Here is a 288358-nt window from a genome sequence, read left to right as displayed (position 1 = left end):
CCATGTCAGTGCTGTCCTGTGCTGATTCTTTCCATTTTATGTGTAAATTCCATTTCCTAATAAGAAAGGTAATGAGAGCAATGCAAGTTTTTTCTTATGCATTTGTTCATCATTCTTCAGCATGTTATAGCTACTATTTGCTTTAGAGCAAACATCAGGACCATTCTCCAGCCAGCCAAAGATTTTTGTGATGGAATAGGTTGTATCTAATACAGTCTCATCAGACAGTGTACTGCCGCTGAAATGGGCAAAATTAAACAGTACACAGTACCACAGTAGTATAGCAGTAGGCTACCTTTCCTCTTGCAGCAGTACGTTTTAGCAGTAAGAGCTAGGCAAGCGGTCTCTAAATCACCATTTAACTATACTGTCAAAGTACTCTTTCTGCCAGATACGTTCTGTCTCCACTGGGGGCATTGCCAGTATAATCATACCAGCCTTTTGTCTGAGGTATGCAGTTTGCTTTTTCTCAGGTAAAGCACCCAGGCAGACCTCTAACTTTCTGGTAGCAAGGACTCCACAGTAGGTAACACTGATCAGATACTGGGAAGCAGCTATTCTTTTGGTTTTTTTCCTCCTGTAGCAGGTTCTGCCCCTGCGTACTGCACAATGGAAAGTTAATTTCACATAATAATGTTGTCTTATTTGGACAGATGCTGGTATTTCTTCATGAGTATAAGGATGTGAATAAAATAAGTGTTAGCAAGTCAAGGAATACAAGGGCTTCGTCACGTCTGCTTAGAGAGCTGGAATTGCCCCTCGTAACTCTCCTGGACCCATGTGTGATTAGGAAGGAGCATGCAGACAGTGTGTGAATTTGACCACTGCATTGCTATTCATGTATGGGATGGGGGACAAAGACCTGGTTGTTTACATACAGTGTAAAAGCATGTGTCTTGTTCACAGTGGTTTGTGTGAGCAATTCTGTTTTGAATTTTTTTGGAACTAAACTGTTTACAGAATAGTATGGTTCTGGAAACCACTTCCATAGTACAAAATACATTTTGGGGCATGGATGTGGCTGAATGAATCAGTGGCAACCTACAAGAAAAATCAGTCCACAGATGGGAAGTCCCAACTTGTATAACTGATGCTAGGCATTGTAGGTGTTCTCCATTTCCACAGTCACTCTATAGGTACAAAGAAGAGTCCTGATCCTGGGAATGCTGAAACAAAATCAGCTTTACTCATATGGGACATCGCAGCAGAATTTAGATTAAATTGGGTAGGTTAAGGAATCACAAGTCACACAATATACCTAAAATGCAAACTTCAGAAATGTGCTAGAAGTATGGTGTGGTTTTTAGGTGGAGGGCTTCTTATGTTTTACTCCGGTTTTAACATTAGCAAGACCTAGCTACGACCTAACACCTTAACAGAAGGAACTGCTTTCAGTGAGCTTTATTCTTTACAAGAACTATGGTAGTGAAAAACCCACCCTGCAGTACTTGCTATTCTGTCAAAATTTAATCTGAAATACGTCAAGTTCTTAAGTTCCTGGAACAATGATTATTTACAGGGAGGTTCTGTGTGCTAGTGATATGATTAAGAAGAATATTTTAGATGGGTGGGGTTTGTTAACAGGGGCCAACATGTCAAACTTTAAATCCATTAATAGCATCCACGTTATCTTTGTATTTCTACCAAATGGCAAAATGGCAGATAGAATCCAATTTAGCTGCTTTTATGTCACTTTCTTTTCTTTATTTCATAAAAACTGGAGTGCTGCCATTGTTCATAAACAAGGCTGGGAAAATTAGAGTAAACTGCCGAATACCATCTAATACTTGGCTCACATTCATTTTGGCGAATAAGCAACTCCTAGTCAACTGCCAGCACTGACTAAAATTCTGCTGTGTTTTTAGCTGAAAACATGAAGTAGCCATCTAAACTAGTGTTCAGCTTCATTGTACATAATTTCTAACAGCATTGCAACTTCTAGTCTGTACATAACTGTTAACAGTTAAGCCTGTGTCATTTAGTTTTGCTCTGAGGAGGACTGACAGCAAAAACACACTAGTTTAGCAAATTTTCCTGTTTTCAGTTCTTATCCTCTAATGGCTGCTTTGTACCACTGTTCCCAGCTAGTAGGGGAAAATTGTTAGTGTTTGGAGATGTTGTACTGAGGAAACTTAAAAGTAGTAGTAAAGAGACAATTTTTATGCATTCCCAGACCTGTTTATTGGAGGTCATGTGATATGAATGTGCTGTGTAGCCTTGGGCTTCTTTTCTCACTTCAGTCCAAATCACTGCTACAAGTTTTGAATCCTTAAGAAGTACATTTTGGTGATGGGTGACAAGTGGCATCACAGTCAAGATTCTAAAAGTGAATTGTTAAGTGGTACCCAAATGAAAAGATACTACAGTGATCATAGAATGGTTTGATATCTGAGTTGTGCCTGCACTGCCTCATGTGGTCCTACCTCTCTGCCTTGCTCAGAAGCTGTGAAGGTCATCTGTGCTAGCAGTGTTCAAGGACACAGCAGGGTTGGCACCTCTCATCCTCTTCCTGGCTGGTGGCATTCATCTCCCCAGCTAAGTTCAAGTGCAGAATTGTTATTTGTGAAGTCAGTGCAAATCTCATCTTGCTGCTGGGGTTTTCTCAGGTTACGGAATCCTGTTCTCATGGGAGAATATGGGAAGAGGTGAGTGTCAGTATTCCCTCTCCATCATAAGGTCACATCTGCAAGGAACAGCTTCTGTATCACATGAGCAACCAGAAAGTTGGTGTTGGATGAACTTTCTCTTCTCCCAAGAATGAATCCCAAAATATTAAATAAAATCACTGCTTCAGAATACTACGATTTGGGGAGTGGTGGTATTAAATGTTTTGGGCCTTTATTTTCCTTTGGAATGATAAATCTACTGTCTTGACTGGATTCTTTGGAGTTTTTGTATTTATCTTGTCTGTCTCCTTTCTGTTGCCCTTAGACACTTCCATTCAGGATGGCATTTCATTGGCACTTTGCTGGCAAATGCCAAGTCAAACAAGCAGCAGAAGCATTTTAGTGTGAAGTGAGTAGTTTAGGTATTTAGGAATAAATCACTTTTGAAATGAGATGCTATTAGGGTGAGTGAATTCAGAACTCTTCAGTAAGTAATGATCTACAGGGTGCTGAGACTCATGTTTCCTATAAATACATTAGTCTAAATTCTTTTCATAAATATGAAGATGTTTGATAAGCCTACATATTGTAGTTTGGATTCTGGGACTAGACAAATCATTCCAGAATAAGGCTTTCTTGTACAAGAACTTCAGAAAATTTTCTTTTTACTCCTCCTTAATATGGATTAACAAGACTGAAGTTAGGGACCAAGAGACTGCTGTGGTTATGCCTTCCAGAACCTGAGGTACTGTTTGTGGGATAGGGGTGGAATGAAAGGTGTCGTGTCCCATTTGATTTAGTGGTGGCCAGCACAGAAATCTAACTTCATACTCTGGAGCACAGTGAAAACTTGAAAATTGAAGACGATTTTATTGCAGCTATACTGAATGTGTAGCCTTCAAATATGAATTAGTAAACTGATAAAGATTAAGTTGTCCAGTTAGTTACATTTTGCCAGAATGCACAGGTCTTTATTCTCGCAGACACTTCAAGTAAGTTCTGTTATTACTAAATATTTTCATGTTTTTTATCACCGTGATATCAGACTGCTTGTACACTTGCTTGAATAGAAATAAAATTTTTGGGTAAGATTTTTCTTTTCAAGTTCAATCAGAGTTTTTGAATTGTTTTTAAATACAATACTGCAGGGAATAATTGCTGTCTATGTGCATATTGCACTGCATGTGACTTGACATGTGATTCCATATGCAAGCAATAGTCAGCTGGGGTGTCATTTCAACACTGCATGCAAGGTAAAATATGCCAAGCAAATAAAAATGTAATTAAAGAACAGGCTTCTCCAAAGAATAAGCTAGCTGCATATTGAAGTTAAGTGTTTAAGAGTTCCTTAATGTAGTGCCATTAATATACCTAGTTTGGGGGTGGGAAGGGGGAGAAGGCTCTGTGATAACCCACAGGCAGTATTGTAACATCACTTGTGCATTTAATTATATCCTGTTAACCATCAAGCTGTTTGTATTTCTGATTCTACAAAGTGCCTCCAGCATTCCTAAAACAGCTTTGAAGATTCCTCCCTGTCCAATAATCCATCAATTTAATTAGTACACAAGATAGCTGATGAGATGAGCAAATACCTTCCCAAATAACTGATGTGCCAGTTTTGCAGCAATAAAATCCTCATATTCATCCTCCTCCCCACTATTTACTGTAAATCAGAAAATCAGAAGTTTGTTTCTCAATCTAAAGGAGTAGGAAAAAGCAAACAAAACCAATAAGCTATTCTACTACAAGACTCTTCCAGGACATAAATGAAATAATTAAGTAAAATATAGTAATTTAGAACTTGATGGAAAGTTGATCTTCATTATATATGACCAGTTCATTGCCTGAATAGCTTCAGAAACTCTGATCTCAGTTTTCAGTAGTCTGGGCATTTTTAATGTCTTGTATTTGCATCAACCATATTTTATTTTCCTTTCATTGAAACATAATCTTGCATATGCACACAACTGATTACAACTTAGTTGTCTGGCTTTTCAGCATCACTCATGCCAACCAACTGCACAGTAATTAAATCATTTTGCAAACTGCACACATATTACTTTTGCCTTTGGTAAAATTTCAAGATATCTTTCATGCCTAGAAGAGAGTTCAACAGCAACATCTGACGTATGTAAACAAAGCAAGATGGCTAAGTATAATTTAACAGCATACATGATTCTCCAGGTATTTGTGTTGCCTTTTAGAAAAAACTCATGGCAATAAACTTTGGGCATGTAGGACCCCTCATTCTCATGTTAAGATTGGGGTTTTTTTTCACTTTCTGTGTTCAATTATATATAGTTTGTGTTGTAAGATTGATCTCAACTAAGTGGAACATTCCAGATCTCTTGGTACCCCACTTACTGACGAACTGAAGAACAGACTAAGCACATGGGAGACTTATAGCAACTTCATCAAAAGTGGCAGTTAACTTTTGATCATATGTGTCAAGGTAATATATGCTAGACATGCAAATAACCTGTATGATATAATGTCTGTAATGCCACCTTCTGAACTGAATGTGAATGATAGTATTGAAAAGATCAGATGAATAGTATGATGAGGCAGACTTACTTCCTCGCTGTTGATTTGTGAACACTTTTTTATTTTAATCAGGAATATCTAATGGCTTCTACTGGTTTAAGTATTGCAATATTTGTTGGCACAAATTAGGTGTTGCAACTTTTCACTTGTGTAGACCTGGAAGAACCACAGGTAAACATGCTCCTGTATGCTATTCTTCACTGTTTGTCTGTGCTTCTCCCACAGGCACTTGGCAGCCTTTCTGGCTTTACCCATTTTCATGTGTGAAACAGCAACATTTTGGCTTGTAGGAAATCACTTTTCTAGGGTAAAATTGATAGTTCAAGGAATTAATGCAAAAAAGCATCTTTAAAAAAAAAAGCCATTGTAATCATGTCCCAGCCTCAGTTACTATAGAACTGCACTTCAGGACACTCACCACCATGTCAGACTACCCCATTCTTGAGGTATCCTACCAGTAATGCAGGAGCTGGTTTTTTGATCATAGTTTTTATGTTTCCAGAGTATAAAAATGCAATGTCATTACAAAATAATTTCAATAACATTTTCAACTACTTCCTGAATTGTTTCATAATTGTTCCACCCCTTGGCCACTGTTTTTTATCTTCAGTCATTGCTCAGTTTCTCATGTGTTTGCAGAGATTTTTGTCATAGAGGATCGCATTTTCAGGTGCCTGGAATAGATAATCTGTTTCTGATGCTGATACCTCAATCATTATAACATCTTGCAGCACTGCATCAGCCTGGAAGAGATTGCCACAGAATCCCACTTATTGCTCCATTGTCTTTCTATTGGCCCTCTGTTCATTGCTTCCTTATCTCCCTCCGAATCCACCAAAATGTTTGGATAGTTGGAAGGTGAAGTTCACTTGCTATTTCCTTGGCTAGGAGGATAACTCTACAGAAGTGTCAAAAAGTTCTGTGGCACAGTAATAAGAAAAGGGAACAGCACACAATGGTATTGCTTGCAACCCCATAGAGAGAAAACAAAACTGATGAATTCTCAAGGGCACTAGCCAGTTCCACCCCCCCCACCCCCCCGCCTCAATTTGTCAGGAACAAGTGCAACAGTATTAGACCTGTCAAGGAATGGCCAGGCAAACAAGGAGATCACTCATCAGTGTCAGTGACAAGATTCTGAATTTGACAGCAAAGCAACAAGAGGAATAAGGATGACTTGATAATGGAAGTCCATAAGCAGCACTTCAGGCAATCAGAAAAGCACATGGGAATGAGAATGAGCTGCTGTCAGTATATCTCCTTCATGGTGATGAGAGGGAGGGAGTGAGACTTGGAGTTTCATAATGACAAGCTTGAGAAGGTGTTCCAGGTTATGAGCTGCAGAGAGTCAAATCCCCTGGAAATATGAACACTGTGAAATCACCTTGATGTTACCTGCATGCTAAAAAAATATTTGGAACAGTTCCTGGTAGAAGAAAGAATGCACGGACCACAGGCCACCACATCAGCAGCAGTATGGGCTTTCAAGGTACAGCTAATCTTTTAAATTCCAGGAGCAAATTCACCAACTTTTACAGACCCTACCTTTAATATTTATCTTACCCAGCCAACAAAGGTATAAATGTAATAAACTCATTCTAGCATCAGAGAATTTTCTTAAAGTGAAGAGAAATCAATTTAAACATCTACAGTTCAGTGCAACACATTCAGCTAAATGAATTCAGCAAAAGTGGTGCTGTCCCATCAAAATGAAAACCTACTCCACGGAATATTTTTAAAAGAAATCGTGATAGTATTATAATGATCTGAAGAGGGTATCTGGTATATAGAAAACACAGATTTAAGAGCTGCTTCAGCTTGTTCAGCCAAAACCTGACAGAAAACAAACTCCAGTCCAGAGCAGGGACTCATGGTTTTTTTGCTATGGAGAAAGCTAGTTCCCAGAAAACTGTATTTGTATATACCTAAGCCATACCACAACACCAACAACAAGCTTCACATGTCCATCTGCAAGATCAGAGCACTCAGAATGAACAAGTTCATTACAACCCAGGAGACTACAGGGAAAAACTGATTTACTGAAGGATTATGAATAATTACTGTCAACACATTTTTCATCAGTTTGTGGAAAAATCATATTGGAACACAAAGCCATACCCAGTATGTAAATCTTTCTGTAGGCTCAACACTCCTGTAACTTCTTTATTTTGTAACTGCAGGATGGAGGAGGTATGGCTCAAAGTTAACTTGATTGAGATCTTTGTATCTCTTGCAGTGACCATACCTTGATTCCGTTTAATTGCAAATAGTATAACATTATATGCCATTACATTTTTGGTAACACGTCCATCCAATGGCCTAGATATAGGTGCCAGGTTTCGTGATTTTACTCTTAGAGCTACATGTGTAATTCTGGAGATAACGTTCTGTTACAGCTGAGCCTTATGGTAAAGTGTTTCTGCAAGTAGACTGACAACCAAATATCCCTGAAAGGTGAGTGACAGGAGGAGCTGATGCTGCAAGGAAATGCACATGGGAGAGTGTTGACAAAAACTAACACTAATCATTGCATTTCATTCTGAGGTCAAGTGCATTTGTTTAACTTCTGAGCAGTTGTGTTATGTAGTCTTGAATGTTGAGTCTTATGTTGAACAGTGCAGGCATGAGATCTTTTGCATGCTGATTCAAGGTATAAAAAAAAGAAGTTGGAATTAAGAGCAAGACTGATGTTGCATTAATAAGCCCAGTCCTGGCAGATTACCAAGCTAATGCTATACTGCTGACAATGAGACTTGGTCAGAAAAATTTTTATGGCAAAAAAGTTCATTTGTTCTATGAATTGCATATTTTTGCAAGCAATTACAAAGCAGAATTAGGCTAAGGATCATGTTATCTTATTACCTTTAGGTACTGTAAATCGACATTAAAAGTTTCAAGGCTTTTGGATACGGATGAGCATGTTGGCTTCTTGCATCCACATTCTGGAACTCTTTTACCATAGTTAAATTGATGACTTATTTATGCTATAGTACTCAAAGTCACCACTGGTATTTGCCACAATTTGAAATCCATATGGTTCAGCATTGTTTCACCCTGTGAAGCAATGACTAAGATGACTGGCTTTGCCTTATCTCATCTAAGGTAATGTACTGGCACCATGACTGTCTCCACAGAAAAAATGTTATGTTATCTCACAGTGAGTCAGTTACGGCCTTTTTGTTCCATCTCTTTTGGAATGAGTGCTTGGATCCCTCCAGTGTGTCTGTCAGTTGGCCTGGTGCTCGGAGAAAATTTTAAGGGAAGAGTGGAAAGGGTTCCATTGAAGACAATGATGGCAGGAGACAGCATGGCTCTGTAGTCAGAAAACAACAGAAAAAGTTATGATTTTTTTTAATGGCAGTTTTACCCATGAGTGATAAAGGACCTTGGATAAATCCCTGTTAATCTATGTCCATATTCCCACCTATGAAATGAGAATAACAGCGTATTATTTAACCAGGTTAAAGCAGATTAAAAACGCAGATAGTTCTATATCTCAATAATTCCTCCCTGATTCCAGCACCATCACTTGGAAATCTGCGAAACGTAGCCCAGTGAATACCTGTCCTTTACAGCTGTATGGAGTTATAACTCCTATTTATCGTCTTGATTTTTTTAAGTTGGGGTGTTCAAAAAAAGAAACAGGTAAAGAAGCCAGAAGGTAAGGCGTGGCTCACATAAACTCTGCCTTCAGTCTCAACCACATTCCTCTCCAGTGACTTGAATGACCTGGGTGGTTCTCTGTATTAAATTAGAAATAGATGGATAGCATCTATCACTTGTGGACTAATAATGTATCTGCATAGTTGCAGGAGGCTCCCTGCAGTGATAGTGAAGACTTTGAGATGCTGATACCAATAGTGGTATCTTAAAAGATCAGAATGAAGAAGTGAATCGGATTTCATATAGGCTGTTGGAAGGGAAGGAGAAATCATCATGAATCTTTCCAAGGTGCCAAAAACTCCCACACTTGTGGTGTATTTTCACTAGGACTGAGTCTGAGTGTTTAATGAAAAAGCTGACATGCTTCTAGCATGGAATCCATCGATAGGAAGTAAGTGGCAGGGAATTGGAATTAACTGTATGGATAATGCAATGCAAGAACAAGATGAGTGAACTCAAAGAAAATTTGTGCCGTACTGTATTCCCACTCCCTTTTCTCTTAATATACTCGTAAAACACATACTGTGTATTTTGATACCTAAAAGGGGAGGGTCATTTATCATTTTCAAGTTCCATGAGCATTATTAGTTTGTCTTGTTTCTGCCTGTGCTCCCCTTGGAAACTACTTAAGCATCTGCGATAACATCTGTTATAGAGCTTTGCTGGTAACAACCATGTGATCCGCTAGAGATGCACCCTGCATGTGTGTGTATGGAACAGGAGATCCATTGCAGATACCTGATGCATGTCTGTCTACCTCCCACAGCTCCCTAAATCTTCTTGGCTGGAGTAGTTGCTGCTTTGAAGACAAGATCACGTTCTGTGTTTCCCAGTTTCTGGTTCCTTGTTGATTCTTCAGTTAGGCTCTCTTTCAGCAGTCAATGCTTGTAGTGCTTTCAAAGTTTTGTTTCATTTCCTGGATCTTTTGTTTTCTGCTTTCTAAAGTGGAAATGAAGGGAGTTGTGTATTTCTTTATTGCAAGTAACTCATTAAACTCTTTTGAAAAAGATAGAAGTCAGTGTACGAACTTAAAAAATGGTGCAATGAGAAGTGTAAAGGGAGATTAATTATCTTATTCTATGATTCTTTCATAAATTGCCTAGAAATATTCTTGTTAATGATGGCTGTGAACAGCAATTATTCTAGCTATGATGATGGAGTCCCCCACAGGGAATGCAAGCTGCGTCCATTCCGCAGATGACAAAGTTTTGCTGTCATTGCAGGCAGCAAAGCTAACTTGAAAAGAGGGTCCTCTTTTGACAAAGGTCTTCTGTTGACACCTGGAGTTTTTTTAAACACTGCAGTATCAGCTAGAGGTGTGTGTAATTTTCATGTTAGGCCACTGTTAGACTGGCAAAACTTTGTAGTATTGACTTATTGCAGTGCAGTGGTGTTATTGGCATGGGTCATTAGTTGCCAGTATAGTATTGCTGTTTTCCCAAAGTAGAATATTTGGTAAGTTAGTGGAGCTGGGAACCCTCTGGCCACTTCTAATCTTCTCTTCTGTGTAAATGTTTGCGGTATGGCTATTATAAAGCACCACGGCTTGCCTCTGCTTGGAAAAGAAAGTTTCTGAGAGCAAGTAAATTAAAAAAATATAAACTTAAATATAACCCATTTTTCAACCATAGCTTTGTTTCAGAAAGCACATTAAGTCACTTCCAAGGGAATAACACACAGAGAACCAGTTTTATTTAGTTAGTCAGATTAATTCCATTTTAATATTTCCATTAGCCATTTTAAACTTGGCACTGCAAAGTAATAAAATCCTCCAAATATTGACAGATAGAAAAGTAAATGCCACCCAGCCATGACAAGCTGTTTTTCAGCCAACCTCCTAGAGATAGAAAGACTGCTATCATAATTTATTTATATATTAATAAGGCACATGATTTTTTTTGCTAGTTATTCCCTTCTAGCAATTAAGGCAAAGCTGATAAAATCTTTGCTAAGTCAACATTTTTGTTTGTTAACTTTTGAAAATTCATAGCTAAGAATCTTTCTGGCCTGCACACTGGGAAGAAAAGGATAAAGCTTCTCTTGCAGAGCGTTACACTGAGTCAGATATGAATGGAAGAAAAGGGAAGAGTCAGCAGGGATGTATAGGCACCAGAACTGGCACTGGCAGACCCCTGCTTGGTTACTGGAGGTGCATGGTTGACTGCATGGCGAGTGTGAACTGTGCTATCCTTCTACCTATGGCCAGCGGTGCTACTGGAGCATCAGGTGCTAATATGTGAATGAATTGCAGAGTGAAACAGTTTGGTCTTTCCTTCTAATTAGGCTTTATATCTTCAATGTAAGCTTGACAGACAATCTATTCAGGGCTTGAAAGTATAGTTGAATCCATGTGTGGGAGTAGGGCCAAAAGGCTGGATGAAACCCGAGAAATTTAGTGCACTCAACTAGTGATCTTAGGTGTCCTACTCAGTAACTTCTAGCCACAGAGGAAAATTTACTTTTGCATATACCAATGTCAAGGGCAAATTACCACTTACCTTGTGTTGAAAGACAAAATCCTTCATTTTTCAAGAGGGGGTCCTTACAGTTACTAATTATGGACCCCACCCTTGGCTGCTTGATCTTGCAGTAGCCTTAAAATATTTAAATAATGAATATTCATGGGTTTTATACACACTAAGGAAATATTTTCTGAATTGTAAATACTTGAAAGATAGAAGACATCCATACAAAGGCACTTCACGTTTTTCCAGATTTATCCCTCTCTGGATTCAAGGCTAGAATTTCAGCTGATGACAACACAGCTCTAGAGAGTCTTTATCAGCTGATAAATTGCCCTCTTTAGTTACACTGTTTGCCTGAGATCATAATAATTAGCATTTACTGTAAAGTATAAATGCTTTCTACTGTATAATTGCATAAGGAGACAACTAATCTTTGGGGAGGGCACACTTGGAAAAAGGGTCTATATAGCATACACGGGGAGAACACAGTTCCTGGCCTTTGGACAGTGACATTCACGCCTTTGGCAACACTAGGAAAGCAGATAATCATATAAACTTTGAGTAGTGTGTACAGTGTTTCGTCACATGTCCAGTGTGCCATGCTTTCTAGGAAGACATGTCATTGTTCTAAATATGATTACCCAAGCACAAACATAAAAGTATGTATTAATAAAATGTTCCAGTGAATAATTTTTTTAAACCTTCTCATTACCTGAACAAAATAAACCCATATACTGGAGTGTCTGGCAAGATATACCTTTGTCCCTTAACAACAAAACTGGTGACTCAAATAAGGTGAAGAGTCTAAATATAAACAGAAGTCCTGGGATAAACCTTGCAATACATTACACACTTTCCAGCTGAGCAAACCAGTAGCAGCTAAAACTGTGATTCAATCTGATATGCATATGGATGCAAAAAGGATGCTTTCTTTAAGTATCTGTCTTCACTACTAGGCCATGAATTTCATAGTGGAACTGAGATACTACTAAAACAGAAGTTATTTTAGCTGCAGAGAATTTTATGGCTGTTGCTGGTTTTAACCAGTTAATTCAGCCTTTCAAGCTATGTAATCTTTAGTAAAAAAAGTAGTACGAAATACGGTTTTGTTAATGTATTTAGCACTATTAGGTTTTCTAATTATACTTTTTCCAAATTTTGCATTTTATTCTGCTATTCACTGTATTGAATAGTTTTAGTATTTGTATTTATATAGTATTTAGTATCTGTATTTTTAGTTTTTAATGAATTTTAAGGTTAGCTATAAAGGATCCAATGGATTCATGTACAAAGGGAAGGAAAGGCATAAAAGTGCTGTCTCACTGCTCCAGAAACAATTTTGGAGATTTGTTCTCTACACACTGAATCCTTAAATTATCTCAACAGGCCCTGCTGACTTCATACACTGAATTAATGAAACTCTGTTTAACCTGCAAATGTTACAGCTAGCAAAACCAAGTTATATTTTCTTAGCCAAAATAGAACTTCATAAAACTACTGTTTTGTAATCTACTCTTAAGCCACAATAGCTCAAGTCACTGTAGAATTGTAAAATATGGTATGGCTTAGGTTCAATAAAACAAAGTGTTAATTTGATAATTGTGTGGTTCATCTGAGTACTAAAACACAATAGGGCATGCCTTATTCCATCATAATAGGCTACCTCAGGGGTGTTATGATGGTCTCATGCCTTCAACCACCCAAGAAGCACACTAACGTGCAGTAAAGTATGCCCAAAGGGCTTTGCTGCAACTGTAATGTAGGTTTCTGTCAGAGCTGTTTTCATTCTAAGAGATGGACTGTTTTGTTTTAACCATGCTTTGAAAAATATTTTCAGTAGACACAAATCTTGTTTAATATAGCTATATAGGGGGACAGAGTACATATGAGGGAAGTAGAAACTGCACTTGTTTTTTGTTTACCACCCTTTCTAAAGGTTCTGACTTCATCCAGATACAAAAAAAAATAAAGGAGGGGTTCAGGAATAAGGCCTTTATGAACTGAATTATTAATAATACTAAAAAGGTAACAGAATTACTTGTCATAACTAAGACGACAGTAGAGACTTTCCATTAGTTTTACAGAAAAGGCCCATACTCCAGAAGTTTAGTCAAATACTGACGTTTTAGTACTAGTTTTGGTACTACATTTAAGAATGGTGGTAGCACAAGTGTATTATTTCCATAGTCTTAAAATCCTGATTCTTCAGTGCTATTCATATGAGCAGCACCTGTCAAATGTCTGAATCCACTGATACTTTTGAGACTTTGTATAAATCGCATATCAGGATTGTAGCCCAAGATTCATTGATTTAGATAGTACTTCCCCGATGCAAAATATTGAAAGTGTGTCCTGACAATCTAGATACGTAAGTAATCTTTTTTGCTTTTCTTGCCCACCTTCAGTCTGCTTTTAGCATTCTTTGTCTTTGCTCTTTAGAATTTAATGTTCTTTTCACATTTTTACAAAAGCCTCTTTCTGTTCACCACTACCACAAGCATCTACCTGACCAAACTCCTAGTCTCTGCCTGCAGAGGCAACCGAGCACCCTTCGTTTCTGTTCCTATGAATAGGTAAGTTGATAGCAGGGAGCTGTGAAGACATTCTTCCACCCTCAACATTTCTGAGGATCATGTCTTGCTTTATGATGCCATTCACAAGAAAGAAAAGCTGGGGCCCAGCATTTTATGTCTTGAAAAGTCTGTAAGACACAAGACAGTTGGAACTGATAGATATTAAAGGACTAAATGGTGGGTGTCTTGTCTGAAGACCTGTACATTTGGTAAATAAATATTTTCTTTCATTGAATTTTAGGATTGCACCCTTGAGAAGACTTTTGGGCAACTTCCCTAGCACAAGCAAACTGCTTGAAATCCTTAACTGGAAACCAGAGAAAATTTCCAGCTGAAGTTCTGCAGTGAATCAGGGAAAGGTGGATGCTGTTAGGGATGATAGTATTTCTTTCTCTTTCTGTTAGTATCCTGTTTAGGATTAGAAGAGATATTCCAGGTCTAATGTTATCACATGACACCTTTCTTGTATGGGGGGGGAGAGAGAGAGAGAGTGAGAGAGAGAGAGAGAGACGGTTGTATCAACTGTTATCTGCAACTGTTTGGAATTTAACCGTATATAGCTCCTGCTCTAAACGAGTCATTGGCCTCAAAACCAGATTGGAGTCTGAAATATACAGCAGCATCTCTTGTTTCAAGACCTCTGTCCTCTTCACTCACCTTAGTAGCACTGCTGCTACTAGCTGACCAAAGACATTTTTTAATTAGAGTACTAAACTTGAATCTTGGCCTATTATGTTCTAACTATATGATTACTGAGCCATAATTGCATGACTTACTTGCCATCAGCCTTACATTTTGCTCAGTGTTTGAAATGGGATCTTCTAATTGAATAATGAGGCAAAGTATGTGCTGGCAAACTGTAAAAGCTATGATCTCATGACTGCTGTGATTCCAAGATGAATGTTCTTCTTTGAGGTTGTCTTGATGCTGTTGTTAAAAGATATAACCATGAGAAGTCTGGCAAGAGGAATTTAGTTTATACTGCTGAGCAATGAAGTCAACATTCAACCTTCAACTTCAATATTTTAAACTCTGGAACAAGTTTTTTCCTAACAATGTTTTGTGGAGGTTGCTAGTGTCTCTTTTGTAAGGCAGATAACTTGTCCTACAGCTCCCAATGAGTTGGAGAACTGCTTCAAAAGTTCAAAAGAAGAGCTCAGTTTGCAGAAGACTTAATCCAGTATGTGATGTCTTCACTGTGCTTTTGACAAAATTAGTATCTGATTTGTCAGCTGCTTTTCTACTAAGGGATCTCTACTATTCATGAAACCCCATTGACTGTATCATTTATTTTACTGCAATATCTAGGATCTTGACTGTGGACAAGTCTGTTGTGTCAAGCACTTTGCAAACAGAATAAAAGGACTGTTTGGGCTCACAATGATTCACACCGGCCCTTATGGAACAGCCACTTGCTTTACTGTATTGCGATGGGAATTTCTTCAGTCACAGGCCAGCTCCATACAGGTATAAGGAAATAATTTTCTGTTATCTCTTTACACAGGCAAAAAGAGGCAACCCAAGAGGAATCATAAGGAAGAGGGGGACAGCTCAAGATACTATTGTATCTTGTGATGCTATTTATCTGTGCCATCCTCTTGCTTTCTTTCTCATTCTTCTCTTTATATTAGCAAACCACCATTCCTTTCGCTATGCCCAGCCTTGCCAGCTGCTTGTATTCACGCTGTTTCCATATTCAGCTCATTGCAGCTTCTTGATACAAATGCCAACTCAGATTTGTAATTCCATAGAGGCTAGGCTGATTCTGTTCCTTACTGGAAGGGGGTGAAACCAAAACAGCATAGACCATGTGATGGACCATGAGAAATTACAGAAAACATGCTAGGAGACAAGATTTGCATGCGGATTGTTGAGGTTGAACCCTTACTTCCAAACACAGATGACAGAAAACTCTTACCACCATGCTGTCCACCGGAATTGCTCTCATTGCATCTCAGCCTTTAGTATGACATAAGGTCTTAAGTCTTCTCGGGTATGAATTTGTGTAGCTCAAATGATTTTGTACTCCCTAATACTGTGAAAGGCAAGCGTCTATTCTGGCATGAAGAAAAAATGCTGGTCAAAGTGAGACTGGTATAGTAGGCAGGGAAATGTCAAAAGGGGGGTTAAAGTGTGGAAAATCTTCTTCCAGAAAGAAAGGATAAGCTCTTTGTCCATACTGCAATCTCTGGAACGAATCACCAGCAAGCACAAGGTGAGAAACAGTTCCTTTAAAAAACATGTGATGGGCATAACTAGTTGATTTTTCATGAAATAAAATCTGAGATAAGTCATCCGTTGCTTTACCAATTGCATCAGTGAAAATCTGGCCTTTTCCATATCTTGGCAGGCAGCTACGGAAAGAATGTATGACCACCCTGTGAAATGCTTACCAATGAATTCCCTAAAAACGCATTGCATCAGCTAATCACAAGATATGTGCTTGAACCGTATGCTAGCTTCTCCCTTTTCCTCCTTTTTGAAAGAGAAAAGAACCAATTGGAAAGGTCCACAGACATAACTCCCTGTGGCCATTTTAAACTACTGAACTAGTTCAATGCTTCATTGCTACAAAGGGCTGAAAGGGCCTTTCTTGGCTGTGAAAAGGTCAAGAAGATCCAGGCTGAATCTGAACTAGAAAGAATTGTTGTTGCATACCCAACGCATCGGGGAAGACAGTGATAATACAAATACTGTGTGTACTTTCCAGTATTTATAGGAGGCTGTGCACCCACACCGAATGACTATTTCCTTGCTGATGAGACCCTTGCAAGACAAATGCAACTTACTACTGTATTAAACTGACTGACGTGAAACTGTATTTTCAGAGTAATGAAGTGATTTGCTTGTCATATATCCATCTCTTCAACCAGAGATTTACATTGACAGTGAAATACCCCTAGGGATGTAACTGTCACCAAGAATTCTAGTTGCAAATAATTTTGGCAACAAGTGTTGAAGTATTAAACTCCCGAGCAGCAATAAAACCTATGGTTTTGTCATCAGAGCTTCTACCAGTCATTGAAGTACCAAGAACATCTCTTTTGTGATATATAGCATGGTATCCACAGTCATCAGCTAATGCCTCTATATTTCCCATGCCTTCAGTAAAGATTGTGTCAAAATCCATCTAATGCAATGACTTTGGGGGGGGGGAGGGGCAAGCACCTATTTGATTTTAAAAGGAAATCATCTGGTTCTTTAAGGTGCTGGACAAAGAAGAAAGACCTAGATGAACTGGAAATTATTTCCAGCTCATCTGCAAAATAAGCAAACTGTTTCTGCTCCCATCACTTTGTCCTTAGTACTAACCTTGAAGAAGGTATTCTTTCCAGTTATGTCACTTATAGGACCCTAGCATAGTGAGGCAGTGATGGACGTCATAATATACCATTTCTAGCAAACAGTGTGTGTCTGCTGAAGTTTATGACTATTCCAGGTAGGTGTGAGTTGAGCTCATGTTCTAGGCAAACAACGGTGATGGGGAGAAAATACCTTAACTTTTCTATTAATGTTGGAAGCATGTTACTGATTTTTCTTACTGGTTGGGACACATTGGTATCAGATATAATTAGGAAATATTTTGAGTAGCATTTTGGAATATGTGCATATAAACATCAATCTCTTAAGCCTTTCAAAAAGGGGAGGAAGTTGCATTTAAATTGTACATCAAAGACATTAAAAATGAAAGGAATTAGTTGGATGTTGGCCAACATATTTCCTCTTACCAACATCTACCTTTCATTCTCCTGCAAGAAGCAAGGGCAGAGGCACAAAGCACTCCTATTTTCCTTCTTTAAGGCAGTTCTTCTCAGGCTTTGCCAATGAGCAAGGTCAGTTTTCTCAGGCTGCAACCTCTTTCACAACTGAATTATGTTGGCATATAGCCCTGGACAGAACCATTTGTAACAGAACTCCTCAAGTTATAAGGCCTTTGTCTATTAAAGTCAGTGTGAAAGGTTTCAGTGAAGACTGTGGATTTGGTGTTGGGGTCTCAATGGGGAGTTTTTCTTTAAAAGCATGTTTTTATAGATGCTTAAATCAAACAGGATGGAGCCCGTGGCACTAGCCCAACACTTGAATTTTTAAATCAGCTAAAAATTATTTGACATTTAACTTAAAAAGTGGGGCAAAATTATTAGTTCTCTAATTGCTTTGTTAATATCAGAAGTTTGATCTGAAGCTCATTGACATTGGCATGACTTTATGTTAAATAATGGGTTTCTGATTGGGAGTTAGAAGTATTTAAGCATAACTAAAATGGAAGTAAAAGATGAAAGAAAGGTGGGAAAGATTTAGATTCTCATGTTTTATTATTTATAACAGTTGGAGGAAGTGTTAAGAAAAATCAGCATAGCTAGTGAGAACAGGAATATAGATTCAGCCAAAACAAAATTATGGAATTATTGCTTTTTGTCATTTGCTTTTTATACTTTGAAAAGAAAAATGTTCTGTAGATTCCAAGCATAAGGAACAAAAAGGATGCTAGGGAGGTAGGATATTACTACAAGTATTGCAAGCTTGCACCAGGTTTTATAAATAACTTGTGAAACTGGTTTCTAAATGTGTTGTGAATGTGAAGGCAGACAGCAGAGGTAGCACGTAATTTGTCAGTCTCTGTGGTCAATGGGAGTTGCAGCTGGATAAGAGCACAATGGTCTGGAAAGTATTTCACACCTTTTGACACTTCTGTTAATATGCCTCTCCTTTTCCAAAACAGATTGAGGTGTAATTGCTGCAAGAAGAATCATTAGTCTTATACAGCCTTTTAGAATTACTAGATTAAGTATTTCATTAGAAAAGCTGAGTAGTACTTCCTTGCAGTTTCCCTTCTTTTCCACGAATCGATAGCAATAATCCAATAATCTTGATTCAGGGAGAAATGCAGGAAAGAAACTGTTGCATGGAAGTAATATATAGTTGCATACTTGGCTTTACTGCAACCTAGGCTGTAAAAGAGTATGTCAATGAATAGTCCCATTGCACAGAACTACTCCGTTTCTGCTGTAATGTATCACTGTATGACTAACCTTTTAATACCTTATGATAAAACCTTTTTGAAGGAAATCAAAGTAGGTACATCTTGGATTCTCTCTATTGTTTCATTGTGAATATCTGCTGTGAAATCTCATGAGTTACCTCAGATGTTACAGTTATTTCTTCTACTTGGTACTAGTGGTGCTGATCCATACATACTATTTCTGTCTCTTTTTATTTCTGTATTGTTTCTGGTACTTTTCTTGGCCCTTCCTGTGTGCAAATGGTCTAATATTCTTTCTAATTCCCAGATAATTCAAATGTAAAATTGTGAAAACCAGCAATACTGTTCAATGCACAAGCTGCTTGTTGAATGGAGCATTGATATATGTAGCCTTAAGCTGGTCTGAAGTATTAATTTATAATTAAATATTCTATTTTGCTTTCTTTGCAAGAAGTGCTGCTTGTAATGAATTGCAGATAGAGGCAAACTTTGAATAACCGGAAGTATTTGTAACAGCATTAGCTTCCAAACACTTTTACTCTACTATTGTATTAGCTTCCCAAGACTGCACCTGCTCTGGACTGTACAATTTGAGGTCCAAACATTTAACAGGACAGCCTGAAAATGCATTAATATTAAATTTTGTGCATATATAGGGATCTAGCTATACCATGTCAACAGGAATTTGCATTGTGTTGCTTTCCTGTTCATCATGCTTAAGAGTAAAATAAGTCATTGCTTCAATTTTGATGTGTTAGTATTTGGATGAAATAACTGGATGAAATAGTGCAAGTGTCATTTCCTTATAAAAGGAGAGCATGTCAACTTTATACGGATGGTAAATAGAGACAAAATTCAACTTCCAACACTGACATATACTGAGGTACTGTGCAGCTGCCATATATTCCATTCTATCTTATTCTGAAAAAGCATTTGCTGTTCTTTTACACTTATTGTGTCATCTCCCCTCACATGAGCTTGAGAGAAATGTCTTGCTGTCTAAACAAGTAAAACTATCTCACCATGCCAGTGGAGATACTTTAGGGTTTCTACTGTAGGGAGAACTTCACATTAGCCTTTCCTTACCACACCATGAGACCCAGACCTTTTTAAAACTGCATGCAGCATTAGAAGAAAAAAAGCCCATCCATTCATCCATCTTTAACAGGGCCAGCTTTTAGGATGCTGTGCTTACTGTAAGAATCAGTAAAAGCTAAATATTTTGTAGTGAACCTGGATGAAATTAAACAGTTTTTCCTCATTTTATCACTTTTTAAACATTATTCTAGTTGGAACTTTATCAGTGAACTGGTCATAGTATTTAAATTAAGCAAGAAATAAATAAAACATCAAATAAATGTTGTCTATTCAAATCATGAAAATAATCTTTACAGCATGTAGTATGGCATCTCATGATAACATTTCAAGACCTTGTTTTAGGGTTGAGTGACCATATAGCTGAGGAAAAAGATTTTGAAAAGACAACACAAGCAGACAAGACTCTTAATTCATACAGAAGAGTGAATTACTGTCATGTCAAAAAATAAATGTAAATAGTTTGAGATATGTAAATTTACTTTTAATTACCATCACAAACTGCTGATATGACAAAAAGTAGAATAGATGGTCAACTGAGTGATAGGTGTACAATGCAATTCTTGTGGTGAGAGCTGAGATGCCAGGTGTATAGTAGGGTTACCAAATGTAGTGCTTGAAAGCACTTTGAATGAGGGGTTTTTACAGTGGAAAAAGCTGAAACAAATATTACTTTTGTGTATCATATGTTGACTGCGGAACCATTAATGACAAAGCCCTAGGATTTTCTAAAGGCCATCCTCCACTTAAATCCCTGTTTTGTTTCTTGGAAAGCCATTGCAAAAATCTTGAGATTGTTTTAAAAGATCAGGACTCCAAATGGGCGATTTATTTGCCTCATTTTTAAATTATTCTGCATGTGAACAAGCTTTTCTCCAAAATTAAAAATGCTGGAAATGTATATAAAATAAAATGTAATCTGATTATGCCCCAGCCCTTGACATCAAGGAATATCTCCCAAATACTTCAAGAATCATTATAGAACTGGGATGTAACAATGCTCATCTAATTCTTTTTCCCATCTCTATAATCATAGAAAGCCCAGATGCAGTGAAAATACTGGAAGTGTGTAGTATAGACAAAGGAAGGGCTGTATAAGGAGTCATGCTTTTGTTGGCCATGCTCCTTATTTGTCGGGCATGGGCTAGTGATGTTGTATGGACAGCTCAGGTGTGATTTTGAATAACATGTTTTTTCTCTGTGATGATAAAAGATTAAAAAGATAAAGAGGCAATTGAAATAATTGTGAAATAATTATTTACTGAATAGTGAAATAGATGTAAACTATTTCTTGTCAAGGTTCAGGCTGATCACCAATCCATTGTTCTGGGTCACTTAATAGGAAGAAGAGAGTTAGTACACTCTGGAGGCTGTGCATGTTGAAGTGTGAATGTCTACACAAAATAGATGGGAGGCACTGGTAATTAAAAAATGGAGTTTAAACCACATACAGTAGGTATTGTGTTTTCCTCTTAATAGTTGCATATTATCCTATGAAACTCAAACTATTTTATCCAGGGAAAAGAATAATAGTTTGAAGAGCAAGCCTGGAAAGAGCTTCTAGAAACCAAAGCTTGAATATAGAGCAAGCTCTTTGCAGAAACACAAAGGGGAAAGTAAAGTTTTGTGGCCTGGTCCTAGGAGCACTTAAGTGTAATACAGCTGTGCTATGGTAATCCCTTTGAATGTTACTCTGAAATTGCTGAATGTCACTCTGAAATTGCTGAACTGCAATACAGCTTTTTAGGCTACTAAATCCCTCTTTTCAAGAGGATTAGAATTTTCATATGTTCTAGGTTGGTAACTGTGGTTTTCAGGTAGGTTATACTTCTTCAAGTTTTGGTTGCTTGGCTACTGAATATGCTAGATAGATAATTTTCAATTCTAAATATTGTTGCATTTAATACAAATAAAGCTTTCCTGCTAACTATCTTGCAGGTATTTTTAACTTTCTTATCAATACTTTTCAGAATAAATTTTCAGAAAGAAACACAACAAGCAAAGTCCTCTGTGACAATCCCCTGGACAAAGGAATTTATATAAACTAGGCTACAAAAATAAATTTAACATCTTGACAATTTGTGGAAGTAATTAAAGCAAACAAAGCACGTCCACTAAGAAATAATGAGCTAGATCACATGGACTTAAGAGCACATTAGAACATGCTGTGGGAAATTGTGAGCTGCTTCTGCAGTATGGTTTGCAGTTCTTGTCCTTGTACCTTTCTCAGTAATGCTCTCCTGGGTAGGAAGCATGAATTAAATTATACATGTACACACACCCCTCAGTGGATGTTTTACTACAAGATAGGGTTTGTGCTTTTTTAATAAAGTACAATTCTGTGTTTCTGTCCACACTCTTGTTATCTGTAAGTTTCCAACCATTACTGTGTCTCATTTTCTCAGTCTTTTTCTCACAAGTTACCAGGATCCTACCACTCCAGTAACATTCAGTCCCTTAAGGGATGTGGTGAGTGGCCTGGTAGGGTTACATGAAGAAACAAACCCTTTTTTGTGTTAGCAGGGGTAGAAACTGGCAGTACACACCACCCAGCCTCAGTGCAGTGTTCCTGTTGATGAAACCTCTCTCAAATAGACTGCAATAACTGACAGAAAAAGCTTTATCTTCCCTTTCACAAGAACCTTTAAACCTCTCTTGAATAAAAGCTTATCTGCTAATTGGTTTGACCCCTGATTCACCTGTTCATTAAAGGAGTTCATCACTTTGCCTAGTCTGATGGCAAAAAGGTAATGGCAACTCTCACTTGGGAGTGTGAATGAGGTTCTGTTTTTTATTCCTGGGCAACATGCTGTTACATTTATTGTGAAACACCTACAATACCATTAATAAGGGGATTTTTAATCCTCATAAATCAAACAGTACCTTTGTTTGATATTTAAGGGCAAGTCAAAGATATTAAAGTATCACTGAAGATAGTAATAAAAAAAAAAAAACCAGCTGCACTTGATAATCCATTTAAAGAATTTCAGAAAGGATTGGTAATTATGCTGGCATTATAATAGCTTGATTTCTACAGGCTTTGCATCTCTTAACTTTATATTACTTTTGCATCTATGACTTTTGAGGTATTATTTTTAGGTTAATTTTTTACAAGATTTCAAAGTCTCATACTTGATGACAAGTCTCTACTAGTCTAAATGGGGTTGTAGTTCCCAAGGGGAGACTTGTTAGAAAAGAATTTATGTGGTACTGTCTTAACTAGAATATTCACCTCATCTGCATCTTGCAGAAACCTCTGGAGTCTGTCATGCACAAGCCTTACTCTTACTAATTCACAAGAATGATGCATGACAGAATTAACCCCTTGATAGTGGATCTTATCAAAAGAAGAGAAAATTATGTGGCTGGCTGTGATGGCAGATCAACAAAGACAGTAAACCTGCAAGAGCAGACCTTGGATACAATGAAAAATCAGTGTCCTGCAACACTGGATTGTGAGAGTTGGATAAAAAGAGAGAGATGGTGTGTATGCATGTGTGTGAGGGTGCGTAGGCTCGTAAAATGGAGTCAAAATGAAAAATGGGTTAAGTGGCCTGGAAACAAAAAACCCAAACTTTTTTTCATTTTCCATTGTCCTGTAGAAGTCCAGCTCTATATACCTATTTCATGCAGGGATAAATAGTGACGTTCACCTTATTTTACCCAAGGCAGAATTGGAGACTAACAAGCTGGAGATTTATTTGTGTGTAATCAGAGAAGAAACAGCCTGCAATATCAAAGTTTTGACAAGTCTGGAGGAAATCAGTAGAGATTCAGATGGTGGGACTGATAGTTTTATACAGCTTTTCAGATTAACATTCATCTTGTTTGACCTTTGGTAAAGCTAAAAGTTCTCAAGGTCCCAGCTACTGTTCTTTAGTACTCAGAGCTTTCCAGGCCATATATTTGTCCTCTTACTTAAAGTTGGTCCCCATTCTTTACCCTGCTTTACATCCACAGGGAATGGTCAGTCTAGAAGACTGATAAATGAAGCAAGCCCTTCCCTGACAATTCTTCAAATTAATCCTGAAAAATCTTGCCCATTAGAAGTCAATCCTAGCAGTTAACCATGTTGGGAACCTATTGTGTGAGGTGATACAGAAACACAGAGTAGGGCTGGCCCTACGGCGCAGTGCAGAAAAGCTTATTTCTTCACCTGTTATGTTAAATAACAAATAAAAGTATTCATTAACACAGCTGTAAGTCCAGCTATCAGAGCAGTAAGAGCTCATGCTAATGGCAGAGATACCATGCTCTTTAACGCACGGCATAAACTCACAATGCTGGGTAAGAAAGTACAGTTACTAATTTAACAGCAGCAATTTATATCCGTTATGATATCTTTCTGTTACATCAACTGCTGCCAAAGCTGATGGAAGAAAAGCAAATTTCCCATAAACAAACATGATTATTCAGGAGTTTGGAGGCAACTGGACATGCAAAATATACCTCCTAGTTCATCCATACTTGTGTCTTTCTTCATTTTTGTGCTTTGGGAATGAGAGGATTTGTTCCCCATGTTCTCCAAGCATGCACTCAACCCCAAAGCAGGTGGAAGGCTGGGCAAGTGACTCTTCCTAGTCTTGTAGCTAGGAACATATGGGCACAAGCCCATTCTGTGTCAAGATGTGAATGAGAACTTCAGATATAGTCTCCCATGTGTTTCCTCTAACAGCGAATGTGGTTCAGATAGAGGAGCCATCCGAAGCACATGATTTGGTGTGACAGGCATTATTATCGGTGCTGAGCAACTAAAACGAGGAAGAAGTCATCTGACTTACTTATCAGAGCAGGACAATGAACTGTTTGCCCGGGCAAAAATTAACAGGATTAGAAATGTATTGAGGACCCAAAATAGGGGAATGTGGGACTTGTTTTAATGTTAGGGGAGCACACTGAAGCTGTGTCTGCAGCGCTGGCAGTGCTGGCGGAGCTCAGTGCAGCGCTGAGGGATCGATCGCTCACCTGCAGGGAGGCTGCTGCAGTGTTAAGGAGCTACTTTTTGTCCGATTCCTTGTACAGCTCTAGCATGTTCCAGGACTTTTCGCTTGCTGAAGGAGCTAAGCCCTGGTCGTTCCTATAGTTCCTCTCTTGCCATAAAAATTATAAAAACAGTCAGGAAAGAGAAGAGCCTTGGGTCCTTCCAGGGGTGAGTGCTGGTGTCTTTACAAGCCACCACGGAGGGTGAGATTTTTTTCAGATCGCTTTAAGATGATTTCCCCTTTAAATTCAAGACGCATCCAGACCGTCTCAGATCGATCTGAAAAGGATGAGCCGGCGTGCCCGAGGGTTAGTGCGGCGGCAGCGGGGCTGGTGCGGCCCGCGGAGCGCTGCGCCCGGCGGCGGCGGCGGCGGCGGGTGCCGGTGGGGCTCTCTGCTGCCATCTCTTGGCGCGGCGGGGGAAGAGCGCGCCGTGTCCGCTCTGCCTTGGAGCATTGAGAATCTTAGGAGAGAATGAGAGCAGGGATACTGAATTAATGCTGTCCTTACTTAGAGACGATAACCACAAAGCTGCTTCAATGGGGCGAAACCAGAAAGGAACTTAGGCTATTTTCCAGTATCCTCTCAAGTTACCCTGCTCCAATGCTGCTGGAAGTGTAATTTCCACCCATCCTTGTAGCTGTGGCTATGTGTAACAGCACAAGGAGATGATATAGTGAGAGATGGGGTAGAAGCTGCAGCACTTCCACAGCCTGGAGTCAGACCTGCTTGTTGGTGCCCCAGGCTAAGGGACTTAGGTAAATGCTGGCAGCAGGTCCTAAGTGGAGCACACACAAGACAGGCATATTGAAAGATGTCTCACTACCAGTATATTCACTGGAGCATGTAAGGAAACAGACAAAGGACTTTTCCAAGGATATTGCAAGAATATAGCAGCATTATATAAACATATAATATAAATATTTTGATATCATATTTACCCAGATTACCCAATAATATCCGAAGTGTAACTCTGTAATTTGTGTTTATTTACACTCACATACTGAACTAGCAGCAGAGGCTTGCAGCATTATTGTAGGTACTGAAGGAGGATATTACATTTCCTATGTTACTGGGAAAGAAGCCAGAATCACTTCCTTCCCCCCTCCCCTCAGCAGAGTTCCTAGGGATTTGAGTCCTCTGTACTGCTAACATTGCACAAATTGGTTGTATTCCGGGAAGGTTTTTGCATCCCAACTTTAGCAGAAAAACTTTTTCACCATCAAACTACTCTGCAAAGCAGAAGTAGGCAGCCGAAGAGAAGTGGAAAACAGAAAAGCAACAGCAAAAGACTGCTGTGAGAAAGAGGTTAACAGCAAGGAACAAGGAATGTCAAACAGCATGAGAACCATGAAGTAAAATGAGTGTGGGCGTCCAGCAGCAGTGGAACAAGAAGCAGATACGGACAGAGAGACGAGGTCGGAGAAAAGATCAGCTAGAGAGTCTACCTGAAAAGATAAGCTTGCCCTTGGTTCTTTCCCTCTTCACTGAGGGTGGGTGAAGGATTAGAATGACTTTCAGCCTGTTGGTTAAAAGAAGCTATGGTTCTTGTTTCCTGGCTGAGGCTTATCTTTAAAATAGGAATTAGTTGGCTAAAACAGAGCGAGCAAGGCTAGTACAAAGGACTTATGACAGCAATATTTATCCTTTTAGCATGGCATACAGGATATTTTATCAGTATAGGCAACTTCTAGTCAGCTATCTTTCATTAGGTATTTGGGACTCCTATCCTAGAATAGCCTAGCTGTGAGAGAGTTCATTGTACCCATAAAAAGCATAATTGTGAGTTTTACTGAACACATTTTTTGCTTCCTGTGTGCAATTACTTTGTGCCACTTGTCATGGAAATGGTTCTGGGCATAAGCATGATTTGGTAAGCATAACTAAATGCTCTTTGTAAATTTAGTCATGTGTTTTGTGACATGATAGTTTTAAATCTCAATTATAGTGGAGAATTGTACCAAAGTACTCTTTCTAAAGTCTTCTGTTATGATTTATGCTCTTAGTGCTAAACTTGGGACATGGAAATCATAGGAGCTGAAATAACTGCAATGTAATGCAGGAATACAAAAACAGTCGGGGAAGTGGCAAATGGACTCTTGGAAATTAAAACATATTTCTTGCATGTTCCTCTGCTAAGGGAGAAGAATAGAGAAGCTGAAATAGCAGTAGTTCTCCCCAGTATGTTGGTTCTCAGTGCACTTTTGTAAATTGGAAGTCTCTTTAACCTTAGGCACGGATTAGTTCAGCAATATAGTCCTTTTGTCCAGTGCAGGACCCTGTTCTTGGCAGATCTCCAGCATGGAAGCTAATGGATGGCATGTCGGGACCTTCCTGAGGATACTTGCATCCTCAATTCATCAGTAAACAAAATGGTAACTCAGTCCAAACTAGTAAATAAAGATAATGAATGACTGAGACCCTGTGAAAGATCATATAATCTGGAATGGCTGTTGTATGTCTTGGTAATGTGGAGCCTGTCAAAACTAATGCCTTGCATTTCTGGTATAAAGGCCTGAGCTTTTTGGAAGCTCAATTATCAGTTCCTGAGGATGGTTTTCTTATGGTGTAAAATCATACAAGAGCACCAGGTTATTCTGGTGAAGGGTCTAGAGAACAAGTCCTATAAGGAGCAGCTGAGGGAACTGGGGTTGTTTAGCCTGGAGAAAAGGAGTCTCAGGGGAGACCTTATTGCTCTCTACAGCTACAGCAAGGAAGTTGTAGCAAGGTGGGTGTCGGTTTCTTCTCCCAAGTAACAAGGAATAGGACAAGAGGAAATGGCCTCAAGTTGTGCCAGGGAAGGTTTAGATTGAATATTAGGAAAAATTTCTTCACCAAAAGGGTTGTCAAGCATTGGAACAGGCTGTCCAGGGAAGTGGTGGAGTCACCATACCTGGAGGCATTTAAAAGATGTGTAGATGTGGTGCTTAGGGACATGGTTTAGTGGCGGACTTGGCAGTGCCAGGTTAACAGTTGGACACCATGATCTTAAAGGTCTTTTCCAACCTAAATGATTCTGATTCTATTCAACAGCAATTGGATAGTTTTAAGCGAGTAAAGTTACTCTAAAATTTTCAGAATAAAATAAGAGAGAGAATATTGTACCTGCGAGAGGCTCAGCTAACCTTAATAGTGCAAAGAATGCAAAGGAATAGCCTGGTCATATTTTGAGGTTAGTTTCACGTTCCCCAAAATCACCATGTTTTGGCAAGGCAAGAAGAAAGAAAAGTCAGCAGCACGAGAATTGAATAGGATTAATATTTACTGTTTTTCTCTTGCCATACCTGATTGCTGAGGGCAGAGTTGGGCTTTTGATGGCACGTGGGAACCTAACTTTGCATCTGAAGTTCAAGCACATTTTGCCCAGCTAGTAATTAAGTTTAAAACTAAGCTCTGTGGGCATATGACCTGCAGGTGCTATTAGAAACTGTTGTACCAGAAAATCTTCCAAACATGTTATGATATTTTCTTGCTCAGGAAAGCTTACAGTGCTAACTGGATGATATTCCTATTAGAATTAAACAATTGCATTTTGTTTGTGCTTTCTGATCATTGCCATTGGGAGATTTTAGTCCTGAAGATAGGCTGGACAATCTAGTTTATTCAAGCACTGAATTTGGGAGTTTGGTAGTCTCTGGATTATAATGAATCATCCCTAGGAAGAGATATCATCCATAAGATTTGCCATTCCAGTGTGCTGCACTGCCTCAGAGAACCTTAAATGAAGATGTGATTAGTACGATAAGGTTTGCTGATGATAAGGTTTGATGATCAAGTCCTACTAGTTGCATTCATTCTCTTCTGACCTTCTTCCTCAATCTTTGCTATATTGACTTTGAATTTGAAGTTTTACTTGTAGCAAAACATAGCCTGTATATGGAAAATGCAACAATTTTTCCCCTATCAGCTGTAATTTTCTCTCCTTTTTTACTTTCTCTTTCCTTCCCATTTCTTTTTGTTGCCTTTCCTTTCTTGTTGGCGCATAAAATTCCTCCAGTGACTTAACAAAGAGAGGTTATTTCACTACGGCAACCAAACACCTCTGCCAGGACACCACTAACTGGCATGCTATAAGTCAGACAGCCTTTCAAGCTCCAGGCAGGCTGTTTTCAAAACCAAGTGGAATTTTTTTTCCAGAAAAGAGGTACAATATTAGTAGAAATGCAGCAGTAGGTACAATTTAATATCTCAAACCTTCAGCTCAGCTGAGAGTCAGTGGCTGCAGTAATGGACTTACAAATGGAAATGAGATTCATGATGATTTATTGATTGAAGAAGTGAAATAAAGGAAAGGCTGGCAAGAGCCTCAGGAAATACTCTGATACGAAGTATAAAATGGGTGCAGTTAGAAGCGTATTTTCATTGTCTTGCAAAAAGAAATAAAAAAGCCTCCCCTGACATGCGTTCAGCCACTCTTTACTGGGAGCAAGTAAAAAGTTTTACCAGGAGGCATTGTGCCACTTGATTTCAGTAAACTTGTTTTTTCTGCAGTTTTCATCCCTTACTGCATCTGCTCACTCTCAGCATGAGGAGTTCACTTCAAGTGAGGCACAAACCTTCAGTCAGCATATTTCCAGTTTACCAGAAAGTGTTGCACAAATTATTAAGGTAAATCGCCACCTTGCTAAAAAAAAAAAAAAAAAAAAAAAAAGTTTTCTGCCCAATTTGCCTTACCCTATCAAGAAGCACAGTTGTGCTGCGCTCCTGGTCCTACCTGTCCAAGCTGGCACCTGTGTTTCTTTTATTAGTACCCTGAGGTACTGCCTTGCCTTCAGATCAGCATCCTTTTATAAATTTGTTTTTTTCCTGTTTTCTCCCTTTAGCAGGGGGGGTAATCCGGTAATGCTACTTTTGTTGGAATACCAATTAAACTTGCTACCTTTTGCATTAGAGCACAGACATGAAAGGGTTAGTGTAGCAGCTGAAGCTGTAGCTAACATCTTGGTAACAGCACTTAATAGCCCCTAGGAAGAGAGAGCTTTCCTCACCTGGGAGCTAACCAGGGCAGCAGAGCCATTCAGATCTGACTGGGGGAGAACAGCAAGCAGGGCAGGACTTAGGGCCAAGCAATCCTGCTTTTCCGGAAGCTTCCCCTCCTTCCCTCAGAGCAGGGCTGTCAGAAAATGATTGACTGGTTTGATGGCCAACAGCTACTTTAGCCTTGCTGTCAACAGGGTTGTCCTGGTTTCAGCTGAAATACAGTTAATTTCTTCCTAATAGCTAATATTGTCTGTGTTTTGGATTTAGTATGAGAATAATGTCGATATCACACTGATGTTTTAGTTGTTGCTAAGTAATGTGTACAGTAGTCAAAGACTTTTCAGCTTCCCATGCTCTGCCAGGTGCACAAGAAGCTGGGAGGGGGCACAGCCAAGATAGTTGATCCAAACTGGCCAAAGTTTGGTATTCCATACCATATGACATCATGCTCAGTATATAAACTGGGGGGAGTTGGCTGGGGGGTAGCGATCGCTGCCCAGGGACTGGCTGGGCATTGGTCAGCAGGTGGTGAGCGGTTGCATCACTTGTTTTTTTTTTCCCCTGGTTTTGTTCCTCTCTCTCTCTTTTGTTGTTTTCCTTTTCATTATAATTTTTTATTATTATCATTAATAATAATAATTTTTCTCTTTTTCCCAATTATGAAACTGTTCTTATCTCAACCCACGAGTTTTCTTATTTTTGCTCTTCTGATTCTCTCCCCCATCCCACTGGGGGGGAAGGGTGAGCAAGCAGCTGTATGGTGACTGAAATTAAACCACGCCAAGGGTTCCATCTCCTTTTTTGACACTTTGTAATTCCAGTGAGGGTAAAAGTGCTGGCCAAGGCCAGAACCCAGGATGGGCAGAACATACATGTCTTCGTCCTTGTTTTGGGCCTTTAGTACCATCTTCTTAAAATGATAGAAAGTCTGTTACCTCAGTGGAGGATTTAGTCAACTCAGCAGAGAATGGTTTGAAGCCTGAACTGAGTAAAGGGGAAACTGAGGCAGAAGCACAGGCAGGCTGCATTGCTGGAGAAAGAAATCAAGGAACACCTGATTTTCCTTCCACAGACTGTTACTGTTTCTACTCTTGAACAAAGGAAAGGCATCACTGAAAACTGGTCCTTTTGGAGCAGCATAGCTTGAAGTCCCTTTCTTTTTCTCCATTCTGTTAAATTAATGCTTGAGGAAATGCTGATGGTGACTTGCTGCCTCCCTTCTCTCAAGAAGTAAGATTGCAGGAAACTACTCCCTTACTGAGGCAGGGGTAAATGCAGAAATGCCAAGCAGGATTATGAACCCTGGCTATACAGAAAAACAGTAAGGAAGAGATAAAGAAAGGTATAGGAAAGGTCTGAAGGAAAAAAACTTTTCCCCACTTTACCAGTTCCACTGCAGTGTTCTCATCTCTCTACATCCAGCCTTCAGGGACTCTGATGTTTTGTGAAGCTGTTGTAAATGCAGTGTTTGTTTTGCTTTGCTCTCACAAGGTTTCCAGCATCCCCTGCCCCACAACAGATACAGTATCTCCCTCAGAAGAGCTCTCCAGACTTGCTGTGAAATCTCGCTCTATTGGGGTGAATGGAACAGGATGTTACTCTGAGTATTTTACAGACCTCAGCCTTCTCCAGACCCTTAAATGCTTGGTTTGGAATGCATTTTCCCCACATCCTTATGGAAATTCAGCATACCCCTGTGATGGCATGAAAGACCTGCTTATTTCTCTGCTGAGTAGCATGCTAAAGTGCATAATACCAGCAGAACTTATGGCAGTGTGTCAGAAACAGGAAGAGCTGAGAAGATGTTGCTCTCAGTGAGCAAGAACAAAGCCTTCACACAACCTCTGTGCTGTCTGCAGCTATTGGCCAGTGCTACCCTTTTCCATTTTGAAGGGATTTGGTTGGAATAACTGTCCCCAGCTTTGATTAGCTGACAAGTTTAGATTCATGTAGGTGGTGCAGAGCACCATGCAGGTGGAGGAGGAGACAATGTAAAACTACAAGTCAAGCTTGTTAAGGAGAATCTATTTATCATAAATACAGCATCACAGTAAAGACACCTTTCTGTCTCTTTCTTGCTTACCTCACCTCATTCCTTTTCTGCTTTATTTTCTTTCCCCATCTGGTCTTAATGAAGCAATAAGAAGGGTGAGTGCAGGCTCCAGCATCCTTAGTGACTGTTGAAGTAAGCATCTCTAAACTAAAGGGATTGCTTCTTTGAAGTGGTGCAACACCAATAGTTTCAGCAAAGCTACACTAACACGCTCTAGCAAATAATTCATCTCGGTCATTTCCCTACTAGGCAAGGAAGAAGGAAATATGAAGTAGTTCAGTTTCCCTTGACTGCACAGACATTATTGTACCAGGTATGAAGACTAGGTTGGCTCTCACTGTACATACTGTCATATGGATCTACTACTAATGCATTTCTTCCCTTTCCTCAGTAGTGGAATAAGACATTAGCAAGCATGGCATGTTAACTGGAATCTTTTCAAATTACTGTAAAGAAAAAAATTCCCCCTCGTAAACTTATAACCCCATGCTAAGGTCACTTCTATGAGAACTGGATGGCATCAATTCCTAACAAATTCAGATGCTGGGTTACAGACAGGTCAAGGCAAAAGTGGATGGTGCTCTCCTGTTATTTGTACTGTGGATGAGGCTGCCAGTGGTTTCAAATCAGAGCAATTTCTAAATTTGCTGTGAAATACACTAAGAGCCATCATCTCTAAGAGGTTTTTTATTGCTAATTGCAACATTCCCCTGTGCAAGGTCCCCTTCAGCCTCTGAGACCTGGGATTGCAAGCCAGTGAGTAGGGGTGGGCTGTGAGCACTCCTTCATGGTCTGTGCTGAGAGTTAGAATCCCATGGAGAAGGTGGTGGATGCTCTTTAGCTTTTGACCGCTAAAGCCATTAGCCTGGATGAAGGGTTTGTTTTTGTTGTGTAGCTGCCAAATGTGGTAGCCAAGAGAAGTCAAAGGACGCTAAGTTTGGGAGTATCTTTAACCACACATCCATCACTGGTCTTTTTAATTGGATTATTGTTTTTTCATAGAAAAACCTCTCATAAATCACCTACCTCTTCCATTCAGTAATAGTTTCACTTTTGCATTGCAGCAGCATGAGGCTGAATGGCTGTCAGAAAAACTAGTCTTTGTAGAGGTGGAAAGGATGATTTTGCATAGCAAAAATGTGGGGCGGACAGAGCGGTCACTTCATTACTGCTAAATTTGCTGGCTGCAAAGACTCTGCCTGCAGTGGAAGGATTTTCTGTCAGCAGACCTCTCGAATATATTCATTGCCATGGTGGAGGGACCTGCCCTGTACTTTCGGTCATCTGAAAATGGAAGGGCTATATTGTAAGTGCAGAGGGCACCTTCCAGCACAGGCTCTACCAGTTTGATATTCCTTGGGCAGCACAACGTCCAAGAATGTTGTAGTATTTTTGTTTCCCTCCTCCTTCAAGATTTTGCAAAGAACTTACAGTAGGTGAGAGATCAGGCTGGCTGGTCCTATTCAGTGTGTAGCATCACAGGTTAAGGAAAGAGAGCACCACACTGAGCTGTATGTGTATGTGCTGAATGAGATTTGGCAAGTTGTGGTGAAATGCACACACATATTTGAGGTTTTACAAGTCTCTGTCTTGAGCATCTCGTTTGCTAGTCTGAGGCTACAGTCAGAAGTGTCAGGTGAAGGGGCAGCTCAGGTGTTTGAGATACTGTCCAGAAAAGCTTGCAGAGAATAGATTTGATTACGTTCTCAGAGCAAAAGGTAGATTATAAAAGCAAGTTGTGTTGTGCTCTACTTCCTTTTCACCACCGGGAGGAGCTGGTAGAATGCCCCAGGTAGAATGCCCAGCATGCTCCCTAAATGCCCCAGGTGCCTTCACTCCAGACTTTCTCAGATCCAGTAGAAGCAGAAATGCCTGTGAAAAGTGCTGGGGTGGTTGTGTGTGTCCAGGATAAAGAGCAGTTCCCTGCATGTACATTTCCCACTCACACCGCTCTCTTGGTACAGAGACGGCAGATATTCCTTTCAGCTCAAGGTCATACATGTAAATAACATATTGCATTGGACTAGGTGCAGTAGAACAGCCAGAAACCAATCTACAGGGAGTGATTTGTAAATATCAGAGACATGTCAAAGCCATCCAAAAGCAAATTCTGCCTTCAGCCAAGAGGGAAATGTATGAACAGGCTTCCAGGCTGTTCAGATGCCTCAGGCGCTCTTCCTGCTTCAGCTAGCAGGCCCCATCACTCACTCTGTACAGCATGACCAATGACTACTTGTCTGAGTGGTCAAGAGCACTGGGGAGAAGGAAGCCAGAATTTTTAGACCTTTTCCAAACTGTCATGGCTCAGTTGTCCCATGTTTCTCAGCTAAGATGAGGGTAGTGAAGAGTTTCTGAGAACACAAATTTAAAAAGCAAAGATAATGTTGGAAGAGTGTGATAAATGTGGACTCTTCCCTCTCAAGACAAAAACTGACAATAATGATGGGCATGTCTGTGGCAGTATGAAATCAGTCCAGTGATTCTTTCCAGCTTACTTCTTTGTAAGTAAGCAGAATTATTTTCTGTGCAATATGAATGAAATACCTACATAGTATCTTGAATCCTTGGCTCAGAGCACAGATGCAAACATTATGTGGACCCTCACAAGGTCACTTTGAGGAAGTCAGTCTTAAAAAAGCTGTCTGAGGATGGAGTAGTCAGCTGTACCGCACAGCAGTGTATCATGGAACAGGCAAAGGAACATAGATACCTTGATCTGTGGGAAGAAAAATGGAAGAGGCCAGGTGCATCTCCCTGAGCTAGAATTTGCTTATGATATTATAACATCTTTTGGTTACCTTCTGGTAATTTCAATAACCACAAATGGTCACAGTGCTTCACAGCAGGGAGACAGCACAGGTCTGTTACTGAACAAAGAGAGGGAGAGCATTGTACCAAATTACCAATACCACTTCCTGTAGGCTTCATCAGGCTTTTGAGCACTTTGCTGTTGCCCATGGCTGTTTGCCCTCAAGATTTTCAGGCTGCACAGAGTAGCTGCTTTCTGGGTAACAGCTATAGTAAGCAGATTTATTCAAGATTTATTGACCTATGCTAAAACTTTGAAAGGCTAGAGCAGTTTATGAACTTCCACCTCTACTTAGATACTGAGAGAATAGTTGCAGAAGTCAATTTAAAGAGACCACATAAGCCACACAGCCTGGCAGTTAGTAGGGCCTTTCAAATGTATTGTGTCATGTATGGTCAGCTAATCAAGTGATATGATTTGGTGAGCACCACTTGGGTTCTACAGCAAATACAAGAGCTATATGAATGATGAAAGAGCATGTGAGCTACTCGAGTGATGAAAGAGCTTGTAAGCAATTCAAATATTTTCCCTCGCAGATGCTGGATTTGGGACTTCCAGCTAATCACTTACACTGCAGAGCATCCAAAGTCTCTAGAAGTCTTTAAGATAAGGAGGAGGGGAAGAATAGGTAGCTATGATACATTTATTTTCTTGGCTCCTCAGACATTGCCAGCTGCCAATTTTCACTGCTCTGCACACACAAAGCTATTTGTCTCTTAATGCTAAATCCCATACTGGGATTCGCAAACGCTTCTTCCATGTGTCTGTAGGGATCAGGCAGATGTACAGAATTGCCATCAAAGAAGCTATGTGCTTTGGAGGGAGAGGGAACGGGACCAAAGGCTTAATGTTGGTGTTCTGCATTCAGCTATGGAAGGTAATCCCAGTATTAGGACAGAAGTAGTCTGTAGTTCAGTGTTCTGCCTACCCCATAAAGCCTCAAAACTCAGCAGTGAGGCAATCTCACGGATGAAAATACACTGAAGAGCTTAAAAGCCCAGATCTTCCCCACAAGAAAGCAAGTACTGCCCCATAGAGGCTGTCACTGGAGGTTCAAGGCTGCAGAACTAGGCCAAGATCATTTATTCTATATGTATATCTAATTTTTGCAATCTGGTACCTTATAGCAGCCCTTTGAGGTAAAGCTCATACCACATCTCATAAAACTGAACCCTTTGGCAAACCAAAGGCATTTTCCCAAGAATAACATAAGCAAAGTTGTACACATCATCCAGAATTCCTCGGCACCTGTAGTCCTACAGTTTACTGTCCCTGTGAGGATTTGGGATAATGACTTTCAGTTCTATTTGCACTAGCTTCTATGTTTTCTATTTGGGTTTTGTTGTTAATTTCTTTTTCCATAAAGGAGTTGTATATTTCTCTGCTACACACATGAAATTTGAACATGTAGTATAGATTAACAATCATCAGTCAAGACTTACTTGAATGTTCACAAAGTGAAAGGAGATGTAGATAAACCAAAACGAGCCTTAGTTTCTGGTATATTGAGAAGTTCCTTCTAAATGGTTCACAATTTAATTCCTCTCTAAGGATTGTTAGTAAATAAAACTTAATAAACAAGCTAAATTTAGCAAAATTGCAGGACATATCTCACACACCCAAACATTTGAAAGCAGGGACATCAGTTATTGAAACTTATGTCTCCCCTTCTTCTTTCACATGCTTACAAAAATATTACCACTTCTGTATTCTGCTGTTGCTCTTACATCTCCAGTAAATATCCAAAGAAGTAATGCTATTCTTATTTCAATCTGGAAATCTAACAGAAAACACTTAATAGTGATGATGTGCTTTTACACCAATACATCAGAGCATCACACGTTCCATATGTTCAATGAAGTCTTTACTGCAGAGTTCATAGTTACTGTTAAGCCTCTCAAGCCTCTCCAGAAGTGGCTGAAGGTATATAGCAGCAAACTTAGCATGCTAAAATGTTTAGTGTGTTCAGCTCAGGCTACATTTTCAGTTCTGGTTAAAATCCTTTCAACAAGCACCACCTCTTACATTCTGGAAACCAGGATGAGAAGAGCATAGTATGATCAAGGGTTATATCCCAAATACATGTGATAACATTCTGAGAGGTGAACCAAAAGGAAAAATTCTTTAAGCTTAGAAATAATTAAAGCTTGAGTTTTCATCTAACTAGCATTAAAAAAGTATCCCAGAAGTGTTTTTATTCTGCTTTGCCTTTTGCCATTTCAGATACATTTTTGCAAAAAATAAATTCTGGAAGAGCACTAGAACCACACTGTAATGCGACAGGACCTGCACCGTAATTATCTGAATTCGAAAAATGGTGTCTGCCTGCCTGAGTTCCCTTATAGAAATAACAGTCAAGATAGCGAGATTCTTCTATTTTGCCCTATGCTTTTATGTCTAAATATTCACAATCACCATCCAAATAGAGTGTTTGCCTTGCAACTGAGGGACAAACCCCATGACAGAGGAAGAATACTTCCATGTAAGTTTAAAATCATTCAAGCAAACTGTTATTAGTTACAAAGGAAGGAATGTGTCATCTTTTGCCTTTAAATTTGGACAACCTAAAAGGCCAAGAGAAGTTTTTCATGCCAATGTTCTGTGTCAGCACTTTCTGATTGTATTATGTTGATTAGGGTTTTAGGTTACATATACACTTTAGATCTAAGTCTAGGTTAGAAGAGGGCAAGCAATTTTTTTGTGTCTACTTTCTATTCTGTGTTTGGTGGAAGGAGGAATGAAATGTCTTTGTTTAATTGGAGAATACTTTATTTATGGAACACACATTGCAGTACTACCATTATCCTTAAGTAGCAATTCATTACGTGACTGTGTTTTCTTTCAGTCAAAATAGCTTCCATTTTTCTCCATGATCAGTGGAAAATTTAAATCTTCAAGGTAATGGTCTCATCCACCTAAATCACAAAAATGTCAATTTTTGTGTCTCTCCTGTCTCTCCTTTTCCCCACTGTGCTCCTTCTCTCTCCCTTATTTTCTGTGAGCTACCATCCTAAGTTATGTGCAACAGCCAGGAATGCTGCTTTTTCTTGGCCATGTTCTTTCCCTTTTTTCAGGGCTGCATGCCCTGCAAGAATTTAAGAAGCATTGGTCCAAAGAATGTTTGCCAGCAGTGGCTTGGAGTACTGCAACTTCAAGAAATCTTGGCCTCTCATCTCCAAATACTCTTAAGTATATTTTTAATTCAATGCTGTCTCACTTTTCTTCCACATAAGTAAAGCAGTGATAAAGAAAACTGTTTGTAGTGAGACTGAACTTTGTTCTGCAAGTGACTCTCAGTAGTGATCAAGAATGTGATTTGAAGACATCTGTTTTAGAAAATCAAAATTAAAAGGAAAAAAAAAACCCAAACAGTGGCATACATAGGGAGATGGTCTAGAAAGCCTAAATTGGTAGATTTAGGGATACATTACATGGAGAAAGAATGAATAAATGCTAGTCAAAAGGGGTAAAGGGAATAAGGACCCTTGTCTATAATCACAAGCTAATACTTTGTCTTGAGAATTGTTCAAGGTTGCTAAGTGACAGTTACGTACTTCATATCACTCACAAAACCTAGGAACATAAAAGTAAAGAAACAACTGAAGACATCACAAATCTAAGCTTCCCATACAACAAAATGTTTCTTCAGTCAAATAGGAAGAAAGGTCTTTCATCACAACATAAACATTAGTGGTACATAAAGCTCTAACAAATAGTGATTATAAAGCATTTTTAATCTAAAAATACTTACATTGCCAAATGTGAAACCTGAGAGCCCTCTTCCTTCATTGCATAGGAGAATGTGTGACATGTGGAGGCCATATCCTGGTTTACTGCAGCTGAGCATGTGAGTCCAGCTTTTTGAGAGAACCAGTTTAAAGTGTTAGCTATGCAAAAATCACCAGCTTTTCATAACATCTGAAAGTTGTTCTTATCAGCTTATGGAGAAAATACAGGGTAAATAGATGATTCATGACAAGCAGAGAGCTGATGCAACAGGTATGTAGATTTTAAATCCTTAAGCTACAAGATGGGGGTGGGCGGTCTCCCATAATCAAGTTACAAAGTAGTGAACTCTTCAAGATCTTTAGATTCTTGTGTCTCCTGAAGAAGAGCCCTCCTAGCATGCCGAATAAACATTTTGTTTTAATTTTTGTAATTCTTCTGGACTAGAGAGACAGAATCACCCATCTTATTGACCCTCTGAAGTTATCCTTCAGTCCTTGAAATCATGAGAACCATCGAGCACTCCTTGCTAATAAACTAATGTCTAAGTACTGACTAATAAAAGAAGGAAAAGGATTGAGAGCTAGCTGCTAGTAGCTCCTTCATGTAGCAATCTAAGGATTTCAGTTGCCTCTCCTTATCTCAGTTGTAGCAGTATAACTTAGCAGTTCTTCAAGTTAAAGGAAATATTGGTGGCAAATATCCAGGTAATGGCACATAGCATTTATGGCCTAGTGATAAGTAGCAGCTGCAACATCATCTTGTAACAGACTAGTTTGTCTGGGTTTGTGGCTGTTTTGAGCCATAACAGCAGAATAAACCAGCTATGTTACATGTATATCTATGCCATGTTTTTTAACATTAGGCTGTTTCTTTTTGCCTCCGTTCTTGCCTTCCTTGCAATTTCAGTATAGATGAGTGGTATTCCCAAAGACATGAAGTTCCTAAAAGTTTTGTGAAAAATCTTTAGCTGCATATACGAAAGAGACAAGCTACCTACTTCCGCAAGAAAGCTAAGTAGGTTGAATTCTACCATTCTGATATATGCAAATTCTTAAATAGAATATTAAATATTCTGATATATACAGTTATATATAGATATACACAGATATATTCTTATCTATTCTGATATATATAGTAGTTAGAGATGATGAGTCATCCCTGGTATAGCTTGAATGTTGTATAACTGCAGATACAGGATGTGAGTGAGGCAGTTAGCATTGGGAGCATGGTGAAAACATGGGAGTTATGTGGAGCAGGGGGTGAATTCAGGAATATAGTGTACAAATCTGCACAAACCCAGGCTTTGTTAGTTTTGCTGTTCACAGAACAAAAAAAGTGTTATTTGTCCTGAGAAACTGTTTATGTAGCATAGGAGTACATACAAACTGTGAGTGGAATAGCACTAAGCATTAGTTCCTGGTGATAAAATTTAAAAGCAAATCTTTTTTTAGTCTTCATCATTATTAGAGTCTTTTTCAGATCAGGCAGTTATTGCGAATCCATGGCAACTTTTCCATTAGACTGTTATGTTAGTATTTAAGCAAGCGATTAAAGGGACAAACAAGAGACTGCATTAAGCAGTACAGCTTCAGCAAGACTGCACAAAAGGTCAGATGTAATAAGGGACTATTTTCTTAAGAAGCCATACCTTGGTTTTTCTTATTCCTTTGTAAGGCAACTAAAGGTGGCAGAGGTTTTCATGCTTGAGAAACAGAATGAATAAAGACACTTATTTTTACAGTTCATATTTGAATCAGCAATGACAACTTATGGTCTAGTTGCCTGCTTTTGCAAGTCAGTGGCAAAGTTACAGTCAAACTCATTCATGCCACATCAAGTTAACTGGCCAAGAAGAAAAAAGAAACCCTTTCATATAGATTTACTCGTATTTCTAATCAGTTTAGGTTCTGTTTGTAATCAGAGAAGCCAAACCAATATTCAGCTAGGCAAATATGCTATGAAGGCAATCTTTCCTGATGCCAAATATGAGAATAATGCCAGTTTGCAGTGTTACGACCTTTCTAATCTCACTATATTAACAATGCTGAATCTTCAATTTCATGACTGTCAGGTTGTCACAGCACCCCTCACTGTGAAGATGTTTTACTATGTACTGACAGTACCTTACCTATGTCAGTAATTGTGATAAAATTTCTTCTTGATAATGCTTGCAACATGTTTTTGAAGTAAGCTATTCCTATTTTACCAACAGGAAAACTAAGAAGGGAGAGAGGTTAAATTACTTGCTCAAGGCAAAAATGTAACCAAGTTGGAGGATTCCAATGCCTTTGCTGTACTCAGAATTACAAGTGTGCTCCTGTTTTTTTATTACATTAATTTATTGATTGTTTCAAGGACAGTGGGAATATTTTCCACACACATGCTTTTCTATAAATCTGCTCATCTGAAGAAAACAGCTTTAAAATCTTTGTCAATATTATGTTTTTAATAGTATTTACATCTTTAATAATATGTCCAAAACAAAAATACTAATATTCACAGTACTGATATATTTGATTTGTATTTCTTTAAGATTCCTGATGTATTAAAATATCCAAATTCTCTAAAGTTTTCCTAGCAATCCAAATAATACTAAAGTCTGTCTGGCATCTCAGAATTGATGAGTTCCAGGTGCAAAAATCTGCATTCTTCATTTGCATTTTTTATTTAACAAATTTCTGTGATATATTTTTAGGCCCAGAATCTGTATTATTTGAAACATTTTTGAGCAGCAGTGCAATATTTGTAATTGCTAAACTCACAAACCTAGACTAAGTGGAAGTAAAACTTATATGGGGCACATTTACAACTAATACTATGGAGTTTACTGGTTTGTGGGTTAAACAAACTTTCTCTTATTTTGTTGTTGAATAGATACTAATTCTCTCATATCAAAAGCATTCAGGGAAAGGAAATATGACCCTCTGAATTTGTAGCCTTAGAGGCATTTGGCATGCTAGCCTCATCTTGTATTCTCTTAGTGTTTAAAACCTGTTGGAAACATTTTTCTGTAGTACTCAAAGTCTGAGGGACCCCAGATTTAGTGAGATCACTGACCTCTGCCTGTCCTGAAGGCAGAACATTACATCTGGGTTCCTGTCTTTGGATCCATGTCTTGTATACCGCTAGGCAGCTGATTCATAATCTGTGGTAACAGTAAAGAGAATTTTTTCCTGTGGCCCTTGCATCTGGTTGTCATTTATTTAGTACTTTGCTCAGGCATATTCATTTTCACATTCTGAGGTAGCTGTTGGCCTGGAGTCTCATTCATAAAGAAGCTAAGGCAAACGATTTTAAGAAGCATTCTTGCAAAGTTCTCACAGTAAGAAAGAAATTCTTAAAGGTCAGACTCAAGAGATAACAGATGGCCAACATTATTGATGCTCTTTTACTGATGATGCTGATGTTATTGATACTCTTAACAACTGCTAATCAGGACCTGGGGTATGAAGCCCACAAACCCACGGAAGACATTCAGGACAGAAGGCTGACAATTGTGAACAACCACATGAATCTACTCGGCCATTGAGTAATTTAGTTAATTTTTTTTGCCTAGACCCTTGAGGCTAGATTTGTTTCCTCTTCTGGCAGCAAAACCTGAGGCATGACCAATGAACAGTGGTGTGCTAGTGACCTCCAGGATGCAGGGTCGCTGAAGGTACTCAGTAATTCAGCCAGGAGCTCACCTAGGAACCAGATTGTGGCAGTCAGAATGATGGCCAGGCAAGGATAAGTGGACTGTGCATCAGAAATAAATCACTCATGTGATTGTTCCCAGTCCACTCTTAAATGGTAATATAAACATAGGCATTAGTTGCACAGGATGTTTTGAGAGTTATTTTCTTATTGATGAATATTGTATGAAGCCTTTGCATAATGCTTCAAGACATCGAGTCACATATCCATCTTCATAGCTCCTGCAGTTTCCTAAGAGAAGAGATGCACTCTAATGCTGATGAAAAGTAGAGTAACAATAAAGTTAATTTGGAACTTTTGAATGAGAACACCACAAACTTTTTGCACTGACGTCTCTGGATATTACTTCAAAATTTTTCTGGATAGTGGATTTTTGGTAGCGTCATGTAATTGGTCAGCAAGAGATCTTCTGTGATGCTATGCACATGCCCAATCAAAAATATTAGTAAGTTTGAGAAGTCAAACACTTCAGTGTTAGAAACTGCACAAATCATTGCTTGACCTAGTCCTTTAGGTAATAACTAAATGTATGTTCCACTCTTTCTAGGTGGCTAGCTGAGATTTTGAGGCCTAATTACAGAACTGTTGTTAAGCCTTAACAGTTGTACTAATATTACTAGCAAATATATTTGTAACACAGAAATGTTCCTAAAGATAGGTCTTTGTCATAACAAATTGTACATTTAATATTAGGTGATGTGGTTTTATCTTACTCTGGATGTTTCTCAGATCCTTTCTGTAATGTAGGTAATGTCCCCAGTCATCTCAGATGGGCATGTCAAGCTATGTTTTGTTCACGTATACAAATGCTTTTTATTATTTGAAAATAAGGAATAACAGAAATTTCAAAAGGGCATTTTTATTTTTCTCTTCGGATCAAAATGGGAGTAATGTTCAGTAAATAAGGTCTTTCGCCATAATAATGAAGATTAAAACTATTAAAGAGATGTTTGTTCCATAGTCATTGTCCATTCTGTGTACTGCATAAAATGTAGCTCTGTGGTAAAAAGTACATGTGCAATGACGTAATTCAATATTGTATTCTTCATAGCAAAAAAGGGCCAAATTGAGATTACACAAGCAACCTTTATTTCTGGTATTTTTTAAGTTTCAAATGTTTGACTTTGTAAACATAAGGTTATTTTCTTTCTTAAATGCAGTTTTAACTGGGTAAATTCCAGGATTTACAAAATAGTAAAGTGACCCCTTGCCCTCTCCCTCCTCAAATTCCATCATCTGAGTATTGACATAATCAACAAGCACCATTAGAAAGTTTATCACTTGCGCTAGTACTTTACGGTAGCATTCCCTATATAGCCAGACAGTATAGGAGGGGAAGGGGTTTTGTCTTTACCTTTAGAAATTTTTGCTTTCAAAAAAGAAATGACAGTTTACGAAAATATCAGGTGTTGTTCCAGACTCTGGAACTGCTGCTCTGCTTTCGTGAGCACAGACACCTCCAAAGCTGCAGCAACTTCTCCTTCATCTTCTCAAACCTGTTGTTGTCCAGTTTCCACTCTGTCTCAGTCACTCTTATCACTAGGCTCCAAGCTTGTGCTGTTCCACTGCCTTGCTCCTCCTCAGTCAATGTCCTTTTCTGCGAGGATGGCCCTCAAGTCAGATCAGTACAGGGAGTTGAGAGTGGTTTGAGCATGATCAGGGAGGAAGGAGTTGTCAAGAACTGTATCTACTAAAATATGACTCTCTACTGACACCTGTGTGTTGTGACTTTAATTTCTGTGTTTTCTTTCCTTCTCCAGCAAGAATGTGGTAAGTTTAGGGGACAGACAAGTGGATTATTCTTCATAAACTAGTAAGCATACGTATGTAATGATCGCAATTAAGAAATGAGCTTTGATAAACTGTAGTGCCTTTGAATAAGGGCAGTTAGCACAGGGGTAGAGACTGTTTTCTAAAGAGATTTACAAAGCCACAATCCAATATAAATTCTGATAAATTTAAAAGTAACCTAGCTTTTAAGCTGTCCCCTTGCTACAAAGATCCAGTTACAAGTCAAAAGTATTTCCTTCTTAACTGAAGGGTTTTCCATGCATTAAGAAAGACACTTCCTAAAACTCCAGGGCACTTTTATTCAAAATTCATTAAATGATCATGATAAAAATAGGGTATTTTTCCTTGCACCATAGCAAACTATTCACAGGTAAAGAATGCTGTACTGGCCTTCTTTCTTGTCTTCCACCATACTTCCTGTTCCAGCTTTTTAATTGTCTTCCAGTATTAGCAGTCAATAGGATAACTCCAAATCCCAAGAGCTAAAATGCAGTGTAACAAACCACTGTGCTGTGAGCTGGTCCAAATTATGCAAACATACCAGCTGTTGCCAAAAAGTTAGCTTGGCACTGGAGCCCAATTAAGTATTTATGCCCATGTAAAACACTTCCCAGAGCTCTGGCTTATATGTACAAAAAAGCCTTTGATTTAAACCAAAATTAAGCTTGTGAGGCAGGGGTGGGGGTGAGGAAGAAACCTTGCATGCAAACCATGGCTTAAGCATAAGGAAATTCTATGCTTTTAAAACTGCCATTAAATCAACAGAACTCCCAGGAATGAAGACTTTTACCACCTTCTTTACGGCAGCAATATTTAATATTAAAGTCTGTTCCAGGTATGAAGGAGAGGTTTCTGTTTCAAAAGAAAAGGTTCTGTGTTGCGATTTTCATTTTTCAGCAGGAGTGTCTTTTGGGAAGAGGAAACAGGGAAAAGGCATTGGAGAAAGTAGGAGGGAACCAAGAATGGGATGATAACAGCAGGGTGTCCTTACTGGGAGGAGCACATCTCTGTGCCTTGGTTTCTCATTCAGAGAATACAACTAGCACTTGCTTTGTGCTGTTTTTCTAGAAAGTCCACATGCACACTGTGCCAGTACCTATCCCTAGATATCCAACTGTTGTATAGTGCACTGCAGTACTGCTCTAAGGCTTTACCTCTAAATGGTACTATTATGGTAACACTAAGTGGGGAAGACTGATACAAAATGTATTCAAGAACAGTTTGACAAAGGGGTGAGTTACAGGAGAAGAAGAATAGAAGAAAGGAGTTACAACAAATGAAATGAGTGTGGATTTACTAACAGAGAAGTGTCTCAGTGTTGTGTGAACTACTCTTTAGGGATAAAGGCAGCCCATAGAAGTGGGGCACTACAGCCAAAGAGTATGTTGCTTTGCATTGACTGTTCTATCTGTCGAAATGTAATAAAAAGGAAGAACAAGGATTTTGTTTTGCTTACTACTTAGGAATATCATGGCCATGCCTTTATGTATCTTGTGTCTCCTGAAGGGCCTTTTCCATATTCCGTGTAAGGGGGCTTGGCTATAGGTGTACTTCAGGCTGTTATAAGATCGGGTACAATTTTAAATTGATGGTGTTATAGATGTAGTCTGAAATATGACTATTTAGTATGGGGGAAAGGTGGAGTATTTTTCGGATCTGCTTTAGGCTGTTGATGTATCTTTAGCAGCAGTTGGCAGCATCTATGTTCAGACACCTAAGTTTATGATATAGCCAAAATAGAAACTCCAGAGGTTGATGCAGCATGCCTAAACTGAATGTCTAATTAGAGAGACCAAATCTCTCCTACTCCAGTATATTTTAGTTGAAAACACTTCTAAAAGACAGGCAAATAAGAAAAAAAAATCATATAACTGTCTTCATGGTGGGTTTATACTATTTTAACGATAGAATCATATCATTTAGGCTGGAAGAGACCTCTGGAGGTCAGCCAGTTCAACCTCCTGCCCAAAGCAGGGCCAATCTCAAAGTTAGATCTGTTCGTTCAGGGTCAGTCGGGTCAAGTTTTGTGTACCTCAAGGATGGAGATTCCACAACCACCAGCCTGTTCCAGTATTTCACCATGTTCTTTTCAAGTTTTTATAATATCCAATTGAAATGTCTCTTGTTGCAACTTTCATCAATAGATATGCCTCAGCTTCGTTCATAGCTGTTGTGCTATAGTATGCCTACACTATAGCTATATCAGAGTTTGCTTTAAATGAGCTGGGTTTGGTATCAGAGCAGCTGGTTACAGCAGTGTGGAGCTAAGAAGAGCCTGTAAAATCCACCTGAGAACCATGGAGTGGACAGGCAGGGAAAGGACTGCATAATCTCTTTATCAAGAGGGCATAATGGGACTAAACAGATACAATTCAGTAACAGGGAATAGGAGGAGAATATTGGCTATTTCAAACACTGTGTTAATACACTGTGTTAAGTCAGAGCTAATTGGCATTTTATTGCCAAGTTTTCTAGTATCTCAAATTGCTGCCTCCTAAATTGCATTAAGTGTGAGATGCAAGTCATATTCCATTCATCAAAATACTGCTAAAAGGCCAGCCCCAAACTGATTCCCTTTCAAAGTGAGGAAGGAATGACTGAGGCTGAACTAAAGCAGCCAGATGCGAGAATGGAGGGAATGCAACACAGAGGATGGAGTTTGGTAAATCGACAATATCCAAGCAAGGTTGAAATGTTATCTCAGTACTGTAATCATAAGGAACTGGAATCGAAAGAATCACTTACAGATACAGTAGGTCTGTGCAGAGGGGAGGGATGTAAGAGTTACGTGTTCATGGTGAAAAAGTACTGTTTGATTAGCAACAGCTTGAAAAAACTGGTAGCATAGGGAAAAGGAGGAGTTTCTATTATTGAGAGGAGACGCAATGCTCACTTCCAACAGGGCTCTGACTCTTCAGAGCTGGGAATACTGAAGAGCAGGAAGGAAGTAGCTGTGTGAAAATGAATGCAAGCAACTAGTGACAAATTAGGCATACAGATTTAAATAAGTGAATGTGGTGATATTTTGGAGTCTCTCAAATCTTGGGTGCCCTTTTGCTTTGGTGACCATCTGTTGCCAAAGAGGTCGACAGAAAACCCTAAGTGCTCACAGGGTTAGAGCCCTGGGAAATGGAGTTCTTAAACTACTTGAGAGTACCAGAGTACCACCTAGGCAGCAGGGTCCTAATATTGTGAAGTTAAGGGAAAGAGTTGTGCCCAGGATGCTCAACAGAGAGTTTAAGGAAGAGGCTAGTGACACAACCTATAGCAACTGAGGAAAGCTTAAGGGCCCAGGAATCCAATGTCATGAGTCCCTGACACAATAGTTTGTTAAGTGTTCGGCTTTCCCAATGATACATAGTATTTTGAAACAATTAAACGCATTTACTTCTAGTATCAGCATGACATCTTTATTTGAGGTCTGTGGCAGGAGGGCTTATAATTTTAATGAAATAGAAAAAACATCAAAAATAAGCAACATATAAAAACTTGGTATCAGTGACTTAGACCAGTGTCTAAAGTCAGATGAGTTGCTAAGAAAATGCTAAGAATATTCAGATAGAAAATTAACTGATTCATGATCTCAGCTTAATATATCAGCAGGATGCACTGTTAAAAATGAGTAGTGATACAGAACACCAGATAACGGGAGAACTCTGTTCTTTTAAGAGGTAGAGTTGAAGAGAATTTAGAACAAGATCAAAAGATGATGAGGTTTTAAGGAGTGAAGCATTACTACTTACAAAGCAAGAACAATAACAAATAAATTTGCTGAAACTGTATGATTACCAAGCTGCTTAACATAAACATGGTGGGGGTTTTTTCTTTGCTGTATTTGCACGGATCTCTTAATTTGGGATAGCTTCTTTTCTTTTTGAGGAAAAAAGATGGTTGGTATGATAATACTAAAATCTGAAAGGGGAAACAAGCTTGCTGCATTTCAATTAGACACAGGAAAAATAAATTTGTCTTCAAGAACGCCAGACCAGAGAGCATTTGCCTCTAATGGTTTAGTTCACCATACTGTAAAGATCAGGGCAATTTATAGAACTCTAATCTGTCTTGTTATAGCCTAAATTTCATGTGTGTTCAGTTTAGGCTTTGGCACAGATATAACTCTCTTTTCACTGGAGTTAATTCTTCTCTTCAAGCGACCCCTGAGAATCTTCTACTGTCTCTTTCTTCAGTGCATTACATTAGCTGCCAACTCAAAAGATGGGATGAGCTCAAATTTGAGGGGACTGGGTTGTCTTACATTTTTTGACTACAGTAAGAGCTTTGCTTGTTTAGAGGTAGTTGTTTGCAGGAAAACATTAAATACTAACTAACCTTCCCTTTATTCTCTCCCATTATAGTCTCTGTAAAAAGACAAAAGTAAATTTGAGTAAAATATGGCCAAAATTGGATATTCAAGTGCCTAAAGCTAAGCCACGTCTGTGTATATGTGTCTGCATTTTCCATCCATAGAGCTGCTATAGTGCAGGGAGCAAGGGCTTGTGCTTTGTGTAGGACTAGGGCAAGATGGCACAAATTCTGTGACTTAGGCAGTTGTTTGGACTAAACATTGTAGGTAAAGATCATGCCTCATGGCCTGAAGTTCATAAAATTTACCCTGAGTTAGTAAACTTAAGAGCACAAGGGCCGGTGATTATCAAACATACCACAGTGCAAAAAAGGGAGTCATACAGGATATGGCAGTACACTGTGATATGGCTTTAGTTCAAATATTTTTCTGAATTTGATACTTTCTCAAAACTTCCTTGTCTGTTACTGTGATTATCATTCTTTAGCCAAGGTCATAAGCCACTGATAATAGATTTTAGTTCTCAGGAACAAATGTTTTTCTAAACCCTTTTCAGAAAACAGTCTTTTTGATCACTTATTAGTGGTTGCACACTCTCCTATCAACACATTTAAAATGTTCCTATCTGCACATTACTGAAGTTGTATTTTTTAAAAAGCATATGATGAAGTTTACCACTGAGAATTGTTAGTATGTGGATCTACAGCAAGATCTTTTTATGGTTTAATGTGTAGCTATCTGCCTCAGAAGTACTGTGAGAAGGGAAATGTGTTGCAGAACATTAGTATCTTCATCTTGGTCCAGGGACAGAGTGGCACAGAACAGGCACAAGTTCTTCTCATGGAGGCTGGTGTCCAGGACCAAGATCCTGTTTCTTCCTCTCCACAGATTATTTGAAGTGGGAGGAAGGTGCTGATTTTCTTTCCCACGTCTTTTCTCCAGCACACCACAAAAGCTATGTCTGAATTCTTTTTCCCTAGAGACAAATGACTATACTTCTTAGGCTTGTCTTTTGGGGCTATAATTCTTAGGGGGGTGGTCTACCTAGGGAGAGGTCTGATAACTTCTACTCAGCTTGCCCACGTTATCTTTTCCACAGAGGTTCCTGCTCCACCCCAGTCAGGAAGGCTCAGTTATTTGAAGAGCTCCCAAACCATTGCAAATTATAGCTGTCATAATAGGGAAAGCTAAAATCATTGCCAGTTAACCATTCTGTAAGTTATTAGAGTTCAGCTCATACCTCTTAAAAATCTAAGGGAACAGTGAGACAGGCAGCTGCGTATGGAAACCGTAACTGCTATTCCTACTCATCAGTTATGTGTGTTTCTTGCATCAGACCGTTTCCCAGAATAACAGTCATTTCTAGAAAATAGTCTTGAGGGACCTAAGAGGGGAGATAATGATAGAGTATTTTGCTTTTCCCATTTTGACCTTCCCCTCCACAGCATCTTGCAGTTCAGCAGTGCAAGGGTACCAGAAAATAGTACATTTTCCTCCTGTGGCTACTGCCAGAGAACATTGCTGGTCAGTATACCTATATGCTGCCCTCTGACTGCTGCTGGACCAATCTGTGTCTGAGAACTAGCCTTCCACAGCTGTTTTCAGTACAACTGCTATAAAATCTGCTCTGAGCTTTGCTGTCAAGCCAGAGACACTCATCTATTCAGTCTCCCACTGTGCCTACACAAATGCTAGTAAAGGTGGAATTTTCGTGGTATAACCGATATTGTTGGCAAAGAGACCACATCCGTTTTGTTGATTTCCAGTTGCTGTTGTTGATCTGTTGCTGGAATATGTGCACTTCTAGCTACTTTTTCTAGGGGTGAGCATATTTGTCAGAGGTTGTATTGGCAAAAGACATAAGGCACTGTTAGTCCAGGGCTTACAGCTGCTGACAAAGCTGTGCTGCTGGAGTGCATCCACTTTGGCACTTCATTGGTAACTGTGTCAACTGTGACCTTGCATGCTTCATGCAGACAATGGAAGGCTGGACTGTACCAAGTTACTTCACCTATTTTTTGCACAGCTGCATAAAAAGCTGTGGTAACAAAACACCACACATTTTTCATTCTCTGCTGATCAGAATTCCTTGTATATCCAAACCAAAGCGGTCTGCTGACCAGCTTGATGCATATTCATTTCTCAGATGGTTTCTAGAATTTTGCATATGGAATTGTTGACTCTCTTGAAGTTATCTAAAGGCATTCTTGCCAGTTCAGTGGCAACAAACATTATGCAGAGGCTTGACCTTATCAGCAGGCAATTGTTTGCTCCTGGAAGCTATGAAGAGTAAAGCGCTAACCACAATTTACTCAAGTTTCTGCAAAACTAACACAAAACCTTCTCCAGGATTTATGTCCAGGAATGATGTGGAATTTTTTCTAGGTTTTGCCAGATTATCTGAAGAACAATAATGAAGTATTCGCAACCTCTTTTGGTTTCTGCTTCACTGAGGACATTCAGATTCTTTTCATAGGTGGCAGCAGTAGTTATCAGCAAGATTCATGCATTCAACCAAGGGATGCCATGGACAAGTGCACTTGTACTGCCTTGTTGTAGCCTTTGCTTCAATACAACATACATGTTTCCAATTTCCATTTCTCTAGCATGGGCAAAGTTTAAACCACTTCCTTCCTATGGCCTCTTCGCTCAAGAAAAAGTCCACTGTTAACCTGGCAACCCAGCAGCAGGAGCAGAGGAAGCTCTGAATTAAAATGCTCAAACGCATTACAATTACACAACTTGGCTTTTGCTTTTCAACAGCCCTAATTTTGCCTGTTATTTTTCATTTCAATGTTTAATAATGCAAATATCTAGCCAACTGTCAGTCTCTTTTCTGAACTGATGCAATAGTTTAACATTGATACAAAGCCCCAGACTCTGGGCTATACTCCTTAAAACAGAAGACATGTCACTCATAAAGTAGTTCTCCCTCAAAATGGAGCACTTCTATAATCTCTTCCAATTCCTAAATAAGCTAACAGCATGTCTATACAGGTAGTAAATGACCACAGTAAGAGTTCCAGAATAGTTCTCTGTATGGACATGGCTCTAGAAAAATAGCTTGGGGAGGAGGGGTTATACCAAAACAAACTACCTGCATTTGAAGTAAACTGATTATTCCAAAATAAGTCACTTTTATTATAGAAGAGTGTCCACACTGGGAACTACTATAATACATTTCACTATACTGCCAAGCGCAAACTAGAAAGAATAATACTTTTATTTTAAACAATATCTAGTCTGTGTGAACTCCTTTTATTTAAGGCTATTTCCATTATAAGAATAGTATTAGACAGCCTGTTTCTGTTCAGAGATTCTTATCTCCCTATTCTCAAAAGCTGTTTTCCAAGAGGTTACCAAAATGACAGATATGTGTAATGCTTTACTATTCTAGCTGGAAAGAGAAATTTTTCTTCTTACGTTTCTTAGACAGCATACCTTTCCCTTAAGTTTGTTTGGTCTACAACAGAATCTTATATACTGTTAGGAAGTGCTTAAGCCCTACCTTTCCAGCTCCTATGGAAAACACGATTGTGTTTCTGTGAAACAGATACTTGTATCTGTTTCAATCAGTATTAGAGAAAATGATCTCTCGCTTCCAGCTTCAGTAGCCTTTTCATGAAAATTCTCATCAAATCTAGGAAACTAAGTGTGAAATAGTCATTGTTCTTGAAAACAATGTTCCATATTTTCATAAATTCAACCCTTTCCATTTTTTAATAAGAATATTCCTGTAACACTTTTCCAAACAAGAAGGCAGCATTTCCTTTCACTACAAATGAATACTCTTTTAATTAAGGAAAGCAACATTAGAGTTAGGTTTTCATCACAGAGCACAGTACAGACACATCAGCTCCATCTGGGAAAGTGGCAGGGGCAAGCATCTTGTATTACAGCAGCGTGCAGAAGCCCATACTATCAGTACAGACCCATTGCACTGTCTGTAACAAAGCCTCAGCAAGGTACCCTCTGTTACAAATACTTTAATCCTCTCTGCAGTGTAATTAAGGAAGTTAATTGGTGATAAACAAAACTTTACCAGCTTGGAGGAAAAAAGAAGAGATGTAAAAAGGCTAATTAAAAGAAAAGGCCGTAGTCATATTAAAACTCCAATTATTTTAACAACTGTACAATAAATCTATCAGAGGGAGATATTAAAACTTGTGAAATTAACAGGAAGTTGCTATCTACACATTCAGTTTCTTTCCTTTTCTGTCATATATATTTTACAGGATATAGGTTGTTGGGCTTCCTACAGCAGAGTGCACATGCTCTGTGTTTTCTTTAAAACATGCACAAATTGGCAGGACTGGCTGGTCTTGCTTAGGTCCCATTTTACTGTCAGTGATGAAAAAGTCTTGGAATTTCTCCTGTTTCCATCCAGCATCATCCAGTGGTTAGAAAGTGGTACAATAAAGAAGGTACCACTGCATCCTCTCAGGGAATGATGTGGAATTCTCTCCACTGATTCTGGCTGTGAGCAGTTGTTGATAGTAACCTTTCTTCCTCCTGACAAAGGAGAATGAGGCAGGAATTTTTTTTATTGCAGAAAACGTTTTTAAATGGAAGTATGGAGCTGGATGAATTGTAGTGACAGAGGGAGGAATCAGTTAACTGAAATTGTCAGTGTCTAGGAGTCAAATCTAGGACAAAATTCAGCACAAGTTCAGTGTAGCTCTGTTGCTTTTTTTAACCATACAGAGTTTTATGCTTACCTGGCTTGTGAGACTCAGTGAAAGGGTAGTTGGGACTTCTCTGTTTCCACTAAAATAAAACAATACATTTCTATGGTGTTTAAAAGTTTAATTCTTTATTTCAGCTATGTATAGACTAGTAGGCTCAAATTTCTTTTGCTTTTCCTCTTATTGTTTTTCTGAGTCCTTCACACCAACTAACTGTAATACCAGTGTACTGCATTTGTATGTATTAAGCTTATTTCTAGGACTTGTTATTTATATAAAAATTGAAGAGGCAGAAGACTCTGTGCCACCAGGTATCACTGATGCTCAGTGTACAAATCAAAAAAATAATTAAGAGCTTGATATACTATTGCCTTAAGTAGATCAAGCTTGAAATACATAAGCCCTCACTCCAGAGATTGTGCTTGGTCTACAGTTATTTCCCCTATGTGCCTGTATCAGACTTAACTGATGATCCACTCTGGAGCTGGTCACTCCTTTATCTGATGCAACTTTAAGTCACCACTATCAGGTACAGTTTGGGCAGATCACTGGTCTTATCTCTGATAAGTTACCCTGGGAGAAGGTTCAAAAAGGGATTGAAGTACTACCTAGGACTGAACAGCCCAGAAAAGTAAACTTGAAATTCAGTCCGGGAAAGCAGTCTCACATTACAGCCTTAGTATGCTACATTGGCCCCACTGTTTTCATTTTAACCAAGAACTTGTTTGTGTGGTGGCATTTCAGCCTTTTCTCCCAATTTTCTTGTTGCTGTGGCCCAGAAATGTTTAACACTCAAGAGCTCCTTTTACAGTAGCTTTTCTTTAATTATACATGATGTGGAGTTAATTTTGGTCTTGCAATCTTCATGAAATTCCTTTTCCTCGTGCTCTCAAGTGTTGACTTGGTATCTTTTATAAAGACTGTTTTGATAAGATGCTGACAATCACAATCACTATGATAAAACCAACTGTGGAAAATCCCTTTGGTTTGCAGCGTCAACAGGTCTGGGAGTGCCTGGAGCCACCGCTGAGCACCCTGCCCTGCGCTGGGCACCCGCACTGCACAGGCATGCAGGCGGCAGTGTGGGGAAGCCCTTGATCTCTTGGTTCTTGAACATGCAGCTCCTACTACATAGAGGCAGCTGGAATGCAAACTTCTTCCCATTTCCTTTACCACTGAGCTAATTTTATGGTGCTCCAAATATTGTGAAATGGAGGAGTTTTTTTATTTCTGCACTTTTTTTCACATTAAGGGATTTTTAAGCCAGCGGCTTTTATTTGTTCAGAAAGTATTCAGACTTTTGTTGGTCAAGTCTACAGCTCTTCTGCTACATTGCTTGTAGAAGAAGCATGATTGAAAGAGCTGATCCTGTGGACACAAGACAGAGGCTGTGATTATCCACACCTTGGCTTTGCCAGTCGATTTCTTGTTTAAAAAAATCCATTAAGCAGTACACTTCAAATTCCTCACACTTTTCAGGTGGTTGACTTCTGTCTAAAAGCCTTCAAAGAGCTGAATTTTGCACATTTCCATTTTAGCTGCACATCTGTAAGCATATGATTGCTATATAGCCAGTTTATTTTATAGCTTTCAGCTTATTCATTGAATTACATAGCTTCTTAATTTGGGGCTTAAAGGGGAATGTGATTAGTTACTTTTTTGTGTGTATCTCAGTTCTCATGAACTTTAGCATCCCTGCTTTGTCCGTTCACCATTTATGTTACAACATCAGCAAGGAAGGATGAATGCCTGTTCTAATTAGTTCTTTCCCTGGAGGATCACACAGAGGTCTCAAGTCAAAATCCTGTAAGCACATTTGCTTTACAATGCAACTTCCAAACTGTGTTGTCAGTTTTTTGATCAAGATCAAGGAAACAATGGTATAAAACATTCAGAAACAGTGCATGTGTTAACAGGACATTTATACGTTTATGTAAGTCCCAGTGGCAAAGAGACAAGGATCTTCCTCATGTATCGTAGCATTTACTGAAGAGCGTAAAAATAAAACAAACTTATATTTCCAATAATATTTAGATTAATATGTATGACATAAAAAATCCATGCCAGCAAGCTTGGCCATAAGCCAATCTTGAGCTTCAGGTCACTGCAGAAAGTTACTAAGCTGTTCATACAGAAATTATTCCAGCACCATTTTCTGACTGTCTAGATACCTGTTACAGGTGTGGATAGAGTCTACATGCAGAAACTTTGCTGGCTGCACTGACTTCCTTCCACGATGAGACCACCATTTTGGTGTTTCTAGATACATGTCACAGTAATGTCTCTATCAGAAGCCAAGTGTTTGTGTCCCATTTGTGTTCGGAGTTTTACAGAGCAAGGCTGAAAGGGTTACACTTGTTCCCTGCTAACAGGCATGTCACAGTGGACAGCTGCTGCACGAAAGAGAGTTGGGGGGAAGTGAAATCTTGTAGAACCCAAGCTCCCCTTACGTTTATTTAATCCCCATGTACAATTGGGTAATAATATGCCACCAACAAATAGGCCTGTCCTTTCTATCAAGCCCAGATAGCATCATCTTGCAGCTGTTGCAGTGCAAGCAGGAAAAAAAGAGCTTGAACAAGGAGCAGCTGGCACCTTGTGCCTTCTCTGTGGACCCACAAACTCCTCCCTTAGATGGATTAATACCTTAGAAACTATATATGCTTCAGCTGCAGTCCCAACTCCATGCTTAAACTTGTAGGCATTCGTATATTTTGAGAGATCAGCTAAGGTCTTTCCAATGTTTCAAGGTCCTGACAGACATTTGGGTCTGCCATCTGCAGTTATTATACGGCAGCACGTACATGCGGCTTTGGTAAGTTCAACTTTTGCTTATGTCTGTCCACAGGAGGTCTCAAAGCAGTGAGCTGCAAATGGAGGCTCATGGGGTGGATCTACTTCAACCATCTTCCCTTTGCAAGAGAGAAAAGACAATCATTAGGTAACCAGCTCTGTCTTAGCAGTCATATGCTGACCTTCTGCTAAGACACAGATGTTTAGGTCCACAGCATCCACATGATAAGAGGGAGTGGCATGATATCATAACCACATGGTCTGTGAGGGTAGTTCTAAAACTCTGATTTGATCTCTGCAGCTGCTGAAGTTAGACTTTCCTTTGTTTATGACAGCTGTTAGTGGCTTCACTGTTTTGATTCCTGCCAAGGTTTCTAAGACTGTCTTTGGTAGCTTTCAAACAGCAGACCTTTCCAGTGGCCCTAAAAATGTAGTGCAAGAGCCTGAATCAGAACTAGGCTTGCTGGGTCTGATAGATTTGGGCATCTTCAGTACCTGCTTCCCTGACTGAAATGGAATGTGTTGTACTCAGGGAGCAGTGATCACCTTGCTGGCTGTGAGAGCTCTGTGGTGTTGTGACTAACCTATAGCATTAGTACTGAAGCCATAGAGTATTTACACCAGTACTTCCAAACTTCTGTGGGTTTCTAACTAGGAGTACAAGTATCACAGGAAAATAACGTGTCAGTGCTGCCACTCTGTGCAAATGTGTATGGCTGGGAACCGCTACTGATGCTGCAACAGCCATGGACGAGCAAAGCAAGTTCAGAAACCCCTTTTCTACATTTTGCTATAGGTCTGAGCATTGATATTACAAGTCAACTGCTAAATCCTATAATTTGTGACTCCTCACCATTCACTCGGTATATGGTACACACACATGCATATCATCAAAGCAAATGAGAGTATTGCATGCCCACTCTTCCTAAAGGAGCAGAAAAAAACAATCTAGATTGGAATAAACAAGGTAAGTGATTTGTTTCAACCTGTTTGGGGGAACAGGGCATTTATCCTTGGGAAACAAAGTAAATACACTCTTTTTTTCTTAATTGTGAGTAGTAGAACTTTATTTAAGGTGCGTTTATTGAAATATTTCTTGGGGTTTGCAAGTGTTTAAGAAGGATTTTTTTACTGCTTTGGTTAACTAAGTTATACTAGTTCACAGCAAGGTAGTGTAACTTCTGTGCTGAGAAGCCTTTAGACTTCCCGTGCCTAATAAAGCTGCTATTTATTTATTAGGATTTGAGATAAGTATTTCATTGAGGTTTTGGTGGCAGAGGTGGTATGTGGTTTACATGTTTCCTACTGCTGTTTTCTCAAGGAAGGCTTTCTGTAATAAGCTGTACTCTCACTATATCTGAGTTTGTCCTCACTTCAGTATTAATTCAGATGCGCTCTTCATCTGAGTTCTAACTGCAAATACATAAACCTTGAGTGTGTCTTAGTAATTTACACCCAAACTAGTGGACCCATCCCATCATACGGGCCTAAGAGCTAAGCCTAAGCGCTGTTTGCCCTCACTGTAACCATGGATGCAGGCTAAACTGTCTGAAGGCTTAGTCCCTTAGTGCCTGCATTCTGCAATTACTTGGAAAGAGTGGGAAAGGGACAGGCTCCTGTGCTGGGAGCCAAAGCGAGGACCTCAGAAGTCCCAGGCGAGCATGGAGTACTGCACCTTGCTGTAAACCAGTATGGCTTTGTAATGGGACAGCTTACTCCAAACCAAAGCCACTAATCTCAGCTTCTCTGCAGGGAAAGCATAGCCCCTGTGGGATATAAAGCAGAATATTTTATTAGATCTTAAGGTAAATATTTAGGCATCCAAGGGCCAGCAGCAAGCAATGATAAAATACTTTTCAACTGCATTTGCAAAATTTGTGTTTATTTCTTGTTATCTGTAAGAGGATCTCTAATCTTTGTGTCTCACTCCTAGCAGTGTTGTACCATGAATAAATCACGAGCGCTGGCTTAGCTGTCTAGGCTTCTCTTGACTAGGAAAGTAGTTGAATATAGGTCAAGCTTAGGTAACTTAGCTAGCATAAGCCTGACCTCAGTCTGACTTATTTTGTAGTGAGAATTCAAAGTTAATACCTTCACAAATACGGGCTAGTGTGAGGGAATGTACAAAAACAACAGACCTTTCAAACGTACATGAAGCAACTTAGTCATGTGAAAAATCACTGAAAATCAATGGAACTCATACTCCTAGATCAACTGGATTCCTATGCCAAACATAGAAAGATTATGCCAAACATAATCTTTCAATTTTCTTGTATTCGGAGAGGTTCTGCTCAGTCTGACAGATCTGGAGTGGAAAGTCACTAGATATTTCAGTTTTATGTTAGTGTAAATGAGCAGAATTTGAGCCACTGCTAAAACTGGTCCTCTGTCTAGTGTCAAATACAGAATTAAAGGAAATTATATTGAAAAAATAAAACACATGGAGTCCATGTTAAAGTTTAATCTCCTAGCATCTAAGATGTGGTTTATTTTTCCCACCATTTTTTTAAGTCCCAGCTTGCATCAATGCAGATTTAAATACAACATGACCTTCAATCAGTTGATTTTGGAGTTCCTGCAGCTTTTGGTATGATTTTTAAATGGACAGCTGAACTGCTTGTGATCATTAACTGTGTGTCTGATGTAACTTCCTTTGCGCTGGACATGAAGGTGATGTAAAATGTTAAATTCAGAGATGGAGCATTGCTGTCTGAGGCTTGGTAATGGAACAAGGGATGTTTGGCAGAGTGCAGTATGAGAGTTTCCATGTGACTTACTGGGGGCTGTAGAAACAGGGGAGAGACACTGGATCCTAGCGTACACTTGAATGACTGCAAGTTAAGCCATTAGACGACCAAGGGTAGGATTTATGCCAGGAATGGACTGCAAAATTTGTTTTTCCAAACTAGGATGCAAAGGATCAGACAGACACCAAAGTGTCAAAGAACTTTTTCAGTTTTTATTTGCCTAGAAGAATGCAGAGAGAGGAAATCTGAAATGCATCTCCCCCAGTCTGCAGGTTGGAGATAAAAATACAAATGTTTTTTTCCTCTAAAATGCTTTTGTTCTACATAAACATTTAGTTTTTAGGCAACTTGGTGATTGCAGATTGTCACTCTCACTGCCTCACAGGAAAGAGTTCTGCTCCTGGAGCTAGTCAGACCTACTGTGATGAATCCCAGATGAGACGTAGGAAAGCCTAGGGAGGTCTGGCCTGAGGGCAGAAGATTCAACTTGGAAACATGGATAATGCCTAAATGCACGGTCTAGGTGACCTCAGAGAATAAGCAGGCAGTAACAGTAGGTAACAGGAGGTAGCAGTAACAACTTGTATTTTTTTGATTTCTCATCTCTTTCCACTGTTGTTTCCAATGGAAAGGCCAGGGAGAGTGTAGATCTTGCTATTTTTAACTCCACTCAGATCTTCTTTGATCTAAGAAACATGCTGGTCTAGACTAGCACTGATGCAGTACTTGATGTTTAACTCCCTATGCAGCAAAGAACTACTCTATCATTGTCTTCAGTGGAATTTTACCTTGAGTATAAATAAGGATTGATTTAAGTATTTGCTTAAGTGATTGTCTTAGGTGAGTCATACCTGTAAGCACCTTTGAAATACGAGCATTTCAGAGCAGCATATAGAATTAGCAGGGAAGGATTCCGCAGCATTTCAATAAAAATAAAAGCGTTGATCCCAGACCTTTGGTTTTGTAGTGTCTCCTAGGCAGGCTGTGGTGTACTTGTGTGGGTGGGTGTAGATCAGAAGGGCACAGGCTTTCTCTGCACTTCCAGCATGTTCGCCGTCCCCCACTTCTAGATGGAAGGTGCTGCAGTAGAGAAAACAGCACATTTTCAGCCATAACTCTGTATTTTCCTTTGTGGTCTGTTTATCTTTCATGGATCGTATTTTAGTATGTTCTTTCACAAACTAACAGGCACTATACTTACCACAAATAAAAATCAGCAATGAAATCCACTGGAATATCTCCATCTGTATAACTAAAGAAAAAGGCCAAAATATTTTATATCTTACGGTTAAAACAATTCATTAACAATAAATAGCTCATGTAACTGGAATTAACTTAATGGCTGATTTCTTCATAGTTCCGTCATTCCTAAATATTTATACATTTATAACTGCAGGCAAACACATTGCAGTCCTAAAATCTGCTCTGCATTTTTTATGCTGCGGTGTATAGTCCAACCGTGTATGTAAACCTCACATATATGCTTGTATTTCCTAAATCATAATATAAATTTCAAACCTTTAAATTGGGTTTATACTATGCTTCTGGATGTAGCTGAACTTTGTGTATAAGAATGACATCATTGTTTCTGGAGTTACCAACCTACATGAAAAGAGGAAAATCAGAAGCAGACTTTTAAGAGGAAAATATCAAACAAAATAAATGTTTTGAAGACAATATATGATGCTTTTGGGTGCTATAAACATTTTATTGTTACTTGTTTGGGAAGAACTGCATAACTCACTGGGGCTCCACAACTTGTGAGTAATGCAGCCATCTCAAAGTCTAGCAGATTTATCAGCCATGGTGTTCAAATGAAAATCTGGGATCTTATTTCCTCCTAAGCCCTTATAAATTTGACCCAGTGTTTAACAACAGCTCATCTGCATGTGTTTCCTTACACTTACATAAGACACGACTTGGATTAAAAAGTGTAATCTGATGGGAATATTTTAGTGCCGGAGCACTAAAATCTAGTAGTAACTTCTGTTTTAAAGAGCACTGGAAACCTAAGAAAACTGTCACCAATAGCAGTAATTACAGGAGACATGATATTTCAGTTAGAGATTTTTTTCTAGAAATTAACAATTGTTTATATTATTAATTCTGCATAGACAATAACTCCTGTCCAGATGAAGTACCAGCATGACTGCCATTACAATGAGCCTCACTGTGCTCTTTGACACGGGGCCACATTTCATCCTCCATTGACAGGCAGCGGAGGGAGGCACCAGAAGGTGATTTTCTGGGGTTGCCTGGACATTTTGTGGCAGTGAACCCGCCTGCCTTTCGGCGCTGGGCTGACAGACCAGCCGCAGGACCCTTCTCGCACCTTCTGGAGAGGACTCTGCTTGGGTAAGGCGATTCAGCCTAGCTGTAAGCACACCAGCCGGCCTCTGTAGGTCCTTACTGTACTGTTCCTTGCAACAGCATCTCAACCTGCTAACTACTGCCCTACAGAGGATATTGCTGGAAGCCAGCTACGGTCCTCCAGTGTTTTGCTTCATTTGTGAGACTACTGTATTGCAAATGAATTCTGCAGCAGCACCGCTGCTGGACGGAAGGCTGCCTGACAGATCAGCAGAAAGCATTTCGCTGGGAAAGTTCTCTGTAAATAACACCTCTGTTGACTTTTGCTTCAGCTTCACCTATTATTTCCAAATTATGTGGCTGATAGCGTGCACGAGCTCCTTCCTGCTCACAGACATCATCCTCTGTGTGACCAGAGCATTTTCCTGTTGCATCCAGTTGTGACATTGCAACTACAGGCTTGCGGTGTCCCATGTGGCGGCAGCAGCGGGAGCAGACACATGTGGGAAGACCTACTGCTATTTCCATGCAAATTTTCTTGTTACTAATAATTGTTTCAAAAAGGGAGTAGAAATGTAGCCCCTGAGGAGTGCCAAGGCTCGCTGTTCGGGATTAACCTTAAGGTGGCATTTAAAGGCTGTCCCTGAAAGCGATGAGAGCCGAGTGCTTCAGGGAGCCGCAGCCGCCTCGCAGCCCACCCGGCTCCGCAGTGCGAGTGATTTAAGCGGCCGCCCCGCGGGGGCCGGGGGAACGCCGGCGAGCGGAGCGTTCCCGGCGGCGCCGCAGCCCCGCGCCAGGCCGGGGAGCCGAGGCCGGGAACGGCTGCGGGCGGAGCCTCCGAGCTGAGCACAGCGCGGCCCCGCCGCAGCCGCCGCCGCCGCTCGGTGTGTGCCCGCAGCCGGGCGGGCTCGGGGCGGCGCGGGCGGCGGCGGCGCTGTGCATGCCGGGCGCGGGGCGGCGCGGGCAGGAAGCGCTCGCTCCCGGCCGAGCCGAGCCCGTGCGCAGCCGGCGGCGGGGGCGGGCACTGCCGTGCCGGTGCCGCTGGGGCTGGGGCACGGCGGAGTGCCGCGGCGGAGGCGGCGGCGGCGGGATGGGGTTGGCTTCCTGAAGCGGGGGGAGGGCGGGAGGGGGCTGGTTTCGCATTTCGGTCCCTCTCCGCCCCCCTCCTGCCCTTCTCTCCCAAGTTCGCCGCTCTGCCGCGGCCCCTCCGGCGCGGCTGGCTGCGGGCTGCCCCTGCCCCGCTCCCGGCGCTGCCCGCGGCGGGGCGGGCGGGGACAGCGGGGAGCCTAGGTAACCCAGGGAGCGGCCCGCCGCCCCCGGGGAGGCTCTGCTCCGGCGAGCAGTGGGGGGAGGCGGCTGGCACAGGCGCCCGGTTCCGCCGCCCGCCCCCCGGCACCGCCGCCGTCTGCCCAGCGCTGGCAGCCCCGGGAGATGGTGACACATGAAGCGTGCGGGAAGGACCATGGTTGAGAGGACCAGCAAGTTCTTGCTGATCGTGGCCGTCTCGGTGTGCTTCATGCTTATCCTGTACCAGTACGTGGGGCCGGGGCTGAGCCTGGGTTCCCCCAGCGGCCGCTCCTACTCGGAGGAGCTGGACCTCTTCCCCACGCCGGACCCGCACTACGTGAAGAAGTACTACTTCCCCGTGCGGGAGCTGGAGCGGGAGCTCGCCTTCGACATGAAGGGCGAGGACGTGATCGTCTTCCTGCACATCCAGAAGACCGGCGGCACCACCTTCGGCCGCCACCTGGTGCAAAACGTGCGGCTGGAGGTGCCCTGCGACTGCCGGCCCGGGCAGAAGAAGTGCACCTGCTACCGCCCCAACCGCCGGGAGACCTGGCTCTTCTCCCGCTTCTCCACGGGCTGGAGCTGCGGGCTGCACGCCGACTGGACCGAGCTCACCAACTGCGTGCCCGGAGTGCTGGACCGCCGGGAGAGCGCCGCCGCCAAGACGCCCAGGTACCGGCCCGCCGCCGTCTCCCCCTTCCCCGCTGCCCCTCGGGCCGCGCACCCCGCCGCCTGCCCGGGCCCTTCCACTGTTGAGCCCCCCTCCCTGTGCGTTGCAGCGTGCTGCTAACGTGCTGTGCCCCAACCTGCCCTGAACCTTTCCTCAGCCGGTTCACCTGCCCTCCTCTCCCGTCCTCCGGGCTGTGCCCTGCACCTTCCCTCTGCATTCCCAGGCAAATATACTGCTCTTTCCCTCCCACGTACCTAGCACGCTGCACCCTTAGCCCGTGTTCTTGTGCTCTAGCAGCCTCTGTGGACCCCTTAGCAAGCCTATGTATTTGTGCCACTTACTCTCTTTTCTAAACATGTAGTCTTTATCTCAGACCTCACTTGCCACCTTTTAGTACCCGTTACACCATACTCTAGTCTCAAGCTTGCCTTCTAATCAGCTTTGCCCTAACCTGTGCACCCCTTTTCCTCCAGCTGAAATTGTTCTCCAGTGCACCTGAGGAGAGGCACAGCAGACCACCAATCCTCATACTTACTCCCTTGTTTTACCCGCCTAGTCTGCCTGATAGTTTTTTGCACGTTGCCGAAAACATCCCTTAAATACCCTTTCGTGTGTTCCTTGCTGTTTATCTTGATGGGAGACCTGAGGTGAAATCTTTTGGGGAAAGGAGCTACCTTCTACATGTTCCTTGTGTCTCCCTCATCGCTGCACCAGGAGAGAGGGAGAGCCATCCTAAAGCACTCCTCAGTGCATCCCCGTTGAACGCCTAATGTATTTCTGCCCTCTTATCCCATTATTTCTCTACCTTGGTCTCTTTATAAACGATAAGTTTCAGAGGAATTTTCGGTTTGAAGTACTCTGGTAAAGCCACTGGCTTATATTAAGATCTCCAAAGATTATTATGTTCTTTTAGCTGAATATACCTTTGTGTCTTTCAGGAGACAGGTTTTTTTAATTGACCCCTATTTTTTAACACCACGCACACCTTCCTTGACATATTGGTGTTTTTATTATGACACTTTGTAATCTGTTTGCCTTAAAGTTTCATTCTTAAAGGTGTCCAAGATCTTAGGCTAACATTTGCTTATGCCATATGCTTTATTTATATGCGTATTGTTAATACCATACATAATCCCTTCAGTGAAAAGTGGCCTTTAAGAAAGTATGTTTTAGCACCATAATTGTTTTTCTCTGCGTTTTTTAAAAGCGATTTTTAATCATTTTTCTTTCATTGGAGCTGTGTGTGATTGCCGGCGTTCTTTATTGTCTCTGTCATGATTGCTGCTGTTTTCAACCCGTTTCAGTGTTAGTCATCCAAGTACTGTGCTCAGATTGCTGTCATGCTGCCTGACCCAGGAGCAGCAAACTGAAGTATGTATGTAAAGGGCTGAGTATTCAGGCTTTTGTGTGGTCTCTTATTTTATTAATAAGGTGCTTGAAAACACCTATAAGTAAAATATCCTTAGCCCATCTGGTTGCTTTTGAGATTTTAGTGAAGTGTTGGAAGGAAAAATGCACAAAGTTCAAATCTGATTTAAAAAAGAAACAAACAATTACCCGTTTTGTGAACCTTGGCACTTGGCTAGCAAACCATTAACCTTACATAAAGACCTGTGTAGTTTTATGAATTGCCTAAGAGCCTTGTGTGCTTCCGTTGGCAATTTTGCACTAAAATCTGCTATGTGTTCGGTATTTAACTGTCTCATCCTACTTAGCGGTTGTTGTTTTGTATAGGTACCTGAGAACAGGGCACTTCAGGTTGTGAAGTAGCAATTAAATTCTTTACTGCAACTCATAGGAAGTTGAGAACCAGAAGCCTATTGCCTCATCTCAAACGCTTGTAAATAAGATTTTCTTTGCCATTTGTTTTGGAACATCAGGAAATATATGCTTCTTAACTGTCTTGATTTTTGGATGTGCAGGAAAAATAATTAATCCTGTCCCATTTCCTCATGTCTCTGCATATCCAGAAATAGTTCTGCTTAATGTGGTCTCTCTACTTCCCTTAAATCTAAATTAGAACTTCGTTTTCAGCAGTGTAAGAACTATGATGTGGAAGTTTTAGATAATCTAAGGTTTATCGCCTTGGTCTGTTAAACAAAAATTAGAACTTACTGTTCATTGTATACTGGGGATGGTTTTGGTGCAATGAACAGCTGCTGGTTATTTTAATAATACTGTCCTAGGATACTGCTCTGTTGTACTGCAGTCCAGTTCAGTAGGCACCTTCTCCAAACTATTATTTATTTCATGTCAAAGAAAACTGGGAATAAGAGACAGGCAATGCTTGTTTAAAATAAAAATTTGATGGATTTTCTTTGTTAGAAAAAGGATAGTCTTGTCTTGTATCCGTTACACTAAGAGCAATATAACTATTTGTCCATTGTGAACGTTGGATCTCTTATGTTGAAACAGGACATGTTTTTACAGAAGGCATATGCTAGAGAGGCTACTGTTTTATAATGAAACTGAACTATGAAAGTATCTATCTTTCTCTTTCAAAAGAAAAAAAAAAGGAAAAAGGAGCAGTAAACCACTTTGACAGGGTTCACTCAGATTCTGATATTATCCACTCTGGATTTTGGAGTACAGTCTTCAGCTTTTAAAGCTAATGTACTGGCCTCTGCATTTACTACTTAATGCAAAGTTTAAACCTTTGTTCTTCCAACTATATGTTTATCCCTCAAAACAAAACAGCTGACTTGTGATTACAAATAAATCTGCCTTCTAGTGAATGTTGGAAAGCATGAAGGTCATTCAGTATTGCCCACATGTACAAATCATGAGCTTAAAGCTGTTAACTTTGTAAGGAATGCAGTTTTATCACTGCACAGTGCCCTATTGCACTACATTCCATAACCCGTGCATGGTACATAAATTTACAATGCAATTCTCTTTTTATTGTTCTGCTGTTCTGTGTTAGACTTAATGATTAGGAGCCCTAGATTGCCAAAGACTGCAATTTTTTTTCTTCTTCTTCTTTCTTCCTTCCTTTCTTTCTTTTGCATTCATATAGTAAGCAGTTAGAGAGGGGTGTTTTAGCTCTAATGGGTCAGCACTCTTTAAAAAAACAAAACAAACCCAACAAACTACTGGTTCTCATCCCCCTCCTGCTCCCACCCCCCTGCCAGTGACTTTCCCTGTTTTGTATTCAAAAGACTTCTGGACAAGCACTTCTTGAGGAAAATGTTATGTTTTATACACAGCCAGTAAAAGAAAGAGATTGATTTGTTTGGGGGCTGTAAAACTTAGGACTCCAAGGAACTGTGAAGCTGGCTATGTTTATCATTTAAGTCACTTAGCTGCAGTTCTCTTCATGGCTTTAGTAGAGGGCAAATTCCAAGATTTTGGGGATGGAGGCCTATTCATTCCTTGTACTGTTAGGCATAAATAACTGCTAGAAAAGACTTTTTTTTTTTTAAAGCAGATAATACTAGGATGCGTGCTTTGAGTCATCACGATGATATTTCAGAAACTAGAGGCTAAGCAGCTTCTGTGAACTGCTCCCTTAAATTTGTCTCACCTACAACTGCAAGAGATCTAATCTCTTCAGTTGACTCTGAAAAAAAGCCAAACTTTTCTGTCAGCTCAGTTCTTTAATTTGACTTCCAGAATTAGAAAAATCTAAGAAGTGATCCACCAGTAACTTGTCCATCTTCTCCGTTGAAGGACTGAGTGAAAGCCCTTAGAGGTGTTGGAAAGGTTCCCGTGTTAGCCCCTGGAGGAAATGTGATTTAGTGCCCTTCTGGCTGCATCCTTCTTCCGCGCTCCCAACACAAGAGCAGAGCTAGGTGTTCTGAAGTTGTCCTTGTAGGATACTTCATGCATGAGCTTGACTCTAATGTAATGTGCTGCAGGAACAGTAAAACAAATAAATTATGCTGAAGGAATTCTATGTGCTTCCTCTCCCACCTCTTCTCAAAGAAAAAAAAAAAACAAACAACCAAACAACCTAGGCTGTGTTGCTATCCTGCCGATTTCTTCTGTCTCATGAAAACGAGAGCATCTAAGCTGGTGTTTTCCTGAAGACACATTATTCACATGGAGGGGATTTGAAGGCAATACAGCTCCTTTAAAAATACATTTTGTGCCAGCTGCCCGTTGCTGTGGAGAACCCATGTACTTGGTAGAGTGTTGGAAGGGCATTGCTGGCTCTGTGCTCGCCCAGCTCACATGCATGCTCTGCCTTCTGTTATTCTCTTTCAAGCACCAGGTAGATTTTTTTTTTATTTTTTTTTTTTAATGAGCTACCTCAAGACACTAGCTTAGTCTTGGCTTTTTTGTGTATGTGTTTCTGTGCTAGTCCGTCATAGAAGTTTGGTTTCTGAGTTCATCTATGGACAAAAAAATAGACAAAAGTATTTCTTTGTGATTTTAAAAACATGTGTACAACTTCAGTATTCTTTCTCAAGATTTCATATGCTTTAGAAATAAAAAAATTGTAATCAACATACTTTTATGTAAGAAATCTATGGCAGGTTAGTAAAATCTGCCCTTAAACAGATCGGTCCAAGTTTTAGAATCTCTCTGATAAGCTATTTAGAGCTTATGTTTTGGGTTGCCTTTTTTTTTTAAAGAAACAATTAACAGGGCTCAGCAGTTTGTTAGTTTGATTTTTCTGAAGTGTGAACTTTCACAGCTTCCAACCACATATCTGTCCGTTTGCAGAGATCTGTTCTCGATGAGGTTTTTATTATACGTGTGCTTAGGAGCTGCAGAGACACGTTGTCAAGAGACCAACTGTTTGAGAATGAAAGGCTTTACCAAATCATTTTTATAATATTAGCACTTTTTAAAAGCTTAGGCTTATCATTCTGTGTGGATCTGTGTGTGCTGCGCGTTGTGAAATACCTGCCTGTGGGGAGCAAGGGGCATTTTTTCTACTCACCAGTTCAACTCAGACTAGTTTTTCTTAAGAACTGGTGGGGAAGTGTTCATATAAACCTATTTTCAGTAGCCTAATTCTTCTCTCAAATCCTTAGCATGTGGAGTATTTTAAAGCCTGTTAATCTGATATGAAACCTTTTGCACCCAGTTGTGTTCACCCATAAAGCCAGGCTGGTCTTTCAGAGCCAAACAGTTCTGAAGGTCTGGATAGTTTTGTAGTGAAAATCTTTGAATTTGACATAGTAACTAAAAGTAGTTGAAAGTTGGAACTCTTCAAATAGCTGCCTTAAGTTTGAGGTACTGTATTTATCTGAGCTTAAGATTTTTGGCTAGCACACCAGGTTTAATTACTCTTACTATTTCTTTTCTTTTGTTGGCAAAGCAAAAAGATGTGTCCTTAGATATGTCCCTGCTTGAGTGTATACTAACCTGATTTTGCAAAACTATGCATTTGGCTGTTTTTCATTAATCTTTAAACAAAAGTTGCATCATAACATAGTAATTTTGTTTTTCTGCTTAGAAGTTTGCAAATGCTCTTTACCTGGACCTTAGATTTTGCCTTTTTGCCCTTTTCCTACTCTACAAATAAAAAAGTATACTATTCTGAGTAAAACCTTTGATAATAACCTCCACCCCCCCCCCCCCCAATTCAGAAATAATTACTTTAAAAGAGCTGACTTGAATTTTATTGATGACTGAACTGGATGCTTTGAGATATAGTCCCAGGGTAAGGACAGTCTTTAAGGAATGGTCCACTGTAAATGCACAGCTGTTGTATTGTTTTAAATAAAAAAGTGCATGCAAATTTTTTGAGGTTAATTACTTAGAGATTACAGTTTGTAACACTTTGTGTGAAACATCTTGGCGAAACTGATGCCATGCCCTGTCTTCAAGGCTCTGTTGAACGGTCCTCTTTTGTCACCTTGAAATGCCAAATAGAGGGCCTGTTCTCTATCACTCATTGAGCAATTTTAGTGTGCGTGTATCTCTTCCAAACTAATGTGATCTTGAGCAGTGGCACCTTGTGAACTTCGTCACATCTTGAAAGAAATCTGTGATTTAAGAAATTGGAGTTCATTAGTGCTGTAGGGGCTGTAGGTGAAAAATAATGTGTGATCTGCAAGTATGTGAATTTGATATTGCCTGATAGAAAAGCTGCAGACTTACCTGGTGTGACTGGGTGGGGCATGCCTGGGTATGTGTTGAGGCCTCTTCCTGCAGGAGAATGGTGAAGGTCTTTAGTTGGATATAAGGATGTGAACTGGAAGAGGTCATACTACCTCTTAAGAAAGCACTGCTAGAGGAGATTATGTTATAACTTGGAGACTATTACAATACTGCCTTCCCTCTGGGCCATCTGTTTCTTCTAGGAAGGAGGAAGAGATTAGCCTCCTCTTATGGCCTCCTCCTTCATTGATTTGCAGGGTTAGACTTAATGGGTTTGTTCAGCAGTCAGCAGAAGCTTTTGGCTGCCTGTTGTAGAAATTGGAGGAGTGTAACCTGGGACCTGTTTTCTAGAAAGTAATTCAGGATATGCAGGGCTGGAGTTATTTAAGAAAACTTCTTTGTGAGTTCATTTCATAGGTGAAATTGATGTGCCTTATCTGAGTCATATTTGTACGCAATACTCACGCTTCCGGCTCTTATCAGAGTCCTAGATGACTCCTTGCCAACATGTTTCTAACATGAATATTAGTCACAGCAGCAACAAGCAGAGCCACAGAAGAATAATGATAGAGATTAGTCAACGGGGTTGTGGTTGTGGCTGTGGTATTCTTGTTACTTTGACCTGGAAGTGAAGAGTGACTGTACAGATAGAACACACCTGATTTTAAATTCAGTTAGGAGTATCTGTCTTATCGAATGTATCACACATGTTCTGAGTCTCCCTACTCTACACCCTGCTGTCTTTTACAGGTTATGGCTTTTGTAAATCTCAAAAAGTGGGAAAGCAGCATGGACAATTGCCTTCAGTCAGTCATAGAACCGAGGTCGCTGCTTTGTGTCTCTTTATTTTAAACTTCCAGTTATTTGGCAGCAACTTTACAAAATTTGTGGTAGTAATGCTTTAAATAGGTAATATTTTGTCAGTGACCACTTGGGCTTGTGCTTGCTTTAGAAAGCAAAAGTGGCATAGTCTAACTCCACAAAGCTTATCTTCGTTTATGCTTGTATTTCCAGAAAGTATTAGAGTAGAGAGAATTTTCCATTATTGACTGAAATTGTGCTTTGTCGAGCAAAGATAAAGCATAGTCTTTAGTTCCTAATAATCACAATTGTGATAGCTGCCGAGTCAAGATTTTTTGATGGAGCGTTGCTTGATGTGGATGGAAGGGGATGATACTTAAACATCAGAAACAAATGTCTTCCTAAACAAAGATGTTAATGATAGTGTGTTTAAAGAGTATATGAAGCACAGGAGGAACACAGAGCCGAAGTAGTATGTTACAAATTCTCTTGTTTCTGAAATGGTAGTTGACCTTAAAAACAAAAAAGATATCTACTTTTTCTAAAGGAATTAAAGTAGAATTGATGAGGAAAAAATAACCCCTACTATACTTTCAAGGCGACACAGGTTCTGTAATCGCTGTTTGATGTATTTTTGTTCACCCTGCTATTTCCGTAACAGAGTACTCTGCTGAAAATCTAGCCTGAGAATCTCTCTGAAGAGTCCTTTGGAGATTATTGCCACAAAGACACAAAGAGACTTAAACACCTCTGTACTGTAGCATGTCAAGTTTCAGATCTGAAGAGGATGCTTCAGATAGTCTTGTGTGTTCCTGCCAAAGGAGGAGCTATTTACCAATGCATGGCTATTGGAGCCTGAGATATCTCATAACTGGAAAAAGTGTTTTCAGGAAAGGTCCATGCAGAGAGAGGTCATCAGACAAAAAGCACATAATATACTTAATAAGGTTTAGTTGTTTCGACTTGTATTAAATGGCATACATCCATTCTCATTTATGTGCTTAGCCTCAGAAGTATGATATACTATACTGAATGCTGCTTCATCCCTACAAACTGCTGAGTAGAGCTAAAGATATGAAATATTCTAGGGCATCTCTGTTCCGATGATGCAAGCAGAAAGGCTTAGAAACTCCTGTTGTCCACCTCTAACGGTAACCTGAATTTCTTAGCAGTACTAATTACATAGCTCTTTCACCTGTATATCTCAAAGCCTCTTACAAAAGTATATAGTAAATAGCACCTGATGTTATATTCATTCACAAGCTAAAACAACTTTTAAGTGGTCTGTCTTAAAGCTGGCATTGACCATAAATCTCAGACTTACATGTTAATGTACAGACCTTTCCTGCCCCGTGACTTTGTCTCTTTCAGAAGCGACTGATTTCTTAACATGTTATTACTACTTTGCTCTGTACTTCCCTTCCTTCCACCCTGTTAATGGTAAATTCTACATAATGGCTCACCTATGTTTTTATAGAGGAAATATTTCATAATTTCCTGCCAATTTAAACAAGAAAACAGTGATTTGCAATTAACTTTTTATGGTCTGACTCTGTGTTTAGCTTCATAACTAATCTTCAGCTTATTAAGCAGAGATTCTTTGATTACACCTCACTGCAGATTGAAATATTATCATTCCTTTTATGGAGCTCTTCTACGCAAGGGGGGAGACCTCTGAGCTTCCTGAGCTGCCTTTGCATTTTTGTTTTTAAAATATACCAAATTTCTTTTTTGGTTAATGTTAATCTTTAAGTACTAACAAGACGATTTAAGATTTTCTGGCCAAATAGCATTGCTTAGAGTTTCAAAATGCCTGGTGACTTTTCATTGTCTAATTTCAGAAATGTTGCAAGGGGCCTAGTTTCTGGACAAGTGCTAAAGAAGTAGAAGTGCTGCTTTCTAAAAACTCCTTCCACGTATGGGAGGTACTCTAGTTCTTGTGTTAATTAGACATACACTTGTATAGGATACCTGATTACAGGGAGATGTTCAGTGACTTTTGAAAGAAGATTGTGTGAAAAGCATGCATTGTTCTTTCCTTTTCTATCTTAAGCAGCTTAAAGAAAAAAGTCTTTTTTGTATTTTTTCCCCTCAGGTCTCTCAGAAAATTTAAATGCCCAAACAAATACTGTAAAAATAGAATTGACTTTTTTGTTTAAACTAACAGCTCTTGCTGCCGTGACCCCTTTGCTCTCAGTAAAGATTTTAGTTAGGATACCTGTGACCCTATATCAAAGCATTGGGAAAAAAATCAATGCCTCATAGCTAAGACAAACAGCAGCAGCATGCTGACTCACCAGTTTCCTGACAGGTTTTGCTTTCCTAGTGGAGATGGGGAAAGAACAAGGAGCACAAGAATCGCAGAGTATAATCATAATCAGTCAACCTTCCCTTCTGTTAACATGCCTTAAATCATAAAAGACAGGATTACCTTCCTGTGTTCTTTGACTCTTTCTCTTCTCTTTCTTGCCACCTGTACCTTTTTTTAGGTCTTTGAAAGAGAAAAGACAGATATGACTTGGGTGGTTCTGCAAGGAGGAAGATTGAACAGATTTGTCCTGGCTGCTGCAGCAAGTACAGTAGCGGTCATTTAGATGAAAACCCCCATTAAGGGGAATACTTCATCCATTGTATACTGTACAGGAAAGCCAGTACATACGCATAGGAGCCCTTTCAGATAAGGAAATGCCTTAGCATCTTTTCTAGGGGGACAAAACTGGAACTTCTTGTTCCAAGCATCTGAGTGGAGTTTCCATCACTGATTATAATATTGTGGTTGGTGTTATTATTTGCAACACAACCAAAATAAATAATCTTGAGCCTTTTTTTGCCCTGAAGTTTTCCTCTGATTTGTTTGACGAGATTTCCATATGTGTTTAAAAATGGCAGCATCTTTCTAGTGTATACATAGCCTGACTCCAGTAGAGTCTTAGATCTGGCCAAAGACTTCACCATTAGTTTGATAGAATCATAGACTGGTTTGGGTTGGAAGGGACCTTTAAAGGTCATCTAGTCCAACCCCCCTGCAATGAGCAGGAACATCTTCAACCAGATCAGGTTGCTCAGAGCCTTGTCCAACCTGACCTTGAATGTTTCCAGGGATGGGGCATCTACCACCTCTCTGGGCCACCTGGTCCAGTGTTTCACCACCCTCATCGTAAAAAATGTCTTCCTTACATCAGGTCTGAATCTACCTTCTTTTAGTTTAAAACTATTACCCCTTGGCCTATTGCAACAGACCCTGCTAAAAAGTCTGTCCCCATCTTTCTTATAAGCCCCCTTTAAGTGCTGAAAGGCTGCAATAAGGTCTCCCCGGAGCCTTCTCTTCTCCAGGCTGAACAACCCCAACTCTCTCAGCCTTTCTTCATAGGAGAGGTGCTCCAGCCCTCTGACCATTTTGGTGGCCCTCCTCTGGACCCACTCCAACAGGCCCATGCCTCTCCTGTGCTGGGGACCCCAGAGCTGACTGCAGGACTCCAAGGTGGGCTCTCATGAGAGTGGAGTAGAGTGGCAGAATCACCTCCCGTGACCTGCTGGCCACGCTTCTTTTGATGCAGCCCAGGATACGGTTGGCCTTCTGGGCTGCGAGTGTGCATTGTCAGCTCCTGTCCAGCTTTTCATCCATCAGTACCCCCAAGTCCTTCTCCACAGGGCTGCTCTCAATCCCTTCATCCCCCAGCCTGTATTGATAGTGGGGGCTGCCCCAACCCAGGTGCAGGACCTTGCACTTGGCCTCGTTGAACCTCATGAGGTTCACGTGGGCCCACTTCACCAGCTGGTCCAGGTCCCTCTGGATGGCATCCTGTCCCTCAGGCATGTCAACTGCACCACTCAGCTTGGTGTTGTCTGCAAACTTGCTGAGGGTGCACTTGATCCCACTGTCTGTGTCATTGATGAAGATGTTAAATAGTACTGGTCCCAGTACAGACCCCTGAGGGACACGGCTTGACACCAGTCTCCATCTGGACATTGAGTCATTATTGTAGTGAGGTCCTGTATTTTTAACAACCATATTGTGTTACATGTATCAGGATTCCTACTGTTGCTAACAGTAGCTTTGGTTTTGAAATGTGATATTATGCTAAAGACTAATGACTCAATATTGCCCTTCTTTATTCAAGCCATTATTTGGGCATAGCATTTAATCCTGCACTTTCTCTTGTACTTTGCAAACAGGCTTTGTCCGAGCAGTGTGTTATTTCTTTATCATATCTGAACAACCTTTATTTTCCATTCCCTGAACTAACACTTTCCTCCAGGCTGGCATCTTCTTGTGCCTTGATTACTTCAATACTATTTTCCTGAACTTGATAAACTAAATCTTCCTCTTTCACTTTAGAGATGTCTTACTGCCTAATCCTTCTCACTCTCATAAGTTACTAGAAGTAGGACTTGAACTCTGAATCAGCCAGTAGTCCCCACTTCCATCACATCTTGAATTTTCAGGCAAATTCAGTCATGCTTTCTAATATGCCCAATCTGCTTATCAAGGGAGAAGTTTCCTGTGTTGAAATGCAAAGTTCCTTGGTTATTGTTCATGACTGAGAGCTCATAGACCTGCACTGTTATACACCATGAATGCTATTATCAATGGAAAAGGTTAGCATTGGTATTTTGATTAGACATCCTCAGAAATGTGTGGTGCTGAAGCAGGAGTTGAAATGCCAGGGTCCTTCTCTGTTGTATGCTTAGTTTACTTGAAGGCTGTGTCATCTTTGTTTAGATGCCCATGACTTGACTCTTCATCCTGTGTGGTGTGCAAGCCATGGTCAGAGTAGTCCCTTATGCCCAGAAAGTCCTACAATGTGCTCCAAACCATCTGATCACTTTTTGGGTGCTTCTAAAGTAATCACTTAATAAAGAAGTGAAATCGGCTATATTTTCTTAGAAAGGGAAAATGTGTTTAATAGGATGCATTACTCTTTGAATGCTTCATACTCTTGCAAGACATCATGTGCTTTGTTAAATTAGGGTAAGTCAGAAGAGGGTGAAATCATTTATTTAAACTTGTGCTTGTTTTTGGCTTTTTTTTTAAACCAAGGTTTCTTCGTATAACTCTGTGTGATCACCTTCCTCCACCTTTCTTAGTTGTGATGTGAATGTAGTCCATTTACCATTCGCATGCATTTGAGAGTTTCTGAGGCTGAGTAGACTAGCAGCTTGAGGCCTAACATGGCAGGAAGTAACTAAAAAAATGTCCTGTGCTTTATATATTTAATTCGCAGACTTGTTTTGATGGAGAGGGTGGTCGTACTCCAGCACTGTGAACCCCACATGTTCCACAATATGAAAAGAAAATCCATGCATCTGTTTTCAAACACTGGTTGTGTCTTGAGATTTTTATTTGGGTTTTCTTTTTGTTCTGATTCTTGAAGAAACCCTTTTTTAATAGGTCAGAAAGTTTTAGGCTTACAAAATGTAACTATGCCCATATAGCAGAAACAACTGTTAATCTCAACAGTCAAATTTAATACAGTCAAGACACTTAAATCTTTTGAGTGAGGTATTACTGTCTTAGGATGAGCCTCTTAACACTACTGAGAAAGGGTTGTTTTCATGACTTTTACTAATTTGGATGAAGCTGACACCTGTTTATGCAGCCAGTCATACGTAGCAAACACATGTATTACAGAAACTCAAAATTAGCCAATTACTGTTTTCAGTAGTTACACTTTAATAGCCAGTTACCAATTTTCAACCCCGAGTGTTCAGAAGTCAGTCAGGCTCCAAGCAGACAAGTGCGCTAGCAGTTTGTATGAGAGCGTCATTTTCTTTTTTTTTAAGAAAATGCCAACTCCAAATATTGAGAAGATAAAACAAAGATCACCGAATGATACATGAGTTTTGATTTAACAAAATAACCCTGTTGTTGACTATTTCTAATAAGAGAGGGCTCGCTGTAGGTGATCTCTTACTTGTGACTTGGGTATGTCAAGAAGGGACTGAAAAACAGCTACCACAATTCTATTAGTGTGAACTTGGGTTTGATCATATGTCATGAGGACTGATGTGACTCCCACCAAAAAGGGAATATCAAAGTTGTTCAATGGCAGGAGGAATTGTACTTAACTTCTGGCTGTAAAAGGAGCATCTGAGGTTGGGGATAGAAGAAAAATGAGATAATCAGTCCATAACTGAGGATGAGGAAAAAAGAACAACCCACACATACCTTGTGTTGACTAGTATTTTCAGGTATTAGATGGTCTGTTAGTTACCAATAAAGCTTTTTGTTAAATAACCATAAAGTCTTTGATCTTAGTGAAGACGTAGTTTGAATTTCTTGCCTTTCTTTCCACCAAATTTCTTTGCCTTGGGAGTTCTGTAGGATTTGACACTGAAACGTGTGTAATTGTTTAAAGGAATAATACTGGACTACGATATGGAAGAAAAATACTTAAGAAGTCTAGTGAGAATAAATATAGTTTGTGAGACAACTAGCTTAGTAAATTTTAAAGGCATTTGTCCTGTAAAACATATTTAGATCTTTAACTGGCAACTGCTAAGAATATATTTTTATAATATGATTTATGCAACTCCTTGGAAGAATAATTTGGCAAGTTCTGTGTAACTTTTTTTACTTTTTCCTCAGTGTGTTAGCTGCCTTGAGACAACTGAAAAGGTTGTGGGTTTGCCTTCAGCTAGTTTGAAGGTTTTCCATGCTGTGACATGCTGCTTATAGCAGCTTCTGTGATGTAGCAGTGCATTAAAGAAGAAAGGTGTCTTTCCCTGAAAGCCTAATCAAAGCTCAAGGGAGGTCTCAAAAATCAGGATTAGTGCTTTGAAATGGATTAACTTGCAGTGGCTGTGATACGAAAGTTTTACACACTCCTTTCAGTTTTCTCAGTTCGGGAAACAGGTTCCTGCATGATAAGCTAGTAGCGTGGTAAATGAGTGGATCAGCGTGGCCAAACATGGTGTTGTGTGAGGGAAAAGAATCACATATCCTTGCTGCCCGGAGGTGGCTGGCTTTGCGTGTCCTGGAGTATCCTGCTTGCTCAAGCAGGGTGTTGTGGTTTAGCCCCAGTTGGCAATTAAGTACCAGGCAGCCACTCGGTCACCTTCCACCCCCTGGTGGGATGGCGCAGAGAATCAGAAGAGCAAAAGCAAGAAAACTCGTGGGTTGAGATAAGAACAGTTTAATAATTGGAACAACAACAAAATAATAATAAATTGTAATGAGAAGGAAAACAACAAGAGAGTGCGAGAGGATCAAAACCCAGGGAAAAAAACCAAGTGATACAACCACTCACCACCCAAGCGACGCCCAGCCCGTCCCCAAGCAGCGATTGCTACCCCCCAGCCAACTCCCCCCTGTTTCTATACTGAGCATGATGTGGTATGATATGGAATAGCCCTTTGGCCAGTTTGGATCAACTCTCTTGGCTGTGCCCCTCCCAGCTTCTTGTGCACCCGGCAGAGCATGAGAAGCTGAAAAGTCCTTGACTAGAGTAAACATTACATAGCAACAACTAAAACATCAGTGTGTTATCAACATTATTCTCATGCTAAAATCCAAAACACAGCACCATGCCAGCTACTCGGAAGAAAATTAACTCTATCCTAGCTGAAACCAGGACACAGGGGCTGAAGCCATTTCACTTTCATGGGCCTGTCAATCAGGTCTTTGTGTCTGCCAGGTCTTCCTTGAACTTCATTTTCTCAGAAATGTTACTGAAGATTTCTCTGGATTATGCTTATGCCAGCGGTTCTTATCTAGGTGTTAACCTGCCTATGCCAGCAGTTCCTGGGAAGAAATTTTCCTGTAGTTAGCTGAAATGTTTTGATGGTGCTTATAACAGTAGCTGTCAGCAGGAGAAATCCACTTGTTTTGTCTGAACCTTTGAAATTGGTTGATGAAGACAGTTTTGTTTACTCTAATAGGATTTCACCAACTGGAAAGCAGTAGGAAATTGTACATCCTATTTCCATCCCAGCAAAAGGCCCAGCCAGGGGCGTGGAAGTTGTGTATTACAAAAGCTGGATTGTTGCCCATATTGCTGAGTACTTCAGGGAAGCTAGTAGAAACTGTTCTTAACCCAGCTGTCTGCCCCAGCTTGCTCAGGCAAGTTTTTGTGTTTGTTTGACAATGCTAAGGCTGAGTTACGCACACTATTTGAACAGCCAGCTTTTATGTTGCTAAACTGGAAGGTGATACATGCGTGTGGGGGGGTGCTGGGTTTTGTAGCTGTTCAGCACAGATTTTATATTCCTCCCAAACCGTTGAGCTCTCAATTGCAGGGGTTGCTTATCTCATGACACCTGGGGGAACCATGCATTGTTCCCCACCACCTGTCGCCAAAGCCGTGAAGAGAGCTTGTCCTTTGTGACTGGGCCAGGACAACAGCGTGTGAAGAAAGCAGTACCAGCAGCAAAACTCTTTTGGTGCATAAAAAGGGAAGATTCTTGCTATACCTGGATGTCAGCTTGTATTTGTGAATAGCCCAGGCATCATCTCTAAAAGGTAGCAGAGAACTTTGCCTACTTTTCATATCCAGGGAGAGTGCTACTTGCCACCTGACCTGAAGTATTTTAACAGTAGTTATTTTTTATTGTATTATCTGTTGCATGTATTACCTTGGAGCTCTTTTGAAATAGGTCGTCTGCACAAAAATGGAGAAATGTTTGTATCCCATTAGTTTTCCAGTCTTGAAACCACAGATGACAAAGCCGTTGCCTAGCAAAGGTATGTAAGGGCTATTGTTCTTGAAGAGCATATAGATGGGATGTGTATGTGTGCATACTCTGCTTCTTCAAATTCCTCTACAGTATAACTGTTAATCGCTATACCATGCTGGGATATTTTGTGTTCTTTTTATAAATGCAGAAACAGAGACAAAGGTTAAACTGCTTGCCATGGGATATGCCAGGACACCAAATCTAGAATTACAATATGTGCATGTTGAGTGCTCAACCATGTGCTTATACTAGGATGGTGGTAGGTTATGCCTCACCACAAGGAGGGTTGTACAGTACCATCTTTCCTGTCTCAGGATCTGCTGAAGGAGTGAGCTCGGATTGGACTGTGTAACAAAGGAACTGTGAGAAGATTTCCTGTTACTCAATCAGATGCTATAAGTAAAGTTTTTCTAAATATCCTGAAACAAATGCGGAAGTAAATCTTCTGCAGACTGTCCACAGCATGACTACTTCCATTTGGAAATAACTTCCCCCTGAGGCTTTCTCTCAAAAGGCCTTCTGGAGGAGAACATTTTCTTCCTTATGCTCTAGCTAGTGTTGGAGGGGGAGGACTTGACACTTGAGGTGTAGTTGGACTATAATGACAATATAAATCACAATAGGAAGGGTGCAACTGCAGTTTATAAAACTTGCTGGATGATCAATAGTTTCTCCTGTATACTGCGTGGATAGCGGTTAGCTATGATAAAGCACTGGTTGTCAGTGTAACACCCAGCTGGAAATCTTGCAGCAATTGAAGGATGGATTCTTTGAACATTTGGGAGATGTGGGATGCTTGGTCTGCCAAATACTTCAGGCAGGATGAATCCACCCCTTTCCTAACTAGGATATTTCCTGACTTCTGAAGTTATTTGGGGATTGTCATGAAAAGTCTGTTTTCTGGATTGAAGCCTGGCCAATCCCAAATCTGGAAATAACTGCTCATGAGAACAAAAAGAACAGTTATATTTGTCAACTATACTATTGTGGGTAAGAAAGATTTAGAGACTCTTGCCTAGTGCAGAAAGGATCTGAGAACAGCTTTCTCTTATGGAAGTCAGTGGAATTACTTACATACCGAGGAATTTATATGGCTCTTCACTCCTTTTCATGGGAATATGTTTGTGTTGGGATGTTTGTGAAAGTTTAAACCAAACCAAGATACAATAGATGCGTTAAACTCAAGCAGGATGCTATATCTGTATGAAACATGACATGTTGAATTATTCTGAAAATAATTTTTTTATCTGTGCAGAAAAAAACCTAGTGTAGATTGGAACCAGAGCTCGTGAATTCCAAAGGTGTCAGCTATTAACTTCTTGGATACTTTAGGATTTATTGTATAGTGCATACTGCTGTAATATCCCTGTCTCAAAAAGAAAAACTCTCGTTCATGTGAAGTGGTCTCTCTGGGGTCAGTGAGGAGAGAATACAAGGGGGAAATGACTGGGCGTTAACAACTTCCCACAGGATAAAGCACAAGCAGTCCTCCCTTCAAACAAATCCAGTTACTGCGTGTGAGTAGGAACTCTGGATCTTAGTGGATTTCTGCAATTAAGAATACAGGCCTTGTGCTCCAGAAAATAATTAAGCAAGTGTTTATAGTGGTGAGGGAACTTGGAGTAGGAGCTGGTTATACCAATTCATTCTGGTTATTGGCCTTTCTTCCCCCTTCCTATTTATAACTAATTTAAACGTGACTAACAGCTAAAGCTAGAACTACACTACATGTCACATAATCTTTTTTTTTTTCCCCCCCACCCTGCTTGATGATGCAAGTTGAAACAAAGGCCTAGCTGTTTAAGCTCCCTTTAAACTCTATAAAAGTTCACGTGCTTCTAAGCCATGCTTTTAAATCACACTTCCAAGCCTGAAGGGGAAAGCTGCAGGCAGGTTTTGAGAAATTCATTCTTCATTCTGTTCAGCACACAGCTGATGGTGTCACAGGAGAGGGATGAGGAATATAAGCATGAGTGGTACTTTTAAGTGGTCTACTTGGATAGAGATGGAGGCAGGACCAGTGCCTTGAGGTCTTGTAAGGAGATATCCAGAGCTTTTTGCCCCCAGGTCACTAGATCAATGCAGAACATGCTTAATGTGCTAAAAGCTCATATCTGGTCAGTACTTTCAATGCTGCTCTTAGGCAACAGCTGTCCTCTCTACAAATGCAACTATCTATATGGCACTAAATAGACCCCTGTTTCTTTTGCAGTCTTAGTTGAGCATGTAAGATTGAATTAAATGTACGAACCAAAATATGTGAATGGCCAAGTCATTCGTGATGTTGTAAGGCTTCCTCTGATTTCTGATTTCATCAGCTAGCCTCTCTGTCATGCCAGAGTGCTCTTCTGCTCTTTGTAAATAAAATAGTGATGGTAGAATGGGACACAGGTACAGAGTATGTCACTGCTGTTGGAGCATATCTAGGGCAGTGTCAAAACTGCAATCCTGACCTCCATGAGTCGTCTCACTTTAGTTCTGTGATACAAGGAATATCCAAACTTGTATCCAAGTGGTTCTTGGACACAAGGACCAAAAATGTTGAACTTTAACTTGCTGAAGTTAGAAAAGTCGCTTCAAAGGCCCACAAAATGGGGAGTAGGAGAAACCTGGCCTTTGAAATGGTGAGGTTTTTGGACGTAGTCACAGCAGGAGTCACTTCAGTAGCTTGGGCAGGTACTGGGTGCTCTTATTTTTCCTTTCCTTTGTAACGGCACTATACAGCTCTGAAGAAGTTTTTATAAAGACAGTGAATTGTAAGCTAGCCCAGGAGACAGGAGCAGCTTTCCAGTATCAGTTGGCAGGAAGACAGAGAGACATGGCATTGGTACCAGAAATAAACATGGATCTGAGCTTTAAATATGGAGTTCGGCTTTCTCAAAATTTGTATAGTTTTGTAGTTTTGGTTCCTGTGTATATCTAATTAGAGTTCCCCTTGTTTGGGAGAAGGGAGGTGTTTTTGAAGTACGAGCTGTTAGGGGTATGACTCCGCTAACAACTTATTGCCAGGTGAGGGTGTGGATTGCTGGCAGGTCGTTGCTCTGCTCAGCCTGCCTGGTGCTTGCTCTTCTCTCATGGTAAGGTGCAGTGTTTCAACCTCAGCAGAAATGGGTAAGCTGCTTCACGCCTGCTGTGCAACAAAAACATGCCCACAGGTTTCATGGTGTTACTTGCATGCTATAAATTGAAATGATAACATACCTTCAAATATTACGATGTAAAACCTGTTGTGTTTGGATTGAGAGGAACTACAGTACTACAGCTGGTTGCCTGCCTCAGAGGGGAAGGTTAGTGAGCATCTCTGCCATATTCTTGAGTCAAAAGTATTTGCTGTTTCTTCTGCTTGCTGCAGCAGTCTTTACCAGAGATAAGAACTGTGCCATCAGAGTGTCAGGAGGTCGGCTACAAATGTTGTACAGAGCCTCCATGCATTAACTGTTTTTCTCACACACTGGAGCAAGCATCCTTCTACAATTTTTTTAATTTTTTTTTTTTTCTTTTAACCATTTGGTGCCACCTCCCCTTCCCTCTTCATCTCTATTCCTTTATATCAGGAAAAAAAGAATTATGAATGCAGACACTCAGCTAACTTTCAACCTGAGAAAGATGGAATTGGTTTATTTGGCTGGAAGCCACAAAACTAAGTGAACCTGTCATAGGATTCTTAGCCACTTACGAGAAAAGTCTGGGTTTAGTTTCAACAATTTAGTAATGAAATTCAAGCGCGGATAACAGTTGTGGTTCATGGTCTCAGGAGAGGTGCACTAAGGGACTCCGTTTCCAGCTCTCCTCAGAGCTCTTGCGGCAGTGGGAGAGCTCAGAGCTGGGCTGTGGCTCATCCAGCTGTCGGGAGATCAGGTGTCGTGCTGAAGAGTGCTGTTATAGTATTGATCTCATCTGGAGTGGACAAAAGAGGACTCATGTCTCTGACAGAAAAAACGTTGGGCTGTTCATGCAAACTTGTAGCTCAGAGCCATTGATTTCATGGGCAGCAAGACAGAGGCTCTGGTGCAATTAATCTTTGTCTGGCCTTGTGTGGCAACACTGCTTGGGTTTATGTGCTGCATCTGATTGCATCCTGGTAGAAAAGGAAGGCAGCAAGAGGACACTGGAAGGTACCTTAGTTCACTGGCCAGGAATCTCCATTTGCCTTCAGGCTTTTTCTGGTTTAATTTTGCATGGGTTCAGTGAGGCTGCACTGTTACTCAATTAACTTGTAGGGTGCAGTCTCAGACAGGTTATTTCCTGACTTTGACTAGTCCATATCCAACTTTGTTTCCATGAAGAGAGAGATGTGGGAGGTTTAGATTGTGGGAAGCTTTGACAGGCACCACACACATGCTGGAGGTTCTGAAAAAGCAGATTTGGAACAATGGCTTTGAGGAAAAACCTTCTTGTCACTGGTTGATCTTCTTTATGAGAATTGCTGTACGTGAGCAGACCACTGCCCAATTTCTAAGCTTTTTAGCCGTGTCGTTTTATGGTATGTAGGCATAAAGTTTAGCATGATCAGGTTCAGCAGCTCTGATACCTATTTACCTGTGCAATCAATCCTCAGCAAGAAACAACACAGGTGTCCTTCAGACTTTAGGAGTTTGGTTTTCTGTTCATTGGTTTTTTTGGGTAAAGGAAGAGATAGTGATGCTCTCAGTAGCAAGAAAGATTCCTGCTTTTTTAATTTAATTGAGGAATTTGAAGGGGTGGAGTAAAAGAGCATGGCTTATTCTTTTGTTTCATTTTCCTCTCCTTCAGAGAACAGATGTTGGAGTTATGTTTGTCATTCCAGTGCTAAACGCTTGCCTTGACTTAAGCAGCACCATTACTGCAAAAAAAGAAAACGAAAAGTTTTATGCCATGCCACAAAGCACGTATGAATTACTGCAGAATGTTGACTTGCATTTCTAAATTTTGGCAGGAAATGAGTCAGGAAATGCTTTATTAGAAACCTTGTCCAAAGAATCTATAATGACACAATTTAATTATGTTGGCAAGGGACTCTGGAAAGGTGCTCGAGCTTCCATCAAGCGGTGACAGCGTATCTATATGTTTGCCAACTGTTGCCTTTTGCCCCACACACTGACATTTCAAGAGAACAGTCAGTGTTTGCTGAATGGGAGCATGGCGGTGGAAACAAAATAGAGCAACACTTTCAACTCCAGCACAGTCTGCTTTGGCGTGCAGCACACTGCCTTTTCCACAGGGATTTGTGTGTTCTGTGGAGTGGACTGGACTGAAATGAAGCATTTGCAGCATTAATTGTAGCATCCGCTGTATGAGTCTGTTTATCTGTATAGATATGTTTGTAATGACTCATATTGTTCTGAAGCTTTTCTGTATGCTGTCCTCTATGAACAGTTCAAACTATGTACAGAAGGCATCACTAGTGCTGTGATAACATTCACGTTTTTCTGCTGAACTCTCTCCTGGTGTCAGTCATCCTTTCGGAACCCAAGGGCACAAACTGCTTCAAAGGTACCTCAAATTAAATTGGCAGGAATCTCACAAATTTGAGTCTGGTCCTGACTACTCCTCAGTTACAGACATTTATCTCTGTTGTTGCTAGGCTGTTAACAAGAAATGCAGACCTGGGATTTAGTTTGAGTAAGTGCCATTTTAACCAAATAAACCTACCAGGCTAAACAGAAATCAGACATGTAATTCCTTCTGAGGTATATAGGTACCTTGATAATCTTTTCTGCGGGTAACCTGCCAGTCGAGAATTAAGAGTTGCTGCTCCCTGTCTTCTCTTGAAGGTTGTTTTTCTCCTTACCTGTATTACACTATTTCATTTTTCAGTGCTACTCTCCTACTTTCAAATGTTTCTCTTGCTACTGGTTGTAACTTCACCCTCAAAAAAGGGTCATTCTACAAGAATCTTGCAGGACATCACTGTAGAGCAGACCTGCTCCCTATGCTGCTTTTCCCATTAGACATGAGTTAAGGTCCTCAGAGCTGACCTAAATGAATCATGGTCTAAAGATGGAAACTTGGTAAGACTATTAAGGATAAGTATCTAACAGTGAATTACAAGTTCCCAGATCTTTCTTTTGCACTATAGTAAATTGAAATGAAACAGCCCAAGTCTTTAAATGTTCAACTCTTGCCACCCTTCAAAACAGAGTGACTGCATGCAAACTGTCTGTTGGCAGGGATTGCAGGCCCTTGCTAATTCCTGAGCTATGCCCAAAATTTGTTTGCGAGATCATTGACTGGCCTGGACCAAAATCACACCAAGGACCAGCAATTAACCATGCAATACAGGAATGTTCTTCAGGTGGCATAATCTAAGTGTGTAGTTTTTTCCCCTCCTCCTCCCTGCTTTATAGTGTCCATCATCTGCAGTGCATATTTAAGGGATTTAGAAGGGAAGTGCCCTATTATCTTCTCTGTATCCCATGCTGCCGTGTGACTGTCCCGTACCTAACTGGGAATCTGTAGAGAGGCTAGTCAATGAAGGATGCAACCATCTGTTGGAAACTGGAGACAAGTAACTGAAGTGGAAGCTGGGATTAGTATTGCCTCTCTTCTCTTGGCTCTACCTTTCCTTGGAAAATTAAAAGATTGTAGCAATTCTGGAAGACTCTGAGAGTGGGGTTTGGGGTTTGATTGTAGAGGAAGTAAATGCCGCACAAAAGGGCAAAGTTAGGGTTAGCTTTTGCAGTCCAGCACCATTTCTGAGGTTTGGGAATGAATTTATTTTCCCTGACTTTGAATGACTCCTTGCTGCTCCTCCTCATCCAGGTAAAGGGGGGGCAGACTGGGCCTTCTCCATGCCCAAATCACAAAATGAATTGAGCAGTCTTGATCCTTTTTGGGAAAGAGCACAGTGATACAGTCTTCAAGTAAAATGATAATAAGGCATGAGAACCCAGGATGATGACAGAGTTGCTTGATCACCACTTCTTCCCTCTTAACTCTCCAGCAGGCATGCCCACTTCTTCCTTTGCTGAAATGTCTTTGATTTTGGAACAAAGAAAGAGGAACTGGGAAGTTGTTTGCAATGATTCAAACTGTTTGCAACACTCAAGAATAAGAAACTGACCTGTGGTTTCCTTGTTTTTTGTTTTCCTGTTTCAAGGAGAAAGAGGAAGACTTTATGTCGAGCTCTGTGAGCAGCATCTGTATGGCAGGTACACAGAGTCCTCAGTGGAGATCAGACCCCTAAGGGACCTCACAAGCACCGAGTAACCCCGTACCACGTGCAAGGCAGTAGAATTCCCCTTCCTGTCCCATACTTTGGCTCTCAGGAGGCACAAAAAAATATCCCATTGTCATCCCAGCATGGGAACTCCAGCATCAGGAAGGATAATGTTACCCCTGCCTTTTTCTCCCTATTTTAATACCTGTATTTTGATATTTGTTTTGGAAATAACTTTTATTTTATGCAAGCCTGTCCAAGCAGCTTTGGTGCATTGGTAACTGAAGAGCTGCTTCTCTCACAAGTGTTTTAATGAGATATAGGGCAGCACGTTTGTGAGGATGGCAAACTGTTTGGTATGGGTTCTGTGTCTGCTTGGACTTCCTTGAGACAGTAGTACTTACAGAGTGGGTTTGATTCAACTTCACTTTTAACTGTCCCAAGCTGGGTATGTTTTAGCTGAAGCCAGTGATGTAACCTTGCTGCAAATAAGGAAAGAATAGGAGTTGTTGTAAAAGGAGTTAATTTTTCTAGGACACTTGATCATGCTAAATTCCATTTGTCCCAGTGTAAATTTCATGGAGTTCAATTCTGGAGCCATCCTTTTCTGCCCTTCTAGTTTAGGAGGCAATGAGGAACATGACTGCCTGGCATCATGATGCTGCACAGCTGGCACCTGCCTAGTTATTGATTTTTCCAAAGCTGTGCCTAACAAAATATTTTAAGACATCCAATGATCAGTACAAGTACACAGTAAAAATCCACTACATTTATTTTATTTCTAAGTCATAAAAAGAAAAATAGGCACATTATATGCTGTGCATATATATAACATATATAAAATTGTGTTTAAATGGGAAACGAGCAGTTTTCCTCATCTTTCCTAGTGTGTTATGGTTGTTCACTCGTCACTTGCAAAAGACCGAAGGTCCTGAAACAAGCAAGGAGGGGGCAGGAGGAAAAGCTTTCCTAATAGAAGCAGCAGCATTTGGTGCCTGCAGCCATGTCTTGTTTTAAATGTAATCTACTCATTTGTTGTCAGTGGAACAAAATTATCATAATCACCCATGGCTAATACTTCAATAACCAAATGAGTGAATATATGCAGACTATGAAATGAGCTAAAACATCTACAAGTTCCCTCCTGGAGAGAATAGAAGCAGGAAGCCTAATTCAAAGTTTTGAACAGACTATACAGGAGCTGATCCAAACCATGAGTGCTTTGGTGGGATTCACCTGAGAGTGGTAAGCTGCATCCACAAGACAGAATTAAATCTTCTCCTGTGGATGTTGTCACCTTCTGTATGGTCTAGTGGGGAGTTTTTCATATTACTTGTAGGCAGAAACTGCTGTCTGTCTGAGGGCAAGTATTTTCCAAGCCTATGTCAGTGACAACCTTTTAAACAGTCAGTGGCTCCCTTTTAAACAGCGCCTTTGCCTCAGTTTATTAAAAATTCTGTGCTTCCTTTCTTCATCTATCAAAACAAGGTGATGGTGAGCAAAATGAAAATAATTGTGTATTTCCTACCTCATTTTGAAAGTCTGAGTCAAGAACTGTTGCTCTCAAAGTGTACCAAGACTGCATGCTGGATCCTACTCTGTAGCTCCATGCTGCAGAGCCCCATTTGTCTGCTTTCAGAAGTGGTGAAGCAAGGCTCCTGGAGGCTTGGGTATTCATTTGTGATATTGCAAGCAATGGCATTTTGTTCCTGAAGAGGAACAAAAGGCATGCTGCCTATCAAATGGAACTGATGTCTCAAAGAGTTTATGACAATTTATAGATTGTTAAATGAGGTCAAAATAATCTTTCTGTTGTGTGATACAACAAATAGTGTATTGCAGAGAATAGTAGTGACAGAGGCTCAGACAGATCTTTCATCTTAAAGAGATTAAGTTTGGGCCTATTTAACTTTTTTTAAGCTTTGCATACAATATTAAAAATTAATGTGTTTCATCTTGGTTTCTTAAAAAGTACACAAGTCTAATGTAGAAAAATAAATCGGTAGAGCTAAGAGGTATCATTTTGTAATGGCAATAAACTGACAATTTCTTGAAAAGAGGCATATAAGAGAGACTATTGCTTAGTGGGCACTTTTTTCAAGTTGTTAATTGGGAACAGTGGGTTAAAATTCTCCTAAACTTCTCCTATCCTTAGTCTTCTGTGGCATTCTGGAGTATTTGCAGTTTGGAAACAGATACATTAGTAGTGAGTTGCAAGGAATAATTTAATTTGTATTTTTACTACATTTTCCTTGCTATTCATAGAATATCATAAAATATGCAGTTTAACTTGGTGATATGTTTTTAGGCAGAATTACTACTGAGAATAGACTTGGACTTATGCCACTGAAATCACAGTAAGCGCATGTTTTTTCCTGCCTTGGAAGACTGCTGGATATCTCACAGGGCCAAGCCCTTAATAATTTAAAGTCCTGGATACGTAGGTAATTTTTTTTTTTTCTTTTCCTTGCCTTAATTTCCTTTTCCTTTTTGCTATCTGAATTTGCCACTTCTTATTGTCTGGTCTATCTTTTGTCAATCAATTTTACATATGACTGTAAAATACCACTTATTTTTACATAGAATACTCAGAAAGGAACAGGACCAATGTCTTCCCTATTCCAATAAAGTCCTGGGTTAACCCTTGAGGCTTTTGACAGGTGCCTTCTTAGTAGTGAGTAATGTTAATAGGAAAGATTGGGAGCTCTTCTATGAAAGGACAGGCTAGATAACTCACAGGTGATTCTTATTTGCCTGCCGCATGTTCCCTACAGTCCCTTGCTCTTAAGACATTTGATTTTCTACGGCTAAAAGATCAAGGAGAAAGGTGCTTTCTACCTTTTCCATTTGAGTTCCCAGACTGCTGTGGGGAAGACTGGGAGAAGAGGTAGGCATTATTTCCTCTTTTTAAAAGTTTGCTGGCTGGACAGATGCATTAGCTGCTAGGGGAGAGAAAGGTTAAAGTTCTTTAAAATGAAAGCACTTCTGCGCAATTCAGTGATCTTGGCCCTGTATGTCCTATGAAAATCTTTGTGCTTGGTACTGTTGAATGGTCCTTTAAAGATCCGTTTTACGGGTTGATATGTACAATGCAGCAATGGTCAGTGTAAGGCAGTTGAGTACAGTGTCAACTATTAATGTGGTCCTTTTGAAGTAAGAGTTTCAAGAATTAAATATGGAATGAGTTGGGGGAAGAAATGGGAGGAGGTCAGGAGAAAAAGGCTGGCAGAGAAAATGGAATAATTCAAAGTGGATACCTTGTAGCTCATAACCAAAAGTTGGCATATCTTCATCTGTCATGGCAGCTTCTTCTGGTTGATTCCTCTCTCTACCAATGGTTACTGGGGGCCTCATTGTATTGAAGAGAAGCCACCCAGTAACTCTAAAGCAAAGCATTTTAAAGAAATGGATGAAGTGTGTGTGTGTATATAGATGTGTATATATATAGTCAGAACACTTTTATCTGTGGTTGTTTCTAAGGGAATTGGGTAGGAACAGTGCAGCGAGAGAGGAAAAGGAAGCATTTAAGGGAGACGTTCTTTATTCCCCACTACCTAAAAAAAAAAAAAAAGGCAAAATGTGAGTATCCATACAGCTGCATTTAGGAAAGAAAGTCTCAGTGATTCATTTTGTTTTAATTGAACAGTAATAGGAGAAACAACTTATTATCTTAATAAGCTTGCTCAATGTTGTATAGTAAACCCTTTACAACTGCCATTGTTTCCTCACTCCGGAGTTACAAAACCTGATTTTTACATCCGTGAAACATTGTCAGTCACTGTTTCGAGGATTTTCAGGTTGGTATATGAAAAATCAGAAGCATTTAATAATTCTTGCAAGTATGTTTTTGATAATATATTTAAAATGTCATGTCTGAAGTTTTATTTGGGTTGCATTAGCAATTGTATGTCCAAGGGCCACACTCTGACATGACTGGTGTCATCTCTCAGATGTGCAGGGAGAAGGCAGAGAAGCAGGACGTGATGAGGTCTTTAGAGGTCTGTTTTATTTCATCAGAGCCTATTTCACAAGCGGAAGGTAGCCAGAGCATGTTATTTTGTTGACCATGTCCTTTTTCTATGCTGAATCCATGTGTAGAGGAAGTGGAAATTTCATGTTTGGTTTTTCTCACTTTTCAGTTCTTGGCTGTTGTGTCAGCTTCGTTTCAAAGCTGTTGTTTGCATGGAAAACTGTGTGATATAATTGCCACTGTTTGTGTGGTTGTTTTAAAGGGATTCTGTCATAGGTTATTGCTCCACTGTTGTGTGTTTCATATAGTTAAATTTGTTATATTTTTAAAGTGATTTTTTTTTAATGGACTTTTAAATCATTGCATGTAAGGTCAATGAGCAGAAGTAAGTGACCAGATATTTGGGGTTAGAACTAAGTCAGGGATAGAGCCTTGTTTTGCTCTCTATTAGGTGCGGGTTCTCTAATGAAAAAGGAGGTCTAAAATTAAGTTACATAACAAAACAATACATAGTTGAAATAATTTACTGACAGTTGAAAAAGACACCATAATCCTCTCTTTCTGACAGTTATTTTGAAATTAAATGTAACAGATGGTATGATTTAGTGGCAGGTCAATATAGAAAATACTGTTATTGCAATTGTCAGTACCTTTTCAAAGGTGTTGCTGTTTGTCAAAAATCCTGTCTATGAAGGGTTGGTTTTTTTGTAATGGTATTAGACGGCTATGAGGTCTGCTACTACAGCACATTCACAGTAACTTTGAGTTACTCTTGCAACAACAGACATTCTATATGAAGGTTTCAGATTAAAAGTAGTGGGGAAAAAATAGAAATATAGGAATATACTCTGCTTCTGTTTCTACAGAAAAAATAACCATAGTGGAGACTCATAAATCAAAAGAAAAGGAAGCATGCTTTGTGTATGTTAAGTCAGTTATGTGGCCTGAGCTTGTCAGTCAAACATAATGAAATTCCTATTTCTGCTGAAATTATTGTATTTCGCTTCAGAAAGGAACACAGAAGATTTCACAAGTTCATGAAATGCCATGAACTGTAAATACATGGGAATTCTGTGACTGCAAAAAGATTAGCTTGTACTGCACTAGTAAAGTTCATCATATTCTTTTAATGCCAGGGGAATAACATCATGGAACTTGGCAAATGCTAACTATGGCGTTTTTCTAACATTTGATGTGCCACCTGGTAATAATCCAGTTGGAGAGAAAAACAATGGTCATGGCAGGAGATGTATCATTGTTTTGGCATGTCATGATGATAGTAAAGGATTGTTGTCAATTTTGGTTTTGAGCAAAAAACGTGAAAGAAAGGGAAAATTCTTCGTAGTGTCTTTGTTGTCTTGGGGGTGAAATGAAAAGCAAAACTGGGTGGGATGATAGGTTGATGAAGCACAGTAAAAATGGCTGAGAATTCTTAGTACGAACACACCTCTTTGCAAAGTTATTAATACTGACAGCCACTTTGCTAAAGAAAGACTTCTGTGATTCGAGAGATTATGAAAGAGAAGATAACTTTGTTGTTTTAGCCAAACTATTAACAAAACCTCGTCAGTCTGTTTTTCTTGTTACCTTCAGCAGATGATATTAAGCCAGTTTGTAGACATGAGCTGGTAGACATGTCTGAACAAGAAAGTATGCATTTTTACTGTGTTATTCAGCATTATAAAGTTTGCCAAGACTCAGTCAGATTTCTATTAAATTTTCATGCATGGTAATTTCTTTTTGACTGTCCAAAAATGGGTGCACTTTGTATATAGAAGTGTCTTTATAGCCTTGCAAATATTGGCACTAAACATACATGAGCTAACGTACTTATTCTGGACCCACAAGCTACCTGTCTGGAAAATGCGGTTTGCTTTGGGGGAGCTGCATCAGTTAGCTTCCTGCATGGAAACACTGGCATTTTCCAATGGTGCAGTGACAGATGTATGCTCATGGAGCTATGAAGATAATAACAAAATAGCAACCAGCCAGTAGCAAGTTTACTATGTTCTTTTAGCCTCCCAGGAAGCGTGGTTCATCTTAGATAACTGCATAGCTGCAAAAGATTTGGGGGGCGTGGGCAGAAAAGACAGGAATCTAAGCACCCATTTGGCTTAACATTTTCTGCACAATAAGTATTTTCCTAAATGTAATAAAAACTTTGAGCAGCTGCTGAAGAAACAGTAATCTCTGTTGTCCAACCTGCTCTTTTGCTCTGTTCCAGTACACGTCTCAGAGCAAACGGAAATGAGTCCTGGCTAAGTTTTGGGTTGTGTTAGAATGTTACAGTGAAACTGAATATGATGTGCCCAATTTTATAGCTTTTTTTTAACAACCAGTTTCATTATAAAGTAATGTCTTATTTCAGAGACTTTCTTGCAAAATGCTTCGGTTTTGAAGATGAGTTCAGCAGGTTTGCCAGTAAAAGCTTATAGAAAGTGTGCGCGCATAACTGTGGAGGCAAGAAGTGTCTTTTGACTTGAATTCTTCAATTGCTGTAACCTAATATAGCTTTAACCTGCTTCCATGTGCTAGTTTTGGCTGGAATAGAGTTAATTTTCTTCATAGTAGCTAGTATGGGGCTATGTTCGGGATTTGTGCTGAAAACAGTGTTGATAACACAGGGATGTTTTGGTTACTTCTGAGCAGTGCTTACACAGAGTCCAGGCCTCTTCTGCTCCTCACCCCACCCCACCAGCGAGGAGGCTGGGGGTGCACAAGAAGTTGGGAGGGGACACAGCCGGGACAGCTGACCCCAACTGACCAAAGGGCTATTCCATACCATATGACGTCATGCTCAGCATATAAAGCTGGGGGAAGAAGAAGGAAGTGGGGGACATTCGGAGTGATGGCGTTTGTCTTCGCAAGTAACCGTTATGTGTGATGGAGCCCTGCTTTCCTGAAGATGGCTGAACGCCTGCCTGCTGATGGGAAGCAGTGAATGAATTCTTTGTTTTGCTTTGTTTGTGTGCGTGGCTTTTGCTTTACCTATTAAACTGTCTTTATCTCAACCCACGAGTTTTCTCACTTTTGCTCTTCCGATTCTCTCCCCGATCCCACCAGGGGGGAGTGAGTGAGTGAGCGGCTGTGTGGTGCTTAGTTGCTGGCTGAGGTTAAACCATGACATCCCATGACTGTGTTTTGCTTGTTTATGAGCACTGGAAGGTAAGCGAGAGACAAGAATCTTGTAGTCACAGATTTGCAGAATGTAGCACAGACCATTTGCAAAACTGCTTTGAATATGAGGCTAGAGTCTCTTGATGCATTCAGAGCTGAGGCTTTGTTTACAGAGAGTTACAAGTTGTAAGCTCCACAACTGAAGTGTCCCTTTCAACCAAAATCTTGACAGCTCTGCTGGACCCAGCTAACCCCAGGAGGGAACAGATGCTGGCTGAGCAGTGGGCTGATTTTTCCAGAGAAGTCAGGCTCCTGCCTAGGCCAAAAAAGAAATGACGGGAGAAATGCGTGCCATAGTGAACTGAGGTGCTGATCTTGGTCATGACATCTAGCTCCCTGTTTCGTGTTTTCACAGCAGTAAATTTATTGTGTTGCTTACTTGTTGGGATGCATGCAAATTTCTTAGCTAGCTGTCTCTTGCATAATATGAATATTATTTTTCAAGCTGAACCTACCCATTGTTGTTGTGGCTATTCTCCTTTGTAAATATCATGGGACCTCATTTCCATTAAACTGTAGTTTCTCTTCTACCACTGTGGTATTAAGTGTAACTGTCTGAGCAGCGAGTTACTTCTCTGCCCCAGAGGAGTTGCCAGCATGACTGGGAGGCAGTATTTTCAAAAATACCTCGCAGCTACTTTATCAGTCAGGCAAAACCCATGACTGTGTTCAGGTTGGGGTTTAAAAGGACCTGAATCTAAAAATGTCTTCTGACTTTAGTTTAACTGTTATTTCTGGAGACTTTAGATTTTCAAGCTTAGGCAGAGAAGAAATTGAATCTAGCTTACTTGTAGTTACAGTAAAACCCAGTGGTCAGTGCTGAAACTCTCAGGCAGTTATAGAGTGCTTATTCTCTCAGCTCTGTTGTATGGTGGAAATAAAGGGAGTAGATGAGTAGGAGACGTCTTACTGCAGGGCAGCTTCCTGTTCATTGTACATATCTTTTTGAAATGAGTATTGGACCCTTAGACCTGTCATCTGAAGTTGGAGGAAGGGCAAAAAATAATCAGCCTAAGTAGAAATGCAAACAAACCGTTATGCTTTTAATCACAGAGGCAGTGTGGGAATCATAAATCAGGGAGATGGCTAACAGAGTGGTTACAGGAAGCACAGATGAGTAGGAAAGGTTAGACTTTTCTTTAAAGATACTTTAGCTGCTCATGGCCCCTGCACATGCTAAATTTTTGCATAGTGAGTATGACAAATAGAAAACAAAATTATACAGAAAGAAATCAGCATTATGTAGATTTTCTCATGCACCCTTCTAACTGCATTTTCTATACTCTGAAATATGTATGCATCTTTTAACCACATACAGTAGCAAAACACTACACCCTTCTGATTGCACATACAATATACATGCACACAGGGTGCTCCTCTGTTCCTGTTTCTTTCCTCGTGTGCTTCTTTCCCTTGCTGCCTCTCAGGAATGAAAAAAGGTGGAGTTCTTTTTCCAGAAAAGAAACCAATGAAGTTTAAAGAGACAGAAGAACATAATAAAGTAGCTTTTTTGTTCAGGTAAATACAGTTGAGATGCCTCTTCATTTCTTACTTGGGCAAGCAAGGAAAAAATTGGAAAGCTCATTGTTGTATTTCTGGATCTATTGCCTTAGACACAGCTTTGAGCCTGGAACCACAGCCATGAGAATTCAGTAGTCCAGGAATGTATCACAAAAATGTTTATATTTCAGAGAACTTACGTGCTCGCAAACTTGTATTTTTCTATGCTCTATCAGTTATTTTAATCATAGATATTTAATTTCCTTGAAAATCTTTCCTCCTTTTGCTTTAATGACCCTTTCTTAAGGCTTACAGTGATCTTTACCTTTCCTTATTGTAGAGTAACCCAAAATTGACGTACTGCTATAATAGCATCTGGGGATTAAAGATTTCTAGGACGTATTTTCTGTTCTATTTTAGTTTTGCAAAGCCTTGAGCTTCTGACACAAGCCTTATATCATCAAAAATGTCCTTATTTTTAATATATCTGTACTATAGTGTCCAACTTGAGACACCTTTGGCCTGATTTTGGGAAGTTCTAAGCTTCCAGTGGATGCAATGCAAGCAATGCATGTCCAGAGATTTCAGTTTTTCAGTTTCATTATCTAGAATTTCCTGAATGTTTTCCGTAAAGTTTCTCTGTCTCACTTTCCAGTTTTGCAAATGATATCAGTAATACCACTCCTGCCCTGCCCTTCAAGGTTCTCAGCATAAGCTTTGTGAGCTTTTTTAATAACTCTACACAATGATGGCACTTTATTTGTTATGCTTTTGATGTGCAAAAATATTGTAGCCAACAGTTTCATTTTTTGCAGGTAGCTAATTTGGTTATGTTACTTGTAAAACAGAACCAGGGGGAAGTGCAGGGCTCTGCCTCCGAGTTTAAATTTACCAGTTTAGAAACTGGTTTGAGATCAATCGGTGCCACTGAAGTCTTGCACATGAGAGTCTACCCTTTCCAAAAAGAGGTGCCTTCTCTACCTGTGTCTCATCCCACAGTCATTTCTATAAAATCTACTTATAAATTTCTCCAGATCAGGCAATCTCATTTGTCAGCTTCTAGTCTTATAACACCTCGAAGTTCAAGGGGTTTTCCAGAGTCAGAGAGAGAATGCAAAGCACCTTTAACTCTGTATAATGCGCCTTGAGCAACAAGAAATTCCAGACAGTGCAAGCTACAGGCTCTCAATCCGGCTACCAAACTTATGTGTCTCCTCCTTGGTGCAGCACAGCTGAAAAGTTGAGGGAGGGAAGCGTCTAAGAGATCTGTTTCACTCATGTATGCAGAAACAGCATAGGAGAGGACTTTGACAGGTTTAAGTAAAGCATTATGGACTTGAATCAGCACTGTAGGGCAAGACTGAGGAACAGGATCTGTGTGAGTCCACTGAGAGCTAGAGTAAATTGCACCAGGTAATGACAGTATCGGCGAATGAGACTTCAGTCCTGAAAACCTTAATGCATCTCCTTTGTTTAATGCTCTGACTTGTCCTGTGATACACAGTCGCTTGTGTGCAGACTCAGGATTTAACTTTTGGGGGGCAAACTAATGCTATGGAAGTTTGTCGATTAGCAGTTGCAGCACGAGGATTATTCTGCTGAGAGCAGAGTTGCTGTTGCAAAGGTCCTTCAGTCTTCTCATTATGTTTGCTGGGTTAACAGTCTGTAAGAGATACTTGGATGAAGGCTGCTTTTTCTTATTTTCTTTAAAGCTCTTTGATTTGCTGTCTTTTTAGTTTGAGGGCTCTGCCTTATTGCTGGTAGGTGACCTGTTAATATTCTGGAAACTGAGTTTTTTTTAAAAAGGACTGATGCCTTCAACATTTAAAAAAAAAAAAAGCCTTTGCATTAGTCCATTTTAACAGCCAAGGCAATTTTCCACATGGTGGCTTTATGGAAATGGGTTGCAGCTCTTGCCGACCATGACCAGAACATTACAGGAAATGTATTTTCATGGAAGATTTGCTGCAATTGCCAACTGGAGAAAGGGAGGGGGACAGGGGTTTGTTCTGTTAATGGACAACTGCGTGCCATGATGTGAATCCCTTCTGTTAAATTAAATTGGTTTGTACTTTCCACTATTGCTTGTTCCATGCTGAAAGAGAGAGTCACTGATATGCCATTTCCTTCTGTAAGGACCTTAAGTGTGTTGGCGTAGCATGACACCTTATGCTGAAATGGGGTGAACAACAAATGCATTTAGGTATCCGACTGAGATAATTTAAGTGGTACAAACAATTGGAATATTTCCATGGAGTGGCTTGGTCAGAACCGGAACTAATAGAAATTGACTTTGAAGCCTCAGTGCTTATAGGTGGTAGTACCTTAAATGATTTACAGTAGTACTGAATGAGATTTTAAATCTGCAGATATTACTGCACAAGCATGACTCTAAGCATGTGGATAGTCTCTTTAAGTTAAAACTTTAGCATGAAAGTCTGAAGGTTTGGGTGGGTTTTGGTGCACTGTGAGTATATATATATTTTTTTTTTTCCATAGCTGCTACAGCTGGAAGTTTGATACTTTCCAAGTAGAAGCAGGAATGATATGTAGCCTTATTTATACATGAAAATGTTATCTGTGCTGGGAATATATGATTGCTTGCAGGAAAAAGCACTGCATGAGTGACTCCCCTGTGGTAAATATTTGAATTCCAGTAGGTCCATTATCAATTCCATATGAGATATTTTCCGGCTCTTACTGCATACATGGAGATGAGAACAAAAGAGAAACAGAAAAGAGCAGAGAATGAGCAGAGAACGTGGGTACCATCCCCTAAGCTAAATTCCTTCTTCCTGTCAAAGTAGATTGGAGCTGCGGGGCAGGGATACCTCTTAAATACTCATGTACGGTCTTACTGGCTTATGTTTTCATTTAATTTTTCTGCAGATTGATTTCAGTCTTCCCTTGTAAGGAGTTTAGAGCTGAGCTCTATAAGTTTGTATTGACCCTGACACAGGATAGGGAACTCTGTTGAAACAGAGTTTAATAGAGATTTTACTTGAAACTGGCAAATGTCATTCTAAAAAAGCGTATGAGGTAGGATTTGCTCTGTAAGAGTAGAGTTATGCCAGACTGGGGTGGGGGTGGTAAGCCCATCCAGATGGTAAAAATAGTGTTTGTAAAAATAGTTTTGAAGGGATTGAGGTTTTTATAGTGATGTATGGAATTTTCAGTGGTTGTGTTGGTTTTGCTTTGAATTTACTCTAGAAGAAAGTTTTAATGTCAACTGTGTGATGTTTGTAATTACATGAGTGGGGAAAGAGGAAATGGTGAAGTAAGACTAATTTGATAAAATTACCCTGAAATCTATTACCCTGAGTAATAGATTTATTTCTTGACAAGTTGCCAATCTGTGTGTTAAAAAATTTTCATTATTAGTCCTTTAATTTCCCATTCCCAGCAAGGAGGAATTTCTTTAGCTATGTTTGTTTGCTGAGCAGAAAAACCTGAATGATCAATTGAAGCTCACCCTTTTGAGGAGGTACTGTTTTATACTAAGAGCATGTACTGGACAAATATAGTTGATATAATTCATGTGGCATATGACCTACTTAAAGTCTGGTTTTAATTTTGATCTTGTCAGCAGACTATAATAATGTTACACAGCTTATTCTGCTATACCTGTAATGTTTTAACGTTAGGTGTGTCAGGCAGTGAGAAATACCGCAGTAAGTTGGAAGAAATCGGAAAGAGGGAACATGGTGGAGAGGCAAGGGCCTTAGAGGAGATGACACTATGTTGCTGCTTCTTCGTGACTAAATTTAGGAAGTGTGAGGTATAGTGCTTATTTCTTTGTAAAGCTTGGAGATGGTAGTGAGAGAATACTAAGGATGGATGGTCTCCAGACATTTCTGTACTATCTTGAACATGAGACTTTGAAAAATAGGCATAAAACTCTTGACAGTGCAAAAGTAATATAATTCAGAGCTGAGCTTGGGGAATCAGTCATGCAGTGCCTTATCTTGCAAGGGAACAAGGCAGCCTTTCTGTACTGGCTCTTATTACTGCTTATCTTCTGGACAAAGGTACATGCAATGAACAACCTCCACCAAATGTGGTACTTTGAAACAGTGAGGAAAGGAAATGAAGAGGGAGAGGAAAGTAAAAATAAAACCTTAAGTCCTGTCTATACAGTAAATACAAACAGGGAGTGAAGCCCACACATGCACTGTACGATTCCTCCTTTTTCTTGGCTTTTTTTTTATTGATGGGTAGCCATTCTTCTTAGTATAGATAATTGAAGTCCAGGCTACTTGGTGGAAGACCTGGAGTTCGATAAAGCAGTCAAATGAGACACCAGTGAAATAGTGCAATCGTTTTACAAATCAACGCTCCCATCAACAACTGTTTCCACCTGACTGGGGTGGCTTCTGTGGTAGATTGAGTATGACATGCCATCTCATATCCCAGAGACAGACTTATTAAACCAACATACCATGCATGAGTTCTTAACACAGTATCACCAGAGGATTATTAAATATTCACGGGGACAGGAAGAAATGCAGGCTTTATGAAGAAAATCAAGCTCTCCTGGGCCAACTGACTATTAAAAACTTGTTGATGAAAAATTACAGTTCAGCATAATTGCGCCACACTGTGCACTTGGAGAGCTATATATAGCTTGTTCCCTTTCCGAGTGCTGTTAGCAGTGTAGTTTCTGAAAGAGAAAGGGACTCTTCTGTGTAACTGGATGAAACAATGGATTTCTTCGCCTATTGGTAGATGGATATGGTGCTTAGAAAAAAATGGCTTTAATCGTTCATGTGGTAAGTGCTCAGCCTTGAATAACTCTGAGATAAATGAGCCACATGCACCTGGTGCTTGGTGCAGAGCAGTAGAAACAATATGCTTCCAGTCAGTCAACAGGTTATTTAGTTGATGGATGAGTGTTAGTACATACGTGTTGGCATGGATGAATGTAGTAATGCTTTTTGGGGAAGAAACAATACATTTACAACGCCTGTTTTAGGAATAAGCATTAGATGCTTGCACTGGAAATGACATTAAAAGCTTGGTGTCAACTCATAAAAGTTGAGAAATGCAGAGTTAAAGCTTAAGAGTCCTTAAGGTCTTTGTTTGCTGTGGACATTACAGCATCTAAAACTTACAATATTTTAACTCTATGTCTCTTACCTATCTGTAAGAGTGAACGCACATAACAGAAGCTGTACAAGTGGGAGTAAATGACAGAGGATCCATCTTTGATTTCTTTATTCATTGCAGTACTTCAAATGATGGAGCAGTCTGTCATTTTGTTTATGCAGGAAGCTTTCTCTTCAGCATCTGATTATCCCACTGACCTTTTTGGATTTTTTTTTTTTTTTGGTCATGATAAAGAACGGTGATGGACTCTGTCTTGAAATTTTCTGTGTTTTCTTGTCTTGACTTTTTCTCGTTACCAGTTTTTCCCCCTGGTTGAGTATCTAGTTGCGAGCACTGAATTAACATGTTTTGGTAGTTCACTTGCTGCTGTAGTTCTGCAATGAATCTTCCTCACTGTACTGGGAATGGCTTTCTCTTGGAAGTGAAAAATAATAGGCTGAAGGCAAAGTTTTAGAAGCTGCTTCCTGTTTTTTATCAGTGCTTTACAAAGAGACTCGAGTTTATAAAAGAGACCTGCATTGATTCAGAAAAATCCCAACTGGCTCCTTGCCACTTAAATTACAAGAAATAGTTTAAGAAGCGGATGTTTTAGTTATGAAATAGCCAACCCTTATGATCAGTAACTATCTGTTCTGAAAGGAATCATGACCTCAAACACACCTAAAGTGGCTGCAAGAAGGACCAATGGTACTTGTGACTTGAACACAGAGTCTGCATGGTATTATTAACAGTTGTGGCTGGTTTATTTTCAGCGTATCCTTTTGGTCTTGTTATGCAATTGTATTTGTTGATAAGGTATCTTGCTACTTACCCAGTGAAGAGTGTCTCAAGATGAAAAAATCTGTGATGGTGATCTTTGAAATCATGATCCATAAAAGCCTATTGTTTGTATTACTACTGTTCATTCTTTTTAGAGGTTACAGAATATCTGGAAAGAAGCAAAGTTTATATCTTCTTGCAGTCTAAACCAAATCATTCCCCTATCTTGGATATAGAGAAAGGTCCTGTGCTGCTAGGGGTTACAGTTGGGTGGCACTGGGAAAACGCATAGTCAGCCTCATCAGATACTAAATAGAATTGAAGGCACAAAAGAATTTATACCCCTCATTAATATCTGATTCATTGCTTGATCACAGATTGGCCTGTCTGTGGTTAATGTAAAGAGAGAAGTCTGCTTTTCTGAAACAGCTGAGTGTCTTTGGAAGTTGGGTTTGAACAGGGCTATTTTACAGATTGGTCAGTTTTCTGCTTTCTCTTAAACACTTTGCTTACTGGGTGTTTGTATTTGCAGCTGAACAGCTGTTGCTTCAAAAGAGAAAAAAGGATAAGAAAGGAAAGAGCAAAACAGCTATTTTCTCAGTTGCTATAAATTGATGTAGGTATCCCATCGTTAACCAAAGTTACTCTGTCTTACTTCTGAGCTGAGGACTTACAGCTGAAGACTGAGCCAGTGAGCTTTCCTGTAGCAAAAGTTGAGCGCTCCTCTGCCACATGCCCAGTGCCTGCATGCTGTCATGTTGCATGAAGGCAGATTTGGCATAGTTTAGCTGGCAGTGGCGATAATTCGTTTGTGTAGTATTCTTCGTGAAAGGCTGAGCAGTGAGGCTCACTGAGTCTTGTATCCTGTAAGTTAATAGGAAGTAGTAACACTGTAGTGCATGGGATCTGAGGCTGTCTCCTGTCTTTTTTTTAAAAGAAAGAAGAAGCAGCAAGCTTTTATTGTTATCTAACAAAATATTGTGTAACTTTACTGCTTTTGACTGTTGTATGCTAATAGAAATAAAATAGTGAGAGCGAGTGCTTCTTGCAGCTGCATTTCTTTTTTGGAGCAAACAACTATTACGAGTCAGTGAAGCAGCGTTGGTACTTGTTATCCTGGAGCCAGGGTCTTACCCAAGTGAAAAAAAAAATCCCAGCTTCTATTTCAGTACATAATTAGTGCGTTTAACCTCCAGCAACTAGAAAGACAGAGGCCTGGTGCACACGAGAGCTGTGGAGGTGCCTATGAAGGGAAAGACAGATTGACCATATTAAGCTATTTCCTTTGCCCTTAACATCAGCGTTAAGCTCTGGATTTCTGATCAAAGAAACCTCTTCTACCCAGGGCAATGCTGAGACTGTTAAAATCAAAACTTGACAGTAAGATTTGGTATTTAGGGTTATAAACTAACTCCTGAAAAATGCTTTCAATGCTACTGGAACACAAGGCAGTGTGCAGCCTGGAAAGTGTGGAGGAGACTTCTGTGTTACATGGGTAAGATCTAGGGCAGTAATGTCCACAATGAATAGAGGAATTTCCTGGATGTTCTATGAGAGTTGGGCACCTTTCCTAAATGGAGTAGGAAGACACAAATGGATCATTCATCCTTTCTGCAAACAGCAAATGAAATAAAAAGCTTCATTGGGTTTTGCTTTCCTTCCATCAGGCAGCAGCTGAATTGCAATTATACTTAGATTTTTTTTCATAGTATTAGAAGGAGAAAAAAAAATGCTGTTTCTTATTCCAGCATTACCAATTCACACATGAAAATATAAATGTTTATTTACTTTTGTTCGAGAGGTTGAGTGCATGGTCCCACTTTCATTGTCACCAGTGGTAAAGTTCCTATTGATTTCAATGAGAATTGGGTTATCCTCTTGCTGGGAACAGGAGATGCTGTGATCAGCTTGATTTGTGACAGTGAAAAGAGTGTTCAGAGCAAGGGATTGAAAAACAACCCACAAAAATGTGGAAAAACATATTACAAAAACATCCAGCTATCATATCTGTGGGCCTGGTAATAATTTTAGGGGAAGTAAACAATGCCAGTGAACTCTGAAAACATGCAGTGATCAGTAAAATATACCAGATTGTTGCAAAATTCTTCCCTGAGGGGAGAAGTCTCTCTTTTGAAAATAATTATTTCAAAACAAATATAGCAAACATCTTAAAATTAACATTTCTGAAGCATAAAATGAGAGGTGTGTGGATTTGGTACGGTATAGTTTAATTTGTCTCTAGATAAGCTTTGTGTGTGTCCCAGCTTGGCAAGTCTAGTTATCTGTACACGTTCCCAGGCTTGCAGCACGATGGGGGAAGAAGGGCTTTAGTGCAGTTCTCTCCAGATGTGGAGGAGGCCCAGGCACCCCAATCTAAGCAACCTAGCTATGCTGCTTTGTGCTAAAAGCTAACTGGTTTTAAATGGGGTTAGTTATCTGAAGGCTTGCCTGCGCAGAGTAGGAAACTGAGAGTAACTAGTGCATTTTAAACTTATGCTTGCTTCTCATGCTGGCAGGCATGAAGTAGAGCTAATTCTGTTCGAGTTTTACAGTATCTGAGCCAAAGTTTATGTAGTCCATGTCTCTTCTGTTTGGTGAATAATCACCAAAACAAAAGTAATCAGTCTGTGTCTTTTTTGTTAAGAAACAACAAAAAGTCATTATGAGCACCCTTGAAATAGAAGACATGAGAATACATGTTGAGAAAAGGAACATAAATGATTTTTTTTAACTGTTAATGCCTTGCTGTAAGTAGAAAGCTTTTAAATTTAAACAACAGTTTTAAAGTGATGAAAAATGACTTAAATGTGTCCTTCACTCTAAAGCTTTTGATGCATTTGCTTTCTGTTGAGAATAAACTTCAGCAGAGCAGTGAGAATTCTCCAGTGGAGCTAACTTTTATTTCTTGTCTGGCATTTACATTTACAAACCTAAACCTTCAGTACTTACTCAAGATTGGGTTAATGCAACCTGGTTTCATTTTGTCACTACCTTAGCACACCAAGGGAGGGAATGGGTTATGGCAAGCCTTTGAACAGGCACATACCTGACAGCACAAGCTGCAGTGGTTGTTTGGAGAGCTCATTCCACCCAGGAGGAGCTTAATGGTCCCACACACCAATTCCCTTTTCAGTGGGCTGGAGCTCCCCTGGGACTTGCTTTTGCCTTAGATCTGAAAACTTTCCTCTCTTCTGAGAAGAACAGAGAGAGGAAAACAACTCTGTTAGCCACACGCGGATACTGGGCTGTGAAATGGGAGTTGGTGGTTCTTGGAGAGCTGAGAGGAAACTAATTGATTTAAGTCCCAGCTCCACACCCTTGTTTTACTGCAAAAGTCAGTATCCCCTGGCTTCAGCAGTTGCTCTTCCTTTTTCTTGGGTGCAGCCAGGATTCATGTTACTCATCATTATATGGATCTTGATACTTAGTAATTCAGTCTGTCTTCTCCATGCTCATCCTATGCAGGTGGGAATGCAATTGATCCCTGCTTGTTGTGTGTATGAAGGTGGTGGAAAACAGCATGAAGTAGCTGTTGGCAAGAACAGGCAGAAGAATTGGTTTGGTTTTTCTTTTTTTAGTTTTGGTGGGAGTTTTTTGTTTGGTTTTTTTTCAGCACTGTGTGCATGTTGTGAAGAAATAACATTTCCCAGAGGGGAAATGTCATTATTGCCAATTTCAGACTGGGTAGCTTATTTGATTGCTACCCAAATGGCACATCCCTGTCTTTAAAAAAAACATAAAAAATATCCAGCTAGTTTAAACACCATGTAATTTAAACTGGTTTTCTGGGGGACAGGAGAGAGGGGGAATTGCCAGCAAACGCTGAAATGACTCTGTTTCTGATCTTCCTTATCTCCAGTTGCTGCAGGAATCCTAGTGCTGCAATTTCAGATTCTTGCTCAGCTTCTTGGTCTTGGAAGTTTAAGTACAGATGCAGACAACCTACAGGATTGGGCTTTTTGGGTCTTAAAGATAAAGATTTGCTGCTTATACTATGTTTCCTATTTTCAAATTAATGAACTTCTGGTGACTGAACCCTTTCAGTGTTTGCGAGGGTGATCCCAGGCTCAAGGGCTTTCTCCCTGTATTTTATCAACTGTTCTTTTTATTTAGTTTTGGTTGTAGCCATGTCTATCTCACTATGAAGTGCTGCTGTCTGCAAGTTTTGATTCTTTCCCTGACCATTTTTCCCCTCTATAGAGGAAGGTGTGCCTGTAAGACAGGAATGTGTATCATCCTATGCAACCTCAGTCTCAATGAAAGAGTGGTGCCAGAAGATGAAGCAATGAAATTCTGACCAGTTGAAGGACTTTACGTCTCTGTAATGCATCATCATGTGCTTTCGCCACCCTTGGCCAGATTTCTACAGGCCTTTCCCTAGACAAGGGGTGACCGTGGCAACTTAGACTGCAGAGTTCTCAGATTGAGAAGTCATTCAGAATAAAACATATCAGTTACCACAGTAAGGTGTACCAAACCTGGGCTGATTTTTTTTTTTTTAATCGTCAGCCTGTAAATTTGTGGCGTGGTTCTAGAAATCTGTTTCTGTTCCGAAGAAAATCTGATTTGAGGAATTTGGAAGCAAACCCTGTTTGGCAGGGAGTTTCGTTTGGAAGGCTTTTGTCCTGCAGCCCTGTTGTTTCCCAAATGATTGAAAGTGTTGGGAGAGGAGAAGGAGCACTGTGGTCTTTACCTTCAGCTTAGAAAACAAGTATTTGCATTACTTTAATTTGCTTTTCACTGGATTTTTCTCAAAAAAACAGATCTCTCAAGATCTCTCAGTGTTTCTGTGACATCAGGAAAAAGTCATCAAGGCCTGACATCTTTGACTGAGTTTACAAAGCTGGGGAGATGTCAGGCCCCATGGCCCTCTATTTAATGCTGGGGTAATTCTAGAAAATGTGCATTGCCCACTTTACTCCACTGAATCTATGGCAATACCTTTAATCAATATTGGATTATTTTCTTCATTCACTTACTTTTTCTGTCTAATTATATGTTTTCACATTGCTTTCAGTTAGGATGAGTTAGTATCAGGGTGTGTTAGTCTCTAGCATGCCAACAATAAGCAATTTCTACTATGTCAAAGGTGAGACAGTAAAAGCTGCAAAATATGCAAGTTCTGGACTGGCATTCAATATTCCTCCTCCTTTTCTGTACTGTTTCCACTGACAGCCCTTCAGGTGAGTGGGGTGAGGTGAAATGCTGTGGTAAAAGACAGGTACATCTGCACTGCAGCTGCCATGATCACAGCTGTTGGGTCCAAAGCTGAGCTGCATTTACGTTGTACCTTATTTGTGGTATTGGTAGTACCTCATGTTGCCTGTCATAAAGTACATGCATCTTATCTAGTAGCATGAATCGATTTTACAGCTCGCACTGAGGTCTTGGCAGTCAGAATTATGCTGTTACCGATAACCTCTACTTTCCAGTTTACAGTTTGCTTTAACTGCAGACCAAGCGACACTACATATATTCTTCAATTGACTTATGTAGTTTCTTCTTGTAGTTTGTTTTTATCCCATGACATATCACCACTATCTTGGTTGTACTTATGCAAGTGTTTGGGGGCCAGACTTTAAAACAATATTGCTGAAAGAAGCTGATTTAAATAGATTTTTCTCTAATCCGTGTCACTTTGATTTTTACACAATGTCCCACAAATGTCTGCCTCAATGCAGCTGAGAGAAAGACCAAAGTATGATGCTGAAGCATGGACAAAATCTTGATTTGGCTTTTCTCATCCTATACCCTGTGTTTTCAGTTGCTGTAGTTATGTCCCAAGACCGCTAACACAGCTGTTGATTCAAAAACAGTGTAACAGGAGTTAGTGCAGTGCAGCAGGAGCATTTGGCTCTGCAAGAGTGAAGAGTGCCACAGTGCACACAAGCCAAACACAAACTGTGCATCTCCCTGGATGTACTCTTTGCTACTGTTGTCAATCTTCACAGAAAATCAACAGCTTTTAAGGTTCGCTTTGCCTTTTTTACCTGCACACAGTCATTTTTACCATAGCGAAACTGAACCTGTAAGCTCAGTGGTGTCTGTAAGGCTCTTGGCTTTGTCAGTGTGCGTGTGTTGTTACTTTTCCAGGCTCTGTTTAATCTACCTTTGTGATGGCAGGCAGTGCAGTGATAGATGGCTGTCATTCCTGGAAATGCTGCCCCTTTTTGCCTTATTCATTTGCCCATGTAATTTAAAATGTGTACACCCTCTGGCCATTTTGCTGTTCCCCTCACCTGCAATGGATCCAGAGCCTCCCAAGCTGGGTCAGCTGCTGCATGCAATATTAGCATTAGCACAGCAGGTAAAACTGGAGGGTTATTTCTAGCAGTGTGTTAATGTAAAGGAGCTGATGAACATCATCCCAAACCTGGAGTGTATCTTAAGGAGTTCTAACCTTCAGAACTGTGCTGAAGGATGCTTGCTCACAATGTAGGCAGATTTTTATCTACAGCTCCAATTTCTGGTCTAAACCCCTGTGAATACTGTCTTATTTCTTACCGTTCCATCCGAAAAATTTATTCTTGGGCAGTCATAGTTGTTGAATTCTTACTTCATTGTGTGTGCATAGTTTTTATATACTTTGTTTGATTTTATATGTAAAGTACTGAAATAATAATGATCATTGTGTTCCACAGTTGATATTCTGCAATTTTAAGATGGTAAATTGTCTAAAAAACTCTTTTGAAAGAAGGTATTTTTTTCTGCTGACTCTGTGATCTTTTTGGTCTTCCACAGAGATTGTGTAGCATGAGAGCCATTTGTTTGTAGTTTAGTATTTGAAATTCTGTGAATTTTGGCGTGTAGACTTGTTCTTTAGGTGCCTTCTTTTTTATATATTTCCCAGATTATCTTTGTTGGTAATGTATATATAAATAGTCTATTATAATGCCTAATCCTTTGTTAAAGGAGACCTGGAAGGATCAATGGTGCTGTAAAAGAATAATTAGCTATTTTTTCCCTGTTACCCTGAATTGAATTTTCATTCTGTGTTGTATTGACTTTTAACAGTTTATTGAAAATGAGATTTGAGAAACTCTGACTTTCACCTGACAGGCTAATCAGTCAATTGCTAATAGACCTGTGATGCTCCACAGCCACCACCTAATAGATTTTTCTATTGTTGCTCCATCCTTGTTGACCAGATAATCTGTTTCGGTCGTTGAGCTAAGGCATGCACAAATGGCACTTCTCAGAGCTGGAAGACCCTAAAATTTCCTTATACAAAGTTTCCATTCATTCCCGCTTTGTAACTTGCCTGCTTCTACCTGCTTTTCTCCCCTTCCTCTTTCAACTCTGTTTGAAACTGCTGCTTATTGAATCTACGGATCCTGAAAGGTAGGGAACTAACGGTTCTGCAACTTTTATTCTCTTAACATCCATGCAACAACTAGCATATAAAAAGCAGGAGCATGCTTTCTTACCCTTGTTTTAACTGTGGTGAGTGTCAGCTTCTCTGTCGGCACTACCCTGCCATGGCTGTGGCTGCATTCACAAGGCTTCTGGGGGTCACGGCTGCTCCTTTCTGGTTAGGGCACACAGATGCAAAACAATTTCACATGCTGCAGCTTTACTTGTGTTCAAGTGATGTCAGGGTATGGGTAAAACTTCTCTGTAAGGAAGCTGAAGTTTAGAGAGTTCCCTAAAAGCCTGTGATCTGCCATGAAATATATGAATATAAAAATTGACCATCACAGATGGACATATTATTAACAAATGAGTTAATGCCAGTGAAGCATGAAAGGAAAGTAAAAACGTAGTGGATGATATTGTTTCTCTGTAAGAATTAGACTCTAAAATTAAGTCTTTGAGTTAATGTTGCATATTGCTGCACACTGGATCCATCCAGGAAACTATGCTTCCTTGCCTCTGCTAGGACTACTCTTGAAATTAAATCAGGGTGAAAGATATAGCCAAATACTACATGAAAAAAGAAGTCTGACTATAAGAAGCATATCTGGGGTCTGTAGATCTAATATGAGCAAGTGAAGGTGCTTGGAGTTCTGTCAGTAACTCTGCAATGAGCACCCAGCTCTGATTCTGCACAGAACTTAGAAACTTAGAGCTGTTTTTAACCAGGATCAGATGTCAGCAGCTCCTCCTTTTTTATATATAAGCTTAATAGATTAAATTATTTATCTTCAGGGGAGGGGAAGAAGAGTTATTTTTCAAAATATGTAAGAGTAAATAGGAAAAAAATAATATTTGTCTCTGTGCACAGTTTTGTGTGCTGCGCATACACACACCACCCCACCCCCCCCACACACCTCCCCCCATGGTCCTGACAATTTTCATTTTCAGAAATTTTAGCTTACTGAATGGTAAGCTGCTGGGATGGGGACAGACATGGACATATGCAAGCCTTCCTACCCTCCCTCCACCCAATGAATGAATTTTTTCATAGTAATTGATTGATGTGTGGACAAATTACTTATTCCTAACAATGACATGATACATGTTTAAGGATAATTCCCAAGGAAAGTATTTAAAAGATGAAAAGTACTACCTTTATGATCACTTTTCACTTCCTTTCCAGAGCTGTAGAAGTCCTCTTTAAAGAAAGTATTCCATATGGAAGACGTGGGAGTTTTGATGCAGTGATACGTGCAGCATCAGAAATTTTTTATTGAAAGATGGTTGCACCAGAAACCTGAGTTTTAGAAACTCAGTAGAGGCTCTAAATGTAATTTCCTTTGTTGCCATGTTGATATGACTGTTTGAGCCCTGAAAGTCAGGGCCTGTTAGACCTCTCAGGCTTTGGTCTAGTTTTGTGTTCTCTGTGTAGCCTTCATTGCAATAACAGTAACCCGGCCCTTGCTTTGAGTGGTGAGTTTTTAAAATGAAAGTGAAATGAAGATGGTGCAGATTTGGTTAAAATCTCTGTTTCTATTTAACATCAACACATGAAGTGTAATGTCTCATTTGCAGTTCTGAGATCCGAGTTTCAACCACGTGGTGCTGTCAGGCATGAGATGAAAGCAACTCCATAGCCAGTGTCTTGAATCAAAATGGAGAGAAAATAAACTGCTCCCAGTAGGTTTGCCTGGAGAAAGATGATTGATAAATGCAAAAATAAGTAGCAAAAACTTCTAAGGGTATTGGCGGGGGGGGGGAATCCTATTTAAGTGATATCTTAAGCTTACAAATGCTTTTTCTTTCTTGAAGTTCTCTGTTTCTGCTGGCTTAAGCTCTAAGTGCATAATGAGACAAAGATCTTTAGCTGATAATGTGTTCATCAGAGTCTGTTAAGCAGCCAGCCAAAACATTTAAATTGTATTGAAAGATGAAGGACTGGACAACAGAAACCAGAAACTGCCCTGAAGGAATGACCCTGATTTCACAATTCCTCTTTATACTCATTCTCCTTTTTTAAAGTCACAGTTTTCATGATATGCACTTTTAGAAGAACTCTTGGGCCTTTTTCTTGAATTTTGATCATTATTTTGGTACTTTGCTGGGAGATTTAACCCCTTGAGAGCCTGCCCAGGTACACTCCATGGGTGTAAGGTATGGTTTTCAATTTCTTTAGACGATAGTGCTCCGTGTGTAATGCTTAAAGCTGTTATAGACCTTTTTAGGAAAATAGGTTTTGTTGTTTTGTCCAAACATTGTCAACATCCTTCCTGAGAATAGACACTGTAAATACTTTGCATAAATGGGGAAGTGATCTAATTCTATTCATGCTGGCTGTGATTTTCTGGTGTAAACAACTCATGTGCTGTCCCTGTGTTTCCTACCATGTCATGTACAGGGGGTGCAGTGGCTGCCCTTCGAATTGCTGACAGTTAACTATTGTCCCAAATAGAGACCCCAAGGAATGGGTGCAATCCATGATCTTTCAAGTCATCATATCTAGGGATCTCAGTGCTAACACAGGTTGTGCTATGTAGTTTTAGGTCCTAGCTGCATAGATCCATTTGCAAGTTTAGAGCCAAAGTAGTTCAAAGACAGGAACACTTGGAGAGCCTTAAAACTTCTCATATATTAGCTTGCAACATCTCTGTTCTTGCACAAGCCAGCTAGCTCGCTGTATTATATTCCCAAATTTCACATGTTATTGGACAAATATATATATGTGTGTGTGTATATATGTATAAATAAAAAAACTTGTGTGGAGGAAGAAATTCAAATAAAACGCAATGCAAAATATTTCAAAAGCTAGAAAACAGTGCAATTCATTACTTTTTTCTGTTCACAGATCTTGTGTTTTACGTCATCCATCATAATTTTCTTGAGAATTTTCTGCCTGAAAATTTATTGGATAAGTCTGAGTTTAGACCTAGTCTTAAGTGCCGTTTCAGGCTGTAGAATTGCCCACACAGCAGTGAAGATACTTTCTAAGAACTCAGGCAGGACTGAGTTTGGATCCTTGATACTATGGTGTCTGCTGCTAAAGGCAGGAGATTTCATCATTCCTAACTGCAGCTAGGAATTACTTGATTTTGAGATTTACATTTTTTTAAGATGTCTAAGACTCCATTTGAAGTAAAAAAGAAAAGAGGAAAAAAAAAAAAAGATAAAGTATTGGAAGAGGAACACTGCAGCATCACATTGCCTGTCAAAGGCCCTAAAAGATATTTTTGTCTTGAGGAGCACCCTCCAACATCCCTGGACATGGGAAGGAGCACACCAACTTTTTCACCCCTTTCACTGAATCTTCTTTCTCTTCCCTTTCAGAGGTCAGCCAGTCTGATTTGTTTTGGTTACTCACAGGAGAGTGAAGTGGGAATAAGCATGCCCTATTTCAAAGAGCAAAATAGAAGGCAGAGTAGAGGTAGGAGTTAGTGTACATCTAAGCCTCCACTTGAGGATTTTGGCCAGAGATGTCTCGTGAGAGGAAGCAGTTAGCCACCAGGGCCCTTCAGCACACCCCTCTTGGTGGCCACAATGAGCTGAGCCCTTCCCTCTGCCTCCCTGAAGAGCTGAACTCCAGCACTTGTACTTGGTAGTGATTTAAAGAAAAATCAAACCCCTGATTGGATTGCAATTATCTGAACTGTGTCCTGGTGGGAAAGTGTATGTATGTGTGGAATAAAAAGGATTAGTGGTAACACTCTGCAGAAAGAGATCATGGAGCTAAAGCCACCCAAGCTGTATGTGACCCGCTCAAAGGCAGGAAGAAAAGCTCCCCTTCCCCTTTGGGGGGGCCAGGCGCAATCTGCCCTTCTGTGGTTTGAGTCTGTAACAATTGGCAATTTGTAATAGTCCGTTTTTTTGAGAGGATAATCCCAGGTTAAAAACAAACAAAAGCTGGAAGGAGTCCCGTATTTTGTGATGGCTTTCCCAACAGAGAGCAAGTTTGTAAAAGAGAAACTGCATATACTATACCCTTGTATTTTAAGTGTATTTTCTTCAGGCGCTTGTCTCACCCGATTTGGTGGTTTCTGAGCACCTTTGAATGCTGGGATGGTTTAATTCTTAGTTCATTTTGAAAACTAAATCAAAGCATGTTTTGTAGAACAACACAGTATGGATTCTGACAACATTGAGTGCCCTTTCTAATTAAAGAATACTGAAACTTAGTAAGAGATTCCCAAAGAGAGTGTATGTTTTCAATCTGGAAGTTGCCCTGATGATGAGCCATATCATATGAATCCTTTCCAAAATGCCAAGTTGCCTGTTCTTTCATTTTTCCTAGCCAATGTCTTAGGACCTGCCTGATTGTTCTTTATACAAAAAGCTAGATATTGCAAGGCTGACTGAAATTCCTGGCTCACTCCTTGGGAGCTTGACGTTTCAGAAACCACAATGGATTTCTAAGGAATTCTCATTGACAATATCTGTCCGTGGCAAGCTTCCATAAGAAACATTATGATCGAGGTACACTGCAGAGGGAGTATTCTCTGGATCTCTCTGAAGGTCTCCAAATATACTTATAACGTGAGATGGGAAGGATTTATGTTCTCTAGACCACATATAAGCAGCTTCTGATTAAATCATCACTCTGCCTAACAGGCATTTAAAAGAGGAGGTCAGCCAAGCTGCTGCGTGGCACTCAGAAGAGCAGGGCTCTGCAGGTCAGGCAGGGAGAGCCTGGGTGCTATTGTAGTCTAGCTGCCTCCTCCAGGGAGCTGAGAAAGGGTCGGCTCTTGGGATCCGTGGTTTTACGTTTCATCTCAGGCTGGGAAACCAGGAAACTATTATTTCATTAATCATCTATCCAAATATGCCTGTGTATTACATGGACTCCATTGTTTATAAAAGGAGAATTTCAGTTTAATGAGTAATAGCAGAAGAAGGGGAGAGGGGAGAGAAACCCACTCCTGCACCCATTAAGACAAATTTCCTTGCAAAGAAAAGCTTTCCATTTCCCATAATGAATTCCTCTGCAAATAGAAATATATACTAAGTGCTCCTGCTATGCTAGTGATGGAAGACAAGGCATATGTATACTTTATGTATATTAAAATAATTGTGCAATAGGTGTAGAATATGATTAGATGCCACTTTACAAAGCCTATGCATTTATGTCAAAATGTGGGGTGAGTTTAGCATGGAATATATTAGCTCGTATTTCTTTAACTTTGTTAATTTGGTGAAAGGCCCCACAATGCCTAAGGAATCCCTTTATCCTGTAACATTCTTCCTCCTGCTCCCGCTACCTGTTTCTTTAATATAATTATTTCTGAAATCTGTTAATACAAATCTAGTTATGAACGTGCTAGACCTTTAACAGTGTAAGGTAAGAAGATGTGAAAAAGCAAATCATTTAAAGGGTTCTATGTTACCTTCCAGGAGGAGATGGTGTCAGGCTGTTTGTGAAAGTAGTGTTTGCTTGTGACAGTAGGTTTGTTGATTACTGTAATAAAAGGGAAACAGTGCTAAATGGATAGAAAAAAGAAATTTTAGACCAGAATACAGCACTTTAGCTTTCATAGGCAAATTATCTGTAGAAAAGGGAGACCACCTTTCTTAGACAGAAGGTCACTAATTCAAACAGTAGACTGGAGCCATTGCATTGACTCCTACACATGCTTTGAAAATGTAAAGCCAAAGCAACCAATTAACACATCTGACTGTCCTTGATCAGGAAAATATACCACTTGCTTGCTGTCTGCATCTGTTATAGTTCCCTTGAAAAGTCACTAACAGCAGGATCCCAAATCCTTCTTGGAGAAAGATGGGGCAGAGGGATAAAAGACGTGAGAAAAACAAGAAAGGTAGAACTGGTGTGAACAACAGCTACATTTATATCTGTGCATGATTTGTCATCTTTCTAAAATTGTTTCATTGCATTTGCCTGTTTGCAGGGTACAAACTGTTTTCTTCCCAAGCCTCAGCATGCAAAAGCCAAGTATTGGCAGTAAGCTGTCTTGAAAATTGGTATAGCCTATTGAGTCTAGCCTGTATGTAGCTTATACTTTCTGCCTGTTCACCTGGGGGTAAAAAAGAAACAGAGAATGAATTGGCACCTGCTGGGGGTGGTATTATTTATGTTGTATCATCTTAATGTACCATTTGGTGGCCCTGTGAGCTCCACAGCTGTATTAGTATGAAAATCAGAGACTTTGCCATGGTTGTGGAATACATTTGCAAGTGATTTAATCTGTTTTCCAACTTTTGCACTTTAGAATATAGTTCCTTCAACCCTAGATTACTGTTTCATTTGGGAGACTTTGGGAAACTTCATTCTCAGTACAAGTTTCATTTTCAGTCAGAGTTTCGATCCTGAAATTTGGTGGAGGGGCAGGGTAAACTGAGTAATTCCAGTTGCCTTCTTTGAATTTGCATTAAAATGTAGCACTCTGCTTTTTCCACATTAATTTTTAAGTGCTGTTAGGCTCTGCTCTAGCAATGGAGGGTAAAAAGAGTAGCTTTAGAGGAGACACATATGCTTTCACAGGCACTTAGTCACTTGCACTCTTTAGAATTGCCAGGTAGCCTTGGTCCAGGAAGAGAATGACCTAACAAGCGTCAGCGTGTAGCAGTTGGGTTGATAATTGCCTACCCTACATACTGACTGATATGTGAACGGTTTCCAGTGAAAGCGAGGTACCTGGTGTTTTCGTAGACCTTACAAGCCATTTACATGCATGGACCACCAGTCTTGGTTAAGATTAAATGGGCCTCACATAACACATTGCTACTTTTGCTATGTTTCTTTAAATTTCTATTAAAAGTATTATAGAAAAGTATAGATGTATTTAGAGGAGATATCAGAAGATAATGATGACATTATGTTGAAACTAAAAGAGTTGTTTAACTTTTTTTAAACTTAATATGGTCCAGCAAAAGAGAAGGTGACATTTTGAATACAAACATCACAGTGGAATCTGTCTAACAAGCATTTTTCTGCCTTCTTTACCCTTTTCTAAGCATTTATTGCAGTTCGTTTCTTTGCACTTAGATCAGTGTCTGCTGTCATTACCACACATATGTTGTAATTTAACTTTGCACTTCGTTACTGACCAAAAGCAATCATTGCAAGCACAACCCAAACATTCTGACTTTTAAAAGGAAAATAATAATATGATGGTTTTTATAACCAATAAATATACTTTCTGAGTAGTAGGGTAGCATCTGTAAATCAGCATTCACTTTCCTTAGGTCAAGGAATTCTTCTGAGCCTAAATTGCCTGAATTTTTCTGAAGACTTTTTTAAAACAAAATTCAGTAGTATCCAGATGATTAAATGCTGCAGAAATCCACTACAGTTGATCTGTGGTTTATTAAAAGTATTAAAAAGTTTTCTTTATTGCATTATAAATTTGTTCAGGGGAACTTTTTCTACTATGTCCCCAAGGTTGTCACTAGGACTTCAATTAAGGTTGTTTGAAATCACAGCACAAGTTTACAGTGTTGCACGTTGCATCTTATTCCAGCTCTCTTCTCCTGACTTGTCTCATGGCACTAGGTAAGCCACTTCATCCTCTTCCCATGTTTTTCTTATTAGCGTGAATGTTCTCTCTCACCCTCTGTTTCTGTTTTTTTTTTTAATAAGTATTGTAGGTGCCTTGGGCCAGGAACAACCTTCCTGCTCTGTGTATGTCCTAGCATGGTAGAATGACCAATCTTGCTTAAAAACCTCTGGGTTCTACTGTAATAGTAATGAAAATCATAAAGAGTAAATAACAACCCCATAAGCACTTTCTAGTTTACCACAAACAGCTTTTGTTCATAATATATACCTTCCTTTTTTTTTTAAATGAATTAAAATACGTGAAGTCAAGATAAAAATCCCAGAGTACTCAGATACAATTAAAAAATAAATTGGCTCTCAGGAAGAAACACTGTGCACTTGAGTCACTTGAAAGAAAAAAAGAAAGTGGGTAGAACTGCTGTATTGCTGTCTAGATGGAAAACATGTCAAATATGCATGAAACTCTTGGCCCAGGGGGTGGGGAGGTTGAGAAATGGAATGCATTTTTTTTATCAGCTAAAAGAGACCATTTGCTTTCAGCCTCACCTCTAATCCTGATAAAAGAGTTTATTGAACTCAGATGCTTTTCAAAGAGAACTGAAGGGCATGCTCTAATTTTATTTCTCAGAGAAAGTTGAAATGATGATGTTGCCTTCATGTTCTTAGTGCTGCTTCAGAGTTCGAAAAAAAAGCAGGAACAAAGCACAAAAACCCCACCCTGTCTGCTCCCTCTTCCCAGGCCTGGTGACAGCATGTTTTTATTAACTCTGTTTGTACTTCCATACCCTCTAGTAAAGTGACATGGAATTCGGCACAAGGCTGTTATATCTCCTGTTGCACGAACCACGGGGGGACAGCCCATTCTGCTCACCCTATAGCTTTCACAGAACTGGGGACTCAAAAGCCTCTGAAGGAAGGGACCACGACTGGGGACTCTGCAGTTTCCCATTGCATCTGCAATGATGAAGTTCTTTTAAAAACATCGCCACAACTGCTGTTTCAAGTCCTGTTTCAGCCTTTGCTTTGTCAACTCCTGTTCTATACCATGGCCTACTTCTGAGGGGTCTGTGAAAGACACAGAGAAGTGACGTTGAATATGCTATGGAGAAGCTTGCATATAGCTTAAAAAAATAAAGAAAGTCCATATGTCCATTAGCAATTGCTTAAGGAAATAACAATTGTGCAAACTGGAAATGGTGAAATACCACAGCTGTGCCTTTACACAAGTTTTCTAGAAACCTTCCCCCATAAAACGCTGATGTTGAAGACACTGGATGTACTTGGGAAAAGATGTCTGATATTGTAATGGTTGCTTTAAAGCAACATCAGGTTGCATTCATGCAGTAGTCTCTTATGCACATATTATGGTCATGTGGGGATTTCTGTGGTGTTGTAAATCTTTACTCTCTTCCTTTTGGACCTCCACAGGCAATTAATAGACGAAAGGAGTTGGAGATCTGAAGGAACTTGTCCTTTTTTGTAGAAGAGAAGTAGGTTTTCCTTCCCTGTTTCTCTGCTTGTTACTGCTAAAGGAAGTTGTCATACTTTCATGTCTGTTTTTTTTTTATATACAGACTGGCTTTATAGTTGGTCTGTAATACACACTCCTACTTCTGTATCGGAAACACCCCCTGTTCTGTTTGAAATTTGTCATTTTCATATTTGCTGAGGTTAAAAAAAAATATTGTGTGTGTATATCTTTTCATTATAAGACTGGAATTATGTGAGAGGCTCTTTGAATGCCTTGATAAAGACCATGGGAATGAGAAAATGGCCACTGAAAGCTCAGGAAGATAAACAGATTGCATGAAGACATTTCTTTTGGGTTTTGGCAGTCAGTGGATCAGGTCCTGTATCATTCATTACTTGGAGGTAGTGAACAATGCCTGCCAATTTAATCTTTTTTGCTTAGTATGTAATATTGAAGAGTTGAGGGTTCTTCCATTGTATAAATCAGATTATTTTTTAGTTTCTCCTAATCGTCTTGTAATTAAAAGAGGATGGAACTTTTCAATCAACTGCTAGTGGGGAAAGGTTAATTTAATAAGCTTGATCATTTATCAGCTAATAAGTTGTAATAGGAAATGTCATTACTCTGTTACAGTGTATGCTGGTTACCTGTTCTGACACTTGTTTCTTCGCCAGTATTTACAACTTGAGCCATCTTTTTTGTTTCTAATGGGTTTTCTGCCTCTCAGTTCAGTTTGCTAGTGCAGTAATTTCCTCCTTTCATATGGCAAGTCCCGTCCCTGTATTATGCATGAATCTTCCTACTTTTCAGGGCCCCCAGGTCTCCAGGTCCATAAATATTCCATGAATAGAAAGCCCCTTATGCTTCCCCTCTGGACTGGAAGTGGTTGAAAAAGAGGAGAGGTTACAGAAGTAAGGGGATGGGGCAAATGCTAAGCAGTTCTTCAGTTAATTCTTAAAAAAACAAACAAAAAACAACAACAAACCCCCCCCCCCAACTTTGTGTCTTTCTCCTTCCTTTCGACCCTACTTACAGCATGTTTGGGCTGCTTTTTACACTGGAGTGGGGCAAGAAACTATTTTATTATTTAGTTGCTGACATTTCTAATGTCCTTGGAACAATTTTAGTGTCAAATATCAGAGAATGGGAGGAGGAGGGATAACAATGGTTTGAAGTCCTCTTGTTGTTACTAGGATGTTATTTGTCTAATTGGCCAGTGAAGATGTAATGATATAGCACAGAATGTGACTGTGGCATGCAGCATCAATAATAATAGGGGTGGAATATTTATGGTTTTCTTCTCCAGGTAACAGTTGTATTTTTAATTGTGCATTTTTATGCATCCATATGATGTTTCTTTGTCTTCTTGTGGTTCAGTTGTTTTTATGTAGCTTTTGTAACTCTTAACTTCCCTTCCTATTGCCAGAGCAGCACCTGCTGGCTAGAATTGATATAATTGCTATCTTTAGCAAATAAATTATCTCCTTTGTTGCCTGTTTATTCAGGATATTGCAATATCTGTTTCTTCCCTTAGATTTAAAGAGTTCTCCCAATGGCCAATGCAGAAAAATCACCATCAGTACCTTGAAGAAGGGTCTAATTTTTCTGCAGGAAGTATGAAACAGGGTGCAGTGATGGGGTTAAAAGTACTTTTGTACTCTCTTTTCCCTGATATGTAAGCTTTTGCTCTGAGACATATTGTAGAATCATAGAATCATTTAGATTAGGAAAGACTTTTAAGATCATGGAGTCCAACTGTTAACCTAACGCTGCCAAGTCGACCACTAAACCATGTCCCTGAACTCCAGGTCTACACATCTTTTAAATACCTCCAGGGATGGTGATTCAACCACTTCCCTGGGCAGCCTGTTCCAATGCTTGACAACCCTTTTGGTGAAGAAATTTTTCCTAATACCCAATCTAAACCTCCCCTGACGCAGATCCTATCACAGTTCTCATGCCAAAATGGAATATCCTTGAGCTTCATCTCTGTTCCTTAACGTATGTGAGCCAACTTTCAAAATGACCACATGATCTGATGTTTGAATCTGTTCAGTAGACACCATTAGCTGGAAGAACAGCGATGGAGAGACTGGAATGAAAAGGAATGGCTAAGTCTGTGTAGGGAATTTTTGTCCTTGTTGAAATGCAGTCAGTATTGTGTTCTCAGAGAATTGCTAATATGAATTCGTTGATATATGCTAAGAGAAAGAAAATGACGATGAGGGGTATGATTCCCCTGCAATTCCCCCACTGCATTTGAACAAAAAAAGAAAGTGAGGTACCCTTACATTTTTTAAGTTACATCATAGAATCATAGAATGGTTTGGGTTGGAAGGGACCTCTAAAGGTCATCTAGTCCAATGCCCCTGCAATGAGCAGGGATGTTTTCAACCAGATCAGGTTGCTCAGAGCCCCGTCCAACCTGACCTTGAATGTTTCCAGGGATGGGGCATCTACCACCTCTCTGGGCAACCTGGTCCAATGTATTGTGGATTTCTGAGAAAATTAGTTTTAGATATCAAAGTTATAAATAAATATGCAGAATGAAATGGTGTAGTGCCAGCCGACATCCAGCTGGGATTTACCTGAGGCACCATGTGGACATTTTGTGAAAGAGCTGGATTTAGCCTGTTTGTGGACACTTAAAATTTTGGGAAAAGATACCCTTGGAAAGTGGTGCAATCTGGTACATGGCAAAGAGAGAAAATGTGTCTGAGAGGCTAAGTATGAGGTTTGTCTTTAGCAAGTGTGTTTTCATAGTACCCACAGAAAGGGAGAAGGGGAGGGGAGACCTCTGTTAGAGACTGGGAACCATCTCGTGTGGCCTCAGGCCAGGGAGCAGAATCTTAATGAGAGAAAAACATGAGTTGCCCAGGAGTCTTCCAGTGCTTTCCTCCCTTGGGCTCACCAGCACTCAGCGAGCTGGCTCAGGAGTTGCAGTATTTTAAGATCTTTATTGTAAAGCAGTGATTTATATGCTGAATTTTTGAAGAGTTTATTTCTTAAGTTGGTGGGGAGTTACCTGTGACAGTGGGATCTTGCTGGGTACTATATAAATGGTGAGCTGCGGCTGAAGCCCTACAGACTTTCCAAATTACGCAGAGACATAAAGTGATATGGCTTGTATAGTGCTACGGAAGAAGTTAGTGGCAATCAAAGACATGGTTTAGATCTGCCTTTCTGCACTTGCCCATGCTGTCTTTTTAAGTCATGTGAAGACAAGATACTGCTGTAAACAGTGATGACAACAAATACATGATAATTAGACCTTTAAGAGCTCACAAGTATCAGCGCTGTATGTAGTCTTCATTGTGATGGCTTTTGTACAACTACAGAAAATACAAATTTGGTCCAAAGAGAGAATCTTTACATTTGGAAACTCAAACTTTTCACCTTGCAGTTCATCACTGTTCTTCCCCTGGGCTTCAGCTAGCTGTAGGTAACCACTTCCTGTTTTTTTCCTTAGTTTGAAACCTCAAATCTTAAAAGTAAACTTTGCATATCTCAGAAGTGTGCACATCTTAACCCAACCACCTGCTACTCTCTGCTCTAGAAATCAGTTTGCCATTTCATAACAGAGTTGGGTGAATGGTATGTTGAACTATTTAAAAATATGAAATAAAAGCAAACAAAGTGAACAGATAACTTATTATGCTGTTTCATACTGAGAGTAAAAAAAAAAAAAGGCAGCTCACTAAAGAGGTAAAAACTTACTCGTATACGCACTTAACATATTTTCTGTTGCTTTGCTTGCATATGAGATGACTTAACTATGCAGTATAGTCTGTGAACTTAGTCGCCCAGTGTTTACACTCACTGTGTTTTGTCACCTTCTGTTCCTGTTCCCAAGAGGAGTAGGAAGGGCCAGACTGGATTTTTGCAGAGCACAGCTTACTGTTCTCGTCACTGTTCAACTTAACTTCTAATTATTCTATTATCTCTGCTCCTGAAATACAGAGGTTTTTCAGGGTGAGTGCTGGGGGCTGTAAGAAGGAAGGGAAAGAGTATTGTTAGCCAGGAATGTGGGGTTAAACCTTTTTCTTCCCTGCTTTGCCTCGCACTGCCCTGACCTCTGATAAACTCGAGGGGAGTTCAGGACTGGTGTGGAATTGCTCACATTTGAAAGCTCAGTGTTTTGAGCTGAGAATAATTTACTGAGCCACTTTCTGCCTGCTGATGAATGACTAAGATGGTGAAATTTAAAGGGGGAAAAGGAGTTGTAGAGAGGATTAATGGGGGAAGAGGGGAGAATTTTAACACAGTTCTGGCAGCCCCATTTCCTTGGGAAATCCTGTGTCCAGCAGCTGTGTACATGGATCAGTCCCAATGTAGTTCTTGTGAAGAGAATATAACAACCTGGCCTGGGTAACTAAACTGTGAATTAAGCTGTCGTAGGGGGACTGTGAGTGAAAGCCCTGGCATTACAGGATTGTTTTTAGTATAATCCTTAGTTGTTCTTAGAGCAGTTGCCCAAGCAGATTTCAATTTATGGAAACACTTGAGCATGCATGTGAGATTTAATCTATTTATTTGTATAAATATCAGTTTCCACCGCAACTGTGCCTGCACCCTTGCAGCCTGCAGACCTGCTGTGTGTGTGCTGAGCAGCCAGAGCAGAAAGGAGCACCAGCCCCACAGTGCTCACACCTGGTCAGCTCAGGTGTGCTAGTTGGGGAGAGATATTTGAATTACCTTCTGTCTGCACAACAGCAAATACAAAACAAAGATGTTTTTTGAGATCCTGATCTCTGGCCATTCCAGGACAGGGAGCTGCTCCTCATACCAGAAGATTATCATGGTCTGCTTTAGGGAGAGGTGGACGGAAGCACAGTGCACTGTTTATTCTCCAGAGCACTGGGGAACTCGGAGATGTGCTTGAATGTTGCGTGGCTGGAGCAATACCTCGGCACTCACTACTTGTTTCCAATAAGTTTGGCAAAGATCTTTTTACTTAGTTCCTGGAAAGGTGCAGCTCCACCAGCAGCACAGCGTATTCTTCTGGCTTTGGGAAGGGAGAAGTAGGAAGTGTCAGTAAGGATTTTGCAATGTCTTAAAACCTACCAGGGGAGGTGCCTCGCTTGACCTGCTGTTCACAAACAGAGAAAGACTGGTGGGAGGCCGTCTTGGGCTTAGTGACCATGATATGATAGAGTTCTCGATTTGTGGTGAAGTAAGGAGGGGGGTGAGCAAAACCACTACCATGGTCTTCTGGAGGGCAGGCTTTGACCTGTTCAGGACACTGGTTGAGAGAGTCCCTTGGGAGACAGTCCTGAAGGGCAAAGGGGTCCAGGAAGGCTGGGCATTCTTCAAGAAGGAAGTCTTAAAGATGTAGGAGCAGGCAGTCCCTGTGTGCCGTAAGATGAACCAGTGGGGAAGACGACTAGCCTGGCTGAACAGGGAGCTTTTGCTGGGACTCAGAGGAGAGGAGAAAAAAGAAAAAGAAAAAAAAAAACAAAAAACAAAAAAACCCCACCAAAACGGAGAGTTTACCACTTTTGGAAGAAGGGGCAGGCAACTCAAGAAGAGTACAGGGATCTTGTCAAGTCATACAGAGAGAAAATTAGAAAGGCAAAAGCCCAGCTAGAACTCAATCCAGCCACTGTTGTAAGGTATAATAAAAGATGTTTTTACAAATACATTAACAACAAAAAGAGAGCCAAGGAGAATCATCTCCCTCCTTTATTGGATGTGGGGGGAACATTGCCACCAAGGATGAGGAAAAAGCTGAGGTACTTAATGCCTTCTTTGCCTCAGTCTTTAGTAGTCAGACGAGTTATCCCCAGGGTATTCAGCCCCCTGAGCTGGAAGACAGGGACAGAGAGCAGAATGAAGCCCCCATAATCGAGGAGGAAGCAGTTAACAACCTGCCGCACCGCCTGGACACTCATAAGTCTATGGGGCTGGATGGGATCCAGCCAAGAGTACTGAGGGAGCTGGCGGAGGAGCTTGCCAAGCCACTCTCCATCATTTATCAGCAGTCCTGGTTAACAGGGGAGGTCCCAGATGACTGGAGGCTTGCCAATGTGACGCCCATCTACAAGAAGGGCCGGAAGGAGGATCCAAGGAAGTACAGGCCTGTCAGCCTGACCTTGGTACTGGGGAAAATTATGGAGCGGTTCATCTTGAGTGTGCTCAACAGGCATGTGCAGGCCAACCAGGGGATCAGGCCCAGCCAGCATGGGTTTATGGAAGGCAGGTCCTGCTTGACCAACCTGATCTCCTTCTATGACAAGGTGACCCGCCTAATGGATGAGGGGAAGGCTGTGGATGTTGTCTATCTAGACTTCAGTAAAGCCTTTGACACTGTCTCCCCCAGCATTCTCCTGGAGAAACTGGCTGCTCATGGCTTGGATGGGTGTACTCTTCGCTGGGTAAAGAACTGCCTGGATGGCCAAGCCCACAGAGTGGTGGTGAATGGAGTTTACTCCAGTTGGCAGCCGGTCACAAGTGGTGTTCCCTAGGGCTCTGTGTTGGGGCCAGTCCTGTTTAATATCTTCATCAATGATCTGGATGAGGGGATTGAGTGCGCCCTCAGTAAGTTTGCAGATGACACCAAGTTGTGCGGGAGTGTTGATCTGCTTGAGGGGAGGAAGGCTCTGCAGAGGGACCTGGACAGGCTGGATCGATTAGCCAAGGCCAGTTGTATGAGGTTCAACAAGGCCAAGTGCCAGGTCCTGCACTTGGGCCACAACAACCCTATGCAATGCTACAGGCTTGGGGAAGAGTGGCTGGAAAGCTGCCCAGCGGAAAAGGACCTGGGGGTGCTGGTGACAGCCGCCTGAATATGAGCTGGCAGTGTGCCCAGGTGGCCAAGAAAGCCTGTATTTTATCAGAAATAGTGTGGCCAGCAGGACTAGGGAAGTGATCGTGCTCCTGTACTCGGCACTGGTGAGGCCACACCTTGAATACTGTGTTCAGTTTTGGGACCCTCACTACAAGAGAGACATTGAGGTGCTGGAGCATGTCCAAAGAAGGGCAACAAAGCTGGTGAAGGGTCTGGAGAACAAGTCTTATGAGGATTGGCTGAGGGAACTGGGGTTGTTTAGCCTGGAGAAGAGGAGTCTCAGGGAAGACCTTATTGCTCTCTACAACTACCTTGAAAGGAGGTTGTAGTGAGGTGGGTGTCAGTCTCTTCTCCCAGGTAACTAGCAATAGGACAAGAGGAAATGGCCTCAAGTTGCACCAGGGGAGGTTTAGATTGGATATTAGGAAAAATTTCTTCACCAAAAGGGTTGTCAAGCATTGGAACAGGCTGCCCAGAGAGGTGGTGGAGTCACCATCCCTGGAGGTATTTAAAAGACCTGTAGATGTGGCACTTCAGGACATGGTTTAGTAGGCATGAAGGTGTTGGGTTGACAGTTGGACTAGATGATCTTAGAGGTCTTTTCCAACCTTACTGATTCTATGATTCTATGAAAACATTTGACAATGTGGCTCTTTGGTAGGAGAAGAGGACAAAGAAAAGGGAAGTCCAAAGGCAGTACGTTATGAAGTAGACCCAAAGAGGCTATCTTTTTGTTTGTAAAGGAGTGGGTTACTTTACCTCATTTGTGGTGCACTGTAAAAACACTTCCAAGCGAAAGCTTGAACAGAAAAATCCAAGCCCATGTGAACCAGAAAGGCTCTTCATTGACATATTTAAGTGCCTTATATCACCATCTTTTTATTAATTCTTTTCTTCTTCAGATTTTATGGTGTGTTTACTCCAAAATGAGCGCTTGATTTTTGTGCCTGGTTTTGAGTCTTGTGACTCGAAATGGAGTCCAATATGGATATTGGTCTCCCTCTACTTTGGAAAAAGGTCAGTTGATTTCATAAACCTCTGCAATTCTTCATCTCACTTTTTACGTGAGACTAAACACAGAAGCTCTTAAGTCAGCTAGAGAATTTTTCAGGCAGACACAAATGAGCAGAAACTGTAATTCATAGCTTTAACTATAGTATTTTCCCCGAGAGTCCAAGATAGTACAGGTGGTGGTGAAGTAAACAACAAAACTATCAGCTAGTCGTTACATTTTAACATGGTTTTACAGGGAAGTGATTTGAGCCAAGCTGGGTAAGTACAGGCTAACAAGCTCTTTCTGTGACCTGCTGTATTCTTCCTGATCAAGCTCTGATCAGACACTGCCAATTGTGCCAAAAGGTGGTGTGATTTTGCAGCAACCAAAGGAGCAGGATGGGTCTTGCCAAATACTTGTATGCTTGTGACTGATGCCAGAACTAAAAAAATCCCAGCGGCTCTGGCTGTCTTATTGAAAATGTTGCTTTGTATTTTTCCTTCCTTTTTGTCTTGCTTTCTAACAACGTCACACAGTTGCAATGGCAGCCTCTAGCTGTCCAAATAACTGCAGGCTTTTTTTGTCGCGTGGCTTATAGCAGTGGAAAAAAAAATCTGTGCAGAAATTCAGTCCTTTCCCCACCCCCCATTCCCTCTTTCAGGAAGGGCAAGCCAGGTAGAAGATTTGGCACTCTTAAGATCTTTAATTTTTAAGCCGGGGGTGGAAGGAATCTGACTAAATTAGTCCATTGGTCTCCTTTTTCTTTGCCCTCTTTCTGTTCCAGGTTTTCGTACATCCTTTCCCCTTGGATTCCTGTCAACTCGTTTCTGTACTGTTTCATTGCCTACAGCCAGTGCTGTGGCTCCCAACCCAGGGCCGAGTGCAGCAATATATCACGCCCACTGCTGTGCACTGGGAAGAAAGATGCTTTCACTGAGCTCGGGGCTTGTAATGCAGATTAACGCTTCAGCCCCTCCCGGGAATGCTGGGGAGAGCAGCGAGAGGGAGGGAGGGAGGCCGAGCTGCGTCTCCATTCAGGAGCCGTCTAGCTGCTGTAACTCGCCTTTGTCGAGTCCCAGTCAGGTCTCCCTTAGGTCACACATTTGCACTTGTTTTGAATAAGGTAGAGGAACCCTTAAGAGACTGCGTTGCCAAAGAGGGCCAGAGGAGAGCAGGGAATGCATTTGGGGCTTGGGAAAGCAAAAGGGGGGGAGAGCTAAAGCTCCTCGAGTGCGGCAAATGAAGGTCGGAGGTCTCCTATGACCTTGCGCTGCCTTCATGACCTTTTTAAGGCTGTTGACTGTGATGATTTCCCTGCCTGAGGGATCACTGGCATCTGCAGGCATTCCAGCAGCAGTTAAACACCTGTGCATTTGCTGCTGACATTTCATTAGGATGAGTAATGAGGTTGGATATTAAATGTCTACCTTTCTGACTGGTCAGGAGATAAAACAGGGGAGGGAAGCTGTAGCATGTCTTGGGGCTTGTGAAATCCTCATAGGAAAAGTAAAGCACTCTCCCCTTAGCCCTGCTGTTGAGAGCAGAGCATGGAGAGTGGACCCAGCATTGCCATGTCCTTGCCCTCCTGCACTGTGGCCAAGAGCTGAAAACTCTTTTCCTATTTTTACAGTTTTTACAGCCATGACATAACTCCCTTGTGTCAGTCTCAGGTTCTTCTTAGAAGGATAAAAATTCAGTAAAGGTTGCCTGGGATAAATGCCCACATCTGGGCAAAAGTTTATTCTGTAACCTCCAGTTCTGAATAATTCTCCTCTGTGCTGGGATCCAGAGCTCTGTGTTGCCAGATTGTGTCCCACAGTAACATACAGAGGGGGAGTGAAGGAATGCCTGCAACAGCCTGGGCTAGGAGAAATGTGGCTCCTCTCTGACAGTGGGTCAGGGCTGCTCTCAGCCAGCAACCTGAAGGGCTGGGAAGCAAGATCAAAACATGGGAGCTTCATACCTTTAAATTCAGCAAATGAAATCCTAGGGGATGAAATACCTCTCTGCTCATTTCAGTTGCCAAAGAATTGTATGTGTTTTGAAGTTTCTTAGGCAACTGGTACTCCTATACCACAAACACATACTTTTTCAAACCTAATACATGTCAGGCTATGATTGGCAAAACAAACAAAACCCCAAGAGTGGGTTTGTGAAAATTTATTCTTTGGAGAAAGGTGTCTCTACCTACAGTCTGATCTTGCAACAAACTGCACCTCCAAATCTAAATCCTTTTATGCTTGTATAGAGGAGCTTGTATTTTATGTTTGTATATGGACTTATCCTGACAGAATCTGAAAGGGCTGGATTGCTGAGAAGGAAACGGGTGTCCATGTACACCTCTAACACGCCTGAAACCAATGCAAAATCTTTCTGTTGGAGTGCTTTTTCACAACAAAGAAGGCAGCTGTCATTTTGCTTTTGCTTTGAGCTCTGCTGAAATACAATCTACTGAATTGCACCAATGTTCAGAAAAATTGATGCCTCTTTTTTTACACAGTAGCATACAGATGTGCTACTCTTTACAGACAGTTGGCAGGCTCCTGTACTGAGCAGCTGAGCTTGAGATGTTTTAGATGTGCTGGTGGAGATGGCTTCCTAAATTTTAGGAGGTGCTAAAGTTATACACCTCTTCAACAGGCAAAGATGGGCTTCCACAACCACTCCTATCTTCTGATAAAAACTTACTGAAATAAGTGGGATAATGATATTATTTTTAACTTGGCTGAGATATAGATGTGGACCTTTAAATATCCTGTTTGTCACTGTTGGCTGAAGGACAAGATCAATGTCCCTCAAGTTTGTATTGAGTTTAATTGGAGGCATGTTATTCTTCACTCTGTCAATATGGAGTGTTCGAAATTAGTTTACCATGGTATAGAGAACAGTTAGCTGGGGTTTTTTTCCAGCCCTAGGGAAATTATTGCAAGATTGTTTTATGCGTTTTGTTGCTGATGCACAGGACAATATTTTCATGAGCAGCATTTTCATTTCTGATAGTAGCTGGCCTATAAATCACTTGAGTATAAAACTATGGTTTGGAACCTGAAAATTGCATGTATCTTGCATAACTGTGCTCCTGCCACCTGGTCAGGAGTGTATGCACAGAAAGTCTGAGGGCTGCTTAGACTGTTTTATATACACATGAAAGAAACAGTAATATTTTTCTTGTTCCCAGGTGTCCATGTGTTGGTTTTGTTATTTGTCTGTTTTCTTGCCTTCACATTACCACAGGCATTGGTGTCCTTGCAGATTATTCATGAAGAGCTGCATGTGTTTGTGTTTCATGTTTCACCATAGCTGTGCCTTATCCTACTAGGGCCCTGTTGTGGTTTAACCCCAGCTGGCAACTGAGCCCCACACAGCCGCTCACTCACTCCCCCTCAGTGGGATCGGGGAGAGAATTGGAAGGGTAAAAGTGAGAACTCGTGGACTGAGATAAAGACAGTTTAATAGATAAAGCAAAAGCCACATGCACAAGCACAGCAGAACAAGGAATTCATTCACTGCTTCCCATCACAAGGCAGGTGTTCAGCCATCTCCAGGAAAGCAGGGCTGCATCACACATAATGGTGACTTGGGAAGGCAAACGCAGTAACTCCGAACATCCCTGCCTTCCTCCTCCTTCCCCAGCTTTACATGCTGAGCATGACATCATATGGTATGGAATAGCCGTTTGGTCAGTTGGGGTCAGCTGTCCCGGCCGTGTCCCCTCCCAGCTTCTTGTGCACCCCCCGCCTCCTCGCTGGTGGGGTGGGGTGAGGAGCAGAAAAGGCCTGGACTCTGTGTAAGCACTGCTCAGCAGTAACTAAAACATCCCTGTGTTATCAACATTCTTTCCAGCACAAATCCAAAGCATTGCCCCATACTAGCTACCATGGACAAAATTAACTCTGTCCCACTCAAAACAAGCACAGGCCCTTAGTGTTTGGCGTTTCTGTCCCTACTCTCTGTCCTTCTCCCTTGGCAGAGCTGATATACATGCTTAATTGGTTCAGGGTTACGCTCAGTCTGAACAGAAAATGACCTTGGAGACTACAGTTCAGTCATTTTTACAGACAGCTACTATGGGCCATTAGATACTGACTTTGACTGAGCTGTCCTCCCTGCTTCCTTCAGTGTGTCATGAACATCACTGGTCCCTAAAGCTTCCATTTTCTCCTGGTTCCACCAGCAGTGATGTCTCCTGTGCTGCCTGTGAGTCGAATGACTCCCAAGAGGATTTTGGTTTCGAATTCCCTCCTCTTCTCCTTTCCTGACATAAAAAGTGTCTTGAGTGAAACAACCATGCTCATAACAGTGAAGATTTTTGATGGTGTTTTAGGCACGAGAAGCAGTGAGCTGCTTTGGCATATCGTGTCTTGGGATGTTATAATTGGCCACTAGACCCTTCTCTGCTGCATGATCAAGTGAACAGGATAATAATGTCACAGCAGTCCCATGGGGTGGTTTTTACCATGACAGTGTGTGCTGGGCAAAGGCCCCTCGTATGTCACAGCTGGAGTAGTTTATTGAGGGAAGCGATGGAAAGAGAAGGGGGAGGAATGTTTCTATTTGCTTTTTAAATGTGAGTGATAAGATTCATGGTTCTCATTCTGATAAGATGTCAGGATTTGCAACTATCTTATATTTCTCTAATTCCTAAACAAGAATGAAAGTGAGACCTAGGTGGACTTGAGGAAGTTCTGTACTGATAATGTTAAGACTCCTCCCTCTCTCTCTCTCTCTCTCTCTCTCTAAGTTTTAGAGCTGGATGCAAGTGTCATGACATGGAAGTTTACAGCCCGTTCAGATTTTCATAGCTATTGATCTCTATGTATGAGAAAATAGCAAAAAGGTTTATGCTACTTTATCTCTAGTTGTCTGTGTCTTTTTATGCTACTTCAGGAAAGGAAATACTTTTCAGGAGCTGACACCCCTTTGTTAATTAAGACTTTTCCTTCTTTTGGAGTTGACAAAGAGAAAAAAGAAAAGCTTTATTTTAACGCAGTTTACGGGGCTGGGGGAGAAACCAGGCTGGTGTTCAGGCTGCCTTGCAACCAGAAGGCAAGTCAGAGCTCTGAGTAACTGTGGACAAGCCATGAGCGGGGGAGTCATGTTCTCAGCACTGATTTCTTTGTCCTGACAATTGTGCTAAGCTGTTACGCATGTGTACTCTGTGTGTAAGTCATTTTTAAGCCATTAGTACCATGGTGGAGGGAAGAGCAAGTGGACTTCAGATCATCTTTTCTTTAGCTGGTTGGTTGAGTTTTTCCCCATATGGCTGCTGTCCCACAGCGGGTTTTGTTTCTGTTGTTCATCTGCAAGTCTGACACCAAAGTTTGGAAATGGCACAGACAACTAAGAGGGAAGGGCATTTGGCTGGCATTGAGCGCTGGACATGTTGACCTTTTAAACTGGTAACGACAGGCACTGAGGTGGTGGGAGCAGACAGCGGCAGAGAGGTCTTCTGAACCTTTGCTGAGAGCTCAGCTTCACCCATTCAGCTAATCAGCAACAGCATTTGGAAACCAGAGAAGAGCATATATAGTACAGTTTACTTGCCCTGGAAGTAAGATTATCATTTCATGGACAGTGACAAATTCTGAAATAAGGCAGTACTTTGGCTACTAAAGTGCTTGTTCACTCTGGCTGTGCTAGACCAAGTCTGCTGCTGTAGTCAGAGAGATTCTGAGAAGAAATACTGAGGGAAATCTGCAAAATCATTGTAATTTGGTGGAACAAAGTGCCATAAACGTGGGTGTGTTTTTCTGCTGAGCATCGTATAAGCTCGTGGTAACAGCCGGTTCCTGCTTTCACATGCCTGCAATCAAAGATGGTAGGAAAATAGGCACAGGAAGGTGAAATGATGCTGCTATAGCTGTACAACAGGACAAGGATCTTGTGCTTTATGATCCAGCACTCTCTCAACTAGGCAGACTTGCATTTGCCTCTCTGTACCACTTCCTTTTCATTCAAAGCAAATCTTTTGGTCCCCCTTTCTCATAACAAAACTATTTTCTTAATCCTGATATATACCTGAAAGGAAGAAAAACACTTTACAAGAAAAGTTGGTAAAAATAGTACTAAATATTTTTGTTTTTATAAAAGTAAACATCTCTGTAATGAAGTAACTCTCTCAGAGGCATGCTCTGTCCTGCTCCTCGAGAGCAAGCCACACTGAATGCGGGGTGGGATTCTAAAAAGCACCGGATGTTGTTCTAATTCTAGTCACTGAAGTCAAAACTACTGATTTCAGTAACAGCAGGTTTATGTCCGTGCTTGCTTTGTTTGAGGAAAACAAAGAAAATTCCAGTCCCCCACAACTGCCTGTTAGTTTCAAAGAGCAAATGGAACGGCCGATGTATCACAGAGTCATGATGGATCCATAGACTTTCTTCTCAGTTCTGAAAAATACTTTTTAGTGTTTAGTAAAACAAATATTCCAGTATTGCACTTAAAGGCAATTCCATGAAAAAAAAGTATCAATTTTATTGCCTGAAAAGCTAACATTTTTGGAGACATCTGATTACTATTTTTCAGTTTACTAAATATGGTAACTCCCAAAGTGGAATACTGAATGCTTTTTAAATATGTATAGGGGAGAAAACTATAATTTCATCAATGTCCAATATAAAATCATCCCAGTTCAGACAGTAACAGAAAATGAAAAATCTGTAGTGACAATTAAAAGGAATCAGTGTAGTTTCATTCCACACCCTTTTTATGAGTAATCTGAAAAAAACCATAGCATTTACCATATGGTTTTATTTCAATGAAATGTTAGCTTATTCTAGAAGCAATGAAAGTCATCAAGGCTTTCAAAAATGTTTTTTTTTAGTGGAACTGGTTTTCATCTTCTTTTCAGATTGCACAAGGGTTGTTGGGATAAGGTCTCAGCAGGTCCCTCTGCCAGCTGGCCTTGCACTGATTTCTGCATCTGATGATGTGTGAGATCTTGCCCAGATCATATCATGTTCTGCTCTGTTCATCCTTGCCCATCGAAGGCAGGCAATATTGCTGTACAATTCTTTTGAGATTGAGGGGACACTGCATAAATGCCAAGTGATGATATAATTTGAGTCTGAGCTATGAAATTATTTGAGCTGTATTTCTCTGTCACTTCATGCCCAAGGCTTTGAACTAAAACCCTGCTTAAAAGCTGAAACAAGAAACCCTGCTGTCTTGCCACACCCAGCCAAGGCCCAGGTATGCAGAAAAGGTTGCCTTTTTATTTCTTTTCCATAGGAAGTTCCTTGCAGCAGAGAACACTTAACTGGGTTTTGCTCCCTTATAGTGTAGTTGACTGATTATCTGATCTGGATGTGAGGGCTCATTAGTCCTCAGGCAGCGGGGATTAGGATTTTTAAAATGCAAAAAGAGAGGGTTTTAAATGGATTATCATATTGTGTTAGTTTTGCGTTATGCTGTAATTATTAAAGTCAGAACCCAAGCTGGGAAAAAGTTCACATCTTAGATGTTTAATTTTGCTGTGTCTTCCTCTTACCATTAGCTTTGTCTCCTTTTTTGTTTCCTCGCTGCTTCTGCTGCATCTGTCAACCTTGGAGAGCTTGCGTGATTTCCTTGGCAATGCCACATACCTCTAATCTTAATTCCTATTACTGTCTGGCTCTGGGATCGTATGTAGGTTTCTCTAATACACTGCAGAAGGTGGCCAGCAACAATCTTTCTTCTTTATACCTCTGCAGCTCTAATCCTGCAGAAGTCCTCGCTTGTAAAGATAAAGGTACGTTTATCCTTCTTAACAAGGCAGCAGGTCTGGAACTGTGAATCGGTACTGAGTTATGTCAGCAGAACCATACAGTGACTAAAATGTTATTGCTGATAAAGACCAAGTGGTACCGAAGGAGCATCTGCACTGTACCTAGCTCTAGCCTGCCCTGAAGAGTTGCTCATGTTAATTTGTAAATTATGTTAACATTAAGAAAAAGCAAAGAAAATATTGGTTTTGCCAGCACAGAGTGACACAGAGTTATTATGTGGGCTGGTAGTGAGGGGAGGAAGTCCTTCAAATTGGGGAGGAGAGGGTCATAATTTGCTTGGTTGGTTTTAAACCTCTGGCCCCAGAGAACATAGTCCCAGTTATGCAAAAAGGCAGATTAGGAAGCAAGTGCTCTTCCCTGGGCAGCGCTTGGGGTCTGTGAGATGGAGCACTGATGTTGTATTGCTGCCCCTGACATTCAGGCAGCGTGAGCCTCATCCTGATCCATGGCTCCCATTTTGTGTTTACGGTTACATAAAGGAAGCTTCGTGCTTTGGGTTCTGGATTATCTCTGGTTCAAAATTCAAACATTAATGATTAAGCCAAACATGCAGAGGTTCTTTAGTTGTTCTTTGGGTGTGTTTTTGTTTTGTTTTGGTTTTAACTTTTTCTGATTAATCTCATTGAGTAAGAGGAACTGATCTTCTTTCCTCCTTAATCTTTTTTCTTTTCTTTTTCTTTTCCTCAGCACCTTTTGTCCTGCCCTGCACCTGCCCTGATTTCTAGCCATAGAGAGCCTTCCTGGAGAACAGCCAGGCTTGAACCTTTGCATACTAGGATATAGCTATCCTGGGTCAGATTAAAAGCCCATTTTAACACAATGTCTCCAATGCTGGTCATAAAGAGATCTCTACAGATAATTAAAACAAGGCAAGGGTGTATGCTACTTCCCCTGAGTAAACTCTCCTCGTCTCCAACTATTTCAGCTCAAGGATTTCCTGAACTAGATGCAGTTTCTACTCTATTTAGTAATTCTCAATGATTTTTTCTTTGAATTTGCCCAGTCTGCCATTAGTATGGCTATTCTATCCTTTCATATCCTATGGCTAACCTATGGCAGTGCTTTCTATAGGTGTCTATGTTTCTATATTGCCCACAGCATGAAGGATTTACTTACTGTTGTTTATTTTGAATTTGGCTCACAATCTCTTCATCTGCTGCCCCAGCTCTGAGAATGGACAAGATGGAGAATAGTTGGTCCTCCTCTGTTCGCTAAAGGTCTGGATGAATGTGATGGGAGTTGGTGGCCATTTTTTAACAAGGATTATTTCATTTGTTTGAGCTAACAGAGAGGTTACAAGGAAGTTTTATATAAAAGCAATGGCAAGACTCAAGATAAAATCATAGTAAGATTTGGCAGGAATAAGATGAAAATGAAAAGCTATGGAAGAGAAGACACTGGGGAGCAATGGTATGGTCATCTGTTTGTTGGAAATGTCCTTCCGTGATTTAGGGAAAGAAAGTAGAAAGGTAGATTTGGCTGAAGTGAAAATGTGTGTAGTTGAGGTAAATAAAACACATCCTTTTTCCAGGTGACATTGGTTGCAATAGAAATTTAGGTTATTGTGAGTTACTGAGTAGTTCCCCTAGAACTGGCTGTTCCCCTACAAAATCTTTATTAAGAATTAAGATTTTTGCCATGCGATGGGATGAAAGAATAAGGTTATATTGTATTAAATATCATTGTAACAGGAGCCTCAATAAGAAAAAAACAGTGCAAAATAAAGATATTTTGAAGATTACTCATTTTTCTGTCTTTTTTCCTTTCCTCCTAAAGCAATTTTTTCCCCTGATTATTATCTGCTCTTGAAATTTGCTCCAGGGTTAGCACAGCTAAGAATTAATGGGCTCAACAGGAATCAAGTTCCTAAAACTGCTTAGCCAAAGTCAGTGAGATCTGAAGGCAAAGTCAGGCCTTTGTGTGCCCAAGCCACCTGTGTTAAGCCACCTGTGCTGAGTCTGTGCAGAAACAGTCTTAGGTGGGCAGCTTCTGTAAGCTGCGTTGTGCTGAGGAGTTGTGTTCTGTCCATGGTGCACTCAGGATTTGGTTTTTTCTCTGCTTTTTGTATCAACTCATCCGCATGTGTCATGCTGCTACTAAACCAACACATAGTAAAAAGGCAGTACTTGAGTAGAATTAATTTGTTAAACTTTGCTCACTCAAAAGTTGGGTCTGATTTGTTTGGGATGCTCTTAGCTCCTATCATCAAGCTGACTGGAATTGCCTATCTTTGAACTAATTTATTCCCTCCTTTTTTTTTTTTTTCCATTTTTTTTCATGTTTCCTTGATGTCTTCTGACCTGAACCTGTTTCACCATTTGATGTGGTTTAGGTAAGTGTATATGCTCTAAAGGAGTGTTGTTTTGTTGTGGGATTTTTTATTCCCTTCCTCTCCCCTTTTGTACATCACAGAGCGTTTTCTGACTGTTTCTCCCACAGTTAGGAAGCAGATTTTGCAATCTGTCACATTATTGTTCCATGGGCTGAGCTCTGATGTACGCCCTCCAGGTCCCTTCAGCTCCGGGTTTGGAAAGGAAGATGACCTCATAGGCTCTTTCTGACAATGCCATCATTAGGCCTCCAGCCTTAGTGAGGGTAGCAGCTCCCTGCCGGAACAAGGAGAGCATCTCTAGATAAAACACTCAGAGTAATAAGGAAGTGATATCACACAGGGTTAGCACACTTACAGCTGACAAGAAAAGCTTTATGATGTTACCCAAGTGATTGCTGTGTAAAAGCCACCTTCTCTTACCTAAAATTCCAATTTTGTCATGTGTTTTCCCTTTTTCTTTTTTGTGCCTACAAATCAAAGATGCAGGTTGTTCAGTATGGGACCTTCACATGTATTCAGAGTCTATACCACTTGCAAGCTAAATAGGAGCTGGAGAGTTTTTAAAGTTCTCCAGAAACTTCAATCTTAAAAATAAATAGTGGTTCATGAAGACTTCCTTGAAGAGCTTCTTGAAAATCTCACCCTTTTAGGAAATGTATTCATATACTTTTGAAGAGATAAATCCATATCACCATAAATGCAGACAGAAACAATTTTCCTATTGAATGGTAGGGCTGCCATCTGATAATGACTCTAAAACATTATTATATGTAGCCATTATTTTTTTAAAATTCAAAATAAAGTGCTTTTTTTTAGGTTTTTAAACACATCTAGAGATAGCGAATATGCTGGCATCTATTGAGAATGTTAATATAGCCATGTGACTGAGACAAGTGAAGCACTTGCTACAGTTGGGGAACTGACTTAGGTACCTATAATCTATTGGTGATAGCAGCTTTAATTGTGATCAGTGTGCCACTTTTTAATGGAATTTTTTTGTAAGAAAAATACAGAATGTAGAGATACTGACATACTAGGGCAGCATTTTACTCTTACGTGATGTAATAGAGTAGTTACTGACTTCACTGAACCACAGTGGATTTCCACTGAGAGAAATGAAGCATAATTTGAATTGCAGAATAAGGATGTATGAACTGTCTTTCCTTCATGAGTATTTATGTGTGAGAAATATCACTTTACATGCAGTTATGGGAAGCCTGCATGCATAATGTGGGATCCCATATGCTTGACAAAACAGAAAGTATAGAGGACAGCCTACTTGTTAGATTTCCTACGTAGGAAACAGATACCTTGTGGATTTAACATTGAGATCTTCTGTGCACAGCCAAGCTAGCTAGTTACCCACTCACTTCTGTGAGGCTGCGAGGTGAGAAAAAAAGAAGTGAAAAGGAAAATACTCCCAAGGGGGCCAGGTTCCTGACTGTAAGCGTTGTCTTTATGGGCAAACCAGGACAGACCAGTTTAGAATTCATGTTCCAGAAATCCCAGCCCATCAGCAGAGTGGCTGCTCACAGAAACAGATGGCGAGGCTGCCCCGGAGCCTGCGAGGCGCTTCACGCACCGGCTGACGTCTCCCCGCGCGCCGCGTCTCTGTGTGCAGGCATGGGCGCAAGGCTGAGGCAGCCAGAGGGGAGGGGAGAGGAGGGGAGCTCAGCTCCAGAGGCAGATGTGCACCTGCCCATGTCCTCTTGCAAGGGGCAAATGGGATACTCTGCCTCTCTGTACAGGTTCAACTGGGAAATTAAACATGAGCTGTCTACTAGCTGCCTGCAGGGAAACAAATGACTCTTTCAGCAGCTCTGTGAGCATTGTTATGGTTCTTTTCAGAGATAGTTGTTCCAACTAAAAAAGAGCTTTTTTAGGAAAAAGGCATAGCACTAACCACATCTGTCTCGCTGTGCTCAGAGAAACAGCAAAAGCAGAAGGGCTTTGGCTTCACCACAGAAAGTTTGCCAATTGGGCCCCAACACATCACACTGACGCATGGAAAAATTTATCGCTAACCACGCACATTTACGCAGTACTTCTGCAGGGACTGTACTTGCTTCAGCGAAGCTAAATGCTATGTCACACGCCATCATGTCATTTTCTACCCAAGCAGCAGCAGCAGATTCTGCTCATTTGTCTCAGCTGTCCAACTCCCACAGTCCCACGTTCCCCAGCTATAGCCGAGGTCGCATAGCTTGTTGAATTTCTGTCCCCACATGTTCTTGTAGCATTAACTGAACAATATTTCATTACCTGGACTTTCTTGACAGCTCCAACTTATTACCCGTTGTTGTATGCTCTTTTAGAAATCCTCTTTGGAGCCCATCTCTCAGAAGCTGCCTTTCAGGGAGGCATTTCAGGTGACTGTGGGTTGGCTACTTGTGAGCATATGGAGAGAAGGGGAGATTCAGCACAGCCATCTTCTGTAATTTGAAACAGCCTGTTCTGTGGCAGCCAGTTTAACTATCCGTGGTGTATCAACAGCTCTAGAAGTCATTGCCAGGGAGAAAGGAAAAAGATCTGTAGCTCCTATTAACAGGAAGAGCAGAAGCTACTCTAGCCTATTAAAGAAAAAATACTCCCTTTTAAAAGAGCTGAATCATCTTATTTTTGCCTGTCCCGTGTGTGGAGCAGTTCCGAGGAGCTGAGCGCCAGTCTGGCAAGGGACCAGGGTAAAGAGGTCATCAGCCATACTGTCCACTGTCAGAGCAGTTGTACCTAAACCCATCCTGGGGTCTCATAACCCTGCTCAGGGGCTATGTGTGCAGAGACAATCAGGAGGAACATTTGGGCAGGAGACAGCTCTGAAGGGGACTATGCATCAGTTATGCTGTAGTAGTGCTGAAGAGACTTGATTATTTTAGCTCCTGTGTTGTGCTAGGTTCAGAACAAACCATGTAATTAAAGACTGCCTCAGCTTAAACTTGCCATCTCATTAAAGGATGAGACAAACAGGCAAGGGCTGGATGAAGAAGGAGAGATAACATGCAGACCATCCACAGACAACAGCAGCAACTGCTTTCACCTCAATGTTCGCAGCTTTAGCTGGTGGTGTGAGGGGCTGGTGTTGCATGTTTTATTGCTTGGGAAACATGACTCGGGAATTAATGGTCTTAAATTTCAGCCAGAGAGCTTGGACTGATACTAGAAAAAATGGTGAGCTTAGGCAAACACTGGAATAGGTTTCTTGAGGGTGTGTGTGGGGAACTTGCTCAAAGTTTAAGGAGTGGCTGGGCAAACATTTTATCAATAAAGTTTTAGGTGGAGTTGAATCTGTCTTGGGAGCAGGATCTCTTCAGGGTCTTAAAGCACTCTTCTTGCTCTCCTCCTGTCCTCTTTCCTAAGTCTTTTTCCCCAACCACTGCTTCTTGTGCAGAAAGATAAAATACAGTCCTGAGAGAGGAAACGGCCTCTCTGATCTCTCCAGCTTTGAAGTCAAAGCAGAGTTCTCTGCTAGCTTGATCAGTTCTGGTGTGCTTTATCAGTTGTGACCTGAATCCATCTCTTTTTTTTTAATTTTGCAGGGCAGGGGGGAATGTCAAACGTTTGCTTAGCATAAAACACATTTTCAGAGGCTCCAAGACTCCAGATTACCTGACAGAATAGAAGCAGGATTATTTTATTAATGTGTTACCTCTTCTTTAAAACCCTCTCATTGAATTTCCCCACTGTTGCCCGATTCCTTCTGTGGATTACCATGACACTTCACCAAGTGGATAAGTGGAGCAAAGAAAACCAAGATTTCAGGGCATGTATTTCACTTCAAGCGCCACATACTTAGTGATACACATTTTGGTTTGCGATTAGGCAGTATGCTTATGTACGCTAATCTGCAGCAATTTTTGCTCTATTAGTTAACCTATTAGTAGCCTGCAATGTGTTCTCTATACATCACCACTTCACAAATTAGTGAACTTCCTCTCACAAGTTCATATGAACTGAAACAAATTATAGGAAAAAGAGTGAGAAAGATTGCTTTTTTTAGAAAAGGTGAAATCTGACCTCAAGATCACAAACAGTGACACTCAAAAAATACAGATGCTGAATACGGCCCATTTCAAGCCTTGGTACTTTCCATCTCCTTATGCAGTCATGCAAAGTGTTCACACTCCAGTTTGGTTCACTTGCCTAATGCCAGCAGCAGTCATGTAAATCACAGCCTCAGGTAGCATTGCTTGTCATTCCAGCTGCACTGCAAATCTCATGGCCCTTTGAGCCCACATGCTATTAGATACCTTGCCCTGGCTTTTATAAATGGTGTGCAGAAAAGAGGCAGAGATTATGATACCTCTGCTGCTGATTGCACTGTCATTGTGGGTCATTAATCTCTGCCTGGCTTTGAGCCTTCCAAATGAGCACTCTGCCATTGCTCTGCACCTGCCACGCTGTAGCTGCACCGCTGCGTCTGCAGGATCCAGGCCTGGCTTTGCAACCCCTAGGAGCAGGACGAATGCAGGACTCCTGGTAGTCATGGCAAGAACAGGGTCCATGAACATGTTTGTCCACCTGTGGACATTTAGCTGCCTGGTAATTGTCCAAAGTAACCCGTTTCCACAGAGTGACTTACCATGATGAGCTGTTGAGTTTTTCAGCTGGGGCAATCACCACTGATTTTTGCAATATGAGAGAGACTCTTACACTGATGAGCTGGGTCTTGCATGTTGAGGCTGGCCTCTGGTCTAGATGCACGGGAAAATCTCTTTTACTTGAAGTTGCGTGGTTACATCAGCTCTGCCTGAACTGCTAATGGGCAGCAGCTTGGTCCTAGCAGCCAGTACCTATGGGCCAAGTGCCCCCTGGGGCTCCGCTGCTGATGGACTCCATGGAGTGGGTTATTCCATAATTTGGGAGGCAGCCAAGGGCTTCTTGTACACCTGACACTGATTCCATTAGCTAATGGCATTGCTTGCTGTCTGTCTATAGACTGTTCATTGGGCGCTCTGGCCATTGAGATTTTTGGCAATGACACTTCACAGATTTCTGCAGAACATGTTATCTGATCATTGAAGGAGTGTAGGCTTTCCCTCCAGTCTCCATTTTGAGAAAGTAACAGAGGCAAGTTAGTGTGGTTTGCAGAACAGCCCTTCCTGCAGGACACTTCGTGAGGTCTTGACAGCCTCCCTGACTTTCCCACAAGGCATGCCTGTGCTGGGAAGTGTGGAAAGATGCTCACAGGATGGCTGAGCTAGGTATTCACATGTGAAACAAGCAGATCAGGGCTCGTGAAAATGCATACCCACAGAATTGGTATGCAGCCCAGCAGAATTGACTACAGGTACAAAGAGTTGATCAAAGGAAGGTAGTTTGTTGGAACAGATTCAACTGAGAATTTGAGCCAATATCCTTTTTCAGTAGCTTTTTCTGCATTTCAGTATTTCTACTTTCTCCTAGTTCTCCTGTATATTTACTTTTTTATAGCTTTTTCCTGTTTTTAGAGAAACAGTTATTTTTGAGAAGTTGAAATAGTATTTGTTCAGTTTCTGGTACTTTTAGCACTAGATTTGTCCTTCCTACACTCCCACATAATCTTTTTTTCCTGTAGAGAGACTGCCTTAGTGTTTGAGCCAGGTCCAAATGCAAAATCAATAAAACCTCATTGCTGTACATGTCATCGTATTAAAGCTCAGCAAGTGAGGCTCTGGTGGGAAGGAGTTTGCTTCTAGCCCGTTATCAGCCAGCTGTCATGCTCCTTAGGTTTGGGGCCGGTACTCCACAGCACAAAAGGAAATGTGATGTTCTGCTGGTGCTAGCAGCAATGGACTTAACATTGCATTATAATTTAGATGTTTTACCATCAAGTCACAATACTAATCTTTCTCCTTTCCTTCTGAAAATCAAACAGACCAGACTTTGGAAATCTTTTCTGCAGGGATTTTACTCATTGACTATAAGACACGATATCGAAACAGATCGTTCATTAATTATTATTAATAATGCATGTGTATGATGCCTCTTGACAGTTCTCAGTACAGAGTGCTTGGGTTTGGGTTTTTTTCCTCCTTTAGCCTTCCAGTTTCTTTCAGAAAAGTAATGTAAGAGAGAGACTTGCATGTGTTTGGATTTTTTTTTCCATTCCTTAATTCTGCATACTTTATTTTTGAGTCATCTATCTCTCCTAAGAGATGAATTTTGAAGGTTGTGAACTTTGCAGCTTACTGGGAAATCCTCTTCTGCAGCCAACAGAGTCAGGATTTATTATCTTTCCTGCAGTTATTTCTGCAAGGAGAAAATAAATACATTTGTTGGGGAAACTGGTTCTGGGCAATGAGAATAGGAAGCTTAAAATATTAAAACAGACATAGAAGGCACTGTAGCATCAAGGCTGTATTTCAGATGGAATAGTTTCTGTCTCTTATTTCATTATTAATTCCCCAAATGCAAATGGAGTTTTTACATATTCAAGGAGGCTTTTGCATTTGGAGTCTGAGTTTTGATGTTTGGGGTGTTCTTCCCAAGAAATAGGCCAGAAACACCAGCTTCAAATGCATACACTGCCTGAAGCATTCCCCATGACCAGCATTTCAGATACTCACTGCCCCAGCTTGAGATCTGCGGGGATAACATGTTGCTTAGAAAACGGTGCATAAAGAATGAATGTCGATTACACAACAGAAGTTGAATAAATAGGGTAGGGGGAGGTGGGTTTTTATGACACCATCTGCTTCTGTGATCTGGAGCCTCAATGTAAAATCATGGCTCAAGCTCTATACTATAGGTTAACAAAAGCTCTTAAATAGGGTAACTAATGGGTCAAACTTATCTTCACTTGTAAGGTTAAGACCCACAAGTCATCGTTTGTAAGAAAGTGGGGGGTGGATTGGTCACCGGAGAGGAAAGACATTAAATTAAATGTGGTGAAGCAGCCACATGGGACCCCTTAATAGTTTCTGAGTATTATTTTTTCTTAATGAAATGCAGCTTAATGCAATCCCGCCCTCCTGGCCTGACAAACGTAGACTCTGGCCTTTTGAAGGCTGTCATGTCACTACTCCCTTTTAAATGATTCTGTGCACCCTCCACTCTCTGCTGCTTTCTTGTCACTTACAGCCCCTGTTTTTTGACGTAAACAAGGGAGTATGTCAGTGAGAAGCTGGGACTGTCAGGCCTTTCAGTTTTGCTTCTCACCTCGTTGCTTTCTTACAACAAAAAATAAGATATATTTAAAGTGGGGGTTGTACAGAGACCCAGTGGTGCATTAAAAGCAGGCAGCAACAGCAGGGGGGAAAACATCTGTGGAATATAAAATATGAATGGGGATCTGAGCCTCTGGAGGTCATGCTTGAATAGGCAGTGTTGTACAAGGTGGATCCAAACAAGCCTCAGCCCTGAGTTCATCTGCTGGTCAGGACTCAGAGAAAGCATTGCTTTTTTGGGAGTAGTGAGTAGAAGTGGGTCAAATGCAGGCCGCCTGATTCATTTTAAGAGCCATTTTAGGAAGGCTGAAAGAACTTGGATCTTAAACGTGTCTTTTTAGCAAGACTAAAGGCCACAAACCATCCTAATAATTTTTACGAGGGTGTGTTTAAACACAGCCAAAATGACACTGCTACTGACCATTACTCATCAACAGCAGCACCTCACGGATGAAGTGCTACACTTTCTCCTCTAATAGCTCAGTCCTGGTTTCCATTAGGAAGGGGTTTTAGTAGTATATTTCTTTAACCTCCCCCAGAAGAGTTTGTCCTTCACCCCTCCTAGCTTTCTGTGCAGGAACTGTCATTTTTCCTGCTCTGTCTTTGGTGGGGAAGCAGTGATCCTTCCTCTCCTCCTCTTCAGACCTAGAGATACATTGGACCAGAGACTCCTGCACACAGCTCATCCCAGAACCTGCCCACCATTTGGGGAACACTTAGGTGTTAGTTTTAATGCTTGCAGGTCTCACAGCCGTTCAACTGACTGCAAAATATTTTCCTGCAAGTTGGCTCTTTCTGGAGGCAGCCTTCAGTGTCTGTTAACTGTGTACTTGGTGACTGTTCCTCCTGTTGCCTGGGCCAATTGCTAAAAGGTCCATATATGTACATCTCCTCGTCTTTTCTTCCTTCACACCAATGAAGCACATATGCTTCTGGAGTCTCACCACTATTTCTGGTCTCAAAGGCAATGTTAGATGGAGCCATTGCTCTGCTTTGTGAGTGTGCACGTAGCTGGCAGAGGAATTACTGGGTTCTTTGGGCAAGAGCAGTCTACTGTGTATATCACATAGGGAGGGCCCTGTTTAATAACTGAATGGGCAAGGAGTGGGGGAGAGGGTGTATTGTCGCCATAGTTTGCCTCTTGTGACTGAGGCACAGAATTTAAGTGGCTTGTCAAATGTCTGCAACATTGAGGTGGTTGGGTTTTTTCCTTTCTCTATATTTAGTCTTTTCTTTCCCTAAATGATTATTGTTTTGAGGTGAAATGCTTTTAGTTCTGGCCAACAAGTTTTTAGGAATGAAAAACTTTTGGCTTCCTCTTAGAAGTATTTGGGGAGGAAACTATCTAATAGTGTTACTGAGATAGGAGCTGGACTCAGTAGGAACACAAGGGAGGCTGGTTGGAATTGAGAAGCAACAGGAAAAGAAGAGTAGAGGTGACAACATAGTCTGAAAGATTTCTCATTATCACATAAGTATGTGTGGAAGAAGGTCAAAAAATCTGTCACTTCAAACTAAATGTGCCTGGAAGTGGAATGTAACTAAAGTGTCCCACTACATCAGTATCCATAGTGCCCTTCATGCTGTTGTTTTCTTGATTTACTTTGATGTTATATTAACTGTGCATATGCAAAATGAATGTATTTACCTAGGCAAGCCCCTTACTCACTATAAGTTAATGCTTATTAACACTGAAGGATAGTCCAACAAAGTCTGACGAGTCCTCTAACAGTAAAAGTAGAATGTACTTACAAACCTATGGAAATGGACTATGAGATTTAAAACAACTCTCCTACCCTGCTGTATGGTTCAGCTATTGCCTAGCTTTAATTCTTGAGAGAACTGCTCAAAATCTTCCCTTCCTTAAGGGCTGTGCTGATGGACATAATTTGCTTTATGCAACAGGACTGGTAGTCTAACTGATGTGTCCATATAAAAGAAAACTCTGATAGTGGAACAGAATTTCATACCCTAGTTGGCATCTCAACAAAGAGGCATGAGACTGGTGTGAAATCAGAATTACCTTTATACCCTGTGATGGTGGTTCTCTCAGGGCATGGCTGTGCAACAGCGGGGCATGCTTGCAGCTGTGAACTTACTGCTTCTGGAGGCAGAAAAGCTGTCAAAGCTGGCATAGTTTCAAAATAAAAATTGTCTGTGGAGACACAGCAAATGCTGTAGTCCAGCAGAATTCCTTTGAACACCCATCAGAAAGTTAAATGCCACTTGTTGAAAGGACTTTGCATCTACTACAGTGAAAAAAATGGGTATCAGTAACTGAGCGATTGCAGAGTCAGTGCGCGTATGTAGCAAATCAGGTTTTCATATGTAGTAGAATCAACGCACTGAGTGCCTGCACCCAGGAACCCAACAAAGAAGAGAATTGGTTCAGAGCTTTTGTAAAAGTGGTTCCCAAGGGGCAGTTCCCTCTTGTGCTGCTGCTAATGAGGCTTTTGTCTCTTCTCCTACCTGCAAGAGTCCTTGGAACAGCTGCAGAATGTGGATTTCCATATCCCACCAGTAGACTCAGCTGTGTCCTGGGAAGATCATCTCCATATTTCTCCTTAGGGAAAGTTGCTTCTTTGATTGCATGTGCTGTCCCACCAAGGGCGGGCTGTTGCTAGGGTCAGTTAATAATGAATAGGTGTCTCTAGAGAGGTGTTTAAAGCTCGGGACCCTCTGTTTGGTCCTGTTTTGGTAACGTAAAGGTAAAAGGCTAGGGAATTCATCCATTTAAGCATCCTCCCTTAGGAAAGAGAATATGTCATGTAATTAAATAACTGTCCCCACAAGGTTTTCAGGGATAACAAGCAGCGCCTAAAGCAGACACTGCAATAAAAATGATCAGTCTACCTGCTGCAGTCATACTATAACCTGCTTAAGGCAGGTAAAAGTCCTTGAGGTTATGGTGAGGGAATGATATTGTAATTCTGGCCTCTTTTCTTTCTTAGTATAGGTAGAACTTGTAGGCCCAAGTGTGGTCATAACTGGGTATGTGTGCAAACCCCATCTTGAACCTTTGAGCTTGTTTTAAAGCTAATGCATTTGTGCTTAATTTACAAACAGCTGGTTGATTTAAAGGGATTTTCATACTGGAGTAAACAAGAACAACATTTACACAACAAGTAAGCTATCCTGCCATAAATTCTCTTTGCAATTGTTACAGCTATTTGTTTGTATTAGATCTTAACTTCCTCAGTGCAAAGCTAATCCTTCTTGATCCTATAGTGAAGTCATGATCCTGCGTTTGATGTCACCATCTGTTGCCATAGAAGCAACTGTGATGTTGCAAACTAAACTTTATGATTTTGTGGCAAGATAAAAGCACGTCTTCAGCTGCTTGCAAAAGTAGTTAGGAATATTTCCATGAAGTATATAAAAAATATGCCAGTTTAGATTTTCTCTAAATACAGTTCTTGGAAAGTTTATGAACAGGGAGGGGGTTGGAATAACATACTGTATGAAAGGGGGAAAAAGAATCCCAAGGCTTGTATCAAATTTGAGCTTTTAAAAAAAAAAAAAAAAATCCCCTGGCAAGTAATTCATACTTGGCAGGAGCCCTGCCTGTTAAAAGGTTAGTATGGTTACAAACAGGATCAAAATAGAAACAGTTTAAAACTCAAGCACTGTACAGATATCTGCTCTTCTGACTGTAGAGAAAAGCTCTCATGATCTCACCTGGCAGTGTGCAATAGCTGTTGATAATGACAATTTAAGTCATTGTCACATAAATATCCAGTCAAGGATTACAAAAGCTTGAACTAGAATATGATGTTGGTTTTTTTTCTGAAGCATTTAAATCGCTTAGGAAATTAAGCCTTGATCACACTTTTAGGTTTCTGACCCACTTTGAGAAAAATCTTCCTTTTCATAAATTAGAAGAATGGTTTTTGCCTAAATGGCGGGGGAAGGAAAGGTGTAAGTAAGTTCAGTAGTGCAGGAGGAGAAAAAGAGCTGCTGAGTCCTAAATTATGAACTTATTTATTTATTTTTAATTGGCCCATTCTCTTTCCTGCCATCAATCACTTCCTTAAGATTTCCTAGCTATTTCCCTCTTAAAAATGGATATTGGGTTTCAGTATCTTCTAATTCTGTATCTTTGAGTGAGAAAGACTAAATCATCTGACCAAAGCAATCCAGAGTAATATATCGATGTCAAAAATAACTTGACAGACTATTGATGACACAATGCAATCTCATGGGGAAGACGAACGTTTCCCAGTGAAGTTCAAGGAGTGGTCTGTACCTACATGCACCTGTTGGAGAAGCACAGGCTTGATTCTCCTCACCTGTCCTTAAACGGGTGTACTGTACATGTCAAATACTCCAAGTACTCATCTTCACCTGCTTGCCCTTGTCTGTATTGGAGGATGGTGGCTCAAAATGGATGGCTTCCAGACATTGTTGACATTAAAAGAAGAGGCAGTTTGTAGTGCTTACAGTGAGGACGCAGAATCTAGTATGTGGGGTTTGTTTGCCTTTCTGTTGAAGACTGAGCATCTTGGGGAAGAACAAGATTGCATTGTCCATCCTGTTCAACTGCTGCAGGGTTGTTCCTGCTGATGTATTTGTGGTTAAATGATTTAGATCCCTGAGTTTACTTCTCTGATAAGCACATGGCTCTGATAAGTGAGTTATAGGATTACTTGAATCATTTCTTTAAGGGAAGGCAGTAATTCTGGACTCTCTTGCCATGTCTCTCCCCATCTCTGAATATCTCCGAGGGAAATGAAAGTAAAAACATCCAGGGACCCCCAGCAGAATTAGGTTCACTTTAAACATGACACATGCGCTGTATCCCTGGGGCAGGCACTTAATTTTGTAGTGTTTCAGACTTTTATGACATGATGATTGATTTTGCAGAGGTGGAGTTGCCTTAGTCATTACTTAAAATGCCTGATAAAGCTGCACAAAGATATTAAGTTGTTATCAGTCATCAGCGTCTTTTTGTTCTCCCCCAACCTTTACCCCACATTTCAAAGGGAAGGAGAGAGACAGGCAGGAGGCTGTCTCACTTTCAGTCTGTCAGGGTTTTATTAGATCCTGGCTCTCTTGTCAGGCCGCTGCTGAAATCCAGGTTTGCACCAGATGATTAATGGGGAGCAGCATGCTCTGGCTGGCTCACGCCAGGCTCCCGCTCTCCAGCCGGCAGCCTGAGCCACGCAGCCCGGCCAGCCGGTCCTCCGTTTCAGCCTAAAACACTGCCTTGCCCACACTCCCTGCCCAGCCTGCCCTGTGCCCTTGCTGCAGCCACCTTTGCAGATGTGCAGTAGCCTGCAGTTGAAAACTGAAAGAGTTTCAGGGTATTGGTTTCCTTTTCTCCCTTTTTCCGTTCCCCTCCCTCTGGTAGGGTTTAATTGGTTCTTGGAAATCTCTTCAGCATATGAATGGCAGCTCGAATCCTCCTGTGAATTGAGAAGCTGCCCAATGCACACACAATTGATTCTTGCCTTGATTGCATGGGGTTCTCCCATTTTTTTAAGTATGTATTTTCTGTGAATCACAGAGGGTTTTTTTCTGAATTGTAGTGCTCGATTTCCTTTGTCATTTCTACCATCAGTGTCCTAGGGGTTGGCTTTTTCATTTTGAATTTCCTTTTTATCATTGCCATTTGCACTTACAGGCTATGGAAAATCTTCTCAGTACAAGCTACTTGTTTGATAGTGGTTGGGAGTATTGTTCGGGTTACTGTAGGAAGAATAGAAGTATGTTTTGTGGATAGGATTTTCCAGCCAGAATAAGCATGTATCCTTATGACGTAGCTAATGAAGGGATAGTGCAAGGTATGGGTGGATAATAACTTGTGGAAGGTGATCATCAGGTCACACAGTTGAGAACAGTAAAACTGTGCTTCATCTCTCCTACATGTATTTAAAAAAAAAAAGAAGATTCCTGTTTTTTCAGCCAGTGAACCAAAGCTGCTAAATGCTTCAGACAGCTTACTGTAGCAATAGTACTGTAACAGACTTAATTGGGGGGAGGGGAGGGATATGTATATTTTTATTTTTCTCTAGGCTTATGTTTTGATTTTACTTTTTGTGATGTGAGAGCATTTTTCTCATTCTAAAAGTAAGACACTTTCTGTATCCAAGTGCAACAGAACAGACCTATAAATGTGTTGAAAGGACCTGTCATACTTAAGTTTTTCCTTCTAGAGGCCTTTCACTACAGGAACTGCAATGAAGGGTTCTTGTGTGGTACACAGATAACATACTAAAAGCCAATGTAAATCTGCTTTGACTAAGTTCTGTCTTTTTTTTTTTTCTTTTAAAGAACGATGTATCATATCAGACCAAAAATGTCCACCTAGCCTCCTGTATCTAACAGCAACTAGAATGAAAGCAGGGCAAGAATATAATTATAATTATCTTAGTGGCATTCCAACCTCAAGGACTTCCCTGAGTCAGAGGTGACATCTTCAGATATTACTTCCATTAATTTTTCCAATTGCTTTTCAAATCTGTACTCCTCTTAGCATTTACAGCATTCTGTGAAGATGAGTTTCACAGTCTAACTAGATATTGTGTGAAGAACCACTTCCTCTGCTGCTTGTGGATTTGCCACCTGCAAGTTTCACTTGATGCCCCCAGTTCCTTTTCTAGATGGTACAGTGGACAGCTAATCTCCAGGCATCTTCTCTGTGTCACTTGAGATTCAATAGCCCTTGTCCATGTGCCTACTTCAGTCATCTCTGTTTCAGGCTGAAAGTATTTTCTAGTTCAGTTGCATCCTTTTTCAGATGATAAGAAAACACAATCTTATTCTGTATACAAATCCATCATAGTTACTATTCCATGTTTGCTTTTCTATTCTTAATTCCTGTCACTCTCTTTGCTTTTTTGACAGTTAGGGAGCACTGAGGTGGCATTTTTATTCAGCAGTCTCGTTAACTCCCAAGGTTGGGTTCTGAAATGACCAATTTGTAGTACATCACTGCATATGTAAGGTTAGGATTACATTCTCCTATGTGCATGATTTAACATTTTTCTACCTAAGTTTCATCTGCCCTTTTGTTCCTCACACACTTAGTGAGGTCTTTCTGCAACTCTTTCAAATTCTCTGTCTTTCCTGTCTTGATATACTGGTGCCTGTGAACTTTGTGTCATTAGTCACCTATTTTCATATCATCTGGGAATATGTTGCCCGGCAGAGACCCCAACACAGATCCTTGTGCAGTTTTCTGTGTACCTTGTGCTCTTAAGAAAAATGACTATTCTTATCTTTTGTTTATCTTACCTGTGTTTAAAGCAGTTATCCCTCTTCCCCGGCACCTACAGAAGCTTCTTTTTTTGAGGCAGGTTTTCTTCTGAATCTGCACTTTCCACTTTGAAAACACCGAGGTGCCCAATGACACAGGTGAGGAAGACTCTACAAATTCATAGAATGGTCTGGGTTGGAAGGGACCTTAAAGATCATCTAGTTCCAGCCCCCCTGCCATGGGCAGGGACACCTTCCACTAGACCAGGTTGCTCAAAACCCCATCCAACCTGGCCTTGAACCCTTCCAGGGTGGGGGCATTCACAGCTTCTCCGAGCAACCTGTTCCAGTGCCTCACCACCCTCACAGTAAAGAATTTCTTTCTAATATCTAATCTAAATCTTCCCTCTTTCAGTTTCAGAATTAGTTGTAAGATTTGGTTTCCAGACATGCAGGCAGAGCAAGGATCAACTTTGTTGCTCAAATGCTATGCTAAAGAATCTTTTCAAATAGGGAAGCCTTTCGTTTATCAAGCATGAAAACAAGTTTGAAGAAGAGGTGAAAAATATATATGTTTCTCCTACTGATGTTTTACAGGTTGCCTATACTTTATCTGCTGTTTATACACCACAGAAATGTATTTGCCATATAAGTAGATTGGAGAATGTCAACTTATTCTGTCGAAATATACTACTAAATTTAATTTAAACTCCCTAAGATGGATAATGTTCACTAACGGTGCAGTAGAAAAGGAAATATTTATAACTAAAAGTGTCAAGATTTTCTCAAGGAGTTTATGATCCTGTTGCTTTCATGACCAGTATCCACATGCATACTGGCTGGTTGTGTAGAGCAGTTCATAAGTAAGGCTGATCGGTGGCTTATTGCTAAAAAATAATGCCACTGTTCACTGTGGACTGAAGTGTTTTCCAAGCCATTTTACTCCTTCCAATTTCAGCAAACATGACATTAATTCAGAGTAGTTTGGATAAACAGTTATTTAGAAATAGCTCATTTGAATTATTTTCTCTTTGGAATTGGGAGTGAGTGGTCGGTCTTACAAGTTAGGTGATGTTGTTGCTCTGTTCTGATTGCATGATTTAAATTTATAAAGGGAGGAAATGAACAACTGAGAATAATGAACATCAAGGTAATAATGGGGATTCTTGTTCTTGCACAAACACCCTTTCAGCTCTGGAGAAAGCAGCCATTTCCCTAACATTTGTGGAAACAAAAAAAATGGTTCAGTTGAATGTTCATGAATAATAATAAGGCATGAATATTGTCTGTAACAGCTGTTTGGTGAGAACTATCATGTAAAGCAGTGTTTTGAAGGGTTCACCTCTTTGTTCAAGAGCATGAAGTTTTTGAAAAAATACAGTCATTAAAATCATAAAGCCCTGGTGTCCAACAACAAAGACAAAAACTCGGAGAATGTTTGAGGGTTTTGATATTTACTTAATTTAAGCACTCTCTCTGATAACCCATGGGAGCATGCACGCCTGCACACATGCACGGCTGATTTCAGTAGCATATAGACCTCTGCACAGACTCCTTTCTGTGAAGTTCTTAAAGCAAGGAGGAAGCTTTGTAAAATATTTCCAATTTCTAGCTGGTGGGATAATTCTCAGAGAACAACTGCCAGCTGTTTGCACAACAGACCAAAGGCTGCATGTGTGCGAGGGAGAGCAGTAACTGACTCAGGTCGTAGCACTGGTAAAGCCTCAGGGTCAAGAAATGTTTAAGCAGTCCTGGATGGAATTTAAGGAATGATACAAATCTGTGAATCATCAATGGGATTTTCATTATTGGATTTGGGTTTAGTTTCTCACTGTAGGAAGTGAGCACCATTTCAAAAGAGTCACAAGCATAAAAAAGGGTGAACAAATGGGACTTAGAAGTGCCAGTTTCATTTAAGAGCACCTTGAATATTGAAAGATGTGGGTGAGTAATCAGTTTGATTACATGTCCATTTCAATGACCTTCTACTCCTTTTAAATACTGTTTCCTGGATGGCCAAAGTGAGAGCCCGGAGGATGCTCCAGTGCAACCGCTCAACAGCCTCCTCTTTATCAGAGGACACAGCAGAACATGCAGGCCCCCAGGTATAGTGTTCTATCTGGGACAGAGCAATTCCTGGAGTCACACAGAAAACCTGCCTTCTGGTAGCTATCAAGTGCATAGATCAGGCTGGTACTGTGAAGTTGAGAGAAGCTGAGAACTTGCAAATTGCTTATTTTCTGTTTGACTGGGCAAAAGAGTTTGCCTCTTAGGACTGCCACCTTATTTTCAGAGTAAGGCTGTAGTAATGTGTGTAGGGGTAATTTCTCTTGCTGGAAAATTTATTCCAAAGATTAGTCAAAAGCAAATAATTTAGGAGTACAAAAGGAGGCTGATTTCTCCCCTCCACCCCACCATTCATTACGTGGTGCAGTTCAAGCTTGTTACCTCCCCATGTAATCTGCTCATTTTCCCTTGTCAGGAGGCACTCACAGCGCTGTATTTACAGCAAGGGGATTAGGCTGGCAGCTCTCCAGTGATGCCGAAAATGGCCTCGGTGAGCCCCGTTTCAGTTGAGGTTGTCAGCACTGATTGATTTTCATGGTTGATAGCATTTGAAATGCTTTCAGATTGTGATTTCTTACTCACATGGCCCGATGTGGAGGAGGTATTTTTATTATCATTATTAATAGTAGAAACAGTATTATCTGGATACTTATGCAGATAGAGATTATGGGCACAGACTGGCATGAGCAGTTGGTGTCAAGCTCCATGTTGGCAAGGAATAATCTCATCGAGACTTGCATTGCAAAATGTAGCTAGTTCATGGCCTTTCCAAGGTAAATGAAAATTCACCATAAATTTTTGTAGATTTTACTATTTTTGTCATTGTTGCTTAATAATAAGAATACTGGAATTTGGGTTCTCCTGTGGGACAATCCACTGGTTTATGTAACTTTTAAAATTGTATATTCTTAGTTTGATGGAACAAAATTCGCATCAGTTTCAAAGGTGAGTGGTTTAGTTAGGTTTTTGCAGAGCTTTTTTTGAGCTAGTTCTGCTGAACAAAGGATCTGCAGGCTAATGAATTGCAGGGTGACCGTTCTTGGAAGGTACAGCATGTGCTTGCTTGTTTTCTGCCCATGAGCATGAATCTGTGTTTGTCCCTACTTTATTGACTTATTTGGGAAGAACTGCGAATCCAGGTAGGGATGACCTTTTTGCTGTTATGATCCATGCTTGAGAATAGGATGGCACAAGATTGCTAAAACTGGTTTGGCTGCCTTTGATACCATCTCTCCTTAACATTTGGTTAATTGCTGCTTGGAAAAGTGGTGTCCTGGGCCTTACGTTTTGTGTGCTGCCTAGAGATAAATTTGGGAAAGGAATTCCTTTTGAGTCTTTTTGTGAATTTCCAAGCAATGTACCTTGCCCTGCTCACTGTATTACCTGGCGTGGCAGGAGAGCGTGTTCCAGCTGAACACATGTTCGCATGGCTGGATGAAAACCATGCTTTTCCTTACCTCATCCTCAGCACCTCAACTCCTTTTAAGTGTCTGGCCAACAGCTGGCTGTGAGGAAGCTGCCCCCTTCCATCTCCTGCAAATGTGATCTGTGGACAACAAGTGGTCTCACTTCATAGAGCAACGTGCTGGCTTGTACCCATGTGGAGTTGATCGTGTGCCATCCTGGGGAAGTGCTGCATAGGGCAGCTGAGCTTGAGCTCCAGAAATACATTACTGGAACTACGTAGAGCTTGTCTTGCAGTTCTATCAAACATGACAACCCCAAATTGTATGTAACATTAAAGCTAGAAGTATTTGAGTGATGTCTGTAGCTTGTCTGAGCTTATTTGCTCACCCACAGCACCCCTTCCAGGTGCCACAAAGGGCAAAACACAGCCTAATCTGTTGTTTTGAATCTTGCTCATCACCAATCGTATCTTCTAGACATACAGATGCAGGTTTTTTATTTGCCTGGTTTTTGCTCAGTCTTCAGAGCAAGAAGCTATTTTTTACCCTCATGTCACTTTGGGATGTCACTTCATATGGCACATGTCTGTCCAGCTCCTTTTTCAGTTACTTGCTGATACACTGCACTCTGAGCAGTCCCAAATCCAAGAGCATAGCCAGATGAGCATTTTATAGACTGTAGAAGAGAAGCAGCAATTATCTGCTGCATCCTCTAAACCTGCACCTTGACCCAGGTTTTTCCCATGCCTTGTTAAAAGAACTACTTACCCTAGGTTAATTTCTGTATAAGTAATGTAACTTCCAAAAATACAAAAAATAAAAGGAAAACCCATTGAGGGCAGCACAAGAATAGCATTAAGGTTTATTTTTAACATATGGAACATCTGTCAGTTTTGTGCTATGAAGACAACATATCCTAATGCTTTGAAATTAGCTTTGTTACTGTTAAGGATAACAATAAAAAGTACACACACACACACAAAAAAAAAACCCCAAAGGATGTCTGTTAATAGTGATGCTCTGAAAAACAGTCTGATCTTTGTGGGAAATACATTACTCATGGAAATAGGAAATCACAGTGGCTAATGAGAGGAAGTTTCAGAGTTGGATCAGTCTGCTCATCTTTGTTTGAAAGGATCCCCCTTAGCCAGAGAAAAAGGTCTTTTTAAGTTCAAGGCTGAAGTATGCTACTGTTCATGCAATATTTTTTTTCCTACAGTATAAACATTAAGGAAAAATAATTCCTTATGAACATTTTAATTTAGGGCCACAGTCTTGAGGATTTACACGTAATGTGTGCCCTGTATCGCTCCCTGAGGCACACTGGTGGTATATCTATGACCTTACTTCACTTCAGTAGATGTTTCCCTTAGTGCCTGTGGACCAAGAATCCCTTCTGTAAGTCATTGTATAAATATGTACCAAAGACCAGCTGCCCCTTCCTCCAAGCTTTTATTAGCCTCTAGGTACTTGAACTTATCAGCAAGATCCTACCTATGGCTCTTGGAAGTGGTGGTGTTGGCTGAAAAATCCTTGACAGGGCAAGGCAGGTAGAGACCCTGGCAGCTACTGAGTCCTTTTAAAATAAGGAGGAGATGAGCTGTGGCCTGGAATTTCTTGGTTTTTTTCATGCTGTCGTGAAGCATATTTAGTAGTCCTTTGGCTACGTTTATGCAGTCAGTGTCACTGTTGACATCGCAGTGCCTTTACAGGAGACTTCTTTCTTAATTGTAGAGAATCACATTTTGGCTGCAGGTAGTTTCTTAATTTATAGACCTATAAATCTGAGACATATAAATGTCAGGCGAAGTATTCCATCTCACTGCAAGTGATGGTTTTGTGTGGCAATCCAATAGTAGAGCGAGGTGCTGCTGTTATCAGTGCTTGCCTGTCAGGAACTAGTAATAGCTACTACTTCAAGACTATGTATTTCTTTAAAAAAGAAAAGTAGTTGTCTATAGTGTGACATATGGTTAGGATCTGGCCAATTCTTCCAAATGTCTGTGATAACCTTTAGGCAGTTTAAACATACAGATTTTCATCTCGCACAGATTCTGGACTGCTTTCATCATTTAAGAAGGAGAAGCAGAGCTGAGCGTTATAACCCTACTGGGCACGTAGATGAGGTGGGTAGATTGCCAGATTGAAAACATGCACTGTTTGCTTTCTTTGAAAGCCACACGTGATTGCTTGCAGGTAGGTAGGTTGTCTTTTTTTAAAGGATATATCAAGGGACTCTCATTACTTGTTCTTTATTGGATTTCACCAGCTCCCTGTGGGGGGAGTCTGTTCCGGGCTTTAGTCAAGGTATCCTTGAACTCTGGCACTTGTGCAGTCAGTCCCAGCTCTGTCAAATAAGGTGGGCCAGGTTCTGCTCTTTCACACTGAGAGACTTCCCTGTATCGGATATAACATTTGGTAAAAGTATTGTTTTGACAAATTATGGTCATGTCTGAGGTTTTGTGAATGCAGTATACATTTACTAACCTGTTATTGTATGTGGTAGTTCCTTTCACCAGAAAGTTCAGAGAAGACTGTCCTGCCTCCTGTCACTTCTCTGATCTAGATTTTCCTTCTTTGTAGAAGTGCTACTGCTTAATTAGTCAGGCATGTCCTCTATCCTTTTATACTGAGACAGTAAATTAATTATTATTCTTTGTGTCTTTTATTAATTCAAGTAAATGCTTCTTTAAAAAAAAATATCTTTTTAGTACCTATTTTTTGTAATAACTCCACACATGGAATTTATCCCTTACCCTGCCTGTGCAATAGAGAAGAGACAGGGTTTGGGTGTGAACTCTTCTTCAACTTGGTTGTTGCTGTGACATTTAATGTAGTTTTCCATGAACTGTAGGATTGTACACAAAAAAGGCATAGTCTGCTCTGCTTTGTTGCTATAGACTCTCTTCAACTCTGGAATGGATTACATAATCATATACTGTATTATTGACTGCATTTGTTTATATATGTTTCAGATCTTCACTAAAATCAGTTTTGTCTTTCTCATTGAGCTTTTCTAGGTGTTTTTTGTTTGTAGATTATAAGATCCCATCAGACAGTAGTAACCACGTAGAGGACATGCCACTGACTTACCCAGTGTAGCATTTTCAATTTCATTGCTATCAATTTTAGTTGCATTCACTCTGTCTCTGCAAACTGAGCAGAGCACTGCCCATTGCGATGTCCAGATCTTGTTACTGGAAGGCTAATCCATCACAGCATAAGCCAGGAGTCACAGATCCTTGCGGGCATTTCGATGCTTGTCTGCTACTAATGTGTTTTCAAGAGGTCAGGTTTTGTTGAGTTTTGTTTGGTTAGCTAGCTCTTTTCCTGAAGCTCCCCATTTTTTTTTTACTTGGAAGGCTTAAGTCAGTTGGTAATAAGTAAAGGTATGCTACCATGTTCCCCCTCACTTTCAGATCTTCAAATGCCAGGCAGAACACTATTGAACCCGGTGGAAATTTTGTCACTTACCTAGAAGAATACAGGGGTTGAACCCAGTATGTGCTGTGGAAAAGCTCATTTAAGAGTTTTTCTCTCCTGTTTATGCCTCCCATTGCTTAGTTTCTCACAGGATCTTCTCATTCTTTGTTCTGTGTTATTTTAATGGCCTCTTAGTGGGGACTTCATGAAACTTTCATGGAAAATGTAGATAAATTATATACTCTTGTGCTTATTTATCTGCCATACAGTTAACACTGTTAAAAGTAAAATATTGTGGTATTAAGCCCAAAGAATATGTATGACTTGTAGCCATAAAACAGAAGCAGAGTATGATGTACACATTTATATTGGCTTACTACCTAAGAACTGTCACACAGGTTGTTTGTAAGACTTTACCACAGAGATACTCTGTTGTGCTGGTTTTGGCTGGAATAGAGTTAATTTTTTCCCGCAGTAGCTAGTATGGGGCTATGATTTGGATTTGTGCTGGAAACAGTGTTGATAACATAGGGATGTTTTAGTTCCTGCTGAGCAGTGCTTACACAGAGTCAAGGCCTTTTCTGCTCCTCACCCCACCCCACCAGCGAGGAGGCTGGGGGTGCACAAGAAGCTGGGAGGGGACACGGCCGGGACAGCTGATCCCAACTGACCAAAGGGCTATTCCATACCATATGATGTCATGCTCAGCATATAAAGCTGGGGAATGAGGAGGAAGGGGGGACGTTTGGAGTGATGACATTTGCCTTCCCACGTAACCGTTACGTGTGATGGAGCCCTGCTTTCCTGGAGATGGCTGAACACCTGCCTGCCCATGGGAAGTAGTGAATGCATTCCTTGTTTTGCTTTGCTGGCATGCGCGGCTTTTGATTTACCTATTAAACTGTCTTTATCTCGATCCACGAGTTTTCTCACTTTTACCCTTCCGATTCTCTCCCCCATCCCACCAGGGGGGAGTGAGTGAGCAGCTGTGTGGTGCTTAGTTGCCGGCTGGGGTTAAACCGCAACATCTGTACTTACCGATTGTAAGTATCACATGAACAGGGAGCAGGAAACTAAAGAGAGAATTTTATCTTTAGACTCTACTTAAGCTCCATCATGAATATAAAAGTGTCAAGGTCAGTTGAACCAACATGAAGAATAGTGCTTAAAATACAGGGCTTAAAATGAACACCAAATGAAATTCGGTCTGTCTACTTTGTCCTTATGTGGGTGGCTAATAAAGCATGTGTATGCATTTTTTCACATAGGATAAAGTTGGGTTTCTGATTCCTCCAAAGAATACTTTTGGCAGCAATTATGTCTATCAAGAACCATTTAGGTTTCCCTGCTTGCTCAAGGGATATACTTAAAGGGGAATGGAGAGAAATAAGCTCCTGTAGTGATCTCCACTGTCAGAGCAATTAATGGTATAGTGGCAATGCCAAATCTTATGTGGGAGTGCTTCTCTTCTACATTTGTATCTAATCCAGAGTACATGTAAGTGGGGTTCCAGTGCTCGCTGTGAGTCAGCGTGTCCTGAACTACCCTGATTGACTGAAGGTCTGTGCAGCAGATTTCGTGTTTTAGCCGGTTTTGTTCTAGACCTGCTATCTACTTGCCTTCTGTAGGTCTTTGTCTTGTAATATCTTCTACTATTTTAATTGGCTCTACCTTCTGCGAAGAATCTTCTCTCACAAATTAGTCACACTTTACCCGTTGTTATAGGGCAGGTTGTGATAACAGAGCTCAAAAGTTCTTTCAGGTAAGGAGTATCTACCCTGTAGTGGACTCAAATTCAACTATTGTATTGCACCTGCATGGTGAGGGATGTTGTAGAAGAATTTCTTTGTGCAGCTTACTGTATCTCTGCAGGCTTTGGCTTCAGTTAGTCACCTTACATGAAGGATATATTTTTTTGGTTTGGCATGTCTTGAGGAAGCTGGAAGATGCTGCTGCTCTGTTTTTGAGGGAAAGAACACGTAGAGGTGAATATGGTGCACGTACTGCCAGCGCTTTCGTCCTAATGAGCTGTACAACCACAAACAGTCAACAGCCAGAGTTTATGTAGAGTAACTGTTGCCAGAGAAATCCTATTGTTTCATTTGCTAATTTAGAAAATTAGCGGCTGAGAGGAATGCAGTTTCAAGGCAAACGTGAGATATGCAAGGAGGAGAGTGATTTATAGAGCTAGAACAGGAAGTCAAGGAAGAGGAACGCTTGAGAGGATATCGGGAGGAAGGAAGGGAAACAGCCTGACAATGAAATCGATTAATTTTTGAATAGTTCTCCCAATGGATTCATAAAGCTCAACTGATACAAATAATACTTATTTATACTGTAGGGAACAGATTAGTAATGGGAGAGACGCAAACAGTCTAAACTGATTTAGCCTGTTTAATGTGTAACTGTTGTTTTGCACAGGGTTTGGTTTTTTGGTGGGTTTTTTTTTTTTCCCCAAAAAAAATTTTTCTGGCTAACTGTTAACTTGTGAAAGCCCAGTTACTGACCAAAAAATAGGAGCTGTTTTCCTTTTTGTTGATCACAGCCTGTTTCATCTGTCCTGCTAAAAGAAGCACCCACTTAACTTGATGGGGTGACCATAAGCACCCACTTAACTTGATGGGGTGACCATAAGCACCCACTTAACTTGATGGGGTGACATTCTGCATTACTCTGTTTATCCAATGTGTAGAGTAAAATGAAAGACTCAGGATGGTTACACGGAGTGGTAGGCACATTTTTAATTCAAGACGATGCTCCGGTCGTGGCCAGAGTCTCAAAGAAATCTTAGAAGGAATCAGTCTTGAAGAAATCTTAGAAGGAATTGCTACAGAACTTACAGAAGGAACAAAAATCAGCAGCTGCCTGGCCTAGCTTTGAACTTAGCAAGTCCAAACCTTACATTCTCGATGCACTTCAGCCAGGTGCATTGCTAACATGCCTTGGGGTGCTCTCTGTTACAACGTGAGAACATGGCTGCAAGGGCTACACTGAAAAGCGAGTCCATATTTCTTTCATCCCATGGCATGCCCTTTGAGAGGTGCATTTGCATTATTGGTTAGGTGATACGGATTTTCTTTCTAGTAGCCTGTAGTATTTAACTAGCTGAACACTAACCCTTAGGATACTGCTGATGTTATATTTTAAAAGTCTGGGTGAAACTTTCTAATACGCTTTTATCTTTTGAAAATGCAGATCTTCAATTTTTAAGTAGATAGATATGCTAAAACACACTGTTTCACTGCCATGCTTCTTTGTTGTTTTTTTGCTGTTTGTTTTCCTTTAGTAATAGAAACTTTTCAAAAACACAAGCTTTGTTATATTAGCTTTTGTTACTTATTTTCTTTGGGATAATGTATTTCATTTAATGTCACCTGTAACAGCAAGTTAATAATCAAATGCATGTTTGACTTCCATATCTAAACCACGTCTATATCAAACACAAGAGATGAATGAACTTCACATAAATTGTCATACTTGTCTTAGGGCAAATGTCCATTTTTATATGTGCGGGGGAGGGCAAATAACAAGATCAGAAGCAGAGTATGTTAAAGCAACACTTAGATTTAGTTGGAAAAACAAAATCTCATCTTTCAGAAAAGTCCAGGAGCTTTTGAGTACTGACTTGTTTTGAAAACCTAATCCAGAGGGGTTTGGTTTGGTTTGGTTTTAAAAAAAGTCATATAATCACCCATTTTCTCTATTCTAAGCAGTTAAATGTTACATCTTTTCTGAGAATTAAATTAACTTTTACTGTGTTTGCCAGGAGCTCAGAGCATGCAGTCAATTACGGCTCTTCAGTTGGGAGACAATAAATAGTCAAGCTGCAGACTTGGTTACTCAACTTTTAAGCTAATGTTGCAGTGAATTTTTTTTTTACAACTGAGGAGTAGACAGATGACATGTTAGATTAGTCTGCGTTCATTCAAATGCCTTTTTTTAGGCAACTGGAAGATAATATATTGAAATAGCAGCAGTCTTGCAGTGATGAAAGTCTAAGGGTGTATGAGTTTCAAAGACAGATGATATCTTTTGTTACCCTAACTGACACGCATGGGAAAGCAGGACAAGCTTTTGATGACAGTTATTTAATCAGCTGAAATATCAAAGCACATTCTCTTATCTGTATGGTGTGGAGATCCTGTATTTTCTAAGATTTTCATGATGATTCAGTAGTTCTTTAAATACTCCTGTTAAAGTATGTTTAAATCAGGGAATGAAGAATTACAGGGTTTGCCACAAGAAGAAGGTGCGTGTTAAGAACAGACTCCCTAAGTGTGCTTGGAAGATGTCTGAAAGGTTTCTTCAGTACGTGTTTTTGGAGTATTACTAGAGAAACTAGTTGAAATTCAGCAGTCCTTCGTATGCTGGGGTACTGCAATGATGTGCTCATTTCAAGTTGATGAATGGACTCAATGAGAACAACATAATAGTGGTATCGTGTACAGGGGAAAGAAATTGCTCGCTCCAGGAAGAGCTCTCCTGCCTGCCCTCGGATGTTTGGCCTTTCTTTTAATGGCAAGCTGTGTGAGTCAGCTGCCAAATGCATTTCCCCAGTGTGGCAACAGGATGTACAGTGTATTCCCATCTAGGAAATTCACTTGGGCTGTATTTCTGTATTATTATGAGGGCTCCCTGCTGTTAGATCTATGGCAGAAAATAGGCAGTGTCTCTCGGGCAGGAATGTTTAGCATTTGATAAAATGATGGCACGATTAGCAGCAATTTGTAATGTGCCTTTTCTTCTTTTCAAATTTAGTTGCTTTTAGGAACAACATTGAATGTTTGAGAACTCTGAAGTGTATATATATAAAAAAATATATAAAACTTAAGCAGTCCTATATTTCACTGCATACATTCATTTTTCTTTTGGCTTCTGTGTTTGGATGGTGCATAAATACTGGATCCCAGAAGGTCCTATTTAAGCTAGGAAATTGAGTTGACTTATCACTGAGATGAGAATTACAATAGGAAGAATGTTATTAGCTCGGAGTAGGACAGTCTAACCTCGCACAAATCCCAAAGCTCCTCATTCTTCACACCAATATTTTAAAGGAACATCAGCCACTTGGAACCAGTCTGTCTCAAGTCTCTTGTAGAGCTTCTCTGTTAGTGTTCATGGTTTTGTACTTGTTTTCCCATCTTAAAACCTTTTTCCCTGGTGTGTAAACTATCTGTACATACAGCAAAACTGACAGACTATAAAAACCAGAAGCTGTTCACTGCACAATACCCAGAATTAACAGGTGTATATTGAGCCAATCTACATGCAAGTTCATTTTACGGTCTCAAACTGGTGCTGCAGTAGGGCTTCACTGGGATGTTGGTCCTCTGCTGGATCTCTGTGCATTTTTACTTTTAAAGAAATTCAGCAAGTAGGGGAAAAAATACATGAGTTTTGTCTCTGATTTTTCATTTATAATAATCCAAGGGAGTTTCTGTAACTTTTTTAATAAATAAAAAGGCCATGATACTATCCAAATTAACATGTGGTTTCATGCTGTTTCACCATGTGGTTGCATTGTTGTAGTACCCCTTTGTCCCTTCTCATCACTGTTACTTTATATCCCCCCCACCTCCAAAAGATGTAGGATCCCTGTCCATCCTTGCTTGCTTGCATATGATAGAGGTAGAATGGAGGGAAAAAGACTGCTTACTAGCCTGAGCCCATTAAACCAGCCTTTATGAAAAACAGAGGTTGGTGAGAACTGCTGACCTGTTCCTAGTCTGTGGTAATAGTGATGGCAGAAGGTAAGGTCCATCTCACTCCTATCAAACAAAACCAAAAATGCTCTAGTGAACTCTTTCCTTTGATCTCACTCACACAAAAGTCACTTTGGCCTGGTGAAGTGGATTTTTGCCAAAAGATCTTTCTCAAGACCTTTCTCTCATGCTTCTGGCAGTTGAGGCCTTGGAGGGGATTTTATTTAAAGCCTTTGGCTTTGAGACTGGGCTATAAGTCACAGGATCTCTTCTAGCATCTCTGTGCACATCAGACAGCTCTGAAACAGGGACTCTTAGGGGATGTGTCAGGCAAAATATCAGTAAATCTCATCTAGACAAAGTTGCGTTTTCTAAATCAAACCAGCATATGTCAAATGGGTTGCATCAACTAAAAGTCCTTGAGTTAGGATGCCTGAGCCAGACTTACCATAAGCTGATGTAGCGTGATTTCCTGGGCAGAATCCATCTTCTTCAGCCTGGTGCCACAGGACTTCCTCTTCTCCTTCCTCGGTTCCCTTAAATCTTGCACAAGGAGGCTTTTATTGCCTCCCTCAAAGTAGGCTCTTTCAGTTATATTGCCTCATTTGATTCTTGGTGTGCTGGTCAGGAAGCTTACTGCAAATGCCATTCATTTCTTAGTCTTCCAACTTTGAAAAGGAGTTTCAGAAAACTGGGAAGAATGAGGCATGTAAAGGGATCATTAAAAACAGGCAAATCAAATATTCTCTATATCTGCTATCAGCTTTAAGCACTAATCGTGCTTAAAGACTGTTCTAATATTGTCACAGCAGGCAGAACATATGTATTCTGGTTTCTATAATACAAGTGGTAGGAGAATAGTTGAAATCATTCAGTGCTGGATGAGAGAACCAGAAACGACTCTTTGCAGTCACCCTTGTGATCCAGTACAGCATCGTTCTGTCCATATAGTGTCTGGTTCAGTCCACTTAGTTGAGGTCCATCCCAGCTAACTGGAGATGTCTGTCCTGTGTGTTCTTATTAAGAGGTATTGACTATATAGATTGTGAATATAGTCCACAGAAACAGAATGATGCCTCCCAGAGTGCGGTTCAGACTTTAGGCATCAAGCAAGTTTCCAAGTTAGGCTTCTCAGGTAAATGTCTAAAAGTTGGGTGGGACAATTCTGGGCTCTTTTCTCTCTCCGCATGAGAAATGTTCTTTTATATTTGTTTGTTTGTTTGTTTGCTCATAAAGGGATATAATTACATACTTTGCTTTCTTTTCAGTAAAAAAAGCAGAAATAAGAAGGCATTAGAAGGGCATAGTTCTGATGTAAACAATACTTTCAGATTGCAAAACTGTCCCAGATTCCTTTCAATTTCCAAAAAGCAGACTTAAGAATCCACATAAGAACAAGTCTCCCATCTGCCTTCCCCCCGCTCCCCTTCTCTTTGGTTATTCTCTTTCCCATTGCTCAGTACTTTCCTTGAATAAGAGTAATGATTTTGATGTCAGGACCAATTATGTTATATTTCCCTTTTAAATACTATGCATGACCCTGTCTTTCACATTCACAGTTTCCATGAAAGAGAATACGGAGTTGGAAGCAGCTTGGGTTATAGAGTGGAGAGGGAGATTTTCCCTTGGGCAGCTGCTATGCTTTTTCTAAATTAAATTTAATCTTATCAAATTAATTAAGGATGGTTTCTCTTAAACCTGATCTGATTCAGCTGTTTAACGGAAAGACAAGTTAGTTTTGTTAGACTAAAGGAAGGCAAAACTATTCCTTTCCTCTTTCTTCCTGGCTTTCTGCCATGAAATGAACACCAATATTGACCTGGGTTGTAGAGACAGGAAAAAGGGTGACATTGGACCTTTTGTACTACAGTACTCAAAAATGAAATCTATGAGATTTCATAGATTTTAGGTGTTCAGAACACTGAACAAGGTAGGCCAGCCTGTTCCATATGCAATACGTTGCCATTTATTTCCAGGTAAAGTTGACTGTAGGGGACAGTAACTGAGAGTTGCTGTGTGAGAGCAATGTGGTAGCCAATTTAGAGGGAGGTGAGTGCTCACAAGTCTTAGCAAAAGAAGGATCTCCACATCATTAAATTCATCATGGCACTTGGGACAGATGGATGTTCCAGAGCTTTAAATATGGTCAGGTTTCAAGATTGCTTTGTTAAGGAGTGGTGGCCCACTGTTGTAAAATGGAAGCCATGATTTAGGGTATTGCAATTCGATGCATAGGTTTTGATGCTTCTGTGCTGTGGCAATGTATTCCTCCTTACTTATAAGTAAGGGGAAAAACAGGAGTAGGACAGCTATTGGATTGTATTATGAAAACAACCTTTAACCTTATGACTGTTAGCCCTTGAGATTTAAAAGGAAGTTGTACCTGATGGACTATAGGCAGGATTTTACATGTGATTCATCCATGGCTCTGAAATACACTCCTGCCCAGGCCTGACAAAAAGGCAGCGTTGTTATCAGGTGTATCTGAAACCTGCTTGTAGTCCCTGTTGACTGGACAGAGTGCTTATCATCCTGAGCTGTAAATGATTCCCCCAACACTGTCTTTAGCTCGGTTTCCAAGCAAACAAGGTTTATGTGAGTGTGCTGTATTTCTGTTGAATCCCCCACCTGGTAAATATGCCAGCTGAACTTGCAGAGTACTGCAGAGAACTCTGCAGTAAATGCACAGATGGAGGTGACGTTTCTTGGTGGTAGCCTCAGACAGCTACCTGTGAAGCATGATGTTATGAGATTGTGAAAGATCTTATTTTATCTTTATGAAACCTATCACACAGCTGAACAAAGAGCCATGTCTTCAGGGTTGCCTGTTTGACGCTTTTTAACCACCACATTGCATTTACGGTTTAAAATGTTCATTTCTGCAGTAATTTTGAGTTAGGAGGATGCTCACTTTTTGGAGCTGTTCCAATTTTATTCTCCCACAGAAGAAATCCCTAACTATATAGTTCATTGGTTTGTGTCAATACCAGTAAAAGAACATTTATCTGAAACTTGACAGATCTCACCAGGTTGGCCAGGGCTATGTGTATTCTGGTGATAATCTGCTCAATTCAGGCATGAGTTCAGCTGGTTTACGTCCCTTTATGAATAGGAGGTGCATCCTCTGGCCTGGGCTTGTGCACTGGTACCTGGCTCCCAAGCTACCAGGAAAGATTGTGTCATGTTCATTAGCCTAATCGTTACAATTGCTGTCTAAAGGCAGTACAAGGAAGGGCTATACAAGGAGGCAGGTGAAGACATTTTTGGGGTGAGAAATCCACCTAGAAGTTGAAACCGCCCACAAAAAAACTTTACTTTTGTTTTCATTTTTAGCTTTCTACATTCTTGCATACACAATTAATCAAATAAGAATCCTATTTCAAAGTCTAAACTGAGGTTTAGCTGAAGTGACAGACCCAGGTTAATGTCCTGCCATCAGGGAATGACTGTAGAAAAGTCTGAAATACAGTTGGTGTATTTTTAATTGGAATTACAGTTTTCCAGTAAGAGGAGTAACTGCTCGCTCTTTGCATCTTATGTTCAAGGAAACAATGCAAGATAGTTGAAATGTGTGAATTCTCTCAGTAAGAAAAATTAACTGCAGTCTTTTTGCATGTCCCATTCCCTACTAGACTTGATGGTAAATCACACACAAAGTTTAGTCCTAGGCTATCATGGTTTGCACTGTTACTAAATTCACCATTCTCCTTTTTATTCATCATTTATTATCTGTTCTACAGTACAGAGAAGATAGAAGATTACCATGGGCTCTCTCAGCATTGAAATGTACATGGGATTTTTTTTTTTTTAACAACTATTCTCAATTCTAGAAGCAGTAACTGAATTAGCTGTTGCTTTAAAATCATTGTCAGTGATTTTAAAGTAGGAGTGGGGTGCTTGCCGGAGAGGGGAAAAAGGAAGACACTAGCATCTGCTCCCTGTTAAGTCCGTTAATTGAAAAGAAAATACTGCTGGTGCCAGAATGTACAGCCCTGCTCCTAATTAAGCCTAGGGAAGCAATGGGCTGGTTTTAATTGAGAACAGCATCTCCCTTAATGGTGCCAGCAGCTAAAAAACACAAATAGATTCAAAGCACGAAGCACATGCAGGACAGTAGTGACTCTCTATTTATAGGGTCAGTCATTGTGCCACACTTGGAAACCTGCATCCCAGCGCAAGACCTGGAGGAATAATTGGGTCCCAATGTTGATGACTCTGACGGGCAGAGTCATCTGTACTTTTCTAGGTCTGAGAGCTGGGTGTTTACAATACAAATTGGCAGTAGTCATTAGTAGTGTGTCCCTTCAGAAACAGTTAAGGAAGAAGGTATTTCCTGCTAACTTTAGTGGCAGGAGGAAGAGCTGCCGTGCCTTAGTGACTTACTTTGCTTGTGCCAGTGTGGTTTCAATTAGTGTAGTCTTCATACTTGAAATGCTTTCTGCCCAGGTCACCCATGAGTTCAGGTGTCTGGTGTGTGCACCGCATTTCAATCCCAGATCTCTTAATTATCCCTACTTATCATAACAGTGTAAAAAAAAAATAATAAGAATCTTCATTCTGAAATGATCAGCCATTAGGAGTTTTGTGCCAAAAAAGGTCCTAAGCCACTTTCAGTCTGGTTTCTTAAGGGAATGAGGCTTATGTGATTGTATCATCTGTTTTCATGCTTGTCACTCCTGTTCTAAAAGCTTTTGAATCCACTAGGCAATTTCAGCTGAAAAGTAGAGTGAAAATAGGTGGCCAGGCAAAGCCACAAATTAATTCCCCCCTTGAGGGGAGGGTTAGGGGTAAGCTCAGCTACATTATTAGACATTAATGAATCCACACGGGACACATGCCTCTGCTTCAGGAGAAGCTCTGAGCAGAGCTCCCACTTTGGTTGGACATGGGATAATCAAACCCCAGGCCCTGGGAAATCAGTCTTTGTAAGTCCCACTGCTCACTTGCTTTCTTTGATAGATCAAGGTTTGTCTGGTCCACTCTGGAAAAAAACTCTTCATTTCTCCAGAGCAGGAGGCTCGTCCTTTCCCCAGCCATCTGTTCCCCCGCACACCCCCCGCCCCCCCGGCAAAACTGCAATGTTGAGACTTATCCACCATTTCGAAGCAGCTTTTTGATCCATATTCACTGCCTTCCAGCACAGATGCCAATATTATTAGATGTATGCTTCTGTGCTCCTTCTAGGGGATGTGAGCCTTTTTTTTACGGAGCCCAGCTCTTTAGCTCCAACTATAGACAAAAACAAGGCTCATGGCTCCAGGAGCAGCTGCTTCAGTCCATTTTATCAGCTCAAATGTCCACCATCACACCACACTGTGGACATTTAACCAAAGCCAGGGTTTGGGACACAGAAATATCTCATCTCCATCTGTTGTCTTGTGGTTGCTGAGTTAGTTAGCATATTGAGTAATGCTTTAAAATCTGAGGTGCTTCTGGAACTACAGATTCAATGAGAGTATGTACCTTGAGTGATGGGTGGCACTTACTCTGTGTGAAGGGAAAACACCGACCTCCCAGTCCTGCCTGGGACAAGTTGTAGCTCACAGTGCTAACTGCTTACACCTGAATGCCTAAATCCAGCCTCTGTTCACTAAACAATTCTCAGCCAACACCAAAGTATCTTTGAACACAGGAGGGTTTTTAAATGGGACTTCACTTACCTCATAGTAGTTTCAAAAATGCAGTTTGGAAGGGGGCTGGATTTTATCTACCTCATCTGGAAGGTAGGAAGAAGTCAACAGTAAATTTGCTATCAATCGGGGGTTTTTGTCTAATATTCCTCCAGCTTAAAGACTGGTTTGGTTTTGGCTTTAGTCCAGGTCACTTAGTAGCCTGGCTCATCTGATTTGGGCTATAATGACCTGGCTACATTTTTAAGCTGCTGCTGTGAGCCTAATTGTGGATTTAGACATGGCTTATATTTTCATGACAGTGGTCAGTAAGTCCTATCTGCATGTTGTAAGCCTTTTGTCACAGTACCTGCTGGGTTTTTCTCTTGATTGTATTGCTCAAATTGTTTCTTAAACTTTTTTCCTGTTGAAATCCAGCCTGTGATTTATTTGAGGTGTGTTTTCTCACTTAGGCATCCTCAGCACGGCAAGCTTCTACTTTCAAGTTGCTCATATAGAGATGGCAGCAAAATATTGAGTTAACCATAAATTGGCCAAGAAACATGATTGAGGATGGGCGGGAATCAACATTATTTACAAACTCTGGTTACATTTGGAAAACAGTTTCAGCCAAAAAATAGAAGAAATTTTTCTTCTATGTACGTGGGGCAAAGGTCTAAGATCCAGAAAATGAAATTGTTTTGGTATGAGCAAAAATGAAACTTCTACATGGGTTTGGTCACTGACTTCCAAATAAATTCTTTTGTGTAGCTTGAAGTTTAAGTTTTCTTTGAATTCAGCCTGTGCTCTGCCAACTAAGGACACTCTCCCGAGCCAAAACCTAGGAAGTCTCAAGGTTTCTGTATTTCTCAAGGCCCAGGCTGCAATGCTCGTTAACCCTTTGACTTCTCCAATTACATCTCTTGAGATTTTGTGGTTTATGTGGTTGTGCTGTTGCAATTCGTGCTTGGATAATGACCTCTAAGCACAGTTCCCGCTCTTGAATTCTTAACTCTTTTGGGACCACATCCTGGGAGGCTAGTATATAGTCTGGGGATTGCTGACCTGTGGCACTCTTCCTAAAGACAGTAAGGAGGCAGACTGTTTGGCATAAAGTAAGCCTTGTTTGCATGTGACAAATCTGGACTCTCGCAGAGCCTCTCAAGATGGTCACCAGCTCTGCTTCATGCTAGCCAAGGTATGTGGGAAGCAGACGCCTGTCCACTGCTGGATGGGGACTGAGTAGGAGCATGGAGCCGGGAGTAAGAGATCTCCGCCTTTCTCAGAGACAAGCTGCTACCAGCAGTCGTTGATGCATCTGCCTCTGAAAGAGGGAAACTCCAAACTCCCACAGAACTGGAGTTTGCAGGAGTCAGGATTGCCACCATTTACAGACATAATTTGCCTCTGCAAGAGAAAAATGAAACCAGCATACTTTGTATTTTTCCTTTGCAAAATGGAAACTATCTGGCATGTGGCACATGATGGGCTGCTGACCCCTGAGCTAGTGGTTACACACTGGTCAAAAGATCTAGGGGGTTTCACAAGTTTTGCCCCTGGCCTGCTTTTGAGCCCTTGGGCAGCCTGCTTTACCCTGTGGCTCTGTTTTCCATTCATCCTTTGTTTCAGACATCTAAATTATAAGCTCTCAAAGACACTGCCTCTCTCACTGTGTAAGTATGTGGTACCTACCTGTGCCAAGCACTCTTTGTGGTCTGGCTGCTGCTGTCATACAGAGAGTGACAGTCTGGAACTGATGAGTATCTTTTGTTCCCCTTGACTTTAGTGAGATTTGGCCCTGTACCGCATGCCTGAGACCCCCTAGCACCGTTCCTGGCTGCAGACTGTTACTCCATTTTGGGACTTTCCTGTGCTCTGTGATTCTGAGTGAAAGAACAAGCTGGTGGTTTGAAGGCTCATTCTTGAATAAAACTGCCCAAATAATTTTTTTCCCTGATGCAGAGAACAGGAGTATTCTTACCAAAGTGGTTGGGAGCTTCTAATGAAATTGGTCTGCCATCAAAAATAAATTGAGAAAAAAAAACAGGTTTCCATATAAAGTGGGAGTAGTTGGTTAAATAGTTAAGCAAATCAAAATTAAATTCATACCTCCAGTAATACTGACTTTTCATTTTCACTGTTGTTCCCTAAACACACACATTTAGACAGTCTTCACGGGAGGAAAACAAGTGTGGGTAGCAGTTGGTACAGAAACATAGTACTGTTTCTTTACATGTAAAGAAATAAAAATTTCTTTACATAAAAAGAAAATTGAAAGTGGATGAACTATTGTGCAGCACTGAGGTGTCTGTATTAGTTGCTTTCCACCTTAACTATCAAGCTGGTTTCTAACTGATGCTTTCTCCCTCCTGTTTCTGTCCTGCCAACTTTTTTTTGTCTGTTGGGGGGCCCTTACCTTTGCTATGCGATGCCCAGGAGGTAGCACGGTACTTTGGGGAGCTTTTAGCATCTGCTGAAATAGAGTTTGTAAGATGCTGTTTAAAAACATGGCCTGCATTCGTTTGAGGCTGTGATTGGTGGTCTGGAAAGCAAACATGCGTAGCAGCTCTTCTGTGTTTGGTAAGTTAGATTGGACAACATCATCCCTTTCAATTGCTTTCTATTTATTTCTGGCTGACCTCAAGCAGTGCTCTCTTTTAAGACAGGCCATGATGCCGAACTGAAAATCTGCTGCCTTATAATCATTGGGTGTATTGCAGCAAGAGCAAGGCAGCACCTTTGTCATCTGTTCTCATTTTTCTTCTCTTGCCCAGGGCAGAACCACACCTCTCTGCTCCTCAGCCTCTTCCCCCTCCCTTCCCCAGTGAATACACCTGAGCCATTTGTTCAGAGACTCCCTGTCTAAAATTACTGCTAGCCCATTAGCACAAATGCCAAATCTCCCAGCCCTCCAGTGTGTTTTTAATGGAGCCCTCTGAAAGTGAATGCTTTATTTTGGGGGCTCCGCTAGACAATAGGCTCTCTGGATTCTCCTCCAGGGGACAAGCTTGTCAATCAAATTGTCACAGACAATAATTACCCCCTGCTTTATTCGCTCTGTCTGTCTTCTGAACAGTCAATTAGAGCTATTGATACAGACAAGCTATTCTCACCAAGTTAGTTTTCAGCCTAATTAAAAGGAACCTGTCAGTGCCTTTCCCGTAACCCTCGGGCTTCTAATGGCTTCTCTTTGTGTACAGTGCAGGAACTGAAACTTGGCCTCAGTCTTGGAGACAGAGGGCTTAGTTAAAGTATAGTCTTTCATCTCAGCATTTTCCTCAGTTATGGTGAGAAGGCGGGATGGAGGGAGGGAGAAGAGGATTTTCTAGAAAAGACAGAGTTGTGTCTGCCTGGTTTTGCCCAGTGCTTTTAAAATTCATCATGTGGAAAGGGGAGAAATCCTCTGAACTTCAGACTCCTTGAAAGCACTCTGATGGCAAATAAATGTTAATTCTCTCTGAGCATAGAGATCTTTAAACAGACAAGTAAGGGCCCTCTTCAGGGATGAGAAGCAGTGCTTTTTCCTGCCAAAGTGTTTTGTTCTGCTTTTTTTCTTAAAATGACTAGAACACACAAAAAGATACGCCAAAAATCTCATCATCTTGAGGACACTGCTGAGCTAAAGTGTATTCAGGAAAGTAAATACTTTGACCAGGCTTTTATTGTGATGTAAGAAAGAAACTGCCATGCTCCACAATTTAAGCTCATTTCAACAAACTGTGTCCTCAGACATAAAATAAACTCACTGTCCAACCTTCAGGGGGCGATTCTGCCATTAATTTACACCTTCTGAGATCCAGTGTATGGGATCTAGTTTCTGAAGAGACAGTGGGCAAGATCATCAGGCCTCTGCTCCTACGGGACCAAGTTGTACGTGTGCCCTGGTTTCAGCTGAGATAGAGTTAATTTTCTTTATAGTGGCTGGTGTGGGGCTATGTTTTGGATTTGTGCTGGAAACAGTGTTGATAATACAGAGATGTTTTAGTTGTTGCTGCACTTGTCAAGGACTTTTCAGCTTCCCATGCTCTGTCAGGTGCAGAAGAAGCTGGGAGGGGACACAGCCAGGATAGTTGATCCAAACTGACCAAAGGGCTATTCCATACCACATGGCATCATGCTCAGTATATAAAGCTGGGGAAGAAGAAGGAAGGGGGGACATTTGGAGTGATGGCGTTTGTCTTCCCAAGTAACCATTACATGTGATGGAGCCCTGCTTTCCTGGAGATGGCTGAACACCTGCGTGCCCACGGGAAGCAGTGAATGAATTCCTTGCTTTGCTTTGCTTTGCTTGCGTGTGTGGCTTTTGCTTTACCTATTAAACTGTTTTTATCTCAACCCTTGAGTTTTCTTACTTTTGCTCTTCTGATTCTCTCCCCCATCCCACCAGGGGGGAGTGAGCAAGCGGCTGCGTGGTGCTTAGTTGCCAGCTGGGGCTAAACCACGACAATGTGTTCTAAATCTGCCGCTGTAACCAATTAGTCCTTTTCTGAATTAATGGTATGTTTTTTAATTTTCTTTTCTCTTCCATGTTTTCACTGTTGTTGGATCTTCTTTTCTTCTTCTCTTCCTTCATGAACTGAAACATACAGGTAAGTGTAAAATCTTTTTTTACAAATATCCATTATCAATATTTCTTTCTTCTTTGCCTTTCACCCAATTGTCTGCCATATTGCAAGTGACTTTTGAGGAGTGTGTTGCACAGAGAGAGAAATAGTAGTGAGAAAGATATGGTATGATCCCCAGTGCTCTATAAATACATGTTCCCAAACAATGACCCATTTCACAAAAAGAAAAGAAAATCCAAAACCAAGTTTCCCATTTAACCCAGAAACAGTATAAAGTGAGGCAACAGAAGTCTCTTGCCAATGAAATTGCTAACCCCCCACTTTGTGCCAATGTTGTAATGAAAAGCATTGGAAATCAGATCTCTGTATGAAGAAACTCTTTACTTTCCTTCAGTGAGGTAGGCTTCCACAGGAAGTCACAAAATAATTTCCAAGTGTAATGCAAAATGGGAGTGGGGTTTGAAATGCAAGAAAACCTACCCTTACATTTAATCAGTATAGCTTTGAGCTCAAAACTCTTTGCACACTTCCATAAAGTGTTTGCTGCCAAGTTTGCTGTAATATGTAAGTCTGTTGTAATTCAAAACCTGTCCCAAATCCTTTCCTCCAACCCGCCTCTAATTACCAAGTACATAAAAGGGAATGAGAAATATTTAATTTCTGGAATCTTGGAAAACTTTTCTCTTCTCCCACCTTTGAAGATGTGTGGAGAGCCAAAAGGGTCTGTGAGATTGTCATGGTTTAGCCCCAGCCGGCAACTAAGCACCACGCAGCCGCTCGCTCACAACCCCCCCGGTGGGATGGGGGAGAGAATCGGAAGAGCAAAAGTAAGAAAACTCGAGGGTTGAGATAAAGACAGTTTAATAGGTAAAGCAAAAGCCGCGCACGCAAGCAAAGCAAAGCAAGGAATTCATTCACTCCTTCCCATGGGCAGGCAGGTGTTCAGCCATCTCCAGGAAAGCAGGGCTCCATCACATGTAATGGTTACTTGGGAAGACAAACGCCATCACTCCAAATGTCCCCCCTTCCTTCTTCTTCCCCAGCTTTATATACTGAGCATGACGCCATGTGGTATGGAATAGCCCTTTGGTCAGTTTGGATCAACTATCCTGGCTGTGTCCCCTCCCAGCTTCTTCTGCACCTGGCAGAGCATGGGAAGCTGAGAAGTCCTTGACAAGTGCAGCAACAACTAAAACATCTCTGTATTATCAACACTGTTTTCAGCACAAGTCCCAAACATAGCCCCACACCAGCCACTATAAAGAAAATTAACTCTATCTCAGCTGAAACCAGGACAGAGATCTAAAAGTGGAGCTTTCAGAGAGGTGTTTGAAGTGTGGGCTGTTGCACCTGAGTTCAGTAGCAGAGGATATGTCCCGAGCTTCTTCCATCCTCTGTGTGACCTGAGCTACATGCTTTCTCAAAGAGCTTTATAATTGCTCTGGAGCTCCCTAGTGATGACTGCGGCATTTGGAAGGTGTTGCAGGTATCTCCCACACTACTGCTCTTGCCAGCACTGCAGTTTATTTTCATAGCAATTTGTAGGCAACTGCTGAAAATTCACTTTTATTCTCAGCCTTGTGTTTTCTTCACTCTTCTTCCCCTAGATATCTGTGGCTCTGCTGATGTTACAAAGACAGAGTAACTGTCTATGTGCTGCTACTCACTTACCAGTCATAATTTTGACTAAGTTGGACAAATCTTGTTTTAAACGTGTTTACTTTCAAAATTTGGTTAATACAGTACTGCAAAATGATGCAACAGCCAAAACACTTAGAAATTCCCGTTGTTTGAGAAGCTGTTTTGCTGCATAAGTGACCTACCTAGCAAAGAGTAATTACAAGTATAAAAGCACTCATGTAAACTGCATGTTTTAAAAGCTGTGTGCATATTAGTTTTAAAATTTGAAATGTGACAAGATACCATCAATACTGCATGTACCACATATGGAGCATACAAATATCTGAGCTGTAGATCTGAACTGTGTCTATAAAAGCAGAGTTTGAAGCGGTCCAGCTATGTGCACACATGCATATGTAATCTTGATACACTTGCACAAGTATATATTGACCTTAAGTTGTGTTCATGTGGGATGTTACCCTTTTTGAAAGAAAAAGAATAAGAACAGCTGTACTGGAGCAGGAGAAAAATCCGTCTAGACTGATAGCCCAGGGAAGAGTAAAATGGGGCAAGCGTATGTGATAGTTCCCCCTAATAGTTCTCCAGCTTACAATTATTTTCAGTTTAGCGACTTCCTGAGCATCGCAGAAGTAGGACATTCAGAGTAAAAATTAAACTTACCAGACAAATATAGGAGAGAATATGGAGTTTCTGACCTAAGGATTTAAACACTGCTTACAACAATATACTACTTTCTTCCCCAAGTCCCCCATTCCTTAAGGTTCCCAGCACTGCACCCCCTGTCACCCACTGATGTTAGCTTTCTCCCAGAAGGCAAAGAAATAATGTGCACCAGTTTACAGTTTCCTTTGATGTAGCACTCTTAAAATTATTTCAGTGTTAAGTGATAGTTATCAAATGAAACTGTAGTCAGTGCTGGAAAATTCAAAGTGATTCTTCTGTATCTGGGGAAGAGGGAGGCTTTTCTCTTGCTCGTGTTGAAGACGGGGCTGTGTGAGAGGTCATTGCTTTCCTTCTCCGTGGTTTTTACATGTTATCTTCCAGTCTTCCAAGAGTATCCGTTAATAAATACTCTTTCTAGGTTTGTTTAGTTACATTGAACAGTTGGAATCTGTGTCTATGCCAAAGTGTTCGTAACTATGAATGGCTTATGTAGCATTAGAAGTAAATCTCCTAGGAGTATCTACCTGCTGTCTTTTCCAGTGCACGAGGGATACTGTGAGCCCCAGTTTAATCCTCCAGTGCAGGTGATGTTCTCAAGTCCATAGCCGGTACGAATACCTGGCCTTTACTTTCCTTGCAGAAAAACAATAATAGATCATCATTGTGAAATGACTTATTTCAGAAATAATTTGTTGTCCATTAGAGAGAATGTTCACTTTGGTTACAAAATGTCATATTTGAAATGTAGCGGAAGGCAGGCAACATGCACATGTTGGAGGAATGGAGCTGGACGTGCTCGTGGTATTACAGAAAAAATGGGAAATGAAATCACTGGATTTGCACTCTCCTAAAGGAGGCTTCTCTCACATGCAGCTTGCCTGTTGTGTACCAAGTCACAATGGCAATTTGTGGGTTTATATGGTAGATGTTTTGTAGTTTTTTCCAAATTCTTCTTGAAAATGAAAGACCGGCCTTTCCAATACAGTAGTTGAGGGGTGTATTCTTGCAAACACTCGGTAAAGGCTTCTTCAGAGAAACAGTAAAGGTAAGAGTTATTTAAGTGCAGGAAAGATCAAGTAGCAGTATTACTAACAGTACCGTTACTATTCTTACAAAATGTGCATGTATTTGTATGCACAGAAATTTGGGAAGGTAACACATTTGAAAAGAACAGAGCTCTGCTTTACTTTTGGTTGATGTCGGAATAAGAATTCATTGCTGGGGGTTGAATGAGATGTGAACTCTAAATTGGCCAGCTGTAACATGTGGAAGATTTCCAGAAAATTTGTGTGCCATTTTTGGCAAACTGTGCCCTTGGGGTGTTGTCAGCTGTGATTGGGAGGTTTAAATACATAAAGTCCTGTTTAGAAGGAACAGTCCCTATTTATAACAAACTTTTCCATAAAAAATCAAACCAGGTTCTATTTTTGCCTCACTAGAAATCCACTGACTCTCAGATAGTTTAATGACCTTGAAATTTTCCCTGTCCTCCTTTTCTTCTGTTCCTGAATACTCTTCGGTCTCTGGTGTCTTAACACACTGTATATTGAAACATATCAAACTGAAGCAAACTTTTCCTGACTTAGCAATTAGTAAGGAACTGCAGATCCTGAGATAAACAGAAATCTCAAGGTGGGTGAAATCAAGTCAAATTACATTAGGATGAGGACAGTGTGCATGAATCCTGCAGATTTGAATAAAATTTAGCATAAAAGAGAGAAAATGTATCGAGGGTGTTTTTGATCTCATATATTTATTTAACTCTTCATTTCTTTTTTTATAAGCAATTATAGCTTTCCCAATCTAGTATCTAACATCGAGTCTTAGCCTGCATTATTTACAGTGACAGAGTAGCACAATGTCACCCATCTTGGTTTAAAGCCGTATCAAAGGTACTAACACCTCTTTGAAGCGAAATATTAGGCTTGCTGGTTTAGACACTAAACTTTGATATACATATGTCATTGTGTATATGAGGGCTCACATAAATGTTAAATACTCTTGCAGAGCTACTTCACACCCTTTCATAGGAAAATTCAACTGGAATTTGTAGTTTACCAAACCTGAATATGTCTGAAAGCTTAGCTGAAGGTTGCATATGTTTTCAAGTGAATTAAGTGTAGTTGGCTTAAGTTTCTGGAATTGATATGAGGAGTGAAGAGAAAGCATACATCAGTTACAGAAGATCCTGGATTGTCTTCTGTTTTATTTACTTCAAAGTGGCATATGAATCGCTGCCTGCATTGCAGCTGTGATATGGTTGTATCAGTAGCAAGTCCTCTTGTTAAAAGTTGCTTAGTAGTTCTGATATTTTCCTTTTTTCTGTTGCTTGTAGCATTCTGAAAATGTAATGTCTCAGGCTAAGGTATTCCAGCTCAAAGCTGGCTTGTGTGGGAGGGAGGACTGCCATGGTTCATCAGTTTGGGTGCAAGTCTGTGGTCAAGGGAATTGACGTTCTGTTATGAAAACTGGAAAACAATTCTTGCATTTTCTTTTGATATGTTATCATGCTGTTCAGCCAAATAATACACTTGCATCATGTCCAACAGAAGGTATGTTGTAATAGGTATTTGCGAAATGCAAGCTTGTAATTAACTATTGTACCATAACACACACTCGAGTGGGAATGCAGTTAACATCATTCCTTAGCATAAATATTTTTCTTCTTTGGGACATTAATTATACAACAGTAACGCTTTCTTAATATGTTTTGTTTTATAGCCTTGCACTCAAAATACGAACATTAGTGAAAAAATTTACTTCCATAAATTGAATTGCCTTATCTTTTATATGGAATTGTCCAAAAATTTACTGGCAGAGTTACTCCTGGTTTTCTTAGTTTCTCATGGCAGTGTTGCAAACAGATGGGGAGCTATGATTTTGATCACAATGAGATAAGAATGGGTAAACTGGCTTCATGCTGTTGTATCACCTCTGTATTTTCTGTTCCCTGCTTTTATTCTGGTATTTAACTTGGCTGCAAACTGCAGAAATAAAAGAACACTCAGGAGGAAGAAGCATAGAGGCTTGTAAAGCTTGTGATGATACAGGGTAAAGGGAAAAAGAAATGGCATATTGAAAAGATGCCCAAAAGACAGAGCAGGCTTTCTCACTAAGCTTGTTTTCCTGAAGACCCAAGTGGCTCAGTGCGAGTCCAGATATGCTGGTAAGTGGCCCTTCCTGTGCAGCCCATAGAGCAAGATGTTTTGCTACCAAGCTTTCGTCCTTTTATCCTGTTCGTGGATGTTGTTGTTGGGAGGGAGAGAAGTTGCAAATACTTCTTCAGTGTGGATACTTGAACATGTACCTGATGGATAACGTTGCGGACAAATGGCTTGCGTTGTGGGATGATTTTGTTTTTCCTATACTGTTATGTGATGGTACAAGTGTTTTATTAAGGTAAAGAAGAAAATCGTAATGCTTGACTAAAAGTTCCTGCTATGGGTCCAGTTGCTGTTTCAGAGGCTGCTACTTCAGTGACTGTAGTGTCTGCAAAAAGCAGCACTTAAATCCCTCTTGCTGGGACACTGGTGGGTGTCCACCAGTCGTACTGGTGGGGAGAGCCTGTTACCTTTTCAAAGCAAGGCTGTTTTGTTTCCACAGACCTCATCGTAGAAAGTTTTGAACCTAGAGAAGGTCCAAATGGAGAAACACTGCCAGGCTACAGGTTAGCAACGTTGGTCTTTCACTGGCCCTGTCTGTCCTTGCCCTGCTGCCTTCCCCTGCTGCTTTCCTGAGAAAGTAACATCATGCACAGCTTGGAAAGTTCAACCACAGCACATTTTTATACTCCAGGGATCCAGCTGAAGGCAAATCGCTGTCCCATCAGGAAAGATACAGGACACCCAGATGTCACAGTTGCTTCATTTATAGGTATTTACTTAGCCAAGTGGGCAACCTGAAAGCCAGATTAAGTCTCAGTGGAGTTGAGCCTGGATGATGAACAGTTTTGCCATATCTTATCACATTGTTTCACAGTTCTTAAATATCCTCTGCTGAATTAAAAATAGGTGGAGATATGGTTTCACCTGTTTCTTTCCTTGACATTTTTGTCTAGACTCCAAAATGATTTTTTTTTTTTTTAATTAATTTTTGGAGAGACTTGAGCTGGCCTTGGGTCTGGAGCAACAGAAGATTTTAAGAGAAAAGAAAATGGGAATTCTTCAGACTTGCATCAATAAATGGGCCACAGACATTGGTTTGCATTTGTGTGTGTCACAGAAATGTGCAATGTAATTTTTTCCTCATCCTGTGGGTTTTGTGGTCCTGAAGATAATTACTGAGATTGGAAAGTGCCTGGCACTACACTGGCTAAAACAAGGCATTCACATCTGGCATTGCTTAAACCTCCTACATCCCTCTAGACTGCATTTTTGCAAATCGCTATTTCCCAGGCAAAACCATGGCAATCATTCTGAATTTTTTTTTTAAAAAGGATTTAATGAACCAGATTCAGAAAAGTATTTATGACTGTCCCTTCTGAGTATCAATGGCTGGGAGCATCATATTGAGAACAGGCTAAACCAATTCAGCTAGGTTCCCAGGCAAAAATATTAAATGCAAATGTACAGTTTATTAATACCAACACACATCCTCCTGCAATATCAGCAGATGGTCCAGTCAGACAAGCAAATAAGTGATCCATCTCTTTCCAGCACAGATCAGTTCCTCCTGCTCAGGGGAAAAAAGAAAAAGAAAGAAAAAAGGAAGGGAAGGGAACAACAAACCAAAATCTAGAGTTTCTTACTAGATGTGTTGGGAGTTCAAATGTCCAGAGAGAACAAATGAGCAATGCAAGCCATCAGAATAAAGCAGTGGACTCAGCATCTTAGCCTTTTTCACCAGAATAACTCCCTTGACATCAGCTGAGATAAACTATGCTAACTCGTAGAAAATCACACCCATTACTTACAATTCTCAAAGGCTTAAATTATTCTGATATTGCATCTCTAGCCCTTGTATTCTTCCCGTGGAGAGTGTGTTTCTGAGCAGATTGCAAATAAGTCAGAAGATGAAGGACCATTCTGCCCCTGGTCTATTATTAGAAGGGTGGAGGGCTGTCAAAAGGTTCGAGAATCGCCATGCCAAGCACTGACCCACTCTCAAAATTTGTGTAGAGATCTGATTTTACCAACACACACCTTTTAAATAATTTTATTTCCCAGTTCCCTGTAAAACCTCTCTTTCTTTTCCTATTACAGCCATCATTATCAGCAAAATAGTACCAAGCTGCATCGCTGCAATTTTCCCAGGCTCTTGTAGCAAGAAGTTGACAGGGATGTGGCCCGGTTTGTCTTGCTCCAGCCCCAGATACAGTTTTCTCTCATTTTTCTGCTACTACTGTATAGTCTCTTATGAGTATTTTCCTGCCTTGGGGTGTTGTTTCATATTTCTAACCTAATATAAATAAGTAATTTAGGGTAGAGACGAACTTGATTAGCAACTATAAACTGGCAAATATTTATGTTTTTAAGGACGGTGAAACAGATGTCACTAGGGTTCTTAGAAGCAAACGTGGCTGGCAGTGCAGCTGAGTATTACTCATTTTAGCTCAATTTTACAGTATTTGGATCTATAGATAAAGACTGAAATTTAAGAAAATTAGTAAAACCACCTGATTAATTACTTCGTTGAATTTTACTGTATTGTTGTTCTGTAAAGACTGATAATTATAAGTTTCTCAAGATGAAAGAAGTAAAGATACAGAATTTCTGGACGCTGCAGAAATCTTTTCCGTTCACATAATGATTTACTGGTACAATTGACCAATATGAAAATTAATTGTTGGACTTTCCCTTTCCCCTTTTCATTTTCATTTTTTCTGAAGAGTAGCTTGACTAGTAAAATATATGGGGGGCGGGTTAATTTTTTTTAAAGTCTCTGGGAAGGGTGGAATTTGGCAGCACTGGCAGTAGGTCCTGTTTTGCAGGGATTTTTTTGCATAGAAATTTAACCAATTTGAATGTGGGCGCAGAATCCTTTGCCTGAACCTATGAGACCTGTCGTTTTCATGTGGTCTTTCACTGAACCTTCAACCTTCCTGATAAGGTCAAATAGTTTCTTCTGTAGGGCCAGTTCAGTTTTTCACGGGAACTCCTGACTTAAGCCTGTTACAGAAATGATCTAACCAAGTATAAGCCTCATCTGTTTCTCCCAGCAGTTACCTGCTGGAGGGTAATAACAAAGGCAGCTCATAGAATATTTAGTTGGGGTTTTGTTGCAAAGGCTAAATAAAATTATCTTTGTGAAATGCCTGCAACAGAATTGTATTTAATTCAAGTCACTTTTAGGAAGATTGTGACATGCCTGCTGACAGCAGGAGACGATCCCCTGTAAGGCTCTAAATCGGGATGTCCAAAAATGTCTCCAAAAATATAAAGGAGAAAGAGTGTGTTACAAAATCGAATCCTAATGGCAAATAGTATGAGACATCCTCCGTTGTTTTGGTTGCTGCCGGGAATTAGCCGTAGCTGTTAAAGCTGAGTATGAAGCCACAGTTTAATTTCAGGTTACGTTATCTGCTTTGGCATTTAAAATACTAGTCCTGATGCATTAGTACTCTAAAGTATTCATTGCTATTAGTAGGGGACAGAAACTGATAATCAGTTCCATGTATAGTAAGGAAATTCAAGTTTCTAGTCACAGGTTTCAGCTAATGGGTTCAAAAGTCACTTAGGCAGGAATACAGTGTACTCGAGAGCAAGCATTTCACTTGGGGGTTTCCCTTAGGCTTAGCTTTGAACTGACAGGGCCCACAATTCCCCTGCCCACTCCTAAACTGCTGTCAGGCTCAGTGTTCCCTGTGCATCCTGCTCTAAAAAGCCAGTAAGGAAATGTTTTGAGTGGAGCAAATGTTGTGAGACAACACAAATTAATGTTGCTGCTCAGGGTTTCCAAGTAAACTGTTTTAATCTATTGCTAACAATACCCTTCTCACCAGGCCAGGGGAGTCCCTGGATGTTCTCCATCAAAATAGGTAAACTGCAGCAATTGGTGCCATTCTGCAAGTGAGAAGATTAGAAACTGCTATTTATTCGTACATCAAAATGCTGTTCATTTGTCACAGACTCTAACCTAGGCCTTGGTCAGTCAGATGTTGTTTGAGCCCGCTGGCCACTAGCCAGCGTTTCGATGCCATGCATGATTTCAGTATAGCAGAGTCCGACCTGCAGTCCCACACCGACGAGGACACCCCGGTGTAGCTGTGTGGGATTGCGAGCCTCTGTTTGCAGCACTTTCATTTGCTCTGAGCAGTCACTATGGCTGTGTGCAGGAAGGATCTTTGGGGCTTTATCCCCTGGATTTCATATTTGCTGCTGGGGCCAAAAAGGTTAACAAACTGGGGTTTGAAAATACCACAGTACTTCTGCTGTGCCCGTCCTGGATGAGTTGGCAACCTTGTTTTTAAGAGTGTATACTTGGACAGGGAAAAGTGTATGGAATTGTTTCTGATTCCTTCATTTTTTTTTTTTTTTTATCATATTGGCTTGATAGCCTTATCTCAGCAACCGTTTCTGAGGTGGGCTTTTTGCCAGTTTGACAGCCTTGTCAGCTGCATCAATCACACAGCTCGTCTCAGGTCACAGCAGTCAGCGACTCAGCCAGCATTAAAATCAAGAACTTTCCTCAATAAGCACATTCACCTTTTTGTAAGAACAGATGGCAGGACTAATCCAGCATTCGTTTGTAGCAGTGAATGTGCTGTGTCACCTTAGCGGGCTTTGTGCGGCTCTGGCGTCTGCCTCTGTTGACTGTCTTCTACCACCGCTGCAGTGCGATTAGAGGTGCTGTCGTCCCTGGTGGGCCCACTCCAGCCTGCAACAGCAATAAGCTCATGGGTAGGTAGTGGTGCTTATGAGAGGAAAACAGAAATGACAGTTAGGAACTCACTGTATCTCTTCATTTGCATGAGTATTGGAGATATGGTACCAATTAACGAGTTATTTTCATCAAGCAGATTTCTCAAGCTTTTTCCCCCATTTTCCCTCTCTCTGTGACATGTAACTAAAGCCAAACAATGCATTAGAGGCAATGGATAAGCAGCATGGTACTCTGGTGGGAGGGAAAATGGTATATTGATCTGCTTATAAAACTGCACAACAGAGTAAGGTTTCAGTGCTAATAGTATTAGTAATAGCATATAGTAGCAGCTGTCTGTAAGGAAGCAAAATATACAGTGTGAAGTGCCCCATTATAGAGCTATAGCTTTAGGTGGTTTGGGGGGCATAGCCCAAAACTGTTCTGATTATAGTGGACTCAATGCACCTGCTGATCTTGGAAACTAAACTGTCATGGGCTTGTCCAGTACGGGGATGAGAGACTGCTTGGCAATCTCAATTGTAGGCAAAAAGCAAGGAGTCCAGACTGAAGAGTGTTGCATGTTAAACAGTAGAAATCAAATGAACTAAAATAATTAATTCACCCCTATCACCACTGCTGAGCTGCAAGTAGTGCAAAAGAAGATATCTTGAATTCCTTTGTCCTGCTACTTTGAGAATTTGTTTAATAACTTTCCATTTGTCAGCTGGTACGTATGTTACTACCTAAGAAAGATGATAGAATTTGCTCCATAATCCTAAACTTTCTGTGTGGTATTCCTAGCGTTACACTAAGACTAACAGTAACAGCCACAGTCCAGACAAGAGGTGGTCCTGGCAGTTAGGTGCACTAGGAGATTCTCTGTAGAACCAACCTCCAGTGCAAACCATTGGGAAAATAGACCAGAGGCAGGAGGAGAAATAAAGAGCTGGAGAGTCTGAGGGAGTGTGCTTTGCATGGAGCAGGTCAGTAAAGGGTTTGGGAATATCAAGTCTTCTGCCTCCAGCTTCCCGGAAGGTAGTAAACCATTAGACCCTGCTGTAATAGCTCCTGACTGGCTGTTAGGACTTTAATCATACATCTTCATTTCAAGTTCAGCAGGCAGATAGGTGGCTTTCTTACAGCATTCGAAGCAGAGGAGACTGCTGGAACATGCAATTATTTGCTTCATGTGACAGACATGCCTGGCTCCTGGAGGACAGTAGTATTTGAAAACTGGCAGCCACAGACCTGTTCGTGTTATGTAGAGGCATCTGCCTGGGGTGATGATACCAGGAAAAACTGTGTGAGAGTTTGGAACGGTGCCTGTCTTCTCTGCCAGCTCGTCTCTCCATGATGCTGCTGATGTGGCTGGCATCTTGTGGCTGTTCCAAACAGGAACACTAACTAGTAGTCTTGACAGTTGACTACATGAAGTGGTGGAGGCAGACGTGTCCTTTGGTCTTCTCTCTGATGGTTAAAAATATTTAGAACAGGATTGCTGAATTTTTACCCACATCTGCTTAGGCAGAAGTTCATCATGGTCTCCAGTTCTCTTTGGCCAGTGACACTTTCGCAGCTGGTTTCTGAGACAGCTTCTCTCTTCACACTACATTTTCCCTCCAAATTACAAGTGGTGTGAAATATGGAATATGCTGCAGGAGCACAGGGGATACCATGTATGAGGGAAACTACTGAATTTCTGGTAACCTTGCAGTCTGGTTTGAGACCTCAGTTCACCTTTAGATAACATCTGATCCAGGGATAGGAACTGGTCTAGGTTTTCCCAGAAGTTTCTTGTATCTTTACTAGCTAAACCATCTAACCTGTTTCTTGTATGAGTTTTTTAAGTTGTCAGAGTGCTGCAGCTGCCCTTTTGCTTTTCTGTTTCTGTATCCACAAATATCCTGTTCTTTGAAACTACCTAAGAATGGTTAAAAATCTAAAATCAAACAGAGCTAACTTTTTTTAAGTAGTGGAAGCCCAAGTACATTCCCCCTCCTTCCTCTTCTACCCATCTCTCCCTCTTTTACCATTGTACCTCTTCGTCCATTGTTTAGTCCTTTCCTTTTTGATTGGCAGGTAGTAAATTCACCATGAAGAGTGTCCAGGATGTTCAGATTACGTCCCTCTTTGCATGGTAGGGATCTGTGTTAGGGAGGGGGAGGCAACGAGTCAGCCTCCCCTTCACACTCTCCCAGCATCCTTCAGAGAGCTGTCAGTCAGGGTAACCAGCATGGTGGAACGGATGGTAATTATGCACACTTAAACTACAGCACCTTTCTCCTGTAGAAGCTGGAGTCCTTGATGTACTTAGGGAAGTTATGTGTATTCTGCCAGGACCCCAGGCAAAATATTTACCTTTATTCTTGTTACAAAGATGCTTATTTCTAAATAAACACTATAGCCTGCTTTCTCCTGTTCTGTGCATCCTACTGCTGCCCTGGCTTACGTGAGTGCAGGTAGGGGAAGTGATCACTGAATAAAAGAACAGTGATGTGTGGCAGATACAGTATGGTCTTTTCAGACCTATGCTGACTAGTTCTGAATAAATGCCTCTTGTTACTAACATTTTGTGGAAATTAGAAGAAAAATATAGGGAAATGTTCATGTGGTTTGGATTGTAAATGATTTGGCTATAAGTCTTAAGTCCTTAAAACAGTCTGTTACAAGAAGATTAAGGAGCTACCAGAGGTTTCTAAAGTCTTGCTTGATGCGTTGCCACTTTGAAATGTCGCATGCCAACTCGTAAGACACGTTCTTGATGGTTATAGCCATGAAGTGGGATCCTGCAAAGACTCTGAGATCATACATTTTTAATACACATGTGCTTTCCCAAGTGTCATTTATTTGGGATACTGTGTAAAACATTGCAATTTATCTTAATTTCACCTGATTTTATTGGATTGTGAAGAGCTGTTAGTTCCTCATTTAGACCGCCACAAAGCATTTAAACTCATTAATTGACAATTATCTAACAAGCAACAGGAATAGATCTCTTGCTGGGCTGAAGCTTGAAAAGCCCATTTGAACCTTTACAAATATTAGCACATTTAATGAGCTAACAATGAATTTGAGTTTCTGCATGTTCAGTGGGAACTCTTGCTAATTGATGGCCAATTGCATTTTTCTCCTCAATCCAGGAGAGGTAATGAGACTGGGACAGTGTTTAGAGTAGTCCATAGAGAGCCTCTCTTTAGAAGCTGTTCCTTCTTTCTCCATCATGAGGCTGGACTGAAGAGTGCCTTCCATTTCAAAGGTTTAGCATCTGAAATACATTATTTAGAGTTCCTGTAATTTTATTTATGAGGAAATTGGGGGTTTAGACAGCAAAATATTACATTTCAGTGTCAACTTTAATCCATTCTCTGGCCTAAAACCCCCCCAAAAGTGCTTGCTGCCAGGGTGGGGAACTGGAAATATGATTATAATTAGCTTTGGACAAGGCAGCACAGCAGTCTGATTCAGTGCTTGCCCAGACATTCTCATCTGGAAAGTAGGCTTGATGTCTTGACAGCAGTCCTTCCTTTGCCATAACTAAATCCCATGCCTCATTTATTTGCCTTTGGTACTTCCATGATACAGATACTCATGGTTTATGTTCCTAGTTTGTCACTATGTGTGTCTGAACATTGAGTACTAATTACATCACACAGCTGCTGAAGATTGGCCAGCAATGTAACGGGTCAAAGATACAGAGCTCTACCTGAAGGCAAAATTGGTTGAGGTGGTTTATTTTAAAGGAGCTTTTTCTAACTTTCCAAATTCAAGTTCTGAGTCCTGGGTGAAAGCTGGAGTCAATACTAAGGTTAACCTGAGAATTTTTAAGAAAGCTACACTAGAAGTGCTTTTTCAGGGAAAAAAACACCATACTGACAAAGTGCTCTTGCTATGGAATCAGCTGTACTGGCAAAGCTGTTCTTTGTACTGTTTTAGTAACACTTCTCCCTGGAGTGCGCACACATGAAATAAGCTTTCCAACCAAAAGCATGTGCTGCTAGTATAAACATGTCTACACAGAGGGGCTCCTGCTGGCACAGCACTGTCCTGCAAAGACCCACCTCTTCGCACCCTTCAGAGAGGGCTGTACCAGCAGAACCCTATGGTATGTACATGGCCTTATTTTAGCTGAGCTTGTTTATTCATCCAGTTTTGTAAAAGTCCTTGTGATGTTGAATATAGTGTGGCACAGTGCTGTTCATGAACCCCAGCCTCTCAATGTCAGTCTGTCTATTAATCCTTGCTAAACCTATTAAACCCTGCCTCTTAGTATACTTCCCACCTGCTTCACTCTGCAGTACATGTTGTTAGGGACAATGCGAGAGTATATAGCTCAGTACATGAAATTTTCACTAGTGTCTGAGTGACTTAGGCTCCTGAGAGTCTTACTCTGTGTAGCTCTTAGCCTTATTCAAGGTCTACAGTCTTGTATTTATATTGACTGATCACTTGTATGGGTAGGTAATCCTCATTACATTGTTTGCAGACAGAGTGAGACAAATCATCGCTGATATGAATCAACATCACCCCATAAATTTCAGTGAGACAAGCTTATTTACACCACAGTGAGGATTTGGTGCTTTATGACTGGGCTCATCAGGGAAAACATTTGTATGGAGCATTTGAACCCCTAAACTCTGTTCAGAGAATCTGTCACACTGCCACGTTTTAGAAACTGCAGCCTCAGATGGCTTCCCCTCTTATAGCATATGTCATATGATAAGTACAATACGAAATATGCGTGAGTTACAAACAGCAGCCTGATTTCATGTATGTTCGAGGCAGCCATAACACTGCTTGTAATTTGTTATTGGGAGTTACTTGCTTTTCAATCAATCCAGAAATGTGGGACAGAAAACAGCTGTTATTGGATGTTCTGATAGCGAGCGTACAGGCTATCACGTAGGTTCCCTCTTCCACCTCACAAAATAAATTTTTCCAGTTCTTTCAAAGCAGTTATGGATCTTTCTACTTTTTGTCAGTCTTGCTCTGTGTGCAAGAAATCTTATGAATGGCTTTATTTTCAGAAGAATATCCTTTTGCTTATATCTGTCCTGAATACAAAGAGGTCCTAAGACTTAAGCATCAGGTCTATGAGGAAATCCAGTGCATGTGATGCTGTGCATCAAACAGCATTGTCAGTCCATCTGGAGAAAGCTGTACTATTCCATGCCAGTACAGAGTCGTTCTCTCTGATCTGAGTATTACATTTTTCATTTGTGTAGAGAAATATGCTGTGCTGGGGTTTCTGCAAATGTTGTGTCTTGCCAGTGTCATGGGAAGTTTCTCAAAACTGTAGTGCTGAGGAAGTAGAGAAATCCAATCTGGGATTTACCTAGGACTTGTCAGAGTCACTGGTGCTTTGTATCAGTGTCAGGCAGCAGGAGGGAGGGAGATGAATGGCTCAGTTTCTTCTGCTTGGAGTGACTTGTTAGCTGAAGTAAATCCTAAGGTTAGGTTTTGAGCACCGTTTCTGCTCCACTGTGCTCCCCAACTTTGGAATAGACCCTGCGATGTTTAATTAGAAAAGCTACTACTATCTTTAATTCCATGCCAGATTCAGCTTAAGGCCACTGTCACTTACGAGGGCATGAAATCAGAGGTCTGACTCCATGTGAGGGAGAGAAGGTCAGAGGCGGTGGTCAGATGTTGGCTGAAGTTGGCTCTCCAGCTTTCAGAATTAAGTGGATCTGCCATCCGTGTAACAACGCAAAGGACTTTCATGCCTCAGAGAAAGGCCTTTTCCTTCACAGATTTCTAATGCTTCAAGAAATAAGGCTTTTCACATATAATGGAGCTTTTGCCCTTGAAGTATCTGATGCCTTTGTTCTCAAGCCCTCCCAGCCTCCCTCCACTGAAACTGAGATGATCCTGATCGGAGGAGAAATCTTCAAAAACAGGACTGGGACTTTCATTCCCTGCCCTACCCCTGATCTGCCATGTCTGTCAGCAAGTCACTTTACATCCTTAAGTTGCTGTTTTCCTTCCCATCATCTTCCTGCTTTACCCGTTTAGGAATCTAAGACTGAAAATTATCTCTTCAGCTGTAGGTGCAGGCAGTTATACACTAAATATTTAGTAAAGAAGAGTCAGTAAAACATCTGCTTCCAATGTACAGATATCTATGGGCTGCCAAACGCTTTCCGGTTCCCTGAGGAACAAAACCCAAAACTGTGGGCATCACCAGATGAACAAGCAGAGGTTTGTCCAGTAAAACCCTAGGTCACTGAAAAGGGGGACTGTGCCCCCTGCTACAGAGAAGGACAGAACAAAGGAAAAAGCCTGTTCTCAACCATGGAGAAAGCTTTGTCCCTGCCCCCATCAGGGCCCAGTGGGATGGGTTTATATATTCTGTTTGTGGCAGGGTTTGTGTCTGTCTTGGTGCTGTCCTACTACAAATAAATATTAATAGGTGTAGATAAAGGTAATTCAGGGTTTTTTTCATGCTGAACTTGTATTTGTCTTTCAGAGGTGCTGAGCACAAACAGCAGCTCTCAGTAATTCCATGTGTTCAGTGCTTTTAAAAATTATCAGGCCTTCAATGTTCTCCAACTAGCATTGAGAGGAAAAAAAAGTAAAATAAGTGAATAATTCTCAAGAAAATGTGCTTTTTCATCTTTCTTACCTGATCCTCACCCTTCTGTACACCATGAAGTGAGGGAACAAAGGCAGAAGAATTGAATTTTGGAGATAATCGAATGCATTGACAATTTTAACGTGGCGGTTTAGTAAGCAGCAAGAGGCTGTCCCAAGGCAGCCTGACACACTGATGGCTCGGTATGAAATGCAAGGGAGAGCTTTTAAATAAATAACATGTGAAAAGAGCTCCTCCAGCCCAGTTTTTATTCAGCAGGAGGGTGGAATGCGAAGGAGCGGGGGGGAGGGCCCATTTCCGAGCTAAGCGGTGGTGAAAATACGCTCATTCAAATGTGAAGAATTTTTAATTGGGGGAGAGGAAGACTGAGAGCAGGCGGGACTGGAAGAGGGGAGAGAGCAAGGAGGGGGCAGAGCGAGGGAGCGGTGGAATAACAATTCTTAAAGATGCATTAAACTGCGGGGAGCCTAAAGTAGGCTTAGAGATGAGCCTAAGCAACTGGGACAAAGTCTGCTCAGAAGCCACAGATGGGCCTTGGCTTTCACTATTATCTGCTTGAACTCACAAAGGGGAGGAGAGGGAGGGAAGGGGGTGAGGGTAAGGTGCTTCCTCGCCTCCCTCTCCCTTCCATTGGCGTCGAGAGAAGAAGTATTGTTCGCTTCCACTTGCACGGAGGTGGGCAGGAGGGACGGAGGGTGGGAGAAAGCAGCAGCTCCCGGTAGCTCAGGGGATCAGACAGCCCTGGATTCTTCCATCCTGCTTCTGCCAGGCAGGGTGTTAATGTGGCGTGAAAGCAGTTTAAAGCCCTGGGCCTCTCTCTCAGTCAGCAGGGTGTCCCATGCAGGCCAAAGTCCCCAGTGGGTGGCTGTCAGTGGCAGTTCGGTCAGTTAGGCAGAAATTTATTAGTATTATATTTTCCCCCATTTTTTTGTTAGAGCAGCGGGGAGAAAGTGACAGCTGTATTAGGGGCTGAAATGCCTCCAAAGGGATCAGAAGACATCTGCAGAGAGGGCTTCTGACAAAAACCCCTTTCAGTGTGCCTTAGCAGCAGCTTCCAAAGATATCGTGGAAAAGAAAAGAAGGGAAGGTTTACTGCTTCTGGAGGGCTCAGGCTCCTTCCTTTTTACTTCTCTGTTTATTTATCTGTTTCTTTATTCCTTTCCAGCCTTTTGCAACATAGGCATCCTTCCCGTTAGCGCCCCGGCGCCTGAGAGAAGAGTAACTGCTCTGCTCCCTCCACTAGCTTGCTCCTCTCTTGCTCTTTGTCTGATTTCCAAATAATGAAAAGCAGAGGCTTTGAGGAAAAAGGTTGTCTCAGAGTCACGTCTGAAGGCAAGTCCTCCCGCAAGGCACTGCTGAGTTCCTCTGCCACCGGCGCTGTCAGGCTTGCCAGAAATATTTTAAGCAGTCAAAATGGCTTTGTACTTCTTAATCTCCCTGTCCCTAACCATCCTTCCCCCTCTCACATCCCATCGTATTCAGCTGTGGAGCTTGGGATAGAAAAAAAAAAGAAGAAAAAAACAGCAATCGCTTTCATCATTAACCCATTCAGCTGCAAATCCCCCTCCCCAAAGAAAATTCACACACAGATTTGCATATGCAATCAACTGTATTCTTTATTTCTGTAGGGCCTTTCTTATTAACCACCTCTCTCAAAGGAGCTCTTCAGGAAATAAAATTGGTTAGAGATTAAATACAAGAAGTCAACCTTCCGTTTTAAAATACTGCATTTTTTTTGTGAGGGAGGCAACATTAGCTGGCCTTATCGTTAACACTGCTCGTTTTCGCATCTGCTGCCCCATTGAGATGGGGTATTTAACACAGAGATCGATCGGGTTCTGTGCCAAGTAGCTGTGGGCAGCCTCCGTGTATTACTGATCTTAATCCTTCATTACTTTAACAGGTTTTACTGTCTAGGATTCTGGGGGGGGGGGGGTGTTCAGGCTTTGAAGCACTGTAGAGACTAAGATACAACACTGGGGGTTTTTTATTAATGTTTCAGAAGGTTTCATTCACACCTGCCCAAGTTCTGTTTATTTCACCTTTCACGCGAGCAGACGGAGCTGCGGCTGGATGAGCAGTACCTGCTGGGGGTCAGGAAGCTGCCACAGGTACTTGGGGCTGCCAGGTTTGGCAGCTCTAGTGACACTTGCATCCCCCCAGTTTTGGCTAGAGAGCTTGTTACAGTGATAGCTGGCAGTAGAAATGTGACTTTTGGGGGTTTTTTTCCACTGAAAATAATACAAAAACCTTTTGAGAATTAAGATCCTAAATGGAAGGGGTAGTATTTGAAATAAAAGAATGATGATTAATATGACACTTTCTTATGTATATAGAAGATATAGATATAATACATAAAGGAAGGAGTAACATCATGTATAGCACCTTTCTTTCTGATTGCAAATATGCAATTGCTGAGCATCAAAAGAAATTCAGCAAAAGAGCATCTTCATTAATCCTGTATGTTGTTGTTCTGAGTATGTTTCTTTTTCTGAGATCCTGTTTTAAATCTCAGCATTTGAAGCTGTAAGTGAAAATCTGTAATACAGGAATTCACAGCTGGAGGCTCGTGTGTCAGTTACAGCTGGACCGATGCTGCGTGCTTTACTGAGTACAAGCACAAAAGACCACTTTTCCCATAAAGAGTTGGGAAAGTGGAAGAAATTACTTTTCAGATTCTATCATCTGTAAGCAGTAGTACCAAATACTGTCATTTGGTAAAAAAACCAAGCAGGTAATTTTGAGTAGTCTCATTTACTGTAAGAAAGATGAGAAATTCCGAAGTGCTTGCCAGGGGGTTACTGAAAAACATCAGTATTGTTATATAATTTCTCATTCAAACTCCAAAACAAAACTCAGATGGATGTAATTTTGTGCATAATCAGTATCCAGAGACATCTCATTCCTTCATGATAGTTTGTTTTCTGTTAACTGTGATGACAAGAAGAAATTTTGCACTAGCATTTGTTCACTCTTATTTATAAATGGAGAATAAATCAGCATTATAGTAACAGCAGTGCTCCCCAAGGCAAATTGTTCACACTCCAGAAGGTGCTGGAGTTTTATTGTCAATATCGCGTGCCTGTTTCTGTGGACTTCAGTTATAGTTTAATAATTGAAAACTCATAAGACAACAAAAGTTTTTGGAAAATTTACAAATCCAAGGTCAAGCAACGTTAAAGATAGATGGAAAAAGATATTGAGAGCTGGTCTACTTGGCATTTGGACAGTTTCCTTTTAACAGCACATATACTCACCTGGTTAGGTCATTGTAATCCTTATCTAAGAATAAACTGACGCTACAGCTGGAGTCAGTGAGCGAGGTGTCACCACCTCATTTCTGCTGTTTACAGTGAAACTTAACGGTTTACAGTTCACTGTTTCAAGTTACTTAATGAAAGTATCAGACTGGAAATGCAGTTTTTAGATAAAAGCACATACCTGCCTATATCAGACTTTGAAGAAAGTTGAAGCATCGCTTGTTTTAAATATTTTTAAAGGGTACTGTTTGCATTTTAATTTAATGGGGAAAATTAGGAAAATCCTAATTTAATTGAAACAGTAGAGTGAAAATTTAATCAGGAGGGATATATAGATAATGCAGCTATTCCCTGGCTTGTCTCAACGTATCGATGCTTCAGATACCTTTAAAATCCCTCACTAACCCTTCTCACAGAGGCTTCTGGGTTTTGTGTTGCCCTTTGGCTAATCAGGATCTTGCTCCTACACTGCACGGGTTGGTTTTGTGTTGCCCTGAGCTTGTGATGCTGTTTGTGATGGCTTTTGAGGTCCCTGAACATGCTTGGAAGCAGGGGTGAGGGGGACAGCACTCATCCAGGGTAGGGCGGTTAGGGCAAACAGCTAATGTCTGAAATAAGATGTTTAGACACAGCTGCTTCTGTTGGAGTGCTAAAACTGGAGTTGCACCCAGCGAACTGAAAGCTTAGCAACCTGTGTGTGTGAGCCGAATCTTTGTTCAGAAGTGTAAATTCCTGGGAACAAAAATAGTGAGTGTTCAGTTTCCACTGTTTTCTGTCCCAGGAACTGAATAACCCATGCCTAAGGGTCAGAACCACAAGAATGGTGTCCCTGCCCTGGTTTTCTCTTTGCAGTCCTCAAATGCAGGCAGTCCTGGCCCAGAAATTCAAACCGCATATGGAGAATATGACTGCAAGGAAGAATCTTTGATTTTGAAAATAGGAGAATAAAGAGAGGAAACCCAGAGAGTCTCGCTGCACACATGCAGCCTCACTCCTGGATGATTCGTTGCTCATTAAAAAGAGTGATCAAGAAGTGCTCCATTTTGTAACAAATGTGGGAATTGCATGCAACTCCCTTGCCACCTGCCACCCTCACAACTGCCACTCTCTTTCAGAGATCAAGGAGTGAACACATAAAGAACATAAACCACCTTCCCTTGATGAGGCACGATCTCTAATGTTCCAGCATCAGTCATAACAGTGATTATGTTATGGCCGTAACGATCAAAAGATTGAAGAGAAAAAAGGATTGCAGGGGTAGTTAGTATGTTTTGTTGGACTAATATAGCTGGAAAAAATGGCCAGGCTTTCATCAGCTCAAGTAAAGCTGGGGAGATGATACCGTGCTGCTGTTGTCTTTGCTGTACCAGTTCCTGCATGAAGAGAGGAGCACAGATTTTGCAACTGTCAGTCAGGGACTTCTTATGAGTCCCTCAAAAACCTCTGCCTTAAAACTCACTTGAAAGCACGCACACAAGATGACGTGTACTTGCATGTATTCTCCCTAGAGTGTGGTAAGCTGCCTTGTGGCTGGTTCTGCTCCAGGAAGAATATGATCAAAAGAGGAGAGGGGGCCAAAATCAAGAAAAATCATATGAATATGAACTGACTTCACACTAGTAAAACCTGAACGTCACTATTTTAGTACTTTTTCTTTGGTCCTGTGTAATACATACCATTTATTCAAATTAGGAAACACAAGCTTCACCCTTGTTTTAATACCATCCGAGAGAGATAATCACTGATTGTTGAAAGTGGGTAGGAAGGGGGAGAAGTAGGGAATTGCCATGAGGATTGCTATAAATAGAACTTTGCTATAGCAATGCTTTTAGTGGAGAGTGTTCTCACAGACAGGCTTGTAACGAAGAGGGAGCAGATTTATTGTGCAGGACTGTCAGCCTTTCTCTGAAAGATTTGTTGATGCTGTGCCAGTATGTTCAGTTTAATTCTCTTGTGCTTCTGCCTAAGAATCCTCCCCTCTATGCTTTTTGCCTAAGATTTTCTGTATTTGTAAATCGTTCTTTCCATTGCAGTACAAGGAACAGCACTTTTTATTTGAGAAGGATTCTGCAGTTTAATTTAGGAGAATGGTTCACCTACCTTACAGGGATGTTTTCTTGCTTTGAACTGTTGAAGCTTATCTGAACCAGTCTTGGCATACTCCATGCTACCGTGTGCTTTGCAGAAGTGGAGATGGAGGAACCTTTTTTCTGTACTCTGAACAGGGACAAAGAAACAAAGAAAATATTCTATTTCTTAAAAAAAAAAAAAAAAAAAAGAGTTTTGGTTTTGTTTAGCGTAGCTAAGGCTGAAACAATAACAAATCCTGCATTATTGTCTGTAATTTCAGACTATCATGTGACAGCTTTCTTTTCCTCCTCCTTCCCTCACAAACAATCACTTTTAATTTCTATGGACATGTTCTTTCACTGGGAGGCGGGCAGGCCCTGCTCCTTGCTGCCAGAGTCGGCAGAAAGGTTCAACCAAGTCAGCCTCAGTTGGCTTTGGGCACTCATTCAAAAGCAGGTATCAAACAGAAGCAGATTTCATTTTATTTTACTGTTTTTGTTCTTTCCTAAATTGTATCTACATCAGTCCCTGAATCTTTTTTAATTTAATGAACATATTTAATGTTCTTTTGTCAGAAAGAACCTCAGGACTAGACATTAACAAGTATGGGCAGAATCCGCACGCTAACCTCCCTGTTAGCCTTGTCCCAGAGGTCAGAGCTGAGGAGAGCTGAGGGCAGAATCTCACCCCTGTCTCCTTGGCATGTCATACACCTGGCAGGTCATCCCAGAATCATCCCTGAGGAGTAACTCTCTTCCCCATCTTAACCATAAAATTACTCATTACTGTGTCCAGTATGTTAGTGGCAATCAGTGAGGCCATTTGTGTTCAAAACAGTTTCCTGTCACAGGCTGTCTTTAGTCATGAGGCATATCAAGATGATTGCATTCAGAAATTGGGATGGATGGCAGCTGTTCAAATATTCCTTGAAAAAATGTTGTTATTATATGGCGCAACTATAAATCTCACAAACATCCTAGTCCCCCTGTTACAGAGACAGAAATATCCTGCGCTTGTTGGCTAGAATTTAATAGTTAAGTGTTGCTGACTTTCCTCTTCTGGAAAAAATACCTGACATAATGGGAAGGTTTACTGGTGATGGTGATTATTCCATGAATGGGCTCTTCTGGGTTGCTGGGCGTCACAGCAAGGTGCCCTCCGACGGCAGGACCAAGACCTGTGTGAAAAGGGGCGCGTGAGTATGTCAAATTCAGAGATGCCCGTAAGTAGGAAAAGGGATGCGATGGGCGCTACCCTTTTTAAGAAAGTATTTTTATAGGTTCAGGAATAGAAAATTTCATTTTCTTAATTTATTTTTCATTTTTTTTTCCTCTAGCCTATTTCTAAATGTCAAAAATCTGAAGAGATGTGAGTGCCTCTAATGCTTGCTGCATTAGGCTGATTGTTGTGGGGGGAGACAGCTGTGTGCCATCTCAGTATATAGGGGAGGAAATCAAAAGTTCACCCCAGAGCAGACACTCCCGTCAGTCATAACGCATCGCTGAGCAAGATGAACCTTCCCTCCTCCCTCCTGCTGGCAAACACCATAGAGGGGCCCATTGTTGCAAAACCTGTTATCAGAACAGACATGCTACAGTGGCATATTTAATCCACAGGAAGCTTTAGCAACACTGTATGTATTGATCACAGCAGCTTAATCGAGGAATAGCTGATGAATGAACATATGGGTAGCGCTTAAAAGGAGGCTGCTAGTTGGAGCTGGAAGCATTGTATTTTGACCAGATTTGTAGGTTTGTGCTTATTACAGTTTCTCAGGCCTATGATAAGACGTCACAAATATAATTGTAGTTGACATATCATCAAAAAGGAGAGAGGCCGCTCTTTACCTTAATGTTGACTCGCCTTGACAGTCCAATGGCCCATAACATTTGACCTGTAATCTCGACAGAGTTGCAACAGTAAGTGGGATCAAGTCCAGTCAAACCTTCACAAGGCTGCTCCAGGAATGTATGAGTGTCTCAAGAGGGGACAGTCTGTCTGTCTCTGAGTTACCATTGCACGAAGATGCTGACAACAGCACTGTATGGTACTCTGCAATTAGAAGCTTCTTCAGTTTGAGCCATGTCTCAGCTCTAAGCACTTCTGTCTCTGAGAGACTTGGGCAAAGTGTTTCTAGTGTAGTCTCTCAAAAATAAAGAATGGGTGTATGTAGAGATAGAAATCATGGTTGTAACAAAATTCCTACCAGCCTGTTTGTGACTGTTTTTTAATAAAGGAGGCTTTTTTAATAAAATCATCTGCCTGCCGGAAGGAGGGATGTGGTGCCTTAGTCCAGGTGTGCAGGGTAGCTTCCTTTTGCAATTTGCTCTGTGTTGCATTTGAGGCAAACAGCACTCTTTTTTTCTGAGTGGTTTCAATGCTCTGTAAGAGACAGCGTTAGAGTTGCCATGTATGCTGCAGCAGGTCGATTATCACAGCTATATTTCCCTTCCCTCATCTTTTTTTAGGAATACCATCTGTTTAGTCATTAGCCCCATCAGCTCTCATTAATTGAGTCATGTCTCATTTAGGCTGCTGTATTAGCTTCTCATTGTTCCCTAGATAAGGAATTGCAGGCTTTTTTCCAGATGTCTTGCTTCCTGTTGAGCTCTGTCCAAAGTCAGGTGTCAGCTGGAGAGCAAGGATGGGATCCAAACCCAGGCTATCTTTCAAAGCCTCATGCCAAACCGCCAGCCTGTTCCTTCAGGGCACCAAGTGCCAACTTGTCTGTGCTAGCCCAGCTTTGGAGAGTCATGGGGAATATGGAATGGCCTTGACTAAAGAGAGAAAGCCTTCTGTCTCCTTTCCCCTTTGATTTCTCTGCTTTTCATCATCTCTGCTACAGCTAATAGGGTTTTTTCCTCCCTCCCAATGGCACAGTGGGTGCATATAAGTATCAAAACCCTGATGCTGAACAGATATTAAGAACAAATCACCTAGAACGAAATTATGGGTTGCATTTCAATTAGCACACTTTGGTTACACAAAATTAGTCCTGTCACAGAACTTTATCAAGAAAGCCTTCAGAAAAGCAAGGAGAAAAAAGGAGCCCTCCTGTGTAGTTGAGTTTCAACACTGGAGGGCTGAGGGTTTGTTATAAAATCTTCTGTTTAACTCAGCTGTTCCAAGCTTATGGTTTTTTGCCATTAGTTTTACTGAGCTTGCTGAGTTGATTTTTATTTTTTGAAGGGTAGAAGGATTAGTTACAGCACAGCCCTTTGATTTGATTTCTTATCCTTAAAAAAGCCCAATTTGAGTGGGAGAATGTGTTAGAAACTAAACAGCTCACTGCAGAATGGATCATTGTTAAGACTACAAAATGTAGGTGTGAGTTTGCGAAAGCTGCCTGAGAGCAGGATTAGGAAGGTGTTGAAGTAATCAAGGCTCCTCAGAGTGATTTACAAAGAAATGCATTAATTAGAGCAAATTGTGAGTTCACAGTTTTCTGGAATGACCTGCCTGGCTTGTATGCTCTGAGGCCTTCCGACAGTATATGATCCCTAAACATTTTAAGCACTTTGCCAAAAGAGCGAGAACAAAATGTGGAGCTGCTGAAAGGAAAGTGTTTCTTTTTGCAGACATTTAGGTGAAGACCTGTTTTGTCTGTGTGGTTTTCCCAACTTGCTTAGCTGTCAAATAATTAAACATTAACAATAAATTATTCTTCTGGTCCTGTCGTTCCCATGTACCTCCGCTTTCATTTTCATTTTGGGGCAATGAGACACCTATAGTTTCTTCCTAGGGCTTCCTTAGCACATGTCAAATGGAGGACATAGCTTCCTCCAAAGTTTTGGTTCCACATACATGTCATGTTTGCTAAATCTCCTAGAAAAAACTGTCAGTGTAGTAGTGACCTTAACTAGTGGGCAAAAATTTGGAAAATTCTGAATCTGGAATGAAACAGCACATAGACTCTAAATCTACAGTGTTAGATGTAGATGATGCTGAGCAAGCAAAATTACCTTCCATGGAAGACCTGAGCTACCTGGGCATTTCATCTTGACCTTCCCGCCCAGAAATGCAGTGTTTACTTTGACCTGTCATACTGTGCATTTGAGGCCAAAGCTAGAGGAAGATTTACTAAGACTTAAGAGGACATAACTCCTTGGCTGTCTGTTCTACACTGTGCAGCCTCTCTGCTTACCTTGGTGCCTGGTGAGTGCTTAGCGGGGCTAGGCAAGTTATTTCTTCTCCCTGCAGGGCTACTTCTGTCTTCCTTTGCTGCCTACTTTATATCACTGCTCTAATTAACCTCTTAATGTGAAGCAGCCATAGACTATCACAAGCTGTTTGTGTTGCATGTATTTTATTGCCTGTCCTATCTTCCTCCAGTGCCTTTTGATTCCAGGAGAGAATAAAATACTAAAAGGCGATTTTCTTCAGCCAGAAATTGTGTATCTACGTATGAAAAAATGTATCATTTACTAGCTCCAGTTCCTGTGATATCTTTGTAGATGGTATTACAAATACATTAAAAAATTATGGTTTATCATTCAAATGGTTTACAGTCTAAGTAAGAAAAACAAACTTAAAGTTTGTAGGATAAAGCATAATTTATAGATAATTGCCTCAAAATGGAAAACTTAAAAAAAAAAGAAAAAGAAAAAAAATATACCTAATTCTTTCTTAAATGCTGTGACCACGATGTTTAATGTCTTTATTCACTGCTTTTCTCATCCTTGCAAAGACTGTACAAAATACCTATTCTGAACAAAGGTGTGGCAGGATGAAGCTTCAAAGGTATTGATTTCTTTATAGGGAAAGCTTTAGCTGTCTTTCTAACAAGCCATCTAGCTTCAAACTTCATTGTAAATGGATGCTGGTTCACAGAGGTGCCAAGATGTCCATAATGTCTCCATATCTGCTTGTTGTTTTGCAAATCAAAAGAATGCATTAATAGTGATGAATACACTGAAGTCAAGTTGAACAGCACCTGTGATTGTACTGTCTGGGAGAAGAAAAGAGCTCAAGGATTACCAGGGCCTGCGGTCTCTGTACTAACTGTACAGTGCCTATGGAGGCCTGACATGCTGCGGATGTGCACCGAGCTCAGGATTTGCCGATGTAACCAGCTGGCGTTAACCCTTCTGTAGGTGGCCTGCCTTGTTCTTTCCCAGGCTGCTAGGCTAAAGCAGAGGGGCGAGCAGGGTTATCCCTAGAGCCAACAAGCTTGTGCTCCTTAGGAGGTTTAAAATCAGCTTGTCATAGCGAGCCAAATACAGACATTTTTCTGATTATCATCTGAGGAAGAGAATGAGTGGGGATAGTTGTTTGCCCGTAAGTATCGTTTCTAGGAGCTGAGAGGCTTAGCGGATTAATCTTCCTTCTGGGATGTGGATCAGGCTGAAGTGCAGGGCAGGATGATTATTAAGACTGAAATTCTCTGTCAATTTGTTGGCAGAGATAGTTTCTCTGCATCAAGACGATGGTGGCAGAAGCATCTTGTCTCAGAGGCAGCTCAGGGAAAGGGCGTATCTGAGATGAGACTAAGAACAGCAGGCTTCTTTCTGGAGGGGAGGGAGGCTGGTTTTCCAATGCTGCATTTCTTTAAGTCTTCCTGCTGTAAGAATTACTTTATTTTTTCCTGCAGAGCTTTTTGTAAGGACTACAAGCATTGCAGAGAGCAGCACTGATCAATGGCCTGATTCTGATGTTCTTTTGAGAGCAGGAACAGTCTTTTCTCTGTCCCTTCAAGGCTGGAGGTGCTGCTTTATTTTCCCCTCGAAGACCAGGAGGTCTTTCTCTGTCATATTCAGAGTCGCAGTGGTGGTTGCACTAAAGCTATGCTAAATGCTGCCTTGGTGCCAGGCAGTTTCCCAGCAAGGAGTGCTGCTTTTGAGGCTTCCTTCTTTCCCAGCCTTTGCTAGTCCTTGCCTCCAACTCCTCCTTCCACTTGAGGAATATCGTTCAGCATTCATTGTAGGTTCCCAATGTCACAAATGCAGAGAACACATTACACTATATTTTTTTTTGCTATATTAATTTTGCACTGTGAGAATTCTGGGTCAGGAAGACACTGAGATGTGTGCTTGTATGAGCTGCATTGCATTGATGTTGGCTTTAGCTCTGCTTCACATTCAGGTTGCAGCACTGCACGGGAGCCCAGGTAGCGGAATAAGACTCTTACTGTGCTGAGTGCTGGACAAACATAGCAGAAAGACATCCACTATTTTTGGTCCTGCAGGATTTCTAATTTAAGTTTAAGATCTGCAGTTGCAAATGGAGGTTGGCATGCAAGGACACAAGGAGCCAATAGTGGTCATTATAATATTCTTGTAGTAATTTTGTAATTTAAGGGATGTTAAAAATAGAAGACAGGTAAAACTGGGACCTCTTTGCTCTGTAATATTTAAACAGTGCCCTTTTGATTTTGTTTATTTTGTATTGAAGGGTATATTAATTTAGTTTTAAAGTGGTATGTTAGGTTCTCACTTAGGAGCTTGTCTCTTAAATACTCTTAAGAAATGTGAATTTGCGCTGGACTCTACAGTAGAAAGAGCGGCAGGTTTGGGCTTTGATAGTCACGGGAGCTTGTAGGCAGGTGTGTTTGCATCCTGAGGCAGAAAATATCTTTGTGAGTGCAAGTTTTTGTCATCATATTTGGTTTAAATGCAGCCCCAGGAACTAGTTTCTGGAAAGGTCTTCTCCAAATGTGGCCTGTCTGAGCATGCTTGTCTTCCCTCTTAGAGGTGTGTTTTGTACTCAGGCTTCTCCTTCAGGCTAGTCTGAGTTTAGGTACTGAAGCACGTGTTCAAATGATTCCCAGTGCTCCAGAGACATTTTTATCCTGCTTGCATATTTTATTTTAATTTTGGTGCAGGTTTTATTTTTAAAAGATTGGAAAAAAGATAACAACAGTTCTCTTGGCCATTTCTCTTCATCGGCAGTTCAATTTTTTCCATTGTGCATTGTGGGAAAGAGATGTGTGTGCCTGACCTTGGATCAGTCCTTTCTACAAAGCTTTCAAGTCAGGAGACTTAATCCTCCTTTTCATGCCTCACCTCTGCACAATCAAGGCCAACCTTTGAGGAGAGAGCATAATTATTTAGTGTGGCAGGCTGGGCAGATGGCAGGGTAAAAACGCATGTGAGGTATTTTGGTTACTTCTGGGGAACAACCCCCATCATCTAAAAGATGGTTGGTATAATTTGAGCCATGCCTTCAGTTCTTTGAAGGGGCAGTAGCTGGGGTATGTATCTGTGCCTGAAGGCTTTCCATAGTTTCAGTTGCCTTGTAACAGGCGCTTTTTGAAAACTCTCCCTGGCGCCAGTGCTTAGAAATGGCCAGATGGCAATGAAAGGATCAAGTCAGGGCCCTGCCTGCAGCTCCAGGGCATCCCACTCAGGCTGTGTTTTGTATTTCTTTTTGAACTGACAGGTTTTTAATCCTAGTCTACTTCTATTTTAATGTGTTATTAAGTAATGGAGACACGTGCAGAATCACCTAAACAAGAAGTCCTGGAAACCCATTCCTTTGACATACCAGGAGCTCTATCTTTCAATGTCCCTTCTTCCCAGTCACCCCTCTGCCGCCTCTTCCCCCACTGCACGCTCCCAGCTCAAGGAGATCCATGAGAATTCACACACTGCTTGAGGACCGACTCACCCGTCACACTGGCTGCAAGCAGATTAGTAAATTCGCTTTAATAGGGAGAGCTGGGAGTGGGAGCAAGTTCACAAACAACTGCTCAGTCAGGTGTATTAACTGTTTCCTTGCAAAAAAAGCTGATTACAAGCTGGGGAAGATGATGCAGATTGAGGTGCAAGATTCATGCCTGCTCATGCCCTGTACAGAATGCACTGCCCTGCTATAAATTTTGATGAAGCCTTCCTGAGGCAAAGAGTTGTTGAAACATATATCAGTATGCTGTAACCTGGCAAACCCTGGAGGGCAAAGCATAGTACCTGAAGCAGAGAATGATTAAAATATTAGGCTGACACATATGTGATATCTGAAAAGTTTTCTGCCACAGCCATTAAGCCCCTTAACATTGTGCTTTGGAATGTGGCCATGAGTCATAAAAATGTCTGAACAGGCAGGAGGGTTGGTAGTGTCATAAATAATAACGGCACTGCTCTCCGAACATGCGTGAGCACAGAGAGAAAAGGAGAAATAAGGAGCAGAACAGGATGACATGGGGAGATTTATTAACCTTAGCCAATGTAAGATTTAAGATTGGAAATTTCCTGACAAAAAACCAAACAAAATACTGTAAGATCTCCTAAAATAAAAAAGGGAAGGCTCTGATTAGTGCTTAGTATGTCACCAGCTGACATTCACTGGCTGACATTTATTTTTAGTTGCAGCTATAGTAAAAGATCCAACAAGAATTGAGCTGTGTTAGTTTAGTTTAGTTTGACACACCATACTGTCGCTCTGCTTAATCTACAGTGCGTGCTAGGCAAAGGAAATTCAGATTCCAGGAACAGTGACTTCAGTGGAAGTCAGTATTATTTCCTGTGTGGCGAAGAAGATGCAGTGAAACACCACCATTTTCAGCAGAAGCTGCCAGTGGTAGCATTAGAGGACGTTATGTGAGTAAAAAGTCTTGACCCAGACTATGTGCTTTTGCACAGAAGTCACTCTGTGAGTGGCAGAACTGATGAACCCTGGTTTCCTAAGTTATGTCCTATGGATTGATTTTTTGGTGTAGCAAGATTTGGAAAGCTTTGCCTGAAATGGGCATTCATAACAAGCCTCTCTGATGCAGCAGCTTTGGTGTCTGACAGAAGAATGCCTTCCCCACTGCTGTTGCTATAGACTTATCTGGTATCTGCTGCTATCTGGGGGTGACAGCAGCTCTGCATTGGAGCTCTGCTGTCCAATGAGTGATAAATGCTCTGAGAGGAAAAGTTGGTAGCTATTTTTGCTGTGTCTTTTGTTGCTGCCATGTTGCTGTCCATGATCCTCTTTTAACCATATATTTCTCATCGATGCCCCATTTTCTTTCAAATGCTGAACAAGGTACCCCAAAGAGCTGGCTGGATTCAATGCTGTAAGAGAGAACCAGCGCTGTCGGCACATCTCTTCTTCAGCACCATTCAAAGCCAGGTTTGGGGAATGTGCTGAAATACAAACAAAACGTTCTGCTGTGGACATTAAGAGAAATTGTGAGGATGTCATGGTTAGCAGTCTCAAGGCAGCGCTAGAACTAGCCGTATGTGCAGGGACACCTGATCTTCCCCAATAGCCAAGATGAAATAATCACCTCGCCTCCTTTGGGCACTCTGTGTTGCACTTGGGGCTGTGCCTGACTTTCTAAGTATCAGGTGGTTCTGACACGGCCGCTTCAATTTGCAGTGTTGTAAATAGCCGTCCACAGACAAAGAGAGGTTTATGGACTTTGTGCTTATTCTTGTTTATTCAATGTGACCTTAATCTCTTTGTATCTTCCTGTGCTCTGTTACACATATGGGTGCAGCTTGCAGACTAATATCTCATTGACGGAGTCAGCTTGCACTAATATAATCCATTTATATAAAACAATGTGACAGGACAGTCCATGAAATCCCTTGCTCCAGTAGTGCTATTTACATACTTGAAAATACTTTGGCAGCCCCGAATGATATGAAAAATAACATCGATATTTAGTAGTAAGTAGTATTTTCAGCTACAGGCCAGGCTTTCTGCAGACAGGAATTGACAGATCCAGGCCCATCCTGCAGTGCAAGGAAGGCCAGCAGAAAAGCTAGGGGTCCATAGTAATGCCAAGAGAGCATAAACCCCTTTTAGTAGTGTTTTGGATGCTTTATAAAAGTGTAAGTTTTATACTTTATAAATTGAGGCTTTTAGGAGAAGTAGGTCAGAGAGAGTTGGAAATGGTCACAGGTGAGAAGCTTTAGAAATGGTGAACTCTTCACCTCTAAAGAAACTAGTTTAACCACAGGATACACGATCAGGCAGGTTAAGTTACCCACAGAATCACAATATCAGACTAAAGATAGGTCTAACCCATCTGAAGACAAGGTGATAAAGTTAGGAATGTCCCTTTGTTGTACTTCGTGCAGATGTACCTTAGTCTTTAGATGGTAAGAGAGGATGCTTCTCTGACACTGAAATCTTTTTGCGGGAGGCAGTTCTCAGCTCCACCTGTAATGAGACCATTTCTACCTGCGCGACTTACTTTCTTAAACTTAGGTTATGATTATTGGTAACAGGCCAGCCAATCTGTTAATGTTCCTTTAAATTTGAGAATGTCAACATTTTTGGTGTTAAGATTCCTTCCTTTCTGCGAAGTTTATGAATACAGTGCTGCATACATTAGATGATGCAAAATTAGAAATACATTATTCATTATTCATTTGCTGTATTTTTTCTGTATTTTCTGCAAAGATCATTTTATCTTTCTTTGAATTACTTGTTTTCACTGTGGCTGGATCCTTGCACTCTCCTAGCCTAAGGCTCAGGCCAAGGTGCAGCTGAGGAGGTTAAATAACAGGACTTCTTGCTAACACAGAGTGTCAGATCCCAGTAGGTCACTGGAACACGTTGCAGCACCCATTAAGGTGTACATTGGAAAACATTTTGAAATTTGTAGATTTGATACACCAGCAAACAAAGGCCAAGTTACAAAGAAAAGTAACACTGGACTTTGGAGAGATTATGGACTTTCTTGCATTGCAGCATTGATAAAAGCTGGCTCCCTGCATCCCCTTTTCTGAGCTGCTGCAAACAAAGCCAAGCTTTTTTAGCTGTCTCTGGAATGGAAATGGACATTAGAAGCCGCATGTAAAATAACCAAACCGATACACAATTGCAAACTCAGATAATCTCTTTAGCCTGGTTTCCTCCAGTAAGCGTTTGCTCTCTGAATCACTATTGAGAGACTTAGAAAGCACCCCCGGAGCTGTGCTGCGGGAAACTCGCTTTTCCTGACTTCCAGGCTGCATTTCTTTTTTTGTTTTTATTCTTTTCTCCCCACGCCTCCCGTCTTTGCTTCTTTCTCTATTTTTGTCCATGCAAACATTATAAAAGGCCTAAAAGTGGATAAGTGTCTGCTTCTAGTGTATTTAAGAGGGAGTACCATGCAGAGAATCCCCCAAGACAGCTGCTTTGGTTCCAGGCCAAGCCCGCATTAGTGCTAGAGGGAATTAATTATAATATATTAATATATACACATAGAATATATGATGCATTTATCTCTTGAAATGGACTTGTTCCTTAACTTTGTTTGTAATTATTATTCTTTGCATTTGAATTCTTTCACCTGAGGATCTCGCTATACTTTGTCTGCCTTTAGGTATGTGCAAAATACTGTCTGAGGATGGGGACCTTTAGAAAGCCTCTGCTATATTTTAATACCTTGGGAACATACTGCTTAATGTATGCATACAGCGTACAGCTGTGAGCATGGGACAGAGTTCTAGGGTATTGAGTTACACTGCTGCGTGAGAACAGCAGTGAAAGCACTGATGGGATGCAAAAGTAGCATCTTTTAATTTCAGAATGCAAGATAGAAGAGATACTAAGCTGTCGAATTAGAGAAACAGTTTATGGAATGTCCTAATTCTTAATTGCAGATTTCCTTTCATTTTCATTACGTTATCTGGATGCTTCCCTAGCATGCACTCAGACAGTTCCTGTCTCTCCAGTTTTCTCTTTTTGGTTATCTGGAAATTGTAATATGGAAATTGATTTTAATAGAACAAATAAACACTAAGTATATTGAGTGAACACAAGTCACAGGGACAGTTTCTTACTCTCCAGTACAAACTGCTAATGATGGGCCAGTTCTCTGAACTGCAAGTAGCTGTAAGAATCCCAGTTTTCCTGGTTTTCTCCTGAGAATTTCCTGCATTTTATTCCGTACAGTTGGCAGTGTGTACAGACTTCACCCATCCCAAAGGTGTATTAAAGGCCTGTGAATCTCACAGATGGCAAGTGCTCTGCCATCACCTTCCCTGTGGCAACACATGGCTCATTCCCTGCGCTGTCAGCAGCCTCTCCAAAGTGTTGCCCTAAAGCTGTGAGGGGTAAGAAGGGGAAGGCTCTCTCGAGCAGTCCCTCTTTGCTCATTTACTATTCCTCTGCTGCACCATTTCCACATCCTCTCATAGATCCATCAGTAAGGATGTTTAGGAAAAACTGAATTTCACAACCACAGGGTCAAAGACAAAATCATTTCCTGGGGCAATGTGTGAATGAGGTGGGCTGCTCCCCACCTTCAGTCCCATCCAGCAGGGCTAGCCACCTCCCTCATCTTCTGGGAAAGAGAAACAAGATTTTTAGCAGCCAGATTTCACCAAGTGCAGTGAGTTCATCCAGGTCTGGCTACAGCAGCAGCCAAAATAGGCAAAGGCATCTCCTCACTTCTTCCCCAGTCGACCCTGGTCAGGGGTGCAAGCTTGGCAGCAGGTTGGTCTGCTGAGGGCAATAGCATGTCTCCTGGCTGTTGCCCTGCTGTGCTGGAAGGATGGGTGAGCAGGGGGAGCTGGGAACTGCACAGGCCTGGGTTTGCGTCAGCTGGGCTCTGTGGCTGCCCACGCCGTCTGCCACTCCAGGCAACTACCTGCTGTGCAGACACTTGATGCCAGCCTTTATCAGTTCATAAATGTATATTCTCATCAGCAGCCACTGAGACTAGATTTATGGCAAAGTTTTGGATGAGACTACTGTGGTGGGCAAACTGGTTGGGAACACTTACTCATATATTTGATCACTAAGGAAGATATATTGCAGTGGTCTTTCTTGTGAAAGCAGTATATTCAAACCCTGTCCCCTGCCCCATCCCACCGCCCTTCACTGCTTGGGATACATTTACAGAAAGTTTGAGCTGAAATGACAACTAACAGCTACCAAAGGGGCAGGCATAGTCGTCTGTCTTCCCTTCTCCACTCCATGCATGCCTTTTCCTTTGCACTGGCTTTGGGGTGTGATTGGCACCTTAGTGAGTGGATTTGCCTCACTAAACTTGCAAAAAAACAATATTGAAAAAAAGGTTGGGTGTAAATTATGTGCTGACTTGATGTGCTTTTTCGCATAAAAGCTTGATGTGCTGACTTGGCTCACGGAGACATCAGATGAGTGCCAGTGCAGGGCCAAAGGAGAGGGCAAGAGCATGTGTTCCAAAATGGTGAGGGGAGAGCAGCATCACTCCTGCTGGCAGCAGCAGGCTGTTAAAGTGCTCGGCTCCTCTCATCGGACCACATTCGCAGGGTCCATGCTGCCATCCAGTGCTGCTGGGGAAAAATGTAGTTAATCCCAAGGTCCTTAGACAGAAGGTGTGTATCTCCTAGTCATTAGTAACAGCAGTGATAGCACTGCTTGGGACTGAGCACTCTTGTGTTCATACCTGTGGGTCTATGAACTTTCACTACTCATCTCAGCCACCTTCAGGCCAGTATTTAGGATTTCTATGGGCTTTCAGCAATAGGTGACCCTTCTCAAACTTTCTTGCTTGTCAAAAGTGTATTTGCAGTCAGCCATGCTTATATCTGACCAAGACTGACTTATTTGAAGTTTTTGGTGTTTGTGAAATCCAGCTTCAGCTAAGGGAAGTTCCATGTCTTGAATGCTGTATTTTTCATAGCATTAGGAAAACAAAAGCCAAAGTAGTTGAGAATTCAGCCCTGTGTTTTTCCCAGCTCCCACTGTGTGAGGAAAACAGTTGTCCACACAGTATCTTCTAGGGGGTCATGGTTGCAAATGGATGGCATTATTATGAGAGTCTTTTCATTAAAAGCCAAAAGGACAGGATCTCTCTCCATCACCACCCCGAGGCCCTGCTTCCCCCAAAGAAAGAAAACCCAAGACCCCAGGCAAGTCAATTAAGCATTGTATGGACCTGTCAGACAGATAAGAAAGGGACTCTTTGGCCACAGTGAGGCCAAAAGAGGGGAATGAATCCCAGAAAGTCTCTTGAGCAGATAATAAATAGCCTTTATCTGGGAGGTGTGTCTGTGTGTGTTTTTTGAGGAGGTGTGATGTCAACCTCCCAGACTTGCCTTCTTTGTTGGGTGGACATTCACTTTAATTAAAAACCTCCAAGGGAATGTTAATTGGCCTGGGGGGTGTGGAAATCATTACTTCATCTTCTCTCTCCATCCAAGTCCTTGCGCACACATATGCACGAATACACATGCTTTCTTTTACAGCAGAGAAAAGCAGTTTTCTGGCAAGGCCTCCTTTCCCCAGTGTGCCTGTTTGCATGTCACAGTTTGGCAAAGGAACAACAAATAAATGTGGTGCTTTGTTTCCTTCTTCCTGAGGAGAAGCAAGGGGAAGATCTGCCAGCTCCTTCTAAGGGTGTCACTCCAAGCAGACCCCATGGGCCCACATGAGAGCCCTTTGCAGCCAAAACTCTGCAGTACAGGGCAGCAGCAATGCCAGAAGCGAGTTCCCCTGGTGGGATATGGCATTATAATAAAGTGGAGGGGGACCCACTTGGCTAATGAGCATCCTTTGGCTTTGTTCCTTTCAATATTGTTTTCCATTAGTTTGGTTTTTTGAATTAGATCATTTTATCCCACATTTCAAAATGGGAAGCAGCAAGTGAGCTTGCAGAGAGACATGAGAGGGTTCTCTAACCCAGAAAACCTTTGCTTATTTTTCATTCTTTCCAGCTATTCCAAGACGAGTGAAAACAACCCTACCCGGTTTATATGCTGAATCTATACTTTATCACAGTGTAAACTAACATCCCCCCATCATCTGATTTTTTCTTTCCTTTTGTCACTCAGAGCAGTAAGGACAGTTTCTCGGGAGTACCCTGTTGTAAGCAGTGGTGGTTGATTGTCCTGCTGTGTGAAGTCTAGTCCTAATGTGAAACATGGTTTCAAAAGTCCTGTGCTTTTTTCTTCCTAAATTGTGATCTGGTTAGGTACCAGTCATCCTTGTGACTATAGCTTTTCCTAAAGCTGTGTAGTTTCAAAATACTGAGATTTTTTCCTCTGTGTCTCATACATGATCTGCTGGGACAGTTTATAGAAACAAACTCCAAAATACAGATAAGAGCTGAAATGAAAAAAAGCTTGTGCCTCCCAACCTCACTGTCATCTCCCTCAAACAAAAGATGTGTTTCTTTTCTTCCCTTGCCATAACTGTAGAGCAGGGGAGTTGAAGTGCACAGCAAACTTCTACCTTGAACTACCACTGTTAATAGTTTTAATGTTATTAGTGCACTGAGTAAAGAGGAGTTTGGGGAAGGGGATTTAAGCAATAATAAAAATGTACTTTTTCTGCCAGGGCTGGGATCTAGGTGGGAGGGAGAGGGGGAAACCCACAAGCTATCCCTGCCTGGCTGCCAAGTGTTAGTAACGACACTGACATTTTGTCAGGAAGAAACCAAAAAAGTAAGAACAGATGCAAAGCCAAATCTAAAAAGAAATGTATGGCATTCCGCTCTGGAGCTCAGTAAGTAGGTAGAGGTTCCGGCAACCTGCCAAGCAGAGCGACCGCCGGAGGTGTGGGAGCCCTGTGCTGCTCCCAGCCCAGCAGCACGGGGACGGGAGGAGTGAGCTGATCCTTTGGCTACCCAGCTCCTTTCCCCCACGGTGCCTTGTAAAGTCCCAGCCAGTACCTTCAGTTACACTCAGGAGCAAATTAAATAGTGAAAACTTTCAAACACACACACACAGAGGCTGTATGTGTATATATATGAACATAAGGCATAAGAACATACAATTTGTAAGTCATAACTTAATTTTATCTAACATTTTCTAAAATGTCCTTGGTTTCGAAGGTGCTTAAGCAAAGTGATGTATATTCATACTAACTCACTCTTATCAGGGCTAATGTGCAACTTTAGACCATCACAGCTAGAATAACAGCACAACATCTGACTTCAAGCTTTTTATATTGTTAACAGAGAGATAGGCTTCTGTTTCACATGCTTTGTATCACCATCCAGGGGAGTTTTTCTCTCCTTTGACTGGCTATGAAGCCTGTACTCCCGACACAGGCAATTAGAATAAATGTCAAAATTTGGATGCTGTGCATGCCATAAAACAGGAGTACCTGTGTACCAAGAGCTAAGTACTACATCCAGGTCTCAGCAAAGCCAAGGAGAAAAATGAGGCCTGTTCGTTTCCCCAGAATTGTATTTAAAAGGAGTGAAAACATGCTAGGCTCTTGGGGGAGGTAACACAACTGCCCTGTATTGCATTCTGGAATGTCTTTTAAAAATGACCTTTTCAAAGGATGTTCTTGTGCTTGAGGCTTGTACCCATTTTTGCTCCTAGGTATTCAAGCATGAGTGTGATCCTACTTTATAATTGAAAGTAGAGCTATTGAATTGCTAACAAGGACATCCCTTCTGAAAAATGCTTGTTAACTGTTGGAATTTTAAACAAAATATTAGAGCTTTTAAGGAGCCTAAATTGAAAGGTCTTCTCAGTTACGCAGCTTTCATTCTCGATTCTTGTGCTGTCATAATTTTTGGCATTAGCATGGCCTTTCAGAGTAGGCAAGATGTAAATCTGTGTTATACATAAGAAGCAGGGAAGAAAACTTAGCAAAACAAAAAAGAAAAACTCAGAAACCCTTATCATTTAAGCTTTGTTTATTCATCTTACAAAGTACAAGCCCCATGTGGTTCCTTGCAAATTCTCAAGGTAAGAAGGAGAACACCTTTTTAATTTATGGAAGATTCCTTCATGCTCAGTGTTAGTGACTGATCTTATGAAATGTACATAAGTCTTGTCAGTCTCTACAAGAGCTGCAGGTTTGAGCCTCCAGCAGCGCAACAAATTGCACAGAACTGGTCCTTATCCGATTACTGCTGAATGCACTCTGCATTGCTGCCAAATCTCCTCTTCATGTGCCACGTTTTATCCCATCCCTTAAAGACCCAAACAAATTTTCATTATAGTTTAGTTACTATTAGCACCTGATACAAATTTTAAAACAAGGAGGAAAGGTTAACATACAGTTAATTTTTGCAAAATACTGGAATTAAGCAGCCGCATGTCTATGGCTAACATTACTCTTGACAAATACATTTTGTCTCATCCAGATTTTTAGCCACTTCTCTTTTAGTGCCTGTATGAGCTATGATAAGCAGTGCATTTTTAATCCATCGTAGATAGATGGGTGAACTCTAAAGGAGTTAACATCTTAAAATGCCGTGTAACCTGTTTGCAGTAGAATTTTAAAATTTGTTCCATTGGGATGTGATGGCTTTCACCCTAATCTGGACACACCAAACATTCAGATTCTTTTACAAAATTCTGCCAAAATAAAGGAATGCTATAAGTGGGCCTAACAACAATTTAAATCATTTTTCAGGCTGACAGATTAATGGAAAGGAAAAACAATGTAAGAAACTAGATTTGTGCCAACTTTTCTGGAATAAGCAGTAACCCCAGTCTCACACGGAATCCCATGTGTGCTGAAGTCAAGCAGACATCTCACCTACCAAAATCTGTTTTCTCAGGGTCAGGCCCTTTGAGTTCTGGTTATTTCTCAAGTTCCATTTGTCATTATTCTAGTGCAGAAGCAGTACTGAAGACTTTTTAAAGTATAAGATAAAGCAGGTCTATATAAATGTAATTTTGAAAACTAATTACCTTTAAAACCACAAATTACTGCTTTGTCTACTCTGGGCATATTTTTCTGTTGTAGAACTGTCTTAGAGGTTGCTGGTTTTCTTCTTTATTGGACTACAGGGTCAACATAAGCATTTATTTCCACAAGCCTTGCAAATAAAATAACTTCAGTCAATCAACAAATTGGGTCTGCTGATATATGGTTAATGAAATGCATTAGGGCGCTAATCTCTTGCCCAATAAAAACCTGAGATTAAGTCCTAGCTTTTAAATCAAATTGGCTGGAATGATTGTAGTTCTTTCCCAGAAGCATACCAAAACCACGCTGGGTTTGGGACAGGCAAACAAGGGTATCTAGGAGGAGAATAGTAGTGGATCTGGGATAAGAAGAGCAGGGAAGATTTGATGTTTGCTTTGGAGGTATATTGACAGATGCTACGTGAGGAAGATTTGCAGGCAGCCTAATGAATGGTGTCTCGCTGTCAGGATGGCTTGTCCTTCATCTTGAATAAAGTCAGCCCACTTTCATGATTTGAAAGAAAACGGGAGCTAGCTTAGTGGTCTGTAATTGCTGTTTTTCTATTATGGAAGAGTTGTTGAGTGTTCGCGTGGCAGGACAAAACAAAACGGTTTATAAAATGAATCTTTTAGCCTGTGGTATGTGTCAGAGTGAGTAAGGAGGAACAGTTGCAAAGTGCAGGCGGTTTGCCTGGAAGCATGCTTACCAAGAGTGGAAATGGCCGGGAATCATGCTAGGTGATAGTTAGGCAATTTGTTATCTATTTATGCTTTTAAAAGTGTATTTTTGTAAAATACAGGAGTTAACAGAAGATGATCCTAATGACTAAAATCTGCCATTTTCTCCCCTCCGTTCCTTTTAGTGGAGCCCATCAAACACCAATAATTCTAATCTTTTACAAGTACCTAATGGCTCCCAGCCAAGAAAGGTTTTAAGAAATAATAGGAGCTCTTAATGCGGTGAATTTCAGTTTTGCCTAATCTGTGCAAATTGATGAATTAAATCCCTTTGCATCTCAAACCCACTTTGGTGATTTGCATGGTGATTATTTCAGTTTTCATAAATTTTCCCCAGTCATTTCTTGAGAACAGACATCTAATCTCTGCAGAAATGTGTGTGTGTAATAGTTATATAGTGTTTAAAACTTGTCTATACATATTCAGCTATTGCATAGTCATAGATAATGTATGTAGATGCATGCAGGACACCAAATATCTCAGCTGGCCCTGATGAATGTGCCTGCAATATCTGTGTATGCATCCTCTTCAAAGAGTAGAAGCATATTTTGAGATATAATGAATGTGATTCAACAAGCAGTGATTAGGTTTGGCTGCCCAGCATTTTGTGAAAACCTACGTGGAGGCTGGTTGTTATGTATGAATCCTATATTGTGTACACTTACCTGTAAGATATATTTTAGTAAACTACATTTTATATGTAAGATGCAAGACCATATATTATAGTTCAGCTGCTCTCATGGAGCATATTGAAGCAATAGCTGAACAGATAAGCCAAGAAAGATTTTTCTGTTTCTGTTCTGTGGTGTGGTTTAGTGAAGTTTAAACCACCACTCTGCTCAGGCAATAACTGAAAAGCAACTGCTAAAATGCAGCTTTTTCTGCCTTCTGTGGCTTTCATGCAGAAGTTTCGTCATGTAAGTCTATCCCTCTCCTATGGCTTCTCTCAGTATGGCATGAGCTGGAGAATATTCCTTTATCTTAGAGCTTACGTTTTACTCAGTTTGGCACATGCTGGCACAAAAGGGATATATTACTGATACACATGATGTTTTGGAATATGATGGCTACAGCATACCACGGCAGTCGGTTATTTGTTCTGGCTTCAGGAGCTGTAATCACTCATTTGTATTATAAGAAAAGTTTGACTAGTCTGACATGTAAACTCTCCCTGCTTTAAAAATAGCAGTCGTGAGTAGCAGCTTTGGAATTATTGTTACGGTATCTTTAGCCTTAATGCTTTTCTTTTCCATTTTCATTCTCATCTACTGTTTTCATGATTATCTGGAATGACTCTTGTTTATAGAAACAGTATATGTATGTTTTGTAGATAAATGGTTATAGATATAAATATAGCTAGAGATGTACATCATGTATGTATTTCTGTCTGTGTGTATATGCACTTTACATGTTCATATGAATTAGGGAGTGCTTTAACCCCTGTTTTATGGCAAGTAGAGCAGTCTGAGAATTTAATGGTAATTGCAAGGATGAATGAAAAGTTATTGTCAGAGACAGCATTGGAATCAGGCTTCTGCTCTCTCTGCTTTCATCAGAATTGCAGAAGATCGACCTGGAAAGGACAAGAGGTCATCTACTCCATCCTGCTGCCCCCAGGCAGGATCAATTCCAACGAAACTGCTCCTGACAGATATTTATGTAACTTCTTCTTAAAACCTCTAACGATGGAGATTCCCAAGGTCCTGTGGGTGGTCACTTTGGCTGCTAGCTGGATATTTGCTCACAACAGACTATCCTGTCACTGGGTGTTGCTTTGCCCTGCACAGGATTTCATAGCAAACCTCAGAAATACAGGGCAAAGTGGGAGCGTGGATTGTGTGGATGTCTGTGTTTTGGTACGTAGCCCTGGAGGTTTAACAGACTCTTTCTGTGTTGAGATGGACTGTGATACTCCATGTTGTGATATTTCTGAGTCTTCTCTACTTAACAGAGTCTCTTGGGTATCTGTTTAACAATTCTGAGCCTGTTTTTTTAATCTAGAAAAGGGATGTAATACTGTAGTGGGTTGATGGTGGAGTTTGCCAGAAGTTCTGCATCTTGGTAAATGTTTGTAATGTGATCATCCCATGAGTTTGGTTGGACTCATGGGAAACCCGTGTATAGGGGAAGTACAACTGAACTGCAAGGAGGAAAGAGACACAGTTCTCTTTAATGGGAAAAACCTAAAACATTGTGAAAAGGAGTAGGATGTAGTTTCATATGATGTTTTTGGAGTTATCTTTTGGTTAGTAAGTTGGAGCTACACAAGGTGAATTTAATGTTATCATTCCCATTAGGTCCCTTGTTGGTGCAGGAGCCTGTCTGTCCCCTACCCCCACGGCATTGCACACCGCAGGAGTGCTCTCTAGGCTGTAGAGGCAGTTTCTCATCCCCCGTACAGCACATCAGAGACTGGAGAAGCCCCTGTGGAGAAATGATCTGTTTGAAGTACTCTCAGGTAGCAGACAGCTGGCAGGGGCTGGTTTTTGCCAAAGAGGCAATGTGAAGAAGGGTCAGAGACGCTCGAGGACGTGCTGAGGCCCTGTGGAGTGGGGCCTCGTACTGCAGCATCCCATCCCTGATCCTAGTTCACTACTGGTGTGTGGCCCCATCAGAGTTGTTCTCCAGCGTCTGGGCCTGGTGCTGAGGATCAGCTGTTATGTCTCTTCCCTCTTATGCTGTCTCTTCTCTCCCCCGGGACCCTTGGCACTTCTGGGTGTTTAGAGATATTTGACATTTACCCTGTCAGCTCCCAACTCTCCAGTTACGCAGGCAGGGCACTGGTACTGGGATATTTCACTAACTCGTTCTTTTCTTAATACATAAAATGAGGCAAAAAATAGTGCAATTCCATGAGGTTGGAGGATGTGGGGATCAAATTAGAGCATGGTTTGGAAATCTGATCATTGGTGGCTTTGCTGGCTAACAGTTCCTTTGCTGTCCCCTCCTTGCTCCCCTGCCTCCTGCAGCTGCTGGCTCCGGGGCTGCATGCTGAACTGGATCGGGAAAGCAGTCAGGGCTTGTTTCTTTGCTGGGTTATTTTTAACTTGGCTCAGTTACCTGATCAAGTCCAGCACTGAACCCCAAGAAGCAGTTGTTCTGGCACCGCTGAAGTGAATGCTTTGGGGGTGGACAACGGCTGTGCAGGGCAAGGAGGGATGGTGGGAACTACTTTAGTTGACCTTGCTGCCAAAAGGAGAATCATTTTTCCACCTAAATGCAGCACAGCTGAGAAGTGCTGCCTTGAAAACGCTGGTGCACGGGCTCCCCTCTTCACCATTTAGACTCATTATGGAGAGAAGAAGAATAGTTTTCCCTGCAGTCCCCAAGCAGAGCGTTTCCTCTTTGGCATGAAGAAGCCCTTTTAAGAACATTAGCTGAGCTGTTACAATGATGAGGATGCATGTGGGTCAAAGTGGTCATTAATTCGCATGTCCTCATTCCTTTGCATCTCTCCTGGCCTTGCCAGTTAGTGTCCACCAAGCTGTGTAAGGGTTTGTTTTTTAATATAGATATCTGTTGCCTAGGGACTGGATTAGGAGTGCCCCAGTCTACATCGAGCACTGATCAGTTTCTAGGTAGAAACATCTATCAAGGCTGGACGTGAGGCTGTGACCTTGGAAGGAGAGCCTGGCTGTTCATTATCTTTCCCCTGAGCTGAGTCACCCTCCCCATGTGTGTAATCCTAGAGTTTGCGTATTTTCCATATAAGAGATTCCAGTTGGCCTTTGAAGTTACCTCGAAAATATTTATAGAGGACAAGTCAACTCTTTCACACAGTAAGTGTTGCATGTACTCAGAATCAAAGTGTAAATTACGTCTTTCTAAATGTGCACGCCTACTCTTGAGTATCAGAGCTGGTCTTAAAATACATACTGCTTGTGAAGCTTTTTATTAATGTTATGAAGGAGTTAAATGTCAATTTAGAGTAAGATCTTTTTAAGCCTTATGTATGAGGAGGCTTTTTCCACCTGTGATGTCCTTGCCAGTGTTTATAATACCACAGTATCCAGCAATTATACTGAAAGATTGGAGTCTACCTGTAATTAATTTGCAGTGCTGAGTACTGTTACACTAGTACAGATACCCTGAATATTAAAGAGGAGAATATTACATACAGCGGCGTTTTTAACTGGATTTCTCACTTTGCAAGAAAGAAATGCAAGTTAATGATACCTTCCTATTGCAAATCTTTGCAGTATTTTAAAGCTCACCCTTTCCCACGGTTGTTATCCACCAGTCGAAGATAAAGAGGAAAGAGGTTAGAAAAATCTGACTTTTGCAAACTTGGAAAAGGATGTTACTTCTCCATATATGAGATTCATCAGGGTGTTATGCAGCATATGCCTAACAAAGCATTAAACTTGTAGTCTGATTGTAAGAAGTATTATATCTTTCAAAGGTAATTATGTAAAGCTGCCTCTTAAGCTGGGCCTTATATTGGGACAGACAGAGTTTCCACTCATATCTTGGTTTTGGTGATGAAAGCTGTACCCCTAAAAGGTGATTTGACAGGGTACAAGTTAGGGGTGAGCAAGCCAGCAAAGAAGCACTAGCCCCAGAGCCTGAGCTGGAAATCAGGCCATTTGAATGCAAGCCCATGTGCTTAGAGAGCTGTAAGAGGAGTTTTGTACGGAATAAATGCATTTTACAACTTGTAAGGAACGGTCTCTCCTGCTTCCTCTCGCAATTATTATCCGGACTCATAATTAGCCTAGTGCAGCTTTTAACTCGATAGTAGGGTGGATTTTCTTGTGGTTGAAAAAGTGCTCTGTCCTTCTGTCAGTGCATCTGACAGCGAGCTATTGCTTAGTTTCATTTGAGAGATTTCCCCAGTTTAGCTGCTTAAAAGCATTACTTCAGGAGGCTGCGAGATTTCACAAAACCATTTGTCTGGCATTTCTCAAACAGTTTGCTTCCTGTTGATAGTAAACCGATGTAAAAATGCCAGAGTTGTAATAAACTATGTCCACTCGTGCACTACAGATCTGCTTAAGATTTGCCTAAAAGTCACTGAGACTGTGCACCAACTAGATATTTTTCTTAGTCTTTTTGTTATTTTACATAGCAAAGGGCAAAGCCAGACTGAAGGTCAGTTTATTTCTTCCTGCAAAAGGTGGCGTGTCATTTTTGTATTTGCCAGTGTTTAGTTAGGGGATAAACAGACAAGAGAACCAGCTTGCCATAGAGAGCTGTGGAGCTGAGCCAAAGGCATTAAGATCCTGCAAAAGTATTTTGGCGAGAAATAGGCAAGTGGGGACCAAAGCAGACAGCACACTTATCCTGCTAGCATTTGCTTGGGACATAAACATGGGAGGTAATAAACTTGTCACAAAGGTCCATCTGTAAATACCTAATGCTGGAAAATATAAAAGTGATACGTATGAGCATAGATTAGATCTGTTCCTGACTTCTTTGGCAAAATGGTTTTGTAAGGCTGGCAAGACAGCTATATGAAAAATTGGCCTGAGAGAACAGACAGCACCGTTATTTGTGTTGCTGTGCCTGGAGTTGGTCCCGAAGGTGAGCAAGGGAGTGACGCTCCTTGTATAAAAGTTTGTCTCTACCCTTAAGAGTTTACTTTGAGCTTCACTGATAGTGATGCAAATGAGGAGAATATAGAATTAAAACAGAATTGTACTGAGAATGTATAATAATAGGTCACCCAATGGCCAATCTTTCCCTAGAGGAGATGAACAGGGTGAAATACTAACAGTAAATATACAGGTGAATAACTAGACCCTACTGGTAAATCTTTGGGCACTAGAATTGTATAGCTTAAGTATAAATGCACAGGAGACGTGAAGCAGAAGCCACCCATAAAATAAGAAGCAAAATAACCCACGCTAATGGGGGACTTCTTGGAGGTAGAGCCTATATCATCTGGTCTGGGGCCTCAGGCAGAAGTTTCTTTCTGACATCTTCAGAAGACATCTTGTTGTGCCATGTTGTGTGTTAAGGTGAGAAGTTCTCTGAGCCAGGGACCGCCTTCGCTGTGTGTTTGTGTCGTGTGTCTCAGCTGAAGCATCGGGGCATTGAAGAAGGCATGCAGTACTTGACAAGAAGCAAAATGTTCCACAAGGAGGTGGTTACACTGCTGCATTCTCTTTTTCCTCAGGGAAAAAATATATTGCAGTGGTGGAAGATAAAAATAGCCATCAGTCACAGACCTGGGAAGCATCTATATATGTAGTAAGCATTCTACATTGAGGCTAAATAATGAAGCCATTTAATGCTCCTTTCTTGGTAACAGTTTAACAAGAGAAGGCCAGAGCCAAAGCTAAGTCTCCAATGTTTTCTGTGGACGTTGCCTAGCAGGGCAAGGCCAGCAAGTTCAGCATCTCTTCAGCCCCTTTTGTGAAAGCAACCATGAAGAAAAGGGCAAAAACAGGGTAAGTTTGGTCATGAAGGATGCTGAGGCAGGGCTTCCTGAGACAGAACGCCAGTGGAAGGGTGAGTTCTGCAGAAGGCAGAGGACAGCCACACTGGGTCAAGCCAAATCCACCTTTTCCTAGTAGTAGTCAGAAGCGGTGCTGAGGGATGGCCAGGAATATGTCAGACACGTAGGATACCTGCCCCTAACACCCTCTCAGCCTCCAAGAGTATTTTTATTCCTTTTTTTTTTCCCCTTGTGTGTTCAGAAAAAAAAGGACTTTTTGTAGATTCTTGTGCAGTCTTACTTACTTGCAAAGAAGTATTGGAGCCATATCAATTTTTCATGGAAACAAGATAGAAAGGCTTTGAATTTTGCATACTGTTTGGGCTAAAAGGGCAACAATACGATGTATTTTAATACATGCATTTTGAGTTTCTTCTAACGAAAAATATCAAGTAAGCAAGTTAAAAGAGTGCCAGGGCTACTTCTGAAGCTTGCAAAATAGATAAAAGACAAGCATTTAAAACATTTCATTAAAAATGAACCCAGAAGTTTTTTGAAGCTCAACATTTTGTTCTGCAAGCTCAGCATTATTCATTAACCTCCCACTGAAGATTGCTGAACAGCTGGATCCAATTTCTGAAAAGATAATCATGAAGAAATTAGATTAATAGTCTTCAAGTGGAGCAGTTGAGGATCAGTTGTGGCAAGCTGTTTTATATGTAGCATGTTGTTAGCTATTTTCCATGTGAAGATGGTTACTGCGATCCCAAGAGGAATGATTCTGTATCTCAATGATACAGATATCAGTTCTCCTGGACTGTGAACACAGCAAGGCACAGATAAGCAAGATTGCTGCTGGCTCCCTTTTCTCCTTCTTTCCTATCTCCCTATTCTGAACACATCACCTCCATGCCATATATGCATATTTATTGCAAAGAAATTGTTGCCCTTTCAATATCAAAGACAGCATGTTTCTGACGTACCAATCAGTGCAAAAAAGCTCCTGCTGGCCCAAGTAAAGATTAAGTGCCTTTGTGTGGGGCTTTATTGTAATACAGAGAGGTAAATGTAAAGGATGACCTGTCCCTCCTCAGGCACAGCCACAGCCACAAATAAAGTAACATTCAGTACTGGCTTCACTCTCACTGAATTAACTGATGAAACTCCACTGAGTTCAGCAGTAGCTGAATTTGGGCCAGGGCACCTCTGAATCCCGCATCAGGCTGTCTTATCCCCAGTTTCATTTCTCACTCACTTCAAGCAAGTCTCACAAGAAGATCTCTGAATTTTCTCATGTTCTCAGGTCAGTGCCAGCCACCTCGGTGGAAACCTGAAAGCCTCTTTTGCCCCAGCTCCGACAGCACATGCTTCCAACAAACAGCTCCTGCAGGGATATGCATTTCCCTCCACAGCCCAACGACACTGCTTCTCTTCAAATCCCTGTACTCAGTCTAAACAAGTGTAAAACAGGTGTGCCTCATGCTCTCAGTCTTTCCCTGGCAGTCTCTGAATACTGCATCCCCACTGAAAAGTGTCCTATTTTTGCTTGGCACGCAGCGACTACATTCAGAAGAAGCAAATACTGTTCTGAATGCAGATGGAAGGCCCGTATCAGTGATTTCCCCACTCTGTTCATGTTCTAGTAGCTTTCTCTCAGGTATGGGACAAGCCAACAAAATTTTAAATGTACGGCAGGAATTAAAGCACGTTCAGTTTTGCACAGGGGAGCACTCTTATGGTGCGTGGATCGGCACATCCTTCAGCAGCCTGGTTGCTCTCTGCTTTGCATCTTAGCTCGCTTATTCTCCAACCTGTGAGTTTATTCCTGTTCATGCAAACAGATGCAGAATAACCTGGCAAACCGTAGGGCTTTGATTTTCCTGACTAGGTGACCAGAAACAGCTTGCTGTTTTTTGCAGTGTGGTTCACAGGCGGTTTGTCAGCAATCTTTAAAAATAAAGTCCAGCATCACCAGCTTTCACTCATCTTTCTCTGTTCTACAATTAGCAAAACGATATGCTGGTTCTTACCCACCTACATTCAGTCATTCCCCGTGCAAACATATATCCTTATATAACCATACAGGTTTTAGGGATAAACTACTGCGTTACACCTTTAGGTGACATCCTGTTGATGCCTTGGCTGCCAAATGCTTTGAGGTCTTAGCTAAATGACAGCTGTGGGTGTGCACTGGGCTTGATATAGGACACCCCAGAGCTGCCTCTTCCAAACCTGCCAGTGTAGCTTTGTGCCAGTCCTCGGGCCAGGACTTTGAAATGCTAGCTCTGGCACTGCCCACCACCCTGCGCACACATGCACAGGCATGTTCTCCCAGTTCAGTGGTCCATTGTTGGACAGCAAATGGCTTAAGCACATGCATGAAGTTAAATAACCACTTAAAGGCTTCCTAGCCCAAGTGGAATGGGTCTAGGGTCAGCTCAAGTGTTTCTCTGAATCAGGGCCGAGAGAAATTCACTTTTTAGTGTGTCCCCCACTGGTCCCATGCCAGAATACTCTCATTTTGAGTGAAATGTGGCAGCAGAATAGGCCATGCCTGACTTTTGACAATGCTGGAAGCCTGCCAAGTCACGAAAAGTGTTAGTCTTTTTCTTTGCAGGTCTGAAAGGAATATTTGAATAAAGTGACAGAGCTAGGTAAAGAGGCAGAAGGGTTGTTTGTTTTCCTTTTTTACTCAAACTTTCAGTACACGCTTAAAATGTGACACTCTTGTCTGCTATTTTCAGTTTAGACAGAATGTGGTTGTTTCTTGGGTTGAAAAATTGAATTCCAGAAAGACATAATATTTCTGGCAAAGCGGACTGCATTCCAGGGCTTGATTTCATCTGGTAACTAGTCCAAGAAAGTCAATATTGGCTAATATGACCATGGCTTCATGTATTTCTCATTAATTTTCATCAAAACTTGCCAGAAAATTCATGGTTTGGTGCCAGCAGATCACTCTTCCTTTCCATATATTTTGTAGTGTCATCATTCACTAACCCCAGAAGTCTCTCTAAGGAAAAGAAAAAGCTATAATGCAATGTGCTCATCTCCTCTCATTGCCTATTGCAGAGTTACAAAAAGAGGCAGACAGAAGTCCTTTAGCAAACAAATGAGAAGTTCTTCAAGAAAGTGGTTTTGTGAGTCCCTTGCAGGACCAATATTTTCTGGTGCGTAAGAAAACAGGATTCTAAATGAGGTCATGAAGTGCAAGGCAGCTTTGACCCTCTCTCTGCTTTCTCTTTCTGCTTGAGCACAGAACAGAGCCTCAGTGATATCTGATCTAATTTTTATATATGTTTGGCCCAAATTCCCTCAAAATGTCCTTTGAGAATCCTCAGGACATTCTCGCTCTCCTGTTCTGACATGGGCTGGCCGCTTCTGCTGCACTGCATTCCCCAGCAGTGGAGTCTAAATGTGCAGATTTGGGGGCTTGCTTACTGTCTCACAATACATGGAAGAATGGGAACTCTCAGTGCCTTTTCTACCTGCAAGAGTCTGGATTTGAAACAAGAGATGCATAATATGCCCATAATTTGTCAGAGGTGGAAGAATGTTGTTGCAGATCCCAAAACAATCCATGAAAATAGATCCAAACTCCCAAATTCTCCTGGTGGTTAAGTGCATTTCAGTGTCCCATCAAGCAGCTAAACAATGTATGTGTCCTCTGTCCCTAAAAATGATTTAATTATATCTTTCTGCAGGGACCAGTTAGTGATGAAACTGCCAAAAAATTGACCCACACGGGGTTTTTTGAAATTCCACCTGAGCAGTCTGTCACTTCTTATCATTTCTAAGCCTGTAGTCGGGACATATCCCAAACGTTGCTTTGTTGCCTCAACAGGCCAATCTTTTCCCTGCCTTTTTGTGATAGCTAGAAATTGGAAAGTCAAACTGTCCTATCCTGGAGAATCTCAAAATGGATCCCAAGGTTTCTTTTACAGTGCTGTCAGCTGGCATGCAAGCCCTTCTCTCTGAATGGCAAAGCATTTTCCTTGGGGAGACAGATGGCATCTCCCTCCTGCTTCAGGAACACGCCAGTCTTTGCGATCTGGTCAGCAGATATGTGCAGCAAACTCCTGACCTTTGGTTAAACACCTTGTACTACTTACAGCAGCCAGGTCAGATGCTACATTTGGAAGAGCCATGCTTCAATCAGTCTGACAGACAGAGCTGATATTTCTCTTTCCCACTCTCCAAAGAGGAGATTTATTCTTGTAAGGTATTGCATGCCAGAGTCTACATCCCTGGCTATGGCAGGGTAAATACCTCATCTTTGGAGTTATTTCAGCAAAGGTAGACCTGGTGACCCAGCTGCCTTTCCTCCCTCTCTGAAATCCTCAGCAACACAGATTTTTAATTCTGAGGAAACTTCCCCTGCCTTTTGTTATGGCAAGAAGAAGAGGCCCTAGGAGCATAGGCTGAGGCTGGTCTTGAGCTCTGGAGTTAAACAAGTGTTTCAGCATTTGCGGCTGAATTGACTAAAGAACCAACTCAGAGAAACTCTGTTACTGCAAGTTACAGCTCAGCTTTAAAAAGAGTCACCTTATCCTGTTAGTGTCTTTCTTTTTTCTGCTTTCTTCTTTCAGGGAGAAAACATTGTGAGTGATCCATAAAACAAAATTAAATTCACAAGCATTTTACAAATGGGGGGATGGGAGAGAGAGATATATATATATATATTTGTTTAATTATTCACTACACTGAGTTCACCTGTAAGAAGTAGTGCTTATATCACTATATATTGTACACAGAGGGGGTTTTATGTTGGATTTCAGTAAACTGAGTCGGAATAGTTGAAATATGCACAAGAATCAGGAACTAGTATGTGTGTTTATAGCAGCATTGCTAATTGGAGGCTTTTTAAATAGTACCACTGTAGTGTTTTTCCTTGTATCTCAGCTGCTGAAATTACATTATCACCTTTGACTCCTCCTATAGCGAGGAAGGAACAGGTTTAAAATTCAGGACTTATTATTTAATAAAAGCTATGACTGTGTGCATGCATATCTGTAGGTGGAAGGTCCTAACTCATTCACTTTTTCCGTATTTGGCCTGGCACTATTGTGCATGGGTGTGCAAAGAGAAGACAGCAGGGGAATCTAATCTGCCTAAATTCTCATTGAAACCTATACAGTAGAGTAATACGAAGGAAGAAAATCCGGTCACTGCTTGTGCACCACTCTCCCCAGTGGTGTGCAAGCAGGCCCATTATCCAGCTGATCAGATTTTATCTTTTCCCCACTCTGTAAAATTAAGAGGTTTTGAGAGCTAAGTGACAAAGCTCCTTAATACCCAACCTATTATCAGCAGCGTTACTGTCATCACCTGTTCTGCAAGCTCAGCTTTGTAGGCAGCCCTCTTCGAGGCTGACAGGTAGCGGAGGCAGGGGTAGCAGGGCAGGCAGCTTTGAGGGGATGCTGTTCTGCTTCTCTTCCCTCCAGCTGCATACTTTACACTCTTTGGGTAGGTTTCTCTCCTCTAACTAGGATTTCAGAGGCGGGGACAGAAAGTGGCTAATGCATTTGTGAAGCATGGAGCTGCAAGTGTTGAAGAAAGACTCCCTAAAGGGATAGGAGGAAAGAAGACAGTTTTGGCAACCCATAAGAGTAAGCTATGTGCCATCCTGCAGACCAAGGCAATTTGAATGGTGTTAAAAAAAACCAACCCTCTTTCCCCCCATTTTCTCCCTGACGTTGCCACTTAGCAACAGAAGACAAAGTTACATTAAATGAAGTGATTGTTTTGATTTATATGACACCCTGGATGGACTAGGTACTTTACAAGACATGTAGCACTGTTCCAGCTTCCAACTGCCTAGAGCCTAATGAGATGCATGAGATGTGACAAGCTCTGCTAGCCCAGAGGAAGGACTGCAGGGACATTCCAGGTGGGGAAAGAGGCATGGCTGGAAAGCAGCTCAGTGCTGTCAGGGATTCCTGTCTGCCAGAAATGAATCCCTCGAGTGGTGGCTCATTGCAACTGTCTGCAACAGCCTCAGCCTGCAGGTGGGAAAAGTAAAAGTAGGTGAAAGCCAACTTTTTCTCTCACTGAGATTTGATGCAGAGTGTGGTTTGGCCTGACTCTCAGTGATGATGCTGAACCCAGAACAGAGCACTACGTGGCTCTCAACCCCCTGTTGATTTTTTGCAAAATACAGTTTCTTATTCTGCTCCATGTGGGCAAAGCCACATCAATCACACCATGCTGGCTCCAGCCCCAAATTCCTGTCAGTGCTTTCCTACATTTATTTTAGCTTTTCTTGAAACTCCATGGTATGGCAAATCTTCCTGTGATGGTAACTTTTGTCAGAGTCCTTATAATCAAAGGTCAGGTATTGTGACAGGTTAGGTTTGGGTTTTGATCTTTTCACTAGTGCTACCTTTGGGCTGAAACCTGCAGAGTTTCCTTGAAGACAATGTCATTCTTTCTGTTTCTATTTCTCAAAATATAAGGGATCAGGTTTGTTATTTGTAGATTGGATCAACATCCATTTAGCTTGTATAATGATGGGCTGTACTGAAGTACCAAAACTAGGTGAGATCTCAACTGAGCAGTCCATCACCTCTCAGGAAAGTGCCAAAGTACGTGCGAAAGACCTACTGAAATCAGTGAACACGAGACACAGGCTTCAAACTTAAGCATTGGCCCTGTTGGCTCCGTATCCCTGGTTGTACTTCTTTTTTTTCCATTTATTTGCCATCATTCTGAAACTAATTTGGAAGGTAATGATTAAATACTGTCAGAAAGCATACAGAAGAGGAGGAAAGGCCTCCCTAATTGTGTTTTGACATTTTTTGACATCAGCAATTCTTCTGAACGAAAGAGAAAAAAGAAACAAAACAAAATCTGTTCAATCCAGATTTTCTGCTTTTTGTTCTCTTTGGCTAAGAAAAATCAGGTTGCAGAGAAGCTAGCACTGCAGAACCAAAGCTTGCCTCCTAAGCAGGAGTTTTCATGTACTCATCTTCCATCTAAAGGCAGTTTTACAGAAATTTGCACTCCTGTAAAGCGAGCGTTTTCTTTGTAAGTGATACAGCACTTCAGCTTTCACAGGACCTCAGTGCTTTGCACTATCTCAGTGACTTCAGGGATGTGGTACTAAGATTTGCTTAATACGTGGGTCTGTCTAAATGCAGTAGGATGTCAGCTCTGTGCCTGGGTTTTGCATCACTAGGTAAATAACTTAGCAAATGGAATAGCACGTCTGTGTTTTGTAAGATTAAAACCCTGGCTGAAAGAGACTATTGTACCGGCTCTTGAGAGCTATAGCAAAACTGGTACAGTATCTTCCACATGGAAAACATTCTGAGGAGTTATTTCTCTTATTAGCATATAAGATTGGTTTCAAAGATGCTTTCTAAATATCAAACTGTAACAATAACATCCCTAATTAATGACAGAATTATCAGTTAGCATGTAGTCTTCCATGCTTTGAAAGCATTCCCCCAGAGTTTGACAATGGCTTCACACAGAAGACAGCTAACGCCAATAGCAGGTCTAACACCTAAAGCAGGATTCATTTTTAAATCTCACTTTGTTGTTTTTTTCAGGGTTTTTTAATTTTGAAAGGAAAATAAAGCATTTCCAACCTTTTCTTATGTTTACCTACCAAGCTTTAGGACCAAAATTGTATTCCTGCCCTGTAACAGGCAATCCTGTTTTGCTAGCGTGTGACTTTGCAAAAAGTAACAGAAACAGTTAAATTCAAAATGTTTGTGGGGAGCATAGTTTGTTCTCCCTCCTGCTGCCCTGCTGGAGTTGGTGGTCCAATGTAGGTGGCTTGAGGGAAGGATCCAAAGCCACAATCTCTCCTCCGTATCAGTGGATAGCTCTGAGCTGGGTACAGGGAAACATTACAGAAGCCTCTGAGTCAGCCACAGGGACGTCTTGATAGATGCCACCACAAAGCAGGTTCTTCTCATCCCCCTCCAGCATGCCTAAGGACTCTCAGCACAGATTTCTTTCCTGTAGCTGTTGAGGATATTTTTTTTCTGCTGCCTGGTAAGCTTTAATAGTACTTCTTTCTTGGGTTTGGCAGGTAAATGAGAGCACAAGCTTCCAAATTTTTTTTACGAATTACATTAAAATGTCTTAATTTCCAAATGACTAATAAAACCTGAAATCTCCTGAGAGACCTAGGGCTTTTCCCTAGGATTAGCCCCAAATGAAAAGGCCATTACTGTTTGTATATTTCCAAAGTATATTTTAGATACTTTGAAAAATTTTGATTGAAAGTTAAGCGTACAAGTTATTTTGAAGGGCCTTTCTGTTTAGTTGTCAAGAAAGTGAGTTGAAAGGAATGAGTGACTGAATTTGAGCAGAACTGAAGACTTGTGGGATTTCCCACAAGTGGGATCTGAAAGAAAGCTGAACTCCTCCTCACCTGGTAGTTGCGGGATGTGGTTTTGGAAGGGACTCATGAAATGATATATGTACAAACAGCACAGCTTCTGGCACTTCTGCATGGCAAACAACATTTTAGAGTCAAGCATCGTTTCAAAGGAGAATGAGAAGAAAAAACACAGATTTTGCTAATAAGCTGTGAGTAGTTTTCTGAACCCTAGGAACTGCAATCACACTGTATTTCCCTCCATGTCTATGTCAAGGCACCCCAATCCTGCCAGTCAAAATGGATAAGAATATTTTGCACATTGACTTGCTAGTGAAGTGAATCATGTGAATGAAGTTATTCAGCCACATGGCTGTTTACAGAGCATCGTCTGCATCACGTGTACATTTGAGTTTCCAAACATCCACAGATTCAAATGTCCACAAATTGATGTGCACAAAGGATTGAGTTTGTCCCCTGAATGTATTCCCACAGAGTTAAGAGTCCACCATCTGAAAAACTGGGTTAATACGTAACATGACACAATTTTTAAATAATTTTGCAGTTCCTTAAAAACAATAGCATGAAGTGCAGATGATACTCTCTCAAGTCATTGTTTTGCTCTGATTAAGGCAGAACTTTAAAGCTGTATCCTATCTCACTGTCATGAAACGTAGTGACAGCTCTGTCACTCACTGGAAAACTTTCTTCTGAAGTGTGAATGTCTTTGTTGTTTGTTTTTTGGAGGTTGCTTTGTTGTTGTTGTTTTTTAATGGTAGTCTTTTCATTTCTTTTATGCTTATGGATTTGTACATCCCTGGTGCTTTGCTGACAATCCCACCAGCCTGTGAGGAGCTCGCTTCACCAATGTGTAGCTTTCTCCCTGTTGAATGCAAACAAATGGTACTTCAGTGCATTGATGGTGGAGGGATATTCCAGGAAACGGGGCTGGGGCAGACTTCTTTTATGGTCAGTGAGCAGGCAGTTTCTCTTGCTTTACTCTCCTGTTCAGATCTTAAGAACAATTTGGCATTTGTAAGATTCCAGAAATTATTGTCCTCAGAGAGACAAAACTCTGACTTGTTCAGCTGGCGTGCCAGGGCACATCTAAGCGCTTTTCTCCTGCAAGCACATTCTTGAGCGTTCTCCTCTCCCTGCCCAAAGCTAACAGCCAGGATACCATCCCGCTGTAATTTGCAAGACCACTCTTTCATGCTTCCGACTCCAGCCCTGAATGAGATGTTGCACGGAGCAATCCAGCCTTTGTAAGTTGGCACGCAGAAGCTTAGGAAGTAGTTCAGTTCTGCTTGCGTGCATCTCTTCACAAAATTAGGGACTGCAAAAGGCGTTGTGATTCAGAGCTGTATTAACAGCCAGATGTAGGAACTTTAAAGAAAGGCATTCTGCAGATTGATCACAGCAATGCTATTACCATCAGTGGTGTGTAAAGCGTCAACTGCAGCTGTGTTGAATTATTCATTATTTCATAAATACAGTGAGGTTTCCAAGGGCAAGGTTTTTAAGATCCGTTTGAAAAGGGAAATGAAAGCCCCTGTAATTAAAAATCATTATTAAACTTCATTTATTTAACTTCATTTCAACTTTTCCCTATGTGATTATTATTAAAGTTATTATATTTATTGATTTTTCTACTCCCTTCCTTTTCTTTGCCAGCTAATGAGAAAAAAGTGGTTTTGAATTAAGCAAATAATCTTGCTCTCCCTAGACAATTGTTCTGTGCTCTCATGTTGACCCCTGGAAAGAGATTTACTGGGTGATGGTCTTATTTTTGCTGATAGGAGACACTGTGCCCATCAGTACAGGGTAAAAGGAGGTAAATTAAAAGGAAATCTGAGTTTTGACGTGCTTGCGTCTTAGACCCTTAAAACTGTCTTTAGGTTTGGAATGACTGGAATCTGCCCTGGGCTCAGCAGGGAACGAAGTGCAGCAGAGAGAGCAGTGCTTTCTTGTTTTAAGAGCAAGCACTGAAGACAGAGTGCATGTCCAATTCCATACAGACAACATTATCTTCAGTTCATCTCTAGTAACAGAGCATATTTCCATCAGTACTGTGCCATTCAAGATAAAAAAAAAGTTAAAAGTCCGTTTGATACCTCAGCCATCTTTATGGTCATGCTACAGTCCTCTTGAGATCAAGGCTGTGGTATAAATACCTGCGCTAGCTTGTGTGGCAGGACCGGACTAACACAGTGATGATGCTTAAAATAGCCTGAACTGAACTCCGTCATGGCGAGGGTCACCCGTTTCCTATATCTCAGCTACTCATTTACAACTTGCACAGGAGCATCCAGAACAGCAGCAAGGACACTATGAGAGCAGCATGCCTATCCCAAGGGCTCCCGGCTCCCCAGTCTCCTCTGGCTTCTTCCAGCCATCATCGCAAGGGTGGCAGCAGCCAGAGGAAGCTGTCTGTGGTGGACGTGCAGGGAGCAAGAGTCGTCACAGCGGCAGGTCTCAGCTGCCACCATGTCTTATCCTTCCCTTCTTCCCGAGCCCCCCAGCACAGCCTGACTGCCCCTTCCCTGCTTAGCACGTGGCATTAGCACCAACCGGCACCAGGAGCCTGACAGAAGCCAGGGCTGGGGCTGGGGGCTTTACTGCTGACAGTATAGCTGTACAACACCCACCTCCTATGTATCATTAATTATGGCTCTCTTACGCTTCACTTTTCCTGCCTGCCTATTGGAATTACTAGTCTTTGCCAGTTTTTCAAGGATGCTGCAGGGCTGTATTTACTGATGTTTGGGAGGTTCATTTTGACCCTGCAGTAGGAGGTGCTCTTAAGTGTCAAGAAGTTGTCACATATGTTGTTACCTTTATAAACAAATATGTTCACACAGCTCATCTAGCATTTGGCACAGGAATAAAGACTAGTAATTCCATTTTGTCTTTATGTTTAATCTTCCAATAGTGCAGTGTTTCCCACAATTGAAAGCCAAACTGGTAAGACGCAAAGCATTATGTATTCACCTAGAAAAGCGTATCTTTTTCTGGAGTTAGTTGTGCAGGACTCTCTTCTTCTGCTGATTGTGTAGTGCAGCCTTAATATTGCACCTCCGGGCATCAGAGTATCTTAGAAATATAAAGAGTAAATTTCCTTGATTTCTGTGCAGTGTGCCAGTCCCCCACAGCAGCAGGACATGTGCTTTATAGTTCATTCCAGCTCTCCGTGGGGAAATGGAGCTACAGGGCCCTGTTGAGACAGAAGAAAAGAAATAATCTTGTAGAAGTTCTTGCAAAACTCCCTATTGCTTTCAGAGGACCAGCTGAACCAGCAGTTTCTCCCCCAACCCAGAGACAAGAAATCTCCTGGGGGGAAGATTTCGGTGGGAGGGAGGAGCCCTCAGACCAACTGTGCCCAAACTCCAGATCCTTTGGGTTCTCCTGCCTTACAGAGCTCGCTCTTCCACTTACCATGTTTTTTTGAACCGCTTTCCTCCATTCTCACTGCTTTCCTTATAAAAAATTGAATTAACAGAGTGAATTCAATACATTGATGAGTAGCGAGGCAATAACAGACAGCCTGTAAAGGTTTTGGGGTGGAAGTCAAGAGACAGTTCATGTTCCCACTTACTTTCGTGACTGTATGAACCCAGTGAAACATATGTCTCCTTACACGTGTGCTTGCTCATTTCTCATTCATCTTTGCTCAGTAGTTATTGAGGAGTGAGATCATAACTGGAATTTATTTAGAACTATGGTCTCTCCACCCTGTTGGGTCCTTCAGCAGGGTGACTTTATCCAAGATTTCATTTCCTCCCTGTCTTTTTGCATAAACAGAAAAAAAGCTGGATGGAAGGATACACTGGCAGAAATACTTTGGCAGAAGGCCCTTATTTTCGTCATAGCCTCACAATGAGTGAGAGCGAGTGTCATAGCTGAAACTTGTCTGCTGCCTGTCCCCACACGTGTTTCGTGGCTAGAGGGCCAGTTTCTCAGCACCCAGCTCTGGCCTGGGGTAGGAGAGGAGTTTCACAGCTCATTGTTATCACAGAGTATTTCTACCCTGCGAACTGGAGCCAGCGCAGAGATGCCCAGGCAGCAGCATGTTGCCATCAGTAGGGCTAATCACCTTGGAGGCAGCATGGAGCAATCATAGCCCTGACGGAGCTGGACCAGGTGTCTAGTTAACATACTCCTGCAAGGTTGTGATGAAAAGAGTGAGTGTATATCTTCCTCCATCCACCAGGGTAAACACATTTGCTGTACTACCCCAGCACGTTACAGTTGCTTTCTGTATCTGTCTGTGGTCTTTTTTCTTACATTATGATCTTCATTTCTCTGGAAGAACATCTCTTTATGTGTGTGCAATTTAGGTCAAGCATTGGAGCTCGAGTAGAAAAAACAGAGATCTCTTATGACACCATTTTGTTGAAGTTTTTCATATAAATGCAGACTTGATTTTGCAGCTCTTGAAAAAGGTTCCTCTTAATATTAAAAAAAAAAATTGTGGTTGTAATTTTATCATCAGTGAAAATGGAAAGCATTATAAAAATAATTCAAACATGCCATGCCAAATTCATGAAACCTGTATGCAGGCGTGGGACACACACACACACATCATGAGACAGAATTTCACGTTTGCTTGGGTTTTTTCCTTTATTCACAGACACTTATGTCAAACCTTTCACCACAGTGTGGGAGCACTAATGAAGAGACAACTAAAGGACTTGAGCCTCCTGCCAGCTTCCTTCAGTAGCACTAGAAATCTTTCAGTCTCTCTGATAAATTCCCCAGGAAACTCGCAGAATTTCTGAGTTTAGAACAGTCTTTGTTTCTTCTCTTGCAAGTAATTATTTCCCTCCCTGTTTTATCCCTTCATTGCACCAAAATTCTGTTGTTTTATGGATTTTAGTTTTAGCTTTAACAGGTCTCCAAAGCATTTTCCTTGGTTCAGTGCTGAAAGTATACTGCTAATATAGAGAAAAGTGACTGGGTATTTAAACGGCGCCCGGGGCTTTGAGATAACATGGCAAATGCAATGGGCTGGGCTGGTACCACGGAGAACTGGATTTTTGCCAAGGTGTTAATATTGTTAAGCGTGTGCAGACAGATATATTGATACATACCCTACCTTTTCTCTATATCTGCATCCATTACTTATACTTAGTGTTCAAAAGTGGAATGGTATGTGTCTGTGTTAAATTTCATAGTACATAAAAGATCTTCCTGTTACTCCTTTGATGACAGCAAGTCAGTGTCACGAAGGAATGCTGGTGAAAAATTATTTGCATAAATCTTTGAAATCTTTATCCACTGACAAAAGCACTTTGTGTCACTCTATTTCATTTGCTCCATTGTTTTTACTTTATCATTTGCTTGGAGAAAGCAAACTAAATTGAATTTAAATGTCTTTTTTTCCCCCTGTTTAGCTGGCATGCTCATAGTGAAATACAAATCTAACTGTTTTTTTTTTCTCTCTCTCTTTTTATTTTCTCATTTGACCTGGATTTGTCTTTTGGTGCCTTTGATATATCCCTGCGTGATCCTTTCTTCTTCATTACTTTAAAGGTAAGATGATTATTTCCTCAGTCAGGGTGATACATGTATCAGAGGTACAGAAATACAACTTGAAAGCCATCTGGGGCAGAGGTTAGTAAGGAGGCAAAATAATTAGTGGCCATTTGGAGTGCAAGAAGTCCAATTAAGAAGTACATTTTGTATTTTGTCTTCACTAACCATTGGCTGCACGTAGGGATGCTCTCAACAGAGGAGGCTTGGGTTTTCCTGGGCAGCCCCCTGACAGTGTATTGTATGCAGTGCTGCTGTGGCACGCTGGGCTTTGTCTCCCAGCTCTGCCAGCGCTTCCCTGAATGCAGCCGAGAGGCAAGCGAAAGGTTAGTGGGGGCATTGGAGCAGCCTTGGAGCAGCAAATCTGCCCAGGACTGCAAGGAGCAAAACAAGGTCACTTGATGTTTCCCTTCACACAGGAGTTCCAGAGAATTTCAGCTGTCAGTGAATTTAAAGATACATATCTCTCTGCTTGTTTAAATTACAATAGAGAGACGGGATGCCAATCAAGATCAGAATATATAGTGATAGGTGTACAAAGACAGGCAGAGATATTGTCTCTTCCCTCAAAGCTTGCAGTGTTTTCTTTCTGTCGCGGTGTTACAAGTATGTCTTTGGTTTAGACAGCATTTTTCTGCCACTCTCGGGAGTCTGCCAAGTCTGAGGTGAAATATCTCCAAACCAGTTCTTCTCAGAGCTTGCTGCCTTTTCATGCCTTTTCAGTACCTTCTGTTCCTCAGGAACCAGGACACTTAGGGATGAGAACCTTTTGCAGGAGGAATTTAGAAATGTGCAGATGTTGGGAGGATGGGCTGTGTATTTTCTGACAATTTCCGAGTACAGAATTTCACTGAAGCCAAGCAACAGAAACTAAAGTAGGAAATTTTATTTTAATGAGCACTTTCATACGTAATCAGCAAGTGGCAAATAGTGAAGTCCTGATGCTTCCCAGCTTGCACAGAGACAGTCCTGGTCTCTGACAGATCTGGAAGATACTATTATTTTTCCAGGCTTTATCCTTTCCCCCCTCTCAGAGGTCCAGAAAAATACGTGCTGTAGTGTCTGGGTCATCTCTGCAGCCCTGCAAAGGCCTGGCTGTGTTCCAGAGAGTGACTGATGGAGAGGGTTGGACCTGGTCGCCTTGCGCCTCTCTCAACAATGGTAGGTTGCCTCCATTTACATAGTGACAGTGGAGTCACAGAAGACTCAATGAATTTAATTAGTAGGAACGGAAAAACCTGTGTACTCATTATGTAAAACATGTAAATTTAACCCTTGAAATGGAATTGTCAATGACTCACTACTGTGGCTGGATGCCAGCGCCAGAGGCAAAATTACAGAAACTGCAAATGTGTCACAAGAAATTAAATCAACTACATTAAGGTTCCTGGGTTTTGTTGAGGAGGTGGTTGTTCATGCCCATTATAGACTAAAAACTTCTTAGGAATATTGGTTTTTTCTCCATTAAAAATATGCTTTGAAGCAGGATATGTATCTATAAGAAAGGTAATTGAGAGAAGACCAGAAAAACATGGAAGGAGTAGGAGGAATCATATACTATATATCTACCAAAGTGTGTGCACAGAGTAAAAGGCTGTAGTAAACATTACACAGTGTGTGGCCACCTTAGGAATACCCATCGAGGCTCTGATGGGTGTTGCAGTGTCAAAAACTGGCTGTGAGGAAAGTTTTTACCTACCCAGTCACTGCAAATGCTAATTCACAGACCCTCAGGCAAGTTACTTGAGGCTGGATTATTGCTGGGGTCTCATTCAGCCTCATTGTAGAGGATATGGAACAAAGAGTTTCATGGTGAGCTTTAGACAATTGTTTTCAATAAGAAGGGAAGGGACTTAACCCTCAGGCTGTTGCTGACGCTTCTGGATCCCCGTCCAGAAGCGGGTGTGTATAGTTGCAGCTCTTAGGATGGTGCACAAAAAAGAATTTTTAAGGGTCTTTTTGAACTGCTGCCACTGTTGAAAAGCGAAAGAAAGGTCTTGTAACGACTCTGAATATTAACACCTGTCATGTGGTAAATGAACCTCAAAGGCTCTAATTTTTCCATCCTATCCCAGTGGTTGACATGGCACTGTACTGTAATCTGCATAAGACTGAAGCAGGACTGGGAGCCGAAAGGGGTGTCCTGGAGTCTCCCCCTCTGAGGGGCCCGGGAGTTCGGTGGGGTGGCATGTGTCTGGTCCAGCATCGCTTTCCAGTTCTGCAAATCTCTGTCTGACAGCAAGGCAGATACTAACCAAGGCTGGCAGGGCTGGGAGCAGCTATCAAAGGGCTAATCCGCTGAAATGGCATTTTAAAGAGGAAGAAGTGCTGCAGCACTGAAAGGCAGAACGATCTGGGAGAGACAGCCGCCACCAATGGGAAATATGGCCTATTGTCATGAATTTTTTTCTGTCCTTGAGCGTGGCCTCAGTTTATTTACTCATTTACTCCAGATTTCTTGTTTTTTCATATTTATTTAAGAACTGCTGCTCTTAAGCTTTCTCGTGCTCTCTAGAGATCATTTGATGTGTAACATAGCTCTGCTTGGAGGCTCTTGCATAGTATCCTGCAGTTCTCTCCATAAACATGCTGGCAGCATGCTGCTTCCAGAAAGGGCTGTGTGCTCCCAGACCTGCAGATAAGAGTCTTTCCTGACCCCATTTCCAAATGTCACCATCCAGGGATTTCCTGTGCATACTCCAGAAAAATTAATCTAAATTCTTCTTAGAAACAGGCGGTGAGTGTAGATGTGAAACCTCGCAGGCCCGAGACAAAGAGCCCAGCTCCCACCATCAGTAAAGCCCACCTCACTGAGCAGTGAAGCACACTTTACAGAGCAGATGTAATGGGCTGAAACAAAAGTGCTGAGAGCATCGGAAGGGTAATTGGTTTCATTCAGGCTGAACTGCAGCCTGAATTGTATGTTCCTGCCTGGCCATCAATACCCCCAGCTCTTCCCACCTGCCTGTTTGACCTGGCAGCTCAAGGTGAGCAGGTTCTTAGCCAGGAATGTCACAAGTAAGATTTTTTGTATTGTGATGCTGCTTTATTTTCCTGGTTTTGCAGTCTGAAAGCCTGAGGCAGTTATTAGACAAGGATGTTTAACTAGATCAGAGTCCAAGATTATTCCCGTCTTGGGTCATCATGTCAAGTGCTGCTGTTCACAGCAGTAGTTTGAAAGATTTAACTTCTTAATATCTCCAGTTACCTAGGGAGCGAGTTGGACTTGCAATGGAGAAATGCTTGCTCACACAGAATGCATGTAATTTTATGTCTGTGATTTACACCACACCTCAGAAGGAGTGGGGAAGGTCGTCAAGGAAAGTTAGACTAAGGAGTGTGGAAAAAGGGTTATGAGAAGATTCTTACCACATTTTTAATGTCTAGAAAAAGTTCTGCTCCTCTTCCAAAGCCTGTCCCAGTGCTTCAACAGTTACACAGCCAGCATATGCTCTCCCTCCAGTTTCCATCCTCTGCTGCAAATCTGCAACGCGGCTCACACACATGCTTCCTGCTGGGGCTCCTCTGCCCAGGAATTCTCCTGACTCCCTTTCTCTTGGTTTATCATTGCTGCCAACGGCCAGCCGTGGCAGAGCAGTGAAATGCATGGTCCGTTCCTCCATTAACTCTAGCGCAGAGGGTATTTGTGGGAGTTAGGTTGAGTAGGGCAGCCAGCCCTTCTGCCTGCAAACCAAGCAAGGCTTTTCTGTAGCAGCAGGTTTGCTCTGGGGTGCAAGGATTTAAGGATTTGACGTGGCTGGGTGTTGTTCTGAGACCAAAGAGCCTGCCTTAGCCAAGATGACACATTTGAAAGTGAATCTCAAACTGTGTGAAAAGTTTGTGAAAGTTTGTGAAAAGAATCTCAAACTGTGTAGAGCTGACAGCAGCGGAGATCAGGGACAAGCAAAATAATTTCATCAAAGTTTTAGCTGACTCGAACACTGTAGGTCTGACAGTTGTCATCTTCTTGAATATTATTGGGCTTGTGCTTTATGTAAGAAAGCAAAAATAGCCAAAGAGGAAAACATGTTGGGGGAAAAAAGGTGAAAACCTCTTGGGCAGTCGAACAGTGAGGGTAGAGCACACAGAGGGAGAGGGAAGGGTACTTGCCCTGTGTCACAGCACTGCCAAAGCAGTCCAAACTTTTGGAGGGAGACCGGGCACCCTCCTTATTTGAATCAGAGATCTTTGAAAAAGACATTTGTTTATGGAATGGAAGTCCTCTTTAAAAGTAAGAATACAATTATCTATCTTTATGAGACAACTTCTTGGAGGACAGCTACACACTGACCTCCCCTCCTCCTGGCCAGCCAAATTAAAATCATCAAAGCTGATTGTTGCAAAACCCTGAAAGGCCTGTGGGCTTCTGGACTTCCAGGCTTGGAGCAGCACCAGCAGCTTTGCCACAGGTTTCCTCAGAAGGTACCACTGCTGTGCCTCCCTTACTTCAGTGTGGAGAGTTGGGCGTATCTATCGCTCTGTCACCTTTGCTGACACTGCCACTTGTGGTAGTCATCCTGGGTATTTGCCCTCTGGACTGAAGCAGTAAATGACTTACACATGGGCTACTAAACATTAACTGCTTCCCGTTACTGTTTTTTCCAGTCTGGTTATAAGCATGTGACCTAGAAGTAAAGTCACTGCCCTTCACTTGCCATGCTGCAAGTCATTTTGTACCCCAGGATTATTTGGTTTCAGAATTTTGACTCAGTTTTCCAGACCTTCTTATAAAGACAGCTCTCGCTAAAAGAGGAGCTGCCACTGCCAGTCAGCAAAGTTCTGTATTCGTCTAGCTACTGACACTCATTAGTGGCTGCTAGCTGATAATGAGGTTTTGTTCATTACCCTCGTTCATCTGATTTGAACTCCTGATCCGGAAACAAAATGCTGTAACATCTCATTTTCAGTCCTGAGCAATTTCAGGTCTTTGTTTCTCAGTGTAACAGAATGTGAAATTTGTCCAGAATATCCCTGGCAGTATTTTCATCTTTATGGTTACTTCATTTATACTCTTTTTGAGAAGGACAATCTGTTCGCTGAGATGGGATCAGTTTATGACTACTGTTTATATCCCAAACACAGGAGCATGAGGCTCATCCTAACAACATCTGAAGTGGCCCAGGGGATGTTAGTGGGATTTGCTGCTGGGATCTTCCTGTGTGAGCTGCACTGTAGGTACACAACAGGTATCCACCCAGGAGCTGTGACTGTATCTCCTGCAGCTTTGAGTCTGGCATTTACCCTCCCAAGTGCTGGTGCCCACAGTTGGAGAAGGCAGCAAATAAATAGGGGAGGATTCATTGAAAAACTACGTGAAAGATAAAAAGAATGGAAACCAGGCCTCAAGAGAAAAATTGCAGAGCACAGTCTGTTGGGTTCAAACTTAAGTTTAAAGGGCCATTGATTTGTAGTCTGTAAGGGGAACAGCAAGTTGGCAGTAGACTAAGAGACAAAAGAAAGATTAAGCTAGACAAATTCAGACTAAAAATTGTACAAAATTCACTGGGTTGTACTGGGTTGAGCATTGCTGACAATTCTTAAATTGAAATAAGATTATTTCAAGAATACGTCCTGAATTCAAAGAAAAATTAAGTCATAGAAGCCCAATGGCCCCAATAATTCAGAAGTCAAAATTGCAATAGTCTTTTGTGGCTTTACTTTCTATGAATTACAGTGAGATGAATGAGTTCCTGGTTTCACTGAGATTTGGTCAGGAAATGAAAATCAGTGTGTAACCTGTCACTCGATACCATGGCATTGACTTGGAGAGAGATCTCCCCTTGTTTTCCATGGCAGAAGGCCCTTCCACTTTGATTTGGGAGGCTTCTTTCGTGCCACACGCACAATATGAAAATATAAACCCAAAGCTTTTCATTACAGCTATGTCTGAGCTGCTGGTGTTTGTTTTAGCAGTCAGGAGGATATGAGAGTTTGGAGGTACATCTACTAATTTAATGTCAATGTGCTCTCAAAAGAGAAAAGTAAACTAATTGACATAGTAAACATTAGTATGGAAACGTAAGTAGACTAGTTAACGTAAGAAAATGGTCTAAATCTTGATAGCTCCTCATCTACCTGACAAAAAAGTGGTGGTGCAGCTGATCATCTCAGCAGGGCAAATCTCAACAAGGAAAGCAAGAAGATGAAAGGGCAAGCCAAAACCAGGCTGCTTCGCTGCATTGCCCAGTCAGGTTGGGCTGCTCTGGAACCCCAGAGGGGCATGAACTTTAGTGAAGGTTTGGGTTGTGGTGATTCACCACAACCACTGGTATTCACTGTTGCAACCAAGAAAAAGTACTTCTGGAATACCAACGTGAAGGTGAACAAGGGCACAGTCAGGAAAGGGAAGAAGCAAAAACTAGGGATTACTCAGTGGCAGTGTTTTCAAAAGCAGCCAGGTAATATGGGAGCCTAAGCTCCCATGAATAGCATTTAGGATCATCTTTCTCATAGATGATTTTAAAATGTTGCCATCCTTCTGATCAAAAAATTGGCTTTTGTTCAACATGAGTGCTCTCAGGAAGCCCACTGTAACATCCATCTCCTTCAGCTGAAAAATTTGGCATAAAGAGGGCCTACAGTGTTTTGAAATGCAAGTAGGCTTCCAGTTTATCAATATAAAAGCTGGGAGTCACTGCTGCATTATCTGAGCCAAAAAATACTCAGTGGAGTGTTATACCAGTAATCTCAGGCTGTACTTAATGTGCACCATAGCAAGGGTTAAATGAACTGGAAAGCTCATAGAAAAAAGCTCATACAGTGCAGTTTTTGTTTATACTGAAATGTTCCCATATGTTTCAGTTAACGCAGAGCATAATTGGGTCTGCCTTGGGATGGAGACATTTTTCTTACACGATTTATCCATTAATCGGGTGCGGGGGGGAGAGTCCACTTCACCAGAAATAGCTTCCCTTCCATTTTAGCCAAAAACCCATTGTTCAAAATCTCCTCCCTTCTCTCTTACCCTTAGTGCGCTCATTCTCCTCTCCAAAATGTTCTGCCTTTCTGCAGTGAAATAACCTGGTGGAACAGTTTAATACATGAGGTAAAATAGTTCTGCCCTAAATTAGCTTCCAGTTAATGTATTTCCTGGCTCAATTTGCTGAGCAGCTCACATTGCACATGGATGTTCCTAAATTAGAAAATCATACATATAAAAGTTTTCTTGTGTTTTTGTGTGTATGTTGCTTCAAAGTCAGGATTTCTGGTTTTGATTTTAGTACCTCAAAGTAACAGGAATGAATTGTGCTTGACATTAATTACATCCTTCTGCTGCTTTATTATTATTAGAATAAACAAGCTACTGATTTGAGGGAGAGAAAAGTCCACAAGGTGTTTGAGGTCTTTATTTCCTTTTCCTTTGGTAAACTTCCAGTAATTTAGCTTGCCTAATTTGCTGCTGGAAACCTGCTGCTGGGAGTGCTCATACCTGAGAGAGAAGAAAATTAGTGAGCTGCAAGGAAAATTTCAGTAATGAGATGAGAAGCAGGGAAAATTTGGCTTTGTCTGTTTGTTTGCTTTTTGTGTGTGAATGTGCACAAAAAGCAGGAGGAATATTGATTGTTTGAAAGCAAGACAGTAAGCTGTGCATGAAATGGGATGCTTAGTGATGTTTGGTGATATAATCAGTCTGTTGGACATTATGCGGTGTTTCAGCACCTGGTGGACTAGATAGCGTATACCTTCCGTTGCCCTTCCAGAGACAGAAGTCTTGTGGTGCTAACTTTGATCTGCATTTGGTACTAAACTGGGGACTCACAGCAGTGCAATGGATCACTGAATTATCATCTCAGCAGAGGGGAATCCTGTTGCATTCTGGAGTCTATTGCAGCTCCCCAGTGTTAATTTAAGGGAATCAGAGCGGGTTTCTCTACATGCTACCACTGATCACCTGGTGCTTTATTGGCCCACAGGAGCCACTGACAGCCCGTAAACTTAAGCCAACTTTTGTACTGTTGCCATTTACTACTAAGCATAAGGCAGATTCGGGATCAGTGGCATTCAGCAGCTACCTCTGGCCCTTTCTTGACCCATCCTACACATTTCTTGATTGTAGCAGTGGATGTGCCATAGTGCTTGGAGGCAGAGCAGGTCGGCGATCGGTTGTGTTTCACAGTGTACAAATGCTTTATACCAAATGACAGTCCCATGAGCAATTGTGTTCCTTGACTTTTTGAACCAGTGTGTTGTCAGTGTATCAAGTCTGGTGCCACTTGTGAGAAAAAGCCCCTGTTAGATTTGGAGAGAGATTCATTTAGTTTACTAGAGTCCAGCCTGAGAAGCAGCTGCCCTGGGGAAGGCTCTCAGAGTTCCTCCTTGTGTGTGCGCACTCGTACCCATGCACGCAGGTAAATACATACTTTAGTGAGAAGTTGAGCTGTTCATATGAGAAGAGTTCAGTAACTTCAGTTGACATTTAGAAACAATGTAGTCTAATTAGTCCAACAGTTTTGGAAAGCTTCCTTTCCTCCTCTACTACCTCCCTTTCTGGACACCTATTCTTAGTTCCACATCTTATTTGTAGTTAGCACTTTTTTACATTTAAAAATACCTATAAATGAGATTAGCAGTCATGTGTGGGTCCACTGAGATTGCAGGTAGAACTTCTTATGTTGGCCCAACAAATGCAACCTGGTATTTGATCACCAAGCCACACTGTCTTAAGCATCATTCCTTATCATGCAGATTCTGTAAGCCAAAATATTTCCCTTATTTCATATGTGCAAACTCTCTAAGTTCACTGTTTTGATCTTTGCACCACCATGTGGCTAACCAAGTGCCATTTGGGACAGAACTTGGTTATCAAGCTTAATTAACAATAGTTTTATTTATGAGACAAAAGACAAAGTTGAGTTCAACTGACATGCTTATAATTATAGTGACTGTACTGCAAACGGTTGTAAAAATGTACTAAAAATACCTCAAGTCAGCAGACACAACACTGACTACACTTGGCGAGAGAATCTATCTATTACTAAATTGATGCATTTTATAGCCCTGTTTCAGAGGAGAGCTGCACTGTAAGCAGGACAGATCACAAGGAGCTCCTCTACTGCCAGGGTGCTCCTGCTTGGGTATCTTCACATTTTGTCTCTGGCTATTTACTGTTCCTTTTCCTTTTAATTAGCACAATTCCCTCTTGCCTGGCAGTCCCAATTGCTTAAATCTTTCCCTGTCACTTTGTAGTTCGGTCCACTACACCCATGTGCTTACAACCCCTTAGGGTCATCCAAAATTTATATCATAGGAAAGAAATTGCCAGCTAAGAGAGAGAGAAGTGTAACTGTGCAGGAGGCAGAGTGATAAATGAGATTCTAGGAGGAGGGAGTGAGAGGATATTAGTTTTTAACAGCTTCTAGAAATCCTAAAATAGACCAGAACTGGGCCACAACTAACAGAAATCATGACTGCTTGCTGATGAACAGAGGCATCACTGCTGTGAGAGAAGGAGGTTTGGCAGAGGACACCTCCTGCAGCTTTCGTGTAGTTACTAGAGCAAATGACTTGGAGCTGGAATGATCCTGGGCTCCACTGCCAGAGTCCTTGGACTTAAGCAGAATGAGGTCAGCTTAATGTGGTGGAATTTTTCAGCTGGTCCGGTGGTTTTCCAGGGGCCTGAGTCAAATTTTCTGAATGCATGAATCTGGCAATTCATAAATCTTTTGGCTTTTATAACCATCAGCCACAAACAGTATAAAACCCGCTTTGCATGTACATGTGGACAGGAGGGAATTTAGGGTCAGTAGATGCCACATGAATGTACTGAGAGACTCTGGTGTTTTCATGGCAGAGCACTGACTGAACTAAAAGGCCTCAACTTTCTACTAAGGCTTTTATTTTCTACCTTTTAGCTTCTTAGTGAATTAGCAATGGAGAAGTGTTTAGTTTTCTTGGCTGCTGTTGAACAGTTGGGAGTCTCCAATGCTTCTGCTGAAGGCAATGAGATCAGCAGAGTCCCAGGTGATAAACTGGGCACAGAAGGTTGACATTGTGATAATGGCAAATAAGACATAATTCTGGGGAGAAAACAGTATTTGGCTCCCTAAACAAGGCTTGGCAATCACTTTTTTCAGAAATTGTCCTTCCAGAGGATGTGGGTCACTCTGCTTCTGCCTAAGGTATGGGATATGTGTGTTTTGTGGCAACCCTTATACCCTGATCCCTCTGTCATGCTAACAAGGTACCTGCATATAACAAGGAGAGCCCACAGCTCTCCTCCAGCACATCGAAACCACAGCACAGGGTGGCTGGAGCACCCCGGAAGTCAGGACAAATTGGTTATCCCACCTGGACAAGAGTTCCTGGATCTAATGGCATAGACATAGCCTGAGAGAACTGGTGGGGGCACAGAAAACAAAGTAGCTCCAGCTGATACTTTTCAAAAACTCTTTCTTTGAACATGAATTGGGAAGGGTCCACATGTCCTCAATAAAACATATCTGCCCTTTTTACAGGAAGGTGATGACACTGTTGGGGACCTAGCTGTCCCTTTCTGACAAAGGCCCAGCATTGAAACAACATGGAGATACAAGTTCCTGCTTTACCTAGAGATTATTCTTCTAAACTAGGGTTTGGGCATGAATGGCAGGATTGTGTGTGATTGTTGTAATGTGTAATGGTTTAATGGTTTCTGTCTGCCCATCTTCCACAGTTCTTACTGATTTTCTCTTCTACTCTGCTCTTCTCACTGTTGTTGCTCCAGCATGGGTGGCCAGAAGGCTGCAGTCCCTCAGGAGAGTCCCTTCCATGGCGTGGGTCCTCCATGGGTCACAGTCCCTCAGGGGTGCCCCTCCTTCCAGGAGCATGTCTCCAGCCCTGTGTCCTCAGCAGTCTATCCCTCCCCATGTCTCCTCAAGCTTTTCCCCACATTTCCTCACATGTCCTCCCCTAGCAGTTGTTGCTCATAAGAGAGCTCAAGCACAGCATTTGCTTTGTCTGCAAGGAAGGCATTTGGCAGGCAGGCAGGTGAAGTATGATCCAAAACCCCTATAAGCCAGTGCAAATCTTTTCTCTGAGTTCAGTGAGCTTTGGATCATGCCATGATGGAATGAAAATTTGGCAGAAGAGTGTATGGAGTAGCTGTGACTTAAGAGTCAGGCAAAAAGATTTCAGCAAACCAACAGTGACTGGAAGAGTTTAAGAGTGCAACAGTCCAAGCATGGGAAGGCAGACAGAATGGGAGAGGTCAGCACTTGTGCCTGGAAAAACATCTGTAACGACAGCAATTCTCCATCAGAGTACAGGCATGTTCAGCATATTACAAGTGACAATTGACCTCTGAGGTGTTCAGCTTTCAGCCTGCATCAAGGCCAGGTTTGTTTGTAATTCATCCATATTAATGGTAATAATTTGAAAAGTTCTTGTTTCTCATTTTGGAATTAATGTAGTTTTTTAAGTAAGACCTGTGAAAACCTTATCCACATAAAGGAAAAGAAAATGTAGGATTATAGTAGATATGGGTCTAAAAATAAACCTTTTGGATGATAACACATGCAGCTAACCTCACCCCAAATATTCACTAAAAAGAGATTCGTGTCATTTACAGCCAGAAGAACCCCTCCTGCACAAACTGGTTTTAAAAGAGAAAATGTCTACCATTTTTTATTTTACCTCTTCAAAAGGGAAGCCCCTTGTTTTACAACCAGAGTGACCTGATGGTGAACTCAAGGCTGATATGTTCAATACTCTAAGTAATTTTGCAAATTTAATGTAACAAATTTAATCAAATTTAAACTTTAACAAATTTAATCACAACTCATCTCAAGCTCCTCTTTTCTTGTCTTCCTTCCTTGTCCTCCCTATCCTGTCATCTAGATCACTCAGAGTTTTTCTCCCAGAATATTTTGCTACTCCTTAAAGCTTAGACAGATGAGAATGTGTTTAAAGAAAATCCATGTATTCACGGGGGATGAATAAAAGTGCAGATGGAGCTATCTGTTGTCAAGGATAACCAGTAACTTTCTGATTAAGGGAAAGGGTAGTAACAGGTATTGAAGGTTCCTTGGGTTAAAAAATTGGAGTGTGATTCATAAATCTGCCACCCACCATCTTCAGTACCCAATCTCAAGACTCACAGCAGCCTTTACAGGCTCCTAGATGATGAGAACGATACAGGGCACATCTCTCTTTGTAAGGGACTTTTGGCATCCAGTTTCTGTAAGTGCCATCAGAAGCCTCATCCATAGAATTTTGTTCATTGAATTAATGGGTATTTTGCTCTTAGATGCAAACAATTTCCCTTTTTTTCTGAGACTGAGTACTCTAGAATGGAAAGACCAACACACAATTTCATGTAAATTCCTCACAAAATAGAATCCCATTATTTTCCAAGTCACATGCACAGCACAGGTATTGCATGAAATATGTTTGGGTTTTGCTCTAAGTAACTTCACCTCAGGCTGAATTCCAGGTCCCATTCAGGAAAGCTATCTCATATTGTAATGGACTTAAGCATGTACTTTTTTGACTTTTGAAGCAGTATTAAGGATTGTCCCAAAAGATGGCAATAAAGGGAATCTTCCTATGTATTTAAAACACAATATAACATGTATGATACATGTTCCCATATATAACAAGAAAAAATGTAGTTACTATTAATCAGAATGAGGATCCAAGACTGCATTTAATTCTGATTATGAGATAGAAACATGCCCAGAACCATGTGTCTAGAGTTGCTAGCAAATATTTTTCAAATTGGAAGTTGGTGTTGAGTGTTTTCAGACCAGCACAATTTCTCATCCTCTTCCCTATTTTTTCCTCTTATTTTCTTCTTGGTTTTGGTTAGAGTTATGATTTTTCTGACTAGTCCTGTCATTATGTCCTTGCTCACTGGAGGGACGGCTGATGAGTCATGGAAGAGTGTCTTTCTCCAGCCCCTGCAGGAGCTCTCACCTCCATACTCTCAGCCATGAGGTATTGCCAGGCTAGCACTCAAACAAGGAACATTGGAACCTGTGATTTTGATACCTGAATTATTCTTGGCTTTCAAGTTTTTGACAATGGAAGTCAGCTGCCTTATATGGCTTTTAAAGCAAAATAAAATAGATGTCCCTAGTCCTTCAGTGACAAAGGAGAAATAAAGTTGGGACAATTTGTGTACTGACACCTCCACCGACTTCATTTGAATGAATGAGGCTGGCTTGGTTGGGAGACACAGACAGCAGGAGACTCTTCCGGCTCCTGTGCCTACCATCAGGGCATCTTTGGTGGTGTGGGAAGACACCAGGCACTTCAGTTACATTCGCAGACGGTGAGGAAATAACGTTCATGTGGCACAAATAGCCGAAGTCTAAATCTGCCGGTTTCAAGCTGAATTACAGCTCTTCAGGAATGGTGCAACTTCCCAGAGGCACAGAGGAGTGCAGACACTTCCGTAATGCAGAGCTCTCTGCCATGGATCATAACTAACTCACAGGAGTAAAATCCTGAAATGGGTCCTGAAAATGTCTGCCTGACAGTTCAGACACACATGTAGCTGTCTGTCTGAAAGGTCAGCTCTGTCCTTTGATGGTTCTTGCGCTTGATTATGGGGGACTGTGCAAGAAGGACAGGAAAGACTCCAACTGTCAGAATTATTTAAAAGATGTCTTGGGAAGGAAGGTTGTTCTCCAGAGGAGGTGAGCTTTGCCTTGCAGGATGGAGGAGACCAAAACCAGGCATAGCATACAGAGAGAGAGAGAGAAAGACTAGAAGGACAGATACGTGTCGGACCCAACAATAAACAGAAATTCCCAGTTATCGTTAATTAAGTCTCTTCCTGTCCAGTCACAGGGAAATAGATCCCATGGCAATAACAGAAAGGAAGCAAGTCAGTGCCTCTGCTGTTAATTTAGTGCCCTCCTGGGACAGATGGAGAATATTGTTGTGCATCCGCCCCGCTAACAGGCTTCATCCCACGGAGAGGTTCTGGCTCTTCCCAGCACCTCTGAAAGTGCACTGAAGCCTCATCCTGCAGCCAGAGGCCCTACAGCATCCCCCAAAGAGGCCAGCTCTGTCAGGAGGCTGGGGCGGACCGGAGACTCTGCTTGGGAGGATAGGAATTGGGAGAAGTGTCTGCTCAGCCCCAGCTGGTACCTGCTACCCAACAGCTGTCAAACAGTGATGGAAAAACCATGCAGTGTCTGTTTTCCGGAGGAGAGCCATGCTTATGAGATGCGGTGCGCAAGGGCTAAAATCTCTTGGTTAAAACATATGTTGCAAGAAATGAGCAAAAACTAAAGTAAATGGTTTACACAGAGGTGAGCATCTGCTGATTGCTAATATACACAGGCAAAATGAGTCTCTCTTTGAAAATGGCCTCATTTTGCCCTTGCCTGCCTATTTTTATATAGTGGAATAAATGACTCTTCAGCAAGGCAGAAGGCTCTACTACTTATGTTTCCATGGTGCATTTTCTCTCCCAAACAATGTTTGCTGCCCCAAGAGCCTAATTATTACCTAAGAGATGTTAACAGCCAGATCATTGAAACTTCCAAAAGGTTTTGATCAAATACAAGCAAGATGTAGTTTGTATTTTGCTGTTCTGTATTCCAGGAGCAGCTGGTCTCCTGAGGTAGTGAAGTGTGGACTAAGTTAATGAATTTAAATATGCTTCTGTTAGATCTTTTAATCATGAATGTAATTCCATCTGGTAGTCTTTTTAATTTTTAAACATAGAGTATGTGATTGGATTATTTTTTTTTTCTTTTTCAAATCTATTGCTACTGTTCCTCCCTTCAGGGAATTCTCCAGTAGGAAGACCTTGTCTTCCCAGAGTGAACATTGTGAATCTTTACTGTACTGGTTCTTTCAATATTAATTTTCTGTATTAGCAATCCCCTTTCTGTCCCTCTCTACAACTGCTTCTGCCTTTGTTATGTCTGGCATAAGGAGGATACACATGTAGTAACAGGTACACCAAGCCCAAGCATGGAGTGGGAGGAATTTACCTTTGGTTTTCTCTGTCTCTGATACATGCCTTTCATGCCAGCTCTGGCACTTGTCTCTAGGCTGACTGGAATAACAGGATGCACAACAAGCATCAGCACAGCTTCTCAGAAAGACTAACAAGGGGAATTTGAACCCCAGTACCTGTGTCCCACAGTCAACTGAGAGATGCAGCTTTTCTGTGTTTGAGCTAATTGATGATAAAAAATGTCATCAGGCTAAATAGAGCAAACAGTGGAAGCAGTGCTGGTGGTTCCTGTGATGCCAAATGCTTTCCAGATCTTTTGCTTTTATACACACCCTCTCTTTGGGATGAAAAAATGAAATATGCCAAGCTGAGATCCCACAAAGTATTCAAAGAAATGGATTGCAATGACCCTGCTACCCTCCAGCTCCCATTGGCAAAATACTCAAAGAAAAGATAAATTCTTATGTGAAGAGACAGTCAGGGGATTGAATGACTCAGGGCTGTGGGATATGGAGCCTCATATAACAAGATCACCAGCTCTCATCCATCCCAGGTTGGTAGTGACTGAAAGCTTCTCCAAGCTCAGCAGTTTGCCAGTGTATCTGAAAGAGCTAATGGCCTCAGCCCAGCAGATCCCAGTGGGCACAGACTTATCACAGCATGCTCTAGGGATGTAGATTGCCACATTCTTATTTCAAAATTTACCAAACACAAGAAACTTTTTCTCTGTGATAATTGTTTTGACAGAGAGACTAAGCACATGCCTGCATTCAAAATGTGATTATTTCAGTAGAGCTATGCTGATAAACCCCTCTTGGAAGAGAACTCACACTGGCAAGCGTTCATCTGCCTCTATAACTTAACCCATTTCCCTGGACAGAATAAGCTATACCCGCAACTGTATATATAGCTACCCACAACTTTTTGCTGGCATTGCTATTTGGCTGACAATGTTCTTCTATTATTTACTTCTCACAGCACAGCTATGCCAGCAAAACTTTTCCATGTAACCTAAGCCTGTGAGGGAGAAAAATCCTGTGTAAATTTTTTGGAGGTGATGTTTTGTAGTCAAGCCTGAGACAGAGACTTAAGCAAAAGGCTCTATAGATACAGAATTGTAACCTCTCAATGCAAAACCCAGTGCTCCACGGTTATGTATGCAACATCACCTGCAGGCCAGGGGACACTTCGTATGCAGTGTTTGCATAAGCAGTGAATATGTGCCATTAAATTGGAAATGTAAATACCAGTGGCAAGTACTGAGTCCCTCTGGAAGGAAAGCCGTGTGCGCAGAGAATTGCCTTGGGAGGGTGCGCTTGTGCCGACTCATACTTGGTTATGCCAGCCCATCAGAGGCTGGGGTTGGTACCCGGCTGGACAGTGACTGCAGCGTAGCGTGGGGTGCTGCCAGGTGGCATGCTGGCATCGCTGCCTCCAGCCCCAGCGAGGAGACGGAGGTACGCACAGTTACTGCTTCCTGTCGTTGTCCTCCCCCACCAGCCCGGTGAAATGAAATTGCACTTGTGGCCGTAATAGGTAAGACGTAACAAATCCCATGGGAAGGGACGAACAGCATTGCCGTGAGGAGCGCTTCCCCTCTCTGCCGGACCAGGCGGGCAGCGCTCAGCTGCAGGTGCCATTCCGCAGCGGGCAGGTGCCATCTAGTGGGGGTGGCCCCCATCCAGCCCCGCACCGCGCCGGGGCTCGGAGAGAGCTGGGTTTTCGCTTGGCGCTGGGATGTTGGGGTATTCCCAGGCCGCAACAGAAGCGGGAGGAATGGTCCCACTGTGCGCTTCTTTGGAGAGATGCAGAGGGGTTTTCTGAGTTGAAAGCAGCGCTTTGGGGAATGGCAACGTACACTTTTGAGCACATAATTACTTATCTGCAGTAGAGCCGCAGAGGAGCTCGGTTGCCTTTCAGCCAGCTAGGACACCTCCAGAGTCCGTCAAATGGAAGGCGAGGCAATAACGTTGGCCTGTATTTAAAAAGTCTTTCAAGGATTTATTAATCAAAAAGCTGCTTTTCAAAATAACATTCAACACGGTGCCGCTTTTCTGGTAGTTATAAGTGCTCCTGCTAGCCACAGGGCAAGGGATCTCATTTACCACCCTTAGAAGCAGAAGAACCCATGGTCTGTTAGGGCATGATATCCCTTCTTCACAGTCCAGGGGTGCTGTCCCTGTGAAATACCCACTTGGTATTTCATTGGACCTTAAATTCACTCAGATTTGCTGTTGAACTCAGATTTAAGTGAACTCTTTCAGCCCCATAATGTATTGATCTCGGAGGTCACCCAACAGAGAAATCCTGTGGTTGTTGAAGTTTTGAAGACTCAAATGTCCCTCTGAAGACCCAAACCACGAGTCTGATTTGCAATTCCTGTGAGTACAGCTAAGAGGAAACGAGGATTCCTGTAATTAGAAATAGTTTTGCTATTCTTTGCACCTCTCTCAGCAGCGCTTGGGACAGGTCACTGTCAGAGACAGGATGCTGGCTGGCCTAGACGGATCAGTGATGGATTTGGAGCAGACCTTTCCAGCACTGCTCAGCTAATGAATTTTGCAGTCTTTGTTAGCTTCCTCAGTATGGTGATTCACTTAGGAGAGGAATTGTTTCTGTGACCTAGACCATCACTTTGACAATTCCTGTTGGATATTTCTGTATGCCTGCTTTAAATGAACTGTGACTGCTGAGGCTGGCAGAGATTACTAGTGCTGTTTGGTATAAAATACCTGCACCTTGTACTGTGTGTGTTAGGTATTTTCCTTTTCTTTAAGAAACAGTATTAACAAAAGTGTTAATTGCAGGCCAGCTCATGCTGTGTTGTTTTCAGGCTCAAGCAAAAGAAGTTTAAACCAAGAATTAACCTACTGTTTTCAGATCACTAATTTGTGAAAAAATGAGTAATGATGCCCCTGAAGTCTCCAGTTGTGCTGTCAGGAAGGGCTGGTATTGGTTACAGTAACAGCGTAATGAATAGCACCCTCTTCATCAGGCTGCAGCCCTTCCTGCCTGCCTTGGCCCAACTTCTGTGGTGTTTTTAAGAGCAAACTCTAAGCACTTCCTTAGGTCTGACTCTGGATGCTGTGCCACATGCAGAATGCACTGCAACATGGGCTTCTTGATGCTGGCATGGCCTGCATGAGATCAGTTGCTTATGGCTTGTTGCATATGACTTTTAGTAATGTCTCAATTTCCCAGGAAATAATGTGTTTTAGACAGAAGCCAGGCATCTTGTTACTCCTCCCAACTGGCAAGGGGGGTGCATATATGCATATAGATATTTGGTGTTTAATAATTGAACCTGGATATATCAAGGTTGGTAGCATGTCTTTCAGCTTTAAAGAAAGGGCATTGCTATAGGAAAATGGGATGTTTTCCTGTGCTGAAGACAGATTTTTCTTCCCCAACTAATCCTGGTGTCTGCAGCTGCTGTCTAGATATCACCTCCTAAAAGGCAGGGAATGAACTTCTGAACATCTGTAACAGCTACATTAAGTGGCGTGGTTTATTGTAGAATTATGGATGATGATGGCTGGATTACTAAACTGTAAATCAATCAAAGGCATTCTGATGATATTCTAAACCATGAGAGACTCATGCAGGAAGAGACAGTGATTTACTGCACCAACTGGTAACACATCCATCCCCAGTCATTTTTATTTATCGTTATTTTGAAAGGATTTCAACCCTTCATAAAAGCGAATTAAAAAAATAAATCTGTAATGATTATAAAGTTTTGCTGTAATGAAAATCGACACTCCTGCACTGTGATTTCTGGTGATAGGAAAGTGGAGAATAAGGAACTTAAGATACACAAACTTCACAATAAATTAGTTGAACAATTGCCTTTGTTTAATTATCTTTTACAAGCAAATGAAGGGAGCTTTTTCCTTTTTATTCTTAAATCTATTCCTTTGGAAGTATCTCACTATCGGTAGTTTTAAACCATTGGTACCCAGGATTTTGAATGCTTAGCAAGTCATCCATTCCCAAGGCATTAGCAACACAGACCAGATTTATTTCAATCTCTGCAGTTGATTCTTTGATCCAGGGCTTGCTTAAGTGCATTCCAGTGCAATTAATTAGAAAAACAGTATAAGGCAGTGGCAAGTCCAAGTGATCTTAAATGTAAAAGTGACTGATTAGTAGCTCTGCTTTCTTGAGGATTATCTGTTTGTTGCTTGACAGCATCTGCTATTCCTGAGCAAGGGAGAGTTAGTTAATTGAGAAGATGGAGTTTTGATACTCTCTGTAAGCCACTAATATGACTATTCACAAGAAAAGCAGCAGCGTGGGAACCTCTCCCAGCACTAATTTTAAGAAGGAACTGGGTAAATGGAATTAGGACCACTCACCTATCTCATGCCATTAGGTGTATAGCAGTATGTAGTTCACATTGATTTGCTTTGTTTTGCATTGCAGTAGTTGTTCCCTTTTGCTAGCAGCCCTGCATGGCTCACAGAGGAGCAGAGGAGCTCTTTGGAAACCAGTCCTTGCAACAGCTTGCAGTGTGGCTGCTTCCAGGAATGGGCTGTGCTGCTCTTTGTGTTTTTCTTCCTTGGGATGTCTTGTTTCTTGATGCACCCTGGCTGGTTGAAAGTTATAATGTTTACTTGTATGTCCAGGACGTGTCAATCTAGTTTCAAAACTCTGCATCTCAATTCTGTTTCTTGAGTCTTCCCACTCTGATCAATAAAAGTAGCCATCCATCAATTTTTGATTGGAACAAGATTGATCCATGAGCAACTCACAGGTGTCTGTGTTGCAGTTGCAGCTACCTGACACAAATATTGCATCCCTTTCGGCTGAGGCAGGCAGTTGCCAAGGAATTCAATTGTCCTGCATAAGCGATCAATATCTGCTCCTCTGACTACTCTTGCTCCCTTAATCTTCCTGTATGGTTTCTTTATAATTTAATCTTCTCCAAGGAGACATACTTCCTGTCTATCATGCTGTTACACTTCTCTTGAATCTTTCTTGAATCTCACTGCCAGTGGAGCTCCTGTGATTCACAAGAGAAACTGGCTTACAGTTCAAAAGAAAATGCAAATTCCAGCCTATCTGCTTTGTTTGCAGCTGATTTGGATAAATGTATTTGCATGTTGCGCAATTACTTCTGCTTTGCTTTGCGCTATCTCAACTTGCTTCTGGTTTTCTTTTTTCTGTGTGGCAACATCCCAATCGTTCTTTCTTCTGCATCCTGAAGTGTGCAGGAATCAGATGCAGAAATCCTGCTTTATTAGGTAAAATATGCACTTGTTTTACTCATTGTATCCATCTTGACACCTGGGGAGGCTGAATCGCTGGCATTCTCTCTTCCCAGGGCAAAGACAGTATGAAGCTGTGCAGATTTCCGTGCAGAACCAGTGCACCTCAGTCCTGATGACTGAGTTCAGCCTCCCTGATAACACAGCAGCCTGCACTGGCAGTTTATTAGAGGACAGCACTTACCCCCTGGAGCTAGAATGAGACCCCGAATGTTTTCTACTTAAACTATCTAGTGGTAGGGTGAAAACTTCTATCTTCTGCTACCTATCCAGTGCAAATTGGTCTCTGACACAGAGATGAAAAGTTCAGAGTCTCATTGCAAATGTCTCATTACTCTTCAGGGGTTGATTTGTTTCTTGCTTGATTCTAATGTGTCTAACATACAGGGAGAAACTAAAAAAATAGTGGGTACAGTACCCTTCTAGCAAACATTTTATAGTAAATGTGGCTGTAATGTGTTACTAAAATCTATTTTGTGTAATGCTAAAATCAACAAAAATGAAAGTCTCTACGATAGAGCCAATAAGTGAAGGGAGTGAAAATTTTTCTTATGGAGAATGGCAGTGGTTTTTCATCCTGAAATTTCCTACTTTGATGACAGCAGGAGCAATAATAAAAGCAAAAGAACACAAAGAATAGGCATGGGTTGCAGTCCACATTTCTACCGTCTGTCCTCTGCCAGCACTGATGTAATCCTTCTGGCAGTGAAACTTTTCCATTGCAGTCTGTCAGCATTCAGATGTGCTATTGATTAGTCGGTTTACTAAGGTCACTTAGGAATCACAACAAACTTTCTGAAACTTGGGGAAGGTAATAAATCAAAGGTAACTGATTTGTAACTTGCCGTCATTTTTGGTGCCTTGCTTCAGTAGAAGACAGCAGTCAACACTTCCTAAGCGCTTGATATGAGGAAGGTTATGATGGCAAAAGAAAGCATTTGTTTATAAATGGTGCAAGTAACATAAGCTTTTAATGGGTCCTAGAGGAGTCCAAAGCTCCAGAGGGCTCTGGAATGCCTTCCTCTCCGCCCCCATCTGCTCCCCTCACCCTGACCCCCACTTTTTTTTTTCTAAGCCTATGGCCAATTTTCATCACATCTGTCATTTTGAAAAATGAACTGGCGGTTCACTCCTAAGGTTCATAACATGTCATGTATCTTTTTTTAGATTAACTTGTTTGCAAGAGACAGTGCAACAGGAAATTCTTGTGCTTACACAGCAGGTCAATTTTCTTAAAAAGCAGAGATGTTGTTAAAACTCGTAGTCTGTGTCTGTTCTGCTAATTAGATATAAAACAGTCATTGAGACATGAGAGTGATAGAACCATTAACTAGTATATTGCTAGCAAATCTGAAGTGCGGCTGAGTGTGTAACAGTGTATTAAGAACACAGCAAGTATCAGTACTGCACAACGCTGAGATCTAAGGTAAAAGCATACCCTCGTTTCATTTATGGAGATAATGATCCTGAAAGTATCGATTTCTGATGGTTTCAGAGGAATTAATACCCAACCATACCTATCTTGATGCTACATTTGATTCCAGACATAAAATGCTCCCTTGTATTACCATATATATCTCCTCAGTATGGAATTCTGCCACTCCCAAGGTGGGTATCAAGGCTACATGTGACCTCCCAGCTTTCTAACAAACCACGGTTTCACCCGTCTGCCCTTGGGTCTGACTTACCTCCACTCCAGCTCTGCAGCCTTTGCCAATATAATTCAGAAGGATATCTATGTAAAAGGAATATATACGTAATAGTATTCCAACTATTGCTTTATAGACCTACCTTTCTTTGTAGGTCAACTTTAAATAGAGATGTCTCACATTGAGCTGTTACTGCACTGCGTGTGTGCAGAGGCATGTGCAGACACACTGTATTATTGCTCCTACAGATTCCAAAATCAAGGCTGGATTGCTGCAGGGTGTCCAGATCGAGCACACAGATTGATCTTTTCCTTGGTTTCATGTCTGCAGGTTTCTTCACCACCAGGCTGGAGAAGGCCCTTGCAATTGTGTTTGACTCTACCCGGTGTTTTTAAAGCTGTGACTCAGAGCCTGTGCATGTCTTGCAAACACCAAAAGGGGAGCTTTTGTTTAAAGTTGTTCTGAGTGGATGGAGGGGTGGTTGTTCCTCTTGTGAAATGCCTGAGCTGCTGCTTGCTCTTTTGTCTCCTTCTTCACTGCCAGCTTATGTTATCTTTTCTACTGCCTTTGCAAGAAAGTTGTGTTGTGTTTGGTACACACAGGTACACACGCACACGAGCTTCACGCTCCCTGGCTGGCACTGCAGTGTGACTGTTCATGGTGTGATGAAAGGCTGCATCAGCAGGATTGTGAAGCATTCAAAATCCTCCACATTTTATGAAACACACAGGGGAAAAAAGAGAGGTGTGGCTTTTAATGCATGCCTACTAACAGTTCAATTATTTTTTAAACTCAGAGTTAAATAGTACTGGTATTTTTAAGTCTATATTTAATGCATATAACACATTTTAATTCCTGCTAAAAGATAGAAATATGTAATAGAATCTGACTCTACAGCTATTTAAATCCAAAAGACTAGACCTAAGTAATCTCAAGTTCATTTACACTCTGAAATCTGGTACAGGCCTACTTACACCCTCAGCCAGTATTGTTGTAGCTGGTGGAATTAGAGTTGACTCTGTTTTTCCATTTTTAATCTGTTCTTCCCCAAGAGGTTTAGAGAATAGAATAGAATAGAACAGAACAGAACAGTTCAGTTGGAAGGGACCTACAATGATCATCCAGTCCAACTGCAATTCTCCTGGGCAGTAACTGGGAACTGGAAGGGCAGCAGGTAAGGCTGCAGCCCCAAAAACCATATAAATGTTGCCAGCTATGGAACTGCTTTTTTTTCAGGGGCTGATGGTGCTCACACCCAATCCTGTGTTTCGGAGGGAGTTAGACATGTCATGTCAGCGAGGATCCAAAGCTCCGAGCACCCAGCAGGTGCTCAGACGCCAGGTTGCTAGGCCAGGGTCTTCCACAGACTTCAGAATCTTCTTTGAAACCCCCTTCTTTTGAATGGAGGAATATATGTTTGTATTGAATTGCATTTAAGCTATCCTGGAAGAACGGCCCTTCTTACTCCCCCATTGCCTTAACAGGAGCTGGGGGTGCACACCAATTACAAGTGGTTTCTTGGAGCTCATGTGACATGTGAGACTCCACTTTGCATGTGCCTGAGATTAGGAGAAGCAGGCGAGTGGTTTCTGGAGCATCCACACACAGACAGGCATTCATATAGCAGCTTTTTGTTTAAGCACTCTCAAAAACACAGCCTAATTGTGAAAGGGGGTAGCCTCCCCACACCCTGCTTCCTTTTCAAGAAGGGGTAGCTGGACTGAAACACGCAATTTTACCTGCTGAAACCCACCCTTGTGTATTTAGAAACCTGTGCTTTGGATTGCATCCAGCCAAGAGAGTCTGTGAGAGTTTAATTTTTCCATTTGGAAGAAAAGCATGTCAATTTGTCTGTAGTACGAGCATATTGTCTTCTGTCCCCAACTCCTGAAGCAGCCTGAGGGTTGTTTTCAGGGGTTAGCTCTCAGTGGGCTGTCAGCGGCATGGCCCAGGCATCGCTGCATTGGGAATTGGCCCATGGTGAAACCAGACCCTAGGAAGAGTCCCTGAGTGAAGGTCTGTAGGGTGAGCAGAGCCTCTGTAATGCTTGGTTGTTACGTTTCAAAACATCCTATCTCTTAATACAGCAGAGTCCCAAGAGCAGAGACCATCAGGCAAAACAAACACAACTGTGCAAAACAAACCCAGTTACCAAAGCAAGCACTGACTTGCTGCAAAGACACCCCCCTCATTTACTGGAAAAGAAAAACATTGATGTAGGTGTTTACACAGTCTGAGTACTGGAGGATTGGCTTTGCTATTAAGTTTCTTGGCTTTTGGTGTTTTGTGTGGCAACCTTTATTTAAACATAGAGGACAGAAGAGACTTGTTTATTTTGTTTATTTGTTTGTTTGGGGTTTTCTTTCTTCTTCTATTACTTTTAAAGGGCTGAAGAGTTTATTGTGTGTGAAATGCAGGAAGAGTCTAAATGAACACCAGATGAGAGGAAACAGACTGAGGAAAATTAGGGCTATTTGCTACCAGAGGAAGTAATCATTGTACATATATTAAATTCCAATCTCTAACTGAGAGTGTGTTTTGCTATGCAAGTAAAAAAAATGGAAATACGTGGAGTCTTCCCAAGTTTGGGCTTTAAAAGTGGTAAGCAGGGGTTCAGTGTACTGGTGGTAAATAACTTTTACTGAAGCAAGTGCTGAGGTTGGCTGGAGAGTGTTCTGCACCCCAGTGTTTCCCACTGTAGCGTCAGGTCATTTTGTGGCTCTGTGCAGAAGGGAAAAAGAGATTTTCACACGTCTGTTATTTGTAGGTAACATTTAGTATGACTTTATAATGAGAATATAAATTCCTTATAAACTTTCATCTGCCACATTCTCAGCTCATCCATCATTAGAGACACCTGACTCACCTTTACTTACTATTTACCTGTAAATCATTGCTGGAACTGCTCCTTTAGGATACACTGTCCATTTATTTTCAGTGGCGATAACCATTACCTAATAATCCCCTTAACTGTCTCTGTAAGGTGAGGGTTTAAGTGATCACAGTAGGGGTGCTGACTGCTCTAGTTCTTCTTTCCTTGGTCTCTGCAGACTAACAGCAGGGTAGGTGCACATTTTCATTTCATTTGGTGGGAGGCAAAATCACTAGTTGTTTTAGTGATAAACTATTTACAGTGAGAGCCAGTATGAATTGAATAAGGACCCTCACAAATTATTTGAGGAGTGCGTAATACATGGGCTAGGCTTACAAAGATGCCTTAAATCAGCCACAAATTTGACATTACTACTTCCTTTAAACAAAACAGAGTGTTTCTCATTCCTGCAAGCTGGCAGACACCCTGTTCAGTTCAGTTAATTCAGCAAGGACATAGAAAGATTTCTTTATTATTTTTTTCTATAGCAGTAGAAAAATTGTAGCCTGGGGGCATGTTGCTTTGACAGATTGGGGTTATATGGTTGAAGCTGACCTATGCAGCTTCCTTCCCCTTCCCCCTCCTGGCAGGCGGGATGAAGCACGTATGATTGGAAGTGGCTATCCTTATTTTGCTCTTGATCTGATGGAAGGCCACCACAGTAGTCAAGAAGGACTTGTTATAGATTTTGCTTTTCCTGTGAGGGATGCTTGAAAGCTCAGTGAATGACCTGTAGAAATAAAAAATAAGATATTTTGGCTGTGTGGGAGGGACGCATTTAATCACAGCGAAGAACAGGGGATTGCACAATCAAATAAGCAGTTCTTGGCAGATTTTAGAGACCAGCAGTGGGAAGTAAGAAGGGTGTATCAAATAGGAGTGTAGGAAAGAATAAATGGAAGTGAACTGAAGAGAGATAATAGCATCATATTTAGAATCTGTCACTTTATCAGAATTATGTTGACTGGTTATTAGCAAAAGAGAAGGAATTTTTTTTAGAGGAAGAAGGGTTTCATTTCCCCTTCATTAGCTGAGGAACCTGCTGACAGGAAGTAAGGCAGACTAAATGGGGGCTTCAGCCACTCCCTCATGTCTGCAAGAAAGGGTTATTTTTAACCCAGATCTGCTCAGTGACTGCATTTGCAGCATGGCCCTGCAAAAAAAGCTCTGCTGGCAAAACTAAGGCTGCTTTGTTGCTGCTATGTGAGAATGGGAAGGAGAGGTCCGGGGTGGGAATCCTGTAGGGCAACAGTGCCCCTGACACCTGTGTCATGAAAATATGCCTCAAGTTAACTATTGTCCTCTGACCTCAATCCATGCTGAAACAGGGGCTTTGCATAATCATTGAAGGAGACAGTTCCTGCTCCAAAATATGTTATGTTTTGAATTGCCAAAATAGACAAAGGAGACATTGTCAGCCCTTCACACATGGGAAACAGAGGCAGAGAGAGAGATTTGTCTGGGGCACATAGGCTAATTTTGACAGAAGGGGTACTTATACTCAAGTTTCCTGAATTCATTTGGGTACTACAACCACAAGATTGCCCTTCCTTGCTAATATCGGACTTTTTTTCTCCCTGAAACTTCAGTTCTAATACAGGCTTGTTTATCAAAAACATGATTTCATTTTGCTCTGTTTAATAAATACGCTAGTGGTTCTTTCCTCAGACAAAACTGTGCAGCTTGCATGCAGATCCGAGTTGCAACGCTGAAGTTGCAAATGCCCCAGGGAGCTTCAGGTGGATTTTCACATTGGGACCGCCAGGGACAATAATGCAAGGAAAGGTGTGACTTCAGCTTCTTCTTTTCTTTGTCCTCCTGGGGATCACAACCCCATGGATACATAGAAGGGAAGCCTGCAAGAGTAGTAATGCCGTTCTGCCTAGCTTCACATGGGAAGAGAAGGAAAAGAAGTATCTTACTAACTAGAATGTCCATTTTTCTTGCTCAAGCTTGTTAACTCCAGGAAGGCCAGTGAGACTTGGCATTGCATGACCAAACTGGGGCTGTTTGAGTTTTTTATGAGGCAGTATTGAGTGGAACCATCTGGGCTAGGAGAAGACCACACTTCTGAAATGAGCCTTTAGGAATACTTAAGTTAAGTAGCTGTCTGGGGCACCATGCTGAAAGGAAGGGCACTCACAGCTGCATGCATTTTATGGGTTTATTTTATCTCTGATGACAAAAGAGAACTTACTAGTCATGTGGTTCCTCATAAATTTCAAGCCAGTGCTGACAAGTGGCACTGCCTGTGTTCTCAACCACACTGGCGCAAAGTTCCCCCGACTTTCTGGCTCGTGATGTTAATAATGATGCTGCTAATAGATGATGCTTTAGAGAGAGATCTAACTTTTCTCTGAACTTAAAGGCAATACCCAAGTTACAGTTTGACAATGGAAACTTCAGTATCTTAAGAACCTTGGGTGAATACTTCCATGGTTGTTCATCTGATATCAAAGTGGCTCATGTCTCTGGTTCCTGAGGCTCCAGTCTTCCTAAAGGTGTGCTGTTCACTTTCCTGAGAGCTGAGGGAATCTGCACCTCTGAAACCAATATCCTTCTAGAAAGCTGAATACAGGTTTGGGAGCATAACTTTCAGTATGTCAATGGTGCATCTCAGCTTAGGTGGCTTAAACTATTTTGCATTGCAGTCTCGGTTTTGTTTTTTTAATTTATGTCCTTTTGGGGGGCAGCTTCCCAAAGTACCTCAAGGGGCCTGGTTCCGTTGCCTGTATTTCAGTTCCCAAAGATATATCTTGTTTCCATGTTAGGAGGCCAGCTCCCCTCCTTCAAGCACTTTTCTATGTGACAGACCTGGAAAGGTGCACATCAAATTCAGTATAATTTCAAAAAATGTAACCTATTTTACTATGCTTTCTATTCCCTGAGATTAATCTTAGAGAGAGATTGCTCACGGTAAAATATTTACCAGTGCATCATGTCAACTAAAATAATAGCTCTTATAGTGCAGGTGTGAAGAAAGAAATACTTGCTCCTTAACCTTTTTTCAATCCATGTCCTCTTGAAGCCATCTCTGTTTCAATGGACCCTAGAAGCTTTGCGTGATATTTATTAATCTGATTTACTAATAGACTCCTAAAGTTTAAACAGAGAGAGAGGAAGAAAAGATGAACTGGACTCAGGCTTACAGCAATCAGATTTATGCCAGCTCTGCCACAGACACCCATTTGACTTTATGCACATCATTTAATAATTGTGGTTCCCCTGTCTACAAAATGCAGATACTAATTCTTCTTTTTTTCCCTATCCAAACTTGTATAGACCGCAGGTGTGGACAGGAATCAGCTCCTCCTGTATCTCTGCATGCCTCACAAATGAGTCCCTGATCTTAGGTGAAACTTCTAGTTGCTTCTGTAAGCCACATAATAATAATTGGGCTTCAACCTGTTTCAGGAAAAAATGCAACCTTTGGATTACATTGGTGTAAATAAAAGTTCACTATAGTTCACAAGTCAAAAAATGCTGGTAGTGTTTAGCATCAGTGTCTGTCACTTAAACATCTGGCATTCATCACTGCTTTCCTTTTCCTTCCACTGTCATATTTTATCCCCATCTGTTAGAGGTTTCTTAGCACTGTCTATATAAATTATAGCTGCATCTCAGTCTGGGTAGTTGAATCATTACAGGCTGCAATGTAAATGAAGGAAAAAGAGGTAAATTTTAGGGAGGTGTTTCTCCTATGCACTCTGCTCCCCTTCTTTCTCCCCTCTCCCTGTACACGGACAGTACTAGACAGTATTACTAGACAGTGTGATACCCCTGCTATGAAGAGAGATGGAAAAGTTTCCAAAAATAGCAAATGTTTTTACCAGCCCTAGTTCTGAAGGCAGAAAGCAGGAGAGGAGTTAGAGCCGGAGTGGACACCCATTGCCATTGTTGGAAAGACCAAAATTTACTGCACTGGAACAACCCTTCAGCAAGTTAATAATAAATTGGGAAAGCAAACATTCCTTAAAATCAGACTTCCCGGGCAATGTCTTTGATGTATTTTTCTTAAAATTAAATTAATCTTATTGCAGTAATTTAGGTTACTGCTAGGAAGAATAATATTGAAGGTGCTAGGAAAATATGCGTGTGTTAATATTAGCCAAAGCAGAATTTTTTTACTTTTTTTTTCCTAAAAAAACTGTGCAGTGCCCTCATAATGGCCATCACTTTCAGTTCTCCCAAGCCATGCCAGCAGGGCAGCAAGCCATAGCAGCATTCCAAAGATGCATTTCTGGTGGGGAAATGAATCCACCACCACCCCTACATGAAGTACGTCCAGTAGTATGCACGTTACCCTGCCAAAGCCAGGTGCTCCCGTTTGCACAGTGTCACACAGCCCCATGCGCTGGGAGCACATGTGGATTTAATTCCCTGCCAGCTTTAGCAACTAAAGAAGGCATTTCCTTATTCTAGAAACACTCGGAGACACCACAGTCCCAAGCTACTGGAAGTTAGCGAAAAAAGGCCCATTTCCCTCTGTCTGGAGGGGGTTGTTGCAGATTGCCATCGCTATCAATCCCAGAATTTTATCCAGGCTCAAGGTGGGCTAAAGCTGGAGGGTCTCTCTGTACAAGACAGCTGTCACATTTTCAGTTCAAGGGACAGCTTGTATTGTTGGGGACTTCATTATACTTGGAACAGCAAGAATGCCCCGTGTCACTATGTGTGTTCGTCCTGATTGTCTTGCCTTTTCCTCCTTTTTACTCTTATGTATCAAAAGTATGTCTTAAGTTTGTTTGAATTGACAGCAGATTAGCTGAAATGAGAACAAACTATTACTACTATTGCTGGTTGTCAACTCTTGCCTTCTCTTTCTACAAAGCATATTGCATTCCTGATTTCCCATTATTTTTCACTTATGTTCCTGTGGTGTTATCCTGCTACTTGGTGCAGACTCCCAAATTTCAGCTTGGCAGCCAGATCAATCAAGCAGTAGGTGTCCTGCTCAGCATCGGCATGAAGTGAAAATGATAAGCCCAGCTCATAAACAGAGCAGTTGCTGGGCTGTCCTGCAGAGCAAGTCCTGGCTGATTGAGAGGGTGCATGGTTGTGTGAAAGGCCAGGCTGTCCCTAAAGTCACAGTTGCTCTCTGAAGTTGGTAGATTGGTTGAATCTTGATGGTTTGTTCTGATGCTGCAGTCTGTTGCTGGAAATGGATGTCCCGGTGAAAGTGTTGCTACTTGGCAAGACTAAAATGGTGGGCAATGAGAAACATGGGTCTCATGTTGCACAAACTACTTCGCATGAGATATTACAAGAAGAAAATAATCCAAGAGTACAGTGGAATGGATGCTGTGATGTTGATTTAGTCTTGTCTTTTTGATATCTGCACTAGATCCCAGCTTGCCAAGCATCTTTCTTGATACTAGCAGAATATTTATTTTCTCTTCTTCTTGCAGAAAATTTTACTACATCACACTGCTGAGAGACCCCGTATCTCGTTACCTCAGTGAATGGCGTCACGTCCAACGAGGAGCTACTTGGAAGACCTCCTTGCACATGTGTGATGGCAGGACACCAACTCCTGAAGAGCTGCCATCGTGCTATGAAGGCACGGACTGGTCAGGCTGCACGCTGCAGGAGTTCATGGATTGCCCGTATAATTTGGCCAACAACCGCCAAGTGAGGATGTTGGCTGACTTGAGCTTAGTGGGCTGCTACAACATGTCTTTCATCCCAGAGAACAAGCGAGCACAGATCCTGCTGGAGAGCGCAAAAAAGAACCTCAAAGACATGGCCTTCTTTGGCCTGACAGAGTTCCAGAGAAAGACTCAGTACCTGTTTGAGAGAACTTTTAATCTGAAATTCATCCGGCCCTTTATGCAGTACAACAGTACCAGGGCAGGAGGGGTGGAGGTGGATAACGACACCATTCGGAGGATTGAGGAGCTCAATGACTTGGACATGCAGCTCTATGACTATGCAAAGGACCTCTTCCAACAGCGCTACCAGTACAAACGGCAGCTAGAGAGGATGGAGCAGAGGATAAAGAATCGGGAAGAGAGGCTTCTTCACCGGTCCAATGAAGCACTTCCCAAGGAAGAGACCGAAGAGCAAGGACGCTTGCCCACTGAGGACTACATGAGCCATATTATAGAGAAGTGGTAGCCTAGGCAGACTTTTATATTAATGATATTCTAGGGTTTCCATATAAAAGATCATGGAAGTAAAATTACAAAAACAACAAAAAGTATTTTATTTAAAAGCAAGTCTGTAAAACAGAAGATAGATTGCTTCCTTAAGCATAGGGTCTTTTTACTGTTTCTTACAAGACCGATGAGATTCTTAAAAAAAAAAAAATAAATACATAAAAATAAAAAAAGGGTCAACATTATAATGCAGAGGTAAAAAATGCACAAATGCAGTTACCCACTCTTAAGGCCAAATACAAAAGAATGTTTCTTATCCTCACAATTCAAACACAAATAGCAGAAGTAGGATTTTTGAAATCTGTTTATCCCCTGAGCATAATGATATAAAGATACATAATTAAAAAACAAGGAAACTGAGGTTTTCTTTTGTGGCTATTTTTGGAGATGGGATGGGAATTGCATTGCTTGTAAGTAAATTATAACGGTGACTAAGTTGAGGATGTGCTATCCTGTCAGGCTATGATCTGAGCACAAGGGTGGTCACTTCATTTCAGCTGGCAGCCAATGCCAGAAAGTAGAGCACCATACAAATAAAAGAAGAAGAAAAATGTTTATCAGAGGATGAGAAACATTAAAGCAAATTAACTATGGCCTAGGATATGTACTTAGCACAGTGGTTTTGATACATTGCACTGGTATCACATATACATATGCAACTTCATCACAAAAATAATAGGGAATTCATGCACAGAGCTCCCAGATTTGTTTCACAGGCAGGTCCCAAAACAAGTTAAAAGCTGACCAAATTCCACATAGGCTCAAACGTGCACTCACATGCCAACCTGTCACCCTACACAACTGCTGCTCAGGCCTTCATCAGTATTGTGTTAACAGCACATGAAAACCCTATCCTACATACCAAAAAAAAAGGAAGACGTTAAATAGCAATACTCCCTCATAAATCTGCATGACAAGTTCCAGGAAGACCCTGCAAATAATCAGTCATTAATGGCAACATGACGAGGGGGCGATTTTGTTTTGTTTATTGCTATGTGAAATACTGAACTAGAACAAGCATACAGACGTACCTGTATCTGTATTTTTTCAGTTATTTTTACTTGCTTTTATCAAGAGATAATGGGCATCAGCCTGCTTCCAGTGAAGTCACTAGAACTGATTTAAGTGGGAACAGGATGGGGCTCTCTTCCAGAGCTGTGAAAATTTCTGACTATGGGTCTGAATTAATTATGAGACAGTGCACATTGTCTTTTGGCAGAGTGCCTGTTCTGCAGCTCTTTAAATGAACAAGCTGTGTTCATAAAACTGGAAAGGGGAATCATGGATAATGTTTTTTTAGTCTCAGACCACTTTCAAAGCAGAACTCTTTCAATGCTGTTTTTTAGGGACTCATGTAAGTTTAATCCTCCAGTGTGGTGACAGTCTAACCAGGTTCTGCTTACTGACTTTTGAGTCATAGAACAACAATGACTTCTCTAATTCCTCTTCCCACTCACCAAATTAAAGTATGGCTTATTTTCTTGCTGTTGCAAGCAATTCTTTGTTTGGCTGGAAGCATGGAAATGAAGCAGTTTTTGCCTGTTTCATGTCTTACCCCGTTATTACTCAGCCTGTAAGACCTGAACCAGCTATTGTTTAGGGTAAACTATGAACCAAATGGAATATGATTTGATTTTCAAAGGCTGTGTTAACTGCAGATCAAATATGGCATTGAAATCACCAGAGGAGAGGCAGAGAGCTGATGCATTCAGCTTTAGCATGTCGTTTTTACAGTGTCCCCTTCCCATCACACAAATCCACTGAAGTGCTGCTTGTTTTGTATTTTAATTCGCTCTCTCTGCTTCTATACACAGTTTCCAACAGTTTCAAATTCAGACTGAGTTTTGCAAAGGAGGTGGCTGCCTTAAGCAGAGGAGCTGCCTAAGAAAAAGCAGGGTGTATCCCCCAGGGTGTACACAGAAACACTTCTGTGTACACCCTGGGGGATACACCTTGCTTTTGGAGATGTTCTTCTCCAGAAGAGTGAAGATGACTAAAAACTTAAGAACAGAAAATACAAACAGCACTTTGGGCTCAAGTACAACCCTGTTACAGCCCCGATCCAAAGTCCACCAAAGTCGAAGGATGTCTTTCCTACTGGTTTCAGATTAATTTTGATCGAGTCTGCATCCTGGTGCTGCAAAGTGCCCAAGCACACGGTCATCCATCTAGAAGCACAGTGAGACATTGTTACTCATGCATTTGGCTGGTACCAGTATTTGCTACTGGTGTAGCTGTCTTTAAGATTCTGCCACAAAATGGCCCCTGTTCCCAGAGATGTGCAGCTTGGCCATAAGCATTTCCTCCTAGCTGAAAAGTGGGAAGCAAAATGAAGCCATTTTCGGTTGTTGGCTCGGGGGCAGAAGGTATTACAAATACATTTGCTCATCTCTGAATTCCAGGACTGGGGGGAGCTATGTCTAGTTCCCAACGCTTTTATGTGTTGCTGTAACTAAAGAAAACATTTATATTTAAAAAATGCAATTTTACAGGCTGTTTACCCACAAAACCAATACACAAGATATAAAAAGCAACTGTTTTATATGCACACTTTCCAGCTTTCCCCAAAGGCTTTTCACTGTGCATCCTGCGTTATGGATCCATAATGCACAAATGGTTACTGCAGCTAATCCATATTCAAGGTGCACATTGGCACAGCTCCGGCAGGGCCATGCGGTGAATGCCCAGGCAGGTCTGTGTATGCTGGCACTTGACTTCTGAGAGCCATTCTGTACCGAAGGCCAAATTCTGCTCTCATCTGCCAAAGGGTGACAGTAAACAGGATTGTGGATGATTAAGACCAGCGTAATTTGGCCTGGTTTGCCTGAGTTGTTTCTGTGTTGTGGGCTCTGAGTAACCAGCTGGATTTTAACAGATCTATCTGCAGTGTTCTCTAAATCAGAGGCAGCCTCTGACCCTAGAAGCATGTCAGTAGAAGACCTTGTTCCAACATTTTCTTTGTAATATATTACAGTAACAAGCAAAAGAAATGAAACTATCTTGAAAATTGTCTTGTTAACAGTTTCACTTCAACCCACAAAAGGAGGGCTGACCTCAGCTTAGCACTGAGGCAGAAATTTCTAGATTCAAATCCTGCACCCGGCAAATGCCTCAGTTTCTCCACCTGTACATTGGGAATAACAAATTTACAGACTGTAAAGAGCTACTCCAAGGTATGAGAAGTATAGGGCACTTTGAAACAGATTCTAAGTATAGGAAATTAGGAGAATGACCCAAAAGCCATCGCTCACCCTGGCTGCTGTGCTGGTCCCTTTACAGCTGTAGGCCACACTTTAATTTATTGTAAGTGCTGTGTGCCAGAGCATGGGTTGCAGGACATACCTGGCACTATTTTCTTCCTTTAGTGGGTTTAAGGGAACTTTTTTAACATAATGTGAATGTAGTTTTTTGTGATTTATATGTACTACAGTTTGAAGTGGTACAATTTCTTTTATTTTTAGGACTGATTATTTGATGCTACAATAACATGAAAAATGTATGTGTAGTTTTAAAATGAATGGAGAACAACGGCTTTAAGGCACTCCGGCAGAAGTAGTGGCCAGATAGTACATTCTTGTTCAATATGTGCCCCTTTCTTCCAAAGTGTTTTTCCTGTGACTTCCAGATGCACTGAGACCTTCTTCACTATATGAAGTGTTCCTTCATGGGGCCTGTCAATGCATCGTGATCCAGGTCACGATAGGTGAGTGCTGGGTACAGTGAGGCCGAGTACAAGATTGCGACCTGACTCTTCACTGGAGTTGGTGAGGCAGTTCCCCTTGAATTCAGATTTTACCTGGTCCTCTGACACTCAGATGCTTGTCCATCCCACAGTGTTTCTGCCATGGTTACAGGGACACCCTGTGAAAAGCCTTACAAAAGCTGGAGCTTTCTAAGGGTTTATACAGTCAGCAATGTTAGTGTGAGTGAGCATTTTGGACAGGCAGTTATGTGGTACCAGGCCAAAGATGATAGGTCTTAGCCTCTGCCGTCTTACACTGTGCTGACTGACCCTTGCACATCCGCAAACAAGGGTGATGCTCTGAGTGGGGATTTCCCAGCAGACTCCATTCCTGCTTTGGGAAGGTGGAAACACCAAGACACGCTGCAGTGCTAAGGAGGAGGTCTTTTTTGCTTTTAGTCACTTGAACAGCGTTAACTTCACTGCTTGGTAGGTGTTGTTGCTGAAGAAAACTTTTTATTGCTCATTTATCTCATCCCAGCTAGCTCTGTTGAAGGAGTTTGCCTCCTACTCCAAAGTTTTCGAGACAGTCAAATGCCACCTTGTACCCTACCCAGGTCACAAAATGCAGGATTGACTGATAAGGTTGCAGACCCAGGCTGTCATGGGGTTCAAAGTCATCAACAAAAAAAACCTCTCAACAAAGGATCAGTGTGAATTTCTGGCTTGCCTGAATTTCTCCGTTCGTGCCCAACATTTTGGAATAAATGGGGAGCACTTCAGGTTGATGTTTTTTCCACCCCATAGTCCCTTACTTGCTTACAAAACTGGGATGGCAATGGAAGCAGCATAGAGAAGATCCCAACAAGCTTTTGAATCCTCTCTCCCAGGGCTGTCCTGTAGGAGTGGAAAGGGCAGTGCAGTTGCTGAGAATATGAGCAAGGCAGAAGGACCACCACAGGGGCCGTACGGACAGATGTCAGTTAGGAAGTTTTCACTCTGAGCCCCTCAAATCACTTCACAGAGGCCACAAACAGCTATAGAAGGTAATGACCAACATTACAGAACAGGGCCTGACTGAGATTTATATCCTGGGGTTAAAAGCTTCTCTAGCTTCTTACTGACGTTTAAAGTTACGCAGACCCTCCCCTATCCCGTAGAATTTTCTGAATGTCACAAAAATGGGTAACGCTATAGGAACTTGCAACACAGACTATGCTAAACGTATTTCCAGAGCTGTATCTTGGAATGCAACTCACGCTATCTGCTGGATTCAAATCATAGGGCTGGCTGCATTATCTTTTTGTTCTTTTTTTTCACTAATATTAGCAGATCATGTTCCAGTGGCAGAAGTGAATGCAGGATTCGCTGCCTGATCAGCAGTAGAGCCAAGCCTTTAAAGCACAGGTCAGTTAGCAGCAGTAAACCAGCAAGCAGCAGAGCTCACGTCAGCAATCCAAGCTATCTGTGGCTGTTTGCTTTGCCCCCTCTACAGGAGTTCTGCCAAGGTGAATGCAGTCCTGATAAGCACGTGGGTATTAAAGCCTGTATTGTCCCAGCTGCAGGTGGTTTTCTTTGTAATTTTTAGCCATGCAAGCTGAAAACAAACCAAGATTTGCAAATGAGTCCGTCTCATCCCTCAAAGCCCCACAATTCCCCCTCCCTGTTTTCCCCCAGGTGTCAGTTCTGCAGACTGGATTCAGAGTTGTACTATAATGAATAATTTTATATTCAAATGGTTTACTGAGCATGATTTGTTTTGTACATATTGGAATATGATTTAACTTATTTTTATTGCCCCTTTTCATCTTTATTTCGTAAGGAGAAGACAAAAATCTCCACCCTCTCTCAGTGTGAAGTTCCTCTGTGTTTGTGTGTGGTCTGCCAGGCAAACATGCAACAGCCACAGGATTTCTCACCATCCCTACTGCTATCTGATTTTATTTTTCATTGTAATTTGTTTTTGTCTGAGGCTTTGCTTATATTGTCTCTTCTTTCCTCTCTGCTGCACAATCTGCACAGGGAAGGGAAAGGGCAATGCAGGCAGGACTTTCTTTTTCTTCTTCCCCCCTTTCTTGTGTGCTTTACCTACCAAGGAACTCAGTTCTTATCTTCTAGGAGTTGTGTGACTGAGAGTAAAAAAATACAACTGTCCGCCTACTCGCCTTCCATGCTCCATATTGTAGATCAAACAGATTCAGCTTCTCTGAAAGTGATTGTGGCTGGAGTCATTCTATTGGGCTGAATGTGTATGGTTTGCACTTTTTTTTCCACTTCAGGAACTTAAAAACAACAAAAAATAAAAGAAAGACAACTGTTTAACTTGAGCCAAGTAACACTTAAAGCTTTATATATTTATTTATAGCATCTTACAAAAAGTGTTAAAAGGTTTTTTCTTTTCTTCCACAAGAAAAATTGGATTAAAAAAAAATCATCTAATTGTTTTTGTCTAGATCAAGAATGAATGTTAGCAGATGAAATAAACCCTAAAACTGAGCATCTGTCGTGTGTGTTGTCCTTGCATTGGCCTTTGGATGCTGTTTCACTGTAGTATGTCTTGCCTTCCTGTATTACAGAGAGATAAAGCTGCCAGTGGAGTTGATAGAGAATATTTGTTTTCTGCTAAAAAAACCAGACTCCTAACACAGAAATACTCAAGCAGAAACTGCAGTCTGTTTACTCCTATTGTTACATTTGAGCCAACATTACAGAAAGCCCTTAAACCTCCTAAAACCTATCATCTTCTAAAAATTAATTACCTTTAATACCGTACAGTCCTCTTAGTTTTCTTTTTCACAGTCATTGCAATGAACAGATCTGCAGGCAATAATTGCATTGTAATAAATGGTGGTTGTTATACCAAATATTACAGAATAATTAACAGAAATTTTTTTGTTTCATGTTCAGAAGTACCTTCGCCAAATGTGACCTGTGAAAATGTTCTCCAGTTACAGAACTGAAATAAGCTGTGCACCTGGTTTTGATACAGTGAAAGTAAGAAAGCAGTAAGTTAGGGGGTGAGAAAATGATGATTCAAGTGCTTTACAGTATCCTAAGTGAGAATAGCTAGATGTTTATGCAAGCGTAGTGAATAATACCACTGTTATTTCACCCAGGCATCATTACACTTCACACTTTCCACAATGTATGCTGGAGAAGCTGGAGGCAGTGCATGAACCTTCCCAGCTAAGCTGCTTGGGCATTTTTTCTCTTCCACCTGCGAAAGTAATCCCACTCAAGTTACTGGAGGCCCAGCCAAGTAAAATTATGTATAAAGTAGCAGGGCCACAACGCTGCATCCATTCATATTGCTGAGAGGTTCCTCACCTTACTTGCTGGGTGGAGCAGGCGCTGGTGGAAGGTCCAGGTAAGTGTCGGTGTGAGGATAACACCACTGATGTCGAGGGGAAGCCAAGTCACAAAAACTTTGCAGCCATTTACTCCAGGCGGTGCCACCAGCCTGTTGCAGAAGGAGCCTTCACATCCCACTCCTCTGGCTCGCAGCCTTTTGCCGTAACCATGAGGTGACAGTTCCTCGATGGAGTTGTCAGGTTTAACCTCCCATTGGCGTCTCCTACTAACCGTTACCGCTGCTGAAAAAGGAGCCACGCTCCAAAGGAACCGGGCTTTTATTAATCTCCTACTTTTACTCACTTTAGAATAACAAGGACCGCTCTCCGCTCGACGCCAGCAGCGGGAGGGGCCCACGCCGCCTGCTCGCACGGGCAGAAATTTCCCGAAGGCCCAAGAGGCCCGCGCGCCCCCTTACGCTCCACCGCGCGCGGCGGCGCTGCCCCTCAGCCGTAATATGGCGGCGCCGGGGGTTCGTTTCTCTCTTCCGCGGTGCCGCCCCGCACCAGCGGCCGCCTCTGCCCCGCTGGTAAGCGTGGGTCCCATCCCGTCCCGTCTGTCTGGCGGGGGCCGCCCAGGCCCACGGGACAGCGGGCGCGAAGGTGTGGGCGGCGGAGGGCGGAGCACCGGCGCCCCTGCTCCAATGCCCTCCGCCTCGGGGAGGGCTCGGTGCCCCTGGGGGCTGCAGTGCAGGCCTGCCGTTGTGCCAGGCCTGCCGTTGTGCCAGGCCTGCCGTGGCAGGAGCTGGAGCAGGGCCTCCCTGCGGCCTCCGGGATGTGCTCTGCAGCCTTGCAGACCTCGCTGGGGTTTGTGCACACGGCTTCTCAGCAGGGGGCTCTGGGTGGTCACTGCAGCCGTGCTGCCCCTCAGAAGGGGCTTTGGGTAGCAGCTGAGCCCACTCCCTGCAGTGTGCTTGCATGGGATGTTACCCACCGGCATCACTTTCCCAGTAAGCAGAGCAGGCACCAAAGAGCCTGGCTATGTTAATTGGGGCAGGCTGTGCTGTGAGTCTGGGCATTCCTGTTGCTGAGATCTGGGTGCTTCTGTGTCCAGATCATCAACAGCTTGGAGCACCAGGGGCTGGTGGCCTGTGGTTCTTCCAGAGCTTCAAGAGGGTGCAGCAGCCTAGGTATGGACACAGCTTGTTCTGCTATGTGGAGTCCTGTACTGTGGCAGTGTTCCTGTTTGAAAGTGCTATTTTTTTCCTCCTTTACCTTCCTTTCCTGAAAGCCTGAAAGATACCCTGTCACAAGAAGTCTGTGCAGGCAAAATGCTTTCATTTGCACGTGGTCCTTCTGCACCATCTTTAATATGGTTCTTGCTCTCAATCAATGCTAGAAGCCTCCAGGAAAAGGAGGGAGGATAGCTAGCAAGCAGATGGAAGGAAGGCTTCTTCTATTGCAAGAACTGGTGTAGGAAGGGGAAAGGAGCAGAAAGGATGCTGAAGGAGGGTTAAAAGAAATCAGGGATGTATGGAGGGGAGAGCCTCCAGAGGATTTTTTTTTCCTTGGTCACACTGATGATTGTTCAGTTTCTTTATGCTCGAGTCCAGGATGTTCCTGTTGCTATTATATTTGGTCATTTTACACTATCTAGCACTGCCTCTGGGGGATGTGCTGCCTCAGGTTAGTTGGAAAGTGCCCTCCTTTACATCCTGCTGTTACCCTAACAATAAGCAGCTTCTGGCTGCTCTGCTGCTCCAGGTGACAGCTGGAAAAGCTGATCCTGACAGTACCATATCAGAGGAGGTGGTGCTGAGCTCTTGTCAGAGGATTGTGTTTTGTTTCTCTGGCTCATGCACTCACACGGAGTTACTTTAACTCTTTAATAACATCTTTCTTGCCGCTGTCTACAGGAGGAGGAAAAGCAGAGCAAGTCTGCTTTAACACTGTAATGCCAAAGGTTTTCTGTATTGATTGATCTTTGGGTAGTACAGGTTTCTTTTTTCCTTGCTGAGAATTCATGTGTGGGTCTGCATAATGCTGAACAGCCTCTTTATCAAAGAGCAGAAAGAGGAATGGAGATTCTTGCATAATTAAATGTATATCTAGCAATGACTGCATGTTTCTATGGATTTTGTAAAAGTGGGCAGACTTTAGGAGGGCCCCGTGCATTGCAGTTCATAACACTTTATGATGCAGTACTTCAGTGGCGCTTACAGTAGGGCTGTAAATAAATTTATATACAGATAAAATTCTGGGCTTTTTGCAGCTGGAAATGTTCATGACTGATTTGGGCACATTGGTTCGGACCCTCTGTGCTGCAGGGGGAAACTAAGACACGTTCATACATATACTTAAACAAAAAAAAATATTGTAGGCTTAATGGTAAAGCAGTTTGAGCTTTACTGTAGTTATTATTTCATAAACTTCAAATTAAAAGGGGTAGTCAATGAAACATTCATGAACTGAACAGTATTTAATAGACCATTGTTATGTATCTGTTAAAGCAATTGGAGGTTGCAAATGAGGAAGGCTTCACCAGCAAGGCCCTGCATGCTTTAATTTATCTGGGAAGTAAGTGGCTTGGAAAAGAAACCATACATGTTCGTATTTTGCAAGCATTATCTGTAAACCTAAAATGAATAAAATTATCAGTCTCTATCAATATTAATCGGACCATACTGTAGCATATTCAGGTGCTTTGGTATGTGATACTGTTTCTTAGGTCTTAGAAATTCTTTGCCCAACATGATTTTACTCATTTCTCTCTTTGGTGATGCTTTTTTCAAAAGTTTTTTTTCACTCTGAGTGCTTTCATGTCCCTGCTTTACTCTTGCCCGTTCCCTAGTCCTGCTACGTGAAGGCTTGTCCCCAGTGATGGAGGACATGCAATATCTCAAGCGGGGATCTTGTGCCCTTTGCACAGGGAGCTGCAGAACTGAGATATCAAAGCTTTTTAATCAATATCTAGCCAACAACACAAGGGAAAAGTTGAATACCTGTCCTCCAGGAGCTGGGAATGGATGAGTGGTAGCAGTACTTTGCAGATGTTTTAATGAGCTAGATGTTATTTATATATTTATTTTGCTCTCCCCACTAATAATATCTTCTATCTGGCTATGGTTATGGAATCCAGATGTTTGTGCAATAAATGAGTAATAGTGATAAATAATAAGCATTTAATGCATGCGGCTTTAATATATTCTAGTTCTTACTGGATTCTGTTTAAAAGCTCCTTCTTTTTATTTACTTAAACCAAATGTTATACTCAGTTGTGCTGTAGATAGTAAAGAAATTCCATGTGGCCTAATCTAGTTAATTCAGGCTGGATACCTGATACTGAAATGAATATGTGGTAATCAGTCATCAATTTTCTGGCACAGGCAGTGACAACATGTATAAATCATATGGCCTTTTGTGAGAGAGTAAATAACTTCCCTGTAGAGCCCTTTCTTTGGGATCGTGTTATTATTGCCAGACATTGTTTTCTGAGCAAGAGCTTGCAGCCAAATTAGTGAGTGCTCAGATGTTTTGCATACTACAAGAGCCCCCATCAGTACATGTTTCTACTGATCATGTTTTGTTTCCTTAATCTCAAATATTTTGATGCTAAATGAAAATTTATAAACTGATGCCAGTTAGCCACAACTTCTTGTAGTCTGTTAGATTTTACCAGGTTAATGCATGATCAAACCTTTTGTGTTACTGGAAATACTAAAGCCATGCTGCTTAGTACTGGATTCTGAAGTAGTTAATGGAGGCTTTGCTCGTGGGCTGGAGAACTTGGGTCTTGGAAAACAGTGCCACTGGGAGAGATGTACGACCTTCTGAACTGAGAGATCTGCTGTGAGTCTGCAAAGTTTTTTAGGTTTTGGTCAAGATAAAGTGAGGAGTAATTGCAAAGAATTCAGGAGTATGTGGTCATCTGTTTTGAGGGCAATCTAGCCTTCTGAAGCAGCTAAAATGACCGACATCCAGTTATTCTGGGGGTGGGAGTGGAGGCAGTGGTCCTGTTTTAGGAGAAATCCCTTGATAGGAACCTAGCTGATGTTATCATGGGACACTTTATCACAACTGTTTTGCATAGTTTTTCATGCATTTTTTTTTTAATATTGTTGTAAGACAAGTGATTTTTCTCCTCCACTTGGAAAGCTTGTCAAAGGAAAGTGCATAAAATTGGGAGCCAGAGTGCTGGCTGAAGATCTGGCCCTGATGAACATGGCCTCGTCTCTAGTTCTTCGTGGTCACCCTTGGACAGAGAAGTCTATAACGTTTTGGAAACAGCGTTCAATCAGAGCAAATAGTCAGGCTTTTTGTTTCTTCTTTGCAATGTTTTAATAACCTAGAAGTCGTTTTAACTGTCTGTCTGCCTGTCCGCCTTTGTTCTGGCGAGTGCTGCGTGCCATGCCGTTGCTATGCATGCCACAGCTAGCAAGGCAATGAAAGGCACTAGCATGGCTGCCTTCTCCAGTGCAGGAATAAACCCAAGATTAGCTCTGCCAAGATAGCATGCTAAGACCAGGGCATGCCTTGGTGGGCAAAAATGTAGGAGGGTCCTAAATACTGGCCAAACTGAGCAGTTGTGGCGTGGATTGTTTGTGGTACAGTGATGTCCTCCAGCAGAGATGGCCTGGCAGCTAAGTTTTGCAGATGTTGTTCATGTGATTCCCTAATAAGTCTGGAGAGGATTCTCCCTTCCCTAGAAGTATTTTATTTTTCTGGAATGTTGGGCTTTATTCTGTACTCCATCAGTTCTCCATTGTTGTAAGAGTAAATAATGTCTGTAAATTAATAGTTCATTCTAGGTGCATACAAGACCTATGCAGGAAGCTTTTTCTTGGCCTTTATTTCACTGTTATTTTTAAGCAATGCTTAAAGTTAAGAAATGCTTCTAGTTCTTTGAGACCATAAGCTTTGACTTTTTACATGTACATTTAAGGACTTTCACAAGAAAATCAAACCATACATCTGCAGGAACAGTGTGTTGGGAGGAGCAATTACAGCAATAAATAAAGCTTTCTGCTTGCATGCCGACGTAACAGGCTTTACTGTCTCATCAAGTGATCTGCCATTTGTTAGCAGTTGCTTGTTAGGGTCTTTCTACTCTAGGTCCATCCTTGGTTTTGTGTATATTTTAGTCATCTTGACAAGGGAAAAGAACTCTATTAAGTAGAAGCGCTTATAATTCACAATGCCTGTAACATCTGTTGCAGGACTAGAATTACAAGCCTCATCAGCATATTTTACTTTTTTGTTTTCTTCTCTCTGTTTGGGAATCTCATTAGCTGTCTTACATTTTTGTTTGTGGGTTGTTGGTTGTGTTCCCCTCACCCTCCTGTGGCTTCTTTGTGAAAACAAACTGCTTTGTCTGTCTTCCTCGTTCTTTGTAAAGGTAGCCTGCAGGTCTGGGTTAGCCAAAACCCACAGTAACTGGCAATGAGAGAATGTGAGGCAGCAGATACTTCTTCTGGTCATCTTCTTGGATGGGGAGGTGGGACAGGAATAAGGTAGGTGGGAAGTGATACGTTCCTTACAGCAGCCCTTGCCTCTATCATTCACTTCTTAGGTAGTCCAGAGCTGCCTTTTGTGTTAAAAGTGCTTAAGTGTGTTTCTCCTTCTCCAAAATCTGTTTTCAAGTTGTCCGTAGTGTTTTCCCCTCAGCTCCTCTTCTCATACTGATATTATTTTTGTTTTTTATTAAGCATAGATGCCTTATAGGAAGAACTAGTAGTTTTGCCTGTAAGGTGTCTGATGCTTTCTGCACTTCCATGTATTCACTCATATACTAGCTTCAATAATTAAAGCAGAAGTTTCTGTGACTGAAATGATGCTGAAACGTTTGGAAAGCTGAAAGATGAAGATTGGAGAGGTTGAGCATAAGGGGATAAAGACGGACAAGCTGGTGGTCACCAAACCATGTCATCCTTTTTGAGGGTAGGATGGAACCCAAAGATCTCCCACTCTTTTGTACTGGCAGCAAAGGCACCGTCACTGAAACCCAGTGTGATGTGCTGCCACTTCCTCACACTGGTGTCAGAACACATACGGCAAGTTCCCTGCATCAGAGCCAGCACAGAAGGCTCTGTGGTGGAACTTGACTTCGAGCATCTTCTTGCCAATGGGGCCATTATGGCATAGGTCTAATAACTGTAGCGAGATTATTGACCTTCCTTTCCCTCATGTCCTTGAAGAGGACTACATAGATTCTTCCATGCTCTGAACCATATAAAAAAAAATGGCTACCACCTTCTGGAGAGAGAGGCTGGGGTAAGCGTGGGTTCTTCCTTGCTCCTTCCAAGAAAGCTTAAGTGTCCACTACATTTCCTTTACTTTGTACAAGGAGGGGGGGGGCGACAGAAAAGCAGCACGCTGTCCAGTCAGTGTTATAAAGGACCATTTCTTACACATTAATACTTTACTTTTCTTTTGTGGATTACATGAAAGTAACACAACGCATGTTTCTGCACGGAATAGTGGAGAAAAGCAGAAACCAAGAGGTGTCCATAGTTGCTGTGCTCTAGACACTCTACAACCCTGTTTATAAAACAGGTAATACAGAGAAGGGGCTATCTACAGTTAATTGGAAATATGCCAAAGCAGGGTGATACACCGACTGCTGGCAGAGATGATGCTCTATGATAAAATAAATGGAAAGGTTGTCTTGATTAATTGAGCACGACTTCCCACCCTTACTCTATCTTGATCTCCCTGCCATCTTGATAACTGCAGGCACATCTAACTCGTCAGCCATGTCAGGTAGTTTCCATTTAAGTGTGAGTAGTTTGAGTATAAGCTAAATTATTCTTCCTGTTGTGTTTCTTAAGGTGCTTCATGTTGTTAAATGGTGATGTGTGGTAATAAAGAATTGCAGGAAAACTTGCTTAAAACGCTGATGTAGGAGGGGTGTTTTTCTCATCTGTTTAAGAACTTGGTTGTTTCCCCTCTCTGTGGAGCTTCTGGCTTAAAAAAAACCCAAACCAACAAGAAGACCTGTCCTGTCTGGGTTTTTTGATACATAATAAACGGTGCAGGTTTTCACATATCTTCTTGTTTTGAAATGCTGTAGCATTTGTATCCTAGTTCATCAAGTATTCCCTCACTGTGCCATAAAAACACAGAACACGAGACCGTGCCTCAGGAAGCTGTAACTTAAATAATGAGAAAGGAGAATTAGTTTTCCCTCACCCCTGGGCTATGGCATAATCAGTACTCCTTGCATTAACAGTAAGGTAAGATTAGGAGTTTCTCACTGTTAACAGTATGAGCACCTGCAAACTTGTCTCATTAAGAATAAATAAAAGCTGAGTCTTGTCAGATCTACCTTTAGTCCCCCAAAAAGTGGATGTCACTAACTTCAAAAGATTTTCCTTAAGCATTTTTTAAAATGGCCTATTGGGGCATGTAAAAATACAAAATTCTTCCTTAAAATTATTGTCACCCTGTTTAAATACCCAATTAATCTATCATATCTATCATGCTTTCCTGATCTACAGAGCAGAGAATGAGCCATAATTTTTGAGAGGACAATGATTTGATGACACTGATGGGGAAGACTGAACTCCCAAACTCTATTAGGGTGCATGAATCACGAGGTTTTTCTCACTAGTTAATTAGTCATTTTTCCTAATATAATGAAGTTCTGTCTTTGATCCTAGAACTTCTGTCTCTTGTCAGATTTATTATTATCTCCAGATGGACTGTTCTTTCTCCTCCCCCAAAATGTTCTCATATTATGAGGTGAGGCTTTTATAAGTGTAAAAAATATTAGTTTCTTTTCTTTGAGTAAAAACTTTCCAAGGCTATACTCTATTTCAACACAAGTAAAGAGTTGAAACTACAGCTTGGAGTTTTGTAGGCAATTATACACAGGAAGGGATGAGTTCTGATTTACACTCTAGATAGAGGATATTAGAACCTGACTGAGTATCAGTTATTGACTTAAAAGCAGAAGGTAATTTTGAATGCCACTAATTGCTACTCTCTGAGCAGTGCTGCCAAGCGAATGCTGCAGTGCAGGAGCTGTGGAGGGCTAGGACCACGTGTTCTCCTGCCAAGTCCTTCCAAGCGAGGAGCACAGGGCTTATCGCAGAGGGGAGGGAATTTGGATATTTAGTGGAGTCCCATTGCTCTCTCCCTCTTGGAACCACTGTTTCCTGCCTGCACTGCTGCTTGCTGGAAGTGCTGTAGGGTGTCTCTTGTGCTGCCACGGAGTGGCCCTGCTAATACACTTGGGCATTTCCACTTGGGAAAGGCTCTCCATGCTATGAGTATGCTATGAGCACATCCACATTGAGGGGGCCAGGTCATGCTCTCTGACTGTGCTGTTAGGTCACAGGAAAATCTGGGGAAGGATGGCCAAGATTTTTCTTGGAAGTTGCTGGGAGAGCTGAGCTAAAGTATTGGAAGTCATTGCCGTTACTAGCAGACGCACTGGATCCAAGGCTTCTGTCTGTGGGGACATCCACTGTTTGTTCTGGTAGTGTTGGAGGGGTTTTTTCATTATTTTGAAGGAGTCTTTTTAAAAATGTGGGATATCTCAGGGAGCTGGAAATGAACTTCTTGTAGCAGCTGCTCTCTATGGTGTAATCTTCCTTCCAAGTCTGCAAAGGCTCACCCCATCTCCCTGTCCTGCCTCCAGTTGGAAAATACTGACACACTTAAAAACCATAGGAATTTCTTGGTTTGCATTTCCAGATCCCTTCACAGTGCTAGAGCAGGCTGGGTTTGAGGAATGAGCACAAGTATGATGTAAAAACTTGATGAGGTAAGGGGCAACTGTGTCCCTCACAGTGCTGCTGGCTTTTTTTATCACAGGAGTTTGTGTCTTTTGGGTTTTTTTTCCTTCAACTTCTTAATGTTCAGTATGTAGAAGCATATGATAAAAAAGGAATTTGAAATATTAATCTACCTAGAGTAGAACAGAGGGGGGGGTTTTTTGGGGGGTGGGGGTTGGTTTTGGTTTTTTTTAGATCCTTAGGTTACAAAGGATTTCTTATACCCTAAGGATGCAAAACTTGCAAGGGTGGTGAAGAATGGGGGGGGGTAAATTTTTTTTAAAGTAATTTTAAAATTCTGGAATTGAAAGTACTGGAGATAGCATAGTTAGACTATTACCCAAAATCCAGCTCTCTGCTTTATAAGCATTATGGTGTGATTTTTAGTAAGCTGTTACACAGAAATTTCTTGTGGATCAGCTCTAAAAATGTGCATCTGGATTGCTTTTGCAAGACACGAGGAGGCTTGGGTGACTTTAAGGTGCATATTGTTATCTGGGCAGAGGGTGGGATGTGACAGAAGACAGTTTGAGGGAAGTAAAATTGTGCTTGGTCCTGGGACTTAGGGCAGCACGTTTGAATATGGTACAGTGCTGGAGGAAAAGAGAGTTGAGGGAAGGGAAGGGAGGAGAAATGATCTGGTCAGAGCCTGAGGAAGCTGCGGGCAGTAGCTCTCCCTATGGATGGCGAGGGGAGGCTGTAGTAATCAAGCTGGGAACTCCTGATGGCCCCAGCAGCAAGAGTTTTAGTTGTGAAGCTGCAGAAAAATAAATTGCTTCCACATTTTTATTCAAGAATTAAAGTCCATGTCCAGACATGGACTGTTTTCAGTAGTCATATTCATTTGTGGCTACTGATAAAAGGTGTGGGGAGCCAGACCTGTATAGCTTTTGAATTGCAAATGAAGAAGTGATAGAGAGGACATGAATCTGTTCTGATGCATACACATTCCCTGTGAGGAGTGCAAAGCTTTTGTAGCTATCAGCACACCATACACAGTAACTAGTGTATTCAACAGCACATTATCCTATTGCATGCTACCTGCTTATTTTGATTTTCTTATTACAGCAGAGCTTCTTACAAATGAATCCTTCCTTGCTCCTTTCAAAGTTCAGGTTTCATTGCCTTTCAGCCTAAATTCTCTGCTCCTTTTAATTACCCTATGCTTTACTCTCTAAGACTTGGCACAGCATGCAGTATTGAAGGAGTTATCATCAGCCCAGATTGACTCTCCTGGAGAAAGCCCATACAGCAGTTAGGGGAATAAGTAAATTTTCTGACAGGTAAAGTGAGCCTGCATCCTGTGGGAGAGGAAGGGAGCCAGGGTTTAAGTAAAGATTAGGTAGTACCCACTCTCAAAGCCGACAGTTCAGTAGGGACTACTCCTTCCATGCTCCCTTGGTAGCAGATGCTGTCTTGTCTGATTGCCTCTCCCTTTGGTGCTGCTCTGTGCAACACCTGCCATGTTTGTATCTCATCACTGACACAGTGACAAGAGCAAGTGCTCGTGCACTTAGGTGTTTTATGGGAGTCTGTAATATATTTCTGAGAGCATTTCCACTTGCTTCACGTGAGGCTGTTCCTGCTGAAGGCTCACAAAGGTAACCAGTGATTCAGGGCTTCTCCCTGGGAGCCCTGAGGAAGTATAAGTACCTGCTAGTTGTTACCAGACTTGAAAAAAGAGGCTTGTGTTCAGTCCTCAAAGCATTTTGCCCAACTGGGACACTAGTAAGTATAGTTAAAAAGGAAAAGAGAGCTGAGAAATTACTCATGCTTCTCTGTTTACAAGTGTGCTGGTGAGAACGAAAGTGATCTGCTCTGGTTGGAGCTCCAAGGAGTAATAATCTTTCCAGATAAGGGAATTTCCCACAATAATGCTAAGGAGGAGTTTGTAGACTGCTGCTGCAGCGCAGCTGGAAGGAGCTTCATGTTAAGCTGTGTGTTTTCTGAGGCCAGGGAGAGATGATGCACTTTGATACAGGACTTGGAAAATTTTTTTTTTTTTTCAGAAATCTTCGAGAAATCTGCATGTGATCTTGTGGAAGACCAGGCCCAACTGTTATCTTGGTCGCCTCTCAAAAAAAAACCCCAAACAGCCAGGAATGAGAATTGAAAAGAAAAGGCTTTTGATTTGTCATGACTGTTTCTTGGTTTTGAATTTTGAAGGGGCTCGGTACAGGTGGAAGAACCTTTCCCAGAGTGACATGTCGTACATAAAAACACTGAGGTCCTGACAGGGCTGCCAAAGGGAATCACGCACAGTTAGCTGCTAGATGTGTGCATGCATGGCTGCCTCCCTGCCCTTCACTCTGAGAGGGAGAAAAACAACTCTGCTCTGAAAAAGGAGGGAGGAGGAAGAAGGAAAAGAATATTTAAAAGTAGATTAACTAACCTGTCTGGAAGCTGGTCTGCCCATCCGTAAGCTGCTGAGCAACTGTGATGCTGCTCTCGAAGTACTCAAGTGCGCAGAGCCTTGTGAACTTGACCCATCAGTGAGGGAATAAAGTGCAAGTCCAGTACTTGAAAATTAGATCCTAAATCCATCTATATATTGAGGGTGTCTGAAAAACTTTGTCAGTGTAGTCTGATGCTTAGGTATAGAGCAAAGTACCTGGCATAAAGCCTGAGTAAACCCTTTTGATTTCATGCTCTGCATAGAAAGATACAGTTCAGCTTTGAGTCAGTTACATAAAGGGACCTTAGATACTGTGCACAGTATAGTGCAGAATTGGGCTGTTTCCTCTGTAGCTCTGTTGGAAGAGTTATTGTCTCTGTGCACCACGTGAGCATTGTGTCAGGTCTTACGGACTAGGTTTTAGGAAGCTCTTCTCTGCCATTCATTTAATTTTCAGTTCTGCTCTCCTAAATAGTCTGAGACAAGTGTTTGTTTCTTGGAAACTAAGGTCCTGATCCAAAAGCCATTTAAATTGTCAGGAATTATTTCACTCTGTGCAAAAACTGCCTCTCCATACCTCTGGGATAGAACAATACGGTTCACAAACATGCCTTCCTAGGCTGGCAAGAGCAGCTGTCAGAGCATCACCCAAGGCAGGGGGTGCGGATCTCCTGGCCGTTCCATGTTTCAGGCTGTGCCTGAAAGCTTGGCTCTTATGTTCATCTTTTCTGCCCCTGGAGCCAAATCCCACACCATGCTGTTGAGATTACAGCATTTGCAAGAAAGTGGGTAAGGGGCCCCAAAGCGCCCATCTTTGGTGGGTGGGAAGATGCTGGAATTAGCAAAGCCCCCTTAGCTTGAACCTGGGGTTTTCTCTGATGCCCAGAATGCCCTGACTTCCCTCCCTGTTGTCGATGTTGATGTCTGCAGGACTCTGACCAAACCTTTGTGGCTTTGGACTTGCTGCACTAGATTTTAAGTGGTAATACAGTGTCAGTGTTACAGAGACAAGCTAGAACTACAGCCAGTTTTCAGGGAATTTACTGTGCATCTTTTTTTCTGGATATTCCCTACTGTGTTTGGATAGGAATGTAAGCAAAGCCACAACTCGGCTGCTACCTTTGGTATGGAAAAGGTCTAGAGCAGTAGTATTCAAATTTTATTTTTGCGGGCTAGTAATTCTTATTTTCCAAGATAGTTGCGTACCACTGTATGGCATGCTTTAACTGTACAAGGAACAGACTTGTGTTTTGTTGGTTAATTTTGTGAACCTCAGAGTCTGTGCATTCTGCTTATACTGCAGGCTGTCAGATCAGAATAACCAGAGTAGGATATTTCAATTTCAATATAGCTGTTCATGTGGTGGTACATGCTGAATGGCTTTACCATGACTGAGCTGCAGCATGCAGCTCCTTGCAGGATTGAACTTTTTGTAATTTGCAGCTTTTTATCCCAGAAACTTATTATTTGTTAAGGTGGCAACCCCACCCATGGTCAGTTTAAATGTTACCGGTTTAGATTTAAATAAAAATAATAATAATAAAAAAAATCACTGCTAAGAGTTGTAGGGATCACAGAGGTGTAATGATTTTATTGGAGGCTGTGGCAAACTTAACCGTTTTCAGATCAGGCCATGCTTCCCCATGCTGTTTGCCAAGGGAGTGGTTGCAGCAGTTAGTATCCCTACAGGTTAGAGAGGTTTGCATGGAGTTTCCTAACCCCCCCCTGCCTTAACGGAGTGATTCAGACCTCCTAACCAGGCAGGCTTTGCCTGAAGTGTTTTATTTGAGGTTTTTTATGCTGGTTGAACTGCAGAAAAAGTAAACACAGGATGGGAATGCTTTCAGGTAGCACAACTGTTAGCAAGGTGTCTCTGTGCCTGCTGTTGTGAGATACAGACTGTCAGAGGTAACCCGGGTTTTTTATTTGCTGTGTTACAACTGAGCACATGTTCCATTTATCGTGCACAGACCATATATATGTCCTGTATTAATAACATACATACACAGGCTGTTATACATAATGATGTATTTTAGTATCTTGCAGAGCACTGATGAGCGAAAGTGAGAATTTGTTGTCACTGGTCAGTGTGAGTGTTGAGCTCTGTGATGAAATCCTTTCCTGTGCGTGGCCTCTGCACTAGACAGGCCTCCAGTAAAACCTGATGACAAGGGTTTTGCTGGTATCTTCAGTAGGGGAACAGAAGCTCATTTAGGACAAAAATCATTTTTCCACTTGCTACCTGATGAGCTGTGAAGTTCTGCTACAGCTGAGTGGTGTGAAATTATTACCTTGAAACTGCTGATTAGTCTGAACTCTGTTTTTCATTGCAGGCTCTTTGATAACAGAATATGGACACCTCTTCTGGATCTGGTCTCAGAAAATGCTTGGAAGCTGATGGCTGTTGATGTAGCACTCTTCTTGCAGGTAAGCAACATTTAGCTTGGTCACAAATTGTTTCTCTGACCTTAAATCAGCGTCAGGATTCTGTTAAGTTCCTTTCCTTTGCTTTTTAACAGTCCAAATAAATATGGGTTCTGTACACTCATGCAGCTGTGTCACAGTTGTTGTTTGAAATTTGTTGGCAGTCTTGTGCTTGATCTTATCATTTGTTCCTCTCCTCATTAATTAACTCACAGTTAAATGACAATTAGTTTAGGAGTCCTTCTGCATTGCATAGTCTTTCTCTCTGCTTTTGATGCAGTTCTGGAATGTGATCATACTTTGCTGTACTATATTCAAACATGTTTAAATAATAGGTGGGGACTGCTCAGTAAATACTTAGAATGTGAATATATCACATGGCACCAGAGAAAAACGTAGGGGGGGTTTCTAGACTGCTTATTTACATCTTTAATGGAACTAACAGTTGTTAATGCAGTGACTTGGCTCAGGCATCAAGAAGTTCATTTGTATTTTCAATAACAACTATGGGCTTGCTTCATTTAAATCCCTACTTTTACTTTAAAGGTTTGCTTCTACATTGCATCTAATTTTATGTAATTTTCAGCAGCTGTGGAAAATAAGCTTAGTCCTATCCCACCGACCCCTCTCTGCCCTTCCACTAGAGATAGATTTATATTTTTTTTAATTCATGTGGTCCCACTGCTTTTCTTTCTGTTGTATGTAGTGATGATGTAGCCTTAGAATCACCCTGTTTGGAAAGTTGCCGTGGCAAAAAACAGCCCCACCAAAAAAACCCCAAACATTTATTCTCATCAGATCAGCCTGCTGAATCTATTTGCTTTCAAGGTGTGTAGTTAATTCTACACACCTTGGTGAACGGAAGGGGCTGGGACCAGCCCTCTCTGAGACTACACTTGAAATAGATATAGGTCAGACTGTACGTGCATTGCTCCGTCCTGCAGTTTACTCGCAATGAGATGTTCAGAAGGGATTGATTTACAACTTTGCTAATAAAAATAATAATAATAATACAGTGCTAGGTTGGTAGGGTTTTTTTAATCTGAATTTCACCTTCTGAAGCTAGGATGTCTCTATTTTGTGTTCTTATTGTATACTTCTTTTTTGGCTCTGGACATGTAAGTATGGTGACATGATGTTGTTTTTATATGAATGTATATGGTATTCTCCATATTGGATTTTATCTTCTCCTATACAAATGCTTAGGAATCCTGAGCTGCTCAGGAGTTAACCGTGTGCTGTTAAGGGTCACTTTCTAGCGTGACCTTGGGCTATGTTTTTGGGGGTTCATTTCCCCCCAGGCTTCACAATGAAGCTGGGTGGTATTGTGTGGAACAAGCCTTTAAATGAATGGCACTTCTTGCACTCCCGAGAAGCTCTTTTGCTGTCATGAAACTCCATTGCAAGTGCAGGAGAAGATGGGAGTTGGTGGATTGTATGGTTTGTGTGGGTATTCATTTTTTGTAATAAATTCGAACAGTTGAAAATGTTCTCGCAAGTTGTGGCTCCAAAAGACTGTTTGAACAACAGAGGAGGTATTCTGTATGGGACTTTCTAACCAAAGCTCTTCTGGTGCCTTGATTCATGCCTCCTGGTAGCTGTCTGAACTGAAATCGACAACTGACTACTTCCATGTTTGCTATTTCTCTGGAAATTACTTCAAAATTACTTCAAAATTTTTATTGTTTTATAGGTTTGAACTAGTCTATGTATACAGGTCTTAGCTACCATTCAGAAAAAGCCCCAAGTATAATAAATTTAGAAATACACTCTGGGCCAGACAGACAGACAAAATTCAGTTGGTGTGACTGTGGATGCATTATTCATTGCTGTGCGTTATTAATAACCTTGTAACTCGCCAGTGACAGCAAATCAGAGCCAAAAGGGAATCAAAAGGGACATAGATAGTTGAAATAAATAATGTATCTGCTTTCAGGTCATGAGTCCATCACTTGAACAATAGTGGTTTTCTTTGCATTGTTTTTATATCTTTGCTGTTCAGTACTGCTTGTTTTTATTTGATCACTTTGCCCCCTGCCACTAGGTTAGTTAGAGAAGGTTATGTGTTGTTTTCTAATTAGATGATGAATTAATTCTTTCCCTTCCCTTCGGGTTCTGCTTTGGATTTCTATTATCAGAGTAGCCTCACTACTGCTTTCAGTAAGACTTTAATTATTTACTTGTAGTTCTCCTGTGACATATAAACTGAGAGCATGCAGAGCACTTGTTTTGGAGTGAGTCTGACATCTCTGAACTCTTGCTGGAGAAAGCATGGGAGAAAGTTTGTGAAACCTCTCTCCTCTTCTCCGTGGGCACGCCTGGGTATGTTCTAGTGGGTTGAGCAAACAATGTCTTGGGAAGACACTGAATTGTAGGTTCCTGTTGTGTTCCAGGCATATGGCTCTGTGCCCCCTCCCACCCAATCTCAGGAAGCTATAGATCGAAACAGAAGGGAGTTTGGGTCTGAGTTGGAATGTGATGGTCATGCTGGGATGAAATGAAAAGGCTGTAGCTCAGATTCATCTCTGTATCACGCTCAAATATGAAGAAAGTAAGAAAATAAAAGGAAATTAAAAGGAAGTCAGAAAAACATTTATTTTTAGGACCTGGCTTTTGGTGGCTGCTCTAGGGTAGTGACTGTTTCTTGCTCTTTAATTTTTTGTGGAAAATTCTGTCTCCTTTTAAGAGAAAAAAATGGGTGCTCTTAATTACTACATTAATTAGCAGTCCTGGGTGCAATTTTTTTTAGAAGGTGTCCCTCCCCTGTCCCATCCCCAAGGGCCTGTATGTACACAGCCACAATTTCAGAGTTCAGCTTGATTCAGCTGTATTTGGATATATGCACCTGCAGCAATTCTCCAGTCCCTGCAGCCGCGTGTCATCTCCTGTTGCTCTCCTGGTACTGCAGGCTTCTGCATCATCTGGGGTTGGACACTCTGGAGGGGTAAGTGGAGGGGCACTGTGTACCTCTCCCTTTTCCCTCACCCCCTCTGCTGCTCATAGGACTCTGTTTAGAGACCCTCCTAAACCCCAGGAAGGCATCTTCTGTAGCACCACGCCTGCCTTCCTGGGGCTGTTCCTCCCCTCTTCCCCAGGGTAGGGCTGGACAAAGGTGGGAAGCGTGCAGATATTGGGCTTTTTAGTTCTGTGCTGAGAACAGGTAAGGTGCGCGTGTTGCTCCTCTGGATGGGTTAAAAGAGGATGCAGGAGAGCCAGAGCCTGGACATCTGTGGTGTCGGTGGACAGCGTGGATTCTCTCCAGCTTTTGTGGCCTCCGTCTTCTGTACTTGTTCTCATCTCAGTCCTGGCTGCAGGGCACTGTGGCATATCTGCATGGAGATCTGCACTGTTTGAGCTCTCCGTGTTAGAGTCTGCCAAATTTAGCAAAACAGATGCAAGGTATGATGAGTTATTTTGGTAGAGTTGTCCGTCTGAGGGACATCTTTTAATGTTAAATGGGATGGAAAATTTTTCCCTGCCTAGAACTGTCCTTTTCTCAGTTATATAAATTCTGTTTAAATACCAGAAGCTGATGAGTCTTGCCTATAGTAAGATTGGTACATGGAGAGGGGGACTTTCCTGCCATTCCCCAGTGTAACTTGGAATAAGAAAGGGATCAGAAACAAAAAATGTGCCTATTCAGAGGATTTTCAAATCAGTTAGTGATAGTTTAGGATACTGAGAAGTGTCTAAAGCAATCGCTTAATTTCTTCCTCAAATTCTGTGCTGTTTGCTGGCAGCAGATGGATTTCTCGGAGCGTCTGTGTTCTATGTGCACTGGTCAGTGCTTTGGTTAACGTGCTGAGCAGCTACTGACTTGTAAGAGCATTTTCTGTCTTGTTTTCTGCTACATAGGCATTAAGCTTTACAGCTTTAAGTAAATGAATGAATGAGCAAACAAGCTGGATAGCTTTTAAGTGGTTGCAAGGTTGGGTCCCTATAGTGAGAGCTTTCTAATATCTCATTCCTTGACACCTTCATCCCTAAAATACATGGGCTTTGCTGAAGAGCTTTTAAAATAAACTTCCAGCTGTTAAAATATTCAGCTTATGGTTGATGCGGCTGACACTGTCTTTGGATCACATTTCTGCTTTTAGAATGCAGTTGTTTTCATCAGTGACACAAAGTGATCAGGTACATTTATTATTCTACATATACGAGCTGGCAATAGGTTTCTCGTGCATCAGCTGTCTGGTGGAGGGAAAGCAAAGCAAGGCAGGAACGTTGATGATGAGGAAGAGAAGGATTGCATCTTGTTCCCCAGTGGGTTTGTCCACAAGAAGTAAGCAGAAAGGCACTTGGAAACTTGGACAAAAAGATTTGCTTCAGAGTGTAGACAGAGCACAGCCTTAGCTTTCCTGTACCACTCAGATGATAGCATGTACTTTTATGATGGAACTCAATCACTGCGTGCTTTTGGTTGCTTTACAATAAAAAGGGGGGGGGGGGGGGGCATTCACAACACATTGTATTTCCAGCACTCACCCTTCAAAAAGGAAGTAAGTTATATCAGTGAACAGAATGAAAGTCTTGAAAATAGATATTTGATTTAGAGTCTTAGAGGAGTCTTTAGGTGTTAATGTTATCCAGGCAAAAGTGTCTCTCTGAGTGGGATGTAAGATGACAGCTTCCCTTGGAAATATGATCTTAATGTAAGAAGTACAGACTTCTGCCCTTGTGTCTGAGTCCTTTCTGCCATAGTGGGAGGTAGGAAGATGATTCTCGAACTATGCAGGGGTTTCTCTATTACTTTCTTTAAGTTTTTTTTGCCTACTCTCACCAAAGAGCTTCTGATAGTCATGATCAGATACAAGACAGTGGACCAAATAAACCTGGTTCAATGTACTGTAAAGATTTCTGTGTTTCCAGCCTATTTCTCCTAGAACCAATCCATTTTTGTAGAAGAGGTGTCCTAATTCTAGTGTAGTACTAAAAGGGGATGATAGTCTTTATTTGCATTAATAAATTGGCTCTTGATTTGCACTAGAAAGTTGATAGTAAGTGAAATAAAAGCGGTTCCACAGGATTTTATTATTAATAAATAGTAAAAAAAAAACCAACAAACCAGCCAAACAAACAAAAAACCACCCACAATAGATCCAGAAGTGGATTTGTTTGCATGCTCATTTTCCTGGAAGCGGGTAGGCCTTTTCAAGGTAACTATATTTGAACTTC

General features: G+C 41.3%; 1 protein-coding gene across 1 annotated transcript; it reads left to right on the top strand.

The window, feature by feature from the left end:
- The first annotated feature begins 61704 nt into the window (after positions 1-61704).
- On the top strand, positions 61705-268641 carry HS6ST1 (heparan sulfate 6-O-sulfotransferase 1). Its single transcript, XM_072867527.1, has 2 exons — positions 61705-62765; positions 261866-268641. Exons 1-2 carry the CDS (start codon positions 62248-62250, stop codon positions 262572-262574), a joined length of 1227 nt encoding a protein of 408 aa, XP_072723628.1. The 5' UTR covers positions 61705-62247; the 3' UTR covers positions 262575-268641.
- The last annotated feature ends 19717 nt before the right edge of the window (positions 268642-288358 follow it).

Source organism: Ciconia boyciana, chromosome 7 (assembly GCF_034638445.1).
Source record: "Ciconia boyciana chromosome 7, ASM3463844v1, whole genome shotgun sequence".
Lineage (NCBI taxonomy): Eukaryota > Metazoa > Chordata > Aves > Ciconiiformes > Ciconiidae > Ciconia > Ciconia boyciana.
This window is presented reverse-complemented; position numbering and strand designations above follow the sequence as displayed.

What these genes read in the sequence shown, in the direction of transcription:
- HS6ST1 (XM_072867527.1), top strand. Translation starts at nt 62,248, where the DNA reads ATGAAGCGTGCGGGAAGGACCATGGTTGAGAGGACCAGCAAGTTCTTG. An exon ending in GCCGCCGCCAAGACGCCCAG is followed by an intron (nt 62,766 to 261,865) that starts GTACCGGCCCGC and finishes TTCTTCTTGCAG; the next exon opens with AAAATTTTACTACATCACAC.